Source organism: Anomaloglossus baeobatrachus, chromosome 4 (genome assembly GCF_048569485.1).
Source record: "Anomaloglossus baeobatrachus isolate aAnoBae1 chromosome 4, aAnoBae1.hap1, whole genome shotgun sequence".
Lineage (NCBI taxonomy): Eukaryota > Metazoa > Chordata > Amphibia > Anura > Aromobatidae > Anomaloglossus > Anomaloglossus baeobatrachus.
Genome location: NC_134356.1, coordinates 623,413,178 through 623,701,535, shown reverse-complemented (window position 1 = coordinate 623,701,535; position 288,358 = coordinate 623,413,178). Strand labels below are relative to the sequence as shown.

General features: G+C 48.8%; 2 protein-coding genes across 6 annotated transcripts; one reads left to right on the top strand and one right to left on the bottom strand.

Moving 5' to 3' along the window:
* The first annotated feature begins 78,246 nt into the window (after positions 1 to 78,246).
* LOC142301931 (serine/threonine-protein kinase N1-like) lies at positions 78,247 to 231,567 on the top strand. 4 transcript variants are annotated; one of them, XM_075342984.1, is made up of 22 exons: positions 78,247 to 78,432; positions 139,170 to 139,554; positions 141,690 to 141,829; positions 153,149 to 153,263; positions 166,534 to 166,679; positions 171,762 to 171,966; positions 177,429 to 177,611; positions 180,208 to 180,317; positions 182,535 to 182,678; positions 184,938 to 185,013; positions 187,831 to 187,945; positions 188,226 to 188,280; positions 191,153 to 191,208; positions 195,765 to 195,840; positions 197,168 to 197,259; positions 197,344 to 197,520; positions 199,893 to 199,955; positions 208,210 to 208,286; positions 221,443 to 221,585; positions 226,839 to 226,946; positions 228,146 to 228,226; positions 231,214 to 231,567. In XM_075342984.1, exons 1-22 carry the CDS (start codon positions 78,397 to 78,399, stop codon positions 231,415 to 231,417), a joined length of 2,787 nt encoding a protein of 928 aa, XP_075199099.1. In that variant the 5' UTR covers positions 78,247 to 78,396; the 3' UTR covers positions 231,418 to 231,567. The 4 variants fall into 4 exon arrangements, with proteins under 4 accessions (XP_075199099.1, XP_075199102.1, XP_075199100.1 ...); XM_075342987.1 differs by having other exon boundaries at positions 78,405 to 78,442; XM_075342985.1 differs by lacking the exon at positions 78,247 to 78,432 and adding an exon at positions 80,066 to 80,104.
* Positions 231,568 to 234,278: 2,711 nt separating this feature from the next.
* Positions 234,279 to 273,930, bottom strand: PTGER1 (prostaglandin E receptor 1). Of its 2 annotated transcripts, none has more exons than XM_075342982.1 (3): positions 273,429 to 273,930; positions 272,268 to 273,077; positions 234,279 to 234,830 (listed from the first exon to the last, which is right to left on the bottom strand). In XM_075342982.1, exons 1-3 carry the CDS (start codon positions 273,498 to 273,500, stop codon positions 234,585 to 234,587), a joined length of 1,128 nt encoding a protein of 375 aa, XP_075199097.1. In that variant the 5' UTR covers positions 273,501 to 273,930; the 3' UTR covers positions 234,279 to 234,584. The 2 variants fall into 2 exon arrangements, with proteins under 2 accessions (XP_075199097.1, XP_075199098.1); XM_075342983.1 differs by having other exon boundaries at positions 272,268 to 273,134; positions 273,429 to 273,517.
* Positions 273,931 to 288,358: the final 14,428 nt, after the last annotated feature.

Sequence of the window (288,358 nt, the reverse complement as noted above, 5' to 3'; positions counted from 1 at the left end):
TTATATATATAATTGTATTTCTGAACATGTTTTTGTAAACAGCTAAAATAACAAAACTTGTGTCACTGTCCAAATATTTCTGGCCCTGACTGTACATGTCTGATCCAATAATCACCCTTTTTTTTTTGTGACCTTTTGTAAAAGATGGGACTTTTTGCTCAAAATGTTGCATACATGATGAATGACAGGGGGAAAAAAAAAGCTCAATTTAGTGTTAGCACAAAATTCATGAACCGCGTGCGCCTTTTTTTATGAATTTGAGGCAATAAAGACAAAAACTAAAACATAAAAGTTACTTAAAAAAATTCCACCAATGAGAAATCGGGACCTTTATTTTTATAGTGATTTCTGTGTGAGATCAATTACAATATTTATTTTTTTTCTGACTCTACCATGTGACAATACCCAGTATATTTTTCTTTTCTTTTTTTTTTTTAATATGGAAATTTAAATTTTAGATTTGACTTCACTATTTCTTGATGTTAACCTTTTCATCAGTCATTGTTATGGTCTGTTATCTTATGCAATGATGCTTGGCTCCATGGTTGCATATGTATTGTGTAGTGGACATCTAGTGGCATTGTACTTGTTGACCATTCGAGGGCGTTGACCAACTGTAGTGTTGTGAATAAATTCTTGGAAGGGACATAGTAGGATTTTATGGTAATTGTGTTCTTTATGTAAAATCTAGCTTCCATGACAAAGGATCCAATGTTCCCACAGGTTCCTAGTGGACTGTAACAACAAATAATCGGAATCTCTAAAGCCTACTTTACACGTTGTAACGCCCCCATCGTATGTGTGGCACGTTCAATTTGTTGAACGTGCCGCACAAACGATTAACCCCCGTCACACGTACTTACCTGTCCATACGACCTCGATGTGGGCGGCGAACGTCCACTTCCTGGAGTGGGAGGGACGTTCAGTGTCATATCCACGTCAGGCGGCAGCCGGCCAATAGAAGCGGAGGGGCGGAGATGAGCGGGACGTAAACATCCCGCCCACCTCTTTCCTTCCGCATAGCCGGCTGCAGCCGCGGGACGCAGGTAAGATCTGTTCATCGTTCCCGGGGTGTCACACACTGTGATGTGTGCTGCCTCGGGAACATTGAACAACCTGACGTTCAATCCATGATGAATGAACGACGTGCGTGCGATGAACATTTTACCGTTCAATCGCACGTACCTGTCACACACTACAATGTAACTTACAATGCCGGATGTGCGTCACTTACGACGTGACCCCGCCGACACATTGTAAAATATATTGCAGTGTGTAAAGCGGGCTTAAGTCTACAATCCGGTATTAGAATCCATTTATACCAATATGACAGGAGATATAATCCAACCCTTCTACAGGATTTTTTAGACCTAAAAAAATTGAAGGTTTATTCGGCCTAAGCCACACGGCGAGAAAATCGGTGCGAGTGGAGTGCGATAAAACATCGCATTCCCCTCGGACCAATTCTAGCCTGTGTGTCAGCACACATGAGTGATTATTTTCTCAGCCCTAATCGGACCGAGAAAACAGTCGCAGCATGCTGCGATTGTAATGCGAGACTCTTTCTCTCGCACCCATTCAAGTGAATGGAGCGAGAGAAAAATCGCACTGCACTCGCGGTACACCGGTGTACTGCCAGTGCAGTGCGAGAATGGCAATAGCCGACTACGGAGGAGAGAGGGAGATAAATCCCTCCCTCCCCTCCTGAGAGCCGGCCCTCCCCCCACAGCTGAGGTCTGCTCGCAGGGTCGGACCTCAGATGCAGGCACACTCGTATGACACTCGGCTCCTGCTGTGCTGCCAGCACGAGCCGAGTCTCATGCGAGCATCGCAGTAGTGCCCCGTGTGGCCCCAGCCTTCTTCACAGTCTCACACAAGCATTGTGGCCCTTTAAAACAGTGCAGTTGCCAAAATATGTTCCTCATTGATGGCCAATCCTAAAGGCCTCCATACATATTAAATAAAAGTTGGCTAAACCCAACTGTATTTGGGGGACTCCCAACTCTCCACCCAGAAGAGCCATGTATTGCTATATAGGTGGGAGTCCGGAGAGACACCAGAGAGTTATCTAATGTGTATGATCAGCTTTAGAGTACGCTCACACGTATGATTCAGACAAGTGCAATGCGAGAAAATCTTTCATTACACTCGGGCCAAGGTTATTCAGTGAGGGAGAGCAGATAGTTAGCTCTTTTCGCATCTAGATTCTGGATGAGCGAAAAGTTGTAGCCTGCTGCAATTGTCAGCGAGAGACGTGTCATTCGCACCCATACAAGTCAATGGGTGTGAGAGAAACATCGGACTGCACTCGGATAACATTCGAGTACAGTGAGATAATCGTGTCAGCTGACAATGGAGGAGATGAGATGATTAATTCCTCCCTTTCCTCCACAGAGCCCGCCGTCTCCTACGCAGCTGTGATCTGATTTCAGGATCGGATCACAGTTGCATTACACTCGGCTCACGCTGGCAGCAGCTTGCAGCACTCACATCAGATGTGATATGATCGTGTGAATCCAGCTTTAGGCCAACGATTTTATAACACAGACAAACCTTTTTATTTACAATAAGAAGAGGGTGCAACATTAAATGTGCCCCCTAATCCCGCTTCTGGGCGGGGGGTCTTTGTAAAGGAGTAAAAACGAGCGCTTTCAGCCACTCAGAAGTGCTGACAGGACTCAGAATAGTCCTTTTCTGCATTGTGCACTTTTATTACAGCACCTGGAATGGGTCTTCTTTCCGAGTAGTCTCTTATTACCCATTACCACCACAAGGGTGCAGTCTGCATTTCTCCTAATCACTTTTTACAGATCAAATCAGCACAAATAAATATTTTGCAGTACTAGGTCATCTTTAAATCAGTTTAAGACTGGAGTCACAAGCGTATAAAAAAAAATTCGGTCCTATTCTCATTTAGAAAAGTGGGGCAAATTTTTCTCACTAGTCATTTGTATGCTGTCTGTATACAGTCTGTTAGTCTGATGGTCCGTACGGCATCAGAATTTTTTTCTCGCTCTGTACAGATTTTGGAGTCAAATCGCAGCATTCTGCAATTTTTTTCCTTCTGCCGAATACAGCTGAGGAAAGAAATTAAAATCTACTCAGCCTCATTGAATAACATTGGTCCGAGTGCAATCCCTTCTTTTATCAGATTGCACTAGTCCAATTTAGAAACTCGTGTGAGCGAGCCCTTAAAAGGAATCAGTCACCAGGTTTTTTCCCCCTAAACTGAGAAGCGTAATGTAGGGGCAGAGATCCTGATTCCAGCGATATGTCACTTGCTGGGCTGCTTAATGTAGTTTTGATAATCTACTGCTGATTAAACAGTAAATTTATCAGTACAGGACTACTTTCCATGCTGCAGTTAGTCCAGCATATTCGTGAGCTCTGTATAACTGCTAGATCTGCAGCAGAGCAAACATTGATTTTATCAAAATGACAGCAAACAGCTCAGTAAGTGACAAAATCGCTGGAATCAGGGTCTCTGTCTCTACATTATGCTGCTCTCACATGGGGGAGCAAAAAACCTGGTGACAGATTCCCTTTTAAGATGAGAATTTGCTCTGAAATATACTCTATTGCACCATGATGGCCTTTGAGAGCAGCGGCGTGAGGTCAATTGTCACCTGTAGCCGGACTTCTGGCTTGTAGCCCAATGTCGTACAAACATCTTATCATGATTTATGCAGACAGTTGTAGCATACAGGGATATGGGGTACTCGGTTCCGGGCAGTGTCTCTCTTGGGAATGTCAGTGGTGGCCATTGCCCGGTTCCGTGCCCTGGGCCCTTTTTGTAATGTGGATATTTATAGGGGAGAATATAATAATGTTCACGTGACGCCACTTGCGGTGTTGCGGCTAAGTGTAGGGAGCCGCTGCTGCAGAATGTCTCTACTGGGGCTGATGGTATTGGCAGCTAGTATGGTAGTCCCTCTGCAAGTAGGGTATTGCCCCAGCGGGTGTATGATGCAGTGGGCGTCGGAAGAAAGTAGTCTACACAGGTATTCAGTGCAACTGGTTTACTCACTGCTGAAGATGTTAACTGGTTGCCCGAGGCCGGCTGGTTTCACCTCCAGGTCCCCTTCGTCCCAGTGCCAGTTTAATTCTCTGGTACCTTCTTCCCCTGCACCTGTCTCTGGTAAGTGGGTCCCCGTGGTATAGAACAACTGGGGGTCCCCGTTCTGTGGTTTGTCTACTTCTGTCCGCCTGACGGTAGCATGAACCCTGTGGGGTTGGAGTCTCTGGTCCTCACTTTGTTACTGAGTCTTCGGATTCTTTAGGGTCAGCAAGGACCTTGATGGTCCCCTTTGCTGTGCAGATGTTAACAGGTAGGCTTGAAGCTCTTTCCTGTCCTAGGGTCCTGTACCCCGTCGGTGCGTAGTTCCAGGAGTACTCCACTGTAATCCACCGGCAACCGCTTCTCCTGGGTACCAGGTCACCGTCAACCCGAGTCAGGACATTGCTCAGTTACACTCTCTACTGTCAACTCACACACTGACTACTCTCCACAGTATGCCCCTCTTACATGGTCAACTAGTGGACTGGAGTGGCTCCACCTCTAGGCGGCCATCCATTGGTCCCACCCTAGCTGGGTACCATTGTATGGGGGAATTGTTGAGGAAAACTGGAATTACCTGGCTTTTTGTTGGTACCGACACTGGGGTTCTGGGTCCCTAAGGGGGTAGGCCCTTCATCCTAGTGGGTATGCAGAACCTTGTAGCACCCTGAAAGGTTCAGGGGCGCTACACACTGATGCCTTAGGTTTGGTGTATGACATCCACCTTGTAGTAGAGAATGCAGTGGTACGACCATTTTTCCAAAGTGTCCCAGGAGCCTTCCTTCGACACGGCAACATCAGGCTGCATGTTGCTCATGCTACTGTGAGCATCCTGCATAGCCTAAATGTACTACCAAGGCCTACAGTGTCTCCAGACTTATCTCTTATCGAACACATGTGACACACCCACCAGGGCCGTTGAGGGCACTCGAAATCGGGCTACGGTTCTGTTTGGGAGGACACAGCGGCAGGGCCCAACTCCGTGACCCTGACAGTGTCGTTGAGATTGAACGATGAGATCAGGGGATATTTACAGGGGAGAATAAGTCGTGACGCCACCTGTGGTATTCGGCCAGGTATGGCCGACGCTGCTGGATGGGAGCGCTGGGGCAGATGGTGATGCAGCAAGGATGGTACAGCTCCCCAGAGGTAGAGTTCGGCACCAGGGCAGAATGAGCTGCTTTTAACAGATGAAGTGCTTTGGATAGTGCAGGGCTGGCGCCACAGACAATGAATCCAGGAAACAGCGGGATGCAGTCATTAGCTCTTTATTCACAGTTGTCAGTTCCAGATTATCACGGCCGGCCGAGCAAATGCTGCCCTTGGAGTCCTGCGGTGACTGGATCCAGCCAATCCCCAGGTAATTTGGTGGCACAAAACTAGTGTCCCTTTCCTGGTCGTCTTCCTGCGCTGGCTTCGCCCTTCTGCCCTGCGCTTCACACACAGTGCCCTGAGCCGGTGTCTGCGGGCCTTGCTTGGGAGGCTCTTCTGCCCTATCCCCTAGCCCTCTGTGGTCACCTTTTCAGAGGATTCGTGTGTGGCTGCAGCTTCGGCACAATAAGATACCTTAGCCTCTGGTTTGCTAGCTGAGACTGGTTGTTCTTTACTAGTCTAGGGGCCGGTTCCCCTTTGCGGCCTAGTCCTTCCACATCGGTGCATCGGATGTGGATGCAAACCCATGGGTGGATCTCCCACTGCCCGTGACTCTAGTTCCCCTCCTTCCTTTCTTTCTGATCTCGTTTCGTGCCCTAGGACGAGCTCCTTCGGCTTCAGTCCTCAGGACCTCTGCCCTCAGTGTCCTTCCTTGTTCTCTCACTTCTTTCCTGACTAGTTCCACCCACCACCTAAACCTCACCTCCAGACTGGCTCCGGGACTGTGCTCTCCCTTTGGAGCAATCTTGCCCTAACCCTGGCCTGAAGTGATGTCCATGCCTATAAGCATGAGCATGTGCGTGTGTGTGTGTGTGTGTGTGTGTGTGCCTCTTTTCTAAGGGGGCGGTTAGTGCGGCGTCACAGCGACGTCACACGGCAGGCGTCCAATAGAAGCAGAGGGGCGGAGAGCAGCCGCATGAGTCACGCCCACCTCGTTGCCGGAGGACGCAAGTACGGTGGTTTTACAGCGCCATTGGAGCATTTTAGAAACAGAGCCCTCCCTCTCAAAGTATTTACCTGATTACCCCCTTATGACATCCAGAATGAGTAAAAACCTGAGGGATATTCTTGTACGAAGCCACTATGACCCTATTAAAAAGAATGTATTTAATACTCAGGGCCCTCCTCACGGATGTCTGCCATGTGGAAATTGTATTGCACGTAGCAATATTTGTTGGGCTAAGAATTTCTCTTCATCAGATGGGCAACACAGTTATACAATAAATCATCATATTACACGTAATGCAACCCAGGTAATATATTACGCAACTTGTGAATGTCCCAAAATCTATATCAGATTAACATTGCTCAAGAATGTTTATGATATCGTGGCAGCAAAAACAGTTGTGGATATAGCCCAACTCAAGATAATTCTATACTGTTTTTTTGGCACCTCAACAGTTCTGCAAATTCAACATGGCGCCCACCAACAATTCCATTAAAGTCTGCACTCCAAAACATCACTTCTTCCTTTTGGAGATCGGCAGTGTGCTCATGTAAGGAGGTGGTCGGCGTACGAAGAACCTTCCCCTGAAGACACAGATTTTAGGCTTGTTATGTTGTAAGTGCGGCCAGTGACATCTAGTGGCCAAAAAGGGTACAGTGTTATATTGAATGCTAAGTTAAAGTATATTGCGTTTATGGCTTTAAGAGTGTAGAGTGGAATGTATTTTATATAGAGCCTTTTATGATAGGTAATACTATACTAGTGCAATGTAGGGACAATTGAACAGGTGAGGGTTAAGTGGTAGATAAGGTATTAGCAATGTTAGATTCAGGTCCAGCAGGTAGATATTGAGACAGTGATAGTTAGGACAGCAGGGTGGTTTATAGAGAAGTTGTAGCAGAGTTAGAAAGGTAGTTAAATGAATAAACTGGTGGAGTGCAATAGCTGGGTAGATCGTCTGGATTTCACAGCAACTGCATGAGGGGTTACGGAAAAGGTTTAAACCCTGGGAGGTGTTTGGTAACTAAAGCCTGCTTTACACGGTACGATCTATCGTGCCATTTCGCGATCGATCGTACCCACCCCCGTCGTTTGTGGATCACGGGCAATTAGTTGCCCGTGGCGCACAAAGTCGTTAACCCCCGTCACACACACTTACCTGCTGTGCGACGTTGCTGTGGGCGGGAAACATCCTCTTCCTGAAGGGGGAGGGACGTTCGGCGTTACAGCGACGTCACACAGCGGCCGGCCAATAGAAGCGGAGATGAGCAGGACGTAACATCCCGCCCACCTCCTTCCTTCCACATAGTCGCCGGGAGCCACGGGACGGAGGTAAGCTGCTGTTCATCGTTCCCGGGGTGTCACATGGAGTGATGTGTGCTGCCTCGGGAACGATGAGCAACCGGCGCCATTTTAATTAAACGAGATTATGAAACCGAGCAACGAGTACACGACTCACGATTTGTGAGCGATACTGCGCCGCTCGGAGGTGTCACACAGCCCGACGTCGCAAGTGATGCCGGATGTGCATCACAAAAACCGTGACCCCGACGATCTATCGCACGATAGATCGTCTCGTGTAAAGCACCCTTTAGTCTCTGGGACAGAGGAAAAGAATAGGGAGAAGAAGATAGCTGCCTGAGGAGCAGGGTGTGAGTTGTGCCAGGGTCATACCGATCTCCCAATGAGCAGGTTCTGTTGTCGGCAGGCCTGTTGGGTGAACATAGGGGTATGCGGGACCTTCAGAAAACGAGATAGACCAGAGCTGGGACCCTGGACGGTCAGGGTTGGACCAGTTTGCTGTGACAGAACACAGCCAATAGACATTCAGGATAGTGCACAGAGGTAAAAAAGGAACAGATAAAGAAGACTGCTGAGACCCCACCACCAGAACCAACCCCCCATGCCCGAACAAAACACACATTTGTAATAAAACAAGTAAACTTTATTGGAGAGATAATCAAGTGCAAACATATAAAAACTCTCATCTTTTGCTGGGTTGAGGTCGGTCACAGCTTTAACATTAATTTGTGCAAATATCCAACCAATCAATACTGCTATCAAGACGAGGCATAATGCCAGGCCGGACTCCCGGCGCAATCAGCCTTTGCTTGATCGCCACAATTCCAAAACTGACCGCTGTGACTTAAATATTGTAACATACAACCATTGGGGAGGGAGGGTGGGACAGCGGCTTCCAGGTCTCACGGATGAGGAGAGACCGAACCAGGAAATAAGGGGGATTTTATATGGGAAACCAGGAGGAGGGGAAAAACACGGGATTGGACACACAAACAAGGGGGAGGACGGTTCGGGCATGGGAAAGGAGGAATTAACCCCTTCAGCGGGGCTCAGCAGTCAGGGTGCATCCAGCTCAATCCCACTGATATGCCCCACAAGAAGTAGAGAGAAAGGATTTGAAGTGACTGTAACCTGTATGAGAAACCCTGCTGAAGATCAGTAAAGTTGTGTTAAAGAAAAGAAACCCTGATTGTTGTCACCTTTTTGCTTGAATCTGACCCCAGAGAAGAGAAGGAACCGAAGTATCCCCATTGGCAAGTAAAGCCAGCTTTACACCTTACAATTAGGGATGCGATCTCGTATGCGATGTGACACGCCCAGGTCGCATATGCGATCTAATGAGATCGCACGTAGGTCGTTCATTTGCTGTCACACGAGCGTTAGTAGCCTATGTTAAATTGATCAATTTTGTGTGCGATCCTTTAGATCATGTGTTCTGTGACGTATGCATCGGGCACCCTTTTTTTTTTTTTATTTATTGACTTGACAAGCGTGTGTAATGTGTAGGGATGCGTTTTTACTATGTCATCTGCCATTCAGCTCTGCTACATGGCCGCTAACAGCAGACACAGACAGCCATGTAGCAGAGCTGAATGGCAGATAACAGCAGACACAGACAGAGCCGCACTGTCAGAATGAACTCGGGTGAACTTCACCCGACTTCATTGTCATGCTGCGGCTCTGTCTGTGTCGCGCCCTGATTAGCGGTCACCAGTGAAGACTCACCGGTGACCGCTAATCTCCTGAGTAACTGAATTGAGCAGCCCTCTCTCATACTCACCAATCCCCGATCCCCGGCGCTGCACGGCGTTCACACTGCTCCGGCGGCTTTTACTGTTTTGAAAAAGCCGGCCGCCCATTAAACAATCTCGTATTCCCTGCTTACCCCGCCCACCGGCGCCTGTGATTGGTTACAGTGAGACACGCCCCCCACGCTGAGTGACAGGTGTCACACTGCACCCAATCACAGCAGCCGGTGGGCGTGTCTATACTGTGTAGTGAAATAAATAATTAAATAATTAAAAAAAACGGCGTGCGGTCCCCCCCAATTTTAAAACCAGCCAGATAAAGCCATACGGCTGAAGGCTGGTATTCTCAGGATGGGGAGCTCCACGTTATGGGGAGCCCCCCAGCCTAACAATATCAGCCAACAGCCGCCCAGAATTGCCGCATACATTATATGCGACAGTTCTGGGACAGTACCCGGCTCTTCCCGATTTGCCCTGGTGCGTTGGCAAATCGGGGTAATAAGGAGTTATTGGCAGCCCATAGCTGCCAATAAGTCCTAGATTAATCATGTCAGGCGTCTATGAGACACCCTCCATGATTAATCTGTAAATTACAGTAAATAAACACACACACCCGAAAAAATCCTTTATTAGATATAAAAAACACAAACAAATTCCCTCATTACCAATTTATTAACCCCGACAAACCCTCCATGTCCGGCGTACTCCACAGTCCTCCAGCGTCGCATCCAGCGCTGCTGCATGGAGGTGACCGGAGCTGCAGCAGACACCGCCGCTCCGGTCACCTCCACGCAGGTAATGAAGACAGCCGGCGATCAGCTGATCTGTCACTGAGGTTACCCGCTGTCACTGGATCCAGCGGTGGATGCAGCGGTGGCCACGGGTAACCTCAGTGACAGCTCAGCTGATCGCGCTACTCACCTCAGTTGCTGACTGAAGCTGACCGGAGCGGAGGTGAGTAGCGCGATCAGCTGAGCTGTCACTGAGGTTACCCGTGGCCACCGCTGCATCCACCGCTGGATCCAGTGACAGCGGGTAACCTCAGTGACAGATCAGCTGATCGCCGGCTGTCTTCATTACCTGCGTGGAGGTGACCGGAGCGGCGGTGTCTGCTGCAGCTCCGGTCACCTCCATGCAGCAGCGCTGGAAGCGACGCTGGAGGACTGTGGAGTACGCCGGACATGGAGGGTTTGTCGGGGTTAATAAATTGGTAATGAGGGAATTTGTTTGTGTTTTTTATTTCTAATAAAGGATTTTTTCGGGTGTGTGTGTTTTTTTACTGTCACTTACAGATTAATCATGGAGGGTGTCTCATAGACGCCTGACATGATTAATCTAGGACTTATTGGCAGCTATGGGCTGCCAATAACTCCTTATTACCCCGATTTGCCAACGCACCAGGGCAAATCGGGAAGAGCCGGGTACTGTCCCAGAACTGTCGCATATAATGTATGCGGCAATTCTGGGCGGCTGTTGGCTGATATTGTTAGGCTGGGGGGCTCCCCATAACGTGGAGCTCCCCATCCTGAGAATACCAGCCTTCAGCCGTATGGCTTTATCTGGCTGGTTTTAAAATTGGGGGGGACCGCACGCCGTTTTTTTAAATTATTTAATTATTTATTTCAATACACAGTATAGACACGCCCACCGGCTGCTGTGATTGGGTGCAGTGTGACACCTGTCACTCAGCGTGGGGGCGTGTCTCACTGTAACCAATCACAGGCGCCGGTGGGCGGGGAAAGCAGGGAATACGAGATTGTTTAATGGGCGGCCGGCTTTTTCAAAACAGTAAAAGCCGCCGGAGCAGTGTGAATGCCGTGCAGCGCTGCGCTGGAGATCGGGGATCGGTGAGTATATGAGAGAGGGGGTAAGAGGGATAGACTGACATGGACAGAGAGTGAGGGACAGAGATAGTGACGGACTGACAGAGATTAGTGCATGACAGACATTGTGAGGCGCTTCAGAACGCAGCTTTTCAGCTGCGCTCTGAAGCGGACCTTTTTTAAGCTGCGGTGCAGAGCGCACACCTGCGCTCATAGCATCAGACACCGAAATCGTATGAGGGATGTCACACGTTACAATTGACTAGTTTCGTACTACCAAACGTCCAATGTATGAGGAATAAACGACGTGTATGCGATCACCGTATTTTCGTTCAATATCGATCGCATGTAGGTTTCACACGCAAACATGTCACGAACGATGCCGGATGTGCGTCACTTACAACTTGACCCCGACGACGGATTGAAAGATCTATTGAAGTGTGTAAAGCAGGCTTAAGTGGATGAACCCCAGACGTCCACGGACCCGATAACCTACCTGTAGCAGGGCCAGGAGGCTGCACTTAGAAATGACACAGACCCCGACTACAGCACCCGCTGTCCCCACTGCTTACACCCAAACAGTAGTTTTCCACCACATATGGAGTATCGGCGTACTTAGGAGAAGTTGCACAACAGATTTTGGGGTCTATTTTCTCAAGTGACCCTTGTAAACTAAAACATGCCTGCAGTCCTAAATCATTTATGGTTAGCGGGATTGATCATGTGCAGTTGGGATCCAGGGGTGGCAATATAATGAAAATGTTAGTCCAGAGGGAATGTAGGTGGATCACTGCAATAGGGACTATGACTCCACATGGCCTTAATGAGTCGTTGGGCTTTGCATCCTTTTTGTAGTATATTGTGTGTTTCTGCGCCCACAAGGTTTTTAATTCATATTATGTTGATTAATAACCACATTAAAACAATATCTTCTTTTCATTTCAGTGATGGCTCTAGAACACATCACTTCTTATGATGGTCTCTGTTACGGTTGTTGAAGGGCGGCGAGCATCCGGAAGCGGACCTACTGGACTTTATACCAGATTCCCCTGAAAGAGCAACCAGCAGCCAACCCCTAAATACGCAACAGCCAGGGACCTGAGGAGATAGTCTCTCACGGATGGTATTAGTCTCTTAAAGTCTGTTGAAGGTGTGCACTGTTGTGGCAGCACTGTGATGGTCACTTGGACTTGGCAGCACAGAAGTGATAGCTCTTGTACCGCCCTGCGCTCGGCTGTAGCCGAGCCGCTCGGATCCCTGGCTCTTTGGTGGGTGGCTCGAGCGCCTCCGGATTGGGGGTCACTTTGCTCTGGAAGGATGCTGGCGCTAGTAGGTGTATGGCCGAAGCCGCGTTTGAGTTCGTGACGCCACCCACGGGATGTGGTGAAGGTGTAGACACCACTGCTGCGATTACGGGGTACCCGGGGGAGATGGTGATGCAGCAAGATGTTAAACCCTCCGTGGGCAGGGATGATGGACCCGGGACCCGTTGGGAGTAGTAGCTGGGCGGTGCAGGGCGGTGCGCGGCCGGATGGCACTGTTATACTCACTGTTATTGAAACACACAAGTCTCTGGTAAACAAAGTTGATGGTGGTCGGTGCCCGCAGCCGGCTGCTTCTGGTCCCCCTCCCGGTTTGGTGTTCTTGGCCTTTCTTCTGCACCGTGTAGTGTATTTGGGCTCCTGCGCTTCAGCGACGGGAGTCCGCTCGCCGGCTGTGTATGTGTCGGGAGAGCCCGTTTGCCCGCAGACGCTGACCCGTGGGATCACTCTGCCTGTGCGGTGGCTTTCTATCCCCCTCGGTGGGCTATTGTCTTCAGTCGGGACTTGGGTGGGAAAGGACCTATAGTCCAGACCACAATCAGTGAATTAACTCGGTCCAGTGGATTCTGGACCTCGTTTCAGGGTCTGAGTACCCCCCTGTGTGCTCCGGTTTCCGGGTCGGTTCCCCGGGTCGGTACCGGCGGGCCACTACCCTGTCCCAGTCCACCACAGTTCCATCGAGCCATCTTCCCGGCTCCTGCAGGCTAGGCCACCGTATGCCTCCTAGCCAAAGGTACCAGGGCTCCGACCCTGGCACCTGTCAGACTGTCACAGGCCTGGGCACAGGCCTGCTTCTACTAACAACTTAACTACTCCTTAGCTCAACTGCCTGTGTTTTCCTGTCTCAGGCCCTCTGGACTCCTCGGTGGGCGTGGCCAACTGCCTGGCTCCGCCCCCTGGTGTGTTCATTAAGCACTGAGGTGACTAGGGTTTTAAGGTTGGCTGATGTTACCTTATTGAGGGACAGGTATTGTGTGGGGGTCTATCTGTGACTACCTGGCTAGTCCATGGTGTCAAACTCCCCCTTGGTTAACTATAGACCGTCCGCAGGCTGTCCGACCACCACCGTTTATTTTTTTCTGAACTGAAAAGATAAGAAAAACATATTTACAAGTATATTAACATTAATACACTTCAAGCAGATTTATATTTCATCCCATCATGGAGGTACATTTCTTAAGCGTTGCAAACAATTTTATTAAAACGGGAAAAGGACGGGACCGGGTCCTTTCAGTTGTCCACCCAAACAACCTACCCCTTGATGCTGCCTCTAAGAAAGCAGGCAGCACCCTTTTTCCCCAGTTCAGGAAACGGGACGGGTCCGAGTGGTGCCCAAACGGGTCGGGTACAAAGTTCCATACCCGGCAATCTCTCAGAGGCCCCACGTTCAGGGGACCCCTGACCCGGAGGATCGTCACCGGTCTCTTTAGTGACGGGGCCTCGGCCTATAGCATCCCGCAGGCCCATCCTCCAATCAGCCTCTCCGGAGAATGTAGGACCTGAAAGGGTGGTCCGGGATTATTTACAAGCCCAAAAGTTATTGGGTGGCTTGCCAGTTCTCAGCCATGTCTGTATTGAACTTTAAAATTCGGGAACAAATAAAGTCCGGGAACGGGCAGTATGGTAGCTGGGAACCGCTACCTCACTCAACAGGCTTCTTCACCTTCAGGACTGTATGGCGGGGGAGGGGACTGGGTGTGCCTCCGGGCACTACGGCTCTCCCTCCTCCGAACATCGAGGGCGAACCAGCCCCTCTCCCCGCAATGCCGGGTGTAGCTCACCAGCTCCCCGGGCTCCAGGTCCCGCTCAGGGTGACCAACGGGCAAATGCAGGTATACATCCCTGCCGGACACGAACACTTCTGCCTCCAGGCCGGGCTCATATATAAAGCCCCATCCACGGTTGGGGTCAAATTGCTGGACTTGGCCTTCGTAGATCGGGCCCCGTACCCGATAGGTGGCGCTGCGGAGGCTCTTTCTCCTTTATGGTCCGGGCCAGCACCGCCGCCTTCTGCTTCTCGCGTGCCGCAATTTCCCAGCTCAGCTGGCGCTACTGCCGCTCCCAATATGGAGCTTATGCCTGCTCCCTTTGCGCGAGGGTTGGGTCCAGCCGGAGCTCCCCCGTGCCGGCTACGACCGGCACTTTCTGCACTGGGGAACCCCGCTGTGTCGCGGCCTGCTGTGCTGCCTTGCAGCGACAACCCTGCGCCGCCTCAGCCGAGGCCTGGGATTGGGATGGTCCAGGAACCAAAAGTGTCCCTGCCCTTTGTCAGCTTGGTCACATGGCGCGGCAGCTTCACCCTCCCCCCCCCTTGGTCTTTTCGCGGCACTCTCTCTTTCTACTGGGCAGTTTCGCTTTCCGACCGCGCGCTTTGCTGCACGGCCGCGTTCCCAGGGGGCGAGGCTTCAGCTTTTCGCGCCCTTTCTGCGGGGAAGAAGACTCTGGCGGGAATCTTCGCTTAAAAAGATGGTGGACTTTCACAATTTTGCAACGGATCACCGCTGACTTCACTTCAAGGAGCACTTCACTAGGTAAGTGATTAGGTAAGTATCCTGTTCGTGACACCAGAAGAGTCGATGTGTACTGCCCTGCTGCAGCCGAGCCGCTCGGATCCGGGTTCGTTGGGTGGCTCGAGCGCCTCCGGACCGGGGGTCACTTCGCTCTGAAAGGATGCTGGCGCTACTTAGGGGGTAGGTAGGTAGGGGTAAAGCCGGAGCTGCATTTGAGTTCGTGACTCCACCCACGGGATGTGGTGAAGGTGTAGACACCACTGCTGCGATTACGGGGCACCCGAGGGAGATGGTGATGCAGCAAGATGTTAACCCTTCCGTGGGCAGGGATGAAGGCCCTGGGACCCGTTGGGAGTAGTAGCTGGGTGGTGCGCGGCCGGATAGCACTGTTGTACTCACTGTTATTGACACACACAAGTCTATGGTAAACAAAGTTGATGGTGGTCGGTGCCCGCAGCCGGCTGCGTCTGGTCCCCCACCCGGTTTGGTGGTCTTGGCCTTTCTTCTGCACCGTGTAGTGTATTTGGGCTCCTGCGCTTCAGCGACGGGAGTCCGCTCCCCGGCTGTGTATGTGTCGGGAGAGCCCGTTTGCCCGCAGACGCTGGCCCGTGGGATCTCTGCCTGTGCGGTGGCTTTCTATCCCCCTCGGTGGGCTATTGTCTTCAGTCGGGACATGGGTGGGAAAGGACCTATAGTCCAGATCGCAATCAGTGAATTAACTCGGTCCAGTGGATTCAGGACCTCGTTTCAGGGTCTGAGTACCCCCCATGTGCTCCGGTTTCCGAGACGGTTCCCCGGGTCAGTACCGGCGGGCCACTACCCTGTCCCGGTCCACCACGGTTCCACCGAGCCGTCTTCCCGGCTCCTGCAGGCTAGGCCACCATATGCCTCCTAGCCAAAGATACCAGGGCTCCAACCCTGGCACCTGTCAGACTGTCACAGGCCTGGGCACAGGCCTGCTTCCACTAACGACTACTCCTTAGCTCAACTGCCTGTGTTTTCCTGTCTAAGGCCCTCTAGACTCATCAGTGGGCGTGGCCAACCGCCTGGCTCTGCCCCCTGGTGTGTTCATTAAGCACTGAGGTGACTAGGGTTTTAAGGTTGGCTGATGTTACCTTATTGAGGGACAAGTGTTGTGCGGGGGTCTATCTGTGACTACCTGGCTAGTCCAGGGCGTCACACTCTGACGGGGCAGCACGGAGGTAGTGGCTCTGACGTGGCAGCACGGAGGTAGTGACTCTGACGTAGCAGCACGGAGGTAGTGGCTCTGACGTGGCAGCACGGAGGTAGTGGCTCTGACGTGGCAGCACGGAGGTAGTGGCTCTGACGTGGCAGCACGGAGGTAGTGGCTCTGACGTGGCAGCACGGAGGTAGTGGTAAAGAGCAGGCTCTAGAACGAGACAGAGGTTAGACACACGAGACTGGTACAAGGACTAGACACAGTAACGTACAGGGACCTGAGAACTAGCAACGCACTATTAGGCAATGTTGCTCAGGTGCCTTCTGATAGGGGAGGCGACTTTTTTACCTTTAAGGTAACAGGAGTATACTCAGCAATAGCTTCCGGGTAATGGGACGCCAGCCGTGCACTATACAGGCACTCACAGAAGCATTGCGTGCATCCTGGGAGCAGAAGGAGGCCACGGCAGACCCCAAGGCAGGAGAGTAGTGAATGAAGCCGCCAGCAAGAGAGAGCCTAAGAGTCCCCATCAAAGCCTGGGAGCGGGGATGTGCTGGGACTGGGCAGGTGAGACAGAGGGCGCTACCACCATTAACTGGGAGCGGGGACGTGCAGTGATACCGTGCTGGGGCCAGGACCAGGTGCTACAGTCTCCAAGCTATACTATAGGGCATGTCAGTAATTGACTGGATGCACCCTGACTGCTGTGCCCAGGCAGTACAGGGTTAAGTATTCTTCCCATGTCCGATTTAACACACCCTCCCCTTATAGATTTTGCCTCTCCCCTTATAGATTTTGCCCAATGGGATCGTTCCCAGAGTTCCATAGTTTTCCCCTATATAAAGTCCCTCTCTTCCTGATTCCGGCCTCTCCTCACTGCGTGAGAACCGGATTAAGCTGGTGAGAGATGACTGACATGCTTGGTGACGCTGTCAGGGACAGGATCAGGAGGGAAGGGGATGCATGGCTTGCTGCAATTCTAGGTGAGCAGCGTCCCCTCCCTCCTGAGGCACAGACACTACAACCGGTGGCTAGGCGGCCTGCCCGTTCAATCCGCCCTCCGGAGCGTCTGAGCCCCTCTGCAGGAGCGTCTCAGCGCAGGCGCGGGGGGCGTGTGCGCGCCTCGCGCTCGGAACGCGCGCGCTCACGTCCCTCATGTAAAGCCCCGCCCACCCGCCCAGCTCCAACGCATGCAGCGGCCGCAAGCCTTACCTGTCCTGTAGGCAAAGCGGCGCTGCCATCTTTACAAGTAACGCTCCCTGCTCTGCTTCCGTCGCCTGTCCCCCAAACGCTGCAGCGCTCTGCACCTCCTCCACCTTCTGTAAGGCCTATTCCCTCTGCTATGGGAGGCCATAACAGCCGCAGCAGCTCCTCCTCCTCCTCAGCAGAGGAGTGTGCTGCACAATCAATGCCCCCAATAGCAGTGGCTTATCCTTCCCTCACACCCTGCAATGCCTCAGAAGTATGCAGGGTGGGATCTGTGTCAGAAGCCACAAATGTAGCACCCCAAACACTGCCACAAATCATTAACAATCAAGGGGGGATGGCTGCTCATCCTGCTATGGCTGCAGTGATGGCTTGGCCTCCTGCAGCATCTGCGGTGATGGCTTCGCCTCCTGCAGCACCTGCGGTGATGGCTTTGCCTCCCCCTGCAGCACCTGCGGTGATGGCTTTGCCTCCTGTATCACCTGCGGTGATGCCTTGGCCCCCTGCAGCACCTGCGGTGATGGCTTCGCCTCCTGCAGCACCTGCTGTGATGGCTTTGCCTCCCCCTGCAGCACCTGCGGTGATGGCTTTGCCTCCTGCAGCACCTGCGGCGATGGCTTTGCCTCCTGCAGCGCCTGCGGCGATGGCTTGGCCTCCTGCAGCCCCTGCGGCGATGGCTTTGCCTCCTGCAGCGCAAGCAATGATGGCCTTGCCTCCCACAGCGCAGAACGTACCCCAGCCCCCTCCTACTCAATCTGCCTCCTGGGTGGATTATGCAGCGGGTGCTGGAAGCACGGCCCACGGTCGGCGACGCCGTGGGCGCGGTAACCGCTCTGCTGCCTCCTCAGCCTCTTCGCATTCCCGAAGCCCTTATAGGCGTAGTCGCTACGATAGGGATCAGGATCGACATACCAGATATTCTACGCGCCGGTCCAGGTCCACTCGCCGACGGCATCGTTCACGGTCCTCAAGATGGCGTTCGCCTTCAACCACGGCGGAGTCGTCAGATGAGTCTGGAGGGTCTGGTAGGCCCTCTCGACACAGAACCAGCCGCCAGAGGGACGCCGAGACATATATGGACCAGGCGCACGTTTCAGCTGTTCCACAGATACCGCTTAATCCTACAGATCCACCTGCTGTCGGTGAGTACAATTATTCGGGGGCTTGGGCAGGGCCTGATACAACGGCTATGTCATTACAAACACTGCTAGCACATATTAATACCCCGGGTAATAAGATATTAGTTAACCCTTTATTACTTGGCGAGCCTAAACAGAGACCCGACCCCCCTCCCCGTGCAGATATACATAGGGATACGTTTTTTTGTGGTATTTCCCCCTTGGGTTCGCACCTTGATACCGAGACTACTAATAAAATATGGGCCAATGACTACATTGACATTTGGTCCCTGGTATCCACTGAACAATTCACAATTGACAAAGAGCGGCGGTCTGCTGAACGGCCTTTTGAGAGGAAACCCAGAGTCGCGAAAACAATTAACAATTGGCTGCAAGCCTTTTTTGTCATGGGTTGCGTTATGGGTCAAAAGCACCCCGAACGTTGTTCTGAGCTCTTTATATATGCCGATTCAATTTATAACTCTTTCAAAGCGCATGGCGGCTCAGCCTGGTGGCGCTATGATGAAGACTTTCGGCGCCGTTTAGCACTCCAACCCCATTTAGGTTGGGGAGTAAAAGCTACGGACTCATGGTTGCGTTTCATGATGACACCAAAAACCCCCTTTCCGTCTGCGGCCTCTGGCAACTCCGCCGGTTCCAGTTCAGTGGCCGTGCGTAGACCCGGCACGTGCTGGTTGTTCAACGAGGGTCACTGCCGATTCTTCGGCCTCTGCAGATATAAACATGAATGCTCCAATTGTGGAGGCACACATGCTGCAGTCAAGTGCTCTCGACCTTCTCCAAAATTGCCAGCTAAATCGTCGTCAACTCCGTCCGACCAGAAAGACCCCAGTGAGCGTAGCCGCGATGGGGCCGTGGCTCGACCGTTACCCCAATAAAGAGGCGGCCGCGCAGTTGCGCTTTGGATTCAGTTTCGGGTTCTTCATCCCCTTCAACTTTACCAGACTCCCTCTTTTTGCTCAGAATCTTAAGTCCGCGTATGAATTCCATGACGTCCTGCTAGACAAGCTTAACACTGAGTTAACAAAAGGCAGAATGGAAGGCCCTTTCCTTTCACCACCATTTTCCAACTTGCGGGTGTCCCCCCTTGGAGTCATACCAAAAAAAAGAGCCTGGAAAATTCCGTTTGATACACCACCTATCTCACCCTAGAGGTTCTTCAGTTAATGACGGTATACTCGAGTGTGAGGCGTCGGTGACTTATGTATCTTTCGACAGAGCCGTTGAGTTAGTCAGGAAGGCGGGTCCGGGTGCGCTCATGGCCAAGTCAGATATTGAGTCGGCTTTCCGCCTCCTGCCGGTCCACCCGGATTGTTACCATTTACTTGGTTGCTTCGTAGATGGTTATTATTACTTTGACACTTGCCTTCCTATGGGATGCTCAATCTCATGTTCCTATTTTGAATTATTCAGTTCGTTTTTGGAGTGGGCGGTTAAGGTTGAATCCCGTTCCCAATCTGTCATTCATTATCTTGACGACTTCCTGTTTGTGGGCCCTCATGGCTCCTCCCATTGTCAAGTCTTATTGGATACGTTCTGCACCCTCATGGCCAGATTTGGCGTTCCGTTGTCTGAGGACAAAACTATCGGTCCTTCCCCAGTCCTGTCTTTTCTAGGTATCAAGATTGACTCAAACGTAATGGTCTTCCGGCTTCCAGATGACAAGGTGTCGAGGCTGCTGTCCATGATAAAGGGGTTCTGCGCTGTACGGAGTGTGACCCTACGTCAGATGCAATCGTTGCTGGGCCTATTAGTATTTGCCTGTCGGGTCATGCCAATGGGCAGAATTTTTTCCCGTAGGCTCTCACTGGCTACAACAGGTGTTCGGCTCCCCCATCATCGTATCCGGATTACCTCCCGCTTGCGTGAGGATTTGGCCGTGTGGGAAGAATTTCTTTCCAGGTACAACGGTCGCACTTGTTTTCAAGACAGTTTCGTGTCCAATACAGAGCTACCACTTTTTTCTGAAACATCTGGGTCGTTGGGTTTTGGCGTTATCTTTAAAGACCAATGGTGCGCGGAGCGATGGCCTTCCTCCTGGCATACCAATGGTTTCATTTCCGATATAACGCTCCTTGAGTTGTTCCCCATTGTGGCAGCGGTGTCTATGTGGGGCCCCGCTATCCAGAATAAGCGGATTTTATTTTGCTCGGATAACTCGAGCGTGGTCCACGCGATTAATCACCTGACTTCGTCTTCCCTGCCTGTTATCAAGCTGCTGAGATTTTTGGTTTTTAAATGTTTGAGCTCAACATTTGGTTAAAAGCTCGCTATGTTCCTGGTACGTGTAACATGATAGCTGATTCCTTGTCCTGTTTTGACTTTCAGAAATTCCGACACCTTTACCCTCATGCCCAAGCAGAGGGACTCTCGTGCCCATCCAGCATGTGGGACCTGCTGGACTGCAGTTGATGCCGTTGGTGACATCCTCCGTGGCCCCGGTGACATGGCGTTCTTACGGTAAGGCATGGGCCGAATGGTTAGTTTTTGCTGCCATGACGATGTTATTTTGACGAATCTGGGTTTACGTATTCGCATACGTAAATCCAAGACTGACCAATCCGGTAAGGGCTGCTGGATTCCCTTATTTTCCATATCCGGACCAGTGTGCCCCGTTAGATTAGTTCAAAATTATATGTCGGTCCGCCATGGGGAATTTTCCTTCCTAGTTCATGAAGATGGTTCCCCTATGACGAGATTCCAGTTCCTGTCGGTTTTTCGGAAATGCCTCAGGTCCTTGGGTTTTTCTCCATTGGAGTTTGGCACTCATTCCTTTAGGATTGGGGCTGCAACGGAGGCAGCCCGGCCGGGATTGCCCGATGAAGTTATTCAGCGTATTGGCCGCTGGCGTTCGGCTTGTTTTGCGCGCTATAGCAGACCGGAACTACTGCTTCATTGATAATTTCCTTTGCAGGTTGTCTGTTAAAATGCCAGTTGCTGTTCCCGCACTAACGGTTTTTTACTTTTAGGCGCTGCTAAACCGGTGATTTGGCTGCTCGGCCATTCCTATATTTTCTGGGCGGGACAGCGAGCCGAGAATCGACCTGGCGGACGGGCCCTTGGATTCCGTGGCTTTGAGGTCAACTGGAGAGGAATTAGGGGTCTGATCTGGCCTCAGGTTCTCCCTGAGGTAGTCGGGATCGCTAGGTCAGCCCTGTCACCAGTGGTTCTTGTCATCCATGCTGAAGGAAATGACCTCGGTTCTCGTCGTTTGGCGGAGCTCATTACTACCATGCGATCGGACTTGGATAAGCTTCACGCATTTTTTCCAGAGCTGGTCATTGTGTGGTCCGAGGTAGTTTCTCGGGTGGTATGGCGGAGGGCCCAGGGTGCTGCAGCGCTCGAGCGCTCTCGCCGTACGCTCAATTCGCGTATATCGCGATTTGTGCGTTTTAAAGCGGGAATTGTGGTTCGACATCGGCAATTAGAAGGGGACAATTCGCCCCTCATGATTACGGATGGCGTTCATTTGAACGAAATTGGTTTAGACATATTCTTGTCTGGCCTACAAGACGGCATAGAGCAAGCGCTGTGTTTGATGGGTGGGGGTCGGAGCGCAGCCTAAAGTCTTTGCTCCTCCGTGGCGGTATTTATCCAAAACTGGTATGTTTGTTAAGCTGAAGTGCGCCGGGAGTCCGGCCTGGCACAACGCTTCGTTTTGGAAGTTGCTAATAGTGATGGTTATCTTTGCTGTGACCGACCTACCTCCACAAAAAAGATGAGAGTATATGAGTGTTTTTTGATAAAGCTCTCCAATAAAGTTTTATATTTTGGTTACATTGGTGTCGGTGTGTTTAATCGGACATGGGACGTGTTGGTTGGGGTTCAGGGTCTCAGCAGTCTAAATAACACCCCATATTGAGGATTCCATTCTCGAAGAAGATTAGTAAACAACACCGATACTATTACTGAATCCGCAGCGTTATACTAGACTGCACTATTGATTCAATGGTTATTTTAGGCTAATTGTTCTGTTGGGGGAACTAATGTGATATGTGATACTATTACCCCTCACCATTAGCTAAACTTGTATGTGGAGGTGGCATAAAATGTGTCTTTGTTATATGGGATATTTTCACTAGCATCATATTGCACCACATCCTGAATTTGTGATTGCGGTATTAATCAGGATTAGATATGAGGGATCTGATGCAATATTCAAGTTGCCATGGTTGGTATAGGGGAGGCATTAAATAGGTGCAGGGTCAATACAAACCACATTATGTGATTTGATAAATATATCCGAATGTGCTCCGGTAATGAGGTTGACATCGTATATATAAAATTAATTGAGTAAATTCATAACAAAATTAGTAGTAGCTAGGATTGAGAGATAATATTTATATTCTTATAGTAATCAATACTGGATGAAGTAATGAGTGTCCTTTATGTATTGAGGCTAACAGTGTATATAAAAGTAACAATTAATTTATAATTAAACTAGTAGCAGTTAGTATAGACTGATAACATTTATATTCTTATAATATAATAGTTATTACTGGATGTATCAGTGAGCGCCCTTTCTATACAATATATTTCCTCACCATTTACAGCGGTACATGGTATATTCGGAGGGTGGGCAGGGAGTGGAGTATATGCCTCAACTGCGCATGCGCCCCCAGTGGCATATGATTAATCTAAATAAAACATGTGATCCAATGTGGCACCGTATTTAAAATATGGGAATGGGGACTGTCACATGCCCCTTGATAAAGCGAGCCACGCAAAACGTGCGTCGGGGAGACAGCTAGGAGATCTCAACGTGATCATGGGTAAATATTAACTACTTTGTGCCTCATTACCATTATGGTTTAACTATGTACCTGTGTCATGTGGTCTTGTAGGCTGTGACAGTGCCCCAAATGAATATTACCACTGATTGCTGTATAGCAGACTATATACAATTATGAACTTGCACTTTTTAATGCTTGTCTGCTGCTAGGCTAAATTGTTAGCGCACAATACTGTCATCTGGTGGTCTATAAAATATACTACACATATAGAGGGTTTTACCGTCACTGCCGCATGTATATGATTGTTATCTACAAATTAATTAAACAGCTGGTTATTACATGAATTGGGATTATAATTTATTGTATTTTATGTCTCTTTGTATGTGTAATTTAGTTTAAATAAAATAGGGTTTTTATAAAATAAATGTGAATGACTCTTGGTACTCCTGTTTATTCAATATATCCTTGGAGTCGCAGCACTTTAAATCTCAATTTGCTATGGATAAAATGCATTTATGGAACTTTATAGTTGTTTGCGTTCCAAAAGTCAAATAGTGCTCATTTCTTCTGAGTCCTGACGTGCGCCCAAACAGTAGTCCACCATCACAAATGGGGTATCGGCATACTTAGGAAAAATTGCATAACAAATTGTACTGTGTACTTTCTCCCGTTAACCTTGTGAACATAACAAGTTTGACGTTAAAGCAACATTTTTGTGGGGAAAATGTGATTTTTTTTCTTTTTTTTTTATTTTTTTTATTTTCTTGGCTCAATGTTATAAAATTCTGGGGGTTCAAGGTGCTCACCACACATCTGGTGAAATTCCTTGAAAGGACTAATTTCCAAAATGAGGTTGCTAGTGGGCGGTTTCCACTGTTTAGGCACATCAAGAATTCTGCAAACGCGACATGGCTCCTGTTATGGATTCCAGCCAATTTTGCGTTCCAAAACTCAAATGGTGCTCCTTCCCGTCTAAGTTCTGCTGTGTGCCCAAACAGTAGTCCCCACCACATATGGAATATCAGCGTACTCAGGAGAAATTGCACAACAAATTGTATGGTGTATTTTCTTGTGTAACCCATGTGAAAATAAAATATCGGGGCTAAAGCAAATCTGGTTTAAGGGCATTAAAATGGAAAGTTTGAAAATTACAAAATTTTAAAAATTTGCACCAAATTTCCGATATTTGAACAATTAAGTACATAAAATATCATGCTAAATTTACCACATTCATAAAGAAAAAAGGTTGGGGGAGGTGAAGGGGTAAATAGTCGATTAAAAACATTCAAACAACAAACAAGGGTTTGGTGGGAGGTAGCTAGCTTGGAAACCTGTCTTCAGATAAAGGTAAGATAGTATATAGGTTTGACAATTCAGTTATTCCCAAATGCACAGAGAGAAAATGTAAAATTCATACTCTAGCACTCAGTTTCTGCCCAGGTCCCTCGCATGCTCCCTGTCGCCAGAGGGGGCACCATCCTCCTCACCTGTCTCCTGGCTCCATGTGCTCCGTGCCCAGTCCCAGCATGGCATCCTGGCACATTCCCGCTCCTAGGCCTCGGCGGGGTCGCCGCTCTCCTCTTCTGCCCAGCGCTTCCACGCTGCCCTCTCTTGCCCCGGGATCTGTCGCAGCCTCTCCCTGCTTCCTGGCTGCATGCAGGCTTTCAGAGTATCCCCTTAGGCTGCGCGCACGGCCTTTCTTAAAGGGCCAGCATCTCATTACCCAGAAGCAATTCCAGAGATTACCTGTTACCCTAAAGGTATTTAAGTCTACCTCCCTTGACAGGAGGTGCCTGAGCAACATTGCCTATAGTGTTTTGATAGTTCTCAGGTCCCTGTACATTTCTATGTTTAGTCCTAGTACCAGACTTCTGTTGCTAGCCTCCGTCTCATCCTAGAGCCTGCTCTCCACCATTGCCTGTGTGCTCTTACGTCCGTCTCATCCCAGAGTGCCGCCATGCCTGAACCATCATCACAGTTCCATCTCGTCTGAACCATCACTACAGTGCCATCTCATCTCAGCCTCCACCTCTGTGCCGCCATATCAGTGGACTCCTGCACTGGATATTGAGACTCTAACTGTCCATAAATACTGTCTCCTCTGGTCCCTGGCTGCCGTGCATTTAGGCTTTCCGTTTGGAACACCACACAATCCATGTATAGGGGTTCGCTGCTGGTTGCTCCTTCAGGGGAGTCCAGTGCACTGTCCAGTGGGTCTACCCCTGGGCAATTGCCGACCCTCGTTGACCGTAAGACATATGAGCTATTAACAAAAATATAGTTAGTTCTTGAGCCATATTTTACAGTATGAAAAGCAATAACAAACAACTAAAAGAAGAGATCAGTGAGATCCAACGAATTTCGTCACAGCCCTAATTTGGCAAATTTGAGTCTAATTTAAGGAAAAATAACGAGAAGTTTAAAAGAGAAACTAAAGAACGTTAATATTGTAAATATATCAGGGATCTGAATGATTTTGAAATGAGGCAGAGAACAAGAGTGCAGAATTACAGATGATACCAAATCACGATATGGTGACATCTTGGAAACGGACATCTCTGAATCACAGGGTTCGTTAAGGAAAATTGTACAGGTAATAAACAGAAAACTGGATAAAAAAGAAATCTAAAACAAAGGAAAACTCCTTTTTCTAAATCATGGAATGGTCCCAAAACGAACAATTTGCAGACAAAAGAGGGACTCAATGCAACAGCAGGGGGGACCTTTCTTAAGGAAGATGAAACCGAGGTCTACAAATAAATAATACCAACGACAATGACAGTGAGAGTTCCAAATTCATCTCATTTAACTACTCTTCAAACAACTACTTTAGTTACTACGACTATGGCTTTTAAAGAAGAGACCTTGTTTTACATCTACCACTACTTACATTGTATTAATTTGAACAAAAGATTTTTCTAGGATGTCCCCATCATTGCCCCATCCTGGTATAGCTGTCCCCATCATAGTTCCATCCTGGAGTAGATGTCCCTATCATTGAACTCTTCCTGGTATAGCTGTCCCCATCAAGTCTCTATCCTAGGTGCATCCTGGTACATATGATCCCCATCATGCAGTAGACAATAAAAAATCGGAAACAATTATAATAACCTTGCCTCCACTCCCCTGGTGTCCTCCTTCGATGCTATTGTGCCGCCCCCATGCCCAGCAGCCTTCCACTGCTGCTCGGGTCCGGTGCTCTCCGGTGGGTGGCTCGAGGGTCTCCGGACCCGGGGGTTCTCTGCGGACACCGCGAATAAATGGGGGATGGATGATTTGGGGACGTATATGTACAGAAGGGCCGTATAAGAGTTTGTGACGCCACCCACGGTGTGTGGTGAGGTTGAACACCACCGCTGCTGTGACGGGACACCCGGGGGAGATGTTGCGCAGCAAGTTGTTAACCCCTCCGTGGGCAGGGATGGTGGCTCCAGGACCCGATGGGTTGTTGATGCAGGGAGATGGGTGCGACGCCCTGGACTATCCAGGTCGTCCCAGGTAGACACAACAACACTACACACCCCCCTTCCCAGTTAGGTAACATCAGTCAAACATAAAGCCTTGTCACCACCCTCCAGGTTTGATGTCCAGGCAGTTGGCTCCACCCACCGAGGAGTTCACAGGCCTGGAGGCGGGAACCCAAGTAGTGGTAGTCTAGCTCAGGCTCTGGAAGAGTCAAGTTGAAGTTCACGGGCAGTCCTGTGTCCAGGCTGCCCAGAGACTACTCCGGTGGCTGGGTTGGAGCCCAGTCACCATTGGCAAGGAGGCAGACGGTAGTGGCCGCCTGCAGGAGACCGGGAAGATGACCGGTGGAACCGTAAGGGACCGGGACAGGGTAGTGGCCCGCCGGAACCGAACTGGGGAGCCAACTGGATACCGGAGCACCAGGCAGGGTACTCAGACCCCGAACTAGGCTAGAAGTCACCACCATAGTTAAATTAACTGATTGTGGTCTGGACCTCAGGGGTTCATTCCCACCTAAGTCCCGATTGAAGGCAACAGCCCAACCATTCCGGTTAAATGCCACCGCCAAGGGCAAGAGATCCAAAGGGCAAGCGTCTGCGGGCAAACGGGGTTCTATGACAGGTACACGTCAGGGAGCGGACTAACGGTGCCTAGGCACAGGAGTCAAGATTCACACACAGAGGTGCAGGAGAAAAGCGGACATTACCAACCTAATCTGGGAAAAGCTGCAGCCGGCTGCGGGCCCCGTTCAACACTCCGTTTGGTTTACCAGTGACTCCAGTGTCTTGTGTCAGAGTGAGTACATCAGTGCCACCCGGCACCGCGCCGCGCTGCACCGCAACACTACACCCTGCACCCGGGCCCCGACCCTTCGGACCCCGGGACCAACATCCCCTACCCACGGAGGGGTCAACACCTAGCTGCGCTACTACACCGCTCCCGGGGACCCCCACACCTTCACCGCAGCGGTGGTATCTACAATCACCACAACCCGTGGGTGGCGTCACGAACTATCACTTCAAACCAAACACCCAAATCCCTGAGTGTATCGCCAACTCCCTTGCAGAGTGACGTGACCCCCGGGTCTGCAAGAGGCTCGAGCCACCACCCGCAGTTTGAGCACGGATCCGAGCGGCTCAGCGGTCGCAGCCGAGCTCGTGGGGCGGTATATGGGCGACTGTGGCGCCCTAGGACCTGGTCGCCACAACGGCATTGCCCTCCTGAGGGTTAATGCTGAGCCTGGAGGTAATGGGGAAATCTACTGGCCAGTAAGTTAACATCCACCGCAGTTTCTCCCTCAGGCCAGTAGGGGGAGCTCTGAACCTGAAGTTTCAGGGAGCTTCCTTAAGCCTGACCTGGGGGAGGAGTTAGTTAGTCTGTAGGGAGCAGCAGAAGTGAACAGACACAGAGTGAGCTGTCCTGTGAATCTGGGGCCTAGAGCTGGAGCAGTTTGGCCCAGAGAAGCAGGAGTAGCTGAGAGGCAGCAGAGAGACTCGGACATCGGAGTCTGTGGTTGCCAGGGTATAAAATCCGTCCCTGGTAGCCGAATCCGAAGGGCAGGGGAGCTGCAAGCCCCTGGCCCAGACACATCCAAGGTACAGCTGCAGCATCAGGGCCCGGTGTGGACCCCAGCGGAGAAGCACCAGGGAGTGGGCCTGCGCAGCCACCTACAGAGGGAAGGGACGTGCCATTGGTCCCAGCAGCGAAGAGGGCCATTGCTGGATTCAGAGAAGCAGGGTCCTATCATCACCAAGAAAGGTACAGGAGTAGGCCTCATACTCAGCTGGCCAGAAAGATCACCCCAAGTACTTCCAGGCCGACCGGATCCCCATCACCACCTGTAACGGTCTCCCAGGACTGGACTGTTCCCAGAGTAAAAGAGGAAAAGGTAAAGAGACTGTTGTTTGTGCCTGGTTCTTTCCTCGCCTGTCGGCCCTGCACCGTGTTAGTCACACAGCACCATAGACTTTCACAAGCACCAACTGTGCCCCGGGCATTGCTCCACCTGTGGGGAGCAGTACCATCATAGCTGCCATAATATCATCCCGGAGGCCTCACACAGCAGCGGCGGCTTATTAGCCGCATACCACAGGTGGCGTCACGAACACAACCATTAACAAGCAAGCCACATATTCTACTGACACCCACCAGGGCCACGGAGCCGGGCCCAGCCACCACTGACTACCACCGGACTAGTCCAGCCCGGCACCGGGTGTCCCATAGCCCTGGGGTGGGCGAGTCAACTTTTGGCGTCACGAACAGGATTTCGTGCCCGGTCCCACCGGGTACTGTGCGCCTGCCGGAATTGTGCTTAAAAGATTGTGTACTGGCTGCAGACCACCGCCGCCATTAGCCTCGCCGAGCGCAGGAAGAAGGGGGGCGTGCCTGACAAAGAGCGCGAAGGGAGCGCGCCATCAGAGCAGAGCGCTGTTAACCCCGCGCGACCCGGAAGAAAATTTGAAAAGTGAACGGAGCCTGGTAAGGTTCACTAAGGGGGAGGAAGATGTCCGACTCAGAGGGAGGGCAGGTGGCTGCCATAGCCCGAGACGCCGCAGCACCAGCAGAAGCAATCCCAGTCGCCGTCGCCCCGGCCCCCACTGTAGCGCCGGTAATGCCGATCACCATGCCATACATACCGGGAGCAGAATGGCTGCCGCAATACTCCGGGGAGTCCCATACCTTGAGTGACTTCAGAGAAAGCCTGCACAGCTTATTCCGGGTGTATCCGCTGACTGAGAGCCAGAAGGTGGGCATATTAATGGGACAGCTAGCCGGCGCAGCCCAGCGTGAAGCGAAGTCATGGCCTGATACAGATAAAGGGACAGCAGCCCAGATACTGGCCAAGCTAAAGAGTACGTTTGACACTCGCACCGCAGCAGAGATAAAGATGAGATTCTTTGGGTGCAAGCAGCGGGCCACAGACAGCATAAGGGACTATGCCCTAAACCTGCAAGAGGCCCTGAAAGCAGTTAAACAGGTGGACCCAGAGAGTGTACGTGAAGAAGACAAACTCCTAACTGAGCAGTTCATAGAGGGGCTCCTGTCAGATGCCCACAGGACCCAGCTGCGTATCCTGGTCCTGCAGAACCCTGCTCTGGACTTTGCCAAGTTTAAGGACCAGGCCATCAGGGTACTGAGAGAATCTACGCCGAATGACCCAGTACCCCTCCGGCCTCCTGCTATCACGTACCCCGGGGTGGTGCCTGCAACACGAGCCACTGCAGGGGCTGAGGCGCAGTCCCTGGATAAGGATCCCACTGCGGAGCTCAGACAACAGGTCCAGGAGCTGACCAAGACTGTGGCTGCCCTTGCCAAGACCGTGCAGTCTCTACAAATGACCCCCTCGCCTGCGAAAATCGAGTTGGCCTCCAGCCCAGAGGACGTCCCATGGATGCGACAGAGAAGGATTCCGCCGACCCGAGGCAGAGACACAGACCGGTACGATTCAACAGGACAACCGATCTGCCGCAACTGCAACCAGGCGGGCCACATTGCACGACGCTGTCCTTTAAATGGGCCGAGCCTGGGGCCAGGAGCCGACCCCCAGGTGTAAGGAAGCCCGGCTCAACCCCCAGCCGCAGCAAGTATGTGGGAGGACGACCGGTCCTTCCCATTGTGCTGGATGGAATCCCTTTGAATGCTCTCCTGGATACGGGGTCCCAGGTAACAACCATCCCCCACAAACTGTACAAAAGATATTGGGCCGATTCAGACATTGACCATGGCCCAGATGATGATTTAACAATTGTGGCCAGTAATGGTCAGCCCTTACCTCAGATTGGGTACAAAGAAGTAACCATTAAAGTGGGGCGGGTGGAATTGCCATGTCAGGGGATGATAATTGTAGATATTGATCGCAAAGAATCTGACCCACTGCTAACTCTTGGTACAAATGTGATAGAAAATTGTATTGCCGAAGTGATAATTTTGTTACAGCAGGCGTCTGAAACTGCCAGCTCCGGGCAGCAGCGTGTCCTACAGAGGGAGATCAGAGCCCTGATGAGGAGGCAGCAGGTAGAGCTGGCCGGAGGAGAAATTGGCAGTGTGAGGGTAAGTGACCCCCTCCCCATTGTAATACCCCCAAGAAGTGAAATGTTGATATGGTGTCGGGCAGCAATAGGCCTCAAGGGTCAGGATTACCATGCCTTGGTAGAACCAATGTATTCAGACAGTAGGCCTGGAGTCCTGATAGCCAGAGGGGTAGCGGACGTCCGCAAGGGGAGAGTGCCCGTCCGTGTCCTGAATTGTGGGGAGGAGGAGGCCAAATTGCCCCGGTATGCCACTGTGGCAAAATTGTACACTGTCAGCAACAATACCATTAAAGCAGTGGAACCCTTGATCCCGTCCGACCAGGCGGAAGACAATGGCTCCAAGGGGCAGCCGGAAGACTGGTGCCAAAAATTACATGTGGGCACCGACTCCACCCCCTCACACCAAAAGCATGGGGTTTACCGGGTGGTACAGGAGTATGAGCGGGTCTTCAGCAAACACCCCCTAGATTTTGGGCAGGTGAAAGGGGTTCAACATCAAATCCCCACGGGTGATCATCATCCCATTAAAGAAAGATACCGCCCTGTACCCCCCGCACAGTATCAGTGTGCCAAGGAAATGTTACGGGAAATGAAGGAGGCTGGGGTTATCAGAGATAGTTGTAGCCCCTGGGCAGCTCCACTAGTGCTCGTAAAGAAAAAAGATGGTACAATGAGAATGTGTGTAGACTACAGGCAAATTAACCGCATTACACATAAAGATGCCTATCCACTACCCAGAATAGAGGAGTCACTAACAGCCTTAAAGTCAGCTAACTATTTCTCCACCTTGGATCTCACCAGTGGGTATTGGCAGGTTCCCGTGGCAGAGGCGGACAAGGAGAAGACTGCATTCACGACACCAATGGGTCTCTGTGAGTTCAATTGTATGCCATTCGGGCTCTGCAACGCCCCAGGGACATTCCAACGGTTGATGGAGTGCTGCTTGGGCCACCACAACTTCGAAACCGTGCTGCTGTACCTGGATGACGTAATAGTCTACTCCAAGACTTATGAGGACCACCTGAAGCACTTAGCAGAAGTGTTTGAGTCCTTGTCGAAATATGGCCTGAAGATCAAGCCGTCCAAATGTCACCTCTTGAAGCCAAAGGTACAGTACCTGGGTCATGTGGTCAGCGCAGAAGGCGTGGCACCTGATCCGGAGAAAGTCACGGTAATTAAGGACTGGCCAAGACCCACCACGGTGAAGGAGGTGCGGCAGTTCCTTGGACTGGTGGGCTACTACCGAAGGTTCATTGATGGGTTCACCAAGATAGCAGCGCCCCTTCAAGATCTCCTGGTGGGCCAGCCGAAGCAGGCTAAGAAGCAGAGCCCTCCATTTGAATGGGGCAGCCAACTGGAAACATCCTTTGTCCGGCTGAAAGGGGCTCTCACGGGAGAAGAAATTCTGGCCTACCCTGACTACAGCCAACCGTTTATACTGTACACAGACGCCAGCAACGTGGGACTGGGAGCAGTTCTGTCCCAGGTACAGGGAGGCAGAGAGAGGGTAATAGCGTACGCCAGTAGGAAGCTTCGGCCCACGGAAAGGAATCCAGAAAACTACAGTTCCTTCAAGCTGGAGTTCCTCGCTATTGTGTGGGCAGTGACTGAACGCTTCAAGCACTATCTGGCATCGGCCAAGTTTACCATCTTCACGGACAACAATCCGTTGACACACCTGGCAACAGCCAAGTTAGGTGCGATGGAACAGCGATGGATGGCCCGGCTGTCTAACTTTGACTTTACCATCAAGTATCGGGCTGGCAAGAAGAATAACAATGCTGATGCGCTGTCCAGAATGCCTCACTTACCCGAGTCTGGAGAAGACCTGGATGAACTCGAAGAGATAGAGTTACCGGCTTTCCATCACCAGGGTGTTTCACAGTGTGAGCATGCTGTGGGAGTGAAGCGCTTAAACCAGCACGAGGTCTCGGTCAATCCATTACTCCACCATAATTGGGAAGAAACACAGAATGGTGACCCGGCCGTGCGATTGGTCAAAGAGAAGCTAGCGCAAGCTGAGACCCATCTTGGCCCAGACGCTCCAGAGGAAGCCCAGCAGCTGTGGAAGGAGAGGGGACGACTGTTCACCTACCAGGGCAAGCTCTGCAAGAGATATGTCAACTATCGAACAAATGAACTTGTCTGGCAGATAGTGGTTCCGCAGAGGGATGCTCCAATGGTCCTAGCAGCGTATCATGATAACGCCGGGCACTTCGGGTGGAAGAAGTTGGAGGCCTTACTCCGTGATCGGTTCTACTGGGTGCACATGAGGAAGATGATCGAGAAATGGTGCCGAGACTGTGGCCCGTGTAACTTGAGGCGGAAGGATGATGCCAGCCAAAGGTCTCCCCTACAGCCAATTGTCACGAAACAGCCCCTGGAGTTGGTGGCCCTGGACCACGTGAAGTTAACACCAAGCCGGTCAGGCTATGTGTACGCCCTCACCATTGTGGACCATTACTCTCGTTTCCTGGTAGTAGTGCCTGTGAAGGACCAGACAGCCAGGACGGCAGCTAGAGCGTTCCAGGCATCCTTTTGTCGACCGCACGGCTATCCGGAAAGGGTACTGACGGATCAGGGTCCTGCATTCGAGGCTGAAGTGTTCCAAGAGTTCTGTAACATGTACGGTTGTAAGAAAATTCGAACCACACCGTACCACCCCCAGACCAATGGACTGTGCGAGAAAATGAACCATGTGGTTATTGATATGCTGAAGACCCTACCGCTGGAAGAGAGGAACCAATGGCCAGAAAAGTTGCCAGATCTGGTAGACTTGTACAACCACATCCCAGTGAATTCGACCAACTGCAGCCCCGCTTACCTGATGCGAGCCAGACCAGGCAAGTTGCCTGTAGACTTTGAGATGGGGACTGTGTCGCCTGAGGCGGTTCAAGAAATAGAGGATTGGGATGCAGAACGGCAGCAGCGGTACCGTAAGGTCCAGGAGTGCGTGGAAAGGAGCCTGTCTCAAGCAAGAACGAGACAAGAACAGCATTACAATCAAACAGCCCCAGCAACTCCCTTAGCACCTGGAGAACAAGTCCTCAAGAAGAAGCGGAAGACGCATAAGTTGGATGATCAGTGGGAAAACGAGCCCTACACCATTATCCCCTCCAACTTTGACAATAGTAAGGTATGCCTCATAAGCAAAGATGAAGGCAAGACCTGTCAAGCAATTTCCCGAGACCGCCTGAAAGCGTGCCCTGAACGGTGCCGAATCCAAAGAGAAATGGAAGGAGTACAAGGAAGTCCCCAAAGTCAAGAGAAAGAAGGGGAGATGATTCAAACCATCCTTGGGAAGTTCCCCAAAACTTGGACCCGAATCAACAATGCCATAGTGGTACCAGTTTTGGCGTTTCCGCAGTTGGTCGAGCCAGAAACAGAAAAGGTTCCGGATCCACCTAAAGAATCGTCCGCTCCAGCACGAGATGACACGCCAGCAGTGGAACAGGAGGATCAACCACCTGTCAGTGGTGAACCTGTCATACCCTTGGCGACTCCTGGACCACAAAGGCAACCATCACGCTTACCTATTGGGGTTAGGCCCACCTGTAGTGCTGAGATAGAAGACGTACCACGTAGTCAGGGGCAAACACCAGAGCTACGTAGGTCCCAGCGCAGCACTCGGGGACAACCCCCTTTAAGGTATAGGGAGTCTACTGTATAAAGTAAAGAGTACTTATTAGAGTGTAAATAGTTATGCAAAATGTCTGTCATGTTGTGCACAAAATGTTTTCTTTTTCTTTGATTGCGAAAATGGACAATTGGGCCACTGGACTATGGGTGGCCAACACCTAAATTGTTCATAGTTAGCACCAGTGTGCTCAAACACCCCTGAAGAAAAACCCGTCCGGCGTGCATAGAGTGGGGTTATCAATGCTCTGACGCACGCCCAGAGCCTACGTTGGGGGTTTGATCGCGGCGGGTCCCCCATGGAGCAGTGTAATGGACACCCGGCAGGGAGCCACACTGGACTCTTATAGAAATGTTTAAGATTGTAACGTTAAAGAGAATGTGCCTCCCATATTGGGATGAAATGTATGACATGTCATGTTTTGTTTCTACAGTCCGGGAGTACTGAATTTAACTAAGGGGGAGTGTGGCGCCCTAGGACCTGGTCGCCACAACGGCATTGCCCTCCTGAGGGTTAATGCTGAGCCTGGAGGTAATGGGGAAATCTACTGGCCAGTAAGTTAACATCCACCGCAGTTTCTCCCTCAGGCCAGTAGGGGGAGCTCTGAACCTGAAGTTTCAGGGAGCTTCCTTAAGCCTGACCTGGGGGAGGAGTTAGTTAGTCTGTAGGGAGCAGCAGAAGTGAACAGACACAGAGTGAGCTGTCCTGTGAATCTGGGGCCTAGAGCTGGAGCAGTTTGGCCCAGAGAAGCAGGAGTAGCTGAGAGGCAGCAGAGAGACTCGGACATCGGAGTCTGTGGTTGCCAGGGTATAAAATCCGTCCCTGGTAGCCGAATCCGAAGGGCAGGGGAGCTGCAAGCCCCTGGCCCAGACACATCCAAGGTACAGCTGCAGCATCAGGGCCCGGTGTGGACCCCAGCGGAGAAGCACCAGGGAGTGGGCCTGCGCAGCCACCTACAGAGGGAAGGGACGTGCCATTGGTCCCAGCAGCGAAGAGGGCCATTGCTGGATTCAGAGAAGCAGGGTCCTATCATCACCAAGAAAGGTACAGGAGTAGGCCTCATACTCAGCTGGCCAGAAAGATCACCCCAAGTACTTCCAGGCCGACCGGATCCCCATCACCACCTGTAACGGTCTCCCAGGACTGGACTGTTCCCAGAGTAAAAGAGGAAAAGGTAAAGAGACTGTTGTTTGTGCCTGGTTCTTTCCTCGCCTGTCGGCCCTGCACCGTGTTAGTCACACAGCACCATAGACTTTCACAAGCACCAACTGTGCCCCGGGCATTGCTCCACCTGTGGGGAGCAGTACCATCATAGCTGCCATAATATCATCCCGGAGGCCTCACACAGCAGCGGCGGCTTATTAGCCGCATACCACAGGTGGCGTCACGAACACAACCATTAACAAGCAAGCCACATATTCTACTGACACCCACCAGGGCCACGGAGCCGGGCCCAGCCACCACTGACTACCACCGGACTAGTCCAGCCCGGCACCGGGTGTCCCATAGCCCTGGGGTGGGCGAGTCACGACCGCAGGGTGCTGGTGTACTTACTATTAAAGGACACACGAGTCTCTGGTAAACCAAGATGATGGTGGTCGGTGCCCGCAGCCGGCTGCGTTCGGGTTCCCCCACCCGGCTGGTGGTCTCTGTCTTTCTTCTGCACCTTTTTGTAATGGTGGACTGCCTGTGCTTTCATCTCCAGGAGTCCGCTCCCCGGCTGGATGTGGCCGAAGGAGCCCTTGCCCGCAGACACTGGCCCGTGGGATCTCTGAGCCTTGGCGGTGGCCTGGTTATCCCCCTCGGTGGGCTGTTGTCTTCTGTTAGGGACTTTGGGTGGGACAGGACCTCTAGTCCTGGCCTCAATCAGTTAATTAGCTAGCCCCTAGTTGTTTCTGGACCTAGCTTCAGGGTCTGACTACCCCCCCTTGTGCTCCAGGTTCCGAGTCGGTTCCCCGGGTCAGTAGCGGCGGGCCACTACCCTGTCCCGGTCCACCACGGTTCCACCGAGCCGTCTTCCCGGCTTCTGCAGACAGAGGCCTCCGTATGCCTTCTAGCCAGATGTACCAGGCTTCCAACCCTGGCACCTGTTCAATTTGGGTATTCGCCTCTGCTGGAGCTGCACACAGCTCCAGGCCACACTCCTCTCCAACTTGAACTTCAGACTAATCTGACTGTACTTTTCCCGCCCCAGGCTGTCTAAACTCCTAGGTGGGCGTCTTCCAACCGTGTGGTTCCGCCCCTGGTTGTCTATCTAGCCCCGGGGGAAGTTACTAGGGTTTGAAATGGTTGGCTGGTGTTACCTGTGAGGGAAGGGTGTAATGCGGGGCACTATCTGTGACTACCTGGCTGGCCCGGGCATCACACTATCATGCCGACAACTAACTTCAGTGTGTATGTCGCGGGCGGAGGGGACGCGTTCGCCACGCTCGGGTCCGGGGCTTTTGCTGCTGCTGCTCGGTGGCGCGAGCGGTGGGCCGGACCCGGGGACTCGAGCAGCGCTCCTCACCCGTGAGTGAAAAGGGATAGTTTGTTTAGGGAGAGAGTTCGTGACGCCACCCACGGGACGTGGTCATGATGGCACCCCCACTGCTGGTAACGGGGATCCCGAGAGAGATGGTAGGGTGCAGCTAGGATGTTGTCCCCTCCGTGGGTAGGGGGGTTGGTGATCCCTGGGCACGGTGGTGTAACGGGGAGGCTGGATGGCTGTGGTGCAGGGTTGCAGGGACAGCGCGGCGCTGTCACTCAGACAATCACTGACAAAGTTTCTGGTAAACCAAAACGGCCGGATGGACGGGTCCCGCAGCTGGCTGCAGTGTTGTTGTTTTGCTCTCCCCAGACGGCTGATGGTGGCTGTCTTTCCCTGCACCTGTGAAGATGTTCTTGACTCCTGTGGTTGCCCACCGGTAGTCCGCTCCCCGGCGTATAGGTGCCATAGGAGCCCGTTTTGCCCGCAGGCACTGGCCCTTGGATCTCTAGCCTGTGGCGGTGGCTGTATATCCTCTCTGGGTGGACTGTTGCCTTCAATCGGGACTTAGTTGTTAGGAAACCCCTGGGGTTCCTGTCACATTCGGATTTGACTATTGACGGCGGCTCCAAGCCTGGTCAGGGTCCGATGGCCCTGCCTGTGTGCTTAGCTTCACTCCGTTCCCCGGTCCGGTACCGGCGGGCCGACGCCCGACCCCGGTCCTTACGGCTCTGCGGAGTTCCACCACCATCTGCCAACCTTGCTGTCAGTGCCTGGGCTCCGACCCAGACACCTCAAGTGTTTACTCCTCTCACTTCCACCTCCAACACTAAACTGTCACTTTTCCCGCCTCCAGGCCTGTGAACTCCTCGGTGGGTGGGGCCAACCGCCTGGCTCCGCCCCACCTGGTGTGGACATCAGACCCTGGAGGGAGGCAACAAGGATTCTGTTGTTGCTGCCTAGGGTGGGGGGTGTGTGTGTTGGTATGTATGTGACTACCTGGCTAGTCCAGGGCGCCACATGTACGCGGCGCAGCACATGACATCACTGCTGTGTTTGCCCACTTACACCACCGTCAGCTGCTGGAATATTCGCTGCTCCACAAGTCCGATGGGCGTGGAAAGCAGTGAATAATCATTCTCTTTAATAGTGGTACACGTGCCTGCCCAGCCGCTACAGGAAGCTGGCTGCTATTAAAGAACATGAATATTCACTCCCCGCACCCTTAATTTCGCCAATCTCTCAGAACCATCTTCAGTGCAAAGAGGTGGGCGGGAGTATCGGGTTGAGGGGCAGTAAATATTCAAATCCTTAATCGGCAGGCACATTGTCGTGCCTGCAGCCTAGGAGAGTGAGTGTCGGAGTGAGGAGCAATGTCTCTTCTCTCCGACACAACTTTTAACTGCTATTGTGCCAACAGTTCAAAGTGGCAGTACAACTCTGGCTGAGGTTGCGTGCGTTCCATCAGAGTGCTCTGTGTGCCATCTTTTGCATGCATGCCATGGGTTTGCCATCACTGCCCTAGGCCAAAGCACATAAATCTGTGTCCCCTCCCCCTGGCCTTCTTGTCATTTACTGCAACTAACTCTGCCTCTCACGACGTCTTCTGTCACGGAGAACGCTACAGCGATTGAGACAGAAGCAGAGAGTTGGCGCTGCACTCACATCTCCCACAGCGTCTATCACCAAGGATCCAGGATGTCTTCAGAGAGGGCAGCGATGCAAGAAACTATAGTAAGTACCAGCAGCGGCACCCCCTGTGATTGAGCCTGTGAGTGAGCAAAACAGCGCAAGCTATAGAGATGGACAATAGTGTATATGGAGGTAAATGTAAAAAACAGCATTTTAAATGACCTTTCCAAAATAATACGGAAAATTTGTAAATATTTGGTTGTTATATTTTCTGTTAATACGCCCACTCCTGACTGTGCTGTGCGCTACGCCATGGCCTAAGTTGGTCTTATAGGAAATCCGTCCTTGCTGATGTGTCGCCCACCTGTAGCGTTCACCTCAGGGACATCACTCCCCCTTCCGGGGGTATGTCAGGTTATCTATATATGAGTCGTGTCGCCACTCACGGTTTGCGGTCAGGGATATGGGTGACCGCCACTGCAGGTTTAATGGGCGTCTGGGGCTGATGGAGTCTGCAGTCGGATGGTGTGGCCTCCCGTGAGTGAGGCTGGCCCCAGGGACTCGTGTGTGTAGAACAACAGGTTCCAGAATAACTCAGTCTCAGTCCAAAATGTCTTGCAACTGATCTTTACTCACTTTTTGATGTTTTGTGAGGTACCCGGGCGATGCTGAGATTAACCAGGTGAAATCAGGTATCCTTTAGGCCGGTCTAAGGGTAACCGTTAGCTCGCCTTCCTAGCACTTCTTGTTTCAGATAACCCCTGACTTGAAGTACATTCATCCAGGGAAGTCACTACTGCCTTTTCTCCCCTTTTTGGCCTGTTTGCTGGCAGTGTGGACCAAGCGAGATGGCTCCAGGCTCGATCCCTCTTATGGGCCCCTTCGTTGCTGCTGAGGCTCGGACTCTAGATGCCCAAGGGTCCCCTCAAAGTTGTGGGGGACCTGGTTACTATGTGTCTGTGCGTACACACCCTATTCCAGCATGGGTGCAGTACTCAGTGGCGCCTGACCAGGTCAGGGGCGCCACACTTACAGAACCACAGTGTATCCGTAATGCGGTCTGCCCCATTGTCCCATTACCACCCCATTTGTGGAAAGCATAGTGCTGTTAGGGTATTTGTCTTTTGGAGTGTATGTATCTAATGAGCAGAAATACACTGAGTAGATTTTCACTTATCAGTTGGTCTCCCTGTTTCTCTGTTGTCTCTTCGTTGTATTTCCTAAATGTTCTGACCAAGTATGTACAAGGTTACAGCTATGATGATTTCTTTTAATTAATTTTTATTCTAAAGGGACCAATCACCAGGATTTTCGTATATAACCTATAGCCAGTGCTATACTGGCACTATCAGGCTGATTCTACACATACCAGTAGTGGTCAGCTCGGATGTTTAGGTTTTGAAATCCAAGAAACTAAAGTTTATAAAATCAGCAGCTTCTTGAGTGACAGCAGCTGAGGAGCAGATAATAGCTGGGGGGGTATTCATAGTTATCCCCTCCCCTGTTAGAATTAGCATAAGTATTATACAATCAATTTACTCTTTCCCTTGCAGGACCTGTGTGAGGTCATACCCATGTGACCAGAAGGCGCGGAGCCTGAGCCAGCAGAAAAATGTTGCTTCCTGGTATCAGCTTTGTTGACTTAGGCACCGCACGTCTAGTCACATGGGTATGACCTCACCACAGGTCCTGTAAGGCAAAGAGTAAATCAATTGCACAATCACCCCCAACTCTTCTCCGAGCCCCACTGCGGTTACTCCCGCAGCCGCCTAAGGGGGGGGGCGGCCGAGTCTGACATCTTCAGTGACGTCAGACGCTCCCAGCCAGCACTCTTTTCTTCATGAGGTTTTTACTGCGCATGCGCTAAATAGGCTGCCATGTGCAGTACAAAGAAGAGCTCACCGGAAGAAGAGGATCCTCCAATCACCGCCAAGCACGCCAGGATGGTGAGTATGATCTATGTGTGTCTGTCTTCCAGTTCCAAGGTCATACACAGCACCATACTGTACAGCTCTGGAGGCGGGAAAACCAGGCAGATAGAGTTTGGAGTTTGAAGAGATCAGTTAGGGAAGTAAAGGAGTAAAGAGTGAAGTGGTAAAGGAGGACAGTAAGAGTGGTGACAGAAAAGAAACAGTTTGTAAAGCCTGAAGTTGGTCCGGGTGTGTGCCCCGGACAGTGACAGCAAGGTCAGCAGACGGCGGTGATAGTCTGCAGGGGGACTGCTCGGAGGTTGCTGGAAGGACCGCGGATGGGTGGTGACCCGGCGGTCTGGAGCAGTATACGAAGAACAGTCAGCACCAGGGCAGGGGCCTTTCAGATCCCGGCAAGGCTAGGAGTCGCCATAATTTGCCAAATCCGTCAGTGAAGGGGACGTCTGTCTCCCAACAACCAAGTCCCGATTGAAGGCAACAGTCCAACCGTAGCAGAGAGACACCGCCACCGCCAGGGCACCAGTTTCTCAGGGCCAGCGCCTGCGGGCAAAGTAGGGCTCCTCCGGCCCATATCCAAGCCGGGGAGCGGGTTACCGGTGGGAACCCATCGCAACCATCATCATCTCAGGTGCAGGAAAAGGGACCGTCAACTACTGGGGAAAAGCAAGTGCAGCCGTCCGTGGGAACCGTCTTTCCAGCCGTGTGTTTTACCGAGAACTGTGTCATCGTCTCAGGCTGAGTGAGTACCACAGTGCCGCAAGGCACAGCGCTGCCCCCGCGTCCCTGCGCCCACCAAGCCCTGCATCTCCCACCTCATCACTGGGCCCCGGGACAACCAACCCCCTACCCACGAAGGGGAGGACTAACATCTAGCTGCTCCATACCATCACTCCCGGGATCCCCATACAGAGCAGCGGTGGTGTCAACAAATCACCACAACCGTGGGTGGCGTCACGGACAATAAACAATCCCCACTCCCAAACACCCCTTTCACTCACGGGCGAGGAGCGCCGCTCGAGACCCCCGGGATCCGGCCCACCGCTCGAGCCACCACAGAGCAGCAGCAGCCGGACCCGAGCAGTGGGGTGAGCGCAGTGTTGACACCCTCCTCCCCGCCCGCGACAACTTGGCGTCACGAACAGGATCTTACCGCTCTGCCGTCTGGTAGAAGTGCGCCTTGTTACCGCCGGAGGTATCCGGCCGGAAAATTTCAGAAGTCGCCATCTTTGGCGCGAAAGGTTCCCGCTCGAGCGTCTTCTCGAGTAGTAGAGGCGCGAAGGCCAAAACCCCGCCCCGATAGAGGAGGGGCCAGAAAGAAGCTAAGGGGGACGGAAACAAGATGTCTGCGCCCGACGGAGCCGCTGGAGGAGCGGTGGTCGCAGCCGCAGTGGCACCCGCGGATGTGAATGGGCCTGCCCAGGCCCCGGCCGCGCTGGCGGGAGGTGCCGCGGCCCCCGCGCTCGCTCAGGTGATGCCGTTCTCCTTGCCTTATGCGCCCGGAGCTACCTGGCTACCGCAGTATGACGGGAAACCTGATGCTTTACAGGTCTTCCGGAAAAATCTTAAACCGTTGCTAGAACTATACCCCCTGACTGATAAGCAACGTGTGGCGGTAGTGCTGGGCCAGTTAACCGGTGCGGCTGAGCAGGAGGCGGAGACCTGGGCCGAGGGGGACCGGCTCTCTGTAGCCACCATCTTTGAGAAGCTACAGACTGCCTTTGAGACCCGTACTGAAGCTGAGCTGAGGATGCAGTTTTACCAGTGCCGGCAACGGGCTGTGGATAGCATTCGGGACTATGCTCTACGTCTGCAAACCGCCCTCCGCACGCTAAAGCGGGTGAATCCTATCAATGAGGCAGACAGCAATAAGATGTTAGTAGAACAATTTGTGCAGGGGATGAGGTCCCCTGAGGATCGCAAACAACTCCGGCTCTGGGCCCTGGAACACCCTGATGTGGACTTCGCCGTGTTAAAGGAACGGGCCATTAAAGCACTACAGCCCCCAGCTTCAGAAATCTTGGAGCCAGCTCCGTGGCCCATTGAGATGGCCCCCGTTGTGGTGGCCCCTGCCCTACCAACCTCTCCAATACCCGCAGCTCCAAGCAGCACGATGGAGGAACTGGCAGCCCAGGTCCGTCGTATAGACGGAGACCTCGCCAAGATTCTTGCTGCACTCCAACCTTTGACCAGATCTCAGCCTCCAGCACAGATACAGCTTGCCAACAGCCCTGAGGATGTCCCCTGGATGCAGCGGAGAAGTGCTGATAACTCGCGGAGCAGACCTCCAACCTGCTACAAGTGCCGTAAGCCTGGGCATTACTTCCGACAGTGCCCGTTAAACGAGCAACCCCTGGGGCCCCGGGCCAATCCTCAGGAGTAGAACCCCGTGGCCCCCCAGACTGGCGGGACCGGTATATCGGGGCCCGGCCCATCATCCCCGTGGCTGTGGACGGCATATCGGTGATGGCTCTCTTGGACACTGGAACACAGGTAACCACCATACCATACACATTGTACCAGCCGTATTGGGGGGTAGACGAGCTGGCACCCCCAGATACTAGTATAACCCTAATTGCTGCTAATGGACTCCCATTGACCCAAGTGGGGTATAAACAGGTGGCTATGACAGTGGGGCAAGCTGAACTGCAACACCAGGGTATGATTGTGATCATGAATGAACCCAGTGATCATAACCCGAAGATAGTGCTAGGAACCAATGTGATGGAGCACTGTATGGGTGATGTGTTGGCCCTACTGCAACAGCTGGCCGTCACGGCAGCGGGGAGCCGACAGAGAGCTGTGCAGCGTGAGATCCGAGCCTTAATGTACCGCCAGCATGTAAACTCAACAGGAGGAGAGATTGGTGGAGCGAGAGTGATGGATGTTGCTCCGTTGATTGTGCCCCCTAGGAGTGAGATGATGATTTGGTGTAGGGCAGCAGTAGGGCCTCAGGGGCGTGACTACCCTGCCATGATGGAGCCCGTACCCTCCGAGCACTGGCCCACTGTAATGGCCGCCCGGGGGGTGGTGGACGTAAAGAAGGGGAGAGTGCCCGTGAGGGTGCTGAACTGTGGGGAGGAAGAAGTCAGGCTTCCCCGGTATGCCACCATTGCCAAACTGCTCACCCTGGATCCCCACACCATCCACGAAGCCATTCCCGCAGTCTCCCCACCTACCACCAGCACTTCCCTGCCTCAAGGGGAGGTAAATGAGTGGCACCAACAGCTACACGTGGGCACCGATGATACCCCTACACATCACAAAGCAGGGGTATACAGGGTGGTGAGGGAGTATGAACAGGTTTTTAGCAAACATCCACTAGACTTTGGGCAGATCAAAGGGGTCCAACACCACATCCCCACCGGTGAACACCCCCCTATCAAAGAGAGGTACAGGCCTATTCCCCCTGCACATTACCAGTGTGCCAAAGATATGTTGAGGAATATGAAGGAGGCAGGGGCTTTTCGGGACAGCTGTAGTCCCTGGGCCGCTCCGTTGGTACTGGTCAAGAAGAAGGATGGTACCATGCGGATGTGTGTGGACTACCGGAAGATCAATCAGATAACACATAAAGACGCCTACCCTCTACCCCGTATTGAAGAGTCTTTGGCCGCACTGAGAACCGCAAATTACTTCTCTACCCTTGACCTCACCAGTGGGTACTGGCAAGTGGCAGTGGCCCCGGAAGACCGGGAGAAAACCGCCTTCACCACCCCAATGGGGCTCTGTGAATTCAATAGTATGCCGTTTGGGCTGTGCAATGCCCCTGGAACCTTCCAACGACTGATGGAGTGCTGTCTGGGACATCTGAACTTCGAGACCGTCCTGTTATACCTGGATGATGTGATTGTGTACTCTCAGACGTATGAAGCCCATCTGGGGCACCTAGCCGAGGTGTTCGCGTCCCTTGCCAAATACGGGATGAAGTTGAAGCCCTCCAAGTGCCACCTGCTGAAGCCCAGAGTGCAGTACCTGGGGCATGTGGTGAGTGCGGAAGGTGTCGCCCCCGATCCCGAGAAGATCACTGCCATCCAGGACTGGCCAAGACCTACCACTGTGAGGGAAGTAAGGCAGTTTTTGGGTCTGGTGGGGTACTACCGGCGCTTCATCAAGGGGTACACGAAGATGGCTGCTCCCATGCAAGACCTCCTCGTGGGACAGACCAAGGGTGGTAGACCCATCGGAGCCCCACTGGTGTGGGAGGACAGGCACGAGGAATCCTTCCGTCAGCTGAAAGCGTCCTTGACTGGAGAAGAGGTCCTAGCGTACCCTGACTACGGCTGCCCATTCATCCTCTACACAGACGCCAGCAATGTGGGTTTGGGGGCAGTCTTGTCCCAGGTCCAGGAAGGAAAGGAGAAGGTGATTGCCTATGCTAGTCGAAAACTCCGGCCGACCGAAAGGAACCCTGAGAACTATAGTTCCTTCAAGCTCGAGCTCCTGGCACTGGTGTGGGCTATCACCAAGCGGTTCCGCCACTACTTGGCTGCAGCGAAATTCACCGCTTTCACGGATAACAATCCGTTGACTCACCTGGACACGGCCAAGCTGGGCGCGTTGGAGCAGCAGTGGGTGGCCAGACTGGCCAACTATGACTTCACCATCAAATATAGGGCCGGTCGTGTCAACATTAATGCTGATGCCCTCTCTCGGATGCCCCACTTGTCAGAAGGTGGGTGCGAGGATGATGACCTCGAGGAGATCGAGTTGCCTGCATTCCACCGGCCACCAACTGAGAAGGTACATGTCCACCAACAACGGGTGAACCTGGATCCGCTGCCCAGTCAGGAGTGGCAGGAAGCTCAAAATCAGGCGCCCGCTGTTCGCCTAGTCAAGACCCTGGTGGAGCAAGGCGCTGCTGGGATGGACCCTACCGCCCCAGCTGAAGCCCAACGCTTGTGGAAGGAACGGACCCGGCTGTGCCTACATCAGGGGAGGTTGTACCGTGAGCTGATCAACCCGAAGACCCATGAGAAGATCCGCCAGTTGGTTATCCCCCAAGCTGATGTACCCACTGTTCTGCGGGCGTACCATGATGGTGCCGGCCACTTCGGATGGAAGAAGCTGGAGATGCTGTTGAGGGAGCGGTTCTATTGGAGTGGGATGTGGCAGTCTGTGGAGGCCTGTTGTCGAGAGTGCGGTCCTTGTACGTTGAGGAGGAAGGATGAAGCCAGCCAGAAGGCTCCCCTACACCCGATCGTTACACACCAACCGCTGGAGCTGGTCGCCTTGGACCATGTAAAGCTCACCCCCAGCCAAAGTGGGTACACTTATGCTCTGACCATAGTAGATCATTACTCCCGGTTCATGGTGGTTATCCCGGTCAAGGACTTAACCGGCCGTACCGCCGCTAGAGCGTTCCAAGCTTACTTCTGTCGACCCCATGGATACCCTGAGAAGGTGGTTACCGACCAAGGTCCAGCCTTCGAGGCGGAGGTGTTCCATGAGTTCTGTCAGCTGTACGGCTGCAAGAAGATCAGGACCACACCTTACCATGCCCAGACCAACGGCATGTGTGAGAAGATGAACCATCTGGTCCTTGGCCTCCTCAAAACGTTGCCGTTGGAGGAGCGGAACCTGTGGCCGGAGAAGCTGCCTGACTTGGTCGATATGTACAACAATATCCCGTCTAGCTCAACAAAGTGCACCCCAGCGTATCTGATGATGGCTCGGCCTGGCCGACTGCTGGTGGACCTGGAAATGGGACTGGAGGCTCCAGAGACACTCCCTTCAATGGCTGAATGGGACACCCGGCGGAGGGTGCAGTACCGACAGATTCAGGAGTATGTGGAGAAGAACCTAAGTCGGAGTCGAGAACAACAGGAGCAGCGCTTCAATCAGAAAGCTTCTGCGGGCCCTTTTCAGCCTGGAGATGTGGTGTTAAAGCGGAAGAGGAAAACCCACAAGCTGGATGATCAATGGGAACAAATCCCCTACGTCATCCAACCCACAGGATGGGAAGATGGAAAGGCCTACCAGATCAGTCGTGACCAAGGGGGTACCATGGCCACGGTTTCCCGGGACCATCTGAAAAGGTGCCCACCAGCCTTAAGGGCGATGGCTGAAGTACCAGCTCCTCCACCAGCAGAGAAGGCGAAAGAGGTGATCCACACTGTGATGGGTGACTTCCCAGCAGACTGGCCTACACAGAACGGCGCGGTGATTCTTCCAGTGATACTGTTCCCACAACCTGTGGATGAAGAAGTGGTGGAAGCGGTCAACCGTGAGCCAGAACCAGTGCCAGTGCCCAGGGAGGAACCTGTGCCCAGCTCCCCTATACCTCCGCCTGCCCCACACGAAAGCCGGGAGGAGGAACCGATTGTTCCCTCTGCCCCACTGCCTAGCCCCACTGACACCGGACCCCGGAGGTCCACCCGTCCCAACCTAGGTAGGCCCCCACTTAGGTACAGGTAAACCGTTCTTTAAAAGGGGGGGGGGAGAAAACAGGTGTGTTTTAAGTGTGTTTGTTTGAAAGTTCTGCTGATGATAAGTAAGATGATTACCGAAGCTTCACCTGATTTACCGTGATTGAGGAAAACCGGCCGTTGCCGGCACCGTTGTCCCTGTGGGGACCGTTTAAAAAAGTTGCATAAGGGACTCCTTATGGACAAGCCCGTGAACTTGCAGGGTAACCACAAACGTTAGTGGAATGTAAATAAGTTGTTTTACCGTTACAGTTTCCGCAGTGCCGCCTCCGGAGAGGCAGATTGGAGGGAGGGCCCGCAGCAGAGCCGGCTGGGGCCCAGCCACCACAGGAACCGGTGGCTACCCTCTGGAGGGGAAGGACAGATCCCGCTCGGGTAACGTGTGCTCGACTTGGGTCAAGGGGTGCTGCCTGGGTTTTAGGGGCAGCATCAGGGCCAGGTTACTTGGGTGGGAGAGAGCAGAGACCGTAACCGTAAACCGTTTGCAACGTTTAAGTACTGAACCTCCCGATGTGGGATGATGTCATAAATTGTTATGTTTACCGTTTTACCTTTTTTATATATTTTCAGCAAATAAAACCGGTGTTGGACGGGCAGCCCGCGGACGGTCTGCATTTTGCTAAGGGGGAATGTGACGCCCTGGGCAAGCCAGGGGTCACAGGTCATGACACCACCACACCCTACACCCCAGTTAGGAACATCAAGGCTAACCAAAAATCCTTGTTGCCTTCCTCCAGGAGCTGGTGTCCACACCAGGGAGTGGGCCAGGCGGTTGGCTCTGCCCACCGAGGAGTTCACAGCTCTGGAGGCGGGAAAACCAGGCAGATAGAGTTTGGAGTTTGAAGAGATCAGTTAGGGAAGTAAAGGAGTAAAGAGTGAAGTGGTAAAGGACAGTAAGAGTGGTGACAGAAAAGAAACAGTTTGTAAAGCCTGAAGTTGGTCCGGGTGTGTGCCCCGGACAGTGACAGCAAGGTCAGCAGACGGCGGTGATAGTCTGCAGGGGGACTACTCGGAGGTTGCTGGAAGGACCGCGGACGGGTGGTGACCCGGCGGTCTGGAGCAGTATACGAAGAACAGTCAGCACCAGGGCAGGGGCCTTTCGGATCCCGGCAAGGCTAGGAGTCGCCATAATTTGCCAAATCCGTCAGTGAAGGGGACGTCTGTCTCCCAACAACCAAGTCCCGATTGAAGGCAACAGTCCAACCGTAGCAGAGAGACACCGCCACCGCCAGGGCACCAGTTTCTCAGGGCCAGCACCTGCGGGCAAAGTAGGGCTCCTCTGGCCCATATCCAAGCCGGGGAGCGGGTTACCGGTGGGAACCCATCGCAACCATCATCATCTCAGATGCAGGAAAAGGGACCGTCACCGTCAACTACTGGGGAAAAGCAAGTGCAGCCATCCGTGTGAACCGTCTTTCCAGCCGTGTGTTTTACCGAGAACTGTGTCATCGTCTCAGACTGAGTGAGTACCACAGTGCCGCGAGGCACAGCGCTGCCCCCGCGTCCCTGCACCCACCAAGCCCTGCATCTCCCACCTCATCACTGGGCCCCGGGACAACCAACCCCCTACCCACGGAGGGGAGGACTAACATCTAGCTGCTCCATACCATCACTCCCAGGATCCCCATACAGAGCAGCGGTAGTGTCAACAAATCACCACAACCATTGGTGGCGTCACGGACAATAAACAATCCCCACTCCCAAACACCCCTTTCACTCACGGGCGAGGAGCGCCACTCGAGACCCCCGGGATCCGGCCCACCGCTCGAGCCACCACAGAGCAGCAGCAGCCGGACCCGAGCAGTGGGGTGAGCGCAGTGTTGACACCCTCCTCCCCGCCCGCGACATATACACCCCGCACCCTTTATGGTGTATACAGCCTTGATTGTATATACATCCCTGCAGCCTCTAATGTATTTGCAGCCTCTATTGTGTATACAACCCACAGCTTCTATTGTTTATACAGCCCGCACTCTCTATGGTGTATACAGCCTGTATTGTGTATACACCCCAGAATTTCTATGGTGTATGCAGCCTCTATTGTGTATACAGCCTCTATTGTGTATACAGCCTCTATTGTATATGCAGCCTCTATGGTGTATACAACCCTCAGTCCCTTTTTGCATATGCAGCCTCTATTAGGTGTATAGCCCACAGCCTCTATTGTGTATACAGCCTCTATTGTGTATGCAGGTTCTATTGTGTATGTAGCTCACAGCCTCTATTGTGTATACAGCTTCTTTTGTGTATACAGCCCACAGTTCCTTTTTGTATATGCAGCCTTTATTGTTTATATAGCCCACAGAATCTTTGTGTATACAGCCTCTATTGTGTATGCAGCCTCTATTGTGTATACAGCTTCTTTTTTTGTATACAGCCCACAGTTCCTTTTTGTATAAGCAGCCTCTATTATGTATATAGCCCACAGCCTCTTTTGTGTATGCAGCCTCTACTATGTATGCAGGCCACAGTACCTTTTTGTATATGCAGCCTCTATTGTATATATAGCCCACAGCCTCTTTTGTGTATGCAGGTTCTATTGTGTATCTAGCCCACAGCCTCTTTTGTGTATGCAGCCTCTACTATGTATGCAGGCCACAGTACCTTTTTGTATATGCAGCCTCAATTGTGTATATAGCCCACAGCCTCTATTGTTTATACAGCCTCTGTTGTGTATGCAGCCTATATTGTGTATACAACCCACAGTCCCTTTTTGTATATGCAGCCTCTATTGTGTATATAGCCCACAGCATCTATTGTTTCTGCAGTCTCTATTGTGTATGCAGACTCTTTTGCATGCAGACTCTTGTGTATGCAACCTCTATTGAGTATGCAGCCAGCAGCAGCCTCTATTTTATATATATATATATATATATATATATATATATATATATATATATATATATATATATATATATAAAAACATATATGCGCAGCCAGTGTACTCACATATGCAAGAGTTTTTCCAATAGTAGGTGGTAGGACTATGAATTGTTCAAGGGATGGAGGCAGAGCTGGGGTGGAGCCCTCTGAGGACTCTCGAGGGGGACCCAAAAATGTTACCAGTATGGTGCCCTGAAATTCCTAGTGGCAGCCCTGCCCATAGTCCTCCCTATATTATAATGCACCCCCATAGTCCTCCATATAGAATAATGCACCCCCATAGTCCTCCATATATTATAATGCAGCCCCAGAGTCCTCCACCATTGTACTCATTGAAAAAACCCAATAAACTTTAAAGGAATTTGACACAATATTCAAATCTAGTGATCCATTTATGGAACTATTTTATAGGACACGTAGACCATCTTGGATGTAGTACTTATCTACAACAGGTAAATGTTTTATTTATAATAGGCAGTTATGATGACATCACAGGGCCCATGACATCATAGACATCAAATTACATCACAATGGGTATAGAATGTACACAGTTCTGCACCTGAACCATCTTGTGCCACTAGGACCTGACAGCCAGGAGGAGATGACTATTCTTCCTGTGGGAAGTAGCGGCCCCTACAGGACACATACGGTATTACAGCCCCTATAATAGGAGGGTGACGACATTATACAGGTTTATGGGGTCTTCCAGAACATGAGCTGCTAATGACACTGGCTCCCCACTATGGAGCCCACCCTCCACAACATCGATGTGTATGCACAAATGTACACACATATCAATATATACACACACACACACACACACACACACACACGGGTGGGGACAATTCCACGTGGCTCCAATTTTGGGTAGTTTTGCCATTTTACGTGGACAGTGGACAAATGATAGCATTTTGTAACTGAAATCGAGGTACAAATGCTATTACTCTCTGCTGTCAGCTCTTTTGTTAGTGTTGAATCAGTGAGTGACCTGGGAGTTGTCATTTACTATGGTTAGGAGCGGAAATTTGAGTTTTCCTTTAGTAAATAGGGCATTAGATAATATGGATTAAAATAGAAGGGTCCCTTTAAATGTGTGTCTCATGTTTTTAAAATGAGGCAGGGGTTTTATCTATTCATTCAATGAACTCTTCCTTGATGTTGTAAACTTGATCCATAACCGCAGTGATCGTTCTGATGACATCACAGGTCACATGACATCACCAACATTCCGTGACATCCCAATTACAATAGAATGTACAAAGTTCTAAACAAGAAACTTTTTGTGGTTTTAGACCCTGATGGCACGAAGGTGATAAGTCCGGGTAAGTATCTAGTCTCTACGTTTTGGGGGCCTGTTCACACATTATATGGCTGAGGGGGTGAAATTCACAACTGAACCATTTACCCCCAAAAAATCTCAGCTGACACCTCTGTGTGACTTGCTCCTTGCTGTCATTGTTGAACTGAAGCCTTTACAGAAAGACATTTCTAAGAAATATCTCTCAGTCCTCACTCCGACGTCCCAGTTTCTTTTTTTGTGTCCGAGGAAAAAACAAAACAGAAAAAAATTGGGCCATGTTGGGTACAATTTTTATCCATTTTTTGTTTAAATAATACAATTTAAAAACATTCAAGCTTTTCATCCTCATTAAAACAGTGAAAAAAACAGACATTATTAGGATGACACATGAATTACCCCTCTGTGCTGTCCATTGAAATATACATAAAAAACACCAAAAAGAGGAATAAAAATCCTCCAAATATTAAGCAAAAACTCACAGACTAATGGCAGAAGATGGAAACTGCCCAAGGCCAAAAAGACTAATGCACTACCAGGATGCAGCAAGACCTCCATTAAATGGAGACATCACAGGTGCAAGGATGTGATGTCTCCATTTAATGGAGGTCTTGCTGCATCCTGGTAGTGCATTAGTCTTTTTGGCCTTGGTCAGTTTCCATCTTCTGCCATTAGTCTGTGAGTTATTGCTTAATATTTGGAAGATTTTTATTCCTCTTTTTGGTTTTTTATGTATGTACATATACTGTATGATATATTAGTGGAGGGACCCACAAAAATGAGGATCCGTGACGTGGATTGTGGGCTTTCCGTACTATGGCCATATTACCTACCAATACCTCATATTTATTTATTCTTTTGCACAGAATATTTTATACAGGATGCAGCCAGGCCTCTTTATGTTAGGCCTTGCATACTATACTCACTGTCCCTGCATGGTGCACATATTTAGTACTGGCGCAGCCCGCTTGCATCTATCGTGATGAGGCGTAACTAATAGGCTGCATACCAGATACTGTGAACCTGCGTGTGTGAATAGTGACCTATGCAAGCCACAAGTGTGCAATTTTACCATCTCCCTTTGCACCTGTGATGTCTCCATTTAATGGAGGTCTTGCTGCATCCTGGCAGTGCATTAGTCTTTTTGGCCTTGGGCAGTTTACATCTTCTGCCATTGAAATACACTGTATCTGTGATTTGGAAATAAATTGGATAAAAATTGGCCATGTCTGTTTGTTTAATTATTTTTCAGGGGAACTCGTCAGAGCCAAATGGGTTGGGTGGCTGGGAGCCGGCAGAGCCAAACAGGTGAGGGCGGCTGGGAGCCGGCAGAGCCAAACAGGTGAGGGCGGCTGGGAGCCGACAGAGCCAAACAGATGAGGGCGGCTGGGAGCCGGCAGAGCTTATCAGGTGAGGGCGGCTGGGAGGCGGCAGAGCCCAAAAGGTGAGGGCGGCTGGGAGCCAGCAGAGGCTAACACGTAAAGGGTGGCTGGGAGCCGGAAGAGCCTAACAGGTGAGGGCAGCTGGGAGCCGGCAGAGCCTAACAGGTAAGGGCGGCTGGGAGCCGTCAGAGCCTTACAAGTAAGGTTGTCTGGGAGCCGAAAGGGGCTGACTGGTTGGTCGGCTGGGAGCCGGCAGGGGCTGACTGGTTGATCGGCTGAGAGTCGGCAGGGGCGGACTGTTTGGTCGGCTGGAGCCGGCAGGGGCAGACTGTTTGGTCATCTGGGAGCTGGCAGGGGATGACTGATTTATCAGCTGAGAGCTGGCAGGGGCGGACTGTTTGGTCGGCTGGGAGCCTGCAGGGGTGGACTGTTTGGTCGGCTGGGAGCCGGCAGGGGCGGACTGTTTGGTCGGCTGGGAGCTGGCAGGGGAGGACTGGTTGGTTGGCTGGGAGCCAGCAGGGGCGGACTGGTTGGTCGGCTGGGAGCCGGCAGGGGCAGACTGGTTGGTCGGCTGAGAGATGGCAGGGTTGAACTTGTCGGGTGGCTGGGTCCCGGCAGGACTGAACTGGATGGGCTGAGGGCCGGCAGAGCTTAATAGGTGAGGGCGGCTGGGATCCAGCAGGGGCAGACTGGTTGGTCTGCTGAGAGATGGCAGGGTTGAACTGGTTGGTCGGCTGGGAGCCGGCAGGGGCAGACTGGTTGGTCGGCTGAGAGATGGCAGGGTTGAACTGGTCGGGTGGCTGGGTCCCGGCAGGACTGAACTGGATGGGCTGGGGGCCGGCAGAGCTTAATAGGTGAGGGCGGCTGGGAGCCAGCAGGGGCAGACTGGGTTGGTCTGCTGAGAGATGGCAGGGTTGAACTGGTCGGGCGGCTGGGACCCGGCAGGACTGAACTGGATGGGCAATTAGAACTGATACAACAGGAAATTTGATCCTCGGCGGGGGACCTGTGGGAAGGTGGGGGATCGGTGCCAGCACTGGCACCAGGCCCCACTAACTCATGGGCCCCATAGCTGTGGCATAGCGTACCGCCATTGGCGGTATGCTACTGGGTGGGAAGCTATGCATTACCACCGCCAAAGCAGGTGGAATTGTGCATTATGAGGAGATATTGGACTGCACAGGGCCCCTTCTCATGTTCTGGCACAGGGGCTTCTCCTGCCTATGTCCATCCCTGATGTACAGCAATACAGCAATATGCAGCAGAACAGACGAGATCCAGGGAAATATCCAATCGCCAGAAATGGGGTCAGGAAGGAATCCCCCCCCCGAGGTAGAACGCTCCGGAGGGTTTCTTCGCCTTCCTCTGGATCTTTGGGTCCAGTGGCTTTCACCAGGTCTGCAATGTCCGCAGCAAGTTCTGTGGTCTCTAGCGAGTCTGGACCTGAGAGTCACTGTCACCCTTGTGTCATTTATTAAAGGGCCGGTAATATTTTCATTACAATGTTGCTTATTGCTATTCCAATAAAATAAGAAAAAAATTACAGATAATATATTGTGTTCTGTGTTTTTTTTGTCTGCACTTCACCCTCGCTCAATACTCCAGAACTAGAACCGGACAAGGCTACTAATCCGGCATCTAATAAAGTGTCTCATCTGCAGGGGTTTAGAAATCATGGGGCCCCATAGCAGAAATTCCAATATCCCCCCCAAGAAAAAAAAAACATATCTCACAACCTTACAGCCCTTACAAAGTAATTTTCCTCCTATTGAAGCCCCTAAATTCCCCTTTCATTTCCCCCATAAAGTATAATTCCAACAAAAGTGCCCCACAAACATTATATGATATCCCGACAGTGAATTCCTCCCCGTGCCCAGTATAATGACCCTACTGAACCCCCCTCCTCTATCCGGCAAAGTATGGTGACCCCAACACAGTATGATACCCCAACTGTGACCCTAAACTGCCCTCCATGCAGTATAATGGGCTTCAACACAGTGCCATGCAACAAAGTGTGTTCAGACCAACCGAGGTCTGAAGCACAATAGAAAAAAAACACCACAGGCAAGGGGGGAAACACAATAACAACGGTGGGCCCTGGCACTAGCGTGAGGGTAGATGGACACCTCCTAACCTCACCTGAGTTGTCCCTACTCTCCTAACCAGTCCCAACACAGTCTCCGCAAGTGTCGCTGAGCAGCGCCCTGGGTCCCTGAGAACCCCTATAGATGCCCTGATTGCTTTAGTGAGAGGCGGTTGAGGTTCACTAGACCCCACCACTGCACTAAAGAGTCAAGAGGGTATAAGAAACAAACAGTGGGTAAACAACCAAAAATGGAGAAGATACGACTTCAGGACAATCCGTAGCAGCTTCTTTCCACCAAGGTGGCTTTCATACAAATGATTTGTATCGTCATGAAAGTTTGCTGGGAGACCTGGCTATTTAAGCACAAGGGGGTGTATCTACAAAGCAGGTGCAGCTGACCTCAACTGCAGGAGAGCTGCAAGAAGAAAAACTGGCATTAACTACTTCAGTGCCAAAAGAAACAAAATGACATTTAAATGCAGAGACCTGGACAGAGATAAGGACCTCCAATCCTCAAGCTGCTACTAGTCTCCAAAGACAAGGAGACAATGGTGACAGTTTCCCCCTTCCTTTAACGATAGGCCTCCGGGCTCTCATGAATGGTAACATTATCCACCTCAAATGTGAACAGGTGCCTCCGGTTACCTGTAGGCGGCAACACACACCTCCGGAGCAAAGACCTGTGAAATACGTCATGGGTTTTAAGTGTTGGGGATAGCTCCAGCTGCATGGCCATAGGGTTAGGAATGTTAGTTACCCAAAAGCAGGCGTGGGGAACCTTATTTACTGCTGTGGGCCATTTGTAAATTTCTACCAACCTTTGGCGTCCGCACAAAATTACCAATGTGAAAATTAACTGACTATATTTGATCAAGCAATTAATTAAATCACCCTACTCTGGTGGCTGAAGCTGTTTTTGGTGCGGCGGTTAATTTTCAATAGATATTGATCACGTAACGTTGCTTTTCACAACTACTTTTACAAGTTTGTCTCTGTCTGGAGCGCAGTCAACTCTTTGTGATAATAACATTGGTAAATCATATATATCACATAGGAGACGTTGGGACTACTCTGTACATACATCACAGGAGATATTGGGGGCACATGCATCACACGAAGGGCTGGGAACATATATATGCCCCAGCCCCTCCTGTGATGTATATCATCCAGCTCCTCCTGTGATGTAAATGCCCCAGCTCTCCTGTGATGTATAAGCCCCCAACCCCTCCTGTGATGTGTATGTCCCCAGCTTCTCCACTGTGATGTATATGCCTCAGTGGCTCTAATGTGATGTATATGCCACTAGACCCTCCTGTGATGTGTATATGCCTCAGCCTCTCCTGTGATGTATATGCCCCAACACCTCATTTTATATATATATATATATATATACCCCGAGCTCCTCCTGTGATATATGCCTCCAGCCCCTCCTGTGATATATATGCCCCCAGCCCCTCCTGTGATATATATGCCCCCAGCCCCTCCTGTGATATATATGCCCCCAGCCCCTCCTGTGATATATATGCCCCCAGGCCCTCCTGTGATATATATGCCCCCAGCTTCTCCACTGTGATGTATATGCCTCAGTGGCTCTAATGTGATGTATATGCCACCAGACCCTCCTGTGATGTATTTGCCTCAGCCCCTCTTGTGATGTATATGCCCCAACACCACGTTATATATATGCCCCCAGCCCCTCCTTTGATATATATGCTCCCAGCTTCTCCACTGTGATGTACAGTACAGACCAAAGGTTTGGACACACCTTCTCATTCAATGAGTTTTCTCTATTTTCATGACTCTGAAAATTGTAGATTCATATTGAAGGCATCAAAACTAGAAATTAAACAATGTGGAATGAAATACTTAAAAAAATGTGAAACAACGGAAAATATGTCTTATATTCTAGGTTCTTCAAAGTAGCCACCTTATGCTTTCATTACTACTTTGCACACTCTTGGCAATCTCTTGACGAGCTTCAATAGGTAGTCACTGGAAATGGTTTTCCAACAGTCTTGAAGGAGTTCCCAGAGATGCTTAGCACTTGTTGGCCCTTTTGCCTTCACTCTGCGGTCCAGCTCACCCCAAACCATCTCGATTGGGTTAAGGTCTGGTGACTGTGGAGACCAGGTCATCTGGCGTAGCACCCCATCACTCTCCTTCTTAGTCAAATAGCCCTTACACAGCCTGGAGGTGTGTTTGGGGTCATTGTCCTGTTGAAAAATAAATGATGGTCCAACTAAACGCAAACCGGATGGAATAGCACGCCACTGCAAGATGCTGTGGTAGACATGGTGGTTCTGTATGCCTTCAATTTTGAATAAATCCCCAACAGTGTTACCAGCAAAGCACCCCCACACCATCACACCTCCTCCATGCTTCACGGTGGGAACCAGCCATGTAGAGTCCATCCGTTCACCTTTTCTACAAAGACACGGTGGTTGGATCCAAAGATCTCAAATTTGGACTCATCAGACCAAAGCACAGATTTCCACTGGTCTAATGTCCATTCCTTGAGATCTTTAGCCCAAACAAGTCTCTTCCGCTTGTTGCCTGTCCTTAGCAATGGTTTCCTAGCAGCTATTTTACCATGAAGGCCTGCTACACAAAAGCGGACTTTACACAATGGGACATCGCTAGCCGATGCTAGCGATGTCGAGCGTGATAGCACCCGCCCCATCGTACGGCCGATATGTGGTAATCGCTGCCGTAGCGAACATTATCGCTATGGCAGCGTCACACGCACATAGCTGCCTAGCGACGTCGCTGCGACCGGCGAACCGGGGGGCGGTTCGTTCGGCGTCACAGCGACGTCACTAAGTGGCCGCCCAATCAAAGCGGAGGGGCAGAGATAAGCGAGACGAACATCCCGCCCACCTCCTTCCTTCCTCATTGCTGGCGGGATGCAGGTAAGGAGAGGTACCTCGTTCCTGCGGTGTCACACGTAGCGATGTGTGCTACCGCAGGAACGACGAACAACATCGTTACTGCAGCAGCAACGATAATTGGGAATAGGGAGGCATGTCACCGATGAGCGATTTTGAATGTTTTTGCGACGATTCAAAATCTCTCATAGGTGTCACACACAACGACATTGCTAAAGCGGCGGAATGTGCGTCACAAATAATGTGACCCCCAACGAGATCGCTTTAGCGATCTCGTAGCGTGTAAAGCCACCTAAAGTGTCCTCTTAACAGTTGTTTTAGAGATGAAGGTGTGTCCAACCTTTTGGTCTGTACTGTATATGCCTCAGTGTCTCTAATGTGATGTATATGCCCCAAGCCCCTCCTGTGAAGTATATACCTCAGCCCCTCCTGTGATTTATATGCCACAACATCTCTTGTTATATATATATGTGTTACGGGAGGACCGGCAGATTAAGACCAGGGAATATATATCCTAATCGCCAGTCGGGGCCCACCGTGCTCCAGATGGTAATGGAGCTGCTGGCACCCTGTGGGTTAGGCGGAGACTTTAGAGCTTGATGGCTCTGAGATAACCCAGGGAACCGGTCACGTGTGTAGTGACACATCAAACCGGACGACAACCCAGTTAGCGTTTCGGTGGAATTGGCGCAACCCCGACCACGTCTGCAGGGAACATGTCAGGCCGGATGGTGACCAGGTAGCGTTGACCGAGAAGGCCGCTGCGACAGTGCCCTGTCGGCCACGTGTGTCAGACACGACAGGCCGAGCGGTTCTTCGATTAGCGTTTCTGGTCACTACTAAAATGGCCACGTGTGTAGAGGACACGTCAGGCCAAGATATCACACCAGTAGCGTTGACTGGGAAGCCAAGGAGGATAATAGGTTCACACACCCAATCCTGGAACACCCTATTAACTCCACAGGGGTCCTGGGGTATGCTGTCCGTGCGCATAGGAGGCACAACCGAACAGGTGGCGCAACAGGTGCATTGTCCGTGTGTGTAGTGGACACTCTCTTAGGTGACGCAGCAGGTATGCTGTCCGTATGCATAGGAGGCACAACTGGACAGGTGACGCAGCAGCCGCAGCCCAGTTAACGCCACTGGACTGCTATAGCACAACAGGAACGGTAGCAAGGAAGCACGGCGCCTGACCCTCATGTGCTGAGCCACGAATCTTGGCGTGACAGGCACCGTTCGCCTAGCCCTACTACCGCTTCCAACAAGGCTTATGCCACCATGCATTCTAAGTGAAGACTGCGCACCTCCATGTTGTCTCCAGCCCCTTTTATAACCTGGGTTCACCCAAACCCAGGATGGAACCACCAAGGTCCAATTGCAGAGTGCCATGTCATCAGCGACGTCACCAGCGGCCTATCCGGAAAATCCACATCATTGATGACCTCATGGCAGCCACGCCCCAAACACTTCACCAGTCATCATCTGACAACCAATGGTGAGGTGCCAGATCATAGGGGCGGGTCGGGTCTCTGCGAGCCAGTCCGGAGTTGCCATGTCATCAGGACACCTGACACCCTCTTCCCTATCAGGGCCTACCACCTCACGGACGTGCTCAATGAGGTCCTTACCGGACCTAGCCTCTGATGTACTAAGTGCCTGAGCATGCTCAGTAGCCTGAACAGGCTCAGAAATCAGACTATCTGCCTGAGCATGCTCAGTAGGCACATCCCAGAACTTAGACACAGCTCGAAGTCCAAGTACCTGTGCAAAGAGGCTGTTAGGATTAATTGTGGGAGCATGCTCAGTAGCCTGACCTGAGGATTTAGTCTCAGAAATGACACAATCAAGCTGAGCATGCTCACTAGGCAAAACACCGGGCTTAGACTCTGGCCAAGGTAAATCGGCACGCGCAAGTGCACTAGCCACCTCTCCACACTTAGACGTGGTGGAAGGATCAGCCAACTGGACGACCCGAGGCACAGCCAAGAACGGCAGCCGGCGCCTTAGCGCAAGAGGAACCGCAGCAGGCTGCTTGCGGCTATGGCGGCGCCGGTTCGTAACAATATGCCTCCAGCCCCTCCAGTGATATATATGAAAATCCCTAGCTTGATGACCCAGGCCGCACACTCTCCTGACAGGAGCGTCTCAGCTGCATAGAAATACATGCAGTTGACCCTCTCCTGTCAGGAGAGTGTGTGGCCGTGTCGGGTGATGCGATGCGAGTCACTCACAAGTGTGACTTTGGAAGTATTTCTAAAGATCTTTTATCATACGCTAATAAGCAGTACCCTGTGGCGACTGAAGCCTCAGGGGCGCCACACATTCAGCACAGCATTCACCGTGGACACAGGTACGCACTACACCACTGATGACGCTGCATTGAATAACATGTTAGCACGACCCTGTGAGCATACTAACATGCTAAGTGGGCGGCTAGTAACACCCTTGCAACTAGTCCCTGCACTCATTAGCATATTATAAAGGATAGATATCTTTATCTATGCTAGTGTATACAGGGACAATTAGGCAGGGATTAGCAATATACACCCAGAACTGCTCGTGGTGTTGTGTCCCATGAATGGGAACAACCTGTTGTATATATTTCTTGTATTGCATATTTTTCCTCCTATCAGGAAATTCCTTATTGTTACTAGGTAGATTTAGACTGTATGAAGTTTGTCCCTATGTTCCTCGCTTAGTTGGCTTCTGTACAGAATGCTCCTCCCTTTCTTCCTCAGTTTAGCCTAGAGAGGAACCATTGCTGAAGACACATGTCTACAAACCTGTACAGATTATTCCTTTTCACCTGCCTTTACTTTGTACTTAATACAAGATTCTAGAAGAAAACTACAGCGTTTCTCCTGGTCTTTCTACAAGTCATCGTTTCAGGCTGAGTTAAAACTATCTGTTGATGCCGGTAGTGTGAGTACAATCATTCAATCATCTACGGGACTGATTAGAGCGGTTGGGATTCACAGCTTCTAGGAAGAGACAGAATAGTGAAAAGGACTAGCTGTGACTGGGATTAGTATACATATATCAGTAAAGAACCTGTTTCCAGGAGTGCTATACTGCATACAATCCAGAGAAAGGATTACCCCAAGGGGCTGATAACAAGCCACAGCATAAAACTTTATAGCAGCTTCAGACAGAAAGTGCCCTGTAAAGTATTAACCCGTTATCAGAACTGTGTGCAGATATAAACCTAGAATCACCCATAAGCTAATTGTAAGCTGCAGCCAGAGACTCTGCAAATACATTCTGCAAACACAGGCTGCTCCCAGATCAGATTGCAACATTGTATAGGTTTCCCTGACAACCAGTGCAGAGCAGCATTCACCCTTCCTGATGGATGTAAAGAGAACAATTTCACTTCCTGCTCTAAAGCAACAAGAGAAAGACATGGACTCACACTTAAATTACAGTGAAAGATCTAAGCGGTTGACCAGACTAACATGGAAGGTTACAGAGAACCTAGAAACAACCATAAGTGAACTGCTTACCCACACAACATTATTGTGGCAAAGAGTGCAAAAACAAGTGACTGTTTTATCTGCGCTCAATGCTCATGAGCTACTACTGTGCTATTTCTATTTGTCTTAGTTAAAACTGTTATTTAATGTTTTTCATGCTTGTCTCTGCTGCCATCTACTGGTCAGACTTTTCAGCTCCTCTGTTTCTTTTGTCCAGCCCATGGGAGTGTCTGATGACCCTCTTGCATCACATCCTGGGATGTTCATTTCCAAAGCAGAGTTTGTGAGAACAACATCCCATATTGGATTGGAGCTACTAGGAGCAAAGTCTTCTGACCACGTAGTAGCTACAGAGGCAAGCATCACTGAGAATTACAATGCCAAGTACTTGGATTACTGCACTCTGCATGTCCTAACCTTTGGAGAAAATAAACCACCATTGTTTCATCTCAGCATGTGCATGTGTCACTCTGGAGCGCTCTGGTCCTGTCTGCCCCACCTATAGGAAAAACGAAGGTAAGATTCTCACAACCTCTCACAACTACGCACCTTCCATCGCCTTTAAGTGGGGACAGAACAGTCAGAAGACTGCTTAAGAGCTCAATACCCCGGCTACAGATCCCTAAGAACCCTGTAACTTCCCATGTAATCTGCCTAGCAACAAGCCTTGTGCACTAGTCTGCCTGCACAGTGCATGCCTGGACAAGCCTAAGGGGAAGCTCTCCCATCTGCCACGTCCTGTGTCACCTCTGCTGCATTGTAAAGGGACAGTTTATGCACCTGCTGTTTCTCTCTTGCTATACCCCTTCTATAGACTTGCAGTACATTATACCTCATTACTGCACATCGCTGCACTGCGAACCCCAAGTTTTGCTAAAGACACCTTGGGAATCTCATCAGGGAGTCCTTGCAGAGCTGCACAACGATTTTTGGACCCCTATTCAAAAGTCAAGTTTCTTAAAGAGACAGTACACCTTAAATAAAAATGGCCGAAAAAGACCTTGGACAGTTCCCCACTGCTGAAACAGAGCAAATACAACCTGATACTGTCCATTATGAAGCCCAGGAGGCAGAGCCCACGCTTTCAGCAGACCAAGTTGTCCGACCGAAGCGCTCTTCCAAACCCACGATAAAGGCCACTGAAAACTATCACACTATGAAAGATGAGCTATGTGAACACCTGGAAGAACAGTGGAAACGAGTCACCTATTACATGTCAAGACTTGAATCCTCATCAGGTGATGCCACATGCTTACAAGCCGCTCTGGAACGGCTGAACACAGCTCATGAAAGATACAAGAGACTGTCAACAAGGTACATTACCTTTCTAAAAGACTCTAAAATTGATGAAGCTCTTTCAGACCTGAGCAAGGCAGAAGAGGTAGACAAGGAAAGAGATGCCAAGGTGCAAGATGCCATAGACAAGGCCGAACACCGTATCTCTCACCAGCAAGAAACCAGATCACACCGATCAACCTCATCTAGACGTTCCTCTCGGTCATCCGGGTCATCATCCTCAAGAAGCTCAGCCCTGAGCGACAGGATACTAGAGGCCCGCATAAGAGCAGAGGAATCCAAGGTGAGACGTTTCTTCACAGAAAGAGAAGTAGAGGAAGAAGCCAAAAGGACAGAAGCAGAAGCCCTTGCAAAAGCAGAAGCCGCTAAAGCAGAAGCCCTTGCAAAACCAGAAGCCGCTAAAGCAGAAGCCAAAAGGGCAGAAGCAGAAGCCCTTGCAAAAGCAGAAGCTGCTAAAGCAGAAGCCCTTTTAAAAGCAGAAGCCCATGCAAAAGCAGAAGCTGCTAAAGCGGAAGCCAAAAGGGCAGAAGCGGAGGCTCGGATAAAGATTCTTCAGTCACAGATGGAAGAGGAAGTTGCGCTAGCTAAAGTGAGACTACTTGAGCAAGCATTGATCCAAGGTCCTGATCCAGCTCACTCGCCACCACTGGAAGCAGACAATCCAGTTGATCGCACAAGAGACTATGTACTGAATCAGTTACCTGTAGCAACCCCGGTTTGCAGTACCGTCCAAGCCGACAACACCGAAACCTCCAACTTACCTCTACCAGTGCCAGTGCCACCTAAAGCACCCGAGCAAATTAATAACAGTCACCAAGAGGTGCCCTCTCAAACACAGCCACCACAGCAAGATGGCAACCAAGTGTTTCCTGACCCACTTCCACAGCTCAAGCAGCGGTCATCAGAATCTACAGAGGCTAAACCACAGCTCAACCCTACAGCAACGTCATTTTACCCGGGAACATCTCATCCATTCACGCCAGGCAGCCCATACGCTCCAGGGGCATCACAAGTCGTCGTGGCAACAAGTGGTGAGAAATCAGATATGTCTGAGTTTGCCAGGTTCATGGTGAGCAGAGAGCTAATCAACACTAGTCTCACGAAATTCGATGATCGTGCAGAGAGCTACAGGGCCTGGAAAGCAACTTTCAAGGCAGCCATCGCCAATCTCAACTTCACTGCGGAACAGGAGCTCGACCTCCTGATCAAGTGGTTGGGCCCAGGCTCTACAAACCGTATCAAGAGCCTCAGAACCGTCTATGTGGGACAAGCAGAAGCAGGTCTCGCTGCTGCATGGCAGAGACTGGAACGCACCTTTGGCAGCGCAGAAGCAATAGAGAAAGCCCTATTCAAGAGACTGCAGGACATCCCAAGGATCAACCTTAAAGAAGTCCACAAGCTTCAAGACCTAAGTGATCTGCTCATGGAGCTGGAGCTCGCCAAAAGAGATCCTCGTCTGTCTGGGCTGTGCTGCCTGGATACAGCCCATGGAGTGAACCCAATCGTGGTGAAGCTGCCATACAGTCTGCAGGAGAAATGGGCAACGTCAGTCTCAAGGTACAAAAGAATGCATGACGTCACCTTTCCCCCATTTATTCAGTTCTGCAAGTTCATCAATGAGCAGGCCCAGATGAGGAACGACCCCAGCCTCGACTTCCTAGAGTTCAACACTTCGGCAGCCGCAACATCATCATCAAGGTATGAAGGTGCCATACACAAACGCAGAGACATTAAGAACACTGTGAGTGTTAGGAAGACTGAGCTACCACCACCTGCAGCACGCACAGATAAACAGAACACCATCTCATCACGAGATAAGTCTTTCAATCAAGAATGTCCCATCCATAAAAAAACGCATTCACTGAACAAGTGCACAGGGTTTAGATCCAAAACCCTACAGGAGCGCAAGAAAGTCCTCACAGAGCTTGGGATCTGTTTCAAATGCTGCGCATCACTTGAGCACATGGCCAAGGACTGTAAATCCATCATCAAGTGTGAGGAGTGTCATAGTGAAAAACATGTTTCAGCCATGCATTCAACCCAGCTAGCTAGAGACACACCGGCTGCAGTCACCACCACTCCCACTCCAAGTCATGGCGGGGAGTCCAAGAATCAGACTGACACCACCACAGCCATCTCCTGCTTATGCTCAGAGGTATGTGGAGAGAGCCAAACACAGCAATGTTGTGCCCGAATATGCCTCATCAAGGTTTATCCCGAGGGACATCCAGAAAAGGCAATGAAGGTGTATGCCATCATAGACGACCAAAGCAACCGGTCCCTAGCAGGAACCAAATTCTTTGAAGCCTTCGGAATTAATGGACCATCAGAACCCTACACCTTGAACACCTGCTCGGGTCGCATAGAGACTAGCGACAGAAGAGCCCAGGGATTTATTGCTTCTATCAATGGGAAGACTGAAATACCTCTACCAACACTCGTTGAATGTGACCAAATACCCAGCCACAGGAATGAAATTCCTACCCCAGAAGCTGCATTTCATCAACCACACCTAAGACACCTCGCTAGTGTTATCCCACCTCTGGACAATAACGCAGAGATTCTACTCCTGCTCGGCAGAGACAATCTAACGGTACACAAGGTGCGACAGCAGTGTAATGGGCCTGACTATGCACCATACGCCCAGAGACTGGACTTGGGATGGGTAGTCATAGGAAATGTGTGCGTTGATCGATCAGAAATTGATTCCTTCAAGACTTATGTGCATGGAGATGGGCGCACAACCTGCTTAAAGCCATGTCCTCATCACTATGGAGTGAAAGAGAAGTCTCCAGACACAATACAGCTACCTGACATCGCTTCTTCTCTGCATATCGACAACTTGGGAAGATCAGTCTTTCACACAACCAAGGACGACGATAAAGTAGCCTTGTCAGTAGAGGACAGAGAATTCATCGGAATAATGGACTGTGAGTTTTCTAAAGACAAAACCAACCACTGGGTCTCTCCATTACCCTTCCGATCTACCAGGGTAAGACTCCCAAACAACCGAGCTCAAGCTCAGACCAGATTTAACTCTCTTCAGCGTTCCATGAACAGCAAGCCTGAAATGAGAGAACACAGCGTTGCCTTTATGGACAAGGAAGTCTGCAACAACCTAGCAGAACCTGTACCAACCGAACTGAATCCAGCAGATCACGCAACTAGACCTATGTCTATAAGTTCTTTTGCTAACTCTTCTTGGCTTACAGGTCCAGAGTTCCTGCTGAGACAGTCAGAAGAAGGTGTCCATGAAGCCTTCAGCATCCTAGATCCGGACAACGATCCAGATGTCCGAGCTGAAGTCAATACCCTGGCCACCAGTGCAGAAAAAACTTCCAACCTCGGTTGCCAACGTTTTGAACGTTTCTCCAGCTGGATGAGGCTCGTCAGGACTGTCGCTAGATTAGTGCATATCGCCAGATGCTGTTGTACTGACCTTAAAAACAAAGACGGTCATCGCTGGCATGTCTGCCACAAAGCCCTTTCTGCTGAGGACATCTCCCATAGCGAGTCCCTCATAATACGCCACCTCCAACAGAGTAAATTCGCCATAGAATGGAAGTGTTTATACAACAAACAGCAGATTCCATTAAGACGTCCTCTCGCCAATTTAAACCCAGTCATCGACAGTTTCGGCTTACTGAGAGTTGGTGGTCGTTTAAATCAGGCTCATCTTGGAGTTGCAGAACAAAATCCTCTCGTCATTTCCAACAAACACCATGTTACAGTCTTGCTGATCCGACACCACCATGAAAAGACTGAACACCAAGGCAGGCAAATTACAGAAGGTGCTTTACGGTCTGCAGGCCTCTGGGTTATTGGAATGAAGAGACGTGTAGCACAAATACTACACGATTGTGTGCACTGTCGTAAAGCGAGAGGAAAACAACTGTACCAGCAAATGGCTGACTTGCCTACAGACAGACTTTCCACAGAGCCACCTTTCACCTACGTGGGCCTAGACGTTTTCGGACCATGGATGGTGTCCACACGCAGAACTCGCGGAGGCCAAGCAAACAGCAAGCGGTGGGCTGTGTTATTCACCTGCATGAGTGTTCGAGCCGTTCACATTGAGGTGTTAGAGTCCATGGATACCTCCAACCTAATCAACGCCTTGAGAAGGTTCCTTGCCATCAGAGGACCAGTGAAACAGCTGAGGTCTGACCGTGGAAGCAACTTCGTCGGTGCATGTAGAGAACTGAACATCGACACCAAACCTATCCAAGATCAGCTGGCAGAAAAAGGTTGCACCTGGATCTTCAATCCCCCTCACAGTTCTCACATGGGAGGCTCGTGGGAGAGGATGATCGGGATTTCACGCAACATCTTGAACTCCATGCTAATGGACGTCAATTCCTCAAGACTCACACATGAGACTCTAGTCACTCTTTTAGCTGAAGTCTCAGCCATTATCAATTCAAGACCCCTTGTGCCGGTGACCATGGATCCAGAAACACCAACCATATTAACTCCTACTATTCTCATTACCCAAAAAACTGACAACGCGGTAATGCCCAGCGGAGAGTTCACCCACGCGAACATTTATCAAAAACACTGGAAACGGGTTCAATACTTGGCTGACTACTTCTGGAACCGATGGAGGAAGGAATACCTCACCATTCTTCAAGGAAGAAAGAAGTGGCGACATCCCAAGCCGAACCTCAAGGAAGGAGACCTAGTCCTCATGAAAGATCAGACCACAGAAAGGACTGACTGGCCTATGGGACTAATTACTAGGATACTGCCTAGTCAGGACGGCAATGTTCGGAAGGTGGAGCTAAAGGTCATCAGGAAAGGTGAGACGAAGACCTTTGCAAGGCCAATCCACGAACTTGTTCTGCTTTTGCCCATAGAGAGCGTCCCTACAGGATGAACGCTACCGGACCTGAACTTTGAGCCATCCTTCTTATTTTGGACTCAATTGAGCTTGTTTTTGCATTTAACATGCCTTTCCTTTCAGGTTGTATTATGGACTCAATAGTGAAATCCACAAAGTGAATTTCAGACGGGGAGTGTGCTGTTTCTATTTGTCTTAGTTAAAACTGTTATTTAATGTTTTTCATGCTTGTCTCTGCTGCCATCTACTGGTCAGACCTTTCGGCTCCTCTGTTTCTTTTGTCCAGCCCATGGGAGTGTCTGATGACCCTCTTGCATCACATCCTGGGATGTTCATTTCCAAAGCAGAGTTTGTGAGAACAACATCCCATATTGGATTGGAGCTACTAGGAGCAAAGTCTTCTTCTGACCACGTAGTAGCTACAGAGGCAAGCATCACTGAGAATTACAATGCCAAGTACTTGGATTACTGCACTCTGCATGTCCTAACCTTTGGAGAAAATAAACCACCATTGTTTCATCTCAGCATGTGCATGTGTCACTCTGGAGCGCTCTGGTCCTGTCTGCCCCACCTATAGGAAAAACGAAGGTAAGATTCTCACAACCTCTCACAACTACGCACCTTCCATCGCCTTTAAGTGGGGACAGAACAACTACCAGAGGGAGCCCTAGAACAACTGTACTCAGCATACCGGTCCTACAAAGAGATTTGTAAAAAATATTCCTCTACCCTGCTGAGATCAAATACGTCTGAGTTTCAAAAAGAACTACAGGACTTCCAACAGCTTAATGCTGAACGAGACTGCACCGTCTACAGATCCGTCTACATCAGCGACCCAACAACTGGTCTCGCAACCGCATGAGACAGACTGGAGAAAGGCTTCGGCAGTCCTGAAGCAATTGAAGATGCATTGCTGAAACAACTATACGACCTTCCCAAAATATCTGGCAAGGATGCTTCAAAGTACCAGGAACTCAGCGACCTGCTGTCCGAGCTCCAGCTGGCCAAAACAGACACACACCTACCTGGTCTCAGCTACCTGGACACGCTTGTGGGGTGAAACCCATAGTCGCCAAGTTACCTTACAACGTGCAGGAAAGGTGGACCACGGTAGGAACAAACTATAAAAAAGAGCACCAAGTCTCCTTTCCTCCATTCTCCTACTTCTGCGAGTTCATCAATGGCATCGCAGAACGTAAGGCAGACCCCAGCTTCACCTGTGGAGAACCCACCGACTCCACTTCACCAGCTACCAGATATGAGAGCCCTCATCAAAGTGACAGAAAACGTAGGGGCCCAGTATCAGTCAAAAAGATCGATGTTCTACCACCTACACCAACGTCAGCACCAGACAAGGGCAATGAAGGCGGGAAGGTGGAAAATCCGAACCGCCAGTGTCCTATTCACTAACTGCCACAACCCCTGAAGAAGTGCATTGGCTTCAGGAAGAAACCCCTTCAAGAACTAAAGGAACTCTTGAAAAGGTTTGGGGTAAGTTTCAGGTGCTGTGCCTCTACAGAACACCTTACCAAGGACTGTAAGGTTACAATTAAGTGCATGGAGTGTGACAGCATGCATCACGTACAAGCGCTGCACCCATCTCAGCCTGATCCTGCACCTACACCTTCTCCTACCACAAGTCATGGTGGGGAGAGTATAGGCCAAGCTGCAAACCACCTCACAGTATCTGTCAGGGTCAGGCGGTCGGGCAGACCCAGGAGGTGGATCCACTGGGCCGAACTCTAAGATGGTGGTAAGGAGTCCGGTAGCTGCAGCAGTATGGGCAGTAGAACAGTCCGTGCAAGTGAAGGTACCGAAGAAGTCCCTGGGACCACGGAGTCACGGATGGTAGTCCGGGTGACGTAGCTCAGGTTCGGAAGCCGAGATGATGTCAGGCGGGGTCCGGAACCTTTTGGAGCGAGATGACGGGTCACAGCAGGGATCCAAGATGGTACGGACTGTCAGATGGCAGACGGACAGCGTGCGGGGTTCGGGATTCAGCAGGACCGGCTGGCGAGGCAGGATCAGCTCTAGAAGAGAGATACGTGAGTATGGCAAGACGACACAAGGAGACCTGACTCCTAGCTTGGAAAACACGAAGATCAGGCCCCGCCCTCTTGGACAATACACCCCTTTATACCCTGTACCTGTTTGGCCTCATTTCCTGTTAATGGACGCTGGCCCTTTAAGAAAGGGTCAGTGACCGCGCGCGCGCCCTAATGCGCATGCGCGCAGCCCGGGTGCCAGAAGCCAGGGAAGGAGGCTGAGAAGAGGACGCAGGGGAGCCGGCCAGGGCCTGGGAAGCCGTCGGGCGCCGCGATCGGAGACCAGGGGGCCTGGGAAGGACGGGCACAGGAGCCAAGGACCCGGGGAGCGTGGCAGGTGAGCCGGGGAGCGGGGCTGAGGACCCGGGGAGCGGAGTAGAGGACCCGGGGAGGGGAGCCAAGGACCCGGGGAGCGTGACAGTACCCCCCCCCCACGCCCCCCTCCCCGCAACCGGGACATGAAGGCACGGATCAGAGGAGTGCCCACGTTCTCCCTGGGCTCCCAGGACCTATCCTCAGGACCATACCCCTCCCAGTCCACCAGAAAGAACTGTCGGCCTCGAACAGTCTTCATGGCCACGATATCCCTTACCGCATAGATGTCGTCATCGGCAATAGGTGGAGGAGCCGGACTGGCAGCAGCGGAGAAGGGACCAAGGACAACCGGCTTGAGCAGGGAGACGTGGAATGAGTTGGGTATCCTCATCGTGGCCGGGAGCTGTAGCTTGTAGGAGACCTCGTTGATCTTGCAGAGGACCTTGAACGGCCCGATGTAGCGAGGACCCAGCTTGTAGGAAGGTATCTTCAATCGGATGTATTGGGAAGCAAGCCAGACCAGGTCACCAGGAGAGAAACACGGAGGGTCCAGACGCCTCTTGTCAGCGTGTTTTTTCATCCGCTGGGAAGCGCGTCCAAGGGACGCCTTGACAGAGTCCCAAATGGTAGCGAAGTCACGGGCTACAGTATCAGCCGCAGGGACATCCGAAGAAGGGGATATAGGCAATGGAACGGAGGGCTGAAGTCCGTAAACGACATGGAAGGGAGATTTGGAGGACGACTCACTGATGTGGTGGTTATGTGAGAATTCAGCCCAAGGCAGAAGCGTGGACCAGTCGTCGTGATGGGCGTTGACATAGTGACGTAAGAAGGATGTCAAGATTTGATTGACCCTCTCCACTTGGCCATTAGACTGAGGATGGTATGCGGAAGAAAAGTCCAGAGTTACTCCCAGATGGTTGCAGAGCGCCCTCCAGAAGCGGGAGGTGAACTGAGTTCCTCTGTCGGACACGATGTGGGATGGAAAGCCATGCAAGCGGAAGATGTGATGGATATAGGCTTCCGCGAGTTCCTGAGCAGAGGGCAGTCCAGCCATGGGGATGAAGTGAGCCATTTTGGAGAACCGGTCCACCACGACCCATATGACTGTGTGTCCAGAGGATAATGGCAAGTCCGTAATAAAATCCATCGCTATGTGTTGCCACGGAACTGAGGGTATAGGCAGAGGCAGAAGACGGCCATAGGGCAGGTGTTTGGGCGTCTTGTTTCGGGCACAAGAGGAGCAGGCAGAGACAAAAGCAGCGACGTCCGTGCGAAGGGATGGCCACCAGTAATGGCGGACAATCGCACCCCATGTTCTCTTCTGGCCTGCATGACCGGCTGTTTTTGAGGCATGACCCCAGTGCAACACTTTTTGCCTGTCAGTCTCAGAGACATAGGTCTTTCCGGGCGGTATCTGGGCCAGGGTGACAGGAGCCACCGAAATGATCTTGCTAGGAGAGATGATGGGTTGGGTAGCCTCTTCCTCCTGCTCCATGGGCATGAAAGACCTAGACAAAGCATCAGCGCGTACGTTCTTGTCCGCGGGTCGGAAATGGAGCTGGAAGTCGAACCTGGCAAAGAATAGGGACCACCTGGCTTGGCGTGGGTTCAGTCGCTGAGCGGACCGCAGGTATTCCAGGTTCTTGTGGTCCGTGTAGATAATCACGGGGTACACTGCTCCTTCCAGGAGGTAGCGCCACTCCTCCAGAGCCAGTTTGACCGCCAATAGTTCTCGGTCACCGATGGTGTAATTACGTTCAGGCGCTGAGAAGCTCTTGGAGAAGAAACCGCACGTCACCATCTTGCCGGAGGAGGACTTCTGCATGAGCACTGCTCCGGCTCCCGAGGAGGAGGCATCCACCTCCAAGGTGAACTGGCGGTTTAACTCCGGACGGTGGAGTACAGGAGCGGAGGCAAATGCTCGCTTCAGCGAGCAAAACGCGGCGTCGGCCGCAGGTGACCAGTCCTTTGGATTAGCCTCTTTTTTGGTCAAAGCGGAGAGAGGAGCAGTCAGGGCAGAGAAGTGAGGGATAAACTGGCGGTAGTAGTTGGCGAATCCCAAGAACCGTTGGATTGCCTTCAGTCCAGAAGGGGGAGGCCAGTTGAGTATGGAGGAGACCTTCTTTGGATCCATCTGCAGTCCAGTGCCCGAGATGATGTATCCCAGGAAAGGGAGAGAAGACTGCTCAAAGACACACTTCTCATATTTGGCGTAGAGACGATTCTCTCTCAGTCTTTGTAAAACCAGCTGTACGTTCTCTCGGTGGGTCTGGAGGTCCGGAGAGAAGATAAGGATGTCATCCAGATAAACTACTACACAGATGTAGAGGAGGTCCCGGAATATGTCGTTCACCAATTCTTGGAAGACTGCTGGTGCGTTACACAGGCCGAAGGGCATCACGCAGTATTCATAATGCCCATCGCGAGTATTAAACGCGGTCTTCCATTCGTCCCCAGAGCGGATACGAACTAGGTTGTAGGCACCCCGAAGATCCAGCTTGGTGAACACACGGGCTCCTCTGAGCCGGTCGAACAATTCGGGGATGAGCGGCAGAGGGTACTTATTTTTTACGGTGATCTGATTCAGACCCCGGTAGTCGATGCATGGGCGTAGGTCACCCTCTTTCTTCTTAACGAAGAAGAAGCCTGCTCCCGCAGGAGAGGAGGATCTCCGGATGAATCCCTTTGCCAGGCTTTCTGTGACGTAGGTGGACATGGCCCTGGTTTCGGCTGGAGACAATGGATATATCCGTCCTCGAGGCGGTGTTGTTCCTGGGAGTAGGTCGATGGCACAATCGTAGGGACGGTGTGGCGGAAGTACCTCAGACTCCTTCTTGTCAAAAACGTCTGCGAAGGACCAATAGGCCGAAGGCAGTTCCGGCAGGTTCTCTGGAACCGGAGGTCGTCGGATGGGTTGTATGGACCTCAGACACTTCTCATGACAAGCAGGGCCCCATCGGGTGATTTCGCCAGTACCCCAGCTGACTGATGGTTCGTGTGTCCGCAACCAGGGAAGTCCCAGCAGGATTTGATGGGACATGTGTGGAAGGACGTAGAGAGCGATGTTCTCGGTGTGCAGGGCACCGATACGCAGTACGACCGGACTGGTGACCCAGGAGATGGTATCAGAGAGGGGTCTCCCATCCACAGAGGCAATCACTAGGGGCTTCTCGAGTGGAGTAACAGGCAGCTGGTACTTGTCCACCGTGGCCTGCTGGATGAAATTGCCTGCTGCTCCAGAGTCGAGGTATGCCTCAGCCGTGAAGCGCGTCTCTCCCGTTGACACTTGCACAGTCCACATAACCGGGTCTGAGAGAGTCCCAGCACCTAGGGTGGCCTCTCCTACCAACCCTAGGCTTTGGAGTTTCCCGGCCTTTCCGGACAGGAGCGTAGGAGGTGTGTGTCCTCTCCGCAGTAAAAGCAGAGGCCCTTGGCGAGCCGCTCTGCTCGACGTTGTTCAGACTGTCGTACTCGGTCGATCTGCATGGGCTCGTGGACGGGAATCCCAGCTGTTGATGACTGAGATACGGAGGGCTTCTGTGGAGGAGAGGAATGCCGTACCGGACGTCTCTCCCGAGACAGCTCTTTGGAGCGCTCCTGAAAACGAATGTCCACTCGAGTTGCTAGGGCAATCAGGGCATCTAGGGTGGAGGGCACGTCACGACCCGCCAACTCATCTTTGATGCGACTCGAGAGTCCTTCCCAGAAGGCGGCTGTTAGGGCCTCATTATTCCACCCGAGTTCTGAAGCCAGAGTGCGGAAACGGATGGCGTATTGGCCCACCGTCAATGTTCCTTGACGTAAGCGGAGGAGGGATGAAGCAGACGCAGAGGCGCGTCCCGGCTCGTCAAAGGTGCTACGAAAGGCCTGCAGGAACTCTTGAAGATCCTTGGTCATAGGGTCCTCCTTTTCCCACAACGGGTTCATCCACGCCAGTGCCTCGCCCTCCAGGTGAGACATGATGAAGGCGACCTTGGCTTGGTCGGAGGCAAACAGATGTGGTAGCTGCGTGAAATGAAGGGAACATTGGTTTATGAAGCCCCTGCAGGTCTTGGGATCTCCGGCATAACGAGGTGGTGAAGCCAAACGGAGTTGGGAAGCATTCGAAGAGGCTGCCACGGGTGCGGGAGCCATGGAGTGACTAGTGGAGGCCCGGAACGTTGAAGGCGTAACTGCCGCTTGTAACGTGTACAGGCGGGTGTCCACGGAAGTCATAAAGTTCAGCATGCGAGTCTGGACTTCACGCTGGCGTTGGAGTTCCTCTTGCAAGGCCGCTAGTGCTGCAGCGGGATCCATGGCCTGATCTTACTGTCAGGGTCAGGCGGTCGGGCAGACCCAGGAGGTGGATCCACTGGGCCGAACTCTAAGATGGTGGTAAGGAGTCCGGTAGCTGCAGCAGTATGGGCAGTAGAACAGTCCGTGCAAGTGAAGGTACCGAAGAAGTCCCTGGGACCACGGAGTCACGGATGGTAGTCCGGGTGACGTAGCTCAGGTTCGGAAGCCGAGATGATGTCAGGCGGGGTCCGGAACCTTTTGGAGCGAGATGACGGGTCACAGCAGGGATCCAAGATGGTACGGACTGTCAGATGGCAGACGGACAGCGTGCGGGGTTCGGGATTCAGCAGGACCGGCTGGCGAGGCAGGATCAGCTCTAGAAGAGAGATACGTGAGTATGGCAAGACGACACAAGGAGACCTGACTCCTAGCTTGGAAAACACGAAGATCAGGCCCCGCCCTCTTGGACAATACACCCCTTTATACCCTGTACCTGTTTGGCCTCATTTCCTGTTAATGGACGCTGGCCCTTTAAGAAAGGGTCAGTGACCGCGCGCGCGCCCTAATGCGCATGCGCGCAGCCCGGGTGCCAGAAGCCAGGGAAGGAGGCTGAGAAGAGGACGCAGGGGAGCCGGCCAGGGCCTGGGAAGCCGTCGGGCGCCGCGATCGGAGACCAGGGGGCCTGGGAAGGACGGGCACAGGAGCCAAGGACCCGGGGAGCGTGGCAGGTGAGCCGGGGAGCGGGGCTGAGGACCCGGGGAGCGGAGTAGAGGACCCGGGGAGGGGAGCCAAGGACCCGGGGAGCGTGACAGTATCCTCCTCGTGCACCAAAGTCTGCGGAGATGATCTCTGGGACAAGTCTTGTACAAAAATATGCCTAGTAAGGGTATATCCCAAAGGTCACCCAGAAAGGGCCGTGAAGGTGTACAGCATCCTGGACGACCAGAGCAACAGGTCACTCGCCAGGTCCGAACTCTTCGACTTGTTTGGCTTAAAAGGAAATGCCTACCCTTACACACTAGGTACTTGCAGCAGCATCTCAGAAGCTTGCGGAAGAAGGGCCAGTGGTCTCATGGTAACATCTCTTGAAAATACCGTAGAGATACCTCTACCGACACTCATCGAGTGCAACCAGATACCGGCTAACCGGGAAGAGAATCCAACACCAGAGGCAGCTCTTCACCACCCTCACCTGAGAACTATCGCCAGCAAGATACCAGTTCTCGATCATAGTGCAAAAATCCTGATTCTGCTTGGAAGGGACAGCCTCCGGCTACACAAAGTGCGCCAAAAAATCAATGGGCCACACGACGCGCCATTCGCTCAGCGCTACGACTTAGGCTGGGTGATCATAGGAAACGTCTGCGTGGGCAGAATGAAGAGTCCCGACACAATCTCCTCCTACAAGACGCACATCCTCCCAAATGGTCGCGGCACTCACTTTCAACCACGTCCGCATCACTACTGGAAGAAAGAGAGGCTGAGCGACACCAGGTGGCGACAGCAGCCGCCCAACTGCGCGGACGCACACCATTTCTGGGATGACAACTTTGGGTCAACAGTGTTTGAGTCTACAAACGAAGACAACAAGTTGGCACCGATGAGAGAAGACAAGGGATTCATAAAGTGCTGATGACCTTCCTCGTAGAGGTATCCGCTATAATAAAAGCCAGACCCCTGGTTCATGTATCATCCGACCCTGATGCTCCAATGATTCTCACTCCAGCCACACTCCTCACACAGAAAATTGGAGCTGTTTCAGTCCCTCCTGGGGATTTCAATCAAAAGGACATTTTCAGACGTCAATGGAAGCAAGTACAACATCTGTCCAACGTGTTCTGGCATCGGTGGAAGACCGAGTATTTGCATCTGCTTCAAAGCCGTCACAAATGGCAGAAGTCATCTCCTAACCTGCAAGTATGAGACGTTGTCTTGCTGAAAGACAGAGAGGCTCATCGCAACGAGTGGCCAATGGGACTCATCACCAAGGCTGTACTCAGCGACGATAGAAAGACCCGGAAGGTAGAAGTGAAGGTGACGATGGGCGGTTCAACCCGAATCTTCTTTCGTCCAGTCACCGAACTCGTGCTACTTTTACCAAAGGAGGACGTTACATGAACTAACTTAGTCGTTGGATACTGCCACGGCGGGGAGCAGTGCTTACCTCAGTGCTTACCCCTGCTGTACTGAGACACAACTGTCCGTGTCCAATTGAACCTTGAACCTTTCCTTTGGACTAAAACTTTACTGTTGGATTATTGGGTTGGAGGAAGAGTTGGCATGTTTGCGGCTTCCCCAATCTGAAGATGGGTTTGTTAAACTTGAATTCATTTTTTCTACTTTTACATTTTTACGCAAGGACTATGCATCATCGACCAAGCATGGACTTGAATTCAGTGCATTACAGTTGCATTTTTTCTGTTTCTCTCTTTTCTCGTTACAGGTTTCGTGACATCGAGGGACAGGATCGACTCCTTACGTCGTACAAGGACTTGTGAAATCAGATGATTTCAGACTGGGAGTGTTGTGTCCCATGAATGGGAACAACCTGTTGTATATATTTCTTGTATTGCATATTTTTCCTCCTATCAGGAAATTCCTTATTGTTACTAGGTAGATTTAGATGATATGAAGTTTGTCCCTATGTTCCTCCCTTAGTTGGCTTCTGTATAGAATGCTCCTCCCTTTCTTCCTCAGTTTAGTCTAGAGAGGAACCATTGCTGAAGACACATGTCTACAACCTTGTACAGATTATTCCTTTTCACCTGCCTTTACTTTGTACTTAATACAAGATTCTAGAAGAAAACTACAGTGTTTCTCCTGGTCTTTCTACAAGTCATCGTTTCAGGCTGAGTTAAAACTATCTGTTGATACCGGTAGTGTGAGTACAATCATACAGTTATCTACAGGACTGATAATTAGAGCGGTTGGGATTCACAGCTTCTAGGACGAGACAGAATACGTGGTACTGGGTGCATATTACACCTGACAGGTTTACTTTAAATGTTTGACCTAATATAGCAGGTTAATTTTCAAGTTGATAATGATGGTATAAATATCCAAATGGCCCTTAGCAGAAAAAAGGTTTCCAACCCCTGCCCTACATCATGCTGCTGTCAGAAGAGGTGGCAAAAATAGTTACACTTTTTATATTGTAAACCCCAAACATTTGGGGGATAAAATTGATGCAAACAAAAGCATTTTAGAGCAAGTGTGGAGCCCTGCATTACCTTCAGGTCGCTTCAGGGACTGCTCGTGTTGAGGATCTTCTGGCCACAGGTTAGTCAGGTTAACTTCAATGGGAATCATGACGCCACTCTCGGTGATTGCGGTCAGGGGGTGACCACCACTGCAGTTTAGGGAGCACCTGGGGCTGATGGTAAATGCAGTCAGATCTTGTAGCCTCCCGAGAGTAAGGCTGGCCCCAGGGCCCAGTGAAAGTGTGTAGTACCACAGGTCGCAGAAGAACTCACACACAAGCAGCAATGTCTTTCAGGGTTTTCACTCACTTTCAGATGGTAGCTGTGAGTCAACCCGGGCGATGCTATGATAAACCAGGAGGAACCAGGTATCTCTTCGGCTGATGTAGGGGTGACTGCTGACTCTCCTTCCTAGCCCTTCTTGTTTTGAGGTGACCCCTACTTGTATTACTGGAATCACCCAGGGAAGTCACAACTGCCGTTCTCCCCTTTCTGGCCCGTTTGCGGGCAGCGTGGACCAAGGATAGATGGCTCCAGGCTCGATCCTCCTTATGGGCCCCCTCGTTGCTGCTGTAGCTGTGGTCTCTGTTGTTGGTGAGGCACATAAAGTGCCCTCACCAGCAGGTTTGGCAGGCCAACTGAATGGGCCCCTGCTCTGGGGACCTGTTTCCCCATGCGGGCTTGGACTACCAGCAGTGCCGTTACTCAGCCACCTCTTGCTACTGCCCTAGGTGGTTTTCAGGCGGCACCACTGGGTAGCCTTTCTCCCCCGCCAGCAGCCACTGACTGGCGCAGTGTCTGAAAGGCCCTGCTCCTCTGCTCTGCCCTCCAGACGCGGCTCCTCCACTCCTTCTCTGGGATGTGAGGGCCACGCCCCCTCCCTGGGACTGCCCAGGGGTCCCCTCTAAGCTGTGTGTGTGTTCCTGGTTACTACATGCCTGTATGTGTCCACACCCTAATCAGCCTCTGGGATTACCTGTTTTGTACTGACCCAGCATGGGTGCAGTACTCAGTGGCGCCTGACCAGGTCAGGGGCGCCACACAAGCATATCTGTATTTTTCAACACATACGTTACATCTGTTCTTTGTTTTGTTTGTTTGTTTTTTTAAATGACATAGAGAATATTTCAGGAGATCATGCGAAAAAATCAATGCAAACTGTTTCTCTTTTTCTATTTTTAAAGGATAAAAAAAAGCGCCACAAACTGCATTTTTCAGCATCCCGTAAAAAAATGGGTCAAAACAGATATGTGCACAATTGTATGTCAAAAGGAAACCTCTTCTACATACAGTTTCCCCATTATATTCTATGGAAATACAAACGTATCAGTTTAAATAGGGGTCGTTGTTTTTTACAGCACATCATGTACTCAACAAAAATGTGGTGAGAAACAAGAATAAAACATGCAAACCAAAAATAGAATAAAAAAAAAATAGCTAATAAGAAGCTTTGGAGACGCGGCGTCGAGTTGCCCCTCATATTCACTATGGACGCCCTATTGATAAAGTCACTTGCTTTACTGAGAAATATCAGATCTGAGAACACAAAGTACAAGCCCTGAACTGTATCTGCTGCACTGAACATCCACAGGAAATTCAGGGAGGGACCGGCACAAGAGACCGTCACCCAGTGTGTGACACCATGTCATCCTGTGTGGCTGAAGGGCGGCATTGGTGACACTGTGTGAGTGAGTGGCACTGTGTAAGATCATGCCCCACACACCGACAGAGGAGCAGGATGCAGAGGTACCGGGGGGTGGGTACTGTTCCTTGTGTGGGATAGTCTTTCGCTTGGAGCTTTGATCATCTGCATTTGATTATTGCTTTTGCTTCTTTTGTTTCCAGCGTTCAGCTTCAGTTTTGCTCCCTTTTACTTGGGTCATCTGTGCTTTTACATAGGACTGCAGTCGTCTTATGATTCACGAACAGTGGGTGCAGTCGTGAAGTGATCCTTAACCACGTCAGCGCTGCACTATCACCAAACTTGACTTATTCGAATGGTCGGGAGCGTTCAAAACAAACCTACAAGTTTTCAGTTTTTTTGTGTTAGCCGTAATATATATATATATATATATATATATATATATATATATATGTCAGTATGAAGTTACTTTTTGCTTTAGACGGCCTTATGTCTTGTGCTCTGGTCTTCAGGGGGCCTTATGGGGCACTCATACTTGCCAACGAGTAATAATAATATGATATATATATGTAGTAATATATACAGTGCTGTAGGAATGATATGATATATACTGTATATACTGTATATAGTAATATATACAGTAGTGTAGGAGTGATATGATATAGACTGTATATATAGTAATATATACAGTGGTGTAGGAATGATACGATATATATAGTAATGTATACAGTGGTGTAGGAATGATTGAGATTATATATATATATATATATATTACACACATATACACAGTTGTGTAGGAATGATATCATATATATACTGTATATATAGTAATATGTGCAGTGGTGTAGGAATGATATATATATATATATATATATATATATATATATATTAGTAATATATATAGTGATGTAGGAATGATATATATATATATATATATATATATATATATATATATATATATATATTAGTAATATATATAGTGGTGTAGGAATGATATTTGATATACATATGGACAGATAGTAATATATACAGTGGTGTAGGGATGATTTGATATGTAAATAGTAGTATATACAGTGGTGTAGGAATAATGTCATGTATATACTGTATATATAGTAATATATACAGTGGTGTAGGAATGATACGGTATATATAGTAATATATACAGTGGTGTAGGAATGATACGGTATATATAGTAATATATACAGTGGTGTAGGAATGATACAATCTATCAATCTATATAGTAATATATACAGTGGTGTAGGAATGATACGGTATATATAGTAATATATACAGTGGTGTAGGAATGATACAATATATATAGTAATATATACAGTGGTGTAGGAGTGATTTGATATGTATATAGTAGTATATATAGTGGTGTAGGAATGATTTGATAGATAGATATATATATATATATATATATATATATATATATATATATAGTAGTTTATACAGTGGTGTAGGCCGATGTAGAGGAAAACCCATCAAAATGTGAATGTAGACCACGCTGGGGACATACACAGATATACTGTAAGACAGTGAGACGGAGACCACTAGGTCATCAGCAGTCTTCTGTATATATATATATATATATATATATATATATAACACCGAGGATATTTGGTGTTTTAGGTCAGTTATTGTCAATGGTACGATGTTTTGACACTTGTAGAGATTACCGGAAACCAAACAGGTGCCAAGGGAGGGGTCATTGTGCCACACAGGAGGTGTGTGCCGCTGGAAAATTGTGAAATGCGCTGTGCATGCCTGGATTGGGTAGGTTTTACTCTTATGGTTCAGAGGCCTGTGGTTGATTATTTCTTTGGCAGATGGAAGGAAGGACTTTTCTAAGACGTTACATTGCGGGCAGGATCAAGAAGAAGTTACCAAAGAAGGGGTTAATGATAAAGCACAGCGGGTGAGGGTCAGGAAGTCAGCCATTGCGGAAGTCAGGAGGTGCTAGACCAAATGCATCAACAGTTTATGTGAGTGTAACTATGACCTACGGGATTTATGGGCTGTTCGATAGTCTATTAAATAATGACACCCACTGTTAGCAGAATTAAACGTTTTCTGATTGATCTATTGACTGCTGGACACATAAGGCCAGTCCTAAGTCTGGACTACTTAGTGTGGCATATAGTATGGTCTCACAAATGGCAAGGGCAGTATACTAATCAGTTCCTTACTTACACTGCCTTGAAAAAGTATTCATACCCCCATGAACTTTTCTACAAGTTACACCCACAAAACTAATTGTATTTTTTTGGTACTTTCTAAGATATACCAACACTAAGTAACAAGTATTTGTGACGTGTAAAGGAATTTATAAATGGAAAACTAATACTGCACATCACCCTGAAAACACCATCCTCACCATCACACATGGTGGAGGAAGCATCATGCTGTGGGGAGGCTTTTCATCAGAAGGGGCAGGGAAGCTGGTCAGAGTTGATGGGAAGATGGATAGAGCTAACTACAGGACAATCCTGGAGGAAAACCTGTTAGAGGGTGCAAAAATGTTAAGACTGGGGCGTAGGTTCACCTTCCAGCAGGACAACAACCCTAATCATCCTGCCAGAGCTACAATGGATGGTTTATGTCACATCGTATTCATGTGTGTGAGTGGCCCAGTCACAGTCCAGACCTTAATCTCACTGAGAATCTGTGACAAGACCTGAAAATTGCTGTTAACAGATGTCTCCATCCAATCTCACTGAGCGAGAGATATTTTGAAGAAGAATGGGCACGTGCCCTACTCTTATTTTACTCATGCTGCTTCCCTGAGTAATTTTTTTTGTTTTTTTTTTGTTCTTTTTAATCCACCAAATGGTTCCAGAGATATGTTACTTTTTATTTAATACTAATCTTTATGATATTTATTAGGCGTCTGGCTCGCAGTGCCTCTGTCTTTAGGCTGCTCTGTCATTACCATGTGCACCATGATCCCTTGTAAAGACAATAAGCGCGAAATAAAAAGGAACCTTATCTCTGGAACCATATGGTGGATTAAAACACAAAAGCAAAAAGAAAAAAGAATACTCGGGGGAGAGGTGGGAATAAAATAACAGCAATAACGTGACACTTTTGCCCCGGTGACAGGTTTCCTTTAAGACATATTCCTGTTTCTTCATGAACTTAAAGGAATGCTAACTATAATCCCAAATTTTCAGAATTTGTTGTTATTTTTTTTTTTTTTTAATAATCGATGCATGCGTATATACATACATTAGCATTGTCTTCTACTTTGTTCATCAACTCAAAACCTAAAAAAAAATTACATTATTTGAAATAAGATGGTTTAGAGGAAAAAATAGAGAAGAAAGAAATTGATATTTCAAATTTACATCCAACAGAGGGTGCAAATATAGGAAGCAGTCAGTAGTCGAGACCAATATCACAGCCGAGCTCAGCTGGAAGCCACAGGACAGATCAAAAATATAGTAAACCCTGTTGTGCCCCATGTGTGGCTTCCGCAGGTTAGAAAGCATCACCCTGCTAACCAGCAACTGCAGATTCCTTCTATCCCCATATACTGTACATTTATTATTAATTATTATTATTATTTTATTATTTATTATTATAGCGCCATCAATTCCATGGCGCTTTACATGTGAAAGGGGTATACATAATAGAGACAAGTACAATAATTATAAACAGTACAAGACACAGACAGGTACAGGAGGAGAGAGGACCCTGCCCGCGAGGGCTCAGTCTACAAGGGATGGGTGAGGAGGATACAGTAGGTGAGGGTAGAGCTGGTCGTGCGGCGCTATATCAGACTGAGGGTTACGGCAGTTTGTAGGCTTGTCAGAACAGTTGGGTCTTGAGGTTCAACTCCATCTCTAAGGTCCTATTCCAATATGTAGTAGGTGTAATAATAATAATATTAGCAAATACCTCCAATTAGAAATGTAGTATAGTTCTCCTGATACATTACAAGTGCATCTTAATAAATTAGATCATCAAAAAGTTAATTAATTTCAGTAATTCAATACAAAAACGGAACGCATATATTATATAGAGTCATTACACACAGAGGGATCTATTTCTATATATTATATAGAGTCATTAAACACAGAGGGATCTATTCCTATATATTTTATATAGAGTTATTATACACAGAGGGATCTATTCCTATATATTATATAAAGTCATTACATACAGAGGGATCTATTTCTATATATTATATAGAGTCATTACACACAGAGGGATCTATTTCTATATATTATATAGAGTCATTAAACACAGAGGGATCTATTCCTATATATTTTATATAGAGTTATTATACACAGAGGGATCTATTCCTATATATTATATAGTCATTACATACAGAGGGATCTATTCCTATATATTATATAGAGTCACTACATACAGAGGGATCTATTCCTATATATTATATAGAGTCATTACACACAGAGGGATCTATTTCTATATATTATATAGAGTCATTACACACAGAGCGATCTATTCCTATATATTATATATAGTCATTACACACAGAGGGATCTATTTCTATATATTATATAGAGCCATTACACACAGAGGGATCTATTTCTATATATTATATAGAGTCATTACACACAGTGATCTATTCCTATATATAATATAGAGTCATTACACACAGAGGGATCTATTTTAAGTGTTTATTTCTGTTAATGTTGATAATTATGGCTTACAGCCAATGAAAACCCAAAAGTCATTATCTCAGAAAATTAGAATATTATATAAGACCAACTGAAAAAAATATTTTAACTTCAGAAATGTTGGCGCCTACTGAAAAGTCTGTGCAGTAAATGCCTCAATACTTGGTCGGGGCTCCTTTTCCATGAATTACTGCATCAATGCGGCGTGGCATGGAGGCGATCAGCCTGTGGCACTGCTGAGGTGTTATGGAAGCCCAGGTTGCTTTGATAACAGCTTTCAGTTGGTCTGGTCTCTCATCTTCCTGACAATAATTCTCTATGGGGTTTAGGTCAGGCAAGTTTGTTGGTTAATCAAGCAAAGTGATACTGTGGTTATCGGCAGAGGGAAGCATGAAATGCTCTAAAATTTCCTGGTAGATGGCTGCGCTGACTTTGGTCTTGATAAAACACAGTGGACCTACACCAGCAGATGACATGGCTCCCCAAACCATCACTGATTGTGGAAACCTCACACTAAACCTCAGCAGCTTGGATTGTGGCCTCTCCACTCTTCCTCCAGACTCTGGGACCGCGATTTCCAAATGAAATGCAAAATTTACTTTCATCTGAAAACAACACCTTGGACCACTGAGCAACAGTCCAGTTCTTTTTCTCCTTGGCCCAGGTAAGACGCTTCTGGCGTTGTCTATTGGTCATGAGTCTCTTGACACAAGGAATGTGACACTTGTAGCCCATGTCCTGGATACGTCTGTGTGTGGTGTCTCTTGAAGCACTGACTCCAGCAGCGTCCACTCCTTGTGAATCTCCCACAAATTTTTGAAAGGCCTTTTCTTAACAATCCTATCAAGGCTGCAGTTATCCCTGTTGCTTTTGCTCTTTTTTTTACCACACGTTTTCCTTCCACTCAACTCTCCCTTAATATGCTTGGATACAGCACTTTGTGAACAGCCAGCTTCTTTAGCAATGACCTTTTGTGGCTTACCCTCCTTGTGGAGTGTGTCAATGACTGCCTTCTGGACATCTGTCAAGTCAGCAGTCTTCCCCATGAGTATGTACCCTACTGAACCAGACTAAGGGACCATTTTAAATGCTTAGGCTTATTCTAATTTTCTGAGATAATGACTTTTGGGTTTTCATTGGCTGTAGGCAATAATCATCAACATTAACAGAAATAAATTCATGAAATAGATCCCTCTGTGTGTAATGACTCTCTATAATATATGTGTTTCCCTTTCTGTATTGAATTACTGAAATAAATTAACTTTTTAATGATATTCTAATTTATTTAGATGCACCTGTAGCTATATCTATTAAATCATGTGCAGGGCATTGCACCTTAAGTAACCATGGTTACGACCACTCATATAGTGACCGTTAGGTAGTTAGTTGCTCATGGTCATAACCATGGATACCCAAGCTGCAATACCCTGCACATGAGGTAAGAGACATACAGTCATATGAAAAAGTTTGGGCACCCCTATTAATGTTAACCTTTTTTCTTTATAACAATTTGAGTTTTTGCAACAGCTATTTCAGTTTCATATATCTAATAACTGATGGACTGAGTAATATTTCTGGATTGAAATGAGGTTTATTGTACTAACAGAAAATGTGCAATCCGCATTTAAACAAAATTTGACCGGTGCAAAAGTATGGGCACCCTTATCAATTTCTTGACTTGAACACTCCTAACTACTTTTTACTGACTTACTAAAGCACTAAATTGGTTTTCTAACTTTGCTTTGCTTTGAGCTTTGAACTTCATAGGCAGGTGTATCCAATCATGAGAAAAGGTATATAAGGTGGCCACTTGCAAGTTGTTCTCCTATTTGAATCTCCTATGAAGAGTGGCATCATGGGCTCCTCAAAACAACTCTCAAATGATCTGAAAACAAAGATTATTCAACATACCGTAGTTGTTCAGGGAAAGGATACAAAAAGTTGTCTCAGAAATTTAAACTGTCAGTTTCCACTGTGAGGAACATAGTAAGGAAATGGAAGAACACAGGTACAGTTCTTGTTAAGCCCAGAAGTGGCAGGCCAAGAAAAATATCAGAAAGGCAGAGAAGAAGAATGGTGAGAACAGTCAAGGACAATCCACAGACCATCTCCAAAGACCTGCAGCATCATATTGCTGCAGATGGTGTCAATGTGCATCGGTCAACAATACAGCGCACTTTGCACAAGGAGAAGCTGTATGGGAGAGTGATGCAAAAGAAGACATTTCTGCAAGCACGCCACAAACAGAGTCGCCTGAGGCATGCAAAAGCACATTTGGACAAGCCAGTTACATTTTGGAAGAAGGTCCTGTGGACTGATGAAACAAAGATTGAGTTGTTTGGTCATACAAAAAGGCATTATGCATGGAGGCACAAAAACACGGCATTCCAAGAAAAGCACTTGCTACCCACAGTAAAATTTGGTGGAGGTTCCATCATGCTTTGGGGCTGTGTGGCCAATGCCGGCACCGGGAATCTTGTTAAAGTTGAGGGTCGCATGGATTCAACTCCGTATCAGCAGATTCTTGACAATAATGTGCAAGAATCAGTGACGAAGTTGAAGTTACGCAGGGGATGGATATTTCAGCAAGACAATGATCCAAAACACCGCTCCAAATCTACTCAGGCATTCATGCAAGAGGAACAATTACAATGTTCTGGAATGGCCATCCCAGTCCCCAGACCTGAATATCATTGAAAATCTGTGGGATGATGTGAAGCGGCTGTCCATGCTTGGCGACCATCAAACTTAACTGAACTGGAATTATTTTGTTAACAGGAATGGTCAAATATAACTTCATCCAGGATCCAGGAACTCATTAAAAGCTACAGGAAGCGACTAGAGGCTGTTATTTTTGCAAAAGGAGGATCTACAAAATATTAATGTCACTTTTATGTTGAGGTGCCCATACTTTTGCACCTGTAAAATTTTGTTTAAATGCGGATTGCACATTTTCTGTTAGTACAATAAACCTCATTTCAATCCAGAAATATTACTCAGTCCATCAGTTATTAGATATATGAAACTGAAATAGCTGCTGCAAAAACCCAAATTGTTATAAAGAAAAAAGGTTAACATTAATAGGGGTGCCCAAACTTTTTCATATGACTGTAGCTATATCACGAGAACTATACAACAATTCTAATTGGAAGTATTTGCTAATATTATTATTATACCTACTAGATTTTGGGATAGGAACTTGGAGATGGGAATACCCCTTTTATAAGTTCAACTCTCTAATTAGACCTCAGAGACTGTAATGTGATGAGGCACAGCGATTAAACAGGGCCCTGGAGTTAGCTCCGTTTCCTCCGAGGTCACCAGTACTGCACATTATGGGTTGTATTTGGGGCCTTGTTACTGTGACCCCTGGGTAAGCCAGGGGTCACAGGTCATCACACCACCACACCCTACACCCCAGTTAGGAACATCAAAGCTAACCCAAAATCCTTGTTGCCTTCCTCCAGAGGCTGATGTTCACACCAGGGGGTGGGCCAGGCGGTTGGCTCCGCCCACCGAGGAGTTCACAGCTCTGGAGGCGGGAAGAACCAGGCAGAACAGAGTTCAGGGCAGAAGGTGAAGGAGTAAACATGGAGAACAGTTAAGGAAGTGAAAGTAGAAGGAAGCAAAGTGGTAAAGGAGGACAGTAAGAGTAGTGACAGAGAAGGGAGAGTGTAAAAAGCCTGAAGTTGGTCCAGCTGTGTGCAGGACAGAGTCAGCAAGGTCAGCAACGGTGGTGATTGTCCGAAGGGGTGACCGTTTGGAAGTTCCTGGAAGGACCGCGGACGGGTGGTGGCCCGGCGGTCTGGAGCAGTGTACAAAGGACAGTCAGCACCAGGGCAGGGGCCTCTCGGACCCCGGCAAGGCTAGGAGTCACCATAATTTGCCAAATCCGTCAGTGAAGGGGACGTCGATCCCCCAACAACCAAGTCCCGATTGAAGGCAACAGCCCAACCATTACAGTAGAGACACCGCCACCGCCAGGGCACCAGTTTCTAAGGGCCAGTGCCTGCGGGCAAAGAGTAGAGCTCCTCCGGTCCAGCTTGAAGCCGGGGAGCGGGTTACCGGTGGGAACCCATCGAGACCATCAACAACATCAGGTGCAGGAAAAGGGAGATCACCGTCACCTACTGGGGAAAGCAAGTGCAGCCGTCCGTGGGAACCGTCTTTCCAGCCGTGTGTTTTACCGAGAACTGTGTCAACGTCTCAGGCTGAGTGAGTACCACAGTGCCGCAAGGTACAGCGCTGCCCCCGCGTCCCTGCGCCCACCAAGCCCTGCATCTCCCACCTCATCACTGGGCCTCGGGATCACCAACCCCTACCCACAGAGGGGCAACACAACAACTTGCTGCCTCACACCATCACTCCCAGGATCCCCACACAGAGCAGCGGTGGTGTCAACAACTCACCACAACCGTGGGTGGCGTCACGGACAATAACCAATCCCTACACCCAAAATTCCCCTTTCACTCACGGGCGAGGAGTGCCGCTCGAGAACCCCCGGGATCCGGCCCACCGCTCGAGCCACCACTGAGCAGCAGTAGCCGGACCCGAGCAGAGGGGTGAGCGCAGTGCTGACACCCTCCTCCCCGTCCGCGACATTACCAATTTTACATTTGAGTCCCAATAACATAAAATTTCCCCCCTTGACATTACTTCAGTTTACCACAATACACATCTTCCTCACTCACTACAGTTTAACCCCCTCCCTGCCACAGCCAATTTTCAGCATTGCTCTTACATTTTTTTCTTCCAAGAGCCATAATGTTTTTATTTCTTTGCCAACATGGCTGTATGAGGGCAGCATGGCGGCTCAGTGGTTAGCACTGCAGTCTTGCAGCACTGGGGTCCTGGGCTCAATCCCACCAAGGACAACATCTGCAAGGAGTTTGTATGTTCTCTGGTTTCCTCCCACACTCCAAAGACATACTGATAGGGAATTTAGATTGTGAGCCCCGATGGGGACAGTGATGCTGATGTATGTAAAGCGCAGTAGAATATGTTAGCACTATAAAAAAAAAAAAAAAGATGGGGGCTTTTAGTGGGACAAGTTGTACTTTTGATTGACACCATTCACTTTAACATGTAATGTACAGAAAAATGGGAAAGAAAATTCCAAGTGCAGTAAAACACAATTCTGCCTTGGCTTTAAAAATAACCCCGGCACCAATGATTCTTCAGGTCAATACAATGATGGCGATACCAGACTGGTATAGTTTTTTTTTGTATTTTAGCGGTAAAAAAATATTAATTTATAAATCATCAATTTTTTGCAATTGTCTGATTACTTGTCCTATATACTGGCCATAACCACAGTCATGAGGCTCAGCCGGGGGAGGGGGGGGGGGGCGTTCACAGGACCCCGCAGAACTAGTCATTTGTGAACGGTGATTAATTCTGGTCAGAAGGTGGATAATGGACACTGGAGGTGAGAGCGGCCTACAGACAGCAGACTTCCTGTCAGTAATCTAATTAACCCTTCATTGTCCTCAGTTTCTTGAAGGGACAACACCATTTCACTACATTTGCTGAACTGTACTGCTGAAAGGAGTCTATTGTCTCTGCAGTCAGCTATTTTCCTCTATATCTTCCTGCCCATCCTCCATTATTGTGCTTTCTTTTTAAGGCCCATTTCAGACTCTCATTTCAGAATATTGGCCCATATAAAGAAAACACTAATTTACAATGATTTTTAGCTGGGGTTGTCCACCACGTTTACATTTACAGCAATGTTCACACAGTAGCTTCCATCTCAAGGTACCGTCACACATAACGAGATCGCTAGCGAGATCGCAGCTGAGTCACGGTTTCCGTGACGCAGTAGCGATCCCTTTAGCGATCTTGTTATGTGTGACACCTACCAGCGATCAGGCCCCTGCTGTGAGATCTCTAGTCCTTGCAGAATGGTCCAGGCCATTTTCTTCAAAGGCGATGTCTTGCCGGGCAGGACACATCGCTGTGTTTGACGCTGTGTGACAGGGTCACAGTGACTGCTGAGATCGGTATACAGGTCGCAACTGCGCCCTGTATTGTTCCTGCATCGCTGGTAAGATATGACTGTGTGACATCTCAACTGCGACCTCCCAGCGACTTACCTGCGATCCCTATGAGGTCGCATCTTTTTCGGGATCGCTGGTAGTCGTTGTGTGTGACTGGGCCTTCACTCACTGTTGCCACCACTGTTGTCTGGTGGCCAGTGCTCTTGCGATTGCACAGGTCGCACATAGCTAAGGTCGGCTGTCACGAACCACCGGGGGGGTCACTCAGAAATCCCCCGCGCTGGCTACCAGTACGTCACAATCGGGGGTTAACAAGTGGGGGTCACCCCTCCTTTATACCTCCCGACCGACAGACAGAGCACGTGACGCGCTCTCTAGCGCCCCTCTTATAGTCAGGCCAATTATGGAATTGCCCGACAATAAGCAAGGAGGCCGCTATACTACTTATGCCGATTATTGAAGGGTCCCCGGTGAGAGTAGGGTATATATTCCCCCGACCTCCGCGGGCGGAATATATAAAACCTCCCCGAATCTCACTGGCCTCCCCACAATAATCCTTGGCACAACTCGCTGCCACCAACCGCTTCACGGTAACTATTAGCCGAACACACAGACGTGGGATTCGAGATCGAGATAACAGAACAGCCCAAGATTAATTATATAATTTAATCAGCCTAAAGCACACTAGAAACTACAATATATACAATAGGGAATCTACAGAATATACATATGTCAGAGTACAGTTACAGATAAAGCATGGTTTACAAACAGGCATACACAGTTCCAGCAGTTACCTTGTGCGTCTGGCCACAGGGGGGCGCTGTAGACCAGGTTTCTAGGATCCTTCCCACAGATGTTTCCTACACGTGACCCCCGGCGAAAGAACCCTGGAAAATGGCCGAAGTAGGGTTATCAACCTGGGCAAATCCAGGTCCCCTCCTACCTTAGTGACCTCAGAGGGAGCACTGCCACTCCCCCCCGCTTTTAGTCAGAATTATCCAGAAAGGGGATTTTGGCTATAACTTTGCCTGGGAGCGTCGTAGACGGACGTCAACGCTCTCATTGTGACAGTTATGAATTTAGCTACAGAACGAGGGGACTCATGACTTGTCTATTAGTTCCCCATTGGCTGATATCATGCCTGGGGTATTTCCCAAGCTCCCGCTCCCATAAAAAAGGTGTGCCAGAATCGTCCGCATGCGAAAACACCATTTTTATGGTTGCCGTATTTATCGGAAATATGGCTTGCGAGATATGAACCATTTTTTACTGGAGTCGTTCTGTCTGGCTAGTTCCATAGCCTTATAATGAGATACAACTCTTGTTACAGGGTGACGGCAGGGGGTCATCCTGTGTCCATTGTCCCCACATCACCTAATTTCCATATCACAGGAGACGGCCAGGGGATGTGTTGCTGGGATGTGACACGTTCACAGATGCTGGACATCTGAGAACAAGAAGGGAGGGGGCACTGCCAGGGAGTGATGAGAGCGATTATGACTGGAAATCATGATTTATCGTCATATCTCCGGATTTACCTCACACCTCCCCCCTTTTGAGGGCGCTAGGGGGCAGCACACTCCGGTGTTCCCCCGTGCGCCCGTCCGCGACCTCTCCTTGTCGGGACAGCCCGTCTGCGTTACCGTGGTCACGGCCCCTTTTGTGGCGAATGGTGAAGTTGTATTGCTGGAGCGCAAGGCTCCATCGCAACAATCGCCCATTCGTCCCAGAGACGGTGTGCAACCAGCTGAGGGGATTGTGGTCCGTCTCCACGATGAAGTGGCGCCCGTATAGATAGGGTTGCAGACGCTGCAGGGCCCACACTATGGCCAGGCACTCCTTCTCCATTGTGGAATAGGCCACTTCCCTCGGTAACAGCTTCCTGCTCAGGTACAAGACTGGGTGCTCTTGGCTCGCAGAGTCCACCTGGCTGAGCACCGCACCGAGGCCGAAGTCACTGGCGTCGGTCTGTACTACAAACGGCCGCGTGAAGTCGGCTGCCTGTAGCACGGGCGGGCTGGACAGGGCGTCCTTTAGGGCCCGGAAGGCTGTCTCGCAGTCCATTGTCCAATCGACTGCAGAGGGCAGCTTCTTCTTGGTGAGGTCCGTCAAGGGCTTTGCCAGGCTACTATAGCATGGAACAAACCTCCTATAGTACCCAGCGGTCCCCAAGAAGGACATCACCTGCTTCTTGGTCCTGGGGGTGGGCCAGGATGCGATGGCCTCCACTTTCTCAGGCTCGGGCTTCAGTGTTCCCCCGCCTACCCGGTGACCGAGGTACTGGACCTCGCTCATGGCCAGCTGACACTTTCCCGGCTTGATGGTCAAACCTGCCCGGTGGATCCGCCTGAGCACCTGTGCTAGATGCTCTAGGTGGTCCTCCCAGGTGGGACTGAAGACGGCAATGTCATCCAGGTACGCGGCCGCGTACCCTTCAAGTCCCTTGAGCAGGGTGTTGACCATCCGCTGGAAAGTGGCAGGGGCATTCCTCATCCCGAATGGCATCACCGTGGACTCGTACAGTCCAAATGGGGTAATAAAGGCAGAGCGTTCCCTGGCCTTGCGAGTCAGGGGGATCTGCCAATATCCCCGGCTCAGATCCATGATGGTCAGGTACTGAGCCCCGGCCAACTGATCGAGCAGGTCATCGATGCGTGGCATTGGGTACGCATCGGCGACCGTGACCGCATTGAGCCCCCTGTAGTCCACGCAGAACCGAGTGGTTCGGTCCTTCTTAGGGACGAGGACTACAGGCGAGGCCCAAGCGCTGTTGGATGCCTGGATCACCCCCAGCTTCAGCATCTCGTCAATCTCCTGGCGCATGTGTTGCTGCACCTCCAGGGAGACCCGATATGCTGAACGCTGGATCGGGGGATGATCCCCAGTGTCCACGTGATGGACAGCCAAGTCAGTCCTTCCGGGCTGGTTGGTAAACAACCCCCGGAAGGGGTGTAGGGTGGCCCACAGCTGGGACCGTTGGTCCTCCAAGAGCTGGTGGCCAACCTCCACATCCTCAATGGATCCGCCTGCCCTAACCTGGGCTAGCATATCCAAGAGGGTTTCCGCTTCTCCCTCCTCGGGCAGGTTGCACACGGGGAGCGCACATGCCTCCCGCTCATGATGTGCCTTCATCATGTTCACATGGAAGGGCTTCCGCCTTCCACGGGCAGGGTCCAGGGTGACCAGGTACGTCACAGGGTTGAGCTGCTGGTACACGAGGTATGGGCCTTCCCAGGCTGCCTGAAGCTTGTCCCGTGGTACGGGGACCAGTACCCACACCTTTTGACCCACTTGGTAGGTCCTCTCACAAGCGTTCTGGTCGTACCAACGCTTCTGATCGGCCTGGGCTTGAGCCATATTGTCGTGTACCAGTTGCGTCAAGGCCTGCATTTTGTCCCGGAAGCGCATGACATACTCGATAACCGACACTCCAGGGGTGGCCAAATCCCCTTCCCAAGCCTCTTTCACCAGAGCCAGGGGGCCCCGCACACGTCGCCCGTACAGGAGCTCAAACGGTGAGAATCCTGTTGAGGCCTGTGGAACCTCCCGGTAAGCAAATAACAGGTGTGGGAGATACCGCTCCCAGTCACGCCCATGGGAGTCGACCAACATCTTAAGCATCTGCTTTAAGGTGCCATTGAACCGCTCGCACAGGCCATTAGTCTGTGGATGGTACGGGCTGGCCACCAGATGTCGCACCTGGACTTGCTTACAGAGGGCCTCCATCAGCTGGGACATGAATTGGGTCCCCCGGTCAGTGAGCATTTCCTGGGGAAAACCCACTCGGGAGAAAATCTCCAGCAATGCGGTGGCCACCTTGTCAGCCCGAATGGACGACAAGGCCACTGCTTCTGGGTACCGGGTGGCATAGTCCACTACCGTCAGTATGAAGCGTTTCCCGGAGCTGCTGGGGATGGCCAGCGGGCCGACCAGATCCACAGCCACCCTCCTGAAAGGCTCATCGATGATTGGCAGAGATACCAGTGGGGCTTTGGGGTGTGGCCCCCGCCTTCCCCACTCTCTGACAGGTTTCACACGAACGGCAGTAGGCAGCCACATCGGCCCCCATTTTTGGCCAGTAGAAATGCTGGTTTAACCTGGCCTTGGTCTTAGCGATCCCTAGGTGTCCGGCCATCGGAATCTCATGTGCGATCCGCAACAACTCCGTCCGGAACGGATAGGGTACCACTAACTGTCGGTCCCTGGGCCACGCCTCCGGTGAACCCTGCTGGACCGTGGCCCGGTACAGCCGTCCTTGGTCCCAGACCACTCGCTCCGGGTCCGAGTCCGAGGGAGGCTGTGCCGCCTGCTCCTTAAGAGCTTTCAGGCTGTCGTCAGCTTCTAACGCTGCCTGAAACCCCTGACTAGATGTGGCCAGAATCGACGAGACTGTCACATCTTCAGTCAGTACCCCGGGACCTGTGTCCTGGCCTCCACCTGACTCGGCTGCCACTTGGTCAGAAGGGGAAGAGCTATCGGACCTCCGGGAGGCCCCTTGGCTTCCAGCACTCCCACTGCGGGTGACAGCGGCCACAGCCGCTGCGACCGTGGGTCGTGCCTGCTCCTCCTCCGTTCCTGACCAAGTCGCCGGTTCAGGCAGACCTACCTGGCTTCCTGACACCCCGGTTGTGGGGGAACCATGCACCGAGATCTTACCTGGGAGCACTTCCGCTCCTGGACCGGCCCCAATCTCACCTGCCTGTTCCCCTCCTGCAGCAACAGAACCCCGCTGTGAAATCTCTGGGGACCCCACATTTGCTGTGGTAGCCCCCACCCCACACACTGGTCCTCCCCCTGCAGCACCCTGCTCTCTGCTTATCCCTGCAGAGGGCAACAGATCCCAGCTCACAGGCTGATTACTTGTAGAGGCATTGTCACACCTTTCTCTGACCCCCTCCCCTGTCACAGCTGCAGCTGTGTGTGTGTCTATGGTGTCTGTGCAAGCAGAAATATCAGAGTTCACTCCCTCCTCCCTTACATCATTCATAGATAACACATTAACATTGTCCGGAGGCACGTCAGTACTGGCTGAAGGTTCAGCCCTTGGGGGGGGCCCAAACTGGGAGGTTATCTGCCCCAAATCTGTCCCAAGTAGCACGTTTGCGGGGATCCGATCAGTTACCCCCACCTCCCTCACCCCTCGCCCTGCGCCCCAGTCCACATAAATGTCAGCAACAGGCAGCGCCGGGTCAGTGCCTCCAATCCCGGAGACAGCGAGGGTTTTTCCAGGGATCAAGTCTTGGGGGGACACCATCTCAGGCCGCACCAGAGTGACCTCCGAGGCGCTGTCTCGCAGTCCTATGGTCACAGACCGGCCGACGGTGACAGGTTGGAAGCTGTCCAGGGACCTACCACCACCCCCACCCACACAATACACCTTGGGCGGCCCTTGGGACGGGGACGGAGCCGGGGCCTTGGGACGCTGAGGGCACATGGCCTTGAAGTGTCCAGGTAGGTTGCACTGGTGGCACCGTCTTGGCTCTGCCACGGGCCTGGAGAGGGGAGTTGAGGGGGACACCCCCTGCAGTCTAGGGGCAGGTGGGGCAGTCGCAGAATTCATCTTACCCCCTCTCCAGGTGCTGCTGGTGGCCGCTCTCCTGGCCTCAGGGGCCCGGTTGTTGGTGTAGTCATCGGCCAGGGCAGCTGTAGCCGTGGACCCCTTTGGCTTCTGGTCTCGGATGAACTGGCGGAGATCCTCAGGGCAGTTCCACAAGAGTTGCTCTGTGATGACCAAGTCTAGGATCTCTGGTCCGGTGGTAAGCTGCAGGCCTTGGGTCCAGTGGTCGGCAGCTCGGGCAAGTGCCCGCCGGTGGTCAGCCCAGGAGTCCTTTGGTCCCTTTTGTAGGCTCCGGAACTTCTTGCGGTAGGACTCCGGAGTGAGGTTGTACTGTTGGATCAGGGCCCGCTTGATTGTGTCGTAGCCCTGATCTGCCTCAGTAGGCAAGTCCCCAAGGATTTCCAGGGCCTTACCCCTTAAACGGGGGGTCAGGTATTTGGCCCACTGGTCCTTGTCCAGATGGTGCTGCAGGCAAGTCCGTTCAAAAGCAGTCAAGAAAGAGTCCAAGTCTCCATCCTTCTCCAGCACTGGGAAGTCCTCAACACGGACCTTTGGAAGTTTGGTGTCTTGAAGGTCACGTGTGGCTGATGAGGGCCGGAGCTGAGCTAGCTGCAGCTGGTGGTCACGCTCTGCCTGTTGCTGTCGCTCTTCACGTGCTGCTTGCCGCTCCGCAGCCTCAGCGTCACGCGCTGCCTGTCGCTCACGCTCGGCCATGAGTATCTCGTAGGTATCCCGGTCTCCAGCCATAAGCCTGGCCAAGGCAGCTTGAAGGAGGGCCTCTGCACCTCTCAGGCCGGAGGGATTGGCAAGTGGTGATCTGCGACACGCTGCAGAGCCAGGTGATTCACTGTCCATTTCAGAGCGGAGGACTGGCATCTGGCTCGTTGAGGACCCTTGGGCGAGCTCCTCCTCATCTTGTCCAGCAGTGCCAGGTTGTGCAATGTCCTCTGCAGAGCTGTTCTCTGGCGTCGGGCTCTTGGAGGGCTCGTGGACAACCTCCTCATCGTCTCTGGCCTGAGCATCGGCCATTCCTTTGGCTTTGCTCCTGGTGCCATCAGCCATTCTTGCAGACTTTGGTCACTGACACAGAACTGACACCTGATGCACCCACACACCTTACAGTATCTGCACTCTGACACTCTAGTGTCGAGCTGGTCTGAAGACCCCAGCAGCCACAGCTGCTGCAGGCAGTCTTTAGTGTCTGGGAGTATGGGTCTCACACTCACACACACTATTATCTCGATCCCACCGCTATGCCACCAATATGTCACGAACCACCGGGGGGGTCACTCAGAAATCCCCCGCGCTGGCTACCAGTACGTCACAATCGGGGGTTAACAAGTGGGGATCACCCCTCCTTTATACCTCCCGACCGACAGACAGAGCACGTGACGCGCTCTCTAGCGCCCCTCTTATAGTCAGGCCAATTATGGAATTGCCCGACAATAAGCAAGGAGGCCGCTATACTACTTATGCCGATTATTGAAGGGTCCCCGGTGAGAGTAGGGTATATATTTCCCCGACCTCCGCGGGCGGAATATATAAAACCTCCCCGAATCTCACTGGCCTCCCCACAATAATCCTTGGCACAACTCGCTGCCACCAACCGCTTCACGGTAACTATTAGCCGAACACACAGACGTGGGATTCGAGATCGAGATAACAGAACAGCCCAAGATTAATTATATAATTTAATCAGCCTAAAGCACACTAGAAACTACAATATATACAATAGGGAATCTACAGAATATACATATGTCAGAGTACAGTTACAGATAAAGCATGGTTTACAAACAGGCATACACAGTTCCAGCAGTTACCTTGTGCGTCTGGCCACAGGGGGGCACTGTAGACCAGGTTTCTAGGATCCTTCCCACAGATGTTTCCTACACGTGACCCCCGGCGAAAGAACCCTGGAAAATGGCCGAAGTAGGGTTATCAACCTGGGCAAATCCAGGTCCCCTCCTACCTTAGTGACCTCAGAGGGAGCACTGCCACTCCCCCCCGCTTTTAGTCAGAATTATCCAGAAAGGGGATTTTGGCTATAACTTTGCCTGGGAGCGTCGTAGACGGACGTCAACGCTCTCATTGTGACAGTTATGAATTTAGCTACAGAACGAGGGGACTCATGACTTGTCTATTAGTTCCCCATTGGCTGATATCACGCCTGGGGTATTTCCCAAGCTCCCGCTCCCATAAAAAAGGTGTGCCAGCATCGTCCGCATGCGAAAACACCATTTTTATGGTTGCCGTATTTATCGGAAATATGGCTTGCGAGATATGAACCATTTTTTACTGGAGTCGTTCTGTCTGGCTAGTTCCATAGCCTTATAATGAGATACAACTCTTGTTACAGGGTGACGGCAGGGGGTCATCCTGTGTCCATTGTCCCCACATCACCTAATTTCCATATCACAGGAGACGGCCAGGGGATGTGTTGCTGGGATGTGACACGTTCACAGATGCTGGACATCTGAGAACAAGAAGGGAGGGGGCACTGCCAGGGAGTGATGAGAGCGATTATGACTGGAAATCATGATTTATCGTCATATCTCCGGATTTACCTCACATCGGCCATGAGTGTGTGACGCCCTGGCAAAACCAGGTAGTCACACACATTTAGGCCCCTGCAGAACACCTTCCCTCACAGGGTTACACACAGCCGACCTGAAACCCTAGCCACCCCCCTCAGGGAAAGATAGACACACCAGTGGGCGGGATCAGGCGGATGGAGAACGCCCACCTAGGGGTCTAGAGAGCCCGGGCCGGGAAAACAGTTTTTAAATGTAGAGCTTGGGTTGAGTGCAGAGCTCAAGTGGAGTGGAGAGTTGAAGTTAGGAGGTGAAGCTGACAGGTGTCAGGGTCGGTGCCCTGACACATTGGCTAGGTGGCAGACGGTGGTCACGTCTAGCAGGAGATGGGAAGAAGGCAGCCGGAGATCCGAGGTGGACAGGGGCAGGGTTGGAGCCTGCCGGTACCGCACCGGAGAACCGACCCGGAAACCGTGCACACAGGGGGTACTCGGACCCTGAAGCCAGGACCGGCACCAACGGCAGAACTAATTAACCGATTGAGGGCAGGATCATAGGTCCTGTCCAAATCTAAGTCCCGAAGAGAGACAACCACCCACAGAGAGGGATAGGGCATCCGCCAGGGCCCAGGAGATCCCACGGGTCAGCGTCAGCGGGCACGGCTCCTAACCGTAGTACTGGGAGTGGACTCCTGCGTTCCAGACCGGGAAGTCCAACACACACACAACTCAGTGCAGAGGAAGGAGACAGAGACCACCAGCCCGGGTGGGAGACCAGAGTACAACCGACCGCGACGGCCGTCCACCAGCACCTTGGTTAAGTACTGGACTTGTCTGATTTCTTTAACCGTGAGTAAGCTGAAACTCCCTGGTCTGACCAGGCACGCTGGCCCCTGCCATCACCGTCCCTTGCACCAAGCCACCGGGTCCCGGGGCAACCATCCCTACCCACTGAGGGGTTAACAACCAGCTGCCATCCCATCGCCCCGGGTGTCCCACATCAGCAGCGGTGGTGCCACATCTCACCACACACCGTGGGTGGCGTCACAAACAATTCATTACAATCCCCGTACAAATACGTCCCCATTCATTTGGAGTGTCCGCGCGACCCCCGGGTCCGGAAGATCCCTCGAGCCACACACACCGGGTCCGGATCCGAGCAGCCCGGCTGCTACTGAAGTGGGGGCGGCACAAGTGCATCCTGAGATTATGCAGATTTTTAAAGGGTTTATCCAGTACTTTAACCCTCAACTGGTGAGGTGGGGTTTGCCACACCCCGGGAAAATTTTTGTTCAAGGTCATGTTTCTTAATTCCCTCTGATTGAGTCATCAATGTATTACATTTTCCGATACTTGTGGGTGTCAAAAATTTGTTAGCCTCATGTGTAATCAATCACCAATAAGAAAATGATTAAAACAAATGTGATCTTTGCATTTTCTGTAAAAATTAGAGATTTTTAAACATTGGGGTATAGGAAGCCCCATATCACCAGTTGCGTGACAAAAATCCCACCTCACCAGTTGAGGGTTAACATTGATGGCCTTTCCTTAGGATAGTGCATCAATATCTGATCAGCCAGGGTCCGACACCCCACACCCTCGCCTCAGCCGTTCCCGGTATCAGCGGCGGCCATAAATGCTCAGTTCCGGAGCTGCCCCCTCTTCTGATAGTGGCAGCGGTTGGTACTGCACATCTCCCATCTATTGATTTAAGTAGGAGGTGGATAGGTGGCTGTGCAGTGCTAGGCCGCAGCCGCTATCAGAACGCAGAATAGCTACGAAACTGAGCATTTCGGCACCGAAAACAGCTGATTGACGGGGGTGCTGGGTGCCAGACCACAACCGATCAGAAATTAATAACCTATCCTAAGGAAAGGCCATCAATGTTAAAGTAGTGGATAAACCCTTTAAAAATCTGCGTAATCTCAAGATAAACTCATGGCCGACCTTAGCTATGTGCGACCTGTGCAATCCAACAGAGCACTGGCCACCAGACATAAGTGGTGGCAACAGTGAGTTAGGTGAAAGCTACTGTGGCCACACTGCCGAGAATCATGTCTCTATCCTGTGATTTTACTAGCTTTTTGGAGGAACAGGAGTGCCCTGCAGAGAGATGGATAAGCTCCATACATTGTTAGTTGTGGCGCCCTGGACAAGCCAGGTCGTCACAGGTACTACACCAACACACCCCACACCCCGGTTAGGCACACCGAAGTCAAATACAAAATCCTTGTTGCCTTCCTCCAGGGGCTGATGTCCACACCAGGGGGTGGGCCAGGCGGTTGGCCCCGCCCACCGAGGAGTTCACAGTCCTGGAGGCGGGAAAAGGAGGTCAGTTCAGTTTTGGAGAGGAGTTGAGGAGTAGTGAAGTAGAGTGGTAGAGGAGCAGTCTGACGGCGTCCGGGTGTGTGGCCGGACGGTACAGCAAGGCTGGCAGACGGTGGTGACCGTCTGCAGGAGAGGCTGATTGGAGCGAACCGTAAGGACCGTGGACGGGCGGTGGCCCGACGGTACCGGATCGGAGAGCAAAGAGAAGCCAGCACCATCCGGCAGGGCTTACCGACCAGGCTAGGAGTCGCCGTAAAACCGGTCAAATCCGTTAGCGAAGGGAACCTCCGGGGTTTCCCAGCAGTCAAGACCCGATTGAAGGCAACAGCTCAAACCGTAAAAGGGAAACACAGTCACCGCCAAGGCTACAGTTCCCAGGGCCAGAGCCTGCGGGCAAAAGGGGCTCCTTCAGCATCCATCCAAGCTGGGGAGCGGGTTACCGGTGGGAAGCCATTGGAACCGTAACACAACACAGGTGCAGGGAAAGGCAGTCACCATCAACCTACCGGGAGAGCTACCGCAGCCGTCTGTGGGACCCGTCCATCCAGCCGTTTGTTTTACCGGAGACTTTGAATTCATCATTGGCTGAGTGAGTACCACCGTGCCATGCGGCACAGCACTGCCCCCGCGACCCTGCACCTCACCAGGCCCCGTAACCCACCTGACATCATCCCTACCCCTCACCGGGCCCCGGGACAACCAAACCCCCTACCCACGGAGGGGAGAACCAACATCCAAGCTGCTCCCTGTCATCGCTCCCGGGATCCCCAGTCAGAGCAGCGGTGGTGTCACCAATCTCACCACAACCGTGGGTGGCGTCACGGACAATATCCCTAAACCCAAACCACCCCCTTTCACTCACGGGCGAGGAACGCCGCTCGAGTCCCCGGGATCCGGCCCACCGCTCGAGCCACCACCGAGCAGCAGCAGCCGGACCCGAGCAGTGGGTGAGCGCAGCGTCCCCTCCTCCACCCGCGACATTAGTGACCAGAGCTGCTCTAGTGTCGGCTCCGGAAGGGGAGGAGCAGCAGTCACAGGATGGCGCAGAGCAGGAGGAGAGAAGGAAGTTGGGTACTGCCAGTATGAAAGATATAACGTGTGTGTGTGTGTGTGTGTGTGTGTGTATACCTCCCAACTTTTGCCCATGCCAATGTGTTCCGCCCTGCTCGGATCCGGGGTCTTTTGTGGCTCGAGGGTCTCCAGACCCGGGGTCTGGCGGCCACTTCAAATGCAAAGGGGGTATTTACTGGGGATAAGAGTTCATGACGCCACCCATGGTTCACGGTAAAGGGAGTACCGCCGCTGCCGATGGGAGTACCCGGGGGAGATGGAGTGGAGCAGCCAGATGACGTTCCCTCCATGGGTAGGGGAGGCCCCGGGACTCTGGAAGATGGAGGTGTAGGGGAGCGTGGGGAGGACAGCGTACTCACTCAGGCAGTGTTGGTAGTGATGTGACCGCAAAGCAGACTGTGACACAAGGGTAAACCAAGTCTTTGGGTGCCGCTGCCGCTTAAAGGGGAGCTCGTCCGGGAGTCCGCTCCCTTTGGTATTGCTGATGATCTGTACCTTGCCTCCATGCACTGTATTTTAGATATTCTGAGTGACCCTTCTGCTTGAAGCTGTCGGGGTCCCGCTCCCCACTGTTAAGTAGAAACGCTGTGCTCTCGATGGCTGACACTTGGGATTTCAGTGGGCCGCATAAGCTGGAAATCCCTATCCCCCTCGTTGTGTTGATGCCTTTGATCCCTGAGCTCTTGGGGAAAGTTCATAAAGAGACTATCCTCCACAGGTTAATTATCAGGTTGCGTGAAGCTACTCCCTGATCTAGGGTCCAGTACCCCGCCATGCTCGGTACCGCTTTGGTTACTAGGTCCCCCTTGTGCCAACCGTTCCCCAAAACTAAACCTGGCATCTTTCTCCAATACCCTGCGACCGGGTCTCCGATTCCTTTGATCTGCGACCTAGCGAACGTGTCCCAGGGAGCTCCAACTCCCCCTAGCTCCTCACTCTCTGAGGGCTACCGTGTTTTTCCAAAAATAAGACACTGTCTTATATTTTTTTTGCCTCCCAAAAAAGCACTTGGGCTAATTTTTGGAGGAGGTCTTATTCTTGGAGAAACATGGTTGGGGGGTAAGTTTACCCCCAAAAAAGCAGACCCCCCCCCCCCCCTCCACTTCCCAGGAGACTCATACTCACCAGACCCGGACATGTGTGTGCGGTTCCCAGGTCCTCCTGTGATCTCCGGTGGTTGCTGTACGCCGTTCTCCCCTGCTGCTGGCTGACACACACAGCCCGATCGCAGACACACACAGCAAATCACACACATAGCAGATCCCAGACACACACACAGCAAATCACACACACAGCAGATCCCAGACACACACACAGCAAATCACACACATAGCAGATCGCAGACACACACAGCAGATCCCAGACACACACAGCAGATCCCAGACACACACACAGCAAGTCACACACAGAGCAAATCACACACACAGCAGATCCCAGACACACACAGCAAATCACACACACAGCAAATCACACACACAGCAGATCCCAGACACACACAGCAAATCACACACAGCAGATCACAGATACACACAGCAAATCACACACAGCAGATCCCAGACACACACAGCAAATCACTCACAGCAGATCCCAGACACACACAGCAGATCCCAGATACATATGTGAAGCCCCGCAGGTGTCGTTGATGCAGTGTCGGTGCATTACCTTCAGGGACTCCACTCGGCTGGATCTTGGTAGCAGGTAGGAAATCTTCTATTTGTCGTGACGCCACTCTCAGATTTGCGGTCAGTGGGGACCGCCACTGCAGGTTAAGGGCTGCCTGGGGCTGATGGTGGGTGCAGTCGGATGTAGTAGCCTCCTGAGAGTGAGGCAAGCCCCAGGGCCCTGTGTAGATGTGTAGAACTACAAGGCGCAGAATGACTCCACACAAGCAGGATGTCTTTCAGGGTTTTTACTCACAGTTGATGGCAGGGTGAGTGACCCGGGCATAGCTGGGATAAACCAAGTGGGAACCAGGTGTCCTTCAGGCTGACTTGTGAGGGTGACTACCAACTCGCCTTCCTTAGCCCTTGGTGGTTTGGGGTAACCCCGACTTTTAGTCCCTATGGGGGTCACCCAGGGAAGATGCTGCAGCCTCTCTCCCCTTCGTTTGCCGTGTGCTTGTCGCCTGGACCAGGCCACTCCAGCTGCTTGCCTCCTGTGACCTATGGGCCCTAACTGTGGCTACGTGGCTGCGGCTTTTGGTAGTGTTGTGGCGTGGGCTTTGAGAGCCCCACACCGGCAGGTTTAGCAAAAGAAAGTTGGATCTATCTCCGCTCCGGGATCTGCCGCCCGTTTGGGCCTGGTACTCTCTAGCAGTCTCCTTACTTCCCACTCCGTGCCCTCTCTTTAGCTGAAGATGGATTTCGGGTAGCACTCCTAGTTGACCGTTCTCCCCCGTCAGTAGCCACTGCGCGGGCGCTGTTAGACAGCAACAGCCCCACAGGTCTGCTCCTCACTGAGCCCTATGGAGTTCTGCTCTAACTGACTCACTGCCCCTCCTCTCCTGTTCTTGCCTACGCCACCTAGCAACCAGACTCTCTTACCACACCCCTTGAGAGGAGATGGAGGCCATGCTCATGCTTCACCCCCTCCTGGGATCCCCAGGGGTCCTCTCATAGGTACATGTGTGAGACCTGATCACTATGCGCCTGTGTACCACACCCCGGTCAGCCTTCTGGATTACCTGTATTGTACTGTCCCCAGCATGGGTGCAGTACTCAGTGGTGCCTGACCAGGTCAGGGGCGCCACATTCCCCCTTAGTTATCACCAGCACGTCCTCGGGCTGCAAGACAACATTTTGAAATGCGTAAAACAGTAAAAGCATGGTAAAACATTTTAAGACCACCAGCTATCATACATCACCACCCTCCACCCACAAGTCCGTTAACCCACCCAAAACCCTCTCAGGAGGCAGGTCACCGGTTTCTTTTGGTAACCAGGTCTGGGCCATCCACTTCCCCAGACCTTTCCTCCAATCTGCCTCTCCCGTTGGCCGCGCCTTCAGCCACTTCTGGCAGGATGTAGAGGCGGCTTTCAGGGTCTGGTGGTTTCAGGGTATACCTGGCCTGGTGGATCCGCGCCTTCAGCCTCTTCTGGCAGGATGTAGAGGCGGCCTCCACAGTTGGTGCTGACCAGGTACCCTCTTTGTGGTGGAGAGCCAGGCCCCATAAACAGGCATGCTCTCTGGTCGCAGGCGAGCCAAGGCCCTATATACGGACGGACTCCTCCTGGTTGCAGACGAGCCAAGCCCCTAAACAGGCTGGCCCTGGTGGTGGTGCCACTGGTGTAACTATTTACACTGCGAGAGTTTGTGGCTATAGCCAGTTCATAGCCTTAAGGTTTATGGTTTTCTCACAATAGTTTTTGTGGGCACATGCTTAAACGTAAACGTTGCAAAACAAACTTTTCAAAACTTTAACTTTCTAACTGCTGAACTTCTTACTTTCCTTTACTCCTCCATACCAGGGCTTGGGCCTGTTGGGCTGCGGCACCTGCTGCTTTCTTGCTCTTTGTCGTCGTCTGAGGTAGTCTCATCTGTAGGTTCCTTGTCTTTTCTTTCTTGATCTTCATCTGTTTCCTTTGCTGCATCTGTTTCTTTATCTCTGTCTTTCCTTTCTTCTTTGGGACATGGTGCTACATCTAAGGCATACCAGCCTCTTTCTCCCTGATGCATAGTGAACTGTACTGAGTCTCCAATTTTCAAATTCCTTCCAGGGTGTCCTCTGGGCAAGTGGGCTCTCACATCCCTCCTATTAACGAAAATGCCCTCTTTCATACCCGGTGCCACAATAAAGCCGTATCCGCTTTTCAAGTTAAAGTCTTCCACAACTCCTCTACAAAGGGGTCCTCTGACCTGTGCTTTGGCTCTTCTCAGGAACCTTTTTTCTTGTAGGTCTCTGGCCGTGACTTCTCTCTGCTCTGGGGATGGCGGTGCAGGAGACCGCTGGGTTCTATTGCGCCGAGTCTTGCGGGCTGGATTCTGCGACGTGCAGCTTACACACTCCCAGGTGAGACTTTTGGGCAGCTCTTCGTCAGCAGACGGTGTTAGGTCTTCCTCATCCCAACGGGAATAGGGCAACATCTCCGGCTCTGAGTATGGATCCACTGCTGGTGGCTCCGGAGTCAGCTCCTCAGCTTCCTGGCCTCCTCTCCCCCTTAGTTCTTCGCTGCACTCTGGTTGTGGCAGCGCTGGGGATGAGTGTTCCTCAGCTGGCCCGGGCGGTGGACTCTTCGGCGTGGTGGCTACAGGGGTTGCCGGAATCTCCTTGGGGGTGCGCGGAGGGAGCAGGTACTGATCCACCATCCACTTCGGAAACTTGGCCTCCATGTCAGCCTTCAGCTGCCAGTAGGTGGAGTTCTCTCCCAGCATGGGCTTCCCAGCGGGGACCTCCTTGGGCTGAGGAGCGGTGTCTGCTCTGGCCTTGCAGGCCGGGGTAAATGGTGAGGTGGTCTTTTCTTGGCGGGCCGCGCCTGTCATGGCGGCGGCCTGGTCTTGGCGGGCCGGGCAGGGCATCGCTGCGGCGGCCTGGTCTTGGCGGGCCGGGCAGGGCATCGCTGCGGCGGCCTGGTCTTGGCGGGCCGCGCCTGGCATGGCGGCGGCCTGGATCAGCGTCGCTGTTGCAGAGGGCTCTGTGCAGGCTGAGCTGGGCGTCGCTGCAGTGATCGGGGCTTGATGGGCCGCACCTGGCGTGGCTGCGGCCTGGTTCAGCATCTCACTTGCGGCGCGGACGAGCGTCACTGCTGCAGTGGGGTCTTGGCGGACTGGGCTCAGCAGGGTGGCAGCCTGGGTCAGCGTCACACCTGCGGCACGGATCAGTATCGCAGTGGTAGTCGGACCTTTGCGGGCCAGGCGGGGCATGGCGGCGGCGGCCTGGATTTGGCGGGCCGCATCTAGCGTGGCTGCGGCCTGGTTCGGTGGCGCCGCGCCGGGCGCCTCTTCTGGGACCACGGGCGTGGCAGCAGGGGTCGGGGCACTTGCGCTGGCCGGGGCATCTCTGGACTCACCCATCGGTGGCACCATCGGGGTCTGAGTCGTCGCCGCTCGGTCTGGCATGCGTCGCGCGGCTCCCTCCTCATAGGTCTGGACCGCCGCAGCCATCTCCAGAAGCTCCGTGCGTTCTTCTCTGAGCCGTCGCACAATCCTGGCCTCCAGCTGGTCGCAGAAGATAGCAAGCTCCCGGCACCACCAGGCAGCAGAGCCTGGCTCTGGGTATCCGCGTCTGGACTCCATTTCTTCTCTCTGCAGCAGCAGGCTTGTGGCTTCTCTTCTGCTCCGCCGTCTCTGGACGCTTCCGCTTTCTTTACCAGCGAGGTCAGAACTCTGCAGGGGATCTCTGGGTAGCCACACCTCTTCGTGGGCGGTAACCTCTTCCAGCGCGGGCTGCTGTTGTTTTTCAGCGCGCTTTTCATGGTGGCAATATGGCGGCGCTTCCAATTTTTCAAGCGGACCGCCCAGGCACATGGTCACCTGTCTGAACAGGTCTAGTCCTTATCCTGTTCGTGACGCCAGATGTGAAGCCCCGCAGGTGTCGTTGATGCAGTGTCGGTGCATTACCTTCAGGGACTCCACTCGGCTGGATCTTGGTAGCAGGTAGGAAATCTTCTATTTGTCGTGACGCCACTCTCAGATTTGCGGTCAGTGGGGACCGCCACTGCAGGTTAAGGGCTGCCTGGGGCTGATGGTGGGTGCAGTCGGATGTAGTAGCCTCCTGAGAGTGAGGCAAGCCCCAGGGCCCTGTGTAGATGTGTAGAACTACAAGGCGCAGAATGACTCCACACAAGCAGGATGTCTTTCAGGGTTTTTACTCACAGTTGATGGCAGGGTGAGTGACCCGGGCATAGCTGGGATAAACCAAGTGGGAACCAGGTGTCCTTCAGGCTGACTTGTGAGGGTGACTACCAACTCGCCTTCCTTAGCCCTTGGTGGTTTGGGGTAACCCCGACTTTTAGTCCCTATGGGGGTCACCCAGGGAAGATGCTGCAGCCTCTCTCCCCTTCGTTTGCCGTGTGCTTGTCGCCTGGACCAGGCCACTCCAGCTGCTTGCCTCCTGTGACCTATGGGCCCTAACTGTGGCTACGTGGCTGCGGCTTTTGGTAGTGTTGTGGCGTGGGCTTTGAGAGCCCCACACCGGCAGGTTTAGCAAAAGAAAGTTGGATCTATCTCCGCTCCGGGATCTGCCGCCCGTTTGGGCCTGGTACTCTCTAGCAGTCTCCTTACTTCCCACTCCGTGCCCTCTCTTTAGCTGAAGATGGATTTCGGGTAGCACTCCTAGTTGACCGTTCTCCCCCGTCAGTAGCCACTGCGCGGGCGCTGTTAGACAGCAACAGCCCCACAGGTCTGCTCCTCACTGAGCCCTATGGAGTTCTGCTCTAACTGACTCACTGCCCCTCCTCTCCTGTTCTTGCCTACGCCACCTAGCAACCAGACTCTCTTACCACACCCCTTGAGAGGAGATGGAGGCCATGCTCATGCTTCACCCCCTCCTGGGATCCCCAGGGGTCCTCTCATAGGTACATGTGTGAGACCTGATCACTATGCGCCTGTGTACCACACCCCGGTCAGCCTTCTGGATTACCTGTATTGTACTGTCCCCAGCATGGGTGCAGTACTCAGTGGTGCCTGACCAGGTCAGGGGCGCCACACATACAGCAAGTCACACACACAGCCGATCGCAGACACACACAGCCGATCGCAGACACACACAGCCGATCGCAGACACACACAGCCGATCACAGACACACACAGCAGATTGAAATCACACACAGCAGATTGAAGTCACACACAGCAGATCGCAGACACACATAGCCGATCGCACACACACAGCCAATCGCACACACACAGCCGATCGCACAGACACTCACATATCACATCACATCCAGCGCTTCCGGCCGCAGGGAATGATGAGAGCAAGTCACGTGTCCGGCCGCAGGTCCTGTTCTGCAGATCGTTGCGCTCCACCGCACAGCATCTTAGGATTCTGCCGGCAAGAAGAGATCGGTGTCGCTGGATGAGGTGAGTGTGTATGCCATCCGATGTGTGTGTGATCCGATGTTTGTGTGTGCGATCACATGTTTGGGGTACTTTGCATACTACAACATCGCAGCTGCGATGTCGGTGGGGTAAAATCGAAAATGACGCACATCCGGCCTCGCTGTTGATATCGTAGTGTGTAAATCCTTTTTGATACGATTAACGAGCGCAAAAGCGTCGTAATCGTATCATCGGTGTAGTGTCCGACATTTTCATAATTGCGCGGCAGCAACGGTACGATGTTGTTCCTCGTTCCTGCGACAGCACACATCGCTGTGTGAGAAGCCGCAGGAGCGAGGAAAATCTCCTACCTGCGTCACCGCGGCTCATGCCGGCTATGCGGAAGGACGGAGGTGGGCGGGCTCATCTCCGCCCCTCCGCTTCAATTGGCTTCCTGCCGTGTGACGTCGCTGTGATGCCGCACGACCCGCCCCCTTAGGAAGGAGGCGGGTCGTCGGTCCATGTGAAGCTGCCGTAGCGATAATGTTCGCTACGGCAACTATCACAAGATATCGCTGCTGCGATGGGGGCGGGGACTATTGCGCTCGGCATCGCAAGCATTGGCTTGTGATGTTGTAGTGTGCAAAGTACCCCTTTGTGTGTGAGATCTGGTGTGTGTGTGTGTGTGTGTGTGTGTGTGATCGATGTTTGTGTGTGAGATCTGATTGTGTGTGTGTGTGTGTGTGTGTGTGTGTGTGTGAGGGCTGATGTGTGCGGGAGTGCGATCACTGCAGGTCCTGCCGCTCGGCGTCGGGTGAGTGATTGCAGGGTGCCGCTGTCTGTAATGAAGTGTCCTGCAGTATCTGTATCTTTTTTAGCTGCATGGACACTTCATTACTGAACCGCGACTAGGGCTTATTTTCGGGGGAGGGCTTATATTTAAGCCTTGCTCTGAAAATGCTGAAAATCCCTGCTAGGGCTTATTTTTGGGGGAGGGCTTATTTTTGGAAAAACACGGTACCACTCAAATTCCAGGGAGCTGCTACTCCCAGCTTCTCAGACTCTGCCCTCCCACCAGTCTGTCTGACCCCTAGGCCAGTCATGGCGAACCTTTCACAGGCCGAGTGCCCAAACTGTAGCCCTAAACCCATTTTTTTTCCGAAGTGCCAACCAATCCTATTATGTAAATAATTGACTGTAACCTTACCTTTGCCGTCTTCTCTTCTCGTCAGCAAGGGGGCATCACGCTCATGCCTGCTTACCACACATTGAAGCTGAGCCCTTTCCAGACACAGCAGTTGGATTGATCTCTCTGGAAAAAACTGCAGCATATTAGACAGAGATTTCACCCTGTAATCCACATCTACATTGCAAAGTCTGAACATCCTGAAATCCCATAAAGACGTACGAGTTGCTCCCCTCCCCCTTCATTGTGTAGTTATGTCCCCCTTCCTGGGCCACTTCCTGGTAAACATGTCCCCCATCCTGATATATATTTCCTACATTCTGGTATATTTGTCCCCGTCATGGCCCCATCCTGGTAAATGCCCTCCATCCTGGTAAATGTATCCCATCCTGGCATGTTCCCCCATCCTGATAAAGGTCACCCTTCCTGCTAAATGTTCCCCATCCTGGCATTTTTCCTCATCCTGGCATGTTTCCCCCCATCCTTTCATGTTTCCCCCCCATCCTGGTAAATGTATCCCCCATCCTGGTAAATGTACCCCTTCCTGCTAAATGTACCCCATCCTGGCATGTTTCCCCCCATCCTTGCAGCCATGTTTCCCCCCATCCTTGCAGCCATGTTTCCCCCCATCCTTGCAGCCATGTTTCCCCCCATCCTTGCAGCCATGTTTCCCCCCCATCCTTGCAGCCATGTTTCCCCCATCCTTGCAGCCATGTTTCCCCCATCCTTGCAGCCATGTTTCCCCCATCCTTGCAGCCATGTTTCCCCCATCCTTGCAGCCATGTTTCCCCCATCCTTGCAGCCATGTTTGCCCCGTGCTCTGCATGTATGCCCCATGCTCTACATGTATGCCCCGTGCTCTGTATGTATGCCCCGTGCTCTGTATGTATGCCCCGTGCTCTGTATGTTTGCCCCGTGCTCTGTATGTTTGCCCCGTGCTCTCCATGCCCTGTGCTCTGTATGTATGCCCCGTGCTCTGTATGTTTGCCCCGTGCTCTCCATGACCCGTGCTCTATATGTTTGCCCCGTGCTCTGTATGTTTGCCCCGTGCTCTCCATGCCCCATGCTCTGTATGTATGCCCCGTGCTCTCCATGCCCCGTGCTCTGTATGTTTGCCCTGTGCTCTGTATGTATGCCCCGTGCTCTCCATGCCCCGTGCTCTGTATGTTTGCGCCCCGTGCTCTCCATGCCCCGTGCTCTATATGTTTGCCCCGTGCTCTGTATGTTTGCCCCGTGCTCTCCATGCCCCGTGCTCTGTATGTTTGCCCCGTGCTCTCCATGCCCCGTGGTCTCCATGCCCCGTGCTCTGTATGTTTGCCCCGTGCTCTCCATGCCCCGTGCTCTGTATGTTTGCCCCGTGCTCTGTATGTTTGCCCCGTGCTCTCCATGCCCCGTGCTCTATATGTTTGCCCCGTGCTCTGTATGTTTGCCCCGTGCTCTCCATGCCCCGTGCTCTGTATTTTTGCCCCGTGCTCTCCATGCCCATGCTCTGTATGTTTGCCCTGTGCTCTGTATGTTTGCCTCGTGCTCTCCATGCCCCGTGCTCTGTATGTTTGCCCCGTGCTCTCCATGCCCCGTGCTCTCCATGCCCATGCTCTGTATGTTTGCCCTGTGCTCTGTATGTTTGCCCCGTGCTCTCCATGCCCCGTGCTCTGTATGTTTGCCCCGTGCTCTCCATGCCCCGTGCTCTGTATGTTTGCCCCGTGCTCTCCATGCCCCGTGCTCTGTATGTTTGCCCCGTGCTCTGTATGTTTGCCCCGTGCTCTCCATGCCCCGTGCTCTGTATGTTTGCCCCGTGCTCTCCATGCCCCGTGCTCTGTATGTTTGCCCCGTGCTCTCCATGCCCCGTGCTCTGTATGTTTGCCCCATGCTCTCCATGCCCCGTGCTCTGTATGTTTGCCCTGTGCTCTGTATATTTGCCCTGTGCTCTGTATGTATGCCCCGTGCTCTCCATGCCCCGTGCTCTGTATGTTTGCCCTGTGCTGGCTCTGTCCCCCGTGCTCCCCATGTTTCCCCCGTGCTCCCCATGTTTCCCCCGTGCTCCCCATGTTTCCCCCGTGCTCCCCATGTTTGCCCCGTGCTGGCTCTGTTCCCCGTGCCCCCATGTTTCCCCCGTGCTCCCCATGTTTCCCCCGTGCTCCCCATGCCCCGTGCTCCCATGTGTTCCCCGTGCTCCCCATGCCCCGTGCTCCCATCTGTCCCCCGTGCTCTCCATGCCCCGTGCTCTCCATATTTTCCCCGTGCTGGCTCTGTCCCCCACACCTTGGCACAGCCGCACACAGCTTTTAAAAATTAAAAGAAAAAAACTCACCTTCCAGAACTCGCTCCTCCGCTGCGCGCCGCTGGGTCCTCAGTCACTTTAGTTCCCGCGCGGCCAGCGCCGCCTACTGACGCTCCTCCGTCTCCTAGGCAACAGGCCTGCAGCCCAGGAGAGGAGGAGTGTCAAAGCGAGGAGAGATGTCTTCTCTGCTCAACACCACTTTGATCTGCTGGCGCGATCACACCAACAGATTAAAGTGGCTCAGTGTGGTGACAGCATGCGTGCCAGCAGAATGGGCTCTGCGTGCCCAGTCTGGCACACGTGCCATAGGTTCGCCATCACTGCCCTAGGCGGTTGGCCCTGTTCCAGCTAGACCACTCACTGGTGTACCTGACAGGGTGTGGTGTGAGGTGTGACTAGGATTTGCATGTTGATGGAGCAATACCAAAAGTTAGGATCCCAGAACCATGAGGGGTTGAGTCCTGCACCAGACAAGAAAGGGGTGCAGTACCCTGTGACACCCTGACTAGTTCAGGGGCGTCACAAATGGCCCACTCAAGCTACACCCATTTGGCAGTGAGGCACATTCAGCAGATGCCCCAGACTGTTCATTCATTCATTCATAGTCCTAGTCGCCAGAACTTTCTCATCTTTATGTATCTTCACTACATGACATGTTGTTTTTTTGTGCCTGTATGGCCGTGTTCATACATTGCATATGTACCGCCCCGTGCTCGGCAGCCGAGCCGCTCGGATCCGGATCATCAGTGGGTGGCTGGAGGGTCTCCGGACCGGGGGTCCTGCGGTCACGTCGCTCAAAAAGGGGTTTGCGGTTTGGGGACGTATGTGTACGGCCGGAGCCATGTTTAAGTTCGTGACGCCACCCACGGCACGTGGTGAAGGTAGACACCACCACTGCAGTTACGGGGCACCTGGGGGAGATGTTTGGCAGCAAGTTGTTAACCCCTCCATGGGCAGGGATGGTGGCCCCGGGACCCGTTGGGGGTGTTTGGCGGTGCAGGGAGATGGGCGGCCGGAGGGCACTGATGTACTCACGATCAGTAAACACACGAGTCTCTGGTAAACCAAGGTGATGGTGGTCGGTGCCCGCAGCCGGCTGCTGTCTGGTCCCCCACCCGGTTGGTGGTCTCTGCCTTTCTTCTGCACCTGATTGTGATGGTGGACTACCTGCACTTGCAACTTCAAAAGTCCGCTCTCGGCTTTTGGTTGCCTGAGGAACCCTTGGCCCGCAGACGCTGGCCCGTGGGATCTATGTGCCGTGGCGGTGGATTTCTATCCCCCTCATTGGGCTGTTGTCTTCAGTCGGGACTTTGGGTGGGACAGGACCTCTAGTCCTGGCCGTAATCAGTTAATTAGCTAGTCCCCAGTAGCTTCTGGACCTAGCTTCGGGGTCTGAGTACCCCCTTTCTGCTCCGGTTTCCGGGTCAGTTCCCCGGGTCAGTACCGGCGGGCCACTACCCTGTCCCGATCCACCACGGTTCCACCGAGCCGTCTTCCCGACTCCTGCAGACAGAGGCCTCCGTCTGCCTCCTAGCCAGCAGTACCAGGGCTCCTACCCTGGCACCGGTTCAGTTTAGGTTTCTCTTTTGCTGGAGCTGCACACAGCTCCAGGCCACACACCTCTCCTCTTGACCTCTAGACTTGAACTTCACGACTAGACTAAACTTTCCCGCCCCAGGCTGTCTGAGACTCCTCGGTGGGCGTCTTCCAACCGCCTGGTTCCGCCCCCTGGTGTGTCCATCAAGCACTGAGGGGGGTGACTAGGGTTTTATATGTTTGGCTGCTGTCACCTTGTTAGGGAACGGTGTAATGCGGGGCCCTATTTGTGACTACGTGGCTGGCCAGGGCGTCACACATAAATACTGTTTTTATGTTTTCTGCAGGTGTCTGCACTAAACTACATAATAACAGCCTCCTCTGATTATTGCATTTTGCTGCATTTTTTATTCCTTTTCCCCCTTATTTGCTGGGTTTTGGTGCAGATGTGAAGCCACATTTCTAAGTGTTTTTTATTGTACAGTAAAGCTTTGATTCTGCACTTAAAATAGTAACTGCAGTTTTTTCCATATGTTTTTTAAGCTCCAAATAGAAGCCTCTAGAGAAAAAAAAATGCCAAAACCACAGAGGTTCTCATGAAATCACATCCACTTTGCTTGGACAGATAAACACAGCACAATTTATGTGCAAAAAAAAAAAAAACAGCAGAAAAAAAACACATTTGCCTGAATGTCCAAGCAAAGTGGATTTGATTTCATGATATCTCCGCACCTGACGTTGCTGAACTGTGCGGCTTTTGTGCTTTTTTTTTATATATAGGCTTCTATGTGGAGCCTGAAAAAAAAATACAAACAAAAAAAAATGTTGTTGCATTTTTAAATGCAGAATCAAATCTTTTCTGTAGTATTAAAAAAATGATGAAAAACTCGGATTCACATCTGCACCAAAAAGCTTCAAATAAAGAGGAAAAATTCAGCAAACGCACAATAATCAGAGGAGTTTGTTTTGCTCTGTGTGTTGCAGAGACCTGAAGAAAACAGGCAGCAAAAAGCAATAAAATTAATGCAGAATTTACGCTATGTGTGAACACGGCTTTAGCGTTAAATTTCTATTACATTTATTTAATGGATTTAAGAGAGAAAAGTACCGTAATCACTCACATCATGTTTTTACATCATTTACCCATCCCCATAAATAATCTGATCGCTGTGTTGTGTGGGTCGTTACGATTACAGGGACACCAAATTTGTCCATGCTATTTTGTGATGTTTAGTATTTTTTTTAAAAAGTGCATTAAAAATGACAGAATTGAAATTCTTTTTATTATTTTTTAGTAATTTTATAGGAAAAAAAAATTATTCTCCATCTGTAAAACAGGGACATAGAAATACACTGCTCTGTACAATGGACTGTATTTTTTCATTTTATAAGACGCACTGGATTATAAGACGCACCCCAAATTTAGAGATAAAAAAAGGTAAAAAAAAAATTGGGGTCTGTCTTACACTCCGGTGTTGTCTTACCAGAGGGGGGGCAGCAGCGATGGTGAAGTGGAATCACAGGAGGCAGGGGCGGTGCTAATGGAGTCTGTCCTGGCATGGGTGGGTCTGTCCTGGCATGGGTGAGTCTGTGCTGGCAGTGGTGGGTCTGTGCTGGCAGCGGAGGGTCTGTGCTGGCAGCGGAGGGTCTGTGCTGGCAGCGTAGGGTCTGTGCTGGCAGCGGAGGGTCTGTGCTGGCAGCGTAGGGTCTGTGCTGGCAGTGGAGGGTCTGTGCTGGCAGTGGAGGGTCTGTGTTTGCAGCGGAGGGTCTGTATTGGCAGCGGAAGCTGCGATGGCTGTGTGGAGCAGGCCGGTGCGGGAGGTGTCCCAGATACTCTGTCGGCGGTCCAGGCTTCAAAGAAATGACGCCCGGAGTGGTGCATGCCTAGATGGACCTCTCAGCCGACTCAACTTAATTCTTCAGGTCAGTCTGATTATGTTGATACCAAACATAAGGGGTTTTTTGTTGTGGTTTTTTTTATATACTGACAAGCAAAAAGAAAACAATTAGAGATGTGCACGAATAGTAACTATTCATGTTCGGATTATTCATAATGAATCCCAAAGTACTATTCCAGTATTCGTCACAAATAATGAACGTAGTGCAAGTCAATGGGAAAAAAAGAGCATTTTTCTCACCATGACGAATACTGGAATAGTACTCGGTATTCTGTAATCATTATCTGAACATGAATAGTTACTATTCGCCCATCACTAGTAACAATATTTTGAACTTTTGACTTTCAGTCTCTATATCTCACCATCCACTACAGCTTTGAGCATGAGACGACCTTCATTTTATAGACAATCATGTTGTCTATTCAATACATAAATTTGACTTGCAGCTATTTATCATATGATTAGTTATGTAGATTCTTGTAAATCCACCTTTGGCTTTCAACACTGCCCGAATCCTTCTGCGCATGCTATAGATCAGATGCAAGCATGTCTTGACTGATATCGGATCGCAGGATTCTTCTACATGTTCCCAATGTTGGTGCATACTGGTCAGCTCACTTGGGTATGTATACAGCTTTTTCTTCAATTCTACTCACATGTGTTCAATTGGGTTGAGGTCTGTAGGGGGTCTATACAGCACCTCTACTTTATTGCCATTTAATCATTTATTCGCCATTCTTGATATATGCTTCGGATCATTGTCCTGCTGGAACACTATGTCCTTCCTTTTCATACCCATAGTGCTTGAGTGCACGAAGTAACTCGTCTTGTAGGACACTCACATATAGCTCAGCATTGAGACCACCATTGATCATGGTCAAGTTTCCAATGCCTTAGGTTGTGAAACAACCCCACATCATCAGGCTTCCTTTACCGAGCTTGACAGTTCCTTCAATTTCTAGATCCGTTAGCCCCTTTTTACCTTGTTTCTTCTAGACCCATTTGCACCCTACAGAGCTGACTTTCATCTCATCGCTCCAAATCACCTGTTTCCTATATTTACTGTCCACTTTTCATACTTTTTTGCAAACTAAAGCCAGCGCTTCTTAAAATGATATTGAAGTTGCGGCTTCTTCACCTTTTTTCGGGTCACCATTCCAGACTTCTGTAACATGCGTCGAATGGTAATTGCATGGACGTCTGTGCCACACTATTATGAAGCATACAAGCCGCCTCTGCTGTTTTTGTCTCTCCAGAACTGATAGACCTTGTGATGAACCGACTTATTGACTCCAATATTTAGCCTGGACGTCCATCTCTTGGCTTTTGAATGGATGAACGGACTTAAGTTCATATTGTTCCAACTTTCATGGCAGTCATGATGCAGTTTGGCAATTTTCTTGGCCGAGAGACTGCTATCGATGAGATGGTTCATGCTGTTTCTCTTTTCTTGGGAAATCTTCTTCATGACTGCTGAATAATGGTTCCGAGGAGTCTGACAGTGGCTGTCTCATAGAGAACATAGTAGTGCTTGGCCAAATTTTAACCGTTTTGAAATTCCAGGACAATCCATAAAAATAGGGCACTTTTTTGCCCTTTCCATAAGAAAAAAGAAAGAAAAAGAAATTAAGGTGTCTGTTATTATATTGGCAGCTAAAGAAACTTATACAGATTATTTTGACTGTAATTATCATCATTTTACAGTTTATAGTGAATGCAGTTCATGGCTTCTTATCAGAACTATGGGTTGTAGACATGGATCACTTATTATCATAATGATTTAATATGGCTTTCCAATATATCCATAAAAAATATTGTCTGTCTGTAATTTTTTGATAAGCTGTCCAGAAAAAATGCTGGACAGCTTATCTGAATCTGGCTTGATTGTTAGATCCGGAGAGTTTCAGCGCCCTTGCATTTATGCACTCATCTGATATTTCAGAGGTAAAGCTGCTAGCAGCATTAGAGACAACACAACCATGCAGCTGGTCTGAGCTGTCAATCTGCAGGAGCGCATCCCCTCCTTCCTGGAAAACAGGAAGCCGGGATGCAGAGGAGCCGTGCGCTCCTGAAGACAGAAGATGAGCAAGACCCTTATACCTATGACCACAAAATCAATCTAAGCTAATATAGCAAGAAAGCTATGTTTTAAGACTGGAGTATGAAATGCTAGTATTAAGAAATTCCATTCATTATCTCTAAAAACTTATGTGGCCAATTACAACTGGATCAGAGAGAGGCAGCATGAGAGCAGTCATGTCATTCCCCATTTCTTGCAAAATCATTATTACATCAGACTTAAGCGGGCTTTACACGCTGCGATCTCGCTAGCGAGATCGCAAGCGATCGTACCCGCCCCGTTATTTGTGCGACATGGGCAAATTGCTGCCCGTGGTGCACAACCTCGCTTACCCCCGTCACACGGACTTACCTGCCCTGCGACGTCACTCTGGCCGGCGAACCGCCTCCTTTCTAAGGGGGCGGTTCGTACGGCGTCACACGGCAGGCGTCCAATAGAAGCGGAGGGGCGGAAATGAGCGGGATGTAACATCCCGCCCACCTCCTTCCTTCCGTATTGGCGGTGGAGGCAGGTAAGGAGATGTTCGTCGCTCCTGCGGTGTCACACACAGCGATGGGTGGTGCCGCAGGAACGAGGAACAACATCGCTAATAACGATAACTCATTAACGATATCGTAGCGTGTAAAGCCCCCTTTAGACTAATGTTTAATCTCTTTTTTATTGAAAAATTAAGGTTGGTTACAATAAGCAGGGCTGCAAACCAAGGCAAACCCACAAATAGAGACAAAACAAAAAAAAAATGCAATGAAACATGAAAAGCTTTGCATGGTTGTAGCCATATACAGTTTGTTACAATAAAGAACATTTAAGAACATTTATATCAATCTGGCTTGAACCATTATAAAGGTATAAAATCCATAAACTATAACATAAACAGCAAAGATTTACCATTCATACCATAGAGGCACATAATGGTCAGTCGAAGGAAAAGAAATAAAGAGAGAAAGAAAGAGGGAAGTAGACAAAGTGAATGATGAGGGGAAAAGAATCAGGGGGAAGGGCAAGGAAGGGCCGGGAATAACTAGCAGGGAAAATCTAGGTAGATTCTCAACTCATCCCAAAGAGGGACCTGAAGTCCGTAGAATCCAAAAAAATGACTCAGGGACTCCACATCTTAATACATTTTTCAGTAGCATCCTGAATTTCAGCAGTGAGACTCTCCATTCTGTAAAGGGAGGCCATCTCCCCAAGCTACTCATCCAAGGCAGGGGGCATGGGTGGACCTCCAGTGTCTGGGGATTATGGCTCGGGCAGCCGCTAGGCAAAACCGCAATAGTCCCATTTTCTGAGATTTAACAGACCCCGGTAGGATAGATAAAAGAGCGATTTGTGGAGAACTAGAGAGGGCCTTCCCGCTAATGCTCATTAAGCCTTTTTGGAGTGGTGTTTTCTCGCCATACAATAGTATGCCGAGAAGACACCACTCCAAAAAGGCTTAATGAGGCTACAGCTTCACCATATATGCAACATATCCCTCCTCTCGTTATTACACTGCCAACATGTGTCTGACACTAAAGGGAAGATTGCGTGTAGGGCATGAGGGCAGCGGTACCAGAGGGTGAGAATTTTATAACCCTTTTCCTGGACCGAACAAGCCCTAGAAAATTTGTGGGTGAAGAGAAAAGCGTTCCTCCATTCCTCAACCCGGATAGTCACGACCAAGTCTCTACTCCATCCCTCCACAAATTTGAGCTCATCCACAGCCCCCTTCTGGATCAAAAGCTTGTAGTAAAGGGACAGGGTATGTCTCGGAGCCTCTTCCAAAAGAAAGAGCTTTTCGAACGAGGGGGGGGGGGAGGCAGCATAAAGTGCCTCCCGGCCTGGTCCGGTCAAGAAAGCCCTGATCTGGAAGTATTCAAACCAGGGCACGGCCCCTCCCAAGGTAGAGGCAGAGAGCAAGTCGTATGTGGGCAATGGGGATCCCTGAAGTATGTGAGAGAAGCGCATGTCCCCGCTCCTCCGACACAGGAAAACATCGACCCCCAACTGCCGGGGCAAAATCTGGGTTTGAAAAGATAGGGGAAAGGGGACCGCGCCCCCTGGACGACCCCTTTTAATATCTAAATCCCACGTCCTCAATGTCGCCCTCAAGAGATCAGCCTCAGAGAGAGGCTGGCCCCTGGAGCCCGAGCTAATCCAAGGGCGGTAACGCAAGGGGATCTCGTGGTCCATTTCATCAGTCTTAGGGTGGCTTTACACGCTACGATATTGCTAAAGTGATCTCATTGGAGTCACGGAATTTGTGACGCACATCCGGCCGCTTTAGCGATGTCGTTGTGTGTGACACCTATGAGCGATTTTGAATCGTCGCAAAAACGTTCAAAATCGCTCATCGGTGACATCACTCCCTCTTCCCAATTATCGTTGCTGCTGCTTCTACGATGTAGTTCGTCGTTCCTGCGCAGCACACATCGCTATGTGTGACACCGCAGGAAGAAGGAACCTCACCTTACCTGCGGCCGCCCGCAATGAGGAAGGAAGAAGGTGGGCGGGATGTTACGACCTGCTCATCTCTGCCCCTCCGCTTTGATTGGGTGCCCGCTAAGTGACGTCGCTGCAAGGAGGCGGTTTACCGGTCACAGCGACGTCGCTAGGCAGGTAAGTAGTGTGACGGATCCGCGTGATTTTGTGCGCCACGGGCAGTGATTTGCCTGTGTCGCACAAACGATGGGGCGGGTACGCTTGCTAGCGATATCGGTAACGATATCGCAGCGTGTAAAGCGGGCCTTAGACAAAAGCGGGCTTTACACGCTGCGACATCGCTCAAGTGATCTCGTTGGGGGTCACGGAATTTGTGACGCACATCCGGTCGCTTTAGCAATGCCGTTGCGTGTGACATCTATGAGCGATTTTGCATCGTTGCAAAAACGTGCAAAATCGCTCATCGGTGACATGGGGGTCCATTCTCAAATATCGTTACTGCAGCAGTAACGAAGTTGTTCCTCGTTCCTGCGGCAGCACACATCGCTCCGTGTGACACCGCAGGAACGAGGAACCTCACCTTACCTGCGTCCCGGCCACAATGCGGAAGGAAGAAGGTGGGCGGGATGTTACGTCCCGCTCATCTCCGCCCCTCCGCTTCTATTGGGCGGCGGTTCAGTGACGCTGCTGTGACGTCGCTGTGACGCTGAACGAACCGCCCCCTTACAAAGGAGGCGGTTCGTCGGTCACAGCGACGTCGCAGGGAAGGTAAGTCCGTGTGACGGGTACGGGCGATGTTGTGCGACACGGGCAGCGATTGGCCCGTGTCGCACAACCGATGGGGGCGGGTACGCACGCTGGCGATATCGGTACCGATAAGGAAAGTGTGTAAAGTGGCCTTAAGTTCACATGTCCAGTAGTCATCCGCTAGAACAGAGCTAGCAGCAATCCACTGTGCACAACTTTTTTGTCTGTTTTGAAAAAATTAACTTTTGTATCATCCATTTTTGTAACATGGTAGTCTATGTAAAACGGATCTATTAATGGATTGCTATTTACCCATCCATTTTTCTTTCATTTGTAAAGGATACTTTTTTTTCTTACTGGATCAGTTTCAAATAGAAGATAAATAGGAATCCAGTAACGGATCTGTTCTCCATAGACTGCAATGTTAAAAAAATGGATCCTGCAAAAATCAGTTTTTTTTCAAAATGGACAAATAAAAGTTGTGTTTGCACAACTTTGTTGCCAACGGATCCATTCTAACAGGTGATTACTGCTGAACTCAGCCTGATTTATAGATATTCCCCCCTAGCAGGTGTCCTAATTTTTGTGTCCATACATTATATTGTTAGGGCCAGGTGGACGGGCAGACCCAGGAGGTGGATCCACTGGGCCGAACTCCTTGATGAAGGCAAGTGGTCCGGTAGCCGGAGCACTACGGTTAGCAGGACAGTCCGTGTACAAGAGTAGAACGGTGAAGTCCCTGGGACCACGGAGTCACAGATGGTAGTCCGGGTGACGGAGCTCAGGTTCGGAGGCCGAGATGTTGTCAGGCGGAGTCCGGAACCGATGGAGCGAGAGGACGGGTCACCGCAGGGATCAGAAGTGGTACAGACTGACAGGATGGCAGATAGTCAGCGTTTGGGGTTCGGGATTCGGCAGGACCGGATGGCGAGGCAGGAACGGCTCTAGAAGAGAGAGAGGTGAGTATCTCACAGGAACACAAGGAGACCTGACTCCTAGCTTGGGAAACACGAAGAACAGGCCCCGCCCACTTGGACACTAAACCCCTTTATACCCTGTACCTGTGTGCTTAATTTCCTGTCGGTGGACGCTGGCCCTTTAAGAAAGGGTCAATGACCGCGCGCGCGCCCTAATGCGCATGCGCGCGGCCCGGGTGCCAGAAGCCAGGGCAGGGAGCGGTGAGGAAGAAGCAGGAGGGCCGGGCTGAGGCTGTGTAACCGACGGGCGCCGGGAACGGGGACCGGGACGCCTGGAGACCGCGGGCAATGGAGGCTGGAGACCGGGGAGGGAAGCAGAGATGCCGGGGAGCGTGGCAGGTGAGCCGGGGAGCAGGGCAGGGGACCCGAGGAGCGTGACAGTACCCCCCCCACGCCCCCCTCCCCGCAACCGGGACAGGAAGGCACGGATCAGAGGAGTACCCACATTCTCCCGGGGCTCCCAGGACCTATCCTCAGGACCATACCCTGCCCAGTCAACCAGGAAGAACTGTCGGCCCCGTACGGTTTTCATGGCCACGATATCCCTTACCGCATAGATGTCATCATCGGCAATTGGAGGAGGAGCCGAACTGGCAGCAGCGGAGAAGGGACCAAGGACAACCGGCTTGAGCAGGGAGACGTGGAAGGAGTTGGGTATCCTCATCGTGACCGGGAGCTGCAGTTTGTAGGAGACCTCATTGATCTTGCTGAGGACTTTAAACGGTCCGATGTAGCGAGGACCCAGCTTGTAGGATGGTAGTTTCAATCGGACGTACTTGGAAGCAAGCCAGACGAGATCTCCTGGAGAGAAACACGGAGGGTCCAGGCGCCTCTTGTCTGCGTGTCTCTTCATCCGCAGGGAAGCACGTCCAAGGGATGCCTTGACCGAGTCCCAAATGGTAGCAAAGTCACGGGCTACAGCATCAGCAGCAGGGACATCCGAGGAAGAGGATACAGGTAATGGGACGGAAGGCTGAAGTCCATAAACGACATGGAAGGGAGAGCTGGAGGAGGACTCACTGACGTGGTGGTTATGGGAGAATTCAGCCCAAGGAAGAAGCGTGGACCAGTCGTCATGATGGGCGTTGACGTAGTGACGTAAGAAGGAGGTCAAGATCTGATTGACTCGTTCCACTTGGCCATTAGACTGAGGATGGTAGGCTGAAGAAAAGTCCAGAGTCACTCCCAGATGTTTGCAGAGGGCCCTCCAGAAGCGGGAGGTAAACTGAGTTCCTCTGTCGGACACAATGTGTGATGGAAAGCCATGCAAGCGGAAGATGTGTTGTATATAGGCGTCAGCGAGTTCCTGGGCAGAGGGCAGTCCAGCCATAGGGACGAAATGAGCCATTTTGGAGAACCGATCCACCACGACCCATATGACTGTGTGTCCGGAGGACAGGGGCAAGTCCGTAATAAAGTCCATCGCAATGTGTTGCCACGGAACGGAGGGTATAGGCAGAGGCAGAAGACGACCATATGGCAGATGTTTGGGCGTCTTGTTCCTGGCACAAGAGGAGCAGGTTGAGACAAAAGAAGCGACGTCCGTGCGAAGGGATGGCCACCAGTAATGACATACAATCGTACTCCATGTTCTCTTCTGACCAGCATGGCTGGCTGTTTTCGAGGCATGGCCCCAATGCAACACTTTTTGCCTGTCGGTCTCAGAGACATAGGTCTTCCCGGGCGGTATCTGGGCCAGGGTGACCGGGGTCACCGGAATGATTTTACTAGGACAGATGATGGGCTGGAATGGCTCCTCCTCCTGTTCCATTGGCAGGAATGACCTGGACAAGGCATCTGCGCGTACATTCTTGTCCGCAGGGCGGAAATGGAGCTGGAAGTCGAACCTGGCAAAGAACAAGGACCACCTGGCTTGCCGTGGGTTCAGTCGCTGAGCGGACCGCAGGTATTCCAGGTTCTTGTGGTCCGTGTAAATGATTACGGGGTACACTGCTCCCTCTAGAAGGTAGCGCCATTCCTCCAGAGCCAGTTTGACTGCCAATAGCTCTCGGTCCCCGATGGTGTAGTTGCGTTCAGGCCCTGAGAAGCTCTTGGAAAAGAAACCGCAAGTCACCATCTTCCCGGAGGAGGACTTCTGCATGAGCACTGCTCCGGCTCCCGAAGAGGAGGCATCCACCTCCAAGGTGAACTGTCGGTTTAACTCCGGACGGTGGAGCACAGGGGAGGAGGCAAATGCCCGCTTCAGAGAGCCAAACGCGGCGTCGGCCGCAGGTGACCAGTCCTTTGGATTAGCCCCCTTCTTGGTCAAGGCGGAGAGAGGAGCAGTTAGAGCCGAGAAGTGAGGGATGAACTGGCGGTAGTAGTTTGCGAATCCCAGAAAGCGTTGGATTGCCTTCAGTCCGGAAGGAGGAGGCCAGTTAAGAATGGAAGAGACCTTCTTCGGATCCATCTGCAGACCGGTATCGGAGATTACGTAACCCAGGAAGGGAAGAGAAGACTGCTCGAAGACACACTTCTCGTACTTGGCGTACAGCCGATTTTCCCTCAGTCGTTGTAGAACCAACTGCACGTTCTCTCTGTGGGTCTGGAGGTCCGGAGAGAAGATCAAGATTTCATCAAGATACACCACCACACAGATGTAGAGAAGGTCCCGGAACACGTCATTCACCAATTCCTGAAAGACTGCTGGTGCGTTACACAGGCCGAAGGGCATCACACAGTATTCATAGTGCCCATCGCGAGTATTGAACGCGGTCTTCCATTCGTCCCCAGAGCGGATGCGGACCAGGTTGTAGGCACCCCGAAGATCCAACTTGGTGAACACACGAGCTCCTCTAAGCCGATCAAACAATTCGGGGATGAGCGGCAGGGGGTACTTATTTTTCACGGTGATTTGGTTCAATCCCCGGTAGTCTATGCATGGGCGTAGGTCGCCTTCTTTCTTCTTAACGAAGAAGAAGCCTGCTCCAGCAGGAGAGGAGGATCTCCGAATGAATCCCCTTGCCAGGTTCTCCGTGATGTAGGTAGACATGGCCCTTGTTTCGGCAGGAGAGAGCGGGTATATCCGTCCTCGAGGTGGTGTGGTTCCCGGGAGCAGGTCAATAGCACAATCGTAAGGACGATGTGGCGGAAGTACCTCAGGTTCCTTTTTGTCAAAGACGTCCGCGAAGGACCAATAGGCCGAGGGCAGTCCCGGTAGGGACTCTGGAACCGGAGGCCGTCGGATGGGTTGTATGCTCTTCAGACATCTCTCGTGGCAAGAGGAGCCCCATCGGGTGATTTCACCAGTGCCCCAGCTGACTGACGGTTCGTGTGTCCGTAACCAGGGGAATCCCAGCAGGATTTGATGGGACATGTGTGGGAGGACGTAGAGAGCGATGTTCTCGGTGTGCAGGGCACCGATACGCAGTTCGACCGGCCTGGTGATCCAGGAGATGGTGTCAGAGAGGGGTCTCCCATCCACAGAGGCATTCACGAGGGGTTTTTCGAGTGGAGTAACAGGCACTTGGTACTTGTCCACCGTGGCCTGCTGGATGAAATTGCCTGCTGCCCCAGAATCGAGGTACGCCTCGGCCGTGAACCGCGTCTCTCCCGTTGCCACTTGAACAGTCCACGTAACCGGGTCTGAGAGAGTCCCAGCACCTAGGGTGGCCTCTCCTACCAACCCTAGGCTTTGGAGTTTCCCGGCCTCTCTGGACAGGAGCGCAGAAGGTGTGTGCCCTCTCCACAGTAGAAGCAGAGGCCCTTGGCGAGCCGCTCTGCTCGGCGTTGTTCAGACTGCCGCACACGGTCGATCTGCATGGGCTCGTGGACGGAGACACCAGATGCCGTGGACTGAAGTACGGCGGGCTTCTGCGGAGGAGAGGAATGCCGTATCGGACGTCTCTCACGGGAAACTTCTTTGGATCGCTCCTGAATGTCCACTCGAGTCGCTAGGGTAATCAGGGCGTCCAGGGTAGTCGGTACGTCACGGCCAGCCAGCTCATCTTTAATTCGACCCGAGAGTCCTTCCCAGAAGGCGGCGGTTAGAGCCTCATTGTTCCACCCGCGTTCCGAAGCCAAGGTGCGAAAACGGATGGCGTATTGACCCACCGTCAGAGTCCCCTGACGTAACCGGAAAAGAGACGAGGCAGACGCGGAGGCGCGTCCGGGCTCGTCGAAGGTGTCACGAAATGCCTGCAGGAACTCCTGGATGTTCGTGGTCACGGGATCCTCCTTTTCCCACAAGGGGTTCATCCACGCCAGTGCCTCACCCTCTAGATGGGACATGATGAATGCAACCTTGGCTTGGTCGGAGGCAAACAAATGCGGCAGCTGTGTGAAATGGAGGGAGCATTGGTTTATGAATCCCCTGCAGGTCTTGGGATCTCCGGCGTACCGGGGTGGTGAGGCCAAACGAAGTCTGGAAGCATCCGGAGAGGCTGCCACGGGGGCTGGAGCCGTGGATTGTCTAGTGAAAGCCCGAGAAGCTGAAGATGTAACTGACGCTTGTAGCGTGTTCAGGCGGGCGTCCACAGAAGACATAAAGTTCAGCATGCGGGTCTGAGTCTCACGCTGGCGTGTGAGTTCTTCCTACAAGGCCGCTCGTGCTTCGGCGGGATCCATGGCCTGTTCTTACTGTTAGGGCCAGGTGAACGGGCAGACCCAGGAGGTGGATCCACTGGGCCGAACTCCTTGATGAAGGCAAGTGGTCCGGTATCCGGAGCACTACGGTTAGCAGGACAGTCCGTGTACAAGAGTAGAACGGTGAAGTCCCTGGGACCACGGAGTCACAGATGGTAGTCCGGGTGACGGAGCTCAGGTTCGGAGGCCGAGATGTTGTCAGGCGGAGTCCGGAACCGATGGAGCGAGAGGACGGGTCACCGCAGGGATCAGAAGTGGTACAGACTGACAGGATGGCAGATAGTCAGCGTTCGGGGTTCGGGATTCGGCAGGACCGGATGGCGAGGCAGGAACGGCTCTAGAAGAGAGAGAGGTGAGTATCTCACAGGAACACAAGGAGACCTGACTCCTAGCTTGGGAAACACGAAGAACAGGCCCCGCCCACTTGGACACTAAACCCCTTTATACCCTGTACCTGTGTGTTTAATTTCCTGTCGGTGGACGCTGGCCCTTTAAGAAAGGGTCAATGACCGCGCGCGCGCCCTAATGCGCATGCGCGCGGCCCGGGTGCCAGAAGCCAGGGCAGGGAGCGGTGAGGAAGAAGCAGGAGGGCCGGGCTGAGGCTGTGTAACCGACGGGCGCCGGGAGCGGGGACCGGGACGCCTGGAGACCGCGGGCAATGGAGGCTGGAGACCGGGGAGGGAAGCAGAGACGCCGGGGAGCGTGGCAGGTGAGCCGGGGAGCAGGGCAGGGGACCCGAGGAGCGTGACATATATGTCATTGAAGCGTCTCAGAACTTCTCCTGAACCTTCAATTCTTCTACAGTAGTTTTGTCATACTTACTACTATTATCTCCCATGATCTCTGATATCAGGGGTGTTTCCTCCTCTCATCTTTTCCTCTCTTCCTATCTACAAGGAAACTGTGAACGTGAGATACAATTATGTGACATTATTCTCGTTAGATCAGACACTTACTGAAATAACATTTATAATGTAGAGTAACAATAGTCCGGGCAGCTGAGATTTTGTCTTCGGTAAAACAGGAAGTCTTAATGTATGGAACAATTGTAAACCCACCCAAACCGTGAAACTCAAAGATGAAATTATTTAATGAACAGTCATATCTGTGTCGGACTGGGGTATCAATTTTCCTGACATTTATTCTGGGGCCTATTGTTTAGCTACAGTACATGCGGTATTATCTGACCCTTGTTCACAAATTTGTCTATCCTTCCATATATATTCCTGTACTGTGTGGTGTGGATGAGCGGTTTGCTGATGTCAACGTTGTGAATCGATACAATAGGATAAAGAGTTGCACACTAGTCACAATGTATAGGGGAATGATGAAAAGCAGAACTGCTACGGGAATGCTAGACTGAAAAATACAATGAACTATCTGAAAAAATTAAAAACATAAAAATGGATTATGCATAACTGCTATGAATAGGCACCGAGATATAGAACAAAAAAATTCTAAAGGAAACCGATATAGTCAGGAGGTATAACAATTTTATTATTAAAAATGAATGCCAACTGGCAGAGAACCTAAAAACAGGGGCATCACATGTATAAATATTGAATATTGACCCCCTGACGAAGGTGACGCCGAAACGTGCGTGTCGGGGCTGGCGTCACATGTGTGCACAGGTCTCCTCGTGTCCAGGTAAAAACCTTTGTCCCACATGCCTACTATATTCCTATTCAGGTGGATCCATATTTATTTGCCATAGTTACTTTTTGCACAACAGGTTATATTAATGATTAGGTGCTCTGCATGTGCACCTTTATAACCTCTATTTATACTTGCTCATGTACACCTCTATAACTTCTATTTATTCATGCTCTGCATGTTCACATCTATAACCTCCATTTATACATGCTCATGTACACCTCTTCTATTTATACATGCTCTGCATGCGCACCTCTATAACCTCTATTTATACATGCTCATGTACACCCACTCTTATTTATAAATGCTCTGCATGTACACCTCTATAACCTCTTTTTACATTACATACCTCAGCCACTATTACTGCACATACTAATGTGTACGTTGTTAACTATGCAATTGGTTCTGTTTTTAACACTCATTTTTGACTAGCACTATATGTGTCCACTATTACCCCCAATTTTCAAGAGATACCTGATGGTCTATTACTACATATATGCCATAGATATTATTGTGTATTAAAACTATGCTTATTTAATATGGTATTGTATATTTTAACTTTTTTATAACATAAACCATCAGTTCTAGTATCGTAATACCTGTGCATTGATACCTGTCCCTACCTTATTCAATATTTATACATGTGATGCCCCTGTTTTTAGGTTCTCTGCCAGTTGGCATTCATTTTTAATAATAAAATTGTTATACCTCCTGACTATATCGGTTTCCTTTTAGAATTTTTTTTGTTCTATATCTCGGTGCCTAGGCTTTGTTACCGTTGGCTAACTACACCCATTTGACCCACACACTATTGCTCTGAACAAGTACTAATTTTTCTTACATCATATACCTTCTAGTGTTGTGCATGGTCGTTTTCTTTGATCAACTTCTGTATATAACTGCTATGAATAATAGGAATATAAGAGATGTTTAGCCATTGTATTGATCAATGCAAAAGAGCCCCAAAACCACACCAAGGTAATCTCTATTTTTGGGGTCCCTAACCTATGTGTAACTTCACCTAGAGTTAAAAAACCTGCTCTGTATGAGAAGCAAAGGACCAAGCTATACAGGTATATGTGAAATAAGACACATGGCTATGGGTTGGGCAGGGTTCTCAGACAGAAAGTGCATACTAATTAAAGAATGTACGTCTGGAACTCCAATGGTGTGAACAAGGTGCAAGACTCAAAAACATATAACTATACAATAGGATAAAGAGTTGCACACTAGTCACAATGTATAGGGGAATAGCTTAGGGACCCCAAAAATAGAGATTACCTTGGTGTGGTTTTGGGGCTTTTTTGCATTGATCAATACACATCTCTGGGGGTGGAGTCTAGATAGTGGGAGGGGACTGTAGTGAGAGAAAAGAATCAAGAATGACCAGTAGAAGAGTGAAGACCTGAGGTCTGGAGCTGGTGCAGTTTGACCCAGGCGCAAGACAGAAAGGGTCCTAGGCCCACGGGGAGTGCGCCAAACCCCCGTGGACTCATTCCACATACAGTATATTGGAGTGGAGGGACTTGTCCGTAGAACGGGGTCTGGTCCCTAGACTAGAGGAGAAGAACCAATATGCTCTGCTAGTAAAACCAGAGGCTAAGGACACATCTAGAACCAAGGCCAATTCTGCACACTAATCCACTGAAAGGTGACCACATAGGACCAAAGGGACTAGGCCTACAGGCCCCCCTTGTGAAGGATCTGCAGGGGCACTGTGTGTGTAGGCGCAGGACAGGAGGGCGAGAAGTAAGGGCAGTAAGATGACCAGGGAAAGGAACACACGAAGGGTGCACCGGTATTGATCTCCGAACTATCCGGGATCGACTGGAGCCCATCACAGTAAAACTCAGCACTCCAAAGGCGGTCACTGACTAGTCGAGTTAGCTTGGAACCTGCTACAGTGAGTAAAAATCTTGAGACTGCATCCCTGTGTTGCTCTGTTATTCACTTGCGCTCGAGCCCTGTGCCCCGCCATCATAGACTATTACTCCCAACCACCCTGGGGCCCAGCTCTACCTGTGGAGAGCTATACCTACCAAGCTGCATCACCATCTGCCCCAGAGGTCCCATCCCGCAGCGTCGACTATCCCTGGCCGAGTACCACAGGTGACGTCACGAACTACCATCCCCATCATTTCCACCTTTTCTGTTAACTAACGCTGCCGGGGTCACGGAACCAGGCCCTGTCACTGCAGCATCCCAGAGACAGAACTGTGGCGCCCTGGACTAGCCAGGTCGTCACAGGTACTACAACACACACCCCCACCCTGAGACAGGCACATCAGCCAGACACAAAATCCTTTTTGCCTCTCTCCAGGGGCTGATGTCCACACCAGGTGGGGTGGAGCCAGGCGGTTGGCCCCACCCACTGAGGAGTTCACAGTCCTGGAGGCGGGAAAAGAAGAGAGATCAGTTAGGAAGGTGAAGGAGTGAGGAGTGGAGTAGAAGTGAGGAGTAAACTGACCGTGTCCGGGTGTGTGGCCCGGGCACTAAGAGCAAGGTTGGCAGACGGTGGTGGCCGTCTGCAGGAGAGGCAGATCAACGCGGAACCGTAGGACCAGGGTCGGACGGTGGCCCACCGGTACCGAACCGGGGAGCGAAGTGAAGCCAGCACACACAGGCAGGGCCTGCGGACCCCGACCAGGCTTGGAGTCGCCATTAGAGGTCAAATCCGTCAGTGACCGGAACCCCAGGGGTTTCCTAACAGCCAAGACTCGATTGAAGGCAACCGTCCGACCAGCAAAAGGAAATACAGCTACCGCCACAGTTAGAGTTCCAAGGGCCAGAGCCTGCGGGCAAAAGGGCTCCTCCGGCACATACACACGCTGGGGAGCGGGTTACCGGTGGGAATCCATCGGGACCGAACATATACAGAGGTGCAGGGAAAGGCGGCCACTACCAACCGTCCGGGAGAAGTCACAGCAGCCGGCTGCGGGACCCGTCCATCCAGCCGTTTGGTTTACCAGAGACTTTGGGTACATTTGTGGTTGAGTGAGTACAACCGTGCCGTCCTGCACCTTGCCAACCCTGCCTCCCCGTCACCTCACCGGGCCCCGGGACCACCAACCCCTACCCACGGAGTGGGGAAACAACATCCCAGCTGCTCCCTACTATCGCTCCTGGGATCCCCGTCACCAGCAGCGGTGGTGCCCAACCTCACCACAACCCGTGGATGGCGTCACGGACCAAATCCCCAAACCAAACTACCCCCTTTCACTCACGGGCGAGGAGCGCCGCTTGAGTCCCCGGATCCAGCCCACCGCTCGAGCCACCGAGCAGCCATCGCAGCAGCGCCGGACCTGAGCGTTAGCGAGCGCAGCGGCATCCTCCCCGCCCGTGACAGAATCACGGCCCCGTAACGAGTGTCTCACATACTCACCAAACAGGTCACCCATTGAGCATGCTTGAGATTCTCTGGACCATGTATACGACAGTGTTCAAGTTCCTGCCAATATCCAGCAACTTCGCACAGACATTGAAGAGGAGTGGACCAATATTCCACAGGTCACAATCAACAACCTGATCAGCTCTATGTGAAGGAGATGTTTTGCTCTGTGTGAGGGAAAAGGTGGTCACACCAGATAATGACTGGTTTTCTGACACCCCCCCCCCCCCTGCCCTCCATGGGACCACTCCAGTACTGTTAAACTGCCTTTTCTTGTGGCCAGCTTAAGGCATGTGTCATGCCTCAGATTTGATCCAGCAGCCTTCTGTGCTATAGTTTCTTTTCTTTCCCTTTCCACTGAGCCATTGTCACAGGTACAGACCCGTGTAAGAATGACTATGTGTGTCCACCAACAACACCAGGTGAAAGTGTGTGTCTGGGGCTCTCAGTTTGTCTGTCCCTTTAGGGTAACTAACATTCTTAATCCGATGGCCGTACGGCTGGAGCTTCCCCCAGCACTTAAAACCCATGACGTAGTCCACAGGTCCTTGCTTCAGAAATGTGTGGTGCCTCCTACTGGTAACCGGAGGGACCTGTTCACATTAGAAGTGGATGATATTACCTGTCTTGAGTGTCCGGAGGCCTTTCATTAAGGGGGACTACTGTCATGGTCGTCTCCCTGTTTTTGGAGACTAGTGGCAGCTATAGGACTGGAGCCCCTTAACTCTATCTGGGACTCTGCATTTTAATGTGGTTTTGTTTTCTTGTAGACACACCCCCATGGGTTTAAATAGCTAGGATTCCCATCAGGCTTTGCTAACTATAGAAAGCCATTTGTATGCTGACCCCCTTTGATGAAGGAGCTGCTGAGGATTTGCCCTGGAGTTGAATCTTCTCCATTTTTAGTTGTATACCCCTGTTGTCGCACGTACGCTCTTGTTGTATTAGTGCAGTGGTGGGCCTAGTGAGCCATACCGCCCCACCTTTCAGCTAGGACTATAGGAGGGATTTTTTAGGGCTTCATGTATTCCTGCTCGGCGACAAGTGCGGAGCCTGTATAGGATCTAGCAATGAGTGTAGGGTACAGTGCCAAATGAAGGCAGGAGGTGTCCATCTAACCTCTCACTAGTGCTAGGGCCCACCACTGTTATTGTGTTCCTCTTGTTTGTGTTGTGGTGTGTTTTTTACTGCACTTCAAACATTTGTTGGTCTGAACACACTCACCATGCTCGTAGCGTGACAGCCACAGTCAGGTTCGGTCGCTGTCCTGGTTCTTAAGATTTTGTATCTGTGTGGATACTGTGAGTTCATTGCCCTTCTGCCAACATGTGTTTCATAAGCTGTAATATAGTCTGACCTATCACCAGCCAGGTGTACCTATCTAAAGCTTTCCCAGGCTTCCATTTCCCACTGGTGATATTTCTGAAGTGGACTCTGCTTGGAACTACAGCCTGTTTGTCTTGTGTTTCTCCTGGCAGATTATAACGTTTGGTTTACCTTATTTGTGTCTCCCCCTGAGTGCCATAAAGCGTATGTGCCTCATTGAAGTTATAACTATTATTCCTGTATCCTTCTACAAAGAAACAGTAAATTATGAGTTTACAAACTGTCTATGTGGCCACACCCTGTTGTCTGGTATTATGCAATTATGCACATCTCGTGAGTAAGGTTCCCATACACATTATACTATTGTTGGCTGAAAACATCAATATGGGGCTTGGCCAAAAGTCTAATGTGGATAGAGTCCTCTCAACTCTGCCCCCATAGATGATGTGGGGGGCAGAAGGATCCAACAATTCTGGTTTCGGACAGTCAATTCTTTTGTTGTGGTCAAGATAAGCCACTGTCAGAAACATCTAGCAATGGCTTTCTCATAGAGGACACGAGCTCTACTGTGTATGGAAGAGTTAGGAAAGGCAGCTGCTGTCATGCAATGTTTGGCTCTGCATGTACTTGGTGGCAATGCGGTGTCAGACTCTGTTCACACTACAGAATCTGGCAAGCAACCTGAGGCTTCTGAATTGTTCAGCAAGAGCTGGATGTTGGCTGATTCAGGTTCCCTGTTCTTCAGCCCTGAGTTAATTCCGGAGCTCAGGTTACTAATTGCCATGTGCAGCTGTGTCGCATTCCTATTTAAGGTACAGCTTTCTTCCAGTATGCGCCGATGATAGCTTTAACACAAGCTCCAGCGATCCCGATCTTTTTGGTGAACCTGTTTATGGTGGTCTTTGTTGCAATATTGAGTGGTGTGGAGGTTCCCCTGTTGTGCATTACTTTATCCACTTTCTTTTGTTCTCCTGTACACATATTGTTTTTCCTGTGTGTTTTGAGTGCTGAGTGTACAACTTTTCCTTCTCCCGTGTCATTTTTGTGTTTTGTTATTGTGTTTTCCATCTTGCCCGAAGAGTGGGGGAGAAGGGGAGTAAGAAAAGGGCTCGAACAGGAGTTAGGATCATGCTGGGGGCTCAGACCTAGCTACCACCAAGCCTGCCTCTGAGACGTTCAGGGACAGCGCAGGGTCTCGAGTCTGAGGGCCAGCTTAGGAGCCCCTGTTCTGTCATTACATACCCCGTTACAGCTGACAGCTGAACAATGGGCTGATGTTAGACCCCCGTCATTAGTATAATTAGATATTGCTGCCCTCTCCTATCATCTTTATGAGTAGATCTTCCAACAAGTTAACTAATCCAAGGAATCATGAACATAGAAGTTTCCATTAGCCAAATAGTTTAGTTCATTAGTAAGTACAAAGTTTCTAAACTTGAGTCATCACAAAGTTAAGAATTCTCTCAAGTGTGAAGTCAGAAATTCTGGGATAAGGGAAATTATATGTGATGAATCAGTTTATTTGGTGCTTTCATATATGTAATCCCTGCTTGATGGGATCTCAAACCACCACAAGCGCACCACAAAAGACCATCAATTAGCCGCCTCATCTTAAGGCGTTGTTCCTCATCACTGCAGTGACTTGACATTTAGCAAATTTTTTTTTGTTCATAAAAGGTTGTGTGGAGGCGTCATCATCATTACTTGTATAGTTTAAGAAAGCAGTAAAATACATCATGAACCTCTTTTCTATCCTGAAATCAACAGATTTGGACTTTCTTTAGTCAAAATCCATAGACATGCAAATACAATAATTAGACCACACTTTTAGTAATGGTCTGTTTTTCCAAGTTGATCACCAGCAGTAAAATGTCGTATTGTTAACAGTTTGTAAAATTTGTAGAACTATTTGTATCTAGATTTATTATCATTTGTTAGTGGGAACATGTTTAATATTGGTGTTCGTTGTTGACTATGGATCCTGATTCTCAGTCCTTTTCATCAGGGGTTGGCGGGGTCGGGGGCAGAGGGGCATATGCCTTCTGAACCGCTCCACCAGCAGGGGCTGTGCAGGGCCGCTAGTTTTCTAATCAGTGGGGCCGGCACTGCTTCTTAAATTGTGTGTGCTAGCCCTAACAATGTGCAGCCATGACCGCTAAAGTGATGTTGCCCTGCACCGCAACTTCTCGCCTGAGAGGAGCCTCAATGAAGCAGGCGGGCTGGACGGAAGACCAGCTGGTGAAATGGCACATTTGTGTGTCTTCCATAGTGTGTATATATATATATATATATATATATATATATATATATACACACTGTCGAGGCACCTAATTTTACAACAAAGAACTGAGAAGACTTATTGACTCAAGTATAAGCCTAGGGTGGGAAATGCAACAGCTACTGGTAAATTTCAAAAATAGATCCCAATAAAACGTAATGTGCCCATCCTTGTCCCCTATAGTAATTTGCCCATATTGTCTCCTGTAGTAATGTGCCAATATTGTCCCTTGTAGTAATGTGCCCATATTGTCCCCTGTAGTAATGTGCCCATATTGTCTCCTGTAGTAATGTGCCCATATTGTCCCTTGTAGTAATGTGCCCATATTGTCTCCTGTAGTAATGTGCCAATATTGTCCCTTGTAGTAATGTGCCCATATTGTCTCCTGTAGTAATGTGCCCATATTGTCCCTTGTAGTAATGTGCCCATATTGTCCCCTGTAGTAATGTGCCCATATTGTCTCCTGTAGAAATATGTCCATATTGTCCCCTGTAGTAATATGCCCCTATTGACCCCTGTTGTAATGTGCCCATATTGTCCCCTGTAGTAATGTGCCCATATTGTCTCCTGTAGCAATATGTCCATATTGTCCTCTGTAGTAATATGCCCCTATTGACCCCTGTTGTAATGTGCCCATATTGTCCCCTGTGGTAATGTGCCCATATTGTCTCCTGTTGCAATGTGCCCATATTATCCCATGTAGTAATGTGCCCATATTGTCTCCTGTTGCAATGTACCGATATTGTCCCCTGTAGTAATGTGCCAATATTGTCCCCTGTCCTCATTTCAGTCCCCTTCTTGTCCCTTTTTATGCCATTGTTCACATACATACACACACACACACACACACAAAATATTCTCACCTCAACTCCATTCCCTTGGTGCCTTCTGACCGGCATCTTGCAGACCCCAGGCTCTATAGACCCCTCAGTGATCGCAGCCGATGCAGGGATTGCCGGTATTGTCTTCAGTGCTTTACTTCACTTGAATGTTTTGCGGCGCTGTAAAGCATTCAAGTGAAGTAAAGCGGTGAAGACAACAGCGGTGGGGCCTGAGGGGTCTATTGTGCTTGCAGTCCGCATGAAACAGGTAAGATGGCACTGCGGGAACGGAGGACAGGTGAGTATAAGATGAGGGGGCATTTTCAGCATAAAAAAATGGGCTGAAAAACTCAGCTTATACTCGAGTATATACGGTACTTTCTGCAAAGTCAAAAGTTTACATCCATTTCATTAGTATTTGGTACCATTGCCCTTACACTGTATGACTTGGGTGAAGCTTTTTAGATCTCCTTCCACAAGCTTCTCACAATAGTTGGTAGGAATTTGGGCCCATTCCTCCTGACAGAACTGGTGTGACTGAGCCATGTTTGTAGGTCGCCTTGCTCGCACCGGCCTTTTCAGCTTTGCCCATGCATTTTCAATAGGATTGAGATCAGAAAATAAAGCAACATACAAATATAAAAAACAGGAACATAACAGAAAACACCTACAAATCTATGGATGCTCTTCTGTTTCCCTGGGGACAAGAGAATGGTGAAACACACTCAGGCTTGGCTGCCCTTCAGCAGGGTAAGACTTCTCAATTGTCCAAATCATCGTTTTATATCCCTTGTCCTGGCCTCAGGTTTTCAGGATCATAAGTCATTTTATGAGGGAAATTTTAGGACAGTGAGCTGCTAAGGGGGCAAGTACATTGAATATTAAATAGTTAATTTTCTTACATCTCCCCTTACTATCGGGAATGGGGAATGCATAGTTTAGATAACATAGGTCCATCTGCTCATCCTTTGAAGCTTGGACTAACTAGAGTCTAGTTAGTCCAAGCTTCAAAGGATGGGCAGATGGACCTATGTTATCTACCCTATGCATTCCCTATTCCCTATAATAAGGGGAGATGTAAGAAAATTAACTTTATTAAGGACTATCTTCTGGGAGAGGGAGGTCATCCTCGACACTTAGGTCTAGTAAGTAGACCTAAGTGTCGAGGATGACCCATCTATCCCAGAAGATAGTCCTGATGGTCCTTCTTAATTTGTTATGGTCCTCTGTGCAACATTAACCATGTAAATGTCTTATCTTAAAATGTTTTTACAACAGCCCCATGTATCCTCATTTTGGGGATTCATTTACATAAAAGGTGTATTATAAGAAAGGGAATAAAATGTAGGCAGGCAAAGTTGGTAGTCTTAAATTTGTAGAACATTTGGGCTTGGCACAACAGTCTTTCTGTAAAGGAAACCTACTGGCAGATATGATGTTTCTCCAGCTGTTAATGGTCTGACATCACACTGGCAAAAATCTTCTTTCCCAATACTATCCACTCCAAAATGTTGAAGTGAAAGTGTATTGAAGGTCACAATGATGGTCTCCAGAGGATCAAGATCTATCATGGTCGTCTTTAAGGCTGGGGCTGTTACTACTGTAAAAAAAGGAGAGGGCATTAGCAAAATTGCTGATATAGCACAAAATGTATTCAAAATGTTCAAAGTGCACAATGCAAAAGAAAAGGAATTAATATGTAAAGGTAGTACAAAAAGAGGGTGGGAATGGTAGCAAATTTGTCTGGTACAAACTTCCGGTAAAAGGATGGTAATAAATAAAGCACACAAATATGGCCCAAACAAAATAGAGGAAAGGGGAACAGTCCAAGATCCTAAATATCCAATGGCAGTAAGAAAGTGAACACTAAAATATGTTCACAGTACATGCAAAGTTGCAGATATAAAAGGACCATGAGGACATTTAAAGGTTACCAATAATTGCCATAGTTGCAGAAATATAAGAACATGAACCCCATGTCAGGGAAACATTACCGGAGTTTGAAGGTGGAGATGGCCCCGACGTACGTTTCGCGACTCTCAGCAAGTCGCCTGCCGCTTCATCAAAGGGGAAAGTAGTCAGCTGTTACTACGTAACCACCTGACTCCAATTTGTTATCTGAATATCTATTATAGAGCATTTTAAACCTCACAAATATTTCAACACTCTTTTTTTTCCCCAATCACATTAAAGAGAATGAATGTAGAGTGTTTTACCCTGAAAACAAAGATTCCAGGAAAATGTGTGTATTCAAGCAAAAATATTCAGAATTTACAACACTTGCTTTGTCCAAGATAGAATTAATAACATGGGGAAAACATTGTAAGTATGTATGAAAAATTGCAAGTCATTTTCTTGCATGGACACCACAAAATTACTCAGACGCAATAACTGCAAATACTTACAATCCGGGAATACAATTCAGGACATTTGTTGAATGATGGCTTTGCCAATTATAGATCTGAAAACAATTCCTTCCAACTCAGTAATCACAGTGGCATGTAAATGTTTGGACACAAGGGTCAAAATTACTGTCATTGTGAATAGTTAAAGGGAACCTGTCATCAGAAATTTCGCCCAAAAGCTAAAAGATTCCCCCTCTGCAGCTCCTGGGCTGCATTCTAGGAAGGTCCCTGTTATTGTTGTGCCCCATGTGAGACCAAAATAAAGCCTTTATAAAGTTCTACCTTTTTGTATGCAGCTTCTGTAAATCCGTCACGGGGGCGGGCTCTCTGCCGTCCGTTATTCTGCCTCCTGGTCCTGTATGCCGCCCCCATCGCTCCTTTCCATATCTGATGCACCGCCCACTGCTCCAGCCATCCCCGCGCATGCCCAGTGCCAGTCTCACAGGACTGAGCAGTGTGACCGCTGGTGACGTGTGCGCAGGCAAGTGATTATGGACGGGACTGTGACTGTTATCAGCAAGTACCCGGCCATAATCTCGTGAGCGCGCAAACCTCTCCAGCATTCACACTGAGCTCAGTGTAGATGCTAGACTGTATGGGCTGCTTCCAGGGATGACGTCCCTTTGTCACGTGATAGGGGTGTGTTCGAAATACTATCACATGACAAAGGGACGTCATCCCTGGAAGCAGCCCATACAGTCTAGCATCTACACTGAGCTCAGTGTGAATGCTGGAGAGGTTTGCGCGCTCACGAGATTATGGCCGGGTACTTGCTGATAACAGTCACAGTCCCGCCCATAATCACTTGCCTGCGCACACGTCACCAGCGGTCACACTGCTCAGTCCTGTGAGACTGGCACTGGGCATGCGCGGGGATGGCTGGAGCAGTGGGCGGTGCATCAGATATGGAAAGGAGCAATGGGGGCGGCATACAGGACCAGGAGGCAGAATAACGGACGGCAGAGAGCCCGCCCCCGTGACACATTTACAGAAGCTGCATACAAAAAGGTAGAACTTTATAAAGGCTTTATTTTGGTCTCACATGGGGCACAATAATAACAGGGACCTTTCTAGAATGCAGCCCAGGAGCTGCAGAGGGGGAATCTTTTAGCTTTTGGGCGAAATTTCTGATGACAGGTTCCCTTTAAGCAAGTTGAAGATGAAATGATCTCTAAAAGGTATAAAGTTAAAGATTTTAAGCAAAAAGTAAATAAATAATCTTTTACATTTTAAAATGAACAAAAAAAAGAAAATGGGTTGATGTAAATGTTTTGGCACCCTGCATGGTTTGTACCTAGTAGCACCCCCTTTGGCAAGTATCAAAGCTTGTAAATGCTTCTTGTAGCAGCCAAGAGTCTTTCAATTCTTGTTTGAAGGATTTTCAGCCCTTCTTCCTTGGAAAAGTCTTCCAGTTCTGTGAGATTTCTGGCTCGTCTTCCAGTTCTGTGAGATTCCTAGCTCGTCTTCCAGTTCTGTGAAATTCCTGGCCTGTCTTCCAGTTCTGTGAGATTCCTGGCTCATCTTCCAGTTCTGTGAGATTCCTAGCTCGTCTTCCAGTTCTGTGAGATTCCTAGCTCGTCTTCCAGTTCTGTGAAATTCCTGGCCTGTCTTCCAGTTTTGTGAGATTCCTGGCTCGTCTTCCAGTTCTGTGAGATTCCTGGCTCATCTTCCAGTTCTGTGAGATTCCTGGCTCCTCTTCCAGTTTTGTGAGATTCCTGGCTCGTCTTCCAGTTCTGTGAGATTCCTGGCTTGTCTTCCAGTTCTGTGAGATTCCTGGCTCGTCTTCCAGTACTGTGAGATTCCTGGCTCGTGTAACATGCACTGCTCTTCCTTACAGATGTTTTCCAGTTGTGTGAGATTCCTGGCTCTTCTTGCATGCACTGCTCTTCCTTGGAGACGTCTTCCAGTTCTGTGAGATTCCTGACTCGTCTTGCATGCACTGCTCTTTTGAGGTCTGGCCACAGATTTTCAATGATGTTCAGATCAGGGGACTGGGAGGGCAATTTTATAACATTTGAAAAATTACAAAAAGGAAATGGGCCAATGCAAAAGTTTGTGCACTCTTGGAGATTTGTGTGATCAAATAACTTTGACCAAGGTTTCAGACCTATCTGTGATATTGCACTTCTATTCACCTGTACTGCTTTTGTTTCTACAGGTCAATGTCTGTGCTCCATGTGGTGACAATATGGAGCAGGGGCCCAAAGAAAGAGGTGGCATGCAAGCAGCGAGAGAGGAACGGTCCAGTGTTGGAGATCAGAGTGAGGAGCTCCAGGGAATAGATGGAGGAGACTTGCCAGGCATGGAATGTGACAAGGGGGATCAACAGGGGGTAGAACATGAAAGAGAACGCCTCCGCAGGGAGATCTGCAGGGAGCTGAGGATTAAGGAAGGAGCAGAGAGGCTCCTAAGAGCAACCACAGAACGCAAGAACCTGGGACATGTAGAGACCATGCTTAGGACGTGTGAGAGAAGACTGGATAGCTTGAAACAGGAACTGATAGACCTTGATGCCTGTCCTACATCACCAAACCCAAAGTCAGGTAATGCCATTCTGCAAAACCTCCTTTTGCCCTGAAAACACATGTGTAACAGTCTGAGGACTCCTAGTACTGTATTAAACACCTCTCACGTCAAAGTGATCTCAATATATTTATGTCTATGGGTATATGTATGATTACTATTTCTAATAATGTTTATACAGTGTTTTAAGGATTTTAAGGCACCCCTCCTATGTCTCAGCCTATCAATTGAATCTCTTCATTATTCAGAAACTACTACTCTCCCCTTCTTCACTTCTGCAGTAGTACAACAACACATATCTGTCTGGAGTATTTGTCTAAGTGCTCGCTCACACTCACGTAAAACACAGCCGAATGCAATCTGTTATTTTATCAGAAAGCAGTGTTCTCCCATGGGGCAGTGCAAATCCACAATGTTTTTCTCCTATCTGATTCATCATGAGAAACCAATCACAGCATGCTGCAAGTGGCTCCAATATTTAGATACAAGTCTATGGGTGCCTGTGAAACTTCGGACTGCACTCGGATGTCATCCAAGTGCAGCACTGGCGGACACAGACAGGATAGGGCCCCTGTGAAAGGACAATATATGGGCCCTTTGCAGTCCAAGAGCTCATCAAAATGCACAATTCCACTTGTTTTAGAGGTAGAAATTGCCCTCCTGAGTCCTGACCTCTTGGTCCCCTGTTCGTCTGCACAGGTTGCACCAATGGTATGTCCGCCCCTGAAGTGCAGTCCGATTACTGCGGATACAGACAATGGAGAAGATGGAGAAATAAAGTTCTCCATCTTCTCAGCTGTGCTCCGATTCGCGAATTTGAGAGAACCAGAGCACAGTAAATGACACTTGGCTGTGTGTGAGCGAACCCTAATGCTTTCACTACTATTGCTATGCTGTGAACTGTAACGTCCTTTCACTATAGAGATTAACCAAAAAGTGGCTGCTGCATTTCTTGCCTCGGCTTTTATACTGGCTATGATATTGTCTTCGATTGACTGCGCTATACCCTGTGATGTGATAGCTGGCATTATATGGAAGCTCATGCGGCCACACCTGAAGTCATGGGAGCCTTTTCTTATTGATGCAATTTTCTTATGTGTGAAGCACAGCAGACATTTTTGTGACGTTTTGCTCAAATTAAATTGCAAAATTGAAGCAAGTCACTCATCTCAAGTTAAAGAAGCCCTCCTACTAACTTTTTTATTGATTAAATGTGTGTGTATGTGCATGCAATGTAGTGTGAGAACATTAATATAGTCACCTACCACTAGTGTATCCAGTGTATCCGATGTCCAACGCCGACCTTCTCTTCGCGAGTGAGGTCACAACAACTGCAACTAACCAGCTCACTCTATGCTCTATATGTGAGTCGCAAGTGTCTTTCACAATGTAAGTCTATAAAGCCTCATTCTAAAGGGGGGCTTTACACGCAACGACATCGCTAACGAGATGTAGTTGGGGTCACGGAATTCGTCGACGTCGTTGCGTGTGACATGTACGAGCGACCACTAACGATCAAAAATACTCACCTAATCGTTGATCGTTGACGCGACGTTCAACTCCCAAATATTGTTGCTGGTGCTGGATGCAGGTTGTTCGTCCACATGTGACGCCAAAGGAACAAGGAAGAACACCGTACCTGCATCCTCCGGCAACGAGGTGGGCGTGACTTTCCTGCAGCTGCTCTCCGCCCCTCCGCTTCAATTGGACGCCTGCCGTGTGACGTCGCTGTGACGCAGCATGAACCACCCCCTTAGAAAAGAGGCAGTTCGCCGGCCACAGCGATGTCGTTAGGCAGGTAAGTATGTGTGACGGGTACTAGCGATATTGTGTGCCATGGGCAGTAATTTGCCCATGACGCACAAACGACGGGGGTGGTTGCTTTCACCAGCGATATCGCTAGCGATATCGCTGCGTGTAAAGCCCTCTTTACATTCTAAAATTGACTTCTAGGTCACACAGAGAGCATTGTGACCCAGAACAATCTGCAGAGCGGGCACATCACACAGAAGAGCAGAAGACCGGTGCTGGAGATTGGAAAGAGCATATATACACACATTGAATAAATAAAAAAAGTTAGTGAGAGGGCTTCTTTAAAACCAAATTTTTCTCCTAAGTAAATAAAACTATGTTTTTCTTCTTCCTCTTTTTTTAGGTAATCCACTTTCCTCAGGTGTCTTGTGCCAGGCCCAGCATGCTCGTATGTCCCGATTAGAACGCCAGTTGGGTATTGAGATGCGAGTGAGACAAGGAGCCGAGAATATGATCCAGATGTACAATAACGGTTCAGTCAAGGTAAGAATAGATAAGAAGTGTCTGAAGCCGCAGCTATAATGAAACCTCTTTGAGGTGACCCCTCAAAATTGCATTCAACAGTGTTCTTTTGTCATGGTCTTCTGAAATAGTGTGTGGTGGAGCTAAAACTTTGTCCCAGGAAATGCGGTCTTGATAAGTGGGTAGTCCTTTCAAAGAGATGGTCTTACAGAAAGGGTTTACTTTACTGGATTGTAACCATGTTTAGATGAGGTTGGTACAAGAAGGGAGTATTGGTGCATTAAAAAGTGGGATATTATAAAATATTGGCCACAGAAGGTCATATCCCGTTCTCCCTTGATCTTGACTGATCCTTTGAATCTGATTTCATAGACCTATCTACAAATCTATGACTATACTTCAGTGCATCAAACACAACTTGTGTCTGGACACTGGTGGCAGCTTGAGGACTGGAGCCCCTTGTCTCTATCGGGGACTCTGAATTTGAGCATTGTTTTCTTTCCTTTGTGCTGTGGTGGTTGAATATCAGTTTTTCTGCTGGCAGCTCTCCTGCAGTTGAGGTCAGATACACCTGCTTTGTAGACACACCCCCTTGTGCTTAAATAGCCAGGTCTCCCAGCAAGCTTTGCTGACTATACAAAGCCATTTGTGAGGAGGCCGCCTTGGTGGAAGGAAGCTGCCGTGGAGTCTCCAGGAGTCATATCCTATCCATTTTGGTTATTTGTCCGCTGTTTGTCTCTCCTACCCTCTTGTCTCTTTAGTGCAGTGGTGGGATCTAGTGAACCTCACCTGCCTCTCACTAGTCAGGGCCTCTATAGGCTTTCTCAGGGACCCAGGGTGCTGCCCAGTGACAGTTGCATAGACTGTATAGGGACTGGCTAGGAGAGTAGGGACAGCTACAAATGAGGTTAGGAGGTGTCCATCTTCCCTCTTAGAAGTTAAGATTAAGATACCCCATTCTCCTGATTTATGAGGCATCAAGTCCAGGATTAGTCTTTGCCAGTATCTGCTTCTCTGTTGTTTGCCATTATTCTTCTGTATGCATCTGATCCCATATAGGAGACCGGCCTGTTAAGCACTTTGTGTTAATATGGTTGGGGCTGAATATCAATCTCGTCCCACCTCCACCCCAACCTCACCACCACACTAATCCCAGCCCTAGCCTTGCCCATCTCTTCAACCTATCATTAACGTCTGGCATATAGAAAACTTTTTTTTATTTTTGCTTTTTCTGTTTACAATACATACAGTACTAGCCCCACAAGGGGACTTGGACCTGTGATCCCTTGATCGCATAATACACTGTGCAACCTGTCAGACCTATCTACCTAACAGACAGCTATCCTTTCAGACCCCCACTACTGTAGGAATTTGATCGGATGAGGGCTATAGCAGCTACAGAGGCCATTGTGAGGCCTCCGGTTGCCAAAGCAACCCACCGGCAATGGTCTGACTGTAAAGCGGAGTTACGGGGAACTAGTCATGGCAAGGGATTTCCCTCCAGTAGGTGCCCCAGCACCACTTCACAGGGAAAGTGTTGCGGTCCTGGCTGGGTGTGTGAATAGGTGCGGTGCTGTTCATACCTTTCAGGGGGCCACTTCTCGCCATTGTCTTGGGCAGGCCAGGACCGGATCATGTAGGAAATGGAAACTGATAGTTCTTATTAAACAACAGTTCTTTACTACACAGTCTCTGGATGGCAACTTTACACAAGAAGTAGCGGGCACACATCTTAATGGCCGTTTCATTAGTATCAAACATCTACTCACACATTTCCTCAAATTCCCCCTCAGCTGTTATTACTGTGGATGTTCCCATTCCTCCTGCTATTGCCTGGCCTAGCACAACGGAGCCATCCTTAATAGTCAATCTAGTCCCCATGAGGTTCTGCGTTCTCCCAGTAACAGGTAGTAGCTGTTAGGGCCAGGTGGACGGGCAGACCCAGGAGGTGGATCCACTGGGCCGAACTCCTTGATGATGGTAAGGGGTCCGGTAGCTGGAGCACTACAGGTAGCAGGACAGTCCGAGCACACGAGTATAATGGTGAAGTCCCTGGGACCACGGAGTCACTGATGGTGGTCCGGGTGACGGAGCTCAGGTTCGGAAGCTGAGATGATGTCAGGCGGGGTCCGGAACCGTTGGAGCGAGATGACGGGTCACCGCAGGGATCAGAGATGGTACGGACTGTCAGGATGGTAGATGGACAGCGTTCGGGGTTCGGGATTCGGCAGGACCGGATGGCGAGGCAGGATCGGCTCTACAAGAGAGATAGGTGAGTATATCACAGAGACACAAGGAGACCTGACTCCTAGCTTGGGAAACACGAAGAACAGGCCCCGCCCACTTGGACACTAAACCCCTTTATACCCTGTACCTGTGTGCTTCATTTCCTGTCAGTGGACGCTGGCCCTTTAAGAAAGGGTCAATGACCGCGCGCGTGCCCTAATGCGCATGCGCGCGGCCCGGGTGCCAGAAGCCAGAGCAGGAAGCTGAGAGGAGGAAGCAGCAGAGCCGGGCTGGGGCTGGGAAACCGACGGGCGCCGGGAGCGGGGACCAGGAGGCCTGGAAAGAGCGGGGAGCGTGGCAGGTGAGCCGGGGATCAGAGCAGGGGACCCGGGGAGCGTGACAGTAGCGACGCTCTTGAATCTGCCAAACTGGACTGCATGCTTGTCTCGCATGCAACTTCAGACCCTACCCACAAGGGGTGCTGTGGCCTTTGACCAGTCCTAGTTTTTCTACTGGTTTTCAATCTGGGTTACAACTACCCTCCGTGTGTCCGTACATTTTCTCATGCTACTTTTGTTCTGTCTCAACGTTACAGCCACCACAAGTCACCCAAAGAATGCGACCAAAAGGACCTTACATCCACCCTCAACTTTGGCCGTTCACCAACTGAACTCCAAGATGGACTCTGTCCCTTTCCCTCAGCACTAGCTCCTCCCCCATGGGCTAATCCCAACTACCAACTGTCACTTCCCCTGCACTGGGGACACATTTAGTGTCTTCAGGGTTAGGAACTTGAACCCCATCTTACATGACACCATCTTACATGACAAAGGGAGTGATCTTCCATTGTCAAACTCCTTACATGCCACTATCATTACTGACAGCAGCATGTGAAGGGTTACATGTGCTCATATCAGCGCTACATCCGGTCTCAGGACACAGTTATACACAGCCTGGCTCCTGATGTGCGTGGCATGGGCACAACTCCTTAGCCGTGCCATCCTCAAGACATAAAAGTATGCAAAATTACGGGAAATTATCTGTAATCTGAATGTACAGTTGCGCTTGTTTGCAGGAAAACGTTAAACGGGTTGTCCACTGCAAAACAATGTATTACCTATCTACAGGAAAGACAACTTGTAGATTGGTGGTGATCTAACCACTGGGACCCCCACTGATCACCAGAATGGGGTACTTTTATCAACGTTAGACTGGAGTCGTTGTGCGCATGCGCAACCGGCAGGCCATTCATTTCCTGTAGGGCTGCCACGTGCTGCGCTCAGCTTTGTCCGGTAGAACCATAGAGAATGAACGCAGTCAAGTGTCCGGTGTGCCACAACCAGGGCTGTGGAGTCAGAGTCATAGAGTCGGGGTTCATTTTAGTGGAGCTGGAGTCACTATAAAATGGACCGACTCTGACTCCTAAAATATATAATAAATTGGATACAGCGGTTCAGTGCAGAATGTGATGAATATTTTTTCATAAGAATTTGGGAAAGTTATGAAATGCCCTATAAATGTCTGTTCTATTCCTGATCAAAGAATCTAGGCTTTTAGTTGAGATGAATCTGTGCTGCACTTCAGCTACATGATATAAGTAATGATGTTACCATTTTACTACAGTAAAATTAACACAAACATGAATCATGTACAGTTGAAACCAGACGTTTCCATACACTATCTAAAAAGACACATCTGCAGGTTTTGTCCTGTGATTTGATGAAACTAAAATTGAACTGTTTAGCCATAAACACCATTGTTACGCTGTGGGGGTGTTTTGCTGCAGGAGGGACTGGTGCACTTCACAGAATAGCTGGCATCATAAGGAAAGAAGATTCTGTGGCAATACTGAAGCAACATCACAAGACATCAGCCAGGAAACTTAAAGCTTGGGTGGAAATCAGTCTTCCAAATGGACAATGACCAGAAGCATACTGCCAAACTGGTTACAAAATAGCTTAAGGATAACAAAGTCAATGTTTTGCAGCGGCCATCACAAATCCCTGACTGCTGATGTATGTAAAGTGTTATGGAATTAATAGTGCTATTTAAGTGAATAAATATAATATATTAGTATCTCAATCCTATCAGAAAATTTAGGGACAAAGCTGAAAAGGCCGATGTGAGCAAGAACACCTACAAACATGGCTCAGGTACACCAGTTCTGTCAGGAGGAATGGGCCCAAATTCCTACCAACTATTGTGAGAAGCTTCTGGAAGGAGATCCAAAACATTTCACATAAGTCATACAGTGTAAGGGCAATGGTACCAAATACTAATGAAATGAAATGGTTGGAAACTTTTGACTTTGCAGAAAGTAATAAAAATGCCTGAAAACATTCTCTCTCTCTCTCTTTTTCTCTCTCTCATTATTCTGGCATTTGGCAAATATAAATAATTTTGGTTTCTAATTGACCTTAAACGGGAAAGGTTTATTCTGATTTCATGTCAGATAGTGAGAAAAACCTGCAGATGTCTCTTTATAGAGAGCAGAGGGAAGAACCTGCAGATGTATCTGTATAGAGAGCAGAGGAAAAACATGCAGATGTGTCTTTATAGAGAGTGGAGGGAAAAACCTGCAGATGTGTCTGTATAGAGAGCAGAGGGAAAAACCTGCAGATGTGTCTTTATAGATAGCGGAGGGAAAAACCTGCAGATGGGTCTTTATAGAGAGCGGAGGGAAAACCCTGCAAATGTGTCTTTATAGAGAGCGGAAGGAAAAACCTGCGGATGTCTTTATAGAGAGCGAAGGGAAAATCCTGCAGATGTGTCTTTATAAAGAGCGGAGGGAAAATCCTGCAGATGTGTCTTTATAGAGAGTGGAGGGAAACTTCTAGTTTCAACTGTATGAGGGAGTCGGAGTCGTGGAGTCGGAGTTGGAGTCGGAGGTTTGGCTCACCGACTCAGCAGCCCTGGCCGCAACAGTCTGTAACAGAGATATTAGGTCCCCAATCTGCCGATCGACGTAGGTCCCGATCAGTAAATTACTTACTACCTGTCCTGTGAATTAGGCCGCTATTATAGTCAGTGGCCCTGATGGCGCATACGTCCGAAACCCGTTTTGTGGGGGATTTAGACAGAAGCCCCAACGGGACCACTGAACGGGGAGAGGAACGCAGTGTGAAAGCGGCCTAAGTGAGAACTTGTATTCATGGGACATCCCCTTCAATATCATACTTTGCCCACTAGTAAAATAATATTTGATGGATTTGATACTACATCATGGCCACGTGGGGAAAAACCCGCTTAAATGGAAATAGTCCACGTCCACATCTTCTTCCTTTCAGGGGGTTACACACTTATATGGGGCAGCACAGTTAATGGCGTATATCCCCGGCATTTCTTTCCTAATTGTCTATGCTAGGAGAATGGCTGCAGTGCCGGAGAGGGGTCTGCAGATGCACAATACAGAATGGTGACCTATGTGCACACCACACGATGAATAGCTCGATTCACCCCACACTGCGCTTCTGAGCTTTCATTTTTAGGCTGCATAAAAGGGAAGGTTATAAATGTGACATGAGGAAACAGACGGGAAATGCCTGTGATTGGGCTGCTTCATGTTCTGCAGAGGGGGGCGGGGGGCGCACATTGCAGCAATACAGATGGAGGAAGTTGTGGCATTCTCGTTGAGACCAGAGGACTCTTTAATGTTTGCAGTCTGGAAAGAGAGAACTTAATAAAAGTGATGCAGAAAGAAATGAAGGGAAATGATACTCAGTCCATGCACAAGATAGATGAGCCCTCAATATGAGATCGGTGGGTATCTGACGTCCGGCACCCCCACCGCCAGACAGATAGATGCGGTATATGGGGCAGCAAACAACACAGCGCCACTTTATGTAGTGGTCATTCTTGGGTACTGCAGCTCCCCCTATTCATTTCAATAGCAACTGAGATACACAAGAATAGATCATCAGTATCTATCAGAAAACTTTATCTCATATATAATTGTGGCGCCCTGGACAAGCCAGGACGTCACAGGTACTGCAACAACACACCCCACACCCCGGTTAGGAACATCAAAGTCAGACACAAATCCTTGTTGCCTCCCTCCAGGGGCTGATGTCCACACCAGGTGGGGTGGAGCCAGGCAGTTGACTCCACCCACCGAGGAGTTCACAGTCCTGGAGGCGGGAAAAGGGAAGAGAGTGAAGGAGAGTGAAGGAGAGTGAGGGAAAGTGGAAGGAGGGAAGTGGTGGTAGAGGAGCAGACTGACTGTGTCCGGGTACGTGGCCCGGGCACCGGAGAGCAAGGTTGGCAGACGGTGGTGACCGTCTGCAGGAGAGGCCGATTGCCGCACAACCGTAAGGACCAGGGACGGGCGGTGGCCCGCCGGTACCGAATCGGGGAGCGAAGATAAGCCAGCACCATCCGGCAGGGCCTACGGACCCCGACCAGGCTTGGAGTCGCCGTTAAACCGGTCAAATCCGTCAGCGACGGGAACCTCCGGGGTTTCCCAGCAGTAAAGACCCGACTGAAGGCAACCGCTCAACCGTGAAGGGAAATACAGCTACCGCCACAGCTAGGGTTCCCAGGGCCAGCGCCTGCGGGCAAAAGGGGCTCCTCCGGCAAATATACCGCTGGGGAGCGGGTTACCGGTGGGAAGCCATCAGGGCCGAGAACATAACACCGGTGCAGGGAGAGACAGTTACCGCCAACCTACCGGGAGTGACCGTCGCAGCCGTCTGTGGGACTCGTCCATCCAGCCGTTTGTTTTACCAGAGACTCCGTGTATGTTACTGGCTGAGTAAGTACCACCGTGCCGTCTGGCACTGCGCTGCCCCGCGACCCTGCACCTGGCCAAGCCCCGCAATCCACCTTACCGACAACAACTCCGGGCCCCAGGACTACCAAAATCCCCCTACCCACAGAAGGGAGAGAAACATCCCAGCTGCTCCCTGTCATCGCTCCCGGGATCCCCGAAAAGAGCAGCGGTGGTGCCCCAACCTCACCACACACCGTGGGTGGCGTCACAAACCGACATCCCAAACACCAACAAACCACCCCTTTCACTCACGGGCGAGGAGCGCCGCTCGAGTCCCCGGATCCGGCCCACCGCTCGAGCCACCGAGCAGCAGTAGCAGCAGCGCCGGACCCGAGCGTGGTGAGCGCAGCGCCCTCCCCGCCCGCGACATAATCCTTATATCCATTTATTAAATCAAAATAATGGGATGTATTAAAAGAGGTATAAGTGTTCATGAAAAAATATAGTTCTACCTCTGTACAAGTCACTAGTGCGACCGCACTTAGAATACTGTGTACAATTCTGGTCACCGATATATAAGAAGGACATAGCTGAACTGGAGAGGGTGCAGAGAAGAGCGACCAAGATTATTAGAGGAATGGGTGGGCTGCAATACCAAGACAGGTTATTAAACTTGGGGTTATTTAGTTTGGAAAAACGAAGGCTTAGGGGGGATCTAATCACAATGTATAAATATATGAGGGGACAGTACAGAGACCTTTCCAAAGATCTTTTTACACCTAGGCCTGCGACTGGAACACGGGGGCATCCACTACGTCTTGAGGAAAGAAGGTTTAATCATAATCACAGACGAGGATTCTTTACTGTACGAGCAGTGAGACTATGGAACTCTCTGCCGCATGATGTTGTAATGAGTGATTCACTACTAACATTTAAGCAGAGCCTGGACGCCTTTCTTGAAAAATGTAATATTACCAGTTATGTATATTAGATTTTATGACAGGGTATTGATCCAGGGAACTAGTCTGATTGCCGGATGTGGAGTCAGGAAGGAAATATTTTCCCCATTGGAACTTGTTTGCCACATTGGGGGTTTTTTGCCTTCCTCTGGATCAACATGTTAGGCTACGGGTTGAACTAGATGGACTTAGAGTCTCCCTTCAACCTTAAAAACTATGATACTATGATACTATGATACAATACACAAGGTGGTGCTGCTTAGAGGGCTCCATACACCTTTAATAGCCAACATTCAATGGCTGCTGTTTGTCTCAACTCCCCTGTACACATGCACACTCATTTAGGCTGAACATGCGTCTTTTTAATCTAAAGTTGGTGCCCCTTATAATATACTCACCCTCCAGTGTCTTCACCTTTTACCAATGCCGCTCCGGTCCTGCGGTGCCATGTTGTGACTGTAACTTCTGACTGCCTGAAGTCAGAATTTAAATCACAAGCTCTCAATGCAGGTCTATAAGAGCCAGAATGAGGGCAGAAGGAGGCTGTCATAGACTTACATCGAGTTCTAACCTCCGGTGAGCTCCATGAAACACTGGAGCAGCTGGCAGGTCACAAACTGCAGAAGAATGACTGGAGAGGAGCGGATAACAGATGAAGACGACAGAGAGTGAGTATAAGATGGGGGGCAGGGGACTAAAGGCTACTTTACACACTGCGATATCGGTCCCGATATCGCTAGTGTGGGTACCCGCCCCCATCTGTTGCGCGACACGGGCAAATCGCTGCCCGTGTCGCACAACAGCCGTCACACATACTTACCTGTCCGGCGACGTCGCTGTGACGGGCGAACCGCCTCCTTTCTAAGGGGGCAGTCTGTGCGGCGTCACAGCGACGTCACTGAAGCGTCACTGAACCGCCGCCCAATAGCAGCGGAGGGGCGGAGATGAGCGGGACTTAACATCCCGCCCACCTCCTTCCTTCCGCATAGCGGCCGGGAGGCAGGTAAGGAGAGCTTCCTCGTTCCTGCGGCGTCACACGCAGCGATGTGTGCTGCCGCAGGAACGAGGAACAACTTCGTTACTGCTGCAGTAACGATTTTTGAGAATGGACCCCCGTGTCGCCGATTAGCGATTTTGCACGTTTTTGCAACGATGCAAAATCGCTTATCGGTGTCACACGCAACGGCATCGCTAATGCGGCCGGATGTGCGTCACAAATTCCGTGACCCCAACGACTCCGCATTAGCGATGTCGCAGCGTGTAAAGCCCCCTTTAGATTTAAAGGGAACCTGTCATGTGCAATATGCACCTAGAACCACAAGCAGTTCTAGGTGCATATTGCTAATCTAATTCCTGTCCCAGCCTATAGTAGGATAGATAAAGGGATGTTCAGAAAAAGTATTTCTAAAGATCCCATATGATATGCTAATGAACGCTGGGACTAGTCGCAAGGGCGTTCCTTCCCTTGGCTAGTTGACCCCATTAGAATGTAAGCACACCCGTCAGTGTGCTAACATGCTAATAAATGCACAGCGTCAGAAGATGGTCACTCTCACCTCTCTGCGGACATCTCATCCGAGTCCTGAATTTGAGCTCAGCGAGCATGGCCCCGGAGTTTCGGTCACATGCACTATGAAGCCGGCTGTATGAGTCCTGGCTTCAAACCCATGTAGTGCACATGACTGAAAGTCCAGGATCATGCGCACTGAGCTAAAATACAGGACTCGAACGCAATAGCAGCAGAGGTAAGTGCAACCATCCTCTGACGCTGCGCTTTCATTAGCATGTTAGCACGCCCACAGAAACTTGCTTAGATGCTAAGGGGGCCGGCTAGCCAAGGGAAGTAACGCCCTTGTGACTAGTCTCTGCGCTCATTAGCATATTAAATGGGATCTTTAGAAATACTTTTTCTAAAGATCTCTTTATCTATGCTACTAGTTATAGGGACATTTAGGCAAGGATTAGTAATATGGAGCCAGAACTGCTCGTGGTTCTGGGTGTATATTGCACCTGACAGGTTCACTTTTAGGCCTCTGCCACACTCATGTGAAAATCATGCACGTGCCGCAAGACACGTATTTTACCTGCGTGTTGCATGTAGGTAAGTACGTGTCTCCGGTACATACGGGCCATGTGTGTTCTCCGTGTGCTATCCGCGATAACATACGGAGAACCGGTAATTTGCATACTCACCTGTCCCTGGTGTCGCTGTCTGTGGTGCTGATCTTCGGTCTCCGGTCCTGCCGACTCCCCGCTGCTGCAGCTTCCGGCCGCAGTGAAGTGAATATGCAATGAGCATAATGAGCGGCGGTCGGCAGCAAGTGACAGCAGCGGCAGAGACAGGAGGGCAGGAGAAGGTGAGTAAAGATTTATTTTTTTTTCTGACACATGAGTTTTCTCCGGCGCGTGTCACATGGGACCGCATCCACACTACATCCGTGTTGTACGGGTGCGGGCCGCGTGACACCCGTGATGACGGAGAAAACGTGGACATGTCAGCGTGTTGGAAAACGCACACACGTACAAATGGACACGGACATACGTTCCGTGTGGTTTTACATGTGTGTGCCTGCTACCATAGGGTAGCATTGGTGTACGTGTCTCCGTGCCGCCGGTACGTGCAAAAACGTACCAAACACGTACCAGCGGCACGGATGTGTGTCGGAGGCCTTAGGCGCACCACACGGATGTAGTGTGGATGCGGTCTCGTGTGACACGTGCCGGAGAAAACTCACGTGTCAGAGAAAAAAATAAGAAATCATTACTCACCTTCTCCAGCCCTCCTGTCTGTGCCGCTGCTGTCACTTGCTGCCGACCGCCGCTCATTATGCTCATTTAATATTCACTTCACTGTGGCCGGAAGCTGCACCAGCGGGGAGACGGCAGGACCGCAGATCAGTACCCTGGACAGCAGCATGGACCACGTGAGTATGCAAATTACCGGTTCTCCGTGTGTTATCGCGGATAGCACATGGAGAACACACGTGGCCCGCACGTACCGGAGACACGTACTTACCTACACGCAACACGCAGGGAAAATATGTGTCTCGTGGCACGTGCATGATTTTCACGTGAGTGTGGCAGAGGCCTAAAGCAGCGCTCCAGAGCTGAACTAAAAACACTGTAGTGGTGCTTTAAAAAAGAAGCTATTGTGTAGTATCTGCTATTGTAAGTGGAGATATGTGCTGTCACCGGCATCACTTATGTTGTTTGGGAAAACTGCACAAAAGACCAAATCGCTAAAGAGAGAAAAATTGTCAGTGTAGGGCTATCTGTCAGTGTGTGGACCCATACCCCCAATACCTCTACTGCACTTACTGCGGGGACTTTTGCAAAAATCGCTGTAACAACTGAATTAACAAAAATGTCAATATTTAAATAAACCTGTCACAATGAACAAACTCTTATTTCGGCTTTTCCCTCACTTTGAATCCTATTGTGTTACAGGATAAGAAGCTGCTTTCAGCTGCGCAGCAGATGTTGTCCGACAGTGACACAAAGATCCATATCCTGCGCACACAGATCCGAAGGGCAACCCAGGAGACGTCTGCGGGAGGAGCAGGTAAATATTAATAGATAAGTATGCCGCCCCATTTTTTTTTTTTTTAATGATGTTATTGTATAATAATATTACAATCGATACTATCCCTTTATATACAGTCATATGAAAAAGTTTGGGCACCCCTAGTAATGTTAACCTTTTTTTTTTATAACAATTTGGGTTTTTGCAACAGCTATTTCAGTTTCATATATCTAATAACTGATGGACTGAGTAATATTTCTGGATTGAAATGAGGTTTATTGTACTAACAGAAAATGTGCAATCCGCATTTAAAAAAAATTTGACCGGTGCAAAAGTATGGGCACCCTTATCAATATCTTGATTTGAACACTCCTAACTACTTTTTACTGACTTACTAAAGCACTAAATTGGTTTTGTAACCTCATTGAGCTTTGAACTTCATAGGCAGGTGTATCCAATCATGAGAAAAGGTATTTAAGGTGGCCACTTGCAAGTTGTTCTCCTATTTGAATCTCCTATGAAGAGTGGAATCATGGGCTCCTCAAAACAACTCTCAAATGATCTGAAAACAAAAATTATTCAACATAGTTGTTCAGGGGAAGGATACAAAAAGTTGTCTCAGAGATTTAAACTGTCAGTTTCCACTGTGAGGAACATAGTAAGGAAATGGAACAACACAGGTACAGTTCTTGTTAAGCCAAGAAGTGGCAGGCCAAGAAAAATATCAGAAAGGCAGAGAAGAAGAATGGTGAGAACAGTCAAGGACAATCCACAGACCACCTCCAAAGACCTGCAGCATCATCTTGCTGCAGATGGTGTCAATGTGCATCGGTCAACAATACAGCGCACGTTGCACAAGGAGAAGCTGTATGGGAGAGTGATGCGAAAGAAGCTGTTTCTGCAAGCACGCCACAAACAGAGTCGCCTGAGGTATGCAAAAGCACATTTGGACAAGCCAGTTACATTTTGGAAGAAGGTCCTGTGGACTGATGAAACAAAGATTGAGTTGTTTGGTCACACAAAAAGGCGTTATGCATGGAGGCAAAAAAACACGGCATTCCAAGAAAAGCACTTGCTACCCACAGTAAAATTTGGTGGAGGTTCCATCATGCTTTGGGGCTGTGTGGCTAATGCCGGCACCGGGAATCTTGTTAAAGTTGAGGGTCGCATGGATTCAACTCAGTATCAGCAGATTCTTGACAATAATGTGCAACAATCAGTGACGAAGTTGAAGTTACGCAGGGAATGGATATTTTAGCGAGACAATGATCCAAAACACCGCTCCAAATCTACTCAGGCATTCATGCAGAGGAACAATTACAATGTTCTGGAATGGCCATCCCAGTCCCCAGACCTGAATATCATTGAACATCTGTGGGATGATTTGAAGCGTGCTGCCCATGCTCGGCGACCATCAAACTTAACTGAACTGGAATTGTTTTGTAAACAGGAATAGTCAAATATACCTTCATCCAGGATCCAGGAACTCATTAAAAGCTACAGGAAGCGACTAGAGGCTGTTATTTTTGCAAAAGGAGGATCTACAAAATATTAATGTCACTTTTATGTTGAGGTGCCCATACTTTTGCACCGGTCAAATTTTGTTTAAATGCGGATGCACATTTTCTGTTAGTACACTAAACCTCATTTCAATCCAGAAATATTACTCAGTCCATCAGTTATTAGATATATGAAACTGAAATAGCTGTTGCAAAAACCCAAATTGTTATAAAGTAAAAAGGTTAACATTAATAGGGGTGCCCAAACTTATTCATATGACTGTAGCTTAAAGAGATCCAACCAGCAGGATTTTCATATATAAAGTAAAGCCAGTGCTATACTGACGCTAGGATGCTGAATGTAAGCATAGCTTTTGTTTAGTGATTGGATGTTTTATTTCAGAAATATGTGCAAGTAAAGTTCTACCAATGCACTGCTATTTGATTGACAGGTGCAACAGGGGCGGGAATATGTGGGTTGGGTTATGCTATCTATTCCCGCCCCTGTCTGCTGCCTGGCTTTCCTCCCCTTGTCGCCGTCAAAGACATTAATTCTGGCGCAGGCAGATATGCGGGCGGGAATAGATAGCAAGACGCAACCCACATATTCCCGCCCCTGTTGCACCTGTCAATCAAATAGCAGTGCATTGCTGGAACTTTACTTGCACATACAGTATTTATGAAATAAAAAATCCAATCTCTAAACAAAAGGTATGCTTACATTCAGCATCCGAGCACCAGTATAGAACTTGCTTTACTTTATATATGAAAATCCTGCTGGTTGGTTCCCTTTAAAGGGGCTGGCCAGTACTTTTACATTGATGGCTAGGATAGGTCATCAATATCTGATCTGCCGGGGTCCGACACTTGGCACCTCCACTGATCAGCTGTTCTCAGTGCTGGCGGCAGCAGGTGCCCAGAAATGCTCAGTTCCCTATCTGCCCCGTCTTCTGATAGTGGCCGCGGCCGGGTGCTGCACATCCGCCGCCTGTTCAAATAAATAAGAGGCAGATGTGCAGCACCTGGTAGCAGCTCCGGAAAAGAGCTTTTCTGGCCATCTCCTGCCGCTTGCATTGAGAGCAACTAATCGGCGGGGGTGCCGGGTGTAAGTAGTGGACAACCCCTTTAACTACTATAACAGTAAAAACTCTAGTGCAAACATTTTATGTAGCGGGTATAGAAAAGAAAGCCAAATATAAGTGTTAATAGTTTATTTTTTAGCACTTAAAGGAATTTTCCAGACTTGAGACGCAAGTCTGCAGTCACTCTATGTGAATGGAACCTTGTAATTCCTCACAGTTTGCAATGTGTGCTCTATCAGGATTCACTGGTGCCGGCACAAGAGTGAGCGGTCATGTCACTCACAAGTACAGTATGCGATTTGTAATTCTCTCGTATTGAGCGAGGCTGCACGTGTCTAGCTGGCACATGACCACCGTATACTAATTGCATACTTGCGGTCACAGATCCACTTGCTCTCTGCAAAGGAGAATCCTGACAGTGTGCACATTGCGCTGTGAGGATTCGAAATGTGCATTCACATAGAGTGACTGTAGTCTGGCGCCCCAAGCCTGGACAACCTCTTTAATGGGGTGGTCCCAAACTAACGTTCATTTTAATCCTAAATGTCCGTCTATTTAACGTAATAGATTTATCCCTTTAATAATATGCCTCAATTAAAAAATCCCTACTATTCCTGCTCTTTTAAACTGCTTTATGTTCTTTTTATTTTCGGCTTTATGACCCTTCATTTGAGAATCCCCACTGTATGCTGGGATACGTAGAAGAGACGTCATCAGGGGCAGTGTCGGTGCTGTCCTGAGTATGCGCCAGTTTTCAATTCCAGTGTATGCTCTGTATGAGCTCCCTGTGCTATATTCTGTTTTGAATGCACAGTGACAGTTCGCTCCTTCACCACCTCTAATGAGAAGTGACGATCCGGCAAGAGGGCGCACTGTCAGTGTGTACTGAGCAATGAGAGCAGAAAACAGCCTAGCCCCCAAACCAGACATCACAGGGATCACCGCGATACCACATACCAGTAGGATCAGGTGTTGGGTTCAAACTGGCTGATCCATCTGTTCCCAGACATCATCTGTAGGATGGCTCTCATATGCCATGGGTGGTTTACTAGGCCCAAAATCAGCAGGTTTGGCCAATTGTATAGAGGTTGTCTCAAGTTGGGAAGTTATAAATTCGCAATTGCTGGAGTGTTAGGGGCACTTTGCACACTACGACATCGCAAGCCGATGCTTGTGATGCCGAGTGCGATAGTCCCCGCCCCCGTCGCACATACGATATTGTGTTATAGCTGCTGTAGCCAACATTATCGCTACGGCAGCTTCACATGCACTTACCTGCCCTGCGACGTCGCTCTGGCCGGCGACCAGCCTCCTTCCTAAGGGGGCGGGTCGTGCGGCGTCACAGCGATGTCACACGGCAGGTGGCCAATAGAAGCGGAGGGGCGGAGATGAGCGGGACGTAAACATCTCGCCCACCTCCGTCCTTCCACATAGCCGGCGTGGGCCGCAGGACGCAGGTAGGAGATGTTCCTCGCTCCTGCGGCTTCACACACAGCGATGTGTGCTGCCGCAGGAACGAGGAACAACATCGTAACATCGGTCGTTCCGAAATTATGGAAATGTCCGACGCTACACCGATCTTACGATTTCGACGCTTTTTCGCTTGTTAATCATATCAAAAACGATTTACAGACTCCGATATCGACAGCGACGCCGAATGTGCGTCACTTTCGATTTGACCCCACCGACATCGCAGCTGCGATGTCGTAGTGTGCAAAGTACCCCTTACTACTGGGATACCCACCAATCTTGAGAATGGGGCTTTATAGAGGTCTAACATGCTCAACTTTGCTGTATTCATTCTTTATGGGACTAATGGTACGGTCGTCCCCAGCAGTCTCATAGACACTGAATAGAGCAGAGGTGGATGGATGTTCCATTCTCAAAAAGACCTATTCTCAGGATTGGGGTACCTCCCAGCCGTTGAACCCCCTACAGATACAGTGGGTATGGAAAGTATTCAGACCCCCTTTAAATTTTTCACTCTTTGTTTCATTGCAGCCATTTGCTAAATTCAAAAAAGTTCATTTTTTTTCTCATTAATGTACACTCTGCACCCCATCCCTCATCTTGACAGAACAAACGATAAATGTAGACATTTTTGCAAATTTATTAAACAAGAAAAACTGAAATATCACATGGTCATAAGTATTCAGACCCTTTGCTCAGTATTGAGTAGAAGCACCCTCCTTTTGAGCTAGTACAGCCATGAGTCTTCCTGGGAATGATGCAACAAGTTTTTCACACCTGGATTTGCGGATCCTCTGCCATTCTTCCTTGCAGATCCTCTCCAGTTCCGTCAGGTTGGATGGTGAACGTTGGTGGACAGCCATTTTCAGGTCTCTCCAGAGATGCTCAATAGGTTTTAGGTCAGGGCTCTGGCTAGGCCGGTCAAGAATGGTCACAGAGTTGTTCTGAAGCCACTCTTTTGTTATTTTAGCTGTGTGCTTAGGGTCATTGTCTTGTTGGAAGGTGAACCTGTGAAGCCCCACAAGTGTTGTGTCGGTGCATTACCTTCAGGGACTCCACTCGGCTGGATCCTGTCACAGGTAGGAAATCTTCTATCTAGGATTGTCGTGACGCCACTCTCAGAATTGCGGTCAGTGGGGACCGCCACTGCAGATTGAGGGACGCCTGGGGCTGATGGTGAGTGCAGTCAGTTGTAATAGCCTCCTGAGAGTGAGGCAAGCCCCAGGGCCCTGTGTAGGTGTGTAGAACCACAAGGCGCAGAATAACTCCACACAAGCAGAATGTCTTTCAGGGGTTTTACTCACAGAAGGTGGCAGAGTGAGTAACCCGGGCGTAGCGGGGATGAACCAGGCTGGAACCAGGTGTCCTTCAGGCTGACTGATGAGGGTGACTACCGACTCGCCTTCCTTAGCCCTTTGCGTTTTGGGGTAACCCCGACTTTTAGTCCCTATGGGGGTCACCCAGGGAAGTTGCTGAAGCCTCTCTCCCCTTCGTTTTGGCCCGTTTGCTTGTAGCCTGGACCAGGACACTCCGGCTGCTTGCCTCCTGTGAACTATGGGCCCTAACTGTGGCGACGTGGCTGCGGACTCTGTAGTGTGGTCTTGGGGGTATGAAGTGCCCCCTCATGCAGGTTTGGCAAGGAAAGGTGGATCTATCCCTGCACTGGGACCTGCTACCCGGTTGGGCCTGGTAACTCCCTAGCAGTCTCCTTACTTCCCACTCCGTTGCTCTCTCTTTAGCTCAAGATGGATTTCGGGTAGCACTACTAGGTGACCGTTCTCCCCCGTCGGTAGTCACTGCGCGGACGCTGTTAGACTGCCACAGCCCCAGGGGTCTGCTCCTGACGTCTGCTCTCCCCGGACTGCTGCACTAAACCGGCTCACTGCTCCTCCTCTCCTGTTCTTGCCTACGCCACCTAGCAACCAGGCTCTCTACCACACCCCTTGAGTGGAGATGGAGGCTTCGCCCCCTCCACTCCTCAAGTGGAGGTGAAGGCTTTGCCCCCTCCTGGGATCCCCAGGGGTCCTCTCAAAGGTACATGTGTGAGACCTGATCACTATGCGCCTGTGTAGTCACACCTCGGTCAGCCTTCTGGATTACCTGTATTGTACTGTCCCCAGCATGGGTGCAGTACTCAGTGGTGCCTGACCAGGTCAGGGGCGCCACATTCCCCCTTAGTTATCACCAGCACGTCCTCGGGCTGCAAGACAACATTTTAAAATGCATAAAACATTAAAACATGGTAAAACTTTTAAAACCACCAGGTACCATACATCACCACCCTCCACCCACAAGTCCGTTAACCCACCCTAAACCCTTTCAGGAGGCAGGTCACCGGTTTCTTTTGGTAACCAGGTCTGGGCCATCCACTTCCCCAGACCTTTCCTCCAATCTTCCTCTCCCGTTGGCCGCGCCTTCAGCCACTTCTGGCAGGATGTAGAGGCGGCTTTCATGGTCTAGTGGTCTTCAGGGCATACCTGGCCTGGTGAAGCCGCGCCTTCAGCCACTTCTGGCAGGATCCAGAGGCGGCCTTCACAGTTGGTGCTGACCAGGTACCCTCTTTGTGGTGGAGAGCCAGGCCCCATAAACAGGCGTGCTCCCTGGTTGCAGGCGAGCCAGGCCCCTAAACAGGCTGGCTCTGGTGGTGGTACCTCTGGGGTAACTATTTACACTGCGAGAGTTTGTGGCTATAGCCAGTTCATAGCCTTAAGGTTCATGGGTTTCTCACATTAGTTCATGTGGGCACATTTCTTAAACATTAACGTTGCAAAACTTTTCAAAACTTGTCAAACTGGTAACTTCTGTACTTCTTTCTTTACTTTACTTTACGCAGATTCCTCCTCACCAGGGCTTGGGCCTGTAGGGCTGCGGCACCTGTTGCTTTCTCCATCTCTGTCTTTTCTTTCTTCTTCTGTATCTGTTTCTTTTTCTGTATCTGTTTCTTTTTCTGTTGAGACAGCAGGTTCACTGTAGGGATGTCTGGGACATGGTGTAACATCCAATGCATACCATCCCCTTTCTCCTTGGTGCATGGTGAATTCCACTGAATCTCCTGTCCGTAGGTTCCTTCCTGGATGTCCTCTAGGCAAATGGGCTCTAACGTCCCTTCTGTTAACAAAGATGCCTTCCTTCATACCAGGAGCTACTATGAAGCCATATCCTGATTTCAAGCTGAAGTCTTCTACTACACCACGACAAAGTGGACCTCTGACCTGGGATTTGGCCCTTCTCAAGAACCGTTTCTCCTCCAAGTCTCTTGCTGTCACTTCATCTTTTCCATCCGGAGATTGCGGTGCAGGGGAAAACTTTGTTCTGCTGCGGCGCCGTGTCTTGCGGGCTGGATTCTGCTGGGTTGCTACTTCACTGCTTGCAGGCTCCCAGGTGAGGTTTCTGGACAAATATTCCTCAGCGGAGGGTGTCGGGCTCTCTTCTTCCCAGCGGGAATATGGCAACATCTCTGGCTCTGGGCATGGATCCCCTGCTGATGGCTCCGGGGTCAGCTCCTCAGCCTTCTGTCCTCCTCTCCCCCTTAGTTCTTCTGAGCACTCCTGTTGTGGCAGCGCTGGGGATGGGTGTCCATCAGCCGGCCAGGGCAGTGGACTTTTTGGCGTGGATATTGCCGGAATCTTCCTGGGGGTGTGCGGAGGGAGCAGATACCGGTCCACCATCTCCTGTGGGAACTGGGCCTCTAGATCAGCCTTCAGCTTCCAGTATTCGGGGTCCTCTCCTATCAGGGACTTCCTAGACTGGGGAGCGGTGTCTGCTCTGGCCTTGCAGGCCGGGGTAAACAGTGGTACATTCTTGTCTTGGCGGGCCGCGCCCTGCATGGCGGCGGCCTGAATCAGCGTCGCTGTCGCAGTCTCACTCAGGGTCGCAGCTGGAGTCTTAGCGGGCATCGCTACTGTGGCCGGTTCTTGGCGGGCCGGGCAGGGCATCGCTGCGGCGGCCTGAATTGGCGTCGCAGCTGCGATGGGATCTGTGCAGGCTGGGCTGGGCGTCGCTGCAGCGATCTGGGCTTGGCGGGCCGCACCTGACGTGGCTGCGGCCTGGTTCAGCACCTCACTTGCGGCGCGGACGAGCGTCGCTGCTGCGGTGGGGTCTTGGCGGGCCGGGCCTAGCATGGCGGCGGCCTGGGTCAGCGTCACACCTGCGGCGTGGATGAGGGTCGCGGCGGCTGCCGGATCTTTGCGGGCCGGGCAGGGCATCTCTGCGGCGGCCTGGGCTTGGCGGGCCGCACCTGGCGTGGCTGCGGCCTGGTTTAGCGTCGCCGCGCCGGGCGCCTCTTCAGGGACCGCGGGCGTGGCAGCAGGGGTCGGGGCATTCGCGCTGGCAGGGGCAACACTGGACTCACCCATCGGTGGTATCATCGGGGTCTGAGTCGTCGCCGTCCGGTCTGGCACTCGTCGCGTGGCTCTCCCCTCGTAGGCCTGAACCGCCGCAGCCATCTCCAGAAGCTCCGTGCGTCCCTCTCTGATCTGCTGCACGATCCTCGCCTCCAGTCGGTCACTGAACTGGGCAAGCTCCCGGGCCCACCAGGCAGCGGAACCCGGCTCTGGGCTCCTATCTTCAGACGCCATCTTCACCGCGTCGTCGCTGCTCTCCAGGTCTTCTCTGAGCAGCAGACTTCTGACTTCTTCTTGCAGCCGAAGTGCCAATTCCTTCACTTCCTGCAACTCCTCTCCCAGCAGCAGGCTTATGGCTCCCTTTCTGTCCCGATGTCTCTGAACGCCTCCGCTCTCATCACTTGCGAGGTCAGGACTCTGCAGGGGATCTCTGGGTAGCCACACCTCTTCGTGGGCGGTAACTTCTCCCAGCGCGGGCTGCTGTTGTTTTTCAGCGCGCTTTTCATGGTGGCAATATGGCGGCGCTTCCAATTTTCCAAGCGGACCGCCCAGGCACATGGTCACCTGTCTGAACAGGTCTAGTCCTTATCCTGTTCGTGACGCCAGATGTGAAGCCCCACAAGTGTTGTGTCGGTGCATTACCTTCAGGGACTCCACTCGGCTGGATCCTGTCACAGGTAGGAAATCTTCTATCTAGGATTGTCGTGACGCCACTCTCAGAATTGCGGTCAGTGGGGACCGCCACTGCAGATTGAGGGACGCCTGGGGCTGATGGTGGGTGCAGTCAGTTGTAATAGCCTCCTGAGAGTGAGGCAAGCCCCAGGGCCCTGTGTAGGTGTGTAGAACCACAAGGCGCAGAATAACTCCACACAAGCAGAATGTCTTTCAGGGGTTTTACTCACAGAAGGTGGCAGAGTGAGTAACCCGGGCGTAGCGGGGATGAACCAGGCTGGAACCAGGTGTCCTTCAGGCTGACTGATGAGGGTGACTACCGACTCGCCTTCCTTAGCCCTTTGCGTTTTGGGGTAACCCCGACTTTTAGTCCCTATGGGGGTCACCCAGGGAAGTTGCTGAAGCCTCTCTCCCCTTCGTTTTGGCCCGTTTGCTTGTAGCCTGGACCAGGACACTCCGGCTGCTTGCCTCCTGTGAACTATGGGCCCTAACTGTGGCGACGTGGCTGCGGACTCTGTAGTGTGGTCTTGGGGGTATGAAGTGCCCCCTCATGCAGGTTTGGCAAGGAAAGGTGGATCTATCCCTGCACTGGGACCTGCTACCCGGTTGGGCCTGGTAACTCCCTAGCAGTCTCCTTACTTCCCACTCCGTTGCTCTCTCTTTAGCTCAAGATGGATTTCGGGTAGCACTACTAGGTGACCGTTCTCCCCCGTCGGTAGTCACTGCGCGGACGCTGTTAGACTGCCACAGCCCCAGGGGTCTGCTCCTGACGTCTGCTCTCCCTGGACTGCTGCACTAAACCGGCTCACTGCTCCTCCTCTCCTGTTCTTGCCTACGCCACCTAGCAACCAGGCTCTCTACCACACCCCTTGAGTGGAGATGGAGGCTTCGCCCCCTCCACTCCTCAAGTGGAGGTGAAGGCTTTGCCCCCTCCTGGGATCCCCAGGGGTCCTCTCAAAGGTACATGTGTGAGACCTGATCACTATGCGCCTGTGTAGTCACACCTCGGTCAGCCTTCTGGATTACCTGTATTGTACTGTCCCCAGCATGGGTGCAGTACTCAGTGGTGCCTGACCAGGTCAGGGGCGCCACAAACCTTTGGCCAAGTATGAGGTCCAGAGCACTCTGGAAGAGGTTTTCTTCCAGGATATCTCTGTACTTGGCCACATTCATCTTTCCTTCAATTGCAACCAGTCATCATGTCCCTGCAGCTGAAAAACACCCCCATAGCATGATGCTGCCACCACCATGTTTCACTGTTGGGATTGTATTGGGCAGGTGATGAGCAGTGCCTGGTTTTCTCCACACATACCGCTTAGAATTATCACCAATAAGTTCTATCTTCGTCTCATCAGAGCAGAGAATCTTATTTCTCTGGGAGTCCTTCATGTGTTTATTTGCAAACGCTATGCAGGCTTTCATACAGTGGGGAAAAAAGTATTTAGTCAGAGACCAATTGTGCAAGTTCTCCCACTTAAAAAGATGAGAGAGGCCTGTAATTGACATCATAGGGCGACCACAACTATGAGAGACAAAATGAGAAAACAAATCCAGAAAATCACCTTGTCTGATTTGGCAAGATTTTTTTTGCAAATTATGGTGGAAAATAAGTATTTGGTCACAAACAAAAGTTCATCTCAATATATTGTTATATATCCTTTTTCCGTTTTCTGTAAGTCTTCACAAGGTTGGCACACACTGTTGGTGGTATGTTGGCCCATTCCTTCATGCAGATCTCCTCTAGAGCAGTGATGTTTTGGGCCTGTCGCTGGCCAACACGGACTTTCAACTCCCTCCAAAGGTTTTCAATGGGGTTGACATCTGGAGACTGGCTAGGCCACTGCAGGATCTTTATATGCTTCTTATGAAGCCACTTCTTCGTTGCCCTGGCAGTGTGCTTGGGATCATTATCATGCTGAAAGACCCAGCCAGGTTTCATCTTCAATAGCCTAGCTGATGGAAGGAGATTTGCACTCAAAATTTCACGATACATGGCCCCATTCATTCTTACATTTACATGGATCAGTCGTTCTGGTCCCTTTGCAGAGAAACATCCCCAAAGCATGATGTTGCTACCCCCATGCTTTACAGTAGGTATGGTGTTCTTTGGATGCAACTCAGCATTCTGTCTCCTCCAAACATGATGAGTTGTGTTTCTACCAAACAGTTCTACTTTGGTTTCATAAGACCATATGACGTTCTCCCTATTCTTTCTGGATAATCCAAATGCTCTCTAGCAAACTTCAGACGGGCCCGGACATGTACTGGCTTAAACAGGGGAACACGCCTGGCACTGCAGTATCTGAGTCCCTGGTGGCGTAGTGTGTTACTGATGGTAGCCTTTGTTATGGTGGTCCCAGCTCTATGTAGGTCATTCACTAGGTCCCCCATGTGGTTCTGGGATTTTTGCTCACCGTTCTTGTAATCATTTTGACCCCATGGGATGAGAGCCCCAGATCAAGGTAGATTATCAGTGGTCTTTTATGTCTTCCATTTTCTTATTATTGCTCCCACAGTTGATTTGCCTATTGCAGATTCAGTCTTCCCAGTCTGGTACAGGGCTACAATTTTGTTTCTGGTGTCCTCCGACAGCTCTTTGGTCTTCACCATAGTGGAGTTTGGAGTGTGACTGTTTGAGGTTGTGGACAAGTGTTTTTTATACTGATAAGTTCAAACAGGTGCCATTACTATAGGTAATGAGTGGAGGACAGAGGAGTCTCCTAAAGAAGAAGTTACAGGTCTGTAAGAGCCAGAAATCTTGCATGTTTTTAGATTTCCCTCAATAATTTGCAAACAAATCTTGCCAAATCAGACAAGATAATTTTCTGGATTTATTTTCTCATTTTGTCTCTCAGTTGTGGTCTACCTATGTGATGGTGGGATATGGTGGATTGTATATGTTCAGATGTTGGGAGTGTTGTCTTCTGTGTACATTGTCCTGTTTGCAGGTTAATTACCCCCTGCTGTGGCTTTGTCCCTAGGTCTGGGGGAGGGGGGACTGGAATCCACCCAACCTCTCTGCTTACCTGGAGGATTATTCAGTCTGTCTGAGGACAAGAGACAAGTAGGAAGATTCATCCTCTGTGGGTAAAGTTGGGCTACGGTCCGCACCCCAGAGAGATGCTTACTGGTCTATTTTACCCTCCATGTAGTTGATTATTTTGTGGACTTTCTGATTTGCTTGGAATAAAGGTTCTTTGGATTGTACACTCATCTCCCGCTCTGTTGATTGTGCGATATCTGAAAAGGACCCTTTGACAACCTATGATGTTAATTACAGGCCTATCTCATCTTTTTAAGTGGAAGAACTTGCACAATTGGTGGCCAGGCTGACTAAATACTTTTTTTCCCCACTGTATGTCTTGCACTGAGGAGAGGCTTCCATAGGCCACTCTGCCATAAAGGCCTGACTGGTGGAGGGCTGCAGTGATAGTTGACTTTGTGGAACTTTCTCCCATCTCCCTACTGCATCTCTGGAGCTCAGCCACAGTGATCTTGGGGTTCTTCCTTACCTCTCTCACCAAGGCTCTTCTCCCACGATTGCTCAGTTTGTTTGGACGGCCAGGTCTAGGAAGAGTTCTGGTGGTCCCAAACTTCTTCCATTTAAGGATTATGGAGGCCACTGTGCTCTTATAAACCTTGAGTACTGCAGAAATTTTTTTGTAACCTTGGCCAGATCTGTGCCTTGCCACAATTCTGTCTCTGAGCTCCTTGGGCAGTTCCTTTGACCTCATGATTCTTATTTGGTCTGACATGCACTGTGAGCTGTGAGGTCTTACATAGACAGGTGTGCGCCTTTCCAAATCAAGTCCTATCAGTTAAATTAAACACAGCTGGACTCCAATGAAGGAGTAGAACCATCTCAAGGAGGATCACAAGGAAATGGATGGCATGTGACTTAAATATGAGTGTCTGAGCAAAGGGTCTGAATACTTATGACCATATGATATTTCAGTTTTTCTTGTTTAATAAATTTGCATACATTTCTATATTTGTTTTTTTTCTGTCAAGATGGGGGATGGGGTGCAGAGTGTACATTAATGAGAAAAAAAAAATAACTTTTTTGAATGTACCAAATGGCTGCAATGAAGCAAGAGCGAAAAATTTTTAGGGGTCTGAATACTTTCCGTACCCTCTGTAGAGAATACATTTTCATCTTGGTAAGGTCCCTTATTATTTAAAGTGTATGAGAACCTTTAGTATATAAATTATTACTCTAATTGTACTACGCTCTTCTGCCTAGGCACGTCTGAATTATCGCACACTGAAATGCACATCGAGGAGCTGAGACACCACTATCGGATAGAGCGAGCCGTGTCGGAAGGAGCAGAGAATGCCCTGAGAATGCTGGGAGGTGTCAAGGCTCAGGACAAGAGTGCGGTCAATGAGGTGCGAATAAAAGACTTGTTATTGAAATAGTTCCTGAGAACAAATAAATGGTTGACCACAAAAGTAGCTTCCATCAAGTTCAGAACCACCAACTTGATTGCTCTGGGTCCAAGTTTAATGAGCCATACTGGAGCAATTACTCTTCATGTGGTCTCTCCTCATATATTTTCTGTTTGTTCATGCCCTTTGCTGCCACAATATAGGAACGCTGAGAAAATGTTAAATCGTCAGAATAAATCCGCAGATAAAAGGGATAAAGGAAAATCTCAGGCTTATAAGTCATATTAGATACAGTGCCGACAAGTAGTATTCAACCCCCTGCAGATTTAGCAGGTTTACATATTCGGAATTAACTTGGCATTGTGACATTTGGACTGTAGATCAGCCTGGAAGTGTGAAATGCACTGCAGCAAAAAAGAATGTTATTTCTTTTTTTATTTTATTTTTTTTAAATTGTGAAAAGTTTATTCAGAGGGTCATTTATTATTCAACCCCTCAAACCACCAGAATTCTGTTTGGTTCCCCTAAAGTATTAAGAAGTATTTCAGGCACAAAGAACAATGAGCTTCACATGTTTGGATTAATTATCTCTTTTTCCAGCCTTTTCTGACTAATTAAGACCCTCCCCAAACTTGTGAACAGCACTCATACTTGGTCAACATGGGAAAGACAAAGGAGCATTCCAAGGCCATCAGAGACAAGATCGTGGAGGGTCACAAGGCTGGCAAGGGGTACAAAACCCTTTCCAAGGAGTTGGGCCTACCTGTCTCCACTGTTGGGAGCATCATCCGGAAGTGGAAGGCTTACGGAACTACTGTTAGCCTTCCACGGCCTGGACAGCCTTTGAAAGTTTCCACCCGTGCCGAGGCCAGGCTTGTCCGAAGAGTCAAGGCTAACCCAAGGACAACAAGGAAGGAGCTCCGGGAAGATCTCATGGCAGTGGGGACATTGGTTTCAGTCAATACCATAAGTAATGTACTCCACCGCAATGGTCTCCGTTCCAGACGAGCCCGTAAGGTACCTTTACTTTCAAAGCGTCATGTCAAGGCTCGTCTACAGTTTGCTCATGATCACTTGGAGGACTCTGAGACAGACTGGTTCAAGGTTCTCTGGTCTGATGAGACCAAGATCGAGATCTTTGGTGCCAACCACACACGTGACGTTTGGAAACTGGATGGCACTGCATACGACCCCAAGAATACCATCCCTACAGTCAAGCATGGTGGTGGCAGCATCATGCTGTGGGGCTGTTTCTCAGCCAAGGGGCCTGGCCATCTGGTCCGCATCCATGGGAAGATGGATAGCACGGCCTACCTGGAGATTTTGGCCAAGAACCTCCGCTCCTCCATCAAGGATCTTAAGATGGGTCGTCATTTCATCTTCCAACAAGACAACGACCCAAAGCACACAGCCAAGAAAACCAAGGCCTGGTTCAAGAGGGAAAAAATCAAGGTGTTGCAGTGGCCTAGTCAGTCTCCTGACCTTAACCTAATTGAAAACTTGTGGAAGGAGCTCAAGATTAAAGTCCACATGAGACACCCAAAGAACCTAGATAACTTGGAGAAGATCTGCATGGAGGAGTGAGCCAAGATAACTCCAGAGACCTGTGCCGGCGTGATCAGGTCTTATAAAAGACGATTATTAGCTGTAATTGCAAACAAGGGTTATTCCACAAAATATTAAACCTAGGGGTTGAATAATAATTGACCCACACTTTTATGTTGAAAATTTATTAAAATTTAACTGTGCAACATAACTTGTTGGTTTGTAAGATTTATGCATCTGTTAATAAATCCTGCTCTTGTTTGAAGTCTGCAGGCTCTAACTTATTTGCATCTTATCAAACCTGCTAAAGCTGCAGGGGGTTGAATACTACTTGTAGGCACTGTATATTGTAGACTCCGTAGAACAGGTTGTGGTACGTAGTTAGTTCCTTTGTTGATGCCCTTCATAGCAGAACCAGGATTCCATATAGACCATATGAGGCCACCATTGTGGAAGTCTCATTAATCTTGACAGTGTTTAGATTTTTGCTTCCTCATCTGAGAACAGCATGATATAAACAAAGAGATCCTGAATCCAACGATGTATCACTTAGATTTCTAGCTGCAGCCGTTCTGACAAAATCAGAATTTTTAGATTTAGCCATGTAGCAGAGCTGTCCCCGCCCACACCAGGCTCACTCTAGGGATTGTACTTTGACAGTGAGCTATCAATCTGAGGAGGGGGCATGCTGGACTGCCATGCGCGTGGCTGTAGTCCTTCAATGATAAGAGTCCTGCTGCTTAAACAAACATTGCACATAAACAACAGATCGGACTGTGACAACATTGGCATCCCTGAATTTTCTTTGTTAACCCTTGCAGCATGTGGTCTTCAGCTTACATAGCAATATCCTGCTGACATATTGACTTTAAAGAGGACCTGTCACCAAGTCAATAGTTTGCAGTGTGCTTTTATTTTACACCCTCTGCTCTGCTAGTATACCGATTTCCCTGTAGGCTATTTTTTTTTTAAGATCCGTTATATGGTTTCAGAGAACAGGGTCTTTTTATTTACTGCTTATTTGTATGGTCTTTACCATTGGCGTATGGCTCACAGGATCCTCGGGGGCGTGTCATTAGACTGCTCTGCATTATTATCCTATGAGCAACCATTACTAGGTAAAGACCATAAAAATGATCACTAACTTAAAAGGCCCATGTATCTGGAACCCTACAGAAGATTTAAAAAAAACAACAACAAAAATTAGCATAATCTGGGAAGCAGCGAGGAATAAAATAAGACCAAAAAACTGTCCCTTTTTAGCAGGTCCTCTTTAACCCGCTTCTGCAAAAGCACATTATAATTATGTCCAAACTAAGAGTCCCCACGTGTGTAGGGGGCTCAGGAGCTGAACTCCCTCCACAAGCGGCAGATAATCGCTATATTATATATCCAGCATCTGTCTGTAACAGCTGCGGCTAGTGCCGAGATCCAGCCGTCGTTAACTATTCTCTGGCAATGGCATTTAAATGTACCAGGGAGCACTAGTTCCCATAACCCCCCCGCAACATGATAGCAGGGGTGAGGTGGATTACTATGACAGTCAGGGGGTCTGCTGAAGACCCCCATTGTTGTCATCTCTGTCCTCTTATAAATCACATCCATACCCTGAGATACTCATGGGAGAACAAGAATTTCACTATATATAGTTATTGCAGTATGTACAGTAGTAGGGCTATGTTGGGGCCATTATACTATTTGGCGGGTTATGTGGAACCATTATACTATTTGGAGGGCTATGTGGAACCATTATACTATTTGGAGGGCTATGTCGTGGCTATTATACTGTGAAGTGGGCTGCGTAGGGGCCATTAAACTATTTGGGAGGCTATGTGGGGGCCATTATACTATTTGGAGGGCTATGTGGAACCATTATACTATTTGGAGGGCTATGTGGAACCATTATACTATTTGGAGGGCTATGTCGTGGCTATTATACTGTGAAGTGGGCTGCGTAGGGGCCATTAAACTATTTGGTAGGCTATGTGGGGGCCATTATACTATTTGGAGGGCTATGTGGAACCATTATACTATTTGGAGGGCTATGTGGAACCATTATACTATTTGGAGGGCTATGTGGAACCATTATACTATTTGGAGGGCTATGTAGGGGCCATTATACTATTTGGAGGGCTATGTGGAACCATTATACTATTTGAAGGGCTATGTTGGGGCTATTATACTGTGAAGTGGTCTGTGTAGGGGTCATTAAACTATTTGGGAGGCTATGTGGGGCCCATTATTCTATTTGGCTGTTTGGAGGGCTATGTGCAGGTTATTGTACTGTTTAGAGGGCTATGTGGAAGCCAATTATACTCTTTGGAGGGCTATTCGGGGCCATTATACTATGTGGAGGAGTGTGAGGGCCATTATACTGTATAGAGGGACATTATACTTTATGGAGGGCTGTGTGGGGGCCATCATATTGTGTAGATGGTTGTGTGCGGGCCCATCATATTGTGTGTCAGGGACTGTGAACTGTGTGGGGGTCACTGTAGGGGGCATCATACTGTGTTGCAGACACTGTGAGGGAATCATACATTGCAAGGGGGGAATTGTAGGGTCATCATACTATGCATGTGGAAACAATCACTGTGGGGGTATCATACTAAGTTTGGGGGGCATTTCTGTTAGCATCATATCTTATTTGACACCATGAATGGAGTATTTTAGTGCATGCGAACACTGAGGCTTCAACAGAAGCAAAATTACTTTATAAGGGCTGCAAAGCCCCACTGAATAGTATTATTTGATTTTGTGGGGAGTGATGGGGCCCCATGATTTTTATGTACGCCCCTATGATGATGTACTATAACTCATATTTGTGTTACTGTATATATACATACATATTTGTACACATATCTATAGGACATCTCTCTATATTTAGGCCTACATAGACTGCAAAGTAGCTTTGTAAATCATTGCTTTACTTATGCTGAACTGATCCTGATTCACGGCCTGTATTATAATCCAGAGCTGAACTCACAATCCTTCTGCTTACAACTGGAACCAATTGTATTTCGACACACACGTGCCTAGGAGCTTAGCTGAGCTCGTATGTTGTCATGCGCTACATTCCCGGAGAATTAGCTTTTTTTCCAGCAGATAATTGTACAGTGTTTTGGCACAGCTACAGAATTACTAATCAACAAAAAAAGCTTTGTGAAGACACTGAACATGTAAAGCTTGCTGGGAGTTGCGAGCTCAACAAGCCAGAGAATTGCAAATGCAACGCTCGATGAGAAAAGGCCACTAATAAGGATACGCTGGGAATGTCATAAAAGTAGTCTGACCACTATGGCCCTCAGCTGTCTCGTTGTTGGCTCTTCTTGGTTTTTCTAGGTGTCTTGATGGTTGACCATTGCCTATAGTGGCCGACCATGTTCACCAATATGAAGTCAGTTACAACGGTTGGGGGAGGGAATACAACCCTACTGATTGGATATGAGGGCAATATCCTGGCTATAATCTATAATGTGGCTATAATGTGGACTACCCTCACTAATATCTTCTTTGCTGTCTTCCATTGCTCACTAGGTGCAGTCTCGCCTTGTGGAGTCTCGGCAGAGATTGGATCTCTTGACACAGTCTCTACAGAGGTGTCTTGAGGACCTACCTCATGACCACCCCAAGAGATGTCTCCTGCGGGAAGAGATGGCCATGTGTGTTTCTCCAACTAGACTGGGTGCTCCATCACCCACCTCTCCATATAGCACCCTCTCTAAATCTGCACCCCTTACAGGTAACTAGGTGACTAACTATGTGTACACTGATGGTTTCTTAAACATATTTTACAATAAACCCTTGTACAGATATGAGATTTTTTGTGTGTAGTATGCACGGAGAACCAGAAATTAAACAATGGTCTTAAATGAAACCTGTCACCAGGATTTTCCCTTATAAGCTGCAGCCACCACCAATGAGCCCTAATGTACAGCATTCCAGAATACTGTATATAAGAGCCCAGGCCGCACTGTATGTGTGCCGCCCTGGCAAAACCAGGATGTCACAGAGGTCTGCATCCATCTTTTTGGTGCAGATCTCACTCTCCCTTGGGGAGTTTCCCACACCGATACACACCAGCCAATCAGGCCCCACTCACCCCCTCCCCAGGAAAAGGGAGGGGGGTGAGAGGAGCTTAGAAAGAGCAGAGCAGAGTTTGGGCTATAGTCAGTCTGCAGGAGGAGAGAGGTCTGGAAGCAGCCCCTGTGTGGAGCTAGGACAAGTGGCAGTAAGGGCCTCAGAAATAGGCCAGCCACTTGTGGGACCCGAAGTGGACCGGGAGAGGGTAGTGGCCCCCCCGGTGCCGACTGTCGGGACCCAGTCCGGACCTGTGTACAAAACAGACACAGACATCAGGCAGGAGAACAACACCTGAATTACACGCACGGGTGTGGGACCCGTCCTCACAGCATCTGTGGGCACCAGTTACCAGCAATTTGGTTTACAAAAGACTCTGAGTATTTCTTCCATCTGCGTTCCTGACCCTCCACATCAATCCAGCTTCATCCAGCAGCACGATAACCGAACTGTGAGTGTACTATTCCCTGCAATCCCTGCCACTACCACAACTCCCAACTGGGCCCCGAGACTACACCTCCCCTACCCATGGAGGGGATCCCACCTTGCTGCCCCACACCATCAGTCCCGGGTACGGTCCCCAGAGGCAGCAGCGGTGCCACCATCTCATCACCGCAACCCACGGGTGGCGTCACGGACAATCTCCCTTACCTAATCCCCTTTTTGCTGTGGAGCCTGGGATCACAGACCCAGTCACGCCACCGTGATACTCACAGAAGTGACCCCTTGGCCCGGATCTGAGTACCCTTTATCCCTCGGCGACACATATGACGTAAAAGACACCTTTACTATACTCACCTAGGAGGTGGTCCAGTCCAAGGGGTGTCACTGGTCTCGGTCCGCACCTCCTCCATCTTGTGCGATCTCCGTCCTCCTGCTCAGCGCCGTGTGGATGATGCGCCCTGCGTCTTTCACAGAGAGGCCTCCATTACACTTTTGCGCATGCGCACTTTGATCTGGGGGCAGAGCAAAGTACTGTAATGCGCAGGCGTGAGAAAAGGTCAAAGACCACCCACACATGCGCATTACAGCACTTTGGAAGCCTCTCTTTAGTTTCTGCTCCCCTCCATTCCTGAGATATGGCCCGCTCTTTCCTATATGTATATCTAGTCTTTTTAGCCAACTGGGCATCAACAAGACTCCCACAGATAAGATCTGATGACCTCTCCCACTGAGATAGAAAAATGAGATTTATATACATGGACCAGAAAGGCGCAGAAACAAAACAAAAACAACTTAAAATACAGGAAACCAGCAGTATTTACATTAGAGGAAAAATGATATATTTATGGCACATGACAGGTCCTCTTTATACTGGTGTATATAGGTTTGGTTCCACTGCACAGGTCCCTCCCGATTAACAAAAGCAGGTAACCACACTGCTGCAATGTCACAGTTAATTTATACTATGGGATGTATTATACTTTTTTTTTTTTTTTACCATTGAATAATTTTACAAAAGTGATATCCAATTAGGATAATGTCTGTGTGCCCTCTTAGGTACGCAGGCTGCATAAAACCTGAGCCGGAAAATAGTGCATGAGATAATAGGCTAAAGAGGTCTTCTCAAAGGCGTGTTGGACGCTCAGCAATTTCCAGCGTTCTCATTTATAATCGAATAGAGAAAAATCGCACATGGGTTTGAAATGTGGGACCCACATCTATCTCACATTTGCAGTACAGACCAAAAGTTTGGACACATCTTCTCATTCAAAGAGTTTTCTTTATTTTCATGACTCTGAACATTGTAGATTCACATTGAAGGCATCAAAACTATGAATTAACACATGTGGAATGAAATACTTAACAAAAAAGTGAGAAACAACTGAAAATATGTCTTATATTCTAGGTTCTTCAAAGTAGCCCCCTTGTGCTTTGATTACGGCTTTGCACACTCTTGGCATTCTCTTGATGAGCTTCAAGAGGTAGTCACCGGAAATGGTTCTCACTTCACAGGTGTGCCCTGTCAGGTTTAATAAGAGGGATTTTTTGCCTTATAAATGGGGTTGGGACCATCAGTTGTGTTGTGCAGATGTCTGGTGGATACACAGCCGATAGTCCTACTGAATAGACTGTTAGAATTTGTATTATGGCAAGAAAAAAGCAGCTAAGTAAAGAAAAACAAGTGGCCATCATTACTATAAGAAATGAAGGTCAGTCAGTCCGAAAATTTGGGAAAACTTTGAAAGTGTCCCCAAGTGCAGTGGCAAAAACCATGAAACTCTACAAAGAAACTGACTCACATGAGGACCGCCCCAGGAAAGGAAGATCAAGAGTCACCTCTGCTGCGGAGGATACGTTTATCGGAGTCACCAGCCTCAGAAATCACAGGTTAACAGCAGCTCATATTAGAGACCAGGTCAATACCACACAGAGTTCTAGCAGCAGACACATCTCTAGGACAACTGTTAAGAGGAGACTTTGTGCAGCAGGCCTTCATGGTAAAATAGCTGCTAGGAAACCACTGCTAAGGACAGGCAACAAGCAGAAGAGACTTGTTTAGGCTAAAGAACACAAGGAATGGACATTAGACCAGTGGAAATCTGTGCTTTTGGTCTGATGAATCCAAATTTGAGATCTTTGGATCCATCCACCGTGTCTTTGTGCGACGCAGAAAAGGTGAACGGATGGACTCTACATGCCTGGTTCCCACTGTGAAGCATGGAGGAGGAGGTGTGATGGTGTGGGGTTGCTTTGCTGGTGACACTGTTGGGGATTTATTCAAAATTGAAGGCATACTGAACCAGCATGGCTACCACAGCTTCTTGCAGCGGCGTGCTATTCCATCCGGTTTGCGTTTAGTTGGACCATCGTTTATTTATCAACAGGACAATGACCTCAAACACACCTCCAGGCTGTGTAAGGGCTATTTGACTAAGAAGGAGAGTGATGGGGTGCTACGACAGATGACCTGGCCTCCACAGTCACCAGACCTGAACCCAATCGAGATGGTTTGGGGTGAGCTGGACCGCAGAGTGAAGGCAAAAGGGATAATAGCGAGGACTAAAACTTAACTTTTAATTTAATAGATAAAATCAGTATTTAGTTCACAAATAGTGTAAATAGTGCAGTAAAAATATTAGAAGGATCTCACCCAGATCTTTTCCACGGGTGAGGAGACACACCGATCCATGGTTGGTTAACGACTGGAAGCACCAGGGTAAAGCATTGGGAGATGGTATAAAAACCCCTGTCGTGCCCCTGTAAATGTACTTCCGCCCTGACAAGGGCAGCACCCAAGTAAGTTGATCACGGAGCTGATTCACCAGCAATGGCAGGGATCAGAGAAGTAACCTATGTGTCCAGGTAAACGGTGGTGCGTGAATCAGCTCCGTGATCCCTGCCATTGCAGGTTGATCATTTTTTTCCTTCTTGTCTCCATTGATAAACTCTGGCTATTCAGAGGGAAACGCGTCGGGAGGAAGTTTTTTGTTTGGTTTTGTATGGTTGTGGGGCAGACAACTTACTTGGGTGCTGCCCTTGTCAGGGCGGAAGTACATTTACAGGGGCACGACAGGGGTTTTTATACCATCTCCCAACGCTTTACCCTGGTGCTTCCAGCCGTTAACCAACCATGGATCGGTGTGTCTCCTCACCCGTGGAAAAGATCTGGGTGAGATCCTTCTAATATTTTTACTGCACTATTTACACTATTTGTGAACTAAATACTGATTTTATCTATTAAATTAAAAGTTAAGTTTTAGTCCTCGCTATTATCTCTATTTAACTGGACTATTGGGCAATATCTGGCTGTTCTCAGCTGTGCTATTGAAGGCAAAAGGGACAACAAGTGCTAAGCATCTCTGGGAACTCCTTCAAGACTGTTGGAAGACCATTTCCGGTGACTACCTCTTGAAGCTCATCAAGAGAATGCCAAGAGTGTGCAAAGCAGTAATCAAAGCAAAAGGTGGCTACTTTAAAGAACCTAGAATATAAGACATATTTTCAGTTGTTTCATACTTTTTTGTTAAGTATTTCATTCCACATGTGGTAATTCATAGTTTTGATGCCTTCAATGTGAATCTACAATTTTCAGTCATGAAAGTAAAGAAAATTCTTTGAATTAGAAGGTGTGTCCAAACCTTTAGTCTGTACTGTATGTCCTAGATGGGATGACCCCCTTTAAAGTGAATTTGTCAGCAGATTTTTGCTATGTAATCTGAGAGCAGCGGTCACGCTAGGTACAGGGAAGTACCAAGCGAATGGCGAAAGGGAAGAGAGGGAAAACCCTGTGTCTAGGGAAGGGGAAGATAGTGACCCCTAATCAAACCTACTGCTGATCCCTGGTGTCCCTCACCACCCTAGATAGGTTCCGCACCTACCAAGCCGGATACCTAACCCTAGGTATCCCTAGCGCTGGGCCCTAAATAGGGAATGGCTGGTATGAGCTCTTCGTCAACCCCACTAAACACTATAGAAGACACAAGGAGGACACACAGGGGGAAAATGCATGAACTACTTATCCACAGATGACACAACTAGAAGTTCAGCAAAGTTTTCAGTACTGACACCACAGAGAAGTACAAGCCACCTGCTTGCAGCCAGGGCTGGAATGAACTGAAAAATATCACCAGCACCAGTCTGTGGAAGGAAGGGGTATTTAAGCACCAAGAGAATATTGATGATCAGCAGCTGGATGGAAGGCAAGCTCCTGCTGGGTCCAAAAGGGAGAGAGATGAATCAAGCAGGAAAGCTACCTATACCAATGAATACTGACAGCAGGAACAACAGACAGTCTGGGATCATTCTGCACAGACAAACGCTGTGAACTTCTATGGCCAGAAACCACATGACTGTCTCCCACCTGTGACACACCTGTGACAAGAGCCCCCTCTAAGCCAGAATGAAGAACCAATGCAAGGATAGCACAGGTACACTGAGAATATTCATGAATGGTGGCTATGGTTATATCGAAGGCCATGTTGTATTATTGTTGTAAACTGATAACAGCTGAATACTAAGGATTTCAGCCATGTTTTTCTACTTTTACTCATCAGGAAAATAAGGCAACACTTAGTTAAGACTTGAGCAAAAAAACATGGAAATTTGATGGAATACTTTAGTCTAAATGGCGGAATAAAAAAATATTGATGTTACTATGTATGTCTCTAAATCTTTTTACAGGCGTGCTCCAAGTCCGGCTCTTGGGGTGTACAGACCTTTTAGACTCAGTCCCAGGACGAACAAAAAGTTCTCCTGTCTGGTTACCTGGAAATCACCCCCTAGAGGGTAAGACACTGAAAGCGAGAACGTCTCGGAGCATGTATTCACGAGCATCCAGCCTGAGCCGCAGTGATGAATTCTCCAGTAAGTATAGACCGCCTTTACAGATCTTTCTTGATTATTTTGCATATTCATACAAACCTGACTCTGAACTGTGCTCAATCCATACACTATGAGTGTCAGCTACACAAAGAGGCATTAACATTGCGAGATGTGCCGTGTTAAATGACCTCCTACTGGGAACATGTTTGCCGGTCAGCAATAATTTATTAACCTTTACCAACCACGCTTTGAAAAAGGCACTGATTGATCTATAATAGATCCTTAAATTTGCATAGGCTGCCGTGACGCCCCTGAACTAGTCAGGGTGTCACAGGGTACTGCACTCTTTTATCTTTTGGTGAAGGACTCCACCCCCCATGGTTCTGGGATCCAGACCTTTGGTGTTGCTCCATCAGCATGCAAATCCTAGTTACACCTCACACCACACCCTGTCAGGCACACCAGTGAGTGGTCTAGCTGGAACAGGGCCACTCGCCTAGAGGTCAGACAGACTGGTGGGAGGGGCAGAGTTTGTGGAGTGGTAGCTCTCAGACAGTGAGGAGCTAGGGGGAGTTGGAGCTCCCTGGAAGAAGTTAGCTAGGTCGCAGACGGTGGTCTGGGACCAAAGCAGTCGGGATGAGCCTTATGCTCCAGACCTTCCAGGATTGGCATCAAGGTATCAGGACCGACCCCAGCTCCTAGACACTTCTCCTGCTAGGCAGAACCTTAAAGAGAACCTGTCAGGTCCAATATACACCTAGAACCTTGAGCAGTACTGGGTGCATATTGCTAATGCCTGCCTAACCGTCCCTGTATATAGTAGTATAATAAAGAGATCCTCATAAAACGTATTTCTAAAGAAATAATGTAAAGTATAGGAATGTTATCTAGATGGAGTTTGTTAGTGATAGAAACAGTGAATGTCAGGTTCAACTCACTGTGGGGTTGGAACTAGTGTTGAAGAGTGAGAGACTTCCTGGTTACAAGACAGAGGGAAGTCAGTTAAAGTGAACCTCTCTGGTGTAACGTGCACCCAGAACCATGAGCAGTTCTCGGTGCATATTTCTAATCCCTGCCTAACTGTCCCTGTATCAAGTAGCATAAAAAGATCTTTAGAAAAAGTATTTCTAAAGATACTTTATGATATGCTAATGAGTGCAGGGACTAGTCTCAAGGGCGTTACTTCCCCGACTAGTCTGCCTTCTTAACATTTTAGCACACCCACAGGGGCATGCTAATATACTATTCAATACCAATTGCCCAGCATCATAGGCGATTACACGGGTGCCTGTGTCCGTTGTCACCGCCTCAGACCACAGGTTTAGGGTCAGTGTGCATGATCAGAAGTCCCGACACTTCCGGTCATGCGTACTATGAAGCCGGGTGTACGCATCCCAGCTTCAGAGAGCTCTAGTGCGCATGACCGGAAGTGCCAGGACTTCTGATGACCCCTAAACCCGAGGTCATCAGGGGTGACAATGGAGACAGGTACGCGCGTCACCGCCGATAATGCGGAGCATTGAATAGCATGTTAGCACACCCCTATGGACGTGCTAACATGCTAAGAGGGTGGACTAGTCGGGTGAAATAACGCCCTTGCGACTAGTCCCTGCACTCATTAGCATATCATAAAGTATCTTTAGAAATACTTTTTCTAAAGATCTTTTTATGCTATTAGATACAGGGACAGTTAGGCAGGGATTAGAAATATGCACCGAGAACTGCTCATGGTTCTGGGTGCACATTACACCTGACAGGTTCACTTTAACTGACTTTCCTCTGTCTTGTAACCAGGAAGTCTCTCACTCTTCAACACTAGTTCCAACCCCACAGTGAGCTGAACCTGACATTCACTGTTTCTATCACTAACAAACTCCATCTAGATAACATTCCTATACTTTACATTATTTCCTATAAATGACATCCTAAACCTTTACTTCACACTATATCCTACTTAACATTCCCCACTCTGCTATATCTGTTAAAACCTATGTTTTAATCCAAAGCTTATCTGACTAATACACTTCACTACACATTGTTAACACATTTACTTTACATAACTGTACACTTTACATTGCAGGGTTCACTCTGCCACTCTCATACAGCTGAATCCAAGTCCAATCTTTCAAAATATAAAATAATAAGATACAGTATGGTGTCCAGAGTCCAGATGTGCATTGCAGCTGACGGGGGCCACTTTGAGCATCAAAGTTAAATGAGCGCCATATTCGTGACCAGCATTCAATGTTTTGGGGAGGTCATGGGTTTCATATCATAGCATTTCTGTATGCAAGGTGTCGATTCACATTGAATTGATGATGCCCTACAATTTTGTAATTCACTTTTTTTCTCTATCTCGTTCCGTTTTCGAGATAAAAATGCTAACGCCGTTGTTTTTCACCAGGAGGCGCTATAGGTAGTTTCCTTGCTTAGTGCATGGCTACTTTACTATACCTAGACACTACTTCTATGCCTATAGCTGCCGCCGTTCTCAAGTTAATGGCGGTGGACAGGATATGGGTGGACATACTGTTTATTGTTGGGTTTGCAGATGCATATAATATTCAGATATCTTGTATATATTCACCATATCTATATAGAGTTGGTAATACCATCCTGCGTTGATTGTGCCCCTTAGATGAGATCAGCGTTGTCTTACGTCTGGATAATGTGGTGGTCGGGCAGACTGCTTGGAAGACGGAGGGGCGAGACACGTGGGATCAAGTGTTCAAGCTACAACTGGAGAGGGTGAGCATAGCAACTATAGTATGGCAGTAGGTATCAATCATATACACATCCATCCAACATATTCATGATTGGATCGGTCAGATATTTCTTTCTCCAAAGCAAAGGGGCTTGTACCATAGATGTAGACATTGTGGCTGCTATAGAGTTTGTTGTGAGTTGTGAGGGGGCTTAAAACAGGAAAACTTCACATCTCTCTAGGTTGCACAGTACATTAGGCTTCAACAGCCTCTAAGAATCACAGTACATTAGGCTTCAACAGCCTCTAAGAATCACAGTACATTAGGCTTCTACAGTCTCTACATATCTCAGTACATTTTCTTCTACAGCCTCTAGGCAACACAGTACATTAGGCTTCCACAGTCTCTAGGTAACACAGTACATTTTGTACAACAGCCTCTAGGTATCACAGTACATTAGGCTTCTACAGCCTCTAGGCATCACAGTGCATTTTGCTTTTACAGCCTCTAGGCATCACAGTACATTTTGCTTTTACAGCCTCTAGGTATCACAGTACATTTTCTTCTACAGCCTCTAGGTATCACAGTACATTTGGCTTCTACAGCCTCTAGTTATAACAGTACATTTGGCTTTTACAGCCTCTATGTATCACAGTATATTTGATTTCTATAGCCTCTAGGTATTATAGTACATTAGGCATCTATAGCCTCTAGGTATCACAGTACATTTTCTTCTACAGCCTCTTGGTATCATAGTACATTTTCTTCTTCGGCCTCTAGGTATCACAGTACATTTTCTTCTACAACCTTTACGTATCACAGTGCATTTGGCTTCTACATCCTCAACGTATCACAGTACATTTGGTTCTACAGTCTCTAGGTATCACAGTACATTTGGTTCTACAGCCTTTATGTATCACAGTACATTTGGCTTCTACAGCCTCTAGGTATCACAGTACATTTGGCTTCTACAGCCTCTAGGTATCACAGTACATTTGGCTTCTACACCCTCTAGGTATCACAGTACATTTGACTTCTACAGCCTATAGGTATCACAGTACATTTGGCTTCTACAGCTTCAAGGTACCACAGTACATTTGGCTTCTACACCCTCTAGGCAACACAGTACATTAGGCTTCAACAGTCTCTAGGTAGGTATCACAGTACATTTGGCTTCTACAGCCTCTAGGTATCACAGTACATTAGGCTTCAACAGCCTCTAGTTATAACAGTACATTTGGCTTTTACAGCCTCTATGTATCACAGTATATTTGACTTCTATAGCCTCCAGGTATCATAGTACATTTTCTTCTACAGCCTCTTGGTATCATAGTACATTTTCTTCTACAGTCTCTAGGTATCACAGTACATTTTCTTCTACAACCTTTATGTATCACAGTGCATTTGGCTTCTACAGCCTCAACGTATCACAGTACATTTGGTTCTACAGTCTCTAGGTATCACAGTACATTTGGTTCTACAGTCTCTAGGTATCACAGTATATTTGGCTTCTACAGCCTTTATGTATCACAGTACATTTGGCTTCTACACCCTCTAGGTATCACAGTACATTTGGCTTCTACAGCCTCTAGGTATCACAGTACATTTGGCTTCTACACCCTCTAGGTATCACAGTACATTTGGCTTCTACACCCTCTAGGTATCACAGTACATTTGGCTTCTACACCCTCTAGGTATCACAGTACATTTGGCTTCTGCACCCTCTAGGTATCACAGTACATTTGGCTTCTACAGTCTCTAAGTATCACAGTACATTTGGCTTCTACAGCCTCTAAGTATCACAGTACATTTGGCTTCTACACCCTCTAGGTATCACAGTGCATTTTCTTCTACAGCCTCTAGGTATCACAGTGCATTTTCTTCTACACCCTCTAGGCATCACAGTACATTAGGCATCTACAGCCTCTAGGTATCACAGTACATTTTCTTGTATAGCCTCTATGTATCACAGTACATTTTCTTCTACAGCCTCTAGGCATCACAGTATATTGCAGGCTGCAACTTTACTGGTCTCTGATCAATGCCTGATGCACAAGGCTGTGATCTTGTTCTAAAAGGCAGTCCCTTTAAAGAAAGCCATAAAAAACACTTTACAGGGGCATTACGGGATTTTATTGATGGCACGAGGGTAGTTCTTTATTATATGAATCTTACTCTTCATTATGTACATCCCATGTATATATATTTATACACGCATTATAAGAACATGATCCTCTATATAACCTCTATTTGTTCACAGTCCCGAGAGCTACAGGTCTCCGTGTACAAGAGAGATTTCCGCTCACTTTGTGCTATCAAATATGTGAAGCTGGAAGAATTTCTGGATGATCAAAGGAAAGAAACGTATCTGGAGCTGGAGCCCCAAGGAACCCTCCTATGTGAGGTAACGGGGTCTATACGTATATATACTGACCCTGACTCACTCTCTATTATATCTGAGGCTCCCAGCATTCCTGGCTCAGCGTCGGCACAGATATTATTCTGGGTATTAATAATCTGGAAATTGTAATCCTTACATTCAAATCTGAACCAAATTGTCCTCCTACATCACATGAGCTCATGTAATCTGCTGGGCACATATCTGGAGACATCTTTGCTCACTGTATTCACATCTGACCAGCAGAATTGTGAATGCAGCTCTGGGGTATGTGACCCTGTTCACCTTCATACTATTCGGCTATTATCTATAGGGGTCCTCATCGATTAGTGACGTTCATGTAGTAATTGGGGTTTTTGTAATTCCTTTTTCACTCTAGGGTTGCATCCCCTTAAGCTTCGATTACAGGGAATCTGTCAGCAGGTTTTTGCTATGTAATCTTAAATCAGCATGATGTAGAGTGTGAGAGTCTGATTCCACTAACGTGTCACTTATTAAGCTGGGTGTTGCTGTTTCAGTAAAATCAGTGTTTTATCAGAAGAAGGGTATATTATAGAGTCCTGCTCCTCTGTATAACCCTGCCCCACCACTGATTAGCAGCTTTCTGTCAATCAGTGGTGTGGGTTATACACAGCTCAGGATTCTGAGCACTGCTAGATCTACAGCAGAGAAAACAGGGATTCTATCAAACTGACAGCAAGGAGAGAAAGTGAGACATCTTTGGAATCAGTATCTCTGTCCCTACATCATTATTGACTGGTAATGATTAAGTATGAGGAAGGGGGTTACATTTAGATTTTTTTTTTCATATTTCAGAGCTTTCTGCCTGGATGTCTAAGTCCATATAAACTGTGCTTATTCTATGTTTCTTAGGGTGATGGCCGTGTAGTCCTCGGGAAATCATACTTCCCATTGCTTAGAGTGGGCGCATACTGGGTGGTCAATCAGTGGTCTGATTTAAAGCTTCTGGACTTGTGTGCAAAAGTTCTACCATAGCCCTGTTGCAGATTTTAGCTTTCAGCAGAATCATCAGCAGCCAGACATTGTGGAGGATGAACTGTTTTACTTGGGACATACAGCAACTATTAACTGCAACTTCACAACATAGAGGATACAGTATTAAAGGGAACCGGTCACCAGGTTTTTCCCCTTATGAGCTGCGGCCACCACCAGTATGCCCTTATATACAGAATTCCATAATACTGTATATAAGAGCCCAGGCCGCTCTGTATAACGTAAAAAACACCTTTATAATACTCACCTAGAGGGCAGTCCGGTCCGACGGGTGTCGCTGCTCACGGTCCAGGGCCTCCTTCATCTTGTAGGACCGCCATCCTCCTGTGTAGCTCCAAGTGCATGAGGAGTCCTGAGTCATTCACAGAGAGGTCTCCATTGCTGTTCTGCGCATGCGCACTTTGATGTGCCCGGCCGAGGGCAGATCAAAGTACTGTAATGCACATGCGCAAGAAAAGGTCAAAGACCGCCCGCACATGCCCACTACAGTACTCTGCTCTGCCCTCAACCTGGCAGATCAAAGTGCGCATGCGAGAAGAGCAATGGAGGCCTCTTAGTGAATGACGCAGGACGCATCATGCACATTGAGTTGCCCGGCTGAGGGCAGATCAAAATACTGTAATGCGCGGGCGCAAGAAAAGGTCAAAGACTGCCCGCACATACGCACTATAGTACTCTGCTCTGCCCTCAACCTGGCAGATCAAAATGTGCATGCGCAGAAGAGCATTGGAGGCCTCTCTGTGAATGACGCAGGATGTGTCATGCACCCGGAGCTGGGCAGGAGGACAACGATCCCACATGATGGAGGAGGCGCCGGACTGAGCCCAGCAACACCCATCGGACCGGATCGGCCCCTAGGTGAGTATTATAAAGGTGTTTTTTACATTCTACACAGCGGCCTGGTCTCTTATATACAGTATTCTGGAATGCTGTATATAAGGACTTACTGGTGGTGGCCACAGCTCATAAGGGAAAACAGGTTGCCTTTAACAAACTCTAACTATAAAGACACTGATATCTGTGTCTGTTCAGCATGGTCACACAGCATAAGCCTGCAGCAGCTGTATACTCCAACAGCTCCACCATCTGCAGCATCCACACTCTTCTTTTTCTCAAGATGCTTGATTTCTCATTATATTAGCTTCACCTTTCATACAAGTATGGATGACGTTGAGGCAGGCGGCCCCATTTTAAGATAATATCTCCATATAGACATGATCTTTCTAGAAATACATGTGTGCTGTGTTTCAGGTCACTTTTTATAATCCTGTGATTGAAAGGTTCTCCAAACTACGTCGACAAAAGAAGATTTTCTCCAAAGAACAAGGTCTTAGTAAATTTAGTCTCTAGCTCAAATAGCAATACTTTTACAACTTTTACAATTTACATCTTCATGCTTCTGAAAGGGAAACTGTCAACAAGTTGTTGTTACCCCATCTGAGAGCAGCATAATGTAGGGACAGAGACCCTGATTCCATTGATGTGTCACTTGCTGAGCTGTCTGATGCAGTTTTGATAAAATCACAGTTTTATCTGCTGCAGATCTACCAGTTCTGTATAACCCCGCCCACACCACTGATTGGTAGCTTTCTGTCTACACTGTGCATAGGCAGAAAGCTGCCATTCAGTGGTGAGGGTGGAGGCTATACAGAGAACATGAATATTGAGAACTACATGGCATCAGGTGATAATCTCCTGATGATAAAACTGATTTGATTAAAACTACAGCAAACATCTGTGACGCAGTAACTACCGGGGTTCAGCCAGGTATAAGCGAAGCGCCGCAACACACAGGGTGTAGCGGGAACACAATACAATGGTGGGCCCTGGGGCTAGGTAGAGGATAGTGGGGTCACCTGCCACTCACCTGAAGCTGGACACTGCACTCCCTAACATCCCTGAATATGGGTGGCACGGTGGCTCAGTGGTTAGCACTGCAGTCTTGCAGCGTTGGGGTCCTGGATTCAAATCCCCACCAAGGACAACATCTACAAGGAGTTTGCAAGTTCTCCCCGTGGTTGCGTGAGTCTTCTCCAGGTTCTCTAGTTTCCTCCCACACGCCAAAGACATAATGATAGGAAATGTAGATTGTGAGCCCCAATGGGGACAGTGTTGCTGATGTATGTAAAGCGTTATTTAAGAAAATATATTATAATTATTATATTATTAGACCGGTCCTTCCCCCTGTCGCCAATCACATGCCTAGACCCTCACTTGCCCTGAACTCACCCTGGCTAGTGAGAAGGCTGGCAAATGCACTAGTCTCACCTCTGCAATAATACAATGCAAGAGAATGGAGACCGGCAGGGGGTAAATAGACACAAAAGGAAAACACTCCAAGCTCCTCCAATGCAGCTAAACACCACAGCTGCAATTATCACGACTCTTCAGCTTCTTCCAGAGACTGGATCCTTCCAAAGTGGTCAAGAATGAAGATTGTATAATCGGCATCAGATAGTAAGACACGTGACATTTTATAGCGAAACGGAGTGGTCACAAAGAGCTGCACCTGAGATTAAGGCGGGCTTTGCACGTTGCAACATCGGTAACAATGTGTTACCGATGCTGCAGCGATAGTCCCGCCCCCGTCGCACGTTCGATATATAGTGAAAGCTGCCGTAGCGATTATTATCGCTACGGCAGCTTTACACGCACATACCTTCCGTGCGACGTCACTCTGGCCGGCGACCCGCCTCCTTCCTTAGGGGGCGGGTCGTGCGGCGTCACAGTGACGTCACACGGAGGGCGGCCAATTGAAGTGGAGGGGCGGAGATGAGCAGGATGTAAACATCCCGCCCACCTCCGTCCTTCTCATTGCAGCCGGGAGGCAGGTAGGTGATGATCCTCGCTCCTGCGGCTTCACACACAGCGATGTGTGCGGCCGCAGGAACGAGGAACTACATCGTACCTGTCGCTCCCCCGGCATTATGGAAATGTCGGAGGCTGCAGCGATGATACGATAACGACGCTTTTGCGCTCGTTCATCGTATCATCTAAGATTTACACACTACGACATCGCAAGTGACGCCGGATGTGCGTCACTTTCGATTTGACCCCACCGACATCGCACCTGCGATGTCCTAGTGTGCAAAGCCGCCCTAAGGTTACAAAAGGACAACCAGATAGGAAAGAGTCCTTAATCTTTACAGCACCAAAAGAAAGTAGATTCCTTCAAACCCAAGCTGCAAACCTGCGCATAATATGGCATTGTGCCTTTCTGGTCCCAGACTTGCCAGAAGTCTCCCCAAAGCGGGACACACCCATGACACCAACCCAATAAGTGACACATCTTTGGAATCAGAGTCTCTGTGTCTACATTATTCTGCTCTCAGGTTAGGTGGCAAATGACAGATTTCCTTTACATGACCTCTGTGATCCTCTGCGGACCTTCTAATGTTCTCCTCTCATAATCCTACATCTTCAACTACAGGACTTCTCTTATGCTGCCCCTATAGTCTGGATTTCTCTTTCTTTTCCTTTTTCTCCTCTCATAATCTCACATCTTCAACTACAGGACTTCTCTTATGTTGCCCATATAGTCTGGATTTCTCTTTCTTTTCCTTTCTTCTCCTCTTATAATCTCACATCTTGAACTACAGGACTTCTCTTACGCTGCCCCTATACTCTGGATTTCTCTTTCTTTCCTTCGTCTCCTCTTATAATCTCACATCTTCAACTACAGGACTTCTCTTACGCTGCCCCTATACTCTGGATTTCTCTTTCTTTCCTTCTTCTTCTCTTATAATCTCACATCTTGAACTACAGGATTTCTCTTATGCTGCCCCTATACTCTGGATTTCTCTTTATTTCCTTCTTCTCCTCTTATAATCTCACATCTTCAACTACAGGACTTCTCTTACGCTGCCCCTATAGTCTGGATTTTCTCTTTCTTTTCCTTTTTCTCCTCTCATAATCTCACATCTTCAACTACAGGACTTCTCTTATGTTGCCCCTATACTCTGGATTTCTCTTTCTTTCCTTCTTCTCCTCTTATAATCTCACATCTTCAACTAAAGGACTTCTCTTATGCTGCCCCTATACTCTGGATTTCTCTTTCTTTCCTTTTACCCTCTCTTATTGCCATTCTAGAAAGTATAGCTCATTATTAAAGTGAATCCTATGTTGTCTGAATTGTTTTACACAGGAAAGGCCTTTCTTCGTGCTAGACAGATGAATATTGATCCTTCCACCTGGCTCCGTCTCCTGCGTAGGGCAATTCCGGCCAGCAGTGGAGGGTACAGTCCTGCGGAACACGGAGAGTGAGTCGTGTGATTTCTCAATCCTTTTGTCACCGTCTGTAGCGTCCACGACCATTGTTATACCAAGTGATCGGCTGTGAGCTCGTTCTGTTTTACGCCTTAAGTTTTATATAAGGACGTATATACTATAGAGGCGGACTATGCTCCTGTTATGGGGACCCTGGAGAGATGGAGCCCCACTCTTATTTGTCCCCATACTGGGGGTCCCCTTTTTGATTTCTGAAATGAACCCCTTCTTTTTTTATTTGGTCTTCTATATTGTGTCTTTTTTTATTAATAGGGAACTAAATCTGGATTCTCTTACACTGACACCGGGTCAGGACACAAAGGACGAGGTGAGAAACGTCACATTTATTTATCCACGTGGTCATCATGCCTGCCACGGGAGACTGAAGATACCGTAGTAGTATCACAACAGTCCAGGAACCATATTGCCATTGGATCATGAGGATTTTAAGTGATCTCTCAGGTTACAGGGGCTGGTTTTAGGTTTATTAGTTAAAACTGCAGTACACTCAGTTCCCACCAGGTGGCACCAGAGCGCCTGCAGCTTTATGTAATGATATTATGTACTGTATAGCTAGTAGTGATTAGTATTAGGGCTGCGCTCACATGCCAGAGATTCTCTCATGCGAGGATCGGGCCGATTATGCGAATGTCCCTTGGATCTGCCAGAGTTTGATCCAAGTTTTATTTTACCGTGATCTGATTCTGGGAGAGTTGGGTCACAGGTGTGGAGAAGACGGAGAACTTAAAGGGTTATTCTCATCTCCAAGATCCTATCCCAATATGTAGTAGGTGTACTAATAATAATATTAGCAAATACCTCCAATTAGAAATGTAGTATAGGTCTCCTGATATAGCCATGTCTCTTACCTCATGTGCAGGGCATTGCAGCTTAGGTATCCATGGTTACATCTAGTGATGTGCAGACTCGCAAATAAATAATAATGAAACCGGTTGGTCTAACCACTCCGGCCTTGGATTGGTCCCGGATATCTATCCGGACACAGGTCCCCATATAAGTCTATAGGGACCAGAATCCGGCAATTAAAAGTGGTGGTAGAACGGATAGGGGGATTAGAGCACGCGCGCTATACTTACCAAGGTTCCGGCGCAGCTGTAACTGCTCCCATGACTGCTGGTTCACTTCCGGGGCCGCTCATTACCTTCATTGCATATGCACTGCTTTCCCACGTCCACCTGTAGCCCTGGCGTCTATGATTGGTTGCAGTCAGACACGCCCCCAGCCTGTGTGACAGCGTCTGACTGTGACCAATCGCTGTACCTGTCTTCGTGTCACTATCGTGGTGGAAAAATAAGTAAAACAATTGGTGTAGGGTCCCCCCATATTATGATGCCCAGCACAGATAAAGCATACGGCTACTGGCTGCAGCCCACAGTCTTGCGCTTATCTTTGCTGTATATAAAAATAAGAGGAACCGCATGCAGCTTTTTTTTTTATTATTATTACTTAAATAAATTAAAAAACTGGGGTGCAGTCCCCCCAATTTTGATACCCAGCCATGATAAAGGCTGACAGCTGGAGGCTGGTATTCCCAGGCTGGGGGGACCCATGGTTATTTAGTCCCCCCAGCCTAAAAATAGCTGCCTGCAGCTGCCCAGGGTTATTGCATCCATTAGATGTGACAGTCCCAGCACTTTACATGGCTCTTCCCGATTGCCCTGGTGCAGTGGCAATTGGGGTAATAAGGGGTTAATGGCAGCCCGCAGCTGCCACTAAGTCCTAGATTATTAATGTGGAGGGTCTATGAGACCCCCCATTACTAATCTGTAAGTCAAAGTAAATAAACACAAACACCCAAAAAATGCTTTTTTTTAAAAAAAAATAGAGCACCCTTTTTCACCACTTTATTAATCCCCAAAACACTCCTGCAGGTCCAACGTAACCCACATGAGGTCCCATGATGACTCCAGCTTTTCTGCATCTGAATTCACACTGAGCAGCCATAGAACATTACCAACCGGGCAGAGACTGAGTGAACCGTGCAATCAGTGATGACATCACTCAGGTTATTTGTGGTCACAGCTGGAGGTTCCCACGGTCCTCCACCTGTGATCACAGGGAATAACCCTTTTAATTTCTCCATCTTTTCCATTGCCTGTGTCCGGGGTAATCGGACTGCACTTGGATGACATCTGAGTGCAGTCCTATGTTTCACACGCACCCATAGACTTGTATTTGTGCACGTAACCGAATATTGGAGGGACAGCATGTTCCAATTGTTTTCTTATGTTGAATCGGCAAGAGAAAAAAATTGCAGATCCGCACTGCCCCATAGTAAAACACTGGTCTACATTCTATCCGATAAAGTATTACATAGCACTCTGCTGTGTTATACGCCAGTGTAAGTGACCCCTTAAAGGCCTGTGCACACGTTGCAGATTTGTCACTTTTTTTTCTGCTCAGATTTGTTACAATTTCCTGATGCCAGGAAAGTGAATAAGAACCCAGAAGTCTCATGCACATGTTGCTTATTTTTTCCTTGCAGATTTGGTGCAGATTTAAAGGGAACCAATCACCAGGATTTTCATATATAAGCTAAAGTCAGGTTGATTCTATACATACCTGTATTTGTCAACTTAGATATTTAGGTTTTGAAATCCAAGAAAGTAAAGTTATAAAATCGGCAGCTGCTTGAGTGACAGCAGCTGAGAATCAGATAATATCTGGAGGGTGTTCATAGTTATCCCCTCCCCTTGTTAGAATTAGCATAAGTATTATACAAACGACCTAGCAGGACCTGTGGTGAGGTCATACCCATGTGACGAGAAGGGGCGGAGCCTCAGCCTACAGAAAAATATTTCTTCCTTTTAAATCTTGTCTATTCTTTCTGCAGATTTCTCTCATACTAATGAGTGGTAAAAATCTGCACCAAAAACACATCAAAAGAGCACCAAAAACACGGCAAAAACACATTTTTGCCACGTTTTTTGGTGCTTTTTTGATATGTTTTTTCTTGCCAAGAGGTGCAGAAATTTCTGCACCAAAAACTGAACATGTGCACATGCCCTAAATGTCAGGTGTTATGTCCTGGTGATTATCGGTGGTTCTCTGAAAGGCGCTGTCCTTTTATATAACATTCTTAGGGTCACTCGCGCCAAATTTCTACAATACAATCACTTCTATTCATCTGAATAGGATTGTTTGTGAGCTGGCATGTCTTTATAGTGTTTTCTTCACAGGTGGATGCCCCTGTATTACTGAAAAGCCCAGCGACGAGGCGGGAGAGCCACAGACGGTCAGTACACACAAGTTACTTTTTGCTCCCAATGCAAAACTCCTCCCTACAGATTTTTTTTTATTGCTATTTTGCTTCATAAATGCAGTTTTCCCATATAGTCTTAATTAAATATTTATTACCATTTGCTGCTGAGTGATCTGCAAAAAAAAGATATAAATCTGTCAAAACTCCTGTCCCTGCTCTTCTCCCTATTCTCTTAGTATTAGCGATAGCAGCAAGGTAGGAGATTGTACACAGATCTCCATGGCACAGCAGAGGGGAGAAAGCATGTACAGTCTCAGGGAGGGCAGAGAAGCACACTGTAGATAAGGAGGCAATAAGTGCAGGATAGAAGCTGTGCTGAGATATGATCAGTGAAGACAGTAGCACCCTGGATACACACAGATCTCACATCCAGCCTGTATTACTGAAAGAGACACTCACCAAAAAGAAAAATCTGAAACTTGGAACGTGCTGCAAACTGTGTAATAGGGGGTACGAAAATAAATGAAGGAATACATTTAGAACAATTTTCTTAAGTAAAGATAACCATTATCATTTGTAAAAAAAAAAAAATTCTCATGTCAGTGGTGTCCATGGATTTTAAAAGGAATTTGTCAGGTACCCTATGTACCCATAACTATGAGCAGTTCTGGGTGCATATTGCTGATCCCTGCCTAACCGTCCCTGTATACACTAGCATAGCTAAAGAGATGTTTAGAAAAAGTATTTCTAAAGATTCTTTATGATATGCTAATGAGCTCAGGGACTAGTCACAAGGGAATTATATCCCCTGACCAGTCTGCCCTCATAGTGAAAAATCTGTATATATGTATATACATATATGAGAAACAGGTTTCAGCCGCGCTAAAAGCCACTGTTACCAGGGTGTTGATTAAAGATCTCTTTTATTACAGTATTCCAACGCGTTTCAGAGACATGAGCCGTCTCCTTCTTCAGGGAATAGAGAAAAAAGAGAAAAAAGAAAAAACAGACATTTTTTCTTTTCCCTGAAGAAGGAGACGGCTCATGTCTCTGAAACACGTTGGAATACTGTAATAAAAGAGATCTTTAATCAACACCCTGGTAACAGTGGTTTTTAGCGTGGCTGAAACCCGTTTCTCATATATGTATATACATATATACAGATTTTTCACTACGTCCATTACGGGGCCGCTGCTTTGAACCACGCTGACACTCACATGCTTTACAAGGGGTTGTGACTGGCACAACCTCATCAGGTGAGTGTTTTCATCCTTATCTTTTACACGGTTATTACCGGGTAAGACCCTATTGCGCCTTTTGTCTCCCCTTCTCCAGCAGTCAGTCTGCCCTCATAGCATGTTAGCACGCCGAGCTAACATGCTATTCAATGCCAGACGTCATCGGCATGGAAGTGCATACCTGTCCGCTGTCACCACCTCAGACACCGGGTTTAGGTTCACTGCACATGATCTGTAGTTCCGGTGTCGCGGGCGGAGAGGGGTTCTTCGGGAACGCCGCACGCCTCGGGGGATTTGCTGGCACTCGGGTCCGGTGCTTCTGCTCCTCGGTGGCTCGAGTGGGGCCGGACCCGGGGGCTCGAGCAGCGCCTCCTCACCCACGAGTGAAAAGGGGAGGTTTGGTGGTGGGATGTCGGTTGTGACGCCACCTACAGGGTTGTGGTGATGGTGGGCACCACCGCTGCTGGTGACGGGGGTTCCCGGGAGCGATGCGGGGAGCAGCTGAGGTGTTGGCCCCTCCGTGGGTGGGGGCTGTTGGTCCGGGGCCCCGGTTGGGGAGGAGTTGGGAGCCGGTGGGTAGGGGATAGGTGCAGGTGCCGATACGGTGAGGCCGCGCGGCTGCGGGGTCAGCGTTACGGTGCAGCGCTGTGCTGGACGGCACCGGTGCACTCACTCAGGCAGCCAATAACAGAGTCTCTGGCAAACCAAATGGCTGGATGGACGGGGCCCACAGCCGGCTGCTGTGTCTTCTCTTCTCCCGGGCGGGTTGGTGGCGGCTGTCTTTCCCTGCACCTGTTTGTATGTGTTTGACCCCTATGGATTCCCACGGGTGGTCCGCTCCCCGGCGTGTATGTACCAAAGGAGCACGTTTTGCCCGCAGGCGCTGGCCCTTGGATCTCTAGCCTCTGGCGATGGCTTTTTATCCTCACTGTGTGGACGGTTGCCTTGGGTGTGAGGGAACCCCTGGGGTCCCGGTCACTATCGGATTTGACCTTTTCGGTGGCTCCTAGCCTGGTCGGGGTCTGATGGCTCTGCCTTTGTCCTTGGTACAGATCTGCACCCCGGCTCGGTACCGGCGGGCCACCGCCCGTCCCCGGTCCTACGGTTCCGCTGACCTGCACCACTCCTGCAGACGGCCACCACCGTCTGCCGACCTTGCTGACGGTGCCTGGGCTCCAACCCAGACACACACAGTCTCTGCTTCCACCTCCAACTCCACTTCACTTGAACTCGCGACTCTAATAAACTGTTTTTCCCGCCTCCAGGACTGTGAACTCCTCGGTGGGTGGGGCCAACTGCCTGGCTCCGCCCCACCTAGTGTGGCCATCAGCCCCTGGAGGGAGGCAACAAGGATTTTTAGGTTGACGGGTGTTTCCTACCAGGGGAGGTTGTGTGTGTGTGTGTTGTTCTACTGTGACCCCTGGGGTCCAGGGCGTCACACCGGCACTTCTGGTCATGCGCACTATAAAGCTGGGTATACGCGTCCTGGCTTCAGAGAGATCTAGTGTACATGACTTAACGTGCCGGGGACTTCTGGTCATGTGCACTGAGCTTGAACCCAGCGTCTGAGGCGGTGACAATGGACAGGTAGTAACCACGTCCAAACTGATGACACCGGGCATTGAATAGCATGTTAGCATGCTCCTGTGGGCGTGCTAACATGCTAAGATGGCGGACTAGTCAGGGGAACTAACGCCCTTGTGACTAGTCCCTGCGCTTATTAGCATATAATATACGATCTTTACAAATACTTTTTCTAAAGATCTCTTTATCTATGCTAGTGTATACAGGGACAGTTAGGCAGGGATTCGCAATATGCACCCAGAACTGCTCGTGGTTCATATTGCACATGACAGGTTCCCATTAAATGCAGCTATAATGCACTTGGACAGGTGACTATACATTGACTAGTGTAAAGTTGACACCACTCAGAATGCAAATCTGAGATAGCTCTGTCCAGACACTGAACAAGCAATTAATACTTTGAAGAGTTTAGTTCTGAATCCAGCAGAGTTATGAATTCAGCTCTGGAGTGTAATACAAACTGTAACATCAGATCAGTATAAAATTCATAATGTCGTCTACTTGCAAATTTAGGTTAATTAACATGGACCCTATTGCTGCTTTGAAAGCACAAACGTATAAAGATGATGAGATCTATCGCTTCATCTCTGACCCGTCCAATCAGACAGATTCTGGGAGTCATATAATTTATCACCGACTGTCATTACTAATTAATAACGTCTAATTCGCAGCCATTCCAGTAAGAGCAATGCCTGACAGTCTGCGAGAGAAGACGTCCCCAGGGGGCTGATATTTCCACTTGTGGAAACCTCATACTTGGGTTCTTCCAAATTCATCTTGTATAGAGATAAAAGCAAAAGCAGCTGACAATGCTGAGTGATAGACCTGCGCCATCACTGCCATTGTGTATCGGGAGGGGTCACGACACCACTAATTCCGTCATATGCTGCACAAATATATATTGTATGCCATCGAGTAGTAGTTCCCCTCATGTCCTCCGTCATTGCATATCTGTCTTGCGAGGTTCTACTCTAATCTCATCAGGTGTCTTGGCGTCTTCATACTCTGTTCACACTGCAGAGTTTGACACGACACCTGGTGCTGTTGAGTTGCTCTGTCAGGGTCGGGTGTCAACCAATTTTGTGATCACTAGAAGCTTGTGAATTGCTGCTGGGGTCACAGGTTACTGAAGATCTATCACAGCCGCCTCCACCCTTTAAAAGATGGTGGAACCTGGTACTTCATGCCGATTATAGCTCTAGCTTTGCTCCAGCAATACCGGTCATTGTGAGTGGGGCCAGTTGGTGAACAATTGTATGCTATTTGGTGTTCGGTGGAAATATTCATGTTGTTTATTTCCTCCCTGCACTTCATTTCTCCCTGAGCACGTATTGTCTTTTCCCCTGTGTGTGCTTGGTGTGAGTTTGAGTTTTGATTTTCCCGTCTGTCAGTATTTGTGGCATTCATTACTCCTGTCCTGGCTCTCCCCAGGGAGATGGAGCATTAGACCAGGGCTGATCATGATTCAGGGCTATGCTGGCAGGCCAGACCTTTCCACCATCTGTCATACCTCTGGAATAAGAGACAGCTTAAGGTCCCTAGCCTGTGGGCCAGTCTAGGCGCCCCTACACCTGGTTACTGTATCACACCACATGACAATATCTTGCCTTTGCAGCCATAGTGGTAAATCCATTTACCGTAAATGTCAATAAAAATTATGACCACCCTGGACTGTTTCATGTAACACATTTTCAAAAAGTTCAGAGGAGGAGATTGCGGGGGTGATATTATTTTTTGTACGTGCTACAGTATGTCTCCCTCTTACAGAACGCAGAGTGTGTCACATCTGTCTCTAGATGACTTCAAACTGTTAGCAGTCCTGGGAAGAGGGCACTTTGGAAAGGTGAGTGGCATATATGATTTGGTAACTTAAAGGGAATCTTTCAGCAGGTTTTTGGTATGTTATATGAGGACAGCATGATGTAGGGGCTTACACCCTGATTACAGTCATGTATCACTTATGTTATATGAGGACAGCATGATGTAGGAGTTTAGACCCTGATTCCAGTGATGTATCACTTATGTTATATGAGGACAGCGTGATATAGGTGCTTAGACCCTGATTCCAGTGATGTGTCACTTATATTATATGAGGACAGCATGATGTAGGGGCTTAGACCCTGATTCTAGTGATTTATCACTTATGTTATTTGAGAACAGCATGATATAGGCGCATAGACCTTGATTCCAGTGATGTATCACTTATGTTATATGAGGACAGCATGATATAAGGGCTTAGACCCTGATTCCGGTGATGTATCACTTATGTTATATGAGGACATGCATCATGTAGAGGCTTAGACCCTGATTCCAGTGATGTATCACTTATATTATGAGTACAGCATGATGTAGGGGCTTAGACCCTGATTCCTGTGATGTATCACTTATGTTTTATGAGAACAGCATGATGAAGGGGATCAGACCCTTATTCCAGTGATATATCACTTATGTTATATGTGGACAGCATGATGTAGGGGCTTAGACCTTGATTCTATTGATATATCACTTACTGCTCTGCATGCTGTTGTTTTCATACTATCACTGTTCTCACTGCTGCAGAGCTCAGAATGTTGAGCTATGTCAGCATTCTGAGCTTTGCTAGATCTGCAGCAAACACTGATTGTATAAAAGCATTGAGAACAGAAAGTTACAAATTGCTGGAATCAAGGTCTCAGCCCCTACATCATGCTGCTCTCAGGTTACATAGCAACTTGGTGACAGATTCCCTTTAAAGCGGTTGTCCAGGTTTTGGGTTCAATATGACTGCAGAATTAGGAATTCTCAAAGTGCGTACAATGCGAGCTTTGAGGATTCTCTGATCCTGGCGCCTGGAGAGGGCGATCATGTGACATTCTGACTAGACGTGTCCAGCTTCTCTCAATTAACTCGTATTGAGCAAGGCCGCACAAGTGTAGTAGGCCTGTGACAACATGCATACAATCCGGATATTTGCGGTCACGCTGCTGCTTCCTCCTGGCACTTCAGAGAATCCTGACAGTGTGCCTTGTGCACACTGTGAAGATTCATAAGTCTGCAGTTACATAAAGTGATGGCTTACTTGAGCCGCCTGGACAACCCCTTTAAGTTGTGCTGAATCTTGAATATCCACGTCTTGGTTGTCTTTTTTGACATATAAATTCTTTGTTTTTTATTACCTGTCTTCTCTTCAGGTTCTGCTGTCTGAGTTCAAGGAAACCGGAGAATTGTATGGAATCAAAGCTCTGAAAAAAGGAGATATCATTGCCAGAGACGAGGTCGAGAGGTCTGTATCTACATTATAGATTACTTAGAGGGTCACTTATTTTTTCTAGCTTCCTGAGATTTTACTTTTCACTATTTTCTCCAGTCTTATGTGTGAAAAGCGGGTGTTTGTAGCAGTGAGCGGAGCCTCGCACCCGTTCCTCCTCAGTCTTCTGGGATGTTTCCAGACTTCGGAGCACGTCTGCTTCGTCATGGACTTTATGGCCGGAGGAGACCTGATGACTCATATACACACGGAGGTGTTCAGCCAGCAGCGAGCAATGTGAGTATATGTGTGATTGATGGGTGTGCTAACCAAAAAACTGCTGGCGCCATCCATACACAGCTGATATCCCGTGTCTATAACAGGAGAGGAAATCAATGAGGTGAACAAAAAACGGAAATAAAACAAAAATCCTAAATGTTTGCGTCACATCTAAAGAACTGTAATATAGCACTGAGTAAAAATGTACAGTACAGACCAAAAGTTTGGACACACCTTCTCATTCAAAGAGTTTTCTTTATTTTCAAGACTCTGAAAATTGTAGATTCACATTGAAGGCATCAAAACTATGAATTAACACATGTGGAATGAAATACTTAAAAAAGTGTGAAACAACTGAAAATATGTCTTATATTCTAGGTTCTTCAAAGTAGCCACCTTTTGCTTTGATTACTGCTTTGCACACTCTTGGCCTTCTCTTGATGAGCTTCAAGAGATAGTCACCGGAAATGGTTTTCCAACAGTCTTGAAGGAGTTCCCAGAGATGTTTAGCACTTGTTGGCCCTTTTGCCTTCACTCTGCGGTCCAGCTCACCCCAAACCATCTCGATTGGGTTCGGGTCTGGTGACTGTGGAGGCCAGGTCATCTGGCGTAGCAGCCCATCACTCTCCTTCTTAGTCAAATAGCCCTTACACAGCCTGGAGGTGTGTTTGAGGTCATTGTCGTGTTGAAAAATAAATGATGGTCCAACTAAACGCAAACCGGATGGAATAGCCCGCCGCTGCAAGATGCTTTGGTAGCCATGCTGGTTCAGTATGCCTTCAATTTTGAATAAATCCCCAACAGTGTCAGCAGCAAAGCCCCCCCACACCATCACACCTCCTCCTCCATGCTCCACGGTGGGAACCAGCCATGTAGAGTCCATCCGTTCACCTTTTCTACAAAGACACGGTGGTTGGATCCAAAGATCTCAAATTTGGACTCATCAGACCTAAGCACAGATTTCCACTGGTCTAATGTCCACTCCTTGTGTTCTTTAGCCAAAACAAGTCTCTTCTGCTTGTTGCCTGTCCTTAGCAGTGGTTTCCTAGCACACCTATTTTACTATGAAGGCTGCTGCACAAAGTCTCCTCTTAACAGTTGTTCTAGAGATGAGAAGGTGTGTCCAAACTTTTGGTCTGTACTGTACATTAAAGGGAATTTGTCAGGGGTTTTTGCTATGTAATCTGAGAGCAGCATGATGTAGAGGTTAAGACCCTGATTCCAGTGATGTGTCACTTACTAGGTTGTGTGTTGTTGTTTCAATAAAAACCAACAATAGATTTTCACTACAGGACTAGTTGGTTGGCCATGTAGTCCTGCTGCTCTGTGTAACCACACCCCCACCATTGACTGTCCGCTTTTTACTTATGCACAGTTTAGACAGAAAGCAGCCAAGCAGTGGTGTGGGCAGGGTTATACAGGGCCTCAGCATTCAGAGAACCGATAGATCTGTAGCAGAGAAAACGGATTTTATCACAACTGCTGTACCTGATAATCTGAAATCAGAGTCTCTGCCCGTACATCATGCTGCTGTCACAGGTGACAGACAGTCATGTGTTTTCCAGCCATAGAAGGTCACAGCGTTTGGCTGCACAAAATGCTCCATGACTGTTCATTGTTCCTGCTGTCTGTGTTCATTGTACTAGGTAGCTTTCCTGCTGGATTCATCTCTCTCCCTTTTGGACCCAGCAGGAACTCACCTTCCACCAAGCTGCTGATCATCAGCATTCTCTTGGTGCTTCAATACCCCTTCCTTCCATGGACTGGTGCTGGTGATATTTTTCAGTTCCTTCAAGCCTAGGTTGCAAGCAGGTGGCTTGTACTCCTCTGTGGTATTGTTGCTGAAAACAATACTGAACTTCTACCTGTGTCATCTGTAGATAAGTAGTTCATGCTTTTCCCCCTTGTGTCTTCTATAGTTATTTAGTGGAGTTGACAAAGAGCTCATCCCATCCGTTACCTATTTAGGGCCCAGCACTAGGGATACCTAGGGTCAGGTACCCAGCTCGGTGCATAGGTGTGGAACCTATCTAGGTTGGTGAGGGACCCCAGGGACCAGCGGTAAGTTTGGTCAGGAGCCACCATCTTCCCTTTCCCTAGACACAAGGTTCCCCTTTCCCTTCCTTTTGCTGTGCGCTTGGTACTTCCCGGTACCTAGCATGACAGCTGCTCTCAGATTACATATCAAAAATCTGCTGACAAATTCCCTTTAAAGGGGTCATCCCATCTAGGTCATAAATGTGTGATAGATGTGGGTCCCACCTTTCAAACCCATGTGCGATTTTTCTCTATTTGATTATAATTGTGAGTGCTGGAAATTGCCGAGCGTCCAACACCCCTCTGAGAAGACCTCTTTAGCCTATTATCTCATGCGCTATTTTCCGTCTCAGGTTTTATGCAGCCTGCGTACTACTTGGGCTCCAGTTTCTGCACAGTAAGAACATTGTTTACAGGTGAGGAGACATTTTATCAATTATTATATCCAAAGGGATCATTGTGGGCACTGTCCAGGATATGCATGTGGTACATTGTGATGGATCTGATGGTGACATGGAGCCTGAGGATGAATAAAGCAGATAGATGTACGGGTAAAGCATACAAAAGCCACAGGATGTGTCCTAAGTGCTGCCGCGTATTGACAGTGTGTAAACTCACCGTATTGCCAACCACATAATAGTAGAGAGCACTAATTATGTGGAGACTTTTCAGAGTTCTTAGATAGGGAAATAGTAGTATGACTGTATTCACATTTGTCTCCCAATAAAAATGATACCTTCTTTGTAGAAATCTGGTGTGCCAGTCATAAGAAATCCAGGGTAAAAGCCATATGCAAATCAGGCTGGAAGTGCACTGGGGGCGTGTCAAAGAAACAGATCATGTGCACTTGTACCGCCCCGGCGTCAGCAGCCGGGCTGCTCGGACCTGGATCTGCGGTGGCTCGAGAGAGCTCCGGACCCGAGGGTCGTGCGTTTCCTCAAACGAAAGGGGGGTTATGTACAGGGGATGGTGTGGAAAGTTTGTGACGGCACCCGTGGTGCGTGGTGAGGTGGAGTACCCACACACCGCTGTGGCAGGGAGTACCCGGTGGCGGTGGTGTGGGCAGCCAAGTGTTTAACCCCTCCATGGGTAGGGGGAATGCCCCGGGACTCGGTGATGGTGACAGGGATGTGCCGTTGGGACGGTAAGGGTCACTTGTGTACTCACTCAGTCCAATAACGCTGGCACCGACAACTGTAGTAAACCAAAGTTCTGGACACCGCTGCCACTGAGGGGGAGCACGCCTAGGTCCCGTTTCTGTTGGTGTTGCCTGTTAGTCTATGACCTTTTCCTGTGGCATCTTGTCTTCTAGTTGGTCCCTTTAGTCTGAAACTAATCGGGTCCCGCTCCCCAGTATGGCTAACTGTGGGAGCTTGGTCTCAGGGTTCACGCTTGGGATTTTCTGGACCGTGTAGTAGAAAGTCCTATCCCCCTCGTTGCACTAGTACCCCGATTTTGGAGCGGGTGGAGAACGGATCTTGAAGACTCCGTCCTCGTCGGGTAAATTGCCAGGACGCCTGAAGCATCTCCCTGACCTAGGGTCCATGTACCCCGTTGTGCCCTGGCCCCTGCCCGGTGATGGCACAAGGCCGCCGGCTGTCCTCCTCGACAGTCCGTGCCCCTTGTCACGATCCCCTGCGACCGGGGTCCAAGCTCCTACCATGCCCAGACCAATGTCTGCCACCTAGTAGTTCCAAGGAGCCCAGCTCCTGACCTCCTCTCTCTCTGAGAGCTACTTCTCACTGTCTGTCTCCTGACACTCCTGACGCCCCCTTAACCAACCCCCCAAGTGGTTGAGCCTATTTCACTCAGGCCGTCCCCTGGTGTGTCTGGTAGGTGTGGTGCAGAGTGTTCCCAGGATTTTGATTAGCTGTTTTTGGCAACACCATGTAGTTGGGGACCCGTAACCAAGGAGGAGGTGGATATTGTACGAAGGGCAGATTGCACAATACCCTGTGATGATCTGACAGGCCAGGGTGTCACACTCTGATACACCCCGAGTGCACTTTCAAACGGATTAGCAGTGACAGAGACAGCAGCGCTGGAGAAGATGACTATAGAAATTAATTTTATTTCACAGTGTATATGGCACCATGTTCAAGCTCCTGCCAATATTCAGCAACTTTCCACCGCCATTGAAGAGGAGTGCACCAACAACTACAGGCCACAATCACCAACCTGATCAACTCCTTGGGAAGAAAATGTGTTGCACTGCGTGAGGCAAATGGTGGTCACTACTATAAAATTGCACATTTTAGAGTGGCCTTTTATTGTGGCCAGCCTAAGGCACACCTGTGCAATAATCATGTGTCTAACCAGCATCTTGATATGCCACACCTGTGAGGTAGATGGATCTTGGCAAACTAAAAGTGCTCACTAACACAGATTTAGACAAATTTGTGAACAATATTTGAGAGAAAAAGGCCTTTTGTGTCCATAGAAAAAGACTAAGCGCTCATGCGCACGTTGCGTAATTGCATGCATTTACACTGCGTATTGCACTGCAGCGTAAATGCATGCGTCCTGCGTCCCCTGCACAGTCTATGAAGATTGTGCATGATACATGCATACGATGCTTTTATGAACGCAGTGATTTGGGTGCTAAAATTTTGACCCAAATCCGTGCGTTCATAAAAGCAGCATGTCAATTATTTCTGCGTTCTGGATGCAGCTCCCACTCTGTCTATGGTGGGGTCAGCAGCCATAGCGCGTGAAATCGGCTTTTTTAAACAAAAAAACTGCATTCATTATGCAGTCTTTCTGCAGCGATTTGACGCGCACATGTGCTGTCAAATCGCTGCAGAATATTCTGCAGTTAAGTGCGCATGAGCCCTTAAGCCCCCTCTACACACAACAACATCGCTAACAAGCTGTCGTTGGGGTCACAGAATTGGTGACGCACATCCGGCCTCGTTAGCGACATTGTTGCGTGTGACACGTACGAGCGATCGCTAACGATCAAAAATACTCACCTTATCATTGATCGTTGACACGTCGTTCATTTCCATAAAATCGTTGCTCGTTCTGGACGCAGGTTGTTCGTCGTTCCTGAGGCAGCACAGATTGCTACGTGTGACACCCCATGAACGACAAACAGCAACGTACCTGCGTCCTGCCGGCAACGAGGTGGGAGTGACATTCATGCGGCTGCTCTCCGCCTCTCCACTTCTATTGGACGGCTGCCGTGTGTTGTCGTTGTGACGCTGCACGGTCCGCCCCCTTAGAAAAGAGGTTGTTCGCCGCCAGCGACGTCGCTTGGAAGGCAAGTACGTGTGACGGGTACTAGCGATATTGTGCGGCACGGGCAGCGATTTGCCCGTGACACACAAACGATGGGGGCGGGTGCTGTCACGAGCGACACCGCTAGCGATGTCGCTGCGTGTAAAGCAGCCTTTAGGCTTGTTTAGATGTTCTTTTGCATACTTCTCTGACACTGAATTTTATGGTGAGGATGCAGAAGAGGTTTTCTTCTGATGACTACTCCATAAAGCCATATTTGTGCAGGTGTCTCTGAACAGTAGAACAATGTACCACAACTGCAGAGTCTTCTAAATCTTCCTGAAGGTCTTTTGCAGTCAAGCATGGGTTCTGATTTGCCTCTCTAGCAATCCTACGAGCAGCTTTCACAGAAAGGTATCAGCAGCTCAAAAATTTTTCTTGGTCTCCCAGACCTTACCTTGACCTCCACTGTTCCTATTACTGCCGTTTCTTAATTACATTTCAAACTGTGGAAAGGGCAACTTGAAAACGCTTTGCTACCTTCTTATAGCCTTCTCCTGCTTTGTGGGCCTCCATCATTTTGATTTTCAGAGTGCTAGGCAGCTGCTTCGAAGAACCCATGGCTGCTGTTTTTTGTCACAAGGCTAGAGGAGGCTTGGTTTTTATAAAGCTGTGAATTTTGCGTCACCTGGCCTTTATTAACCATGATGGTGAACTAGCCATAATCCTAACAGGCTAATTAAGGTCTGAAACCTTGGTCAAAGTTATCTGACCAAGCAAATCTTTAAGGGTGCCAATGTTTTGCATTAGCCCATTTTTTGTAATTATTAAAATGTAAAATATGAAAATATTTTTTTTGTGCCTAAAATACAAAGAAAATGGGTCATCTTTAAAGGGAAGGTATCGTGGTTTTTTATTTTTGTATTAAAAATAGTGATTATGAAATCAAGTATTTCTAATACAAAATGAAATCGCAGCTTATTTAGTTTTTATGTAATTCTTATTTTACTGGAGGCACTGGGGGCTGCCATGCTGGATTTGCCTTGTGTGTAGCGACAGTAACTCCTTCCTTTATGGCAGCCCCTGTGCATAGACTCTGATAGTCGGGCTCCGACCCCATGCCGTACGTTACAGTGGGCGTCTGCTGTGACCTGGACGCGCCCCCTGGGCTGTCCAGGACACAGCAGAGGGAGGAGTTCAGCGCCATTATTGTGGAGCTCACAGCGTGTGCTGTTTGCTCCACTTTACCCCTGTCACCTGCCGGGATGTGTGAGTACGGGCCGAATCCCTTCCCCTCCCCTCCCCTCGTTACTGTCTCTGATGACATCCCATCCCTCCGTTCTCCCCAGCCCCTGCTCTGCCCCAGCTACTGACGCCGCCCCTCCCCCCCGCCGTTACCGTCTTCAATGACACCCCGCTCCCTCCGTTCTCCCTGCTCTGCCCGCCGCTGCTATGTGTGTGTGTGTGTAGCACAAGGTCCCCATCAGGGGTGATTGTGTGTGTGTGTGTGTGTGTGTGTGTATGAGGCCTGGCTGTGTGTGTGTGTGTGTGTGCGTGTGTGTGTGTATAGCACAAGATCCCCATCAGGGGTGATTGTGTGTGTGTGTGTGTGTGTGTGTGTGTATGGCAGAAGGTCCCCATCAGGGGTGATTGTGTGTGTGTGTGTGTGTGTGTGTGTATGAGGCCTGGCTGTGTGTGTGTGTGTGTGTGCGTGTGTGTGTGTATAGCACAAGATCCCCATCAGGGGTGATTGTGTGTGTGTGTGTGTGTGTGTGTGTGTGTATGGCAGAAGGTCCCCATCAGGGGTGATTGTGTGTGTGTGTGTGTGTGTGTATGGCAGAAGATCCCCATCAGGGGTGATTGTGTGTGTGTGTGTGTGTGTGTGTGTATGTGTGTGTATAGCACAAGGTCCCCATCAGGGGTGATTGTGTGTGTGTGTGTGTGTATGAGGCCTGGCTGTGTGTGTGTGTGTGTATAGCACAAGGTCCCCATCAGGGGTGATTGTGTGTGTGTGTATAGCACAAGGTCCCCATCAGGGGTGATTGTGTGTGTGTGTGTGTGTATGAGGCCTGGCTGTGTGTGTGTGTGTATGTGTGTTTAGCACAAGGTCCCCATCAGGGGTGATTGTGTGTGTGTGTGTGTGTGTGTGTATAGCACAAGGTCCCCATCAGGGGTGATTGTGTGTGTGTGTGTATGAGGCCTGGCTGTGTGTGTGTGTGTGTGTGTGTGTGTGTGTGTGTATGTGTGTTTAGCACAAGGTCCCCATCAGGGGTGATTGTGTGTGTGTGTGTGTGTTTAGCACAAGGTCCCCATCAGGGGTGATTGTGTGTGTGTGGCACAAGGTCCCCAACAGGGGTGATTGTGTGTGTGTGGCGCAAGGTCCCCATCAGGGGTGATTGTGTGTGTGCGCGCACCCCACTGCATGTGAGTACCTGTGTGTGTACCGGTGATACTGTCTGCAGGGTTGTGTATGTAATCCTATCCTGTGTGATACTGTCTGCTGAGCTGTGTATCTAATACTATCCTGTGTGATACTGTCTGCTGAGCCGTGTATCTAATCCTCTCCTGTGTGATACTGTCTGCACGGCTGTGTATCTAATCCTCTCCTGTGTGATACTGTCTGTTGAGCTGTGTATCTAATCCTATCGTGTAATACTGTCTGCTGAGCTGTGTATCTAATTCTCTCCTGTGTGATACTCCTGCTGTCCTTAGTGACACTTTAGACATTTCTGGTCACCAGGAAAATGGCTGTGCATTGTGTCCCTACATGTCATTCTCTGTTATCTGTTGTAAACACTCAGATTAGGAGGGGGAGGCGTGCCATCACACACAGGAGAGCAGACTCCGCCCACTTCACGGCAGGCTGTAATCTGAGTTTTTTATACAGTGGAATTTCTGTAGGATTTCAGCAGCTGCTCCCCCTAGTGTTTAACAGTGGAAAATATCAAACTTTTTGATTTTTTTTTTTATATTTTGCACAATTAAAAAAAAAATTAATATTTAAACAAAACATTTAAACATTATTACTTTACATTTTTTCAGTTATTATTTATTTATTTTTTTACCTTCCCTTTAACCCCGTAACAACTGCGGGTTGAACTGGTATGTCCTAAGCAGTCATAGTGTAATCATCTGTGGCTGCTGCGGGCAGCTGCTGGTGATCCGCACACATATCAGCTGATTTGAGCAGCTGACATGTGTGCCTCGCAGGCACGAGTGGATCTGCAATCCACCCGCACCTGTCAACCCCTAAGTTCGCAAAATCAAAATATGACATTGCGATTTAAATCCCCGCTGCAGAAAATCTTCACTTACCCAGCCCCATCGGCAGCACTATGACGTGATTACTGTGAGCCGATGGTTTCCATAGTAGTACAGGATCATGTGATGACTCCTGTAGCTCACATGACTCACTTCCTGTTTCACCCGGCCCAGTGCTGCGTAACAAAAGGTGAGTATTTCTGGTGATCACAGCTGTGTAGCTGTCATCAACAGAAATTCACAAGCGATCAGACTGCTGATCCTTATAGCCCCCTAGGGGGACAAGTAAAATAAAAAAAGTAAAAAAATTAAAAAAAAAATTAAAAAAAATAACAGTTCAAATCACTCCCATTAGCCCCATTGAAAATTAAAGACTTACAAAAATATACACACATTTGGTATCGCCGCGTTCAGAAATGCCAGATCTATCAAAATATAAAATCAATTAATTTGATCAGTAAACAGCGTAGCGGAAAAAAAAATTCCAAACGCCAAAATTACGTTTTTGTTCATCGCAAATTTTGCACAAAATGCAATAACAGGCAATCAAAACATAGTATCTGCGCAAAAATGGTACCATTAAGAATGTCAGCTTGAGTTGCAAAAAATAAGCCATCAATAAACCATTGACCATTATAGGTCGTGGAAAATGATGCAAAAAGTGCGCCACTTTTTTTGGACAAATTTCTGAATTCTTTGTTTTTTTAAATCTCTTAAATAAAAGTAAACCTATACATGTTTGGTATCTATGAACTCGTACTGACCTGAGGAATCATACGTATCCATTAGTTTTACCACAAATGGAACATGGTGAATAAAATATCCCAAAAACAATCTTGCAATCGCACTTTTTCTGCACTTGGACATTTTTTACAGTTTTCCAGTACACTATATGGTAAAACTTATGGTTTCATTTAAAAGCACAACTCGTCGCTCAAAAACAAGCCCTCATATGGCAAGATTGATAGAAAAATAAAAAAGTTATGGCTCTCGGAAGAAGGATAGCAAAAAAAACAACAAAAAGGAGAATTGGCTGGGGGTGCAGGGGATAACTTTATGCCTTTTAGAGATCATTTCATCTTCAACTTGCGTAACTGTTCTCAATTACAGTAATTTTGACCAGGGGTGCCCAAACGTTTATATGCCACTGTGTATATATATATATATATATATATATATATATATACAGTATATACTGTATATATATAGTTACAAGCAGTTATCTGGCTGAAAGATAAGTGTACAATCGCTCTATATTACTGTAGACTGCGGAATCGTGACAGTGTGCAATGTACAGATAGTCATTATTCTCCTGTATTCACAGAGCAACTGTGTGAGTTCTTGTGATCAGATGAAAAGAATAAGGGCTCGATTCCACCTGCGCATGGCTTGACATGCGAGAGCATCAGAAGCGATATGTTAATGACCCCTGGCTCCTTGCGATCGGATCACACCTGTAGAGAAGAGGGAGGGAGCACTTTCTCCCCATCTTCTCTGCTGCCTGTCTCTGCGTACATCGCACTGCAGTTGGATTATATGCGAGTGCAGTTTCACACAGTCCCTTAGACTTGTATGGGGGTGCGTGAGCCGAGACTCGCTGCCAGACGCACCATGCTGCGATCCATTCCGCATGCTGATATGGCATGAGAAATCAATCACAGATGGACACTGCCCCATAGTTTTGCACTAGAGTGAGAGCAATCCAATGTTTTATGGGATTGCACTCGTCCGTGCAAAACGCAAGTGGAACTGAACCCTAAAGGCCCTGTCACACACACAGAAAAATCTGTGGCAGATCTGTGGCAGATCTGTGGCAGATCTGTGGCAGATCTGTGGTAGATCTGTGGCAGATCTGTGGCAGATCTGTGGCAGATCTGTGGCAGATCTGTAGTAGATCTGTGGTAGATCTGTGGTAGATCTGTGGTAGATCTGTGGTAGATCTGTGGTAGATCTGTGGTAGATCTGTGGTAGATCTGTGGTAGATCTGTGGTTGCAGTGAAATTGTGGACAATCAGTGCCAGGTTTGTGGCTGTGTACAAATGGAACAATATGTCCATGATTTCACTGCAACCACAGATCAGCCAAAGATTTATCTCTGTGTGTGACAGGGCCCTAAGAGTAATAGTGGGTCAGTGAATAATAATCGAGGTTGTCAGATTACTCATCTTTTGATCTTTGATCTTTTTGCAGAGATTTAAAACTGGATAATTTGCTTCTGGACTCAGAAGGATACGTGAAGTTGGCGGATTATGGCCTCTGCAAAGAGGGTTAGTACATGGTGTATGTGCAAGATACAGATATATACATAGATGTATATACAATGTGAGTGTGTGTGTGTGTGTATATATATATATATATATATATATATATATATATATACTAGAAGGTGGCCCGATTCTAACGCATCGGGTATTCTGGAATTTATTGTGTAGTTAATGTATGATTTTTGTTATATATATATATATAGATGTTGTTGTGTGTAGTTGTCAGTGTTTGTGTAGGGCGCTGTAAATGTTCTGGGTGTTGTCTGGGTGTGTGAGAGCGGTGTTGTTTGTGTGTCGCATTGTGTGTGTTGCGTTGTTTGTGGAGCGCTGTGTGTCTGCAGCGTTGTGTGTGTGTGGTGCTGTGTGTGTTGCGTTGTTTGTGTGGGTGTGGGGTGCGTGTGTGTGTTTTGGGGGAGGTATGTTTTGTGCAATGTGTGTGTGTTGCGCGGTATGTGCGTATATTTGTGTGTGCCGCACTGTTTGTGTGTTGTGTGTGTGCGGCGTTGTCTGTGTGAGTGGGTGTCTGTGCAGGGGAGTGTTTGTGGTTCCCAGTGTGTGTGTGGTGTGTTGTGCGGTGCGTGTGTTGCGGTGTGTGTGTGTTTTGGGGGGAGGTGTGCACCCCCCATCGTACTCCATCCCCCATGCTGCGCACCCCCCATCGTGCTCCATCCCCCATTTTGGGCACCCCCCATCGTGCTCCATCCCCCATGCTGCACCCCCCATCGTGCTCCATCCCCCATGCTGCATCCCCCATCGTGCTCCATCCCCCATGCTGCACCCCCCATCGTGCTCCATCCCCCATGCTGCACACCCCCCATCGTGTTTCATCCCCCATTCTGAGCACCCCCCATCGTGCTCCATCCCCCATGCTGCACCCCCCATCGTGCTCCATTGCCCATGCTGCGAACCCCCATCGTGCTCCATCCCCCATGCTTCACCCCCCATCGTGCTCCATCCCCCATGCTGCGCACCCCCCATTGTGTTTCATCCCCCATGCTGCGAACCCCCCAGAGAGGAGTATAATAGGACGATTATAATAGGAGGAGTATAATGGGAGGAGTAGTCGTGGGAAAGAGGAGGATAATGGGAGGAGTTGTTGTCCTGGGGGGAGGTGTACAGGTGCCCAACGTGTGCGGGGGGTGTGGCCGAGCGGGCATAGTGTTAGGGGGGCATGGCCGAACGGGCATAGTGTTAGGGGGCGTGGCCGAACGGGCATAGTGTGAGGGGCGTGGCCTAGCGGGCATAGTGTGAGGGGGTGTGGCCTAGCGGGCATAGTGTGAGGGGGCGTGGCCTAGCGAGCATAGTGTGAGGGGGCGTGGCCTAGCAGGCATCGCGTGTGTGGGGCGTAGCCTAGCGGGCAATCGAGTGCGGGGCGTGGCCTAGCGGGCATCGCGTGTGGGGGGCGTGGCCTAGCGGGCATCACGTGGGGGCGTGGCCTAGCGGGCATCGCGTGCTGGGGCGTGGCCTGGCAAGCATCGCGTGCGTGGGCGTGGCCTAGCGGGCATCGTGTGCGTGGGTGTGGCCTAGCGAGCATCGTGGGGCGTGGCCTAGCGGGCATCGTGGGCGTGGCCTAGCGGGCACCACGTGCGGGGGCGTGGCCTAGCGGGCATCGCGTGCGGGGCGTGGCCTAGCGGGCATCGTGTGTGGGCCGTGGCCTAGCGGGCATAGTGTGCGGGGGGGCGGGGCCTGACCAAACGGCCAATCCATGCGGGGGCGGGGCCACGCCGAGCCGAGTGGCCAATCCGTGTGGGGGGGCGGGGCCAGGCCGAGCCCAGCGGTTAATCCGACGGTTGTCACTGAAACGACACAATTTTGGAGCAAGACAGACAAACAGAATAAGGCAATTAAATATATATACTAGAAGGTGGCCCGATTCTAACGCATCGGGTATTCTAGAATTTATTGTGTAGTTAATGTATGATTTTTGTTTTTTATATATATATATATATATATATATATATATAGATGTTGTTGTGTGTAGTTGCCAAGTGTTTGTGTAGGGCGCTGTAAATGTTCTGGGTGTTGTCTGGGTGGGGGGTGTGTGAGAGCGGTGTTGTTTGTGTGGAGCGCTGTGTGTGTGTTGCGTTGTTTGTGGAGCGATGTGTGTGTGTTGCGTTGTTTGTGGAGCGCTGTGTGTGTGTTGCGTTGTTTGTGGAGCGCTGTGTGTGTGTTGCGTTGTTTGTGGAGCGCTGTGTGTGTGTTGCGTTGTTTGTGGAGCGCTGTGTGTCTGCAGTGTTGTCTGAGTGTGGTGCTGTGTGTGTTGCGCGGTTTGTGTGGGTGTGGGGTGCGTGTGTGTGTTTTGGGGGAGGTATGTTTTGTGCAATGTGTGTGTGTTGCGCGGTATGTGCGTATATTTGTGTATGCTGCAGTGTTTGTGTGTTGGGTGTTGTGTGTGTGCAGCGTTGTCTGTGTGTGTGGGTGTCTGTGTAGGGCGGTGTTTGTGGTTCCCAGTGTGTGTGTGGTGTGTTGTGCGGTGCGCGTGTGGCAGTGTGTGTGTGTTTTGGGGGGAGGTGGGCACCCCCATCGTGCTCCATCCCCCATGCTGTGCACCCCCCATCGTGCTCCATCCCCCATGCTGCGCATCCACATCGTGCTCCATCCCCCATGCTGCGCATCCCCATCGTGCTCCATCCCTCATGCTGCACACCCCCCATCGTGCTCCATCCCCCATGCTGCGCACTCCCTATCGTGCTCCATCCCCCATGCTGCGCACTCCCCATCGTGCTCCATCCCCCATGCTGCGCACTCCCCATTGTGCTCCATCCCCCATGCTGCGCACCCCCAATCGCGCTCCATCCCCCATGCTGCACAACCCCATCGCGCTCCATCCCCCATGCTGCGCACCCTCCATCGTGCTCCATCCCCATGCTGCGCACCTCCATCATGCTCCATCCCCCCATGCTGCGCACCCCCCATCGCGCTCCATCCCCATGCTGCGCACCCCCCATCGCGCTCCATCCCCCATGCTGCGCACCCCCCATCGCGCTCCATCCCCCATGCTGCGCACTCCCCATCGCGCTCCATCCCCCATGCTGCGCACTCCCCATCGTGCTCCATCCCCCATGCTGCGCACTCCCCATCGTGCTCCATCCCCCATGCTGCGCACTCCCCATCTTGCTCCATCCCCCATGCTGCACACTCCCCATCTTGCTCCATCCCCCATGCTGCGCACTCCCCATCGTGCTCCATCCCCCATGCTGCGCACTCCCCATCGTGCTCCATCCCCCATGCTGAGCATTCCCCATCGTGCTCCATCCCCCATGCTGCGCACTCCCCATCGTGCTCCATCCCCCATGCTGCGCACTCCCCATCGTGCTCCATCCCCCATGCTGCGCACCCTCCATCGTGCTCCATCCCCCATGCTGCGCACCCCCCATCGTGCTCCATCCCCCATGCTGCGCACCCTCCATCGTGCTCCATCCCCCATGCTGCGCACCCCCCATCGTGCTCCATCCCCCATGCTGCCCACTCCCCATCGTGCTCCATTCCCCATGCTGCGCACTCCCCATCGTGCTCCATCCCCCATGCTGCGCACCCCCCATCACGCTCCATCCCCCATGCTGCGCACTCCCCATCGCGCTCCATCTCCCATGCTGCGCACTCCCCATCGTGCTCCATCCCCCATGCTGCGCACTCCCCATCGTGCTCCATCCCCCATGCTGCGCACTCCCCATCTTGCTCCATCCCCCATGCTGCGCACTCCCCATCTTGCTCCATCCCCCATGCTGTGCACTCCCCATCGTGCTCCATCCCCCATGCTGCGCACTCCCCATCTTGCTCCATCCCCCATGCTGCGCACTCCCCATCGTGCTCCATCCCCCATGCTGCGCATCCTCCATCGTGCTCCATCCCCCATGCTGCGCACTCCCCATCGTGCTCCATCCCCCATGCTGCGCACTCCCCATCGTGCTCCATCCCCCATGCTGCGAACCCCCCATCGTGCTCCACAGTCACACATCAGGCAGTATACACACACACATCTGATCGCATACACTCACACCCCACTTCTGCCTGTGCCCTCCAGTGGGCGGTCCCAGCAGCTGTGCTGTACGCCGTGCTCCTCTGCCTTCTGCCGACACGCACACATCCGATCGCATACACGCACACACCCGATCGCATACACACACACACCCGATCGCATACACGCACACACCCGATCGCATACACGCACACACCCGATCGCATACACGCACACACTGACGATATCGCACATACGCGCTCACACACTCACAACATCCGGAGATACCATATGCTTCCGGCCATGTGATCCTCCGGCAGGTCCTGGAAGGTCACTGCTCGCACAGTATCGCCGCCGAGAAGTAAGCGATATCACTGGATGTTGTGAGTGTGTGGATGCGATCTGATGTGTGAGTGAGTAAGTGTGATCTGATGTGTGTGTGTGTGTGTCTGTTCTTATGTGTATGTGTGTGTGTGTGTTCTGCCGCTGTAGGACCTTGATGCGCTCACCTGCTCCCGGTCGGCTTCTGGTGAGTATGATCGAGGGTCTTCTTTCGTCTGTCTTCTCTCTTCTGCACATGTGTACCGGGAGCCGGTGTACGCTGGTAACCATGCTACACAATATGAGTAACAAAAAGGTGGTGAGGGCACCACCTGCAGGGAGTATTTTTTAACCCCTATAGTAGTCAATGGGTTCACCTCAGCACACTTGAAGAAAGATTAAGGCAAAGAGAAAGAAGTGTGCATATTAGAGGGAAACACCAAAATATATGGAAAAATGTACTTTATTATAAATAGAACACAGGGTCACACACATTTAAAACCACTTAAAAAGGCATAGAGCCACATATCAAAGAAATGTCCAAACCTCCGTTAAGGTTGGACTATCCTCCGCTACCCAGAAGTGAAAAGTGCTATGGAGATATAGCAATAAATAATTCATGCAGGTATAGTAAAATACAGTGGGTATAACAATATGACAATAAATGGTATATAAAACAAAGTCATACCCAAAAGCATATAGTGGTACATACAAGGCACATGAATTAAATATGCAGTTTCAATTGGTCATACATAAACCACTATTATACCGCTATAAATCTTGCAAAGAGAAAATATCCCCCAAAGGTAAAGGAAAAACCTGCAGATGTAGTACATAGCATAAGCCCTAATAACCAGCCATAGCCAATTTTACCCAACAGCAGGGGAGCGGAGGATACAGATCCCCACGCGTATCGTCACCAACTAGGATGACTTCAAATACCTTTGGGGGATATTTTCTCTTTGCAAGATTTATAGCGGTATAATAGTGGTTTATGTATGACCAATTGAAACTGCATATTTAATTCATGTGCCTAGTATGTACCACTATATGCTTTTGGGTATGACTTTGTTTTATATACCATTTATTGTAATATTGTTATACCCCCTGTATTTTACTATACCTGCATGAATTATTTATTGCTATATCTCCATAGCACTTTTCCCTTCTGGGTAGCGGAGGATAGTCCAACCTTAACGGAGGTTTGGACATTTCTTTGATATGTGGCTCTATGCCTTTTTAAGTGGTTTTAAATGTGTGTGACCCTGTGTTCTATTTATAATAAAGAACATTTTTCCATATATTTTGGTGTTTCCCTCTAATATGCACACTTCTTTCTCTTTGCCTTAATCATGCTACACAATATATTACCCGATGTGTACCATGGTTACCAGCGTACCCCGCCCCCCGCACGCACGGGAGCCCACACCAGCGTACGCCGGCAACCACAGCAATGCGAGGGTATGTGTCAGCTGGGTTGCCGGCATACGCTGGTGTGGGCTCCCGGGGGTACAGCACTCACCTGGGAGTCGGGGCTCCGTGTCGGTTCGGGGAATGTGTGTGGGGGCTGGGGCCAGGGCGGGCGTGCAATGCGTGAGGGGGGCGGGGCGTGGCCGAGTTGCCAATGCGTGCAGGGGGCCGGGGCGAGAGGCCAATCCGTGTGGGGGGCGGAGCCTGGACAAGCAGCCAATCCGAGCGGGGGGGCGGAGGCGAGTCGAGCGGCCAATGAGAAGCTTGTCGCGGTAACAACAGAATTTTGGAGCAAGACAGACAGACAGACAGACAGAATAAGGCAATTATATATATATAGATATATATCTATATACATACACACACACTTACATTGCATATATATATATACATACACACACACAATTGAGCCATGGCTAGAAGAGATCGCCATGACGGAAGACAGAAGGAAAAGTGAACGGCTCCATCAGGAATGATGTCACCCATGTGTCACCATACTATATACACATTTCTCAACATTGAAATTGCAACACCAATAAGAAAAATTCAAGGAAATATAGAAATTACAGGATGAATAGACATGTAGAATGAAAACACAACGCCAGGCCATATGTTACTCGTGTTACTGTGCGCATCCTGTACGGACTTTTCTCCCATTGAGTATATCTGGGACATCACTGGTAATTACTAAGGAAGCTGCGAGAAGTGGATCCTGATGATTTTCCCAAGTGCATTAATTGAGAAGAATAATCCTCAAACAACCATTAATAACCTTTAATAAGTGCGGGGATTTCTGCACATGGTTCTTGTACTCCATAGGGAAGAAACTGAGATCTTTTTTATAATTTTGTTTCAATTTTCCCTTTATTTGTATCTCATTATCACTATCCATCCTGTGATTTCCATAATTCCATGCTCTCTCCTTCTTGGTATTGCAATTTCAAGGATGAGGAGTTGAGGAGTGTCATTTCTATATATACAGTGCCTTGTGAAAGTATTCGGCCCCCTTGAATTTTTCAACCTTTTCCCACATTTCAAGCTTCAAACATAAAGATAAAAAATGTAAATTTTATGGGGAAGAATAAACAACAAGTGGGACACAATTGTGAAGGTGAACGATATTTATTGCTTCTTTTAAATTTTTTGTAAAAAATAATAAACTGAAAATTGGGGCGTGCAATATTATTCATCCCCTTTACTTTCAGTGCAGCAAACTCACTGCAGAAGTTCATTGAGGATCTCTGAATGATCCAATGTTGTCCTAAATGACTGATGATGATAAATATAAGCCCCTGTGTGTAATCAAGTCTCTGTATAAATGCACCTGCTCTGTGATAGTCTCAGTGTTCTGTGTAAAGCACAGAGAGCATCATGAAGACCAAAGAACACAACAGGCAGGTCCGTGATACTGTTGTGGAGAAGTTTAAAGCCGGATTTGGTTGCAAAAAGATTTCCAAAACTTTAAACATCCCAAGAAGCTCTGTGCAAGTGATCATATTGAAATGGATGGAGTATCATACCACTGCAAATCTACCAAGACCCGGCCGTCCATCCAAACTTTCATCTCAAACAAGGAGAAGACTGATCAGAGATGTAGCCAAGAGGCCCATGATCACTCTGGATGAACTGCAGAGATCTACAGCTGAGGTGGGAGAGTCTGTCCATATGAAAACAATCAGTCGTACACTGCATAAATCTGGCCTTTACGGAGAGTTGCAAGGACAAAGCCATTTCGCAAAGATATCCATAAAAAGTGTTGTTTAAACTTTGCCACAAGCTACCTAGGAGACACCAAACATGTGGAAGAAGGTGCTCTGGTCAGATGAAACCAAAATTGAACTTTTTGGACACAATGCCAAACGATATGTTTAGCATAAAAGCAACACAGCTCATCGCCCTGAACACACCATCCCCACTGTCAAACATGGTGGTGGCAGCATCATGGTTTGGGCCTGCTTTTCTTCAGCAGGGACAGGGAAGATGATTAAAATTGATGGGAAGATGGATAGAGCCAAATACAGGACCATTCTTGAAGAAACCTGTTGGAGTCTGCAAAAGACCTGACACTGGAACGGAGATTTGTCTTTCAACAAGACAATGATCCCAAACATAAAGCAAAATCTACAATTGAATGGTTCACAAATAAACGTTTCCAGGTGTTTGAATGGCCAAGTCACAGTCCAGACCTGAATCCAATCCAGAATCTGTGGAAAGAGCTGAAAACTGCTGTTCACAAACGCCTCCATCCAACCTCACTCAGCTCCAGCTGTTTGCAAAGGAAGCATGGGCAAGAATTTCAGTCTCTCGATGTGCAAAACTGATAGACACATACCCCAAGCGACTGCAGCTGTAATCGCAGCAAAAGGTGGCGCTACAAAGTATTAACTTAAAGAGGCCGAATAATATTGCACGCCCCAATTTTCAGGTTTTTATTTTTTACAAAAATTTAAAATAAGCAATAATTATCGTTTACCTTCACAATTGTGTCCCACTTGTTGTTGATTCTTCATCATAAAATTTAAAATTTTTATCTTTATGTTTGAAGCCTGAAATGTGGAAAAAGGTTGAAAAATTCAAAGGGGCCGAATACTTTCGCAAGGCACTGTATATTGAGTAATTGTGTTCCCAGACTCTGGGCCCGGCCTATACTAGGAAGTGAACTCTCCGTAGCCGTCTGAATTTCACGTTAATCTCTGACTGGAATCTTTACGTTTCCTACTTAAAAATTTTCTGAATTAAGTGCAACATAAAGAAATCAATGATGGAAACACAAAATCCTGGACACTGATAAATCACCTTCCTAAAGGACTTCAATTTTTCATTTGTCTCCCAAAATTAGTACTTGTCATCAATGGCGTCAATACGTTATAAGCCACAAAGTGTTTACACACAGTGTTCATATATCCAGACCCTCATGCTAGGGTATAAATGTCAATATTGGCCCGGTGGGAAAAAGATGAGAATGGAAATGACCTCCTGCTGACCAACATGTGTACTAATAAGACTTAAGGTCCAGTCACACTAAGCAACTTAGCAGCGATCCCAACAACGATAGGGATCGCTGGTAAGTTGCTAGGAGGTTGCTGGTGAGATGTCACACTGCGACGCTCCAGCGATCCCACCAGCAACCTGACCTGGCAGGGATCGCTGGAGCGTGGCTACACGAGTTGCTGGTGAGCTCACCAGCAACCAGTGACCAGCCCCCAGTCTCCTAGTTACAGCACACATCAGGTTAATTAACCCGATGTGTGCTGCAGCTAAATGTGCACAGAGCAGGGAGCAGCGCACAATGCTTAGCGCTGGCTCCTTGCTCTCCTAGTTACAGCACACATCGGGTTAATTACCTGATGTGTGCTGCAGCTACATGTGCACAGAGCAGGAGCCGGCACTGACAGTGAGAGCGGCGGAGGCTGGTATCAAAGGTAAATATCGGGTAACCAAGGACAGGGCTTCTTGGTTACCCGATGTTTACATTGGTTACCAGCCTCCGCAGAAGCCGGCTCCTGCTGCCTGCACATTTAGTTGTTGCTGTCTCGCTGTCACACACAGCGATCTGTGCTTCACAGCGGGACAGCAACAACTAAAAAATGGCCCAGGACATTCAGCAACAACCAACGACCTCACAGCAGGGGCCAGGTTGTTGCTGGATGTCACACACAGCAACATCGCTAGCAACGTCACAAAAGTTGTTCGTTACCAGCGATGTTGCTAGCGATGTTGCTTAGTGTGACGGGGCCTTTAGGCTGAAAGGATCATTATGAGCTGTGCTGGAAATACTCTTTGATGGAGATGAGTGCTGACAGTCTACCACAATCCTATCACTCACCATACGAGACCTGCAGACGTGACCATGCAGTTATATAGCATAGGGGGAAAGTATAACACAACTACAGCAGCTCTGCCTTACTTAGTTTGGAAAATTTAAGATAAGAAAAGGGAAAACAAGACAAATGGCTCCTGCTGAGAGATGAGAAAATCATATATACCGGAAAGGGGCCATCATTATATTCCTAATGGACCCTTACTTCACCTACCTTTTGAAGCAATAAATGTTCTTTCGATGAGGTTTACATTATTTATTACAATAGCAGCGGCGTCAACCCTTTTGCACCCCTGGGTCACATCGGAAAAAGAACAGTTGTCTTGGCTGCACATTAAATTCACAACACTAATGAAAGCTGATGAGCCAAAAAAAAGGTCCTGGTATATACCCCAGATAGGAGACACTGAGACTGATATGCACATCACATAGGATACACTAAGACTGCTGTATACACATCACATAGGATATACTGAGACTCTGCTGTTTACATTACATAGGATACATAATATAAGAAACACTGAGACTGCTGTATAAACATCACATAGGATACACTGAAATTCTGCTGTATATATCACATAGGAGACACTCAAGACTGTTGCATATACATCACATAGGATACATTGAGAATGCTGTGTTTATCATATGAAATACACTGAGACTGCTGAGGATGCTCTGAGTCTACTGTATATACACTACTTAGAATACACTGAGACTGCTGTTTACATGTTACATAGGATACACTGAGACTACTGTACATACACCACATAGAGTACATTGATACTACAGTATATTCATCACATAGGATACACTCAGACTGCTGTATATACCTTAAATAGGATACAATCAGATACTGTACTTGTATATACACTCATCTAGACCCTAGAGATAGGTGAAAATTATAGGCTGCAGCGCTACAATGATGGCAGCAGGACAAAAGGACAAGCAAGGTAACTGTCTACAAAGAACGTCCTGACTCTGGTATATCCAGCCTTGTGTGCACCACAGCGGTGTTCAGTACTCAGTACTGCTTGTGCATGCACAGTTATTAGCTGCATAAAAATTAAAGGATCGCAGCCGAAAAAAATGGACTAGCGGCCACCATGCAGTTAAAGCACTGAGGCTCACCAGGAATCTGTGTTGGGACGCATTTATAGACACCAGAGGGTCGCATCAGCCTCTGGATTGGACATCCCTGTGATCAGGCCGTCAGATTTGGTTTGGAAGACGTATAGTCAGTCCATGCATTGTGATCCAATATCACGGACGTCTGAAAGAGTAGCCCACTCAACAGAGCAGCCCGGAAAAGGAAGAGCTGCTCTGTTGACATGACGCAGAATCGCCGACAGGAACTGTCCATGACTGCTCTGAGCCATCGTCTGGTAAGACACGCAGGTAGTTAGCAACTACCTGAATGTCAGTTCTTAGGTTGATAAGAAAAAAATAAAATAGTTGCGGATAACCCCTCCAAAAATTTTCTTCTAAGAAACCTCTACTACTCCTTCACGGCAGCTGTAAAAGTGACAACACTTTTTTTGCTGACTCCAAGTTCTAGTTGCTCTTGGGTAAAGTAACAACATGACCTCCATAAATTAGATTAATTAAGATTATAGTTGCTGCTCGCCTGTAATTATTTTATATATACAATAAAATGGTCAAAAGTGGTCGTTCTTTTGTAACACAATACATTGATTGAATATACATACAGTGCCTACAAGTAGTATTCAACCCCCTGCAGATTTAGCAGGTTTACACATTCGGAAGTAACTTGGCATTGTGACATTTGGACTGTAGATCAGCCTGGAAGTGTGAAATGCACTGCAGCAAAAAAGAATGTTATTTCTTTTTTTATTTTTTTTTTAAATTGTAAAAAGTTTATTCAGAGGGTCATTTATTATTCAACCCCTCAAACCACAAGAAATCTGTTTGGTTCCCCTAAAGTATTAAGAAGTATTTCAGGCACAAAGAACAATGAGCTTCACATGTTTGGATTAATTATCTCTTTTTCCAGCCTTTTCTGACTAATTAAGACCCTCCCCAAACTTGTGAACAGCACTCATACTTGGTCAACATGGGAAAGACAAAGGAGCATTCCAAGGCCATCAGAGACAAGATCGTGGAGGGTCACAAGGCTGGCAAGGGGTACAAAACCCTTTCCAAGGAGTTGGGCCTACCTGTCTCCACTGTTGGGAGCATCATCCGGAAGTGGAAGGCTTATGGAACTGCTGTTAGCCTTCCACGGCCTGGACAGCCTTTGAAACTTTCCACCCGTGCCGAGGCCAGGCTTGTCCGAAGAGTCAAGGCTAACCCAAAGACAACAAGGAAGGAGCTCCGGGAAGATCTCATGGCAGTGGGGACATTACTTTGAGTCAATACCATAAGTAACGTACTCCACCGCAATGGTCTCCGTTCCAGACGAGCCCGTAAGGTACCTTTACTTTCAAAGCGTCATGTCAAGGCTCATCTACAGTTTGCTCATGATCACTTGGAGGACTCTGAGACAGACTGGTTCAAGGTTCTCTGGTCTGATGAGACCAAGATCGAGATCTTTGGTGCCAACCACACATGTGACGTTTGGAGACTGGATGGCACTGCATACGACCCCAAGAATACCATCCCTACAGTCAAGCATGGTGGTGGCAGCATCATGCTGTGGGGCTGTTTCTCAGCCAAGGGGCCTGGCCATCTGGTCCGCATCCATGGGAAGATGGATAGCACGGCCTACCTGGAGATTTTGGCCAAGAACCTCCGCTCCTCCATCAAGGATCTTAAGATGGGTCGTCATTTCATCTTCCAACAAGACAACGACCCAAAGCACACAGCCAAGAAAACCAAGGCCTAGTTCAAGAGGGAAAAAAATCAAGGTGTTGCAGTGGCCTAGTCAGTCTCCTGACCTTAACCCAATTGAAAACTTGTGGAAGGAGCTCAAGATTAAAGTCCACATGAGACACCCAAAGAACCTAGATAACTTGGAGAAGATCTGCATGGAGGAGTGGGCCAAGATAACTCCAGAGACCTGTGCCGGCCTGATCAGGTCTCATAAAAGACGATTATTAGCTGTAATTGCAAACAAGGGTTATTCTACAAAATATTAAACCTAGGGGTTGAATAATAATTGACCCACACTTTTATGTTGAAAATTTATTAAAATTTAACTGAGCAACATAACTTGTTGGTTTGTAAGATTTATGCATCTGTTAATAAATCCTGCTCTTGTTTGAAGTTTGCAGGCTCTAACTTATTTGCATCTTATCAAACCTGCTAAATCTGCAGGGGGTTGAATACTACTTGTAGGCACTGTATGTACGTATATACCACATGGTGTGAACATTTTTGGAAGGCTTGGGAAGAGGGTATTGATGGCAAAACTGGCCGATAGTCTATGACTTACGACAGATAGATCTTCTTAAGAATATTCCTTAAGCATGGCCTACAAAATAAAAACAGATCTAGGCCGGTATCACCGTACTGTATAGCATCCAATGCATGCGAGAATCAGATCACAGGGGAGGAGAGATTAATTTCTCCATTGCCTGTCTCTGTGCCCTTATGTGCTACATCTTACCTCTGTTTCCATATGTGTATGTTAGGAATGGGTCCCTCGGATCGCACCTCCACCTTCTGTGGAACACCAGAGTTTTTGGCCCCTGAAGTCCTGACAGATGCCTCCTACACTCGAGCAGTGGACTGGTGGGGCTTTGGAGTTCTTATATACGAGATGATGGTCGGAGAGGTAAGGCTGACTACTGTCATTCATGTAATGATGAAGAATTGGGCAAATGTTGAGACCCATGAGATCCTGGGTGGATAGGTAAAACATTTTTGGAATTATTGGCTTAGGTATGGGCTCTTTAGACCTCCACTACATATAAAAATATGTAAAAGGCATTTAACAATATGTGAGATGGAAATTGTGAACGTTATTTACTGTAGGTAATAAATAGATGTTGTCTATGCCTTGCCCATTCTGGAAATATAAAAACAACCAAGGATTATTTTTGTTCTTATTGAGCATATTGTGTTGGGTTGTCTTACGGATGTTGGCCAGAAATGCCATAAGGGTGTGGTTAGTATTAGATGTTTCTCACTCCCTTACGATGCATTTACATGACCATCTTTGAGGTCCATAATAGATTCACATATTTTTGCCTAAAACAGGAGTTGACCATAGATATATTTTTAGAAATAAAATATTTGGATCTAACAAAGACTATGGATACAGCTCTCCTTAGGGAGGTGGATGTGGAAAAGAAGATCCAGTGCTCTTACTCATCGATGTGATGCCTTATACTCACATTTGCAGACCACGGGTCTAGAAGCAAATTAATAAAACAGAGGCCATGAGTGTAGGATAACTGGGGTGATGAATAACCTTCACCAATGGCTCATATAGACCTTAAAACAGTATGAAGCAGTGAAACATGAGACCAACTAGAGATTTCAGGAAGATAAAATTAGAGGAATTTCTTATAAAAGAAGTAACATAAGGACTCACTGGAAAGTAGAAGATTTATGTAAAATGAATATCTAGCAGATGTTTAAAAAAATATAAAAAATATAGTGAATATAGGAAAAAAAATACAGGAAAAAGAACTTAGAAGAAACTATAGAATATAGCAAAAAAAAAAAAACACAGCAAAGTAAAAAAAAGAAAAAAGTGAAAAAGAAAAAAAAATCATGACAGAGTGTAGAAAAAAAACAGATAAAAAGCTAAAAACATAGAAAAAGTTAAAAAATATATAAAAAAACAGAACATATATAAAATATAACATGAAAAAAGAAAAGAAAACATAGATAACAAATATATAGGACACAGAAAGAATAAAAAGATACAAAACAGAAACTGAAAAAAGAAGATAAAAAAACATAACAAATATATAGGACACAGAATAAGATACAAAACAGAAACTGAAAAAAGATAAAAAAACATAAAACAGAAAAAAACCCACAGAACACATAAAAAAGAGAAAAAAATAAAACACATAACAGAAATACATAGGATACAAAAATCAGAATAAAAAGCTAAAACAAAAAAAGAAAAACTGGAAAAAAAAAAGATAAAAGCATAGAGAAAAAAAGGTGCAAAAAGGAAGGGCATTTTCGATTTTGTGGATAAATTGTGAACCACGTGCATCATTGTGAAGAATTTGGTAAAACAAACTATTCCCGTACAAAAAAAAATTATTAGATATATAAAACACACAAAGGTGATTATCACACCAATTAGTGAATAATATAGACAATACAAGTACGAATTTGTCTCAGGATATTATTAAAACATCCTGTACACCTTGGCCCTGGATAACAGGGACAAGGTAAGAAAGGTCATAATACAAACAAATTGATACCATTTAGATAGAGCACTGTACCACAGGTAAGGACAGAGTGACACAGTAATTATGATGATGGTCAGATATATAACCGGACTTATCTTTTGACCATAACAAAATATCCAATCAGACATAAATTTCACTGGAAATGTAAGACTGTGTGATTATCATTGGAGAAGTTACAGTCCATCAAGATCCATATGTCGCATTTATGCAGATGTCCAAATGCCTTTATTCATTATGTGAAACAGTAGCCATCTACAATGGATGAGGTCTGTTTCTGCCTCGAGGCGTTTCCCCAATTGAGTGGTTCACCAGGAGGCTACAAAGACAAGTGAGACCATACAACCATCAAGATACAAAGCACATAACATAAGTGAAATCCACCAAACAATGTGACATAAATTGGAAGAGCGATCAGACTGCTGATTGTTATAGTTCCCTAGCGGACCTAGTAAAATTAAAAAAAAAAAAGTTTTAAAAAATTTAAAAAAAATCTAACAGTTCAAATCGTCCCCCATTTGGCCCATTGAAAACTAAAGGATTAAAAAAATATACACATACAGTGGTACCTCGCTTAACAAGTAACCCACTTAACGAGAATTTCGCTTAACAAGCAAAGCTTTCTGTAAATTTGTAACCCGCTTTACGAGAAAGCTTTGCTGTACGAGCGAAATCCTCACCGCACACACTAAGTTCCGGTTCCTTACATCCACCGCACTCTGACCCGCACTTGCAGTCCACATAAACACACACATGTACGCACAAACACACACGCATGCACTCACATACAGTATTATGCTCACCTTACCTTCCGTTCCACCGCCGGGCTCATGGTTCTTGTAGTTCCCGGGTACATCGTGACGTCCTCGCGGCGAACTACAGGACCCAGGAGGACGGCGATGGAACGGAAGGTAAGGTGAGCATATAATATAACATAATATGTGTACCTTTCGTTTCATCGCCGGCCTCCTGGGTCCTGTAGTTCGCCGCTGCGCTCCAGTCCACACTGTCTATCGGCATCCATAGCAACGAGGGAGGAACTTCCTGTCGGCGCTACTTAAAGGCAGCGCGCTGGCCAATCAGAGGCAAACGGCTCTGCCTTTGACTTCAGCGCTCTGGCCGGGAACTTCCTCCCTCGTCGTTATGGTAACGCAATACACAGCCCGGCCCCGTAGCAGAGAACAGCAAATCCCAGGAGACCGGCGATGGAACGGAAGGTAAGGTGAGCATATAATATGTGCGTGTGCGTGCGTGCATGTGTGTTTGTGTGAGTTTGTGTGTGTTTGTACGTGTTTGCGTGTGTTTGTGCATGTGTGGAATGACAGAATAGGGGACCAGGATGGGAAATTTAACACAATTAATGCAACAAATCGTTTGCGTTGCAATGATTTCCTATGGGAAATCTTGCTTTGCCTAACGAGTAACTTGGTTATCAAGCACACTCCCAGAACGGATTGTTCTGGTTAAGCAAGGTTCCACTGTATTTGGTATCGCCGCATTCAGAAACGCCCGATCTATCAAAATATAAAATCAATTAATCCAATTGGTAAATGGCGTAGCAGCAAAAAAATTCCAAACACTAAAATTACATTTTTTGGCCGCAACAAATTTTATACAAAATGCAATAACAAGCGATAAAAACGTAGCATCTTCGCAAAAATGATACCATTAAAAACGTCAGCTTGAGACGCAAAAAATAAGCCGTCACTGAGCCATAGATCCCGGAAAATGAAAACGCTACGAGTTTTGGAAAATGTCATAAAAAGTGCGCCACTTTTTTTGGACACACTTGTGAATTTTTTTTAACCACCTTAGATAAAAGAACCTATACATGTTTGGTGTCTACAAACTCATACCAGCCTGAGACATCACATTGACACATCAGTTTTATCATATAGTGAGCATGGTGAATTTAATAACCCAAAAACTATTGTGTGATTGCACTTCTTTTGCAGTTTTTCCGCACTTGAATTTTTTTTTGCTGCTTTCCAGTACACTATATGGTAAAACGTATGGTTTCATTTAAAAGTAAAACTCATCTAACAAAAAACAAGACCTTATATGGCAAGATTGATGGAAAAATAAAAAAGTTACGGCTTTCGGAAGAAGGGGGGGGGGGAAGCAAAGCGGAAAAACGCGAAATGCCCGTGGGCTGAAGGGGTTAAATAGAGAGCCGACCATCACAGATATATGCTGCATAAAAATATTATCTGTTACAGTATTATACTATAGCATTTACCAATGCCAGGAGGTGTTACCTGAGTCACATTTCGTTCTTTATTTCTTTGATATTTTTCTATTGCACATGTTTTTCTTTTACTATTGATTATTAATTTTTCTTTGTGTAGTATATGATGAAAATCCAGGGGCTTTGATGTTTTCTGGGTTACAAATAATAAAATCCTGCACGCTCTTAGGCTATGTGCGCACGTTGCGTAAATTCATGCAGTTACGCTGCGCTTTGCAGCGCAGCGTAACTGCATGCGTCCTGCGTCCCCTGCACAGTCTATGGAGATTGTGCAGGGGCCGTGCGCACGTGGCGTCTCAGAGCAAAGCGCTTCGGCTACTGCCGAAGCGCTGCGCAAAAAGAAGTGACATGTCACTTCTTTCCTGCGCTTTGCCGGCAGCTCCTGCACTGTCTATGGCAGGAGCTGCAGGCAGAGCGCATGGAATCGGCGCTCACTACGGACATTTCTGCAGCGATCTAAAGCGCACATGTGCTCTTCAGATCGCTGCAGAAATATCTGCAGGGCTAGTACGCAACGTGCGCACATAGCCTTTCTTTTTGAGTGCTAAGTGCTTTCATTTACTTATGATGGAGTGGAATACTTTTTGAGCACCACCTCAATACAGAAGTGCCATATATTTTCAAAACTACAAGTAAACAATGCCTGACCAATTCACCTCCCCCCTCTTTTAGGTGGAATTGTGACATTAGTTTATGGCTGCGCTTTATAAGGAATCTAGCTTTTTGGTTCAAAATATTTACTATTTTTTTTTTTTTTTTTTTAAAAACAATCCTTTAGTTTCTCCTCACTCCAAGCATAGCTTCATTAATTTAGTGATAATTAAATTAATGATATCTGATAAAAGTAAACAATGCCCGACCAATTCACCTCCCCTCTGCCCCCATATTTTCATGAACTCTTCATCAGGCATCCAGCTTTTTTGTTCAAAATATTTACTTTTTTTAACTTTTTTTTAAACAATCCTTTAGTTTCTTCCCACTCTAAGCATAGATTCATTTAATTAGTCAATTAGTAATTAAATTAATATCTGCTAAAAGTAAACAATGCCCTACCTAATAAACATAAAAAATCACTTTTTTTTTTTGCCTAAATAATTTGATCAAGTGGTCCCTTTTTTTCCCAAATGTTTTATGGTTTTGCATCGGTGGTTTTGTTTGTGCTTGCAAGGTGTAAACAAAGCTGAACTTGGGGGAAAAAGGCAGCAAAAAATGCAACAAATCCTGTGTTTTGGCAGCAGCTTTTGTACTGCCAAGAGATCAGGTTTTGGCTGCAGAAAAAAATGCAAGTGCGAACACTGCTTTAGAAGTACATTTTGATTTTATGTTAAATGCATTAGGAAAAATCAAGACAGATTGTGTGTGCAGTATATGTCATCGCTATTAACCCGCTCTTTCATTGTCTCAGTCGCCATTCCCAGGAGACGAGGAGGAGGAGGTATTTGACAGTATTGTTAATGATGAAGTCCGGTATCCTCGATTCCTCTCAGCTGAAGCCATCGCAATCATGAGGAGGGTAAGAGCATTGTCTGGAAAATCCTTGCACGTATATTGGGTCGTCTTCTTGTGCAAAATTGGGGCTGTGTTTGGCCAAAATGATCAGACACGAAAACCTGCAACAGCTTCCATACCAAAGCCAGGCAGCGCTGTCATAGGGAACATTGTGCATCAAAATTATGAGTCACGTCAGGGTCCCAAACCAAGCTTTCTCATGGAAAACAGTGACAGAACAAGTGTGAACTGCTCGGAGGGCGTCCACATTGTCCTCTATGAGGACACTCGCCAGAACAGAGGAAAAGTGTGTAAACACTAAAGAGAATCTTCCAGCTCTTTTCACGTCTGTTTTGATAAATACATACAGATCTTATAAATTATCAATACCAAGTGTCTTAAAACTGGGCAATTCCTCTGTTATTCCTCCTGGTAATATGTTAAAAGGCATCTGTCAGCAGGTTTTTGCAGCATAATGTAGAAACAGAGACCCTGATTCCAACAGTGTATCACTTAGATTACTGGCTGCAGCCGTTCTGACACAATCAGAGTTTTTAAACTTAGCCATGTAGCAAAGCTAAGAAAGCTGTCCCCACCCACAACAGGCTCTCAATAGAGATTATACATTGACAGTGAGGTGTCCATCACAGGAGACTGCATATTGGACTGCCGTGCCCATGACATTTTAGTCCAACAATGATAATCACAAGGAGATAAATCCTTTAGTTTAAGTAAACAACAGCACACAGCCTAATAAGAGAGGCATAGTTGATTTTTGTTTTTTAACCCCTACAGCATGCAGTACTCAGGGGAGTATACATAAAAAGAGTATACAGACAGCAAAGCATGCTCAGATGACAGCTGTATAACACAGCCAGCACTCACACTGTATGGATGGGCTCAGTCCCTGAATGTGCTTGATACACGCAGATCACTCGTTTGCTGTATATGTATGGCACATGAGGCCAAGGAGTACATACTCCATGCTCATTATATACAGAACTGATCACTAGCCTATACTCCATTATTAAATATACAAATAATATATGTCCTGCTATATATTGTGCATAAAGTAATGATAGTAAAAATATACTTTCACTACAGTAATGACATTGTGACACTGATAGTAACCCCATACTGCCGCACCATTGCGCCTCTTCCCACTCCGGCGGTGAGTAGCCACTAACCTTGTAATACATCCTTTTTTTATCTGCCTATTCACAGTTGCTGCGCAGAAACCCTGATAGGCGTCTGGGTTCGGGAGAACGTGATGCAGAAGATGTAAAAAAACAGCCGTTCTTCAAAGTAAGTGATGGAATAGTAATATGTACACTATGGGGGATTTAATCATTCTCTATCACACCTGTCTTTAAAGATAACTGTTCAGGTTAAGATTTGTGTGTGTGCGTGTGTGTGTGTGTGCGTGCGTGTGTGTTCATGAGGCATAAAACTAATTCTGACCATTATATTACTCACCTCCTGTAACGGTGCCCTTCCAGCGGTGTCCGGACACACGAATCCCGCGTCCAATCAGCCCTGGCTTCCTTCTCCCCGCCTTCAGACCAAACAAGTTAATAAACAGGAAGTGAGCTCAGCGGTTCTCCTCACTTCCTGTTGATTGCTCGTTTGGTCCAAAGGCGGGAAGACAGAAGCCAGGGCTGATAGGACGCAGGACTATTAAAACAATAACGAACAGACACTCATGTACTAGACTCTCACTTTTCTCTGCCTGTGAAACAATTTCTTGGGTGGAATGTTGACTGCAGCTGATCATGGAGCACTGATCAGCTGCAGCGGTCAAGTGATGCCTTGTGCCAAAAGAGGAAAATTAAAGGAAGTGGTAGAAACAGAAAGCGGTGCAATGTCCTGGAGATGAGTATCCGTTCTTTGTTGCTTTAAGAACCCCATGGGCCAGTTTTAATTTAATAACTGTAGGTGACCATCTCTTTGGATTGTGCAGGTTTTGTTGAAATAGTGACCATTTAAATTAGATGGAATAAAGCCTACAGCACTGGGGGGCATACATGTTACTGGGGTGGGGCGGCGTACAGCACTGGGGGGCATACATGTTACTGGGGTGGGGCGGCGTACAGCACCGGGGGGCATACAAGTTACTGGGGTGGGGCGGCGTACAGCACTGGGGGGCATACACGTTACTGGGGTGGGGCGGCATACAGCACTGGGGGGCATACATGTTACTGGGGTGGGGCGGCGTACAGCACTGGGGGGCATACATGTTACTGGGGTGGGGCGGCGTACAGCACCGGGGGGCATACACGTTACTGGGGTGGGGCGGCGTACAGCACTGGGGGGCATACACGTTACTGGGGTGGGGCGGCGTACAGCACCAGGGTGCATACACGTTACTGGGGTGGGGTGGCATACAGCACTGGGGGGCATACACGTTACTTGGGTGGGGCGGTGTACAGCACTGAGGGGGCATACACGTTACTGAGGTGGGGCGGCGTACAGCATCGGGGTGCATACACGTTACTGGGGTAGGGTGGCGTACAGCACTGGGGGGCATACACGTTACTTGGGTGGGGCGGCGTACAGCACTGAGGGGGCATACACGTTACTGAGGTGGGGCGGCGTACAGCACCGGGGTGCATACACGTTACTGGGGTGGGGTGGCGTACAGCACTGGGGGGCATACACGTTACTGGGGTGGGGTGGCGTACAGCACTGGGGGGCATACACGTTACTGGGGTGGGGTGGCGTACAGCACTGGGGGGCATACACGTTACTGGGGTGGAGCGGCGTACAGCAATGGGGGGCATACACGTTACTGGGGTGGGGCGGCATACAGCACTGAGGGGTCATACACGTTACTGGGGTGGGGCGGCATACAGCACTGGGGGACAGAGAGCGCTGAGGTTCCACTCAGCTCTGTGGGGGGCATTTAGGTCTAGGGGTCATACACATTACTGGGCTGGGCTCATACAGCTCTGGGAGGGGCATTCAGCTCTGGGGGGGCCATACACTTTACTACACGACCGATGTCAGCATGAAAATCCAAAATCAAAAGAGTCTCAAATTAAGAGGCCACAATGATGCGGAGACGCCGAAGAGCAGGTGTATAATGGAACCAACCAGGTGGGTGGGTGGGCATGCTAGTGCTGCGACTCCTCTTCAACTGTGGGATGGGAGCACATTGCATGCTAGCTCTACCCACAGGTAAACTTTAGTGCACATGCACGCAGCAGTCAGCAGTGAACGCTGCGTGTCACTGCTGACTTAAATGGCTGGCAGCCAGCAAAGTGCAACTGCTGGCCAATCAGCCCGGGGGCCGCAGAATACATCACCGCCCTTGTTAATAGCGAGTGCCCCCATGTCTATCCAGGGCCCTGGCACTTGCCCAGCTGCGCCAAGTGCTGACTACGGCCCTGCCCCCAGGTAAGTCTCTTGTGGAACAGATATGATTTGCGGGCCAAAACTAAAAAACTGACCAGCACCTCCAAACAGAAGAAACTGTGAACAGATGCAAACTGTTATGACTGCATAATACACAAATAAGAGGATACAGGCACACTTTGTACGTGCCAAGATTTTTATGCGAACATTGAACATATTAAATTTGACTTGCATTACTGCTATATGGAATATACTTAGTAAAATGAAGGTAGTAAGCTCATAAAGTGGTCAATTCATAATAGCCCATCAGCCGCGGCAAGGCGTCCTTCCTTAAAGACACCCTAACCTAATATCATGCCTCTTTCAGGCTAAAAGCCTACACATTTTTGGACAGGTAGGATCCAGCATTAATAAAAACTTAGCCTTAGGCCGGTGTCACACAAGCGATTGCCTCGCGTGTATCTCGCGCGAGTCTCGCGGTGCATCACCTGTCACGGACTCACGCTCTCCTCACAGGAGCTCGTCGGTTGCATGCATCTCTATGCAGCTGAGACGCTCCTTTGAGCAGAGTGTGAGTCCATGACGGGTGATGCAACGCGAGACTCGGGAAAGATACACGCGAGGCAATTGCAAGTGTGACACCGGCCTTAGGCTGATGAGATGAGTGCTCAGTCAGAAAAGGAGGCAGATCTCCAATGTGACTGTGACTACCTCCGTTTCTGATGCAGCACTCCTCCTATCAAACTAATTTGTGATTACTGCTGGATGCTATCTGCCCATAATAAATTTATAGGCTTATAGCACGGGAGAAGCATCATATTGGATTAGGGTCCCATCAAGGAAGGTTGCCTTGACATAGTTGACTGTATCCTCTTTTTTATGACTCCTTGACCAATCTTTGGACACTAATCCAATAGAACTTTTACTTTCTATCCCAGGAGTTGGATTTTGAGGCTCTCCTTGCTCGCCGGCTGCCCCCTCCATTTATCCCATCTGTGAAAGGACCACATGACATTAGCAACTTTGACCCCGAATTCACATGTGAAGGGCCAGAGCTGACGCCACCAAGAGAACCCCGAATATTGAATCCTCAAGAACAGAGCCTGTTTCAGGGCTTTGACTATGTGAGGGATGGTGCTTGAGAAGAGAACATCTGGAAACATTCTTCATTTCTTTTATCCTCACAGTGTTGTTTTGGTATCAGTTCCCAAAAATACATTTATGCCACCATATCTCCATTGCCTTCTTTTCCCGACCTCAGGCTGTTCTTGTAAATAAAGAAACTTATTGACTATGCAATGTCCTCTGGTCTACTGAGATGTTTGTATGGTGAGGGACACTGTGAAAAAAACCTGGAGGACGGGTGTGTACAGTAGAATCTCCATAAAAGACCACATTTTTACTAATGGATTTTTCTTTCCTTATGGAGTTTCCCTATATTCTGTATATGTTGGTCTTGTCCTTAAAGGACAACTCCACTATAGGAGTAGAATGGTGATTTAACTGTATATAGTTGCAGGACAATTTCCAGGCACAAATTGCTATAAAAACATGCATTATTGTCACAGGGTGTGACGGGATCACTAGGAACAGGAGAGCCTAAATGGCCCTCAGGCTAGTGGAACCCTAGCTGACCCTGATCACAAAGGTACGTCAAAAGGTGACAATGTTTAGGCCGCCTTCTATTCCCTATCTCCTGAACAAAACTGGGCTAGTGGCCCCCCTCTCCACCCAGGAGAGGGCCGGGACAGGAGTGGTCAATTCCTCACAAATAAACAGAGGGGGGGAAGAACCAAAACTCAAACTCACAGCAATCACTCTCAGAGGTATAGACAAGACGTGTCTAGGAGGAAAGTAAAGGAAAGGAGGAAATCAGACAACAAGAGTATTTCCACAACACAACAAGTACATCAGCTACTGGATAACAAAGCACAAGGATCGGCATAACGTAAAGCTATCATCGGCATGGGAGACCAGGCTCCACCATCTTAAAAAGGGCAGAGTCGACTGTGATAGGTCTCTTGCAACATGTGACTCAAGCAGTAATCTACAGGCTAGTAGAAATTAACTCATGCAAGCCCGATTACTAACAAGGTCGATGCCAAAGCCTGTCTGTCAACTCAAAAGCAACACCATGGGGAGTGTCTGACTCTGCTGTGTGAACAGCATCAGATGTAGTCCTGACACTCAGCGTGTTTTGAACCGGACACTGTGTGACAATTGTAGTCTAAAGCCCCTATACACAAGAAAAAGACGATGGCTGATTAATTTCTCCCGACTCTCCCATCTACAGGAACACTCATCTCAGTTGAGTGCTCCTGTGTTTTCTATGAGAAAGCCACTGCCATAAGGACAAAAGGATTGACTGTTGGAAATAAGTTGTGCCATGTCCTTCTCTTTCGCGAAATCACCTGTCAGGGGGAGTCGGTAGGTCCCCATAGATATTAGACTGTTTGCCAATGTCTGTGGGTTTAGCCAATCTTAGTCTAATGTTTATGGGGGCTTAAAGGGGTTTCCCACAAAGTGTATTTCAATCAATAGATCTTGGAATAATAATAAGTCTCTCTTAAAAATGTTCCAGTGCTGAGATAATCTTATATATGTGCCCCTGCTATGTACTGTGTAATGGCCGTGTCTGCCCATACAGGACATGGTCTTATCATAGCACAGCTCCTGGGCAGGGGAGGAAACAGAAGAGTATCAAGACATTATATTATGGGATCACAGCTGATTCTTTCTGTAAGGTAAAACATCTTAACAAACACTCTTTTGCATCTTTCGCTTCCCAGTAGATGTGGAATGATCAGACCATGTCACCTCCTAACACTCACCTGTGGCTGATCCCTACACTCCCTAACATCACTAGATGAATCCTTCTCACCGGGCGCCATTACGTGCCTAGGCTCTCGCTGGCCCTGAACTCACCCTTACTAGTGAAGGCCAGCGAGACTCCAGTCTCACCACTGTCATAAGACAACATGAGGAAGGTAAGACATACAAGTGGGGAAAGACACAACAAATAACACTCCACAGCTTCTCCAGCAGGAACTTCTCAGCTGCAATAGAAGCAACACCTCAGCTTCTCAAGAGACTGGCTCCTTCAAAGTGGACAGCATAGGTATGAGCTATAGCCGGCATAGGGAGGAGTGAGGAGGGGATGTTTATAGCAGAAGGGCGTGGCTGCAGCTGAGGTTACAACTACCTGTTAGATTACTGCACCTTAACCCCTTCAACACCACATGGAATTAAACTCAAGGTAAACAATGAGTGTGCACTAAAGCGGATCTGCAATCAACAATACTCTGTGACCTTCTGATCCCAGATCCACCCCGAGATCACATCAGGTCGTGATACACTCGTGACAAGTGAGCACTGATTGAACTGTGTAAGAGGATGTAAGGACACCCCCAATTGATAACACCCAGTTGTAAAATTACTTATTTATGGTTGGAATAACAGAGGAACTGTCCAACATAGGGACATAAGGAAATATGTTTGAGGATTTTTATATTCTAGGGATTGCAAGTATTTACTAATGGAGATTTGTCAAGAGAGCAGTCAGGTCCTCTTTAAATTAATCTCCCCCCATTGAAAGGGTCACTCACCTGGGATCCTATATAACTGATGCAGAACCTCTTTTCTTTTTTCCCTCCTCTTTGGATTGTCTTATAGAACCTGTACTGTCCGTCTTCCAGGATCTAAAGGAGACCTATCTGGTCCCTACCATGTATGTTTCTTAGAACTTTACGCTGTGCAATTCCTCTGTTATTCATCCTGGAAATTAATAATTAAATTGACAACTGGGTATTACCATTCCCCTTGATGATAAGGAGTGTCTGCCACTGTACAATCAGTGCTGGTCATATCAGTGTCTACAGGGATGTATAGTAACACACAGATGGCAATTAAGACATATATTTCCAGGAGGAACAATAGAGGTACAATTCAGTACCTTTTGAAACGCATCGTAAATCAGCCAAATAAAAGGAAACTGAACCTCTACTTTTATTAGTACTAGAGAAGAAGATGTTAAGGTTAAACAGTCACGGTGATTTCTCTTTTGTGAGTTCCCAATAGCCGAGGCTCGGTCTGTAGGAAGGAATGGTGCAGAGCTGATACCCGCCAGCATCTGAGTGTACAGGAGTGGAGTTACAGGTCTTCTCAGTATTACCCAAGCTCAGCCAGAAGGTAATGACTATCATATTAGTGAGTGAGTCTTCGGTCACTTTCTATACTTGTATATACGCGACGTCTTTGGATACAAGGTTTGTTCATATATGCAGAGAATCGTTATCTTCATGCATGGAGCCTACAAGTGGCTGATTTCACTGTGGCCCGAGCTCCGAAAGTCTCTTGGATCCCAACGAATCGGTTTCCCACCGCGCACGCGAGAAACTCTCACAAAGATGCTGCAGAGGCGACGTAGTACAGCACGTCTGAGGAGGATGTAAACCCAAGGGTCCAAAATCTGGTTACACGAAGCCAAGCGAACCGTGAACAGCAGCCAGTCTGGACGAGGCAGGGGTACGCCGGTCTGTAGCATCACCACCGAGACCTGCGGGGAAGAGGAAGGGGAAAAGTTAAGAATCTGAGCTCCACTTTTAGTAAATGCCATGAAAAAACATATATTTGTACTAATTGGCCTTTTAGCATTCTTCTGTTATTCTTCCTAGAAATGTAAAATTAAATTTCCAACCATGTGAAAGGGGTGTATTTGTGGCGCCCCTGGGGGTCCAGTCGTTACAGAGGTACTGTACCTTAGCCAGAGGTGTGGTACCCCATTCCCTGGTAAGGAGGAGTGCACAGGCCATTGTTCACACATACACTCTTAGGCGAACTTTGCACACTATGATATCGCAGGTGCGATGTCGGTGGGGTCAAATCGAAAGTGACGCACATCCGGCGTCGCTCTCGACATTGTAGTGTGTAAAGCCTTTTACATACGATTAACGAGCGCAAAAGCGTCTTTATCGTATGATCGGTGTAGGGTCCAACATTTCCATAATGCCGCTGCTGCGACGGTACGATGTTCCTCGTTCCAGCAGGCAGCACACATCGCTGTGTGTGAAGCCGCTGGAGCGAGGAACATCTCCTACCTGCGTCCCGGCTGACTATGCGGAAGGAAGGAGGTGGGCGGGATGTTTACTTCCCGCTCATCTCCGCCCGTCCGCTTCTATTGGCTGCCTGCCGTGTGATGTCGCTATGATGCCGCACGACCCGCCCCCTTAATAAGGAGGCGGGTCGCCGGCCAGAGCGATGTCGCAGGGCAGGTGAGTGCGTGTGAAGCTGCCGTAGCGATAATGTTCGCTACGGCAGCAATCACAAGATATCGCACCTGCGACGGGGGCGGGGACTATCGCTGCAGCGTCGGTAACACATTGTTACCGATGTCGCAGAGTGCAAAGCCCGCCTTAGTATAGCTACACCGCTTCAGGCCAGGGTTAGAGCGAGATTGCTTCTTAGGGAGAGCACAGTCCCGGAGCCAGTGTGGAGGTGGGGTTTGTTAGTGGGTGGAACACTGATAGAACGAAGTGAAGAAAGAGCTACGACACGAAGGGGAGAGGTCCTGAGGACTGGAGCCGGAGGAGCTTGTTCTAGGACCAGGAGGAAGATCTGAAAGAGAGGAAGAAGGGGTCCCAGAGTCACAGGCAGTGAGGGATCCACCCGTGGGCTTGTAGCCACATCCGACACACCAGTGTGGAGGGACTAGGTCGCAAAGAGGAAACGGCCCCTAGACTAGTGGAGAACAACCATGCTCAGCTAGCAAACTGGAGGCTGACGTATCTTTATCGGACGAAGCCGCAGCCACACACGAATCCACTGAAAAGGTGACCATAGAGGGCTAGGGAACAGGGCAGAGGAGCCTCCCAAGCAAGGCCCATGGAAACCGGGTTGGGACCCTGTGTGTGAGGCGCAGGGCCGGTGGGCGAAGCCAGTGCAGAAAGATGACCAGGAAAGGGATACAGAAAGAGACGCTGGTGCTGTGCCTCTGAATTACCTGGGGATCGGCTGGATCCCGTTACCACAGAACTCAGCTTTCCAAGGGTTGTGTTTGACCGGCCGGCTGTGAGTAAACAGCTAATGACTGCAATCATTGTCGGCGCCGCCAGCTCCGCGCTACACAAACATTCCTCCATCATAAACTACCTACGGCTACCCTGGGGCCCAGCTCCACCTGTGTTGAGCTGTACCATCTTAGCTGTGTCACCATCTGCCCCAGCGGTCCGATCCAGCAGCATCGGCTATACGTTGCCAAATACCCTAGGTTGCGTCACGACTCATTATCCCCTGTAAATATATATTCCCCACCTTTAAAACGACACCGCCAAGGTCATGGAGTACGGCCATGCCACCGTGACCTCCTCGAAACAGAACCAGTCCGGTTCCGAGTGCCTCTCACGGCCCTTGGTGGGTGTGTCATATCCCTATAGAGTCTGCTCCTGCCCTCGTGGGCAGAGTCCTCCTGTACCTGTCTATGCCTTGTATTGTTCATGATTATTGCACTTGTCTCCCTTTTCACATGTAAGGTGCCATAGAATAAATGCACAAGGGGATTGTAATAATCAATATAGTCCCACATTCTGCTGTTAGAAAAGATCATTAGGAATTCCATTAAAAAATATATATGATTTTCTCTTGGGTTGGGCCTGATTATCCCCTCCTGAACCCAAAGGGATGGCTTTATAGGGTGTATAGGAAGCTGTTGCCCCTAGTTCCTTGCGCCTCTGCAACATAATACGTCTGTATTATAAATAATTATATTTATTCATATAGCACTTTACATACATTTATATAATATTTATATAATACGTCTGTATTATAAATAATTATATTTATACCACAGCGCTTTTCATACATTTGGCATCACTGTCCCCATTGGTGCTCAAAATCTAAATTTCCTATCAATATGTTTTTGGAGTGTGGGAGGAAACCGAAGAGCCTGGAGGAAACTCACGCAAACACGGGGAGAATATACAAACTCTTTGCAGATGCTGTCCTTGGTGTGATTTGAACCCAGGACCCCAGCGCTACAAGACTGCAGTGCTAACCACTGAGCCACCGTGCCGTGCCAAAACATTTAAATCACATATAGAGGGTTCACGAGAGTTCAGGGTTTCGTTAACTTTTGGGTGACCTAGTCTCTTCACTTTTGTTTTTCTCCCTTCACCTTCCAAGATCTATAACTTTTTATTATTTTTTTGTTTGATATTTTCTTATTGTGACCATTTTGGGGTCCATACGACTTCCTTATCCCCTTTTATTACATTTGTTCAGAAGACAAAGTGATCATAAAACAGCGATTCTGCCATTTGCATTTTTTGGTTTGTGTGGCATTCATTATATGGTGTAAATATAATATTCTCAAATAGTCCCAGACATTCAGTTTCAAAAATTTATTCATATGGGTACGACATAGCGACTCATTTAAAGGGAATCTGTCACCAGGTTTTTGTTACCCCAACTGAGAGCAGCATAATGTAGAGGCAGATACCCTGAATCCAGCAATGTGTCACTTATTGGGCTGCTTGCTGTCATTTTGATAAAATCAATGTTTTCTTTTCTGCAGATCTAGCTGTTATTTGAATGTGGAGTTGTATAACTCGCCCACACTAACGATTGGCAGCTTTCTGCCCATATACAGTCTATACAGAAAGCTGCCAATCATCGATTCAGCTTGATTGAACCTGACCGGACCCGGCTTGGCGGACACTCTGATCTGTAAAAGGGGTTATTTACAGGGGAAAAGTTTGTGACGCCACCTGCGGGTTGCGGTAATGGGAGTACTGCCGCTGCTGTAAGGAGTACCGGGGCAGATGGTGTGAAGCAGCAAGGTGTCAGTCCCTCCACACGTAGGGAAGGCCCCGGGCTCACTGGGATGGTAGATTTGGGAGGACAGGATGCAGGGACCAGGGTACTCACTGCGGGTGGTCGTGGTGTTGGATGATGTGGAGAAAGGAGACACACACACTGTAGGTACACCAAAGTCTCTGAGTACAGCTGCCGCTGCCAAGAGCTCGTCCAAGTACCCGGTCCCACCGGTGTCACTTAGTGATTTGGAGCCTGCCTCCGTGCACAATCTGTTGTCCGTTGATGGTCCCCGTGGCTTGAAGCTGTTGGGGGCCCTGCTCACTATGTGTTGTGTAGCAGTGCTCTTAAGTGCTGGCACTTGGGACCTCAGTGGGTTGCTGTATCTGGAAAAAACTTGTCCCCCTCGTTGTGCTGATGCCCTCAGTCTCTGAGTGTTTAGGGAAGTCCTTGAAGATCTTCTCTCTCTCTCAGGTGTATTGTCAGGACGTTGAATCGGCTCCTGACCTAAGGTCCTGTACCCCATCGTGCTCCGTACCGGTCAGTTCTGCTGGGCCCTATTGGTGCCGACAGTCCCTCCAAGACTACGTCTGTCACACCCCTATCCAACGTCCCTGCTACTGGTCCCTAACTCCTCTGGACCCGGACCACTGCTTGCGACCCAACTTCTGCCTTACTAGCTCCCGGGAAGCTAATACTCCAGCTCCTCTCACTTTGAGAGCTGTCACTTCTCTGTCTTAGTCCCTCCCACCAGTCTGCCTGACCCCTAGGTGGGTGGCCCTTTTCTAGCTAGACCAACCCACTGATGTGTCTCACAGGTCATGGTGTGAGGTGTGGGTTGGGATTTGTGGTGCAGATGGGAGTGACACCAGTTTCTTGGGTACCTGGAACAATGGGGGGTAGGCCCTGCACCCTGGGTAAAGGATGCAGTTCCCTGTAGCACCCTGATGTATTCAGGGGCGCTACAAATACGTCCTTTGCAAAGATGTTTGTTGAATTTTCTTCACCTAATTTTCAGCTTCCCCAACACCTGGTCGTCTAATGGTTAGACAGAGACCTGGAGAGGCGTACAAGCCACAGTGTCTTGCACCCACTGTGAAATTTGGTGAAGGATCGGTGATGATCTGGGGATGCTTCAGCAAGGCTGGAATTGGGCAGGTTAATCTTTGCGAAGGATGTATGACTCAAGCCGCATACAAGGTTATCCTGGAAAAACAGTTGTTTCCTTCTGCTCAGGCAGTGTTCCCCAACTCTGAGGACTGGTTTTTCCAGCAGGACAATGCGCCATGCCACACAGCTAGGTCAATCAATGTGTGGATGAAGGAGCACCACATCAAAACCCTGTCATGTCCAGCCGAGTCTCCAGACCTGAACCCCATTGAAAACCTCTGGAATGTAGTCAAGAGGAAGATGGATAGTCACAAGCCATCAAACAAAAAACTGCTTACATTTTAGCACCAGGAGTGGCATAAGGTCACTCAAAAGCAGTGTGAAAGACTGGTGGAAAGCAGCCAAGACGCATGAAAGCTGTGATTTAAATATCATGGTTATTCCACAAAATATTGATTTCTGACTCTTCCTGAGGTAAAACATTATTGGTATTGTTGTTTCTAAATGATTATGAACTTGTTTTCTTTGCATTATTTGAGGTCTGAAAGCAATGCATTGTTTTGTTATTTTGACTATTTCTCATTTTCAGAAAATTAATACGAAATTCTTTGCTTGGAAATTCGGAGACGTTGTCAGTAGTTTATAGAATAAAAATAGAACAATTTACATTTTACTCAAAAATATACCTATAAAGAGAAAAATCAGAAAAACTGAAAATTTGGAAGTGGTCTCTTAATTTTTGCCAGAGCTGCATATACAGTTAGGTCCAGAAATATTTGGACAGTGACACAATTTTCGCGAGTTGGGCTCTGCATGCCACCACATTGGATTTGAAATGAAACCTCTACAACAGAATTCAAGTGCAGATTGTAACATTTAATTTGAAGGTTTGAACAAAAATATCTGATAGAAATTGTAGGAATTGTACACATTTCTTTACAAACACTCCACATTTTAGGAGGTCAAAAGTAATTGGACAAATAAACCAAACCCAAACAAAATATTTTTATTTTCAATATTTTGTTGCGAATCCTTTGGAGGCAATCACTGCCTTAAGTCTGGAACCCATGGACATCACCAAACGCTGGGTTTCCTCCTTCTTAATGCTTTGCCAGGCCTTTACAGCCGCAGCCTTCAGGTCTTGCTTGTTTGTGGGTCTTTCCGTCTTAAGTCTGGATTTGAGCAAGTGAAATGCATGCTCAATTGGGTTAAGATCTGGTGATTGACTTGGCTATTGCAGAATGTTCCACTTTTTTGCACTCATGAACTCCTGGGTAGCTTTGGCTGTATACTTGGGGTCATTGTCCATCTGTACTATGAAGCGCCGTCCAATCAACTTTGCGGCATTTGGCTGAATCTGGGCTGAAAGTATATCCCGGTACACTTCAGAATTCATCCGGCTACTCTTGTCTGCTGTTATGTCATCAATAAACACAAGTGACCCAGTGCCATTGAAAGCCACGCATGCTCATGCCATCACGTTGCCTCCACCATGTTTTACAGAGGATGTGGTGTGCCTTGGATCATGTGCCGTTCCCTTTCTTCTACAAACGTTTTTCTTCCCATCATTCTGGTACAGGTTGATCTTGGTCTCATCTGTCCATAGAATACTTTTCCAGAACTGAGCTGGCTTCATGAGGTGTTTTTCAGCAAATTTAACTCTGGCCTGTCTATTTTTGGAATTGATGAATGGTTTGCATCTAGATGTGAACCCTTTGTATTTACTTTCATGGAGTCTTCTCTTTACTGTTGACTTAGAGACAGATACACCTACTTCACTGAGAGTGTTCTGGACTTCAGTTGATGTTGTGAACGGGTTCTTCTTCACCAAAGAAAGTATGCGGCGATCATCCACCACTGTTGTCATCCGTGGACGCCCAGGCCTTTTTGAGTTCCCAAGCTCACCAGTCAATTCCTTTTTTCTCAGAATGTACCCGACTGTTGATTTTGCTGCTCCAAGCATGTCTGCTATCTCTCTGATGGATTTTTTCTTTTTTTTCAGTCTCAGGATGTTCTGCTTCACCTCAATTGAGAGTTCCTTAGACCGCATGTTGTCTGGTCACAGCAACAGCTTCCAAATGCAAAACCACACACCTGTAATCAACCCCAGACCTTTTAACTACCTCATTGATTACAGGTTAACGAGGGAGACACCTTCAGAGTTAATTGCAGCCCTTAGAGTCCCTTGTCCAATTACTTTTGGTCCCTTGAAAAAGAGGAGGCTATGCATTACAGAGCTATGATTCCTAAACCCTTTCTCCGATTTGGATGTGAAAACTCTCATATTGCAGCTGGGAGTGTGCACTTTCAGCCCATATTATATATATAATTGTATTTCTGAACATGTTTTTGTTAACAGCTAAAATAACAAAACTTGTGTCACTGTCCAAATATTTCTGGACCTAACTGTATATATACTAGAAGGTGGCCCGATTCTAACGCATCGGGTATTCTAGAATTTACGTATTGTGTAGTTAATGTATGTTTTTTGTTATATATATATATATATATATATATATATAATGTGAGGTATCAACCGGCTGTATTACAAAGGGCCGGTATGTTTTGCAGAAGCGTGGGTGCTCTGCAATGTGAAGCTGGCTGGGACCTGTGGTTCCACAGGATTGCATTACATGCAGAGCCATGGAAGGGTGTGTGATGCTGATTACACACTCCTTACCACCTGTGGGTGTGGCTCCAGGGGTTAAAGCAATCCTGTCTCTGAACCTGGGAGAAGTGTGTCTAGGGCAGTCTAGATAGAGACTGGCTCCAGACGTCCAGTGTGTGGACTGGAAACAAGTGAGAGCAGAGCCGGGAGCTTTGGGTGTATCAGCCTGCATGGAGGCTGATCACAAGGCTCTGATATTGAGTCTGAGGTGAGTGCAGCCAGGCCAGGGCTGTAGGGCCGAATCTCTCCAGGAGGAGAGACAGACAGGGGTCTGCAGAGGGCCCTGGGTGCTGGAAGGAACCTTGGCTAGAGTTGTACGCTGGCAGGAGCCAGAGAGTGGGGAAGTTGCTAAACTTCCATTATGGACTTATTGTTTATGTTTGAGGGCAGTTTATGCTGAGTGTTTTTAATAAACTGCCAGAATTTCTATGAAGAGACTGTGTACGTGTGTTGCTGAAGCTACCTCACACCGCTGCAAGCGAGTGAAACCCCCACGTTGCAGGGTGCAACGTTACATATGGTGGAGAATGCGGGCATGCGGTCTGGTTGCTAGGGGCAACGCAGCCTGGTTGCTAGGGGCAACGGCCTAGGACATATTCCTGTGGATACGGACTGCTTGCGGTGGGTCGGCGGGTCCACGAAAATTTTTTTGAAGCGGTTTGCGGTGGATCGGCGGGTCCACGAAAATTGTCTGCGCACTCAAGCAGCTGGCGGTGGATCGGTGGGTCCACGAACAGGGACAGCGCTCTCAAGCACCTGGTGGTGAATCAGCCGGTCGTTGGGGACCCGTGCTGCAGTGGCGAGAGTCCAGCGACTGGAGGTTCCAGGCCAGCCGGAATTGCAAGGCCCTGCTTGGTGAGCAGTGATACACCACAGGCTGGAGATCCTGGTTGTACGGGCGGTACAACCCGGAAAGGTTAGTGGTTCTCCAACCCCCCCCCCTGTCTTTGACCACCGGGTATTACCCATTGGAGCGCCCCTCCTGTGCCTCTTTTTCGTTACAGCATGGAGGAGCTCCTGAACCAGCTGCTGCAGAGCCAGCAGCACCAACAGCATGTGCCTGGAGGTCCAGTGACAGCAGTGGGGGCTAAAAGCCAAAAAGAGGGAATGGTCCCTGCGGACGTTGTGGAGGAGCTGTACCAGTTCCTGGTCCAGGGACAGCAGAAGCTGTCAGTGTGTAGCGATGTCGCAGCCATGGACCAGTTTGAGCGTACCCTTCGGGGGCCAGTATGGACACTGGGTGCCCAGGGAGACAAGGGCAAACGGTGTGAACTGGGGGCTAAGGACATTGCATGGAAACCGCAAAAGGGGGCGGAGTCCCAGAAGGGAGTGGTTGCCCATAAAGGGGTGGTTGCCCATAAGGGGGTGGTTGCCCATAAAGGGGTGGTTGCCCATAAGGGGGTGGAGTCCCATAAAGGGGTGGTCCCCCATAAGGGGGTGGAGTCCCATAAAGGGGTGGTCCCCCAAAAGGGTGCGGAGCATCCCAAATCCAAGGGTGAAGTGGCACAGATGGACTGTAGCCAGGGACAACAGTGTTCATGCCACAAGTGTCCTGTTTGCAATATAGACCACCCATCCGACGAGAAGCCACGTCTGTGTTCCGTGGAAGTGGATGGGGAATCTGTAACAGGAGTCGTAGACTCAAGGAGCTTGGTGACCCTGGTGAGTGCCACCTCTGATGTCCACTTGATTCCTGGAAGGAAGATCCACGCCGGCTGCACCCACAGTAATGAGACAGAATACCCGGTCTCCAGAGTGGTCATTAAGACAGCCTGGGACAGTGGTTCTCATGATGTTGGTGTAGTCTCAGATTTACTGCACCCAATTATTATAGGTTGGGACTCTAAATTATTTGTGCACTTGTGGAAGCAGGGGGACGTATACAGTTGCTTGTGTAAGAGCCGGAACAGCCCAAAGGAAACCCCACCACATTGGGAGGTGAAAAGGGGTCCTTGTTGTGCAGTTATGTGTGGTAAGGAGGAGATAGCACCTCCTAAAATTGACTGTCCTAAGTTAGGGGTGACCAAAGAAAATGATGGACGGACCCAACTTAGTGACATAAGGACTAAGGGAATAACCAATAGTGTGACCGTTAAAAACGGGGTAGCTCCAGAAAGGGAGGCAGATATCTGGTTAAGTGGGGACATGATAGTCCAGGATACCAGGGGGAGTGATGATGACTCCAGTAAAGACACTGACTCTAGTAAGGTGACAAACGAGTACAGTGTGGTACAGATGGGCGAGAAGGGCAAAACTTCCTCCCGACGCCGAAGACGTAATAAGCGCCGAGAGGGGGCACAGGGTATGCCGTCTGAGGGTGCAGAGAAAGTGACATGCCTGGTTAATGAAGACATGGTGCTAATAACACCTGCTACGGTGGATTCAGACGGTGATATCCTACAAAAGACAGAGGAATCAGAGATTGAACTGACACATTGTGACGACAGAAATCAGCGCGCTGCAAGTGCAGAGAAGGAGCCAACCAAGGACGTAATGGTGGTGGTCCCTATGATTTCAAAGTGTGAAGTTGATAGTCTGTCAGGCGAGAGTGGTATAGGGAATGGAATCCTAGAGAGTGTGGGGGAAGGAATAATCCCCAACAGTCGTGGTGAGCAGACTGGTGAACTACCAAGTGCTGGGGTGGATGACAGCGAATTTAGCCCCAAATCTCTAAAAGGAACAGAGTGCCATGTTGAAGGGTGTGACACCCAGGCTGAGGGTGACACTGCAGAGACACCAGAGAAAGTGGAAGATATTGCAGTGAAGAACCAAGAAACAGCTGGCGCTGAAGTGAAGAGAGCCTCTGAGGAGGTGAAGTCTGGACCAGAGGTCTCATCCAGGACTGGGAGCCTGCCTGACCTGCTTGGTAAAACCACGATGGAGGATATAGAGAAGGTCGTGGGTAAGGAGTGTAAGAAACCCAAACGTTCTGAAGCTGAGTTGGAAGAAGCCTCAGAAATAGTGTGTCGTAGACCAGAGAGGTCCGCAAGTGAAGACTCATTCAAGAGGATGAGCAAAGACCATCTGCAACAAGAGATACTTCTTAGGCAGGCTACTGAGAGTCGAGTAAGGGAGCTGGAGAAAGAAGTGGCTGAGCTCCGAAGTCGCTTGGCAGAGTACCAGTCCAAGTCCCAGGGAGCCTTGGAGCAGATGGAGCAGCGAGTGTCAATCCTGGCCAAACATGTTGAAGCAGGGGAGGCCCAAAGAGAGCTGACTCTGGAAGCTAAACTTGACAAGCATGTGGCAGGGATGAATGAGACTTCTGTAGTCAAGTGCATGGTGGATATACCTGAGGACTTAAGAGAAGCGTGTGCCACCGGGTGCATGCATGACGAATTTAAGAGAGCTGTGGAAGCGTGTGAGGTCTACTGTACCCCAGGGGCTGAACAGTTAGTGATATTGTCTACCAGTAAAATTACTGGGCAGCGGGTGGCTATTCTAAAGGACATGCACTTCAGATGTGTTCGTATGAAGTGGCAGGTCCAACTGCAAAAGGAAGAAGCCACTAGACAGCTAGAGTATAAAAGGAAAGCGCAGAGTCTGGCGAAAGATATCGTCCAAGTACCCCGGGCTCTGGTGGGGAGAGTCATTGGAAAAACCGGACGAGTCATGCAAGACATGGTGAATAAGTCGGGATTGGTGAGATTAAGAATCCCTGCTGCTAATGAGTGCAAGATACCCAGGGAAGCTGGTATGGTTCCGTTCGTCTGTGTCGGGACTGTAGAGAGTCTTGGAAACATTCGAAGCCTTATTGAATATCGGGTACACCATGTACGTGACATGGAGCAGTTGTGGCAAGACAACCTGAAAATTAAGGAGCAGCTTCGCCAACTGTGTGGGGGACAGCAGCCGTCTTCCACCCGTTGTTCAGTGGAAAGAAGTGGAAGATGGCGTGTCGGTCCAGTAGTTCAGACGCGCGATAAAAGGAATCGCCGACAGAGAGGTAACCTACAATGTACTGTAGATAGTGGCCGCTATGAGCTTAGAGTTCCCGACAGTAGCCTTGGGGGTACTCGAGAAAGCCTAGGTTCGGACAAGACTGTAGGTTTGACTGGGGACGTGTCTCTCTACTGCGGTGACCCTGGGAGGGGGTCAGGGAGAGAACGGTCTGGAAATGGGACGTCCTTTAACCCTAGGTTGACAAGACAGAGTTTGGTGACAGTGTTGGGCGATGTCTCAGGGACTACTGCTCTTGGACGGCCCTCTCGACTGGTGGGGCATGGCAGCGGGGATGCCCTGTCTCGCGGCCCCAGGTCATTGGCAAGTGTTCTCCCCTACGGGTTTGAACAGAGGGGGAGGGTATGTGAGGTATCAACCGGCTGTATTACAAAGGGCCGGTATGTTTTGCAGAAGCGTGGGTGCTCTGCAATGTGAAGCTAGCTGGGACCTGTGGTTCCACAGGATTGCATTACATGCAGAACCATGGAAGGGTGTGTGATGCTGATTACACACTCCTTACCACCTGTGGGTGTGGCTCCAGGGGTTAAAGCAATCCTGTCTCTGAACCTGGGTAAAGTGTGTCTAGGGCAGTCTAGAGAGAGACTAGCTCCAGACGTCCAGTGTGTGGACTGGAAACAAGTGAGAGCAGAGCCGGGAGCTTTGGGTGTATCAGCCTGCATGGAGGCTGATCACAAGGCTCTGATATTGAGTCTGAGGTGAGTGCAGCCAGGCCAGGGCTGTAGGGCCGAATCTCTCCAGGAGGAGAGACAGACAGGGGTCTGCAGAGGGCCCTGGGTGCTGGAAGGAACCTTGGCTAGAGTTGTACGCTGGCAGGAGCCAGAGAGTGGGGAAGTTGCTAAACTTCCATTATGGACTTATTGTTTATGTTTGAGGGCAGTTTATGCTGAGTGTTTTTAATAAACTGCCAGAATTTCTATGAAGAGACTGTGTACGTGTGTTGCTGAAGCTACCTCACACCGCTGCAAGCGAGTGAAACCCCCACGTTGCAGGGCGCAACGTTACAATATATATACAGTTAGGTCCAGAAATATTTGGACAGTGACACAATTTTCGCGAGTTGGGCTCTGCATGCCACCACATTAGATTTGAAATGAAACCTCTACAACAGAATTCAAGTGCAGATTGTAACGTTTAATTTGAAGGTTTGAACAAAAATATCTGATAGAAATTGTAGGAATTGTACACATTTCTTTACAAACACTCCACATTTTAGGAGGTCAAAAGTAATTGGACAAATAAACCAAACCCAAACAAAATATTTTTATTTTCAATATTTTGTTGCGAATCCTTTGGAGGCAATCACTGCCTTAAGTCTGGAACCCATGGACATCACCAAACGCTGGGTTTCCTCCTTCTTAATGCTTTGCCAGGCCTTTACAGCCGCAGCCTTCAGGTCTTGCTTGTTTGTGGGTCTTTCCGTCTTAAGTCTGGATTTGAGCAAGTGAAATGCATGCTCAATTGGGTTAAGATCTGGTGATTGACTTGGCCATTGCAGAATGTTCCACTTTTTTGCACTCATGAACTCCTGGGTAGCTTTGGCTGTATACTTGGGGTCATTGTCCATCTGTACTATGAAGCGCCGTCCGATCAACTTTGCGGCATTTGGCTGAATCTGGGCTGAAAGTATATCCCGGTACACTTCAGAATTCATCCGGCTACTCTTGTCTGCTGTTATGTCATCAATAAACACAAGTGACCCAGTGCCATTGAAAGCCATGCATGCTCATGCCATCACGTTGCCTCCACCATGTTTTACAGAGGATGTGGTGTGCCTTGGATCATGTGCCGTTCCCTTTCTTCTACAAACGTTTTTCTTCCCATCATTCTGGTACAGGTTGATCTTGGTCTCATCTGTCCATAGAATACTTTTCCAGAACTGAGCTGGCTTCATGAGGTGTTTTTCAGCAAATTTAACTCTGGCCTGTCTATTTTTGGAATTGATGAATGGTTTGCATCTAGATGTGAACCCTTTGTATTTACTTTCATGGAGTCTTCTCTTTACTGTTGACTTAGAGACAGATACACCTACTTCACTGAGAGTGTTCTGGACTTCAGTTGATGTTGTGAACGGGTTCTTCTTCACCAAAGAAAGTATGCGGCGATCATCCACCACTGTTGTCATCCGTGGACGCCCAGGCCTTTTTGAGTTCCCAAGCTCACCAGTCAATTCCTTTTTTCTCAGAATGTACCCGACTGTTGATTTTGCTGCTCCAAGCATGTCTGCTATCTCTCTGATGGATTTTTTCTTTTTTTTCAGCCTCAGGATGTTCTGCTTCACCTCAATTGAGAGTTCCTTAGACCGCATGTTGTCTGGTCACAGCAACAGCTTCCAAATGCAAAACCACACACCTGTAATCAACCCCAGACCTTTTAACTACCTCATTGATTACAGGTTAACGAGGGAGACACCTTCAGAGTTAATTGCAGCCCTTAGAGTCCCTTGTCCAATTACTTTTGGTCCCTTGAAAAAGAGGAGGCTATGCATTACAGAGCTATGATTCCTAAACCCTTTCTCCGATTTGGATGTGAAAACTCTCATATTGCAGCTGGGAGTGTGCACTTTCAGCCCATATTATATATATAATTGTATTTCTGAACATGTTTTTGTTAACAGCTAAAATAACAAAACTTGTGTCACTGTCCAAATATTTCTGGACCTAACTGTATATAGATGTTGTTGTGTGTAGTTGCCAAGTGTTTGTGTAGGGCGCTGTAAATGTTCTGGGTGTTGTCTGGGTGTAGGGGGGTGTGAGAGTGGTGTTGTTTGTGTGTTGCGTTGTGTGTTGCATTGTTTGTGGAGTGCTGTGTATCTGTAGCGTTGTGTGTGTGTGGTGCTGTGTGTGTTGCGCGGTTTGTGTGGGGTGCGTGTGTGTGTTTTGGGGGGCGTATGTTTTGTGCAATGTGTGTGTTGCGCGGTATGTGCATACATTTGTGTGTGCCGCGGTGTTTGTGTGTTGTGTGTGTGCAGCATTGTCTGTGTGTGTGTGGGTGTCTGTGTATGGCGGTGTTTGTGGTTCCCAGTGTGTGTGTGGTGTGTTATGCGGTGCGTGTGTGGTGGTGTGTGTGTGTTTTGGGGGGAGGTGTGCCCCCCCATCGTGCTCCTTCCCCCATGCTGCGAATCCCCCATCGTGCTCCATCCCCCATGCTGCGCACCCCCCATCGTGCTCCATCCCCCATGCTGCGCACCCCCATCGTGCTCCATCCCCCATGCTGCGCACCCCCCATCGTGTTTCATCCCCCTATTCTGGGCACCCCCCATCGTGGTCCACCCCCTATGCTGCACCCCACATCGTGCTCCATCCCCCATGCTGCACCCCCCATCGTGCTCTATCCCCCATGCTGCACCCCCCATCGTGCTCCATCCCCCATGCTGCACTCCCCATCGTGCTCCATCCCCCATTCTGCGCACCCCCCATCGTGGTCCACCCCTCATGCTGCACCCCCCATCGTGCTCCATCCCCCATGCTGCACCCCCCATCGTGCGCCATCCCCCATGCTGCGCACCCCCCATCGTGCGCCATCCCCCATGCTGCGCACCCCCCATCGTGCTCCATCCCCCATGCTGCGCACCCCCCATCGTGTTTCATCCCCCCATTCTGGGCACCTCCCATTGTGCTCCATCCCCCATGCTGCACCCCCCCATCGTGCTCCATCCCCCATGCTGCGCACCCCCCATCGTGTTTCATCCCCCCATTCTGGGCACCCCCCATTGTGGTCCACCCCCCATGCTGCACCCCCCATCGTGCTCCATCCCCCATGCTGCACTCCCCATCGTGTTCCATCCCCCATGCTGCGAACCCCTCAGAGAGGAGTATAATAGGAGGATTATAATAGGAGGAGTATAATGGGAGGAGTAGTCCTGGGGAAAGAGGAGTATAATGGGAGGAGTTTTCCTAGGGGGGAGGTGTACAGGTGCCCAACGTGTGCGGGGGGCGTGGCCTAGTGGGCATCGTGTGCGGGGGCGTGGCCTAGCGGGCATCGTGTGCGAGGGCATGGCCTAGCGGGCATCGCGTGCAGGGGCGTGGCCTAGCGGGCATCACATGCGGGGGCGTGGCCTAGCAGGCATCGCGTGCGGGGGGCATGGCCTAGCGGGCATCACGTGCGGGGGGCATGGCCTAGCGGGCATCGCATGCGGGGGACGTGGCCTAGCGGGCAGCGCATGTGGGGGGCGTGGCCTAGTGGGCAGCGCATGCGGGGGTGTGGCCTAGCGGGCATCCTGTGCGGGGGCGTGGCCTAGCGGGCATCACGTGCGGGGGCGTGGCCTAGCAAGCATCGCGTGCGGGGGGCGTGGCCTAGCGGGCATCGCGTGCGGGTGGCGTGGCCTAGCGGGCATCGTGTGCGGGGGCGGGCCTGGCCAAACGGTTAATCCATGCGGGGGGCGGGGCCAGGCCGAGCCGAGCGGCCAATCCGTGTGGAGGAGTGGTGCCAGGCCGAGCTCCGCGGCCAATCCAACGGTTGTCACTGTAAGGACACAATGTCACAGTAACGACACAATTTTGGAGCAAGACAGACAGACAGACAGACAGAATAAGACAATTATATATATATATATATATATATATATATATATATATATATATAGAGATAGATAGATAGATAGATAGCTCAGCTGGGATCTTTGCTTTGGTCCAAGCAAGTGGCTATGGATTCACAGATGACAGCGGCAGACTGGCAGGTTCCACACAGATACAGCCACTGCCGTGTTTATTGTGTACACTTATCTCTCAGTGTTACACATGCAAAAACAGGAAAATAAATGTCTAAGGCCGTCTGGCCACTAACTAACAACAGAATGCTAACTAAAAAATAAACCTATGTAACAAACAAAACAGTATTCTCTTACTGTGTCAGTTCCTCAGCACAGCCAGTGGAGGTATGGAGTCTCAGCATCAGCAGCCATGAGCCTGGACTGCTCTCCTCAGCAGTCTCCTTGTACTGAATGCCATCTGATTATTTCAGCTGATCCAGTGAGGAATCAAAACCTGGATAGAATGTGGAGAAGGGAGCAACCAGTCCCACTGCCATTCCTACTGATTGCTCCAGGAAAACCCGAGCCCAAAATTACACTGAAATAAACAGGCATCAGTGACTAACTTTTTGCTGAGCCAGATATAACTTTCCCCCAGCTTTTCCCAGCCCATTTGCATGGGCCGACCGCGCCACAATCAATACATGGAGACATATGAAATGAAACGAGGGGAAACATACCTGTTCTCTAATACTTCTCCCCTCGGCATCTCACAATATATACACATATATATATATATATATATATATATATATATATATATATATTATGCAATTATAGTACTCTATGTAAAGATATGAACTGGGTCTAACTGTACGACTTCACAGCTATAACAAAGTGCAGGCATTAGATTTCTGACTGCACATTTGTGCCCAGGAGCAGAGTATTAAGTATAGCACAAATAGTCATTATCCAAATAGCCCAAGGATAAAAAATATAAATAGTTATGGGTAAATATCTATTGTGGACTGTGGCAAAGTTCAGCGTGTGATCCCAACGCACGTTTCACAATCGCTTCTTCGGGGGATGCAGAACAGGGAACGGGAGCTATCCTAGAGCTGCGCTGCTATTCTGTAATGCCAAGAGAGCTCATAGCGCCAAGATGTGCTCTTCCATGGGAGGTGCAGAAAGCATTATAATGAGGACAATCTAGCCATAGGCTCCCCTTCTGCCTGTGACCCCGGCCGGTAGCCCAGGTTGCCTTTGTTATAATCTGCCTATATCTATCTAGATCTTTATATAAGATTTTTTTATTATTTATGACAAGTTTCTTTTATTTACAGAGTATTATAGTATGTAAAAGATGCATGCCAAACAGATACTAAGTGAGAAAAAAATTGCACGCTCTCATGACATACTGATTGACATACGCATGACTCTTATCCCACTTTTCAGAATTAGAATCGGAGCGATTTTTTTAAATGCTAGTGAGAGTAGACCCTAAAAGTGCTATTGATAAGAATTTCTCACCAGATGTCAGTAACAACCCATCCAATCCATACAAGCAAATAAATCAACCCACAGATATTCATAAATTTAGATATGTGTAATAAAGAGAAAACGGAAAAAGTATTGCACGCGCTGACTGAAATGTCAAAAAGGCTTTGTTGGTGATGAGATCTTCAAGACACCTCCCGTATGGAAAAACTAGAATCATGGAATAGTAGAGTTGGAAGGGACCTCAGGGGACATCTGGTTCAACCCCCTGCGAGTGCAGGCTTTCCTAAATCATTACAGTTATATGTTTATACAGCTTCCGCTTGAAGCTTTCCATTGATGGAGAGCTCAATACCTCCCGTGGTTGCCTGTTCCACTCTCTGCCCTCACTGTCAGAAAGTTTTTCCTAATGTCTAATCTGAATCTCCTTCCTTTTAGTTTCATCCCGTTGCTTCTTCTACTTCCTTGGGCTAATGAGAATAGTGTAGTTCCCTCTGCACTGACTTTACAGATATTTGTAGACCGCTATTAAGTCTCCTCTCAGCCTTCTCTTTTGCAAACTAAGCATTCCTAGTTCTTTTAGCCGGTATTCATATTACATGGGTTATAGACCTTCTACCAACCTGGTTGCTCTTCTCTGGACTTGCTCCAATATATCAATGTCTTTCTTGAATTGGGGGCACAGAACTGTACACAGTATTCCAGGTGGGGTCTGACCAGGGCAGAGTATAGGGGAATAATGACCTCTCTTGATTTAGATTCAATGCTTGTCTTGATACATCCCAGAACTTTGTTAGGCTACTTTCACACTTGCGGCTTCCGTTGCTATCCGCAGCCTTGAGGAATTACGGTAACCGTTGCAGGAAACCGTTATATGCCTCATAGACTTCTATTAGCTACGGATAGCAACGGATGGTCTTGCATTGCATCCGCCCCGCGGCACATCAGTTGTTTTGACGCTGACCGTCAGTGACCGTCAGGTGGATGGAACGCTGCATGTAGCGTTTTTCTGCACTTAAAAAAAACGCAACCTGCAGGATTCCGTTGGTGTCCGTTGTTTTTAATGGACGCCTATGGTGGCGGATTCCGTTAGAATCCGTCATTTGACGGATTCCGTTAACGCAACCGTCTTTACACAACTGCGCATGCTCAGATGTGTAAAGTCAAGGAAAAAAAAACTATAACGGATTGCGTTATTTTGTACGATCTGTAGCATCCGTTGTGCCACTATATGCAACGCATCCGTTGCATCCGTCACACAACGCAATGCTACGGATCCCGTCCAACGCAAGTGTGAAACTAGCCTTAGCCTTTTTAGCTCCAGCTCCGCACTTTTAGATCATGTGATGGTGCAGCAGCTAAAAAGGCTAACAAAATTCTGGGATGTATCAAGACGAGCATTGAATCTGGATCAAAAGAGGTTATTATTCCCCTATACTCTGCCCTGGTCAGACCCTACCTGGAATACTAGTCACATGCATTGCTCAGGTGTGATTTTGGCCGATTTTTCCACACAAACACTCTTCAAATCCTGAATGTTCCTGGGCTTCTTCTATGAACTCTGAGCTTCATTTCCTTCATAAATTTTCTTTTGGCTGGGTCATTCACACTGCTTTATTTTTTTTTTTTTTTACTAAAACCAATTATTATACATAACTTAATTTGTATACATCTCTGGTTTGATTTCTTTGCCTGGGTGGATTAGATGGGTTGTTATCAACATTTGGTGAGAAATTCAAGTCAATAGCCTGTTTGGAAATCCATTTACTTAGAAAATTTGTAACGTGTCCAATACTTATTTCACCCAGTGTACATATGCATATGTTTATTTATTTATATTTTTCATTGTTATATATTATTTATTGGTTCGTTTAGGGGTCTTGCACTTGTGATACTGCAATACTTTAAGATTGCACCTTCCTTTATGAAGACCTACCATAGGCTCTGTACCACAGGTGTATAAGCATGGCAGACAGAGGGGTCTTCAGTAGCCTCTTGGTGGCCGTGACAACATCATCAGCACCATTTCCAGCCTCTTAACAGTAGAAGTCCCAGAGAGGGGTCATTTAACATTTCTACCATTGGAACCCTATGGAGCTCGAAATTCCTGAGAAGTCTAGTGTTAAAGGGATATTCCAAAGTTTGAAAGTTATACCCTATCTAAGGCCCCCTTCACACGTCCGTGAAACACGTGCGTGTTTGGTCCGTTTCCGTATATACCGGAGACACGGCCAAACGTGCACCAATGTTAATCTATGATTGTGGTCACACGTGCGTTATTTCATTATGTCCGTGTGTGCGTGTCCGTGATCCGTATGTGTTTGCGTTTTGCACGGATGCATGTCCGTTATCTGCACGGAGCACGCACACGTGGACACAATGAAAGTCTATGGGTATGTGCACACACGTTAGTAAACACGTATGCATCTACCTATAGTCCGTGTCCGTTTGGTGTTTTTATTTCTAGTGATGTCGGCTATTCTTTCTATTTCTGTGTATGTCGGTCAATCTCCCTGAGTCCGTCGGTCGGTCTCTCTGTCTCTCTGTCGGTCTCTCTGTCTGTCTGTCCTTCTCTCACAGTCTGTCGGTCAGTTTCCCCCCCTCTCTCATACTTACCGTTCCCCGATCACCGGCGCGGCGCTGCACGGCAGTCACACTGCTGCGGCGGCTTTTACTATTTTGAAAAAGCCGGCCGCTCATTAAACAATCTCCTATTCCCTGCTTTCCCCGCCCACCGGCGCCTATGATTGGTTGCAGTGAGACACGCCCCCACGCTGAGTGACAGGTGTCTCACTGCACCCAATCACAGCAGCCGGTGGGCGTGTCTATACTGTGCAGTAAAATAAATAAATAAATAATTTAAAAAAAACGGCGTGCGGTCCCCCCCAATTTCAATACCAGCCAGATAAAGCCATACGGCTGAAGGCTGGTATTCTCAGGATGGGGAGCTCCACATTACTACTCGACAGACAGACAGAGCCGCGGTATGAGGATGAAATCGGGTGAAGTTCACCCGAGTTCATTATCATCGTGCAACTCTGTCTGCTGTCAGCCGACATTTATAAACGACATTGTGCATCACACACACGGACATTCCACACGGACATTCCACGTACACGTACACGTTAATTCCACACGCACACACGGACGTTCTGAACACAAACACGGCTAGCATACGCAATTCACACAGGTGCCACACGGACCATAAAAACGGGCACAAAAACGGGACACGGACCCGAAAAACGGCCCGTAACACACGTGCGTGTTTTTCACGGACGTGTGAAGGGGGCCTAAAGGATAGGGGATAACTTTTCGATTGCTGGGGCTGTCCTGAAGAGCGCCAGCTGTAAGGAGCAGAGGTTGATCACACGCATTGTCTCTACATTCATTCTACGCTCGGCAATCTCCGGTGTTTCCGTTTACAATGACAGATACAGTAATTTAGCTGAGGCTCTGAAGAGCCCCGGTTCTCAGGATCGGTAGAGGCCACGGCAGCTATTCTGCCAGCAATCTGAATGCAATTTTTAAACTTAAGAACACCTGTCTAAATGTCGCTGTATCAATCGACCGTGGCATCAAAAGTGTTATACTGTTCCCCTTCCAGCTGTTAAACTAGGGCCAGCTGCACAACAGGGTACCGCTAGGGTTATGGGGTACCCGGTCCCGGACCGTATATATACGGGGATGCTGTGGCCGTTGTCCAGTTCCGTGACCCTGGGGTTGCTTTTAAATAGGGAGATATTTACAGGGGATTTGAAAGAGTTTGTATATAGTGACGCCACTTGCGGTTTACGGCTAAGTAGAGGGAGCCGCCGCTGCATAGTTTATGGCCGCTGGGGCTGGTGGTGATGGCAGCTGGGATGCAGGGCCCTCCGTAAGTAGGGCTGAGCCCCAGGGTGTAGATGATGGGGTGCGGCGTGGAAAGAACGGAGATCACACCATGGGGATGCAGTGCAACTTTGGTTTTTACTCACTGAGGTAGGCAGTGCTGGATGGCTGGTTCAGACCCCTGGTCCCTGTAGTCCCAATGTCGGTGTGGTACCCTGATGGCTTCTTTCCCCGCACCTCTCTGTTACTTGTGTGGAACCCCATAGCTTGGAGCGTCTGGGGGTCCCCTCCTGTTTGCTGTCAGGCTCTCTTCTGTACGGCGGGCAGTGTGAACCCTTTCGTATTGGTGTTCTGTTCCGGTCCCTGGCTCAATCATTACTGCTGGTGCCCTTGGATTCTTTGGGTCAGTCAGGTCCATGAAGGTTCCCTTTCTGTGCAGGTATTTGTTAGGCTGCTTAGAGCATCCACCTAACCTAGGGCCCTGTGCCTCGTCGGTGCTGCGGTTCCAGGGGTACCTCGTCGTACCCTCCCTGGCAACCACTCTCCTGTGCCTGTCAGGTCACTGTTACACGACCCCGTTTTGAGACACGTCTGTCTCTTTCACTGGTCTCCACCAACTGACTACTGTCTGTCTCTTCCCCCCCGGGGTGTTGGCTAGTGGACTGGATCGGCTCCACACCTAGGTGGCCATCCATTGGGTCCCCAACTAGTCAGTCATCCCTAACTGGGTGAAGGAACTGGTGATGTTATGTGTGTAGAATGGTACCGGCATTGAGTTTTCAGGTCCCTGGGGGTAGGCCCTGCATCGGTGTCAGGATGCAGTACCTAGTAGTGCCCTGAAGATCTGTCACTGATGGTGTATGGGGCTCAGCTTCTGAGACCGCAGCATCTATGCAGTTCGCACATGGCTGAGTGGGCTTCCTTGGACAAAGTGGCCACGATGGCACCAAGGTTTCCTAGAAACCTCTAATGCCTTTTGTTTAACTGCCTTAGATGCTCCAGTCAATAACGACAGCGGCACCTACGATGTTTAACAATGGTGATTTGCTGTTTGCTATCATAGTAACATATGATAGCAAACAGCTGATTATGGCCCCATGATGTTTCATATAAATCATATGTAGGGTATAAAAGCAGGGAACGTCCTGTTATATATTATTCAGAGTTTCTTGGTGTGATGTGGTTTAGGGAAAGAGATTACTTACTTTTGTTCATTCCCTGACCATTTATATCACTAGAAGTATAAAAGAAGAATATCTCTATTAATAGCAAAAAAGTGTTGATAGGCCCTCAGGAATATTGTCGGTCAGACTCTTGGCATCCAGCTGTGATGACCTGACAAACAGGAGATATAGGAGCAAAGAAAAACATACAGTAGTCGTCCAACTGTACAATAAGGAGAGAAATGAAGCAAACAATGAGAGTCAAAGGAAGCACAGATGGTAGAATAGTGGCGCCATACATCACCAGTCTCTTGTCTTCCAGCCCTGGCTGTCCCTAATTTCTGCGACTCAACCAACACCATCTGTTACGGCTTTAATTTCTGTATTTTACATTCAGAATTCATCAGCAATTCATGGTCCCCAGAGACTCAGATCAAAATTAATAAAAAAAAAAATACAGTCAATGACAGTAATGTCTTGGCGGATCTCCACGTATGGCCGGCTTAACACTAGTTAAGAGTACTGAGCACCCAAGCATGGTAGTGCCCGCTCATCACTAGTTACGAATAGCGAGTACCTAAGCATGGTAGTGCCCGCTCATCACTAGTTACGAATAGCGAGTACCTAAGCATGGTAGTGCCCGCTCATCACTAGTTACGAGTACCAAGCACCTAAGCATGGTAGTGCCTGCTTATCACTAGTTACGAGTAGCGAGCACCCGAGCATGCTAGTGCTCGCTCATCACTAGTTATGAGTACAGAGCACCCGAACATGCTAGTGCTTGCTCATCACTAGTTACAAGTACTGATCACCCGAGCATGGTAGTGCCTGCTCATCACTAGTTACTGATCATCCAAGCATGGTAGTTGCGCAATCATCACTAGTTACGAGAAACGAGCACATGAGCATGGTAGTGCCCACTCATCACCCGTTATGAGTACCGAGCACCCAAGCATGGTAGTGTCCGCTCATCACTAGTTACGAGTACCGAACACCTGAGCATGGTAGTGCCCGCTCATCACCAGTTATGAGTACCGAGCACCCGAGCATGGTAGTGTCCGCTCATCACTAGTTACAAGTACCGAACACCTGAGCATGGTAGTGCCAGCTCATCACTAGTTACGAGTACGAGCACCTGAGCATGGTAGTGCCCACTCATCACCAGTTATGAGTACCGAGCACCCGAGCATGGTAGTGCCCACTCATCACCAGTTATGAGTACTGAGCACCTGAGCATGGTAGTGCTCGCTCATCACTAGTTACGAGTACCGAACACCTGAGCTTGGTAGTGCCCGCTCATCACCAGTTATGAGTACCGAGCATCCGAGCATGGTAGTGCTCGCTCATCACTAGTTACCAGTACCGAACACCTGAGCTTGGTAGTGCCCGCTCATCACCAGTTATGAGTACCGAGCATCTGAGCATGGTAGTGCCCACTTATCATTAGTTCTGACAACTAGGAAGGACCTGTTTGATGGACATTTTTCTTTGAATCCGCACCTCCAGATAGAAGAAGCTGCTGAGAAGGTCCTGCTTTGGAGCTGGATGTGGCTCCCTTACCTCTCAGACCCCTCTGTGGCTGCCACAATGCTATGTACACCCCAGTCTAAAATATAAATTGTTCTAATAATAACCCAAAGAGGACATTAGATCAGCAGGGAAATAAAGCAACGTATAGGGTTAATGAAGAAATATGTAAAGCATTGGATTTTTCCTCTTCCACATTCCCGTTGACATAGAACATGGATTATTAGAATAAATGCCTGAACGTGAGCCTCTTTCACCTCGTCCACCATGTGATCATGAAGGAATGAGAAAACCCAGGGGGAGAAAGCGCAGAGACAAGAGAGAGGGGAACAAATATGGGGCAAGAAAAGAGGTGAAGAAAACCAGAAGAGCGAAGGTGGCGACACTGACAGCTCGGAAGGAAGAGAGCAAGAAACAACATAAAAGATGAAATAATGGGCAGCACACGGTGATGGTGGCATCAGCTCGCTCAACAGACCCGGCCCAACACTCCTATAGTATTAACTCTATAATGACCATGGGTTTTTTACATTTTTTTTCTCACCTTCTTCCAAGACTGATAGCTTTTCCTTATTATGTTCTTGACATAGAAATACAAGAGCTGTTTTTTAGGGATGAGCTGTTTTTTTTGAATGACACAAGTATATTGAATAACGAAAAAAAAAAATCCAATGAGATGAAATGGTGAAAAAAGCAATTTCACTGTTGTTTTTGAGGTCTTGTTTTTACAGCGTTGAGTGTGCAGTAAAAATAACCTGGAAACGTGATTGTCTTGGTCAGTGAGATTACTTTGATACTGAGCTTGCATCGATTTTTCTGTTTAAATAATGAAAAAATTTTGTAAAATAACTTTTTTTGCTGTGTGATGTCATTTTTAAAGGAAACCTAACAGCTTTGGCGGCTACAAGCTGCGGTCACCACCACTGAGCTCTATTATACAGTATTCCAGAATATTGTATATAAGAGCCCAGGCCTCTCTGTAGAACATAAAAATCACTTTTATAATACTCACCTAAGGGGTACTTTGCACATTGCGACATTGCTACTGCAATATCGTCGGGGTCAAATCGAAAGTGACGCACATCCGGTGCCGGTAACGACGTCACAACGTGTAAAGTCTAGATGCGCCAATTAAAGATCGCAAAGGCATCGTAAATCGGTGATCTGTGTAGCGTCGGTCATTTTCATAATGTCGGACCAATAGGAGATACGGTGTTGTTCCTCGTTCCTGCGGCAGCACACATCACTGTGTGTGAAGCCGCAGGAGCGAGGAACATCTCCTTACCTGCCTCCACCGGCTATGCGGAAGGGATGAGGTGGGTGGGATGTTTACGTCCCACTCATCTCCGCCCCTCCGCTTCTATATACCGCCTGCCGTGTGACGTCGCTGTGACGCCACATGCCCCGCCCCCTTAGGAAGGAGGCGGGTCGCCGGCCAGAGCGACGTCGCAGGGCAGGTAACTGTGTGTGAAGCTGCCGTAGCGATAATGTTCGCTACGGTGTAAGGGGTAGTCGGACCCCTGGTAGTGAAGGAGCTGTTTTTCCCCCCCTGAAGACGCCACATAGTATGGTGGCAAATGTTAAATGTTAATGGTAAAATGTTACCTGTTGTTGTAGTGATTAAACAGTTTCCCCACTAGGTGCCAGTGTAGAGCAGTGGTTCCCCTGGTAACAGTGGCAGGGAAGGAAGGAGGGGAGGGCAGCCTAGGTGGGGAAGGGAGGTCTCTGAATGCAGAGTCCAGTGGGCAGAGAGAGGTGACTGGAGAAAGATGTCTGAGGTGACGGGGCAGAGTGTGGAAGTGGTGCAGTGGCAGAAGAAGTGGAAGAGTCAAGACTAGTCCCAAAGCCGGTAGTGTGTACTACAGTGCAGTGCAGCTATCAGGGGGATAACAAGTGGCCCCTGCAGGCGAAGGGTAGTGCCCTGACAAAGACGTGAAGGTAAATGGAAACGGCCGTAGAAAACAAGTGAAGTAGTTCCCCCGCAAAGAAGTGGAGAGGTGAGAACTTATCCGGAGCCGGTAGTCTGTGCTAGATCTGCCCTATAGTAATTCAGGGTTCAGAGTACAGCTACTAGGGGGTTAACAAGTGTCCCCTGCAGGTGAAGGAGAGTGACCGTCAGCAAAAAGGGGAAACCGTCAGGAAGGAACGTAATCTGTAACGTTAAAGTGAAGTACTGAAGTAACTTGCTGCTGAGAAGTGTAACAGAAAATGGAAGCCTCGTTCAATAAAATGTTTCTTAGTTTATCAGCTGCCTGTCAGTGGCTCTTTTCTGTAACTGATGAAGGGGCTGGCGAGCCGAGGGAAAACGGCGTAACGGAGAACTCAGGTACCGGCACGAACGCGTCCCTGCCACCCACACTCTGCCCCACAAACAACACCCCTGTTTTAATAGTGACGGCCGGGCCGGGGGTCAGCCTGTCGCCCAAAGGGGCCACGACTACACCCCCTGAGGCGCCCCCTGTCCCCGTTACAAACTGGCGTAGTCGGCAGGATGAAGCCTGCATGCAAGAAACCCCGACCAGAAACTGTGAGGAAGATCAAGTGGTGCCTGACGTGCTGGACAGGCCACAAGATGGCGGCAAGATGGCAGCCGTCCTCATGGACTCAGCGGAGGCGCGAAAATTTGTCGTCAAACGAAAAGTGCTGGGCTGGCCTGGGCAGAGGAAGAAGCCCAGAGTGCACTGCCCAAAGAGGGGAGGTACCAGCCCCAAGAAGACCCATGACGCCCATTGTGAGCTGCAGAGGTCCGGAGATGTGGGTGGCGCTGCAAGAAGCAGAAGGCGTCGCCAACACTGTGCGGACCTGGTGAGTGAAGCCAGGGGCGGAGGATGGGCCAAAATGAGGAAAGAAGCACTGGAGCCACAGCCATGTTATGAGCCGTACTGTAGGCTACCCCGCTTACCTGGGCAGTCCCTCTCCAACCATGTGAGGGCCTAGCGGACCGAATGGCTGCATGCATATCACCCAGCGTGAAGAGGTGGTCATCCGGAAGAGAATGCTGTTTGTTGTTGAGAGCCGGTGCTGTTAGGAGCCGGCGAATGTTTACAGTTCAAGTAACGTTAAAAGTACTGAACCCGGGAGTAGAAGAATGCAGGACTATGCATGGACTCCTCCCTCGACCGTTAAAGTAAGAACTCTTTTGTTTCTGTTGTTTTCTGCTCACCTGAAGACCGGGAGCGCTTGGGAATAGCCTCCGGGCAGAAGGTCAGCTAAGACCGGGAGCGCCTGAGGAGGGCCTCCGGGCAGATGTGCGACTAAGAGCTTCCCTGAAGGGACTCCGGGCACCAAACTTGTGTGCCAGTCTGTGTGTTTTCCTACATGTGTTGTTTTGCAGGTACGAACCTCGCCAGGAGGCTGAGGTTAAAGAGGGGAGGAATGTAAGGGGTAGTCGGACCCCTGGTAGTGAAGGAGCTGTTTTTCCCCCCCTGAAGACGCCACATAGTATGGTGGCAAATGTTAAATGTTAATGGTAAAATGTTACCTGTTGTTGTAGTGATTAAACAGTTTCCCCACTAGGTGCCAGTGTAGAGCAGTGGTTCCCCTGGTAACAGTGGCAGGGAAGGAAGGAGGGGAGGGCAGCCTAGGTGGGGAAGGGAGGTCTCTGAATGCAGAGTCCAGTGGGCAGAGAGAGGTGACTGGAGAAAGATGTCTGAGGTGACGGGGCAGAGTGTGGAAGTGGTGCAGTGGCAGAAGAAGTGGAAGAGTCAAGACTAGTCCCAAAGCCGGTAGTGTGTACTACAGTGCAGTGCAGCTATCAGGGGGATAACAAGTGGCCCCTGCAGGCGAAGGGTAGTGCCCTGACAAAGACGTGAAGGTAAATGGAAACGGCCGTAGAAAACAAGTGAAGTAGTTCCCCCGCAAAGAAGTGGAGAGGTGAGAACTTATCCGGAGCCGGTAGTCTGTGCTAGATCTGCCCTATAGTAATTCAGGGTTCAGAGTACAGCTACTAGGGGGTTAACAAGTGTCCCCTGCAGGTGAAGGAGAGTGACCGTCAGCAAAAAGGGGAAACCGTCAGGAAGGAACGTAATCTGTAACGTTAAAGTGAAGTACTGAAGTAACTTGCTGCTGAGAAGTGTAACAGAAAATGGAAGCCTCGTTCAATAAAATGTTTCTTAGTTTACCAGCTGCCTGTCAGTGGCTCTTTTCTGTAACTGATGAAGGGGCTGGCGAGCCAAGGGAAAACGGCGTAACGGAGAACTCAGGTACCGGCACGAACGCGTCCCTGCCACCCACACTCTGCCCCACAAACAACACCCCTGTTTTAATAGTGACGGCCGGGCCGGGGGTCAGCCTGTCGCCCAAAGGGGCCACGACTACACCCCCTGAGGCGCCCCCTGCCCCCGTTACAACGGCACCTATCACAAGATATCGCATGTGCGACGGGGGCAGGTACTATCGCGCTCGGCATCGCTAGCATCGGCTAGCGATGTCGCAACGTGCAAAGTACCCCTAAGAGGTGGTGCGGTCTGATGGGTGTTGCTGCTCACTGGTCAGTTGCCTTGTCTCTGCAATGATCTCCGTCCTCCTTCTTGAGAGGTCCATGTGCATGACACGTCCTACGTCATCAACACATGCCGACATGAGGTCCTGTGCAGGCACATTTTGATCTGCCCTGCTCAGGGCAGATCAAAATATTGTAGTGCGCATGCGCGGGTGTTCTTTAACCTTTCCTCATGCCTGCACATTACAGTACTTTGATCTGCCCTCCGCACGTCATCCATACTGCTGGGTAGAAGGAGGATGGCGATCTCTACAGAGAGGAGGCGCCGGACTGGGGAGGAGAGACACTCATCGGATCAAACAGCCCTCAAGGTGAGTATTGTCGAGGTTGGGGGCCGGTTTCCCCGTCGCGGGGGCTGCTCGGGGAGATCGTGCTCGGATCCGGTACCTTCTCCTCGGTGGCTTGAGTGGGGCCGGACCCGGGGCTCGAGCAGTGCTCCTCGCCCATGAGTGAAAAGGGGAGGAATTGGGGGTTTGTATAGAGTTCGTGACGCCACCCACGGGTCGTGGTGAGGGTGGGCACCACCACTGATGGTGACGGGGTTCCCGGGAGCGATGACGGAGAGCAGCTAGGTGTTGACCCCTCCGTGCGTAGGGGCTGTTGGTCCCAGGGCCCGGTGGCTGATTGCTTTCCAGTAGGATGGGGCTCGCAGGGTGCAGGTTCGCGGTGCAGCGCAGCATGGTGTCGGATGGCACCGGTGTATTCACTCAGATACAGATGGACAGAGTCTCTGGTAAACCAAACGGCTGGATGGACGGGGCCTGCAGCCGACTGCAATGTTTCCCTGGATGGGTTGATGGTGGCTGTCGTTTCCTTGCACCTGTGTTTGAATGTTGACTCCAATGATTGGGCAACGGTAGTCCGCTCCCCGACGTATATGTGCCGGAGGAGCCCCTTTGCCCGCAGATGCTGGCCCTTTGGATCTCTGGCCCTTGGCGGTGGCTGTTATCCGTACTGGTTGGGCTGTTGCCTTCAATCGGGACTTGGTTGGGAATGAACCCCTGAGGTCCAGACCGCAATCAGAGAATTTGAGTAGAGGTTGGCTTTAAGCCTAGTCGGGGTCTGAGTACCCTGCCTGGTGCTTGGCTCCAATCGGCTCCCTGGTTCGGTACCGGCAGGCCACCGCCCGACCCCGGTCCTACGGTTCCGCTGACCTTCGCCAACTCCTGCAGACGGCCACCACCGTCTGCCGACCTTGCTGGAAGTGCCCGGGCTCTGACCCAGACACACACAGTTTTTACTCCTTTCCTTCACTTCACTGAACTGAACTGTTCTGTTCTGTTTTTCCCGCCTCCAGCCTGTGTACTCCTCGGTGGGCGGGGCAACTGCCTGGTTCCGCCCCACCTGGTGTGAACATCAGCCCTGGAGGGTGGCAACAAGGATTTTAAGTTTGACTGGTGTGACCTGTCCAGGGAAGGGGGTATGTGTGTGTGTAGTGACCTGCGACCCCTGGGGTCCAGGGCGTCACAGTATTATAAAATATGTTTTTTATGTTATACAGCGCGGCCTGGGCTCTTTATACAGTATTCTGGAGTGCTGTATATAAGGGTTCACTTGTGGTGGTGGCCGCAGGTTATAGTCACCAAATCTGGTGACAAATTCACTTTAAGCTTTTTACATATTCAACTGATGGAGCTGAGTGAGGGTTATTCTTGTGAGGTGATGTTTTTATTGATACCAGTTTGGGGTACACATGACATTTTGATCATTTTTTTGTTAGTTTTTTTTACTAAAAAAAAAAATTCTGGAGCTTGCAATTTTTATTCTTTTTTTTTCCCAATAGGAAGTTACAGTTTAAAACAAAGCTCTAGTGGTCAATGTGAAAATGGCAAGATTTCTATTTTTCTATTTTTATAACAGATTGTGATTTTTAAAAAATAAATTGACAATTTTAAAAAAATACATTAAACAAAGAACCTAATTTAAACAATAGGTAATTTTCTATTGGTGGCTTCCCTATAACCCCTTCGCCACCCAGCGATTTTCCATTTTTCGTTTTTTCCTCCCCTTCATCTGAGAGCCATAACTTTTTTATTTTTTTGTAAATATAGCCATATGGGGACTTGTTTTTTGCAGGACGAGTTGTACTTTTGAATGACACCATTCATTCTACTCCATATTGTACTGGAAAAAGGGAAGAAAATTCCAAGCGCACTGAAATTGCAAAAAAACTGAAATTTCACAGTTGTTTTTTTGTTTTTTATTAATTACCATGTTCACTATATGGTAAATCTGACCTGGCATTGATTCTCCAGGTCAGTACATGTTCGTAGATACCAAACATGTATAGTTTTTTTTTTTTTATTTAAGTGGTGAAAAAAAATCAGAAATTTGTCAAAAAATAGAATTGCCCTTTTGCCGCCATTTTCCGAGACCCATTGTGTTCTCATTTTTCGGGATCTAGGGCTCAGTGATGGCTTATTTTTTGTGTCCTGTGCTGACATTTTTAATTATACTGTTCTTGGGTAGAAATTATGTTTTGATCGCCTATTATTGCATTTTATTATAACGAAAAAGGTAATTCTTGTGTTTTGCTTTATTTCCATTACAGCAATCACATAAATTTATTTTAGATTTTAATAGATCGGGCATTTCCAAACGTGGCGATACCAATAATCTTTTTAAATTTTTAAATTTAAAATAAAGGGTTTTTTTTAATTGTTTAATTTTCAATGGGGCAAAAGGGGGGATTTGAACTTGTGTTTTTTTATGTTTGTCATATTTTTATAAACTTGTTTTTAATTTTTTTTTATTGTTTTAGTAGTCCCCCTAGGGGATTTGAATCTGATATACTCTGATTGCTTGTGCTGTACAGAGCGATGCTTCAGCATAACCCTGAACAGCAGAAATGCTGATCTCCTGTGAGTGCCGGCTCCTTCTTGACGTTCATGCGAAATGGGTCATGACAGCGACAGGGGTCATCAGCTGACCCCGTGCTGTCAAGACAACCCATCGGCACCCTGTGATCACGTCACAGGGCCGCCGATGGGGGCAGACAATGTCGTGATCCCCACCGATACGTGTGAGATCACCCTGTCAGATATTCACAACAGGATTTAACTGGTTAACAGGTGCGGGAGGATCTCTAGTCCACCCATGCCCATTAGCTCCACATATCAGCTGATCAGATCAACAGACACGTGAGGGAAACATTCAGGCTCACCGCGAGAGATCACATTGAAGGGAGTACCATGACCTTGGACGTACCGGTAGGTCCAAGGTCGTGAAGGGGTTAAGCAGGTATCTCACAGTCTGCAGCAATGGTTGAATTTATGTATTCATTAAATGCAGAGTTTGCATATATGTCTACAAATAGTGTATAACTTTAGAAATGCCAAGGCCCCTTCTTCAGACACAGAGGTGCCAGGCTCGATGCTCGTCACACTTTTCATGACAGTAGTGAAAGCCATGTCTGTGTTACTATGCCAACAGCAGTATGTAAGGGCCACCTATGCCAGTGTCTGCATATAGTACCATATATACGCCGCAGTGCCAGTCCATCTATTTATATTCTTCACTATAACCAGTCATATATATATATATATATATATATATATATATATATATATATAGATAGATAGATATATAAATATACTGTGTGTATATATATATATATATATATATATATATATATATATACACATACATACATATATATATATATATAGTGGGGAAAATAAGTATTTGATACACTGCCAAGCTTTCCCACCTACAAAGAATGGAGAGGTCTGTAATTTTTATCTTTGGTACACTTCAGCTGTGACGGACAATAAAAAAAAATCCAGAAAATCACATTGTATGATTTTTAAATAATTAATTTGCATTTTATTGCATGAAATGAGTATTTGATACAATAGAAAACGGATCTTAATATTTGGTAGAAACCTTTGTTTGCAATTACAGCGGTCAGATGTTTCCTGTAGTTCTTGTGAAGGTTTGCACACACTGCAGCAGGGATTTTGGCGACTCCTTCATTCAGATCTTCTCCAGAACTTTCAGGTTTCGGGGCTGTCATTGGGCAACATTGAGTTTCAGCTCCCTCCAAAGATTTTCTGTTGGGTTCAGGTCTGGAGACTGGGTAGGCCACTGCAGGACCTTGAAATGCTTCTTATGAAGCCACTCCTTAGTTGCCCTCGCTGTGTGTTTCAGGTGATTATCACGAAGGAAGGCCTAACCGAGACCCATCTTCATTACTCTGACGGAAGGAAGGAGTTTGTTGGCCAAAATCTTGCAATACATGAACCCATCCATCCTCCCTTCAATATGGTGCCATCGTCCTGTCCCCTTTGCAGAAAAGCACCCCAAAATCATGATGTTTCCACCCCCATGCTTCATAGTTGGGATGGTGTTCTTGGGGTTGTACTCAGCCTTCTTCCTCCAAACTTAGTGAGTGGAGTTGATACCAAAAATTTCTAGTTTGGTCTCATCTCACCATGTGCCTCCTCTGAATCATCCAGATGGTCATTGTCAAACTTCAAATGGGTCTGGACATGTGCTGCCGTAAGCAAGAGAACCTTGCATGCCATGCAGGATTTTATTCTACGATGGTGTAGTGTAATGCCTGATAGGAGCCACAGACTCAGACTGGCTGTAAGGGGAATCTAGTGAAAAGCCGCTCACAAAGCAGGACCCCAAGAACTCTGCAACCCTTTAACCCCTGTACAGGGATTTGGAATTACACAGAGCCTCAGAGATCGCTACCTGTGGTAGGCTGTAGTCCGTGGTCGTCAGGCAGGGTCAAAATCCAGGAGATGCAAAACAGGAACAGAATCGGCAGGCAAGGGCGTAGTGAGGAGACAAAGCAGGGGGCAAATCTGGAACTGGCAGCAAGGTACAAAAACGACAGGCAGGAGGGTAGTCAAAAAACAAGCAAAGGTCAGCGCACAGGAATCAACATACAAACAGCACATGAGCCAGCAGTACAGAACTATCTCTGGCAGTGGTCATGTGACAGGAGGGGGAATAAGAAGGGTGTGGTGTCTTCCCATAGGCTGCAGGTGAATGTTGGCCACTTCAGCCGGGAGACACATGCCACCTACAGTCAGCCAGTGGTACTGCAGGTTCCAGGAAAACCCAGCCTAGTGGATGAGCGGAGCCTGTGCTCCGCAGAGCTACGGGCACCGACTCCTCTCCCATCACCAGCACTATCCATGGTGAGAACATGGCGTCGTCTGGCGATCGGAGCAGAAGTCGCAGGAGCGGATTCCGGTGAGGACGTGACACTGTGCTCCGCAGAACCACGGGCACCGACTCCTCTCCCATCACCAGCACTATCCATGGTGGGAACATGGCGTCGTCTGGCGATTGGAGCAGAAGTCGCAGGAGCGGACTCCGATGGGGACGTGACACGTAGTATGTTACTAATGGTAATCTTTGAGATTGTGGTCCCACCTTTCTTCAGGTCACTGACCAGGTCTTCCTGCATAATTCAGGGCTGATTCCTGACCTTTCTTAGAATCCTCCTTACCCCACAAGGCAAGATCTTGCATGGAGCCCAGACCAAGTCAGATTGACATTCATTTTGTGTTTCTTCCATTTTCTAATAATACTACAAACAGTTGTTGTCTTCTCACCAAGCTGCTCGCCTATTGTCCTGTAGCCAGCTTTGTGCAAGCCTACAATTTTGTCCCTGTAATACTTGTACAGTTCTTTGCTCTTGGCCATGGTGGAGAGGTTGGAGTGCGATTGATTGAGTGTGTGGACAGGTGTCTTTCATACAGGTAATGAGTTCAAATAGGTGCAATTAATACAGGTAATAAGTGCAGAGTAGGAGCTTCTTAAAGAAAAAATATTAGGTCTGTTTTATCCAGAATTCTTGCTGGTTGGTAGGTGAGATACTTATTGAAATACTTTATTATTGAAATAATTATTATGAAATACTTATTTCATGTAATAAAATGCAAATAAATTATTTGAAAATCATACAATATGATTTTCTGGATTTACCTCTTGAATTCTGTCTGTCACAGGGGAAGTGTACCTACGATAAAAATCACAGATCTCTCCATTCTTTGTGTATCAAATACTTATTTTTCCCATTGTATAAATAAATATATTTGTATAAATATATATATATATATATATATATATATATATATATATATATATATATATATATATAGCCATGTTCCTACATATATGTCAATCTCTTTATATATAACATAATTCGTGCAATTTATATATACCCCAGTCCATCAGTGGTGCCAGTCGCTTTATATGCATACTCTGCAGGCGAAGTCATGGAGCGAGTTTATAGTCATACCCGCCATCTCACCCAGAACGTCTGTGAGGCTTCCAAAAACATGGGAAGACCTCCAGACTCCCGAAAGAGGTATCAAATCTCCAGGATCTTGCTGAAACCTCCCAGAATACAGTCATTCTGCAAAGTTTAATATGCTCGGCTTCTCCGGGGAACAGGGATTTGGAGCTAGCAGAAAATGAATGGGGAACGTGCACAAAGGAGCATGGCAATAACAAAGGGCGTGCTACATTCAAAAATTGACAGTAGTATGTTGTGCACACTCACAGATTCCAGCCATGTAAAGTTCCAGGTTTGTGCAGAAATCACTGCCTTTTCCAGGCTAGTTTGCTAAAAAAATAAAATTATAATGTAAAGTGAATAAACAAAACAGAATCTAAATCAAATCAGTAATTGGGTGACCGGCCGCTCTATACCGTCAAAACATCATCGATTCTAGTTACATATCCACAAAGGAACTCAGCAGGGAGGCGTTACAAACATTTAGGGCAACTAACCACAGATCTTCTGCGGTTGTAGGCTCAATTTGGAGGCCCCTGATGGCATTACATGATGGATTAGTGTCTCTGTGTTTTTCAACATTTAGGACACCATTAATACTGACCAAATTCCGAACTTAATTTGCTGAATAGCAGCCTCAAACGTTCTCCATGCTCCACTGTTAAGGGCCATTTACTCGCTGCGACATCGCTAGCGATATATCGTCGGGGTCACGGTGTTTGTGACGCACATCCGGCGTCGTTAGCGACATCGCAGCGTGTAACACCTATGAGCGACCTTAAACGATCTCAAAAGAGGTAAAAATCGTTGGTCTGTGATACGTCGTTCACTTACCAAAAATTGTTGTCTGGTCAGTAGCGAGGTTGTTTGCCGTTCCTGCGGCATCACAAATCGCTATGTGTGACACCGCAGGAATGAGGAGCAACCTCGTACCTGTGGCCGCCCGAAATGAGGAAGGAAGGAGGTGGGCGGGATGTTCGTTCCACTCATCTCCGCCCCTCCGCTTCTATTGGACGGCTGCCGTGTGACGTTGCTGTGACGCCGCACGAACCGACCCCTTAGAAAGGAGGCGTATCACCGTCCAGAGCGACGTCGCAGGGAAGGTAAGTCCGTGTGACGGGTGTAAGCGATGTTGTGCGCCACGGGCAGCGATTTGCCCGTGATGTACAACAGACGGGGGCGGGTACACTCGCTAGCGAGATCGCAGCGTGTAAAGCACCCTTTACCTGCAGACACTCATTATTGTACCTCTCTTCAGCCAACAGACTGCCTTCTGTTACAGCCAAATATTTAATATTTTGGCTCATCAGTCCGGAGCACTTATTGCCAATTTTCTACACATTAGTTCCTATGTTGTTGTGCGTAGTCCTTGGCCTTGTTACCATGTCAGAAATATGTTTTTTGGCAGCAAATTATCCATGAAGACCATTTCTGGCCAGACGTGGGTGTAGCTGGGTGCCACTATCTGCTGCCAGTTCTGAGTTGATGGCACTGCTGAACATCTGATTTATAAGATGTTAGCATGAAGTGTCTTTTAAATGCAGCATTAAGTTTCCATGGCTGACCCGACCACCACGTCTACAGTCCGCAATCTTGCCCATGTCTTGGTACTTTTCGAAAGTTATTAAAATGAATCTGTCATGTAAATAAATGCTAACCTGCAGATATAGGGTTAATCTGCAGGTTAATAGCAATCTGACGACGTCTGACCGCCGCATTGACAGCCCCGATGTCAGGAGGAAATTATATTTATTCCTCCTTTTAGGACAGAACATCTTGAAAGCCCAGTCTTCGATATCTTTGCTTGGGAGAGACCTTGCTGATGAAGTATAACTACCTTGTGTCTTTTGACTAAGCTCAGTCTTGTCACGGTGTATGACCTATGACATGAAGCCGTCTTTCACAACCTCACCGTTCTTGCAAAGTTTCGCTGTTCCTAACCCTGTTTTAAGCCTCCTACACTGCTGTTTCTGTTTTAGTTGAAGGGAACCTTATACATGCTGCCCAAACCGTGGGCAGCAATTATCAGCCATTGGCTGTATAATCACAGCCAAGTATGTCTCACTCTGAAACACAATGGCGTTTTACAGAAAAACATACTTTTAACAGACACCCAAGACCGAGCCGCGTGGGTTTGTAGTTGTACTATTCAAACAGGAGCATTCCGGCGGCATGCCCATATATGCAGAGATCTTTCAGTTACTGTCAGTGGGTGGGAGAAGCCCCGAGGGACCCGCCTGTCTGACTAGTCACTCATGCGGCTCGGTTCCCGGCGGCTGTTAAAACTATGTTTTTCTCTGAAACACCATTAGCGTTGTATTGTGTTATTATGTATTATAATATTCGGACCATTCATGCCCCTTTTCCCTGATAAAGATTTGGACCTACAGACCCCTTAATATCTAAATTGGACGGATGTGCTGCAGTATTATGGCAGTGCACTGAAGTGTCGCACTTAGAATATTGCTTGATGCATTCCGTCAGTGCCATTGTGTACATCGATGTAGCAGAGCTGAATTTGACAGAAAACGGTTTCATTTGTGTATTGTAGTAATTCACTCAAGTTACCATGATTCAGTAGGTCTCCTACATTTAGATATATCTTTTGGTGGTGGTGCCGATTTTTCCAACTATTGGAGCTAATTTACCCCAGTAGCTGTATTTATCTATTCACATTTTTAGTAGGGATAGCGTGATCTGCCGGCACTTGGTCTTGACACATGGGCACTAGTCTTTGGCACCTAGGAGTGCTAATAGGATAGCCATTTAGCCTGGGCTATCCACCCTTCTGTCTATGAAATAAACTCTGTATGGTGGCATGAGGGACTGTGGTGTTATTCATCTGTCTCGCCAGCCTGCGGAGAGGGGATCGTGGATCGCTTTCATTGAAGTGATTGGTGGTCTCTCAGAGGTATGATCACCCCACTTCAATGAAATACCTTGGTTAATAGCTGGTGTTGTTTTCGCAAGGGTGGTTGAGAAAAATAGGTTGAACTGGGAAGCATTATCTTTGACAGATTTGTTATGCCCCAAGCCGACACGGTTTGGCTATGGCCAATACTTTTTCAATGCCACAAAGCCTCTTCTTCTTAATTTACAGTGGAGATTTATAATGCCATGGACTTGTTAGAAGGATACATTTCAATCCTAGCACATCAAAAACACCCTAGTCATGCCAAGAGAATAGGAACATAAAGGTCCTCACCAGTATTGGGCTCCAGCAAACGCAGGAAACAATAGTAATGGCCAAAAGTTGCACCATCATCTCCAAGTCATGGGAACGGGCACTTTGACGCCTCCTTCTGCGATCTTCCCCCAAGGCACGTAAGATTCGAGCCCGAAGCAAGGTAACTCCAACTATCATATTGCACACCAACGCAGCCACCAGTGATCCAAGTCCAAGACCAGAGAATAGTAGGCAAAATCCTGGAGGATCCTGAAGAAAACACCAGGTCCCTGAAGGTTGGAGTCCATATGTACCATAACCAAGTAATGGTAGAGTAGACACCAGGAGAGCTACAGCCCAGGCCAAAGCAAGACCAATCCGAGCTCGAGTTTGTGTAACAACAACTGAATGCCACAGTGGTTTCGTAAGGCCAATGCAACGCTCACATGCCATAAGAAGCCCAAGGAGTAGAGGTGAAAGTCCAAAAAACACCATGCAACCCCCAAGAAATTGACATCCAGCCATTGGTAATTTTCCATTAGAATAAAGCCATAGGACAAAAGATCCAGTTATGAGATGTCCAGCCAAGTCTGTCAGTAGGAGCCCTGAAGCCAAAAGTAGAAACTGTGCCCTTGATCGTCGTAGTCTTCGGGAGTGGGAGTAGGCTCGTGCCAGGATCCAGAGTCCCAGGGCATTTGATAATGCTCCAATAGCCATGGAGAGTGATGGAAGAAGAGGGGTAGCTGTAGGAGGACGAGATGATGGTGCAGTAGAGTGTAAGGGAGAAGTTGGGGGGAAGGAGGAGAACAAAGTGGAAATGGAAGAGTTGGGGTGTAAAGGTGGATACATCTGTGGAGAAGACAGGTTTAGTTAGGATGATAGAAAATGTTATAAATAATTGAGAGACTGAGGCAGAAGATGATAAAGGTGGTAGTTGGTGAGATAATGTGAAAAAGATGGTGGGTAAGATATATAAGGGGAGGAAGGTCAGAAAGGGAAACGAAAAGGGAAACCAACGTTAGTATCATATTAATAGTTAAATCCTACCCCTACAATGTACAAATGTAGCAGATACCTATTGTGAGAGTAACAGCAACCACAATAAATCACTGAAAATTACATCTACCTGGAATATAAGAAAGTATTTTAAGTTTTCAACACCCGTATAGGTCTACCCAACCTCAACACTTCGATACTCACCCCTGTGCGGGATATCTTGAAGTCCCTTGTGTGACGATCCTGGGGTGTGTCTCTGGTTTGCCAACAGTCCATGATGTCTGGTTACATCTCACTTCACACTGTCTAGTAATAGAATAATGTAATGAAATGTCTCCTGGACTGTAGTCGTGTCCCTTTCTGGTCAATGTCTTCTTAATATCAACACATCCCTTTCTTATTGTGTCTTCATGAACTTGATCTGTCTCTCTGCAATGTCTCAGAGCTCCGTCTTCTGCCGTCTGTACTTCAAGCTCGCTATCTCACATGCACTGTGTCTAAAGCTTCCCTCATCCTCCCCTGGATGGTGCCTCCTCCTTCTTCCGAAAGGACCAGAAGAAGAGAATAAAGGCTCAGAAATCAGTAAGAAGAACAATGAACAGCAGAATAAAAAAAAGTTGCGAGACTTGAGAAATATGAAGGTCCCAAGACGTAGTCAAGGTCTACATACACGGTGGAGACCAACATCATCTACTCTTCTCCATGAAAAGGGTTAAAGTCATTAATTAATATGACATTTATAGACAAAGATCCTATGTGTGCACCTGTCCTACAGCCTAAGACCCCCTTAGAAGAGGTCCTACTGATGGTATCTCCCCAGCTTCTCCACAGCTGCATGCCCATAGTATATGACCTGTAGTCTACCACAGAGTCCTCATCTCTACGTTTTCCGTCTCTATCTGCTTAGTTCTCGCTTCTGTATTCTCCTGGCACATATTCATGTTTATCAAGACTTCTGGCCTTTGTATGATATCAAATATAACCCCCACCCCTCAGACACACTCTGTTATGCAGAGAGGGTGCCGCTCCTAATAAGGCAGCAAATCCCTGGAGATTCCCCAATTCCGGGACCCTGGAAAACTTCATTCTTTGCAGGACTAGCCGTACTGAGGCGGTAGTGATAGAGGTGAGAATATTAGGATATGGCCAGTGAAAGGATATCACAGAGCAGCTGGTAAAATTGAGAAGAAAGGAGTTTTCATGAGATCTGAAGGACTGTTTAGACCTTAAAGGATTGTCGAGGGGTTGACAATTTTCTTCTTTCTTAAGTTAAATGCATATATTTAGAGCAAAGAATCCTTTTTTGCAGTTGGGTTTTATTAAAAAATTTGCCCCATTTGGCTTTTACAGATTCTTTATTTTCTTGTACGTTCAACTTTGATGCCGTCTGTGGCCGTAAGTCAGCTAAGAGGAGCTAAAAAAAAAAAATACACAAAAAAAAGAGTTCAAACCTCCTATCAGACCATCATAGTGGGCTGGATGATGGATTCTCAATTAACTCCTTCTATCAGAAATAGTGCAGCACATAGATTATAGAAGGCAAGTGGTGCAACATTTATAATGAGACCCAATTGCAAAAATAATTATTAACGCCAATTACATGCAGCAAGGCGGAAAATTAAAAAAAAAATTGCCGCAAAGGTGGAAGGATAAAAGCTAAACAAATAAGAAAATACATTAAAAAGGTCTATTACAAGAAAATGGATATTATCAAACACTGTGGAGATGCGTCCTCAGAGTATTATATTAAGCTTATCCGTCTGGAAATACAAATGAATGACGATGAAAGGGTTGTCCAGCCAGCGAAAAATAAAAAGGATAATAATATTCACCATACCAATGTAGAGTGGCGCGGGGCAGCAGTCGGGGGTGAGGGACTGACTCCGGATGCCCCAGCTACCTGGTGTGTGGACTTGTGTTGTGCAGGCTGTGAACCCGAGGAGACCACATACTGCCGCTGAAGTTGGCTCACCACGATTGCATGACGACTCATACTCACAAGGAGACCACAAGATTTTTTCAAACAACACTTTACTCAACGGTTCATTCTCAGCGGCGATGTTACACTCCAGAGAGCGGACACATATCTTCCAATATCACAAAGAAGTTTCAAACACAATACAACTTCCCTCTGGGTTGCTTCCGATCTTTCTGTTTCTCCAAGTTCCAATACAACCCAACTCAGCGTGAACTTGTGACAGTCGTTTTCCCTTCCTACAGTCCCACATCCAGTCTCTTTAGGGATCTCGTTATGACCGAAGTAAAGCTTATGCTCCGGCACGCTTGAGGGCAAACTGCTCAGGTGGACAACTACATTCACACGCCAATTAAGATTCACCCGGTACCATGACTGTTAAGGATCCTGGCTACTGATATTACATCCACCAACTCCTATTGTTGGGGGCTACTCTGCTTGAGGAACGAGCTCTAGTCACAATGCAGTACAAGGTTCTCGCAATCTCACATTCAGTCTCCTTCACTTGCTGCCACACACCTCTCCCTGTATGCGACCTTCCCGACCAACTACAAGTCCATCACTTTTTCTCACTAGGTTTTCACTGATTCTTTCTCGAATAAAGCATCACTTTCCCTCTAAGTTGGGCTAGTCATGACTGAAGGCTGCTTTACACGCAGTGACATCACTAGCGATGACGCTCATGAAAGCACCCGCCCCCGTCGTTTGTGCGTCACGGGCAAATCGCTTCCCATGGCGCACAATATCGCTAATACCCGTCACACGCACTTACCTTCCTAGCGACGTCGCTGTGGCCGGCAAACAGCCTCTTTTCTAAATGGGCTGTTCGTGCGGCATCACACGGCAGGCGTCCAATAGAAGCGAAGGGGCGGAGAGCAGCCACATGAAAGACACGCCCACCTTGTTGCCGGAGGACGCAGGTACGGTGCTGTTCGTCGTTCCTGGCGTGTCACACGTAGCGATGTGTGCTGCCTCAGGAACGACGAACAACCTGCGTCCAAAAGCAGCAACGACATTTGGTAAATGGACGACGTGTTAACAATCAATGATTTGGTATTTTACATCTTTAGCGGTCGCTCGTACGTGTCACACGCAACGACGTCGCTAACGAGGCCGGATGTGCGTCACGAATTCTGTGACCCCAACGACATCTCGTTAGCGATGTTATTGCGTGTAAAGCCCCCTTTAAAGGAAAGGGGTGGTTCACTACTCTGCAATAGTGGCCGCATTCCACTGATAGGGATGGCTTTTTTCAAATACCTTGGTCAGCCAATTCTGCCTCTGAGCAGCGCTATTGTGGTTCACTCATCCCCATGAAGTGAGCCCCGGGCTCTGTGACCTCTGAGATACGGTGATGTCAGGTCAACCTCCAGTTGACCTGACATCGCCGAGCCCGGCCCTTGCCTTCCTGAGTGACTGGGCTGTGAGCGGCATTTCACCGCTCTTAACAGCCCAGCATGTTGTGCACTCTCTCCTTCACTGCAGAGTGCCACAAGCAGGAGCGATGCTGGGCTGTGACGAGCGGTAAAACACCGCCCACAGCCTAGTCACTCAGGGAGACTGGGGCTGGCCGCGGTGATGTCAGGTCAACTGGAAGTTGACCTGACATCACTAGATCTCAAAGGTCACAGAGCCCTGGGGGTCACTTCATGAGGATGAGTGGACCACAATAGCACCACTCAGAGGCAGAATTGGCTGAACAAGGTATTTAGAAAAAGCCTTCCCTATCAGTTTTAGAGAGATGTGGCCACTATTGCAAAGTAGTGAACCAAGAGGTCACTTACATGTTGACATCTTCACAGGAGCAGGGAAAAGAGAGATCAGTGGGGGTCCAGGTGACAATGGCACAGGCAGAACAGGGGATTGGCAAGTATTGGTTTTTTTTGCCTGTTCATTAACTTATATAGGGTTTGTAAAAATAAAAATGATGGATGAACTTGAACACGTTGAGTATTTGGGGAGTTTTTTACCTCAGTATTTGTAGCCAAAACCAGGAGTGGAACAATCAGAGAAAAGTATAATAGAGACACGGGCACCACTTCTGTATTTATCACCCACTCCTGGTTTTGGCTACAAATACTGAGGTAAAAAAAACCCTCACCAAATACTCAGTGTGAACGTGGCTTTAGTAAAACTTTGTGTTAACTTAGTTTTAAAGGAAAACTCATCACGATTGACCCAGTTGTGCTGACAGATATAACGTTTTTCACTTAGTGCGGGATTTCCACATTGGGGGACTTGTGTTCAGCTGAATTTAGCGGCCAGTGAGGCATGAACTCTGCCATTCCATTAGTCTATGACACTGATGAAGATAGCTTTACACTGTGCCCGTCCACCATTACCCGTCCTGGTATCGGTAGTCATCGGGGATTTTAAAGGTAGGAGCCACACAGTGTAGAAATTATCACTTCTAATGGATAGGTAATAAGTATCGTAGACTAAAGGGGGCTTTACACGCTACGATATTGTTAATGTTTTATCGTCGGGATCACGTCGTTAGTGACGCACATCCGGCGTCATTAACGATATCGCAGCGTGTGACACGTACCAGCGACCTTAAGCGACCTCAAAAATGGTGAAAATCGTTCACCATGGAGAGGTCGTCCCAAAACCAAAAATCGGTAATGGTTGATTATCGATGTTGTTCGTCGCTCCTGCGGCAGCACACATCGCTGTGTGTGACACCGCAGGAGTGAGGAACATCTCCTTACCTGCCGCAATGTGGAAGTAAAGAGGTGGGCGGGAGGTTACGTCCCGCTCATCTCCGCCCCTCCGCTTTGATTGGCTGGCCGCTTAGTGACGTCGCTGTGATCCCGAACGTCCCTCCTCCTTGAGGGAGGGATTGTTTGGCAGTCACAGCGACGACGACAACCAGGTAAGTGCGTGTGACGCTGCCGTAGCGATAATGTTCGCTACGGCACCGAACACACGATATCGCACACACGACGGGGCGGGTGCTTACACGCTCCATATCGCTAGCAATTGCTAGCGATGTCGTAACATGTAAAGCCCGCTTTAGGGTTATTATCTTCAGAGGCTAAAGGATAGGTGAAATCTTGGGAATCTGTGGGGGTCCGAGAACAGGACTTTGGAGTGTGCTATGGTGACCACTGCTCCATTCATTCTGTATAGGACTGCGCTGTACACTAGTCTCCAGCAATCCCTTGGAAAATGATTGGCACATACATGATCACCAGCTGATGAGGGACTAAAGATCAAAACTTTTAACGATGGCATGTGCTTTTTTTTCTGCTAGTTCCACAAGGCCTAAATATTGGGTGCAGACTGCCTGTTGTATGGGGTAGAGGACAGTCAGGCCGCTTTCATACTGCGTTCCTTTCCCCGTTCAGTGGTTCCGTCAGGGCTTCGCAAAACGGGTTTCGGACGTATGCACCGCCGTGGCACTGACTATTGGTACAGACGGAGTCACCGTGTGCTCTGTCATGCGACATTTTCAGGAGTATACACTTACTGGAGGTGGACACCAAGACATAGTAGACTCCAATAGGTGTATACTCCGGAAAATGGTGCAAGATAACGCACACAGTGACTCAGTCTCCACCATTATAGTTAGTGGCCCGGTCGGTGCATACAGTACATCTGGAACCCATTTTGCGATTCGGACAAAAGCCCTAACGACCAATGAACGTGGAGAGGAACGCAGTGTGACAGTGGCTTGAGGGTTACAGCTACTTTTTATTGCACCATTGGTTATCATACAACTTTGGCCATCTGAGTATGGACCACGGGTCTACAGACCTGAACTCAACACCCTCATATATGCCTATGAGATGGAGTCCTGCGGTCAGTCCGGAAGTTATGGTTTGCACTCGGATTGTGATATAGGGATGTCTGAATTCATCATTAGGCCAGTATACGCATCCGACATTCATGGACAGCTAATGGACTGCCATTTCTGGACCGGCCACGGGCATATATTTGCCTGTTAAGCTTGGGTCAGGAGACCCACGGCCAGTCCAGGTATCACAATCTGTACTTGGGCCGTGAACGTCGGACTTGTCAAACCGACCTAAGACGAGAACATTCCACAACTTGACAGAAGAGAATGACTCGTAACGCATTTTTTCCACATGCTACAGAGCCTCGGGGCGGACAGCGCGGCACAGTAGAGCAATGGTTGGGGCCCATGATGAATGTGTGTTGACTGCGGGAACAGCCGAGGCAGCTGGGAGTATTAGGAGTTACAATAACAGCCTTTGATGATTCAAGGCCTCTTACTTCATGACGTGCTGTGCGTCTGAGAGGAGCGGTATGTCAATGACACACGAGGTGACCCAAGTCTTTAAAGCACTGACATGGTCTCTTTCACTAACGCCCATCACCGGCAGGAGAAGGGTTAATGGAGCGATGTTCTGCGGGTCTCTAGGGAATTAAGGGCTCTCAGTGTTTAGGGAACTGCTAATCTTCTCACAGAGGCGGCTGACAAATTCCCACACACCAAACACAACACGTACACCACATACATATAGAAACACGCAGACATAAGCCAGAATCCAGGCCCGATCCAAGCGGAGGCCGCATCAATCCTGGGTCAAGTCATCCTCCACTATATACTCCATATATATCACCCCACAGAGCAGCCGATCCAGCCCGGAGCCATCACTGAGCACACTATTATAGTCACCACTGTGTGGGCGGCCATACATCAAGATACATCACACGGCCGTCTGCTTCCTGTAAACAGGGGTGATAATAGCTCTGCGGTGATTACTGCTCCGGAGGGACATGAATTAATAATGAAGGCGAGATAGCTGCACACAAAAATTGTGCTTCCTATATGAAAGAGGGGGGACAGTAAGGTTTAATTGTGCTTGAAGAGGATCTGTCAGCTCTCCTGACATGTCCGTTTTAATAAATACTCATGCTCTTCAGGAATAAAAACAATTCTGGAGCATCATCTCTAAGAATGGAATTGTTCCTCTGTTATTCCTCCTGGAAATTAAAGAGGTTGACCCTCACTTTAACACTGGTGGCCTATCCTTAGGATAGGTCATCAATGTCTAATCGGCCGGGGTCCAACACTTCGCACCCGCACCGATCAGTTATTCTCAGTGCCGGTAGTGGCAGCATGCCACTGGCAATGCTCAGCTCCGGCGCTGCTCTGTTAATACCTAGCGGCCGCTGCACATCCGCCACCCACTCAGATCAATACGAGGTGGATGTACAGTACCTGACTGGGGCCGCTATTAGAAGACGGGGCAGTTCCAGAACTGAGCATTTCCGGCTGCGTGCCAGCACTGAACTCAGCTGATCAGCGGACCCCGGATGATCAGACATTGACGACCTATACTAAGCATAACTTCAATGTTAAAGTAGTGGCCAACCTCTGTAATCAATAAGTTAGCAACAAGGCTTCCACCTTGTTACCAGCAACACCCTCTACACAATCCGATACTTTAAAGGGAATATGTCACAAGGTTTTAGCCACCTAATCTGAGCATAGCATAACGCAGGGGCAGAGATCCTGATTCCAGCGATGTGTCACTTACTGGGCTGCTTAGTGTAATTTTGATAAAGAAGGGAATTTTGTTTACTTACCGTAAATTCCTTTTCTTCTAGCTCCTATTGGGAGACCCAGACAATTGGGTGTATAGCTTCTGCCTCCGGAGGCCACACAAAGTATTACACTTTAAAAAGTGTAACCCCTCCCCTCTGCTATACACCCTCCCGTGCATCACGGGCTCCTCAGTTTGGTGCAAAAGCAGGAAGGAGGAAACTTATAAATTGGTCTAAGGTAATTTCAATCCGAAGGATGTTCGGAGAACTGAAACCATGAACCAAAAGAACAATTCAACATGAACAACATGTGTACACAAAAGAACAACCAGCCCGAAGGGTACAGGGGCGGGTGCTGGGTCTCCCAATAGGAGCTAGAAGAAAAGGAATTTACGGTAAGTAAACAAAATTCCCTTCTTCTTTGTCGCTCCATTGGGAGACCCAGACAATTGGGACGTCCAAAAGCAGTCCCTGGGTGGGTAAAAGAATACCTCAATAACAGAGAGCCGAAAAACGACCCCTTCCTACAGGTGGGCAACCGCCGCCTGAAGGACTCGCCTACCTAGACTGGCATCTGCCGAAGCATAGGTATGCACTTGATAGTGTTTTGTGAAGGTGTGCAGACTAGACCAGGTAGCTGCCTGACACACCTGCTGAGCCGTAGCCCGGTGTCGCAAAGCCCAGGACGCACCCACGGCTCTGGTAGAATGGGCTTTCAGCCCCGAAGGAAGAGGAAGCCCAGAAGAACGGTAGGCTTCAAGAATCGGTTCCTTGATCCACCGAGCCAAAGTTGACTTGGAAGCCTGCGAACCCTTACGCTGGCCAGCGACCAGGACAAAGAGCGCATCTGAACGGCGCAGGGGCGCCGTGCGAGACACGTAGAGCCGGAGTGCTCTCACTAGATCTAATGAATGCAAATCCTTTTCACACTGGTGAACTGGATGAGGGCAAAATGACGGTAAGGAGATATCCTGATTGAGATGAAAAGGAGATACCACCTTAGGGAGAAACTCCGGGATAGGACGCAGAACCACCTTATCCTGGTGAAAAACCAGGAAAGGGGATTTGCATGACAGCGCTGCAAGCTCAGACACTCTTCGGAGTGAGGTAATTGCCACAAGAAATGCCACCTTCTGCGAAAGACGTGATAAAGAGACATCCCTCAGCGGCTCGAAAGGTGGTTTTTGAAGAGCCATTAACACCCTGTTAAGGTCCCAGGGTTCCAGCGGCCGCTTGTAGGGTGGAACTATGTGGCAAACTCCCTGCAGGAACGTGCGGACCTGCGGAAGCCTTGCCAGGCGCTTTTGAAAAAATACTGAGAGCGCCGATACTTGTCCCCTGAGAGAGCCGAGTGACAAACCCTTGTCCATTCCGGATTGAAGGAATGAAAGAAAAAATGGGTAAGGCAAAAGGCCAGGGAGTAAAACTCTTATCTGGAAAAACGGCCCTTGTGACCGCAGGTCTGTGCGGTCTGGAAGCGACCACGGCTGACCCACCGTGAGATGCCACAGATCCGGGTACCACGACCGCCTCGGCCAATCTGGAGCGACGAGAATGGCGCGACAACAGTCGGATCTGATCTTGCGTAACACTCTGGGCAGCATCGCCAGAGGAGGAAACACATAAGGGAGTCGAAACTGCGACCAATCCTGAACTAACGCGTCCGCCGCCAGAGCTCTGTGATCTTGAGACCGTGCCATGAAGGCCGGGACCTTGTTGTTGTGCTGTGACGCCATGAGATCGACGTCCGGCGTTCCCCAGCGGCGACAGATCTCTCGAAACACGTCTGGGTGAAGAGACCATTCCCCCGCGTCCATGCCCTGACGACTGAGAAAGTCTGCTTCCCAGTTTTCTACGCCCGGGATGTGAACTGCGGAGATGGTGGAGGCTGTGGCCTCCGCGCACAGCAGAATCCGCCGGACTTCCTGGAAGGCTTGACGGCTGCGCGTGCCGCCCTGGTGGTTGATGTACGCGACCGCCGTGGCGTTGTCCGACTGTATGCGGATCTGCCTGCCCTCCAGCCACCGATGGAACGCCTTTAGGGCTAGATACACTGCCCTTATCTCCAGAACATTGATCTGAAGGGAAGACTCTATCGGAGTCCAGGTTCCCTGAGCTCTGTGGTGGAGAAAAAACCGCTCCCCACCCTGACAGGCTCGCGTCCGTCATGACCACAGCCCAGGATGGGGGCAGGAAGGATTTTCCCTGCGATAGAGAAGTGGGAAGAAGCCACCACTGAAGAGAGGTTTTGGCTGCAAGGGAAAGAGAGACGTTCCTGTCGAGGGACGTCGACCTCCTGTCCCATTTGCGGAGAATGTCCCATTGGAGTGGGCGCAGATGGAACTGCGCGAAGGGCACTGCCTCCATTGCTGCCACCATCTTCCCCAGAAAGTGCATGAGGCGCCTCAAGGGGTGTGACTGACCCCGAAGAAGAGATTGCACCCCTGTCTGCAGCGAAAGCTGTTTGTCCAGCGGTAGCTTGACTACCGCTGAGTGAGTATGAAACTCCATCCCGAGGTAAGTCAGTGATTGGGTCGGTGTCAACTTGGACTTTGGGAAGTTGATGATCCACCCGAACTGCTGGAGAGTCTCCAGAGCGACGGTCAGGCTGTGTTGACACGCCACCCGGGAGGGTGCCCTGACTAGGAGATCGTCTAAGTAAGGGATCACCGAGTGGCCCTGAGAGTGTAGGACCGCCACAACGGATGCCATGACCTTGGTGAAGACCCGTGGGGCTGTCGCCAGGCGTCGCAAAAGCGGGAGAGCCTGCCACCAACCGAGGATGCGGTTCGGGGAGGCCGAAAGTCATGAGGATGCCGCCTTGGAGGCACTGCCTCCGGCGGTTTTTTGGGGGCGTGACTTAGACCGCCACGCATAAGAGTTCCTCTGGCCCTTCTCTGGCCTGTTGGACGAGGAGGATTGGGACTTGGCTGAGGGCCGAAAGGACCGAAACCTCGGTTGTATTTTCCGTTGCTGAGGTCTCTTCGGTTTGAACTGGGGTAAGGACGAGTCCTTTCCCTTGGATTCCTTAATAATTTCATCCAATCGTTCGCCAAACAATCGGTCGCCAGAAAACGGCAAACCGGTTAAGAACTTCTTGGAAGCAGAGTCTGCCTTCCATTCGCGTAGCCACATGGCCCTGCGGACTGCCACCGAATTAGCGGATGCTACCACTGTACGGCTAGCAGAGTCCAGGACGGCGTTCATGGCGTAGGACGAAAAAGCCGACGCCTGAGAAGTCAAAGACGCAACTTGCGGAGCAGAGTACGTGTGACCGCATTAATCTCAGACAAGCTGAGATAGCTTGGAGTGCCCACACGGCTGCAAAGGCTGGGGCAAAAGACGCGCCTGTGGCTTCATAGATGGATTTCACCAGGAGCTCTATCTGCCTGTCAGTGGCATCCTTGAGCGATGAGCCATCTGCAACTGATACTACAGATCTAGCCGCCAGTCTAGAGACTGGAGGATCCACCTTGGGACATTGAGCCCAACCCTTAACTACGTCAGAGGGGAAGGGGTAACGTGTGTCATTAAGGCGCTTAGTAAAGCGCTTGTCCGGAAATGCTCTGTGCTTCTGGACAGCATCTCTGAAGTTAGAGTGATCGAAAAACGCACTCCGTGTACGTTTGGGAAACCTAAACTGGTGTTTCTCCTGCTGCGAAGCCGACTCCTCTATAGGTGGAGTTGGGGGAGAAAGATCTAGCACCTGGTTGATGGACGCTATAAGGTCATTTACTATGGCGTCCCCTTCAGGTGTATCAAGATTGAGAGCAACGTCAGGGTCAGAGCCCTGAGCTGCTACGTCCGCCTCATCCTCCAGAGAGTCCTCAAGCTGAGACCCCGAGCAGCGTGAGGAAGTCGGGAAAGATTCCCAGCGAGCCCGCTTAGCCGGTCTGGGACTGTGGTCCGTGCCGGAGTCCTCCACGTGAGACCTAGGGGCCACCCCGGGAGCACGCTGCGGCGCAGACCGAGAGGGGCCTGGAGGCGATGATCCAACAGTGCCCGGGGCCTGTGTAAGGACTGGTCTGGACTGCAAGGCTTCTAGTAGCTTGGCAGACCATTTGTCCATAGACTGAGCCATGGATTGTGAAAGCGACTCAGAGAGCTTCTCAGCAAAAACTGCAAACTCTGTCCCTGCCGCCTGGACAGGGGAAGCAGGAGGGTCTGCCTGAGCCGAGGGGCCCACTAGTGACCGAGGCTCCGGCTGAGCAAGTGCAACAGGGGTCGAGCATTGCTCACAGAGAGGGTAGGTGGAACCCGCAGGTAACATAGCCCCACAAGAGGTACAGGTTGCAAAAAAACCCTTTGCCTTAGCGCCCTTGCTCCTTGTGGACGACATGCTGTTGTCTCCTAGGAGAGTGATCACTGAGGGTATATAGCCAAAAGCAAAACAACCCGGCCGAACAGAGAAAATATACAGTTAGGTCCAGAAATATTTGGACAGTGACACAAGTTTTGTTATTTTAGCTGTTTATAAAAACATGTTCAGAAATACAATTATATAAATAATATGGGCTGAAAGTGCACACTCCCAGCTGCAATATGAGAGTTTTCACATCCAAATCGGAGAAAGGGTTTAGGAATCATAGCTCTGTAATGCATAGCCTCCTCTTTTTCAAGGGACCAAAAGTAATTGGACAAGGGACTCTAAGGTCTGCAATTAACTCTGAAGGCGTCTCCCTCGTTAACCTGTAATCAATGAAGTAGTTAAAAGGTCTGGGGTTGATTACAGGTGTGTGGTTTTGCATTTGGAAGCTGTTGCTGTGACCAGACAACATGCGGTCTAAGGAACTCTCAATTGAGGTGAAGCAGAACATCCTGAGGCTGAAAAAAAAGAAAAAATCCATCAGAGAGATAGCAGACATGCTTGGAGTAGCAAAATCAACAGTCGGGTACATTCTGAGAAAAAAGGAATTGACTGGTGAGCTTGGGAACTCAAAAAGGCCTGGGCGTCCACGGATGACAACAGTGGTGGATGATCGCCGCATACTTTCTTTGGTGAAGAAGAACCCGTTCACAACATCAACTGAAGTCCAGAACACTCTCAGTGAAGTAGGTGTATCTGTCTCTAAGTCAACAGTAAAGAGAAGACTCCATGAAAGTAAATACAGAGGGTTCACATCTAGATGCAAACCATTCATCAATTCCAAAAATAGACAGGCCAGAGTTAAATTTGCTGAAAAACACCTCATTAAGCCAGCTCAGTTCTGGAAAAGTATTCTATGGACAGATGAGACAAAGATCAACCTGTACCAGAATGATGGGAAGAAAAAAGTTTGGAGAAGAAAGGGAACGGCACATGATCCAAGGCACACCACATCCTCTGTAAAACATGGTGGAGGCAACGTGATGGCATGGGCATGCATGGCTTTCAATGGCACTGGGTCACTTGTGTTTATTGATGACATAACAGCAGACAAGAGTAGCCGGATGAATTCTGAAGTGTACCGGGATATACTTTCAGCCCAGATTCAGCCAAATGCCGCAAAGTTGATCGGACGGCGCTTCATAGTACAGATGGACAATGACGCCAAGCATACAGCCAAAGCTACCCAGGAGTTCATGAGTGCAAAAAAGTGGAACATTCTGCAATGGCCAAGTCAATCACCAGATCTTAACCCAATTGAGCATGCATTTCACTTGCTCAAATCCAGACTTAAGACGGAAAGACCCACAAACAAGCAAGACCTGAAGGCTGCGGCTGTAAAGGCCTGGCAAAGCATTAAGAAGGAGGAAACCCAGCGTTTGGTGATGTCCATGGGTTCCAGACTTAGGGTATGTGCGCACGTTGCTTTTTACCTGCTTTTTACCTGCTTTTTTGCTGCTTTTTCTTCTGCGCTGTTTAATGCCAAAATGGATGTGTTCTTCTATTCAAGCAAAGTCTATGGGAATTTGGGTTTCTTGTTCACACTATGTTGTTCAAAATGCTGCCTTTTTGTGGCAGAACTTTGGTCAAAAACTCAGCTTTGCAGTGCAAAACCCAAATGGCAAAAACAATTGACATGTTGCTTCTTTGAAAAGCTGAGTTTTTGACCAAAGTTCTGCCTCAAAAAGGCAGCATTTTGAACAACATAGTGTGAACAAGAAACCCAAATTCCCATAGACTTTGCTTGAATAGAAGAACACATCCATTTTGGCATTAAACAGCGCAGAAGAAAAAGCAGCAAAAAAGCAGGTAAAAAGCAGGTAAAAAGCAACGTGCGCACATACCCTTAAGGCAGTGATTGCCTCCAAAGGATTCGCAACAAAATATTGAAAATAAAAATATTTTGTTTGGGTTTGGTTTATTTGTCCAATTACTTTTGACCTCCTAAAATGTGGAGTGTTTGTAAAGAAATGTGTACAATTCCTACAATTTCTATCAGATATTTTTGTTCAAACCTTCAAATTAAACGTTACAATCTGCACTTGAATTCTGTTGTAGAGGTTTCATTTCAAATCCAATGTGGTGGCATGCAGAGCCCAACTCGCGAAAATTGTGTCACTGTCCAAATATTTCTGGACCTAACTGTATACAAATATATATATATACTCCGGTACCCTAGGGGGACCAGCACCGGGTGACCGGTGTGGCTTACCGACCGCCCAAAGCGGTGTGTGTCCACCAGATTCCCTGCCTTAGGTCTCCCAGAGCTGCAGAGCTCGTTCCTGAAATCCTCCACCGGCAGAATGTAAAAATGGCTGCCGGAGCTCTCAGGGGAGGAGGGAGCCGTGGGCGGCGACTAGTAAAGTGCGGGAATCTGGGGCCCCACAGTGATCAGTGAGGGGGGGGGGGGGGAGGAAACCTAAAGTATGCTCCAGCCCTCACTGCCGACGTCAGGTCCACCGTCCCGCCCTTACCCCTGACTGGCAGGCCCGGGGGCGGGAGTTATAGTACTAGGCCGCAATGAAGCCGGGGACTAAATTTAATACCGCGGCCGACAAACAGGCGCGGTCGGCGCGGAAGTCCCGGTCTTCACAAACCAGCAGCTGCTGCAGTGTCTGTGAAACAAGCGCTCCATGCACCGTCCCCATGGGGACACAGAGTACCTTTAGATGCAGGGCCCTATCCCTGAGGATACATAGACTCCTGTCCGGCAGATTCCCACAGGGGCTGCGGAGGGAGCCCGGTCCCAGTGAATGGATGACCGGTTAGGATCCCACTTCTCCCAGAGCCTCTAAGGGATGGTGAAGGAAAACGGCATGTGGCTCCAGCCTCTGTACCCGCAATGGGTACCTCAACCTTAACAGCACCGCCGACTTAGTGGGGTGAGAAGGGAGCATGCCGGGGGCCCTGTGGGGGCCCTCTTTTCTTCCAACTGATAAAATCAGCAGCTGCTGCTGACTAAAATGGGATGCATGAGTGGATGTGTGCCTCCTTCCACACAAAGCATAAAACTGAGGAGCCCGTGATGCACGGGAGGGTGTATAGGCAGAGGGGAGGGGTTACACTTTTTAAAGTGTAATACTTTGTGTGGCCTCCGGAGGCAGAAGCTATACACCCAATTGTCTGGGTCTCCCAATGGAGCGACAAAGAAATCACTGATTAATCAGCAGGAGATTATCATTACAGGACTACTTGGCATGCTGCAGGTAGTCCAGCATATTCAGAAACTCTGTATAACTGCTAGATCTGCAGCAGAGAAAATATTTATTTTATCAA

Coding starts and splice junctions, on each gene's coding strand:
- LOC142301931 (XM_075342984.1), top strand. CDS start 78,397: ATGCCCCACACACCGACAGAGGAGCAGGATGCAGAG. Junction 187,946..188,225: donor AGTCCTGCGGAACACGGAGA/GTGAGTCGTGTG, acceptor TTTTATTAATAG/GGAACTAAATCTGGATTCTC. Junction 197,260..197,343: donor GCCAGAGACGAGGTCGAGAG/GTCTGTATCTAC, acceptor TATTTTCTCCAG/TCTTATGTGTGAAAAGCGGG.
- PTGER1 (XM_075342982.1), bottom strand. CDS start 273,500: ATGGACTGTTGGCAAACCAGAGACACACCCCAGGATCGTCACACAAGG. Junction 273,078..273,428: donor TCAAGATATCCCGCACAGGG/GTGAGTATCGAA, acceptor TCTTCTCCACAG/ATGTATCCACCTTTACACCC. Junction 234,831..272,267: donor TTTGCTGGAGCCCAATACTG/GTGAGGACCTTT, acceptor TCTTCCCCGCAG/GTCTCGGTGGTGATGCTACA.